This window comes from Rissa tridactyla, chromosome 8, assembly GCF_028500815.1.
Source record: "Rissa tridactyla isolate bRisTri1 chromosome 8, bRisTri1.patW.cur.20221130, whole genome shotgun sequence".
NCBI classification, from domain to species: Eukaryota; Metazoa; Chordata; class Aves; order Charadriiformes; family Laridae; genus Rissa; species Rissa tridactyla.
In genome coordinates this window covers 54,122,107-54,402,260 of record NC_071473.1, presented here as the reverse complement: position 1 = coordinate 54,402,260, position 280,154 = coordinate 54,122,107, and the positions used below count along the sequence as shown (strand labels likewise).

Below are 280,154 nucleotides of genomic sequence, written 5' to 3'. Positions count from 1 at the left end.
TACTGGTGTTGAGAAGATTTTGCCTGGATCACCGTGCGGTTGGGATAACTCCTGAGTAAACCAAAAGAGAAAGTCGAGAGATGAGATGCTTCCTGTCCGCAAAGGTCTGTGGATGGTCTTTGGGTGACCAGCAGGAAGAGAGGAGGAGGAGGATTTCAGAAAACTCATTTTAATCCAAGGATAATATTCCTGCTGATCAACAAAACCGGGAGCTGCTCTGAAGCTGTGGGACGTGCCAGCTACCTTCCACACAAATGCTGCACAGGTGAATTTTAAGGTAAATTTTAAGGTAAGCCCTTATTTTCAAGAACTCTTCAGCAGTGAAACTTTATATCGGCTGTGAAACTTCGGCTGCAATTCTGGAAGTTGTAGGCAAGCCAGGGCAGAAACAGAACTTGAATGAGATGCCATCAAATGTATCAACAAAACTGCGAAACAGAAAAGCAATCATTACATGGTTAATTAGGAAAATAAAAGCCTCATTTAAAAATAGTGCCATCTTGTAAGGAAAGGAATTAGGGAAGATAAATACTATACAGCAGAAAACTGAATTGCAGAGAGTATTCTGCTTACAGAAAGGAAATACCCAAATCCATTTTCCGGAGACATAGTACTACTCAGGGCTTAACGTATCTTCAAAGCACCACATGAGCAGAAGTTGAGCTTCACACTTCATTCTTAAATTTAGCTCATTTTAAAACCCTGCGCGTGGCAGAGCTCTTCCCAGAGCCAACCTCTTCCCAGCTCTTTGTCTCCCTGTAATTACCCATCGCACGTGTTTCACTCACGCTGAGACCCAAATCGAGTCTGAAACGCCTGGGCGGATGCTGGGGGGGAGCGCGGCCATGTCCCCAGCCCCAGGGGACAGGGTGGCTGGGGATGGCTCTCCCGAACCACCGCCTGGCAGGAAGAATGCAGCAGAGCACCCGAAAATGAGACATGAACTCTTCAACCTATACAAAGCTGGTTCTACCGGTATAGATACAGACAGGTACGGCTGTAGACACCAAGAGATGTCCCAAGCCATAGGTCTATAGTTCTCACATCTACAACAACCACCGGGACAGCTCGGTACCAACAAGCTTCCCAAGAAGGCATCTCAACCTCTCCCTGGAGGCACCTCGCAACAAGCCACAGGTTAAAGACAAGCGTTTGCCACGACTGAAATTCTTCTGAACATTTTGGGGCTGAATCAGGTCACGGTATGAGAAGACACCGCAGCCCCATGGGGTTGCTCCGTGGCACCACGGACTTTAATGATCAGCTGTTAAATCAGCTCGGCTGAGCTGTAGTTATTAAGCACGTTGCGTTATCAACCTCATTTACACAAACAAACATACTGCTCCTCTTACTCGATCCGTGGTTATGCTTCTACACTGTTCATTTATCAATAATAATAATCCTAATTAGCTATGAAAACCAGCTCTTGCAGTTTAAAGCACAAGTTCAAACTTAATAGATGCTTTTTCTGGTTTTTTTTGTTGTTTTTTTTTTTTAACTACCCTGAATCAAGGGAAAATTTCGTGAACATTTTCATGCAAAAAAAAGATAAAGATTTAACACCTCATCCAGCTAGTAAAACAAAACAGCGTCCGATTGTCAGTGAATACAGATCAGTCTACACAATGAAGTCTATACAAACCATTCAATTTTTCAATTAGGGATCCATCCTTCTACCTCCCCCCCGAGTGCCAAGAGGTACAGATGCGCTGGAGAGAGGGGCCAAAACATTGCACTTGGTGGTGCTCCGCACCCGCGTGAGCGCAGTCCTGCCATTGTCTCACCTAAAATAGTTTTCCCGGGATTTTGGCAATACAGAACAAAGTTCATTTGTGGCACATCCGTCAAAGGAAACACAGAAAATGAAACCCCGCACACAGCGAAAGAATGTTAGCCGTCAGAAAATAGCTGCAACAAAGAAATATCCAGACGTAGCAATCATTCTTCCAAAAAAAAAGGGGAGAATAAAAAGGCAAATTGCACAGCAAGCTGTTTACGGAACCCGAGAACAGAAAATTGCTTGACCCCAGGAAATCTCCACCAGGCAGAATATATGCACGGAATAAAGCTGCGGGTTTCAAACACCCCGGGAGCTGATGTGCCGCTTCCGAAGGCGCTCTCCCAGCTTTGCTCTCCCAGCAAAGACTTGTTTGGGCGAGGACCCACCACGTCAAACAAATCCGAGTGCGCCTCAAATGGCGCTGCCTCTCCGTTCGGCACGGCCCGCGCTTCAGAGACACTCCTCACCAGCGTCATAAGAGATCCAAGAGCCCTCACACACGCCGAGCAAGTAAAATATTACACTCAAATTCCACCACTCCAAATTTTTAATTATTTAAATTTCAGATACAGGTTTAGACGAGTATGTACGAATAAACGAGAGTTTAAAAACACCTTAAAAATACCATATCTGTAAAGACAAACATATATTCTAAGCCTTTACTTTTCTGCTTTATTAAATTTCCGTGTTTTAAGGACTTGGATTTATAATAAAAATAATTCTATTAAAAATAGACTGCAAAACCAATTGCCCCGTCTATTCTGCCCTGCTCGGGAATTCGGTCCCCGCCTTGCGTCAGGAGGGACGCACCTCGCAGGGTTTGCTGCCCCGCGCAGGGGGTTGGAGCTGGATGATCTTTCAAGGTCCCTTCAAACCCAAACCTTTCTGGGATTCTATGACGACGCCACCTCTGCCAGACCTCGTCCCAAGGCTAGCTAGCTGGTTTACTGGGAAACGAAAGCCACAGGCTTTGTGCCGGTGCCTCTGTCCCTGCAGAAGACTTGGTTCTTCTACTGAAGATCCGAGAGGATGAAGCCCTGGGCAAGCCGCACAGCCTACAGCCAAGGTGACAACACGCTCGGCGAACGGCGAGTGTGTCTGATAGGGACTCCATACGTTCTGTGGAGACACTGATTGTATCTGAACAGCGTACTCGGGACAGATTTATACACCCAAACCCCCTCGCCTGGCGTTCGCTCCGTGCCCCGTGCCCGCAGGGAGCTGCTCCGACCGGGAGGTCCATGGGGCAGAGGCAGCTGCAAGAGCGTTTTCAATTCCACAACTTTTTTCCCCTGAACACACCGTTCCCCACAGGCTCACCCCATGTTCAGCCAAAAACTCTTCCCCTGGCTTGTTCTCAGCCCCTTCTCCACCATCGTTGGGCTTTCCTTTTTACTTTTCCATAACCTCCAGGTTTGGGGGGTTTACATGATTATTATTTTTTTCCTTTTCCAATGCAATTACGGGCAAAATCCTCCTGCCCCCTGGTATTTTGCCATTAGCAGGGTTTCCTGTGGGACAGCGTTGGGGTGAAGGCTGTGAGCGGCCGATGCCAAGCGACTGAAGCATCCCAAGGGTGATCCCCGCTCCCAGCCCAGAGCAGCCGCAGATAACGCCCTATCGCCCCGATTGTCTCCGGGAGAAGGCGGCACCACGGATAACACACTCTGATTTAAGCACGTTATCAGTCGCAATGTTTTTCTAATTACGTCTTTCTAAATATTACGCCGTAGCCCACGTAGCAAAGAAACAGTCCCAAGGAAGTTAATTGGGATTAGGTACGGAAAGAGCAGCGGCTCCGGGACGGGGGGTAAAGGGTCTCGCCGGAGGGCACGGGCTCTGCCGAGCACCAGGAAAGGAAAAGGCCAAACGCCAAAGACATTAAGCAGTTCTGCTGTGAATCCTGTAGGCGCACGGCAAAGTATTTTTTCCTTTAATTAGATTTTCTACGGCTCAGAGGATGCTGGGGGCCCATTATGATCTCCACTACGGCGCAAGAAAACAAAGCTTGCAGTTCCACACTTACAGCATCTGAATAATGTAGACGGAGGGGCTTACAAAACAGCGATTTACCTAAACACAATTCACACGGCCTCTGTCGTGATAAACCAGGAGGGATATCGGTATTCCTAAACAGTCCCCATTTCAGATGCTCCGAAGCCCTGCGGCAATGCCACAGCACACGAGCAGCCAGGCAGTGGCTTTTCATATTTAAGGGACAAATATTTAAGGGACGCTTCCGATGGGTGCTGCTGATGCCCCAGGGGTATCCAGTGAAAAACGCAGAAATCGAGCTGCAGCCGCCCTCGAGGCAGGAACACCAAAAACCTGATAGAGACGGAAAGGGGCACTCGCAGGGGAGATCAGGTGCCCGCCCGCACTTCAAGAGAAGCCAAGTTTGAGAAGGTCACCCCAAAAAGCATCTCGGTGCCGGGGGGGTGACCCCCTGGGGACAGTCCCCCCTCCGGCGGTGAGCCCCGCCGCATCCCGCAGTGCAGGCGTCCATGGGGATGGACCTCCAGGTCCGAGAGCAGCGTGCTAACTTCGGAGGAAGCAAGAGCATATGAAAGAAGGGAAGTTTTTAAGGCTGTCGCTATGAGAAGGTTATTTATTCCACTGCTCTCCACGGGCCCCCTCTCATTGCTAAGCAACCCTGCCTCGCGGCACAGCCAGCCTGACGCTGTGGGCGCTGGCACCGGCCTCCACAGAATCGCAGAATGGCCGGGGATGGAAGGGACCTTCGGAGAACATCCACCCCAACTCCCCCGGCCAAAGCTTCCTTCCTTCTCCCCTCCCCGCGTTGCCTCCCTGGGATGCTGCGGCTTCACCCCGGCACATCCAGCTCCCCGCTTTCCTCCTGAGGGCAGCACATCTCCACGGCTCCTCCTGCCACCACCCCCTCACCCGCCAGCCGGGGAGCTCCTCTCGGGGGAACCCCTGGAGCTAGGCTCCTCCTGGCGTTTTTGGTTCCTTCAGCAGGTAGGAAGGGGCTGCTTGGTTGGAAGCGTTGGAGAGCCCCAAGCCAGGACTGCCAGGTACTCAGTGAAGCCCCCAAGTACGAGCCACAGCAGTTACCGGCCACACCAAACCCAGCCAGGCCCCATCAACTGCTCCGTGCTCCTTCCAGAGAAGCTTAAATGCTCCTGCAGTTCTATTAACTTATTGGATTTGGGGAGCTGCTCTCCCTTCCCCTTCTTTTATCTGAATCTCCTCTGAAATTCTCTTTTGTTACTGACCTCGTCACCAGCCTGTTTCAGCCCGTGTGACCCCGTACTCCACTCCCTCAAACCCTTTACAGCTCCATGTTGCACCACTGGCCCAAGTGTCCAAAGGCGCTGACAGCTGCGGCTTCCAACGTTTCACATTTCCTCATCGGCCTCTCGTCCCTCGCTCGTGGCGCTCTAAATTCAACCACGGAAAAATGGGTAACACTTAATACTGTCAGCAGCGCGCAGCTCCTCACTTCACGCACAGAAGGGGCTTTTCCCCATGAACGCAGCCGTTGGTAGGGCAGCAGGTCTCCCCCGCGCGCCGAAACACGCTTCCAGGGTCATTCTGGATCCTGCTTTTTTGCCTTTAGTCATGCTGGGAGTCCCATTGCATCTCATATCCACCCATCTATCTGTCCATCCATCCGTCCACCCACCCATCCATCCACCCATCCACCCATCCATCCATCCGTCCACCCATCCGTCCACCCATCCATCCATCCATCCATCCACCCATCCATCCACCCATCCATCCACCCATCCACCCATCCATCCATCCAACCATCTTCTTCTTACTGCGTATTTTCTTCTGGCCGAATCACACGCTGAAGTTTGGATCTTCACAGGATTCTGACATCCTCTCGAAACGCACTTTTTCCCCTGAAAAGCGATTTTGTAAAAAAGGCTCTACCTGACTCGGCGGGTCTGCTCCCTGCACACATTCAATGCACCAGCTGCTGACATCAGTGACAAAAATAAGGTTTTACAGAGTTTTATTTCCACAAACTCTGTGGTTTTCCCATAGCGGAGCCTGACAGGTCTGTTCCACCCCAGAGGTCACCACCAAGCCACCGCTGCTGAAATTAAGAAATGTCACAGGTTTTATTAATGGCTTGAGCTGGAGCTTGCTCCGAGAGCTCAGGCTGCGTTCGCAGGGATGTCGGTTAGAAAAACATTTATGCTGAAAACCACTGATAGACACCACCTCGAACCTCCCTCCATCGTTATCACACGGCAATTTTTCAGGCCGGAATTGCACTTCAGAGCTGTCTCCTTATCAGCCGTTGCTCGCCCTCCCCGTTGTCCAACACCGCAGCCAAATGTCATCTTTTATTTTTTCATGGGCTCTTATTCTTCCAGCGCATTGATAAGTGTAATATTGTTCCCGCTTCCTTTCTTAAATTCTGTCTAATAAAAGTGTCACATCATCCTGGCACCCAGTACCTGTTTCCCTCGGGAGTCGTGGTATTCGCATGACCAAGCTTTCACACCTGGCCCTTCTACGCAGGCTTCAGAGACCGTTTTGGTTCACATCGCCCGCAGGTTTATGCATTTACAGCAATATGGCAGCGGGCTTCATCGTGCAAAACACGGGGAGAAGCCTGGGACAGGCAGGATGGAAGCATTTCACTGCAGGAAACGTTTCACCGGAGCTCAGGGCAGGGAAGGGGCAGCACCTCGGCTTCAGCCATCGTGGGGAGGTTCAGGACACTGAGAACCAGGTGAAACCACTTGAGATCCAAGTCTTCAACCACACAGGTCTGTCTAGAGAGATACCTACAGTAAATGACTTCAAGGCCGGGGTGGACAGGGCTTGGAGCAACCTGGGCTGGTGGGAGGTGAGGGTGGAACTGGATGGGCTTCAAGGTCCCTTCCAACCCAAACCATTCTGTGATTCTGTGATGACTTGGAGCTGCAAGGAACCCATGACTTTAAAAATGGACAGAAACCTGAAACGCTACAGGAGAGCCCCATGTTTGTCCAGGACCAGCAAGAAAACCTTCCCTGCACAGGACATTCTAACAAAGAGTGTTGCTCCGGGGATTCCTCAGGCAAGAGAGGTCAGTGAACACAGTGGATATTACTGAAAGTTATAGAACTGCAGAAACACGAAAGATCAGAGCCCTGGCACAGGCTGCCCAGAGAGGTGTGGAGTCTCCGTCTCTGGAGACATCCCAAACCCGCCTGGACGCGTTCCTGTGCCACCTGCTCTGGGTGACCCTGCTCTGGCACGGGCTTGGAGGAGATGACCTCCAGAGGTCCCTGCCAATCCCTGCCAGCCTGGGATTCCGTGATTTCCTGATAGGGTTACAGCAGTGGGAAGACAGCGGGACTTTGCTGTAGCCGCCCTCGGCCTCCCGGGCTGCAGGAGCATCTCTCCGCAGAGCCCAGGGCTGCCCGCGCTCCCCAGAGCAAGGATGGCCGCGGCCACCCCCCCGCCAGCTCCTACAAACTGCCCAAAATCTCCCACAAAACCTGCAGGCCGGCGCAGGCAGAGCGATGGCAGCCAGCTGCCCTACTTTACTGCTATTTTTGAGAACTCCCTCTAAAATCCGGGACTACGGCATGACACGTCAGGCATCCCCGCATCCCGCACGCCGCCACATCCAGCCGACCACTGCCAACGTCACCGACCCTCAGCGGTGCTAGCATTACCTTTTCTAAAAAATCTTCCACCTAATTCTAATACGCTTAATGAGATGCAACTAAATTTTCAGAGCTCCCACAGACAAGTGTGTCCGTTCAAGTAATAATAAAAAATTTTGCAATTCAAAAAGCATTTCTTCCCCAAATTCACTCCGGGTACATTAAGTATTACCCCTAAAACACAATGGCCATATCTATACAACATCGCACAGTTTTAGCGGGTAATCATAGCCCGTTTAGAATTAAATCAGCGACACATATTGAGTCTCCGTACTTTAATAACACATCGATTTAATGTCAATATCAAAATGAAACAACCCGTTTTGTTCAGGATCATTATGAGCAAACTCGGAATAAAGCAGGGTTTTCTGTTTCCTATGCGGAGGTGGCGGATGCAGCTTCTCCACAGCCGCATGGCAGACGAAGAAGGGCATAACCGTGTTTCAGGAGGCTCCTTCTCCTGCGGGATTTAAATAGACCGTCAGGACAGCAGACCCGCGGCTCCTTCCCGCACACCAGTGCCGAGCTCCGCGTTCCCCACCTCACGGGCTGGGGAAAAGACCTCAGGACTCCGCGATTACCCATCAAAACTAAAACCTAAAAGGAAATGCCGCAGCTGACTCCAATTTACCCACATTATCACCAATTTTCGCCTATTTTCTATTTGGTTTCAAAATTAAAAGAAATCTATGCTAGCCCAGAACAAGCCCAGGAAGAGGCAGCCGTACGGCAGAGCGGCAGCCTGTCCCAGCGCTCCGGCTGTCACACTTTTACCTGTTTCCTTGGATCAACTGCTTGGAACAGGGGAGCCCCTTTCAGTTGTGCTCGAGCTTGGTTGACGGGGAGCAAGACAACCCTTTTCCTGGGTAATTACAATTCACTCTCTCTTTTTTTTTCTTTTTTTTTCCTTTTTCTTTTTTCTTTTTTTCTTTTTTCTCTTTTCTTTTTTCTTTTTTCTTTTCTCTTTTTTCTTTTTTCTTTTCCCCTTTTTTCTTTTTTCTTTTTTTTTCTTGTTTTCTTTTTCCCTTTTTTTTCTTGTTTTCTTTTTCCCCCCTTTTTTTTTTCCTTTTTTTTTTTTTTTAGGATTTCTTTTTACTTCCTAATTTTTCTCCGAAGAAGACGCAAACAAACCGCGCCTCCATTGCAGACTGTGCCCACCCTGGACGCCCCGCTCAATCCAGCCCCCAAGAGCCCATCCTGGGGACGTGTCCCCTGTTAGGGAGGGCGCAAGGAGGGGGGGCCCAGCACCCAAACCCCACTGCCAGGGGCCCTGAACCATGACTGTGGCATTTCCAGTGAGGAAAGGAACCAAATATTTTTAAATCCGTGTGGGAAGTAGAGGGACACCCCTCCTGGGATGCGATTCCTCTGGTTCAGGCACCAGCCACCCATCGCGCCCAAACCAGGCGTTAAATACACACTGCAGTCGAGGACGTTGCTGTCACCTCTCTTTTTGATATTCAGGAGCAGCAGCTTGAAATATTTTGCACGAATTCAGGTGTGCTTAATACCCGCTTCTTAAATAAATGAACCCTAACTTTCCATTCTAAGGAAATCCTACAGCACCGCAAGTTCTCCGTGCAAACGCATCTCTGAAAAATACAGCCCGGGGGAAAATAAATAGTGTTCGTGTTAGCAGCGTGTCGCATGAATTTTAAAAAAAATGCAATTTCTCATCTCCCTGAAAGCCCACCAGCTCTAAGGATACGCTAACCGACAGGCACCTGTGCTGATCAAATCAGAAACGCAATTTTACCAGTCAGTGAAAAAACGGCAGTCCTTCACCTGCTGGTTCTCCCCCAGCCAGCCAGCTAAGCCCCCGAGATTTATTCCTTGGGAGATAAGCAAGAGCATAATCCAAAGCAACAGTTCCGTGCTTTACATTTAATCTCCCCAGTTTCGCTCTCCGCGAGCGAGCGAGCCCCCCTGTCTCGTCAGCTCAGCCCATTCCGGAGCGCGACGCACGGTGCCCCTCCAGACAAAGGCTGCTGCTTTTAATGCCTGCTTCATATGTCAAAAGCATGTATTTTTAATTAACAACACAGACTTTGACATCATGGGTAATTCTCTACCCACACATCTGACTAATACACCGTCTCCAGACCAGCTGAAGAGATAAAACTCACCAAAATAATAAAAGCAGCTTTTTTTTCCTTTTTTTTTTTTTTTTTTAAATCCAAGCACAAAAGAGCTGCAGACACAAAGCTGGACAGTAAGCACACATTATTGTTGTCTCCTACCACGGCTTTTCGCCTCAGCGAGGTGGCCTTTTCCAATCACATGTTATAGAATAAAGAGGTTTACAAAATCAAGAGCATCAGAGAGCTGCTGGGCAGGGAAATCGCAGAGTTTTTGCTTCTCTCAGTCCCTTAGCAGCATGAACGCTGCGTAAAACACAATGTTGACATTCTGCCGGTAAAACTGTGGGAACCCAGGCACCAGTTTGTTTTCTCTTTTCACAGTTTCTGGGCTTTTCAAACAGGAATTTAAAGCAGTAGATTAGGTAGGGGTGATTCCCATTGAAACCACCAAGCCACATACCCATCCCTCCTTATTCAGGAGATCACAGCATGGTTTGGGTTGGAAGGGACCTTAAAGGCCACTCAGTGGCACCCCCTGCCCTGGGCAAGGACACCTCCCACCAGCCCAGGTTGCTCCAAGCCCCGGCCAACCTGGCCTTGAACCCCTCCAGGGATGGGGCAGCCACAGCTTCTCTGGGCAACCTGGGCCAGGGGCTCACCGCCCTCACAGCCAACAATTTCTGCCTCACATCTCATCTCAGTCTCCCCTCTTGCACTGTAAAACCCTTCCCCCTCGTCCCATGGCTCCCCTCCCTGCTCCAGAGTCCCTCCCCAGCTTTCCTGGAGCCCCTTTAGGGCCTGGCAGGGGCTGGAAGGTCTCCCCGGAGCCTTCTCTTCTCCAGGCTGAACCCCCCCAGCTCTCTCAGCCTGTCCTCCCAGCAGAGGGGCTCCAGCCCTCCCAGCAGCTCCGGGGCCTCCTCTGGCCCCGCTCCAACAGCTCCGTGTCCTTCTGCTGTTGGTGCCCCAGGGCTGGAGGCAGCGCTGCAGGGGGGTCTCCCCGAGCGGAGCAGAGGGGCAGAATCCCCCCCTCGCCCTGCTGCCCGCGCTGCTGGGGATGCAGCCCAGGCTGCGGGGGGTTCTGGGCTGACAGCGAGAGCCACGCTCAGGTTCAGGGCAGGAGCACCCCAAACGAGCAGAGGGTGGAGGTCTTACCCCAGAGGGACAAAAGGCACAACAGAGTCAGATCTAAATTGGGAGGAATGAGAGGAGAAGAGAAGGGGAAGGAAGGTAGACAGATACCTCAGAGAATTTCCATTGAAAGTGCAATTAAAAGAGTCTTGATAATCCCTTTTCCTCAATTAAATCAATGAGGTGGGCTGGGCCTCTAGACCAGCAGGTCCTCCTGTGGCCAGTCTCTTCTCCGTTTAGTCTGTAAAATATCACCTATGTCATGTTTACACCATAATATATGGCCGTAATATATGACATTTCAGATTGCGACACAATATTGAACAGAACATAAAAGAGGTCGGAGAAAGGGTGGCCTTCATGTGCAAGTAAAAACAAACCCCAGGCAAGCAGCAAAGAGAAATACACGGCCTTTAACTACATTTCCTTTATGCAAATTCTGCTAAGTATTATGAAGTGAGCTTAAACATCCAAGTAAGACTCAAATGACCTATAAATATAGAATTAATGCACCTAATTAAGAGCCAGGGTGGTATGTTTATGGATGAGCTTGAGCACAACAGAAGCAGTGAAGATAAAACCAAACAGAGAAATACAAGGGGGGGCTGCAGGGGGACACGGGGTCTGGTCGCTCGCTCCCACCACCCCCTGGCACTGCAGAAACCCGGGGAAGGAACCGGGGGGCTGGGAAGACTCGTCGGGTCACCATTGTCAGTGAGCAGCACTAACGAGCATGAGGACGATTCTACACCGCTAGCTTCAACACATTGCAAACGTCTTTAAAGACGCACCAGCTTACTCCAAGACTGTCTCTAAAACTACCCCCGAAATCTCATCGTAAGAGCTGGAAGCCTTCAAAACCAACAGACTCAGCACCTGCCGTGCCTTACAGCAAGCACAGAGGGAAGGAAAACCACTGCTCGCCATGAAAAAAGCCCGGAGAGCAGCAGCCCGTTCCAGGAGCCCCCCGCCACCGCAGGGTGCTTCGTGCCGAAACCCCATCTCAGGGAGCATTAGCATGATCCATCAGAAGTATGGATTTACAAAAAAAAGAAGCCAGAGGCGCATCTATGCTAAAAAACACTGGGGTGGGGTGGGGTGGGCCTTTAGCCAGGCTAAAACATATAAATTCCGCCCAGCATAAATGCACGGAGACGCGGTGCAGTCCCAGCCCCACCAAACAGGAAGGCAAGATAGAATCATAGAATCATAGAATCGTAGAATCATAGAATCATACAACCATAGAATCATTCAGGTTGGAAAAGACCCTTGGGATCATCGAGTCCAACCATCAACTCCACTCTACAAAGTTCTCCCTTACACCATATCCCCCAACACCACGTCTAAATGAGTCTTAAACACGTTCAGGGATGGTGACTCCACCACCTCCCTGGGCAGCCTATTCCAGTGTCTGACCACTCTTTCTGTGAAGAATTTTTTCCTAATGTCCAGCCTAAACCTACTCTGCTGCAGCTTGAACCCATTCCCTCTTGTTCTATCACTAATTACCTGTGAGAAGAGACCAGCACCAACCTCTCTACAGTGTCCTTTCAAGTAGTTGTAGAGAGCGATGAGGTCTCCCCTCAGCCTCCTCTTCCTCAAACTAAACAGTCCCAGCTCCTTCAATCGCTCCTCATCAGATTTATTCTCCAGGCCCTTCACCAGCTTCGTTGCCCTCCTCTGCCCTCGCTCCAGCACCTCGAGATCTCTCTCGTATTGAGGTGCCCAGAATTGGACACAATACTCCAGGTGTGGCCTCACCAGTGCTGAGCACAGGGGGACAATCACCTCCCTCCTTCTGCTGGTCACACTATTTGTAATGCAAGCCAGGATGCCACTGGCCCTCTTGGCCACCTGGGCACACTGCTGGCTCATGCTCAGCCGCTTGTCAATTAGAAGCCCCAGGTGCTTTTCTGCCGGGCAGCTCTCCAGCCACACTGCCCCAAGCCTGTAGTGATGCATGGGGTTGGTGTGGCCCAAGTGCAGGACCCAGCACTTGGCTTTGTTGAAGCTCATTCCATTAGCGTTGGCCCATCGGTCCAATCTATCCCAGTCTCTCTGTAGAGCCTCTGGAGAGGTACACTCAAACTTCACCGCAGTGAACAGGAGATGCTCTAGAGATAACAAGAATTTGTATGTAAATATTAATCACAGGCTTCCGTGCCCCAGGCTTGTTAACGGAGAGTCGCCGAGGGCATTCCATTGCCGGGACCATACTGAGCGCCCAGCGGGAAGGGCCAGGAAGGCGCAGGTGAGAAGCCGGGCACGCCATGCGGGAGGGAGGGAGCAGCGGACCCCTGCAGGAGCAACGGCCTTCAGGAGAGTCCTCTCAGCACACAGCGGGGTGTCACCGAGTGCTGCCTACGCCCACGTTCTTCTGACAACACACCGCAAACCAACGCGGAGAGGGAGCCTCGGGGTACTTAGAGCCTTCACTCCAACTACACCCGCAGGGTTTGCTGTTCCAGCCCGGGAGGGTGCCTGGCCCGACGCTGCATTTAGTTTGACAGAACTGCTGCCAGTGTTTTTTCCCCGCGGTACCTAAGCGGGGCCACAGGAGCCACCCCCTGCTGCGCAGAACGACGCCGGCGACGGGTACCCACACGCGTCCGTCCCTGCCCGTTCCTCCGCTCGGTGGGAGCCTCACGCAGCTCCCTGCTTCCTGGGGAAGGCGATGATGAACACCACATTGACCCCCCCGACCGCAGCCCCCACACCCCCTCCCCCTTTTCCACAGCACACAAAAAAAGCCAAATAACGGAAATCTCATATATTGTGTCACCCACTTGGTGACTTCACTGGGCTGTAATGAGCACTGGAAATAGCTGGCTTGGCCAGGAACCTAAAAAAATCGGATTACCTCGGATAAACTCCAGTGATACTGATACTCCTTGCTGAAGTCACCACCAGTCGCAGATACGAAGAGGAGAGAAGCCTCCCTCCTCCCCCTCCAGCAAGCACAGGCATCCAAAGCGGCCCCAAGGCCTCTCTTCTCGTTAGCCTGCGCTGTAAGAGAAGTGATGCTGCTTTGATATTAATGGCATGGAAAGCTCACCCGAGAGCATGGCAACTCCAGCAAGGAAATGCGGATCGATCCTCAGAGCCCCTGAACTGAAGCCTTTGTAGAAGCTGAAGGCAAAAAGCAAGCCCACCAAAGAGAGCTTCAGTAGGTGGCCTCTGGTGGTGACCCATAGCTTCTCCCTGATGAGGCAGAAAATGGAGCAAGGGAACAAAAGCAAAGCAGAAAAATAGCATGAAAGGGGCTGAATGGTTGAAATGCAAGGAGCATTTGGGTTAAATGAGGTCAGCGTATCAGCAGCGATCCCCTGGGCTCAGCACTGCTTTCAGTAGTTCGGTTAAACTCTACAAAGGGCCAACGGGCACCCGATTTTGCTTTCACCTTAGGAGTGGATTAGTTGGGGTAAACAAAACCAAAAAAACCACAGATGAGTTCTTATGGCTAAGCCAGCATACACAGTTTTACGTTTAAAGTCCTTTACGTTTCGGTGACTTTAGCATAGCAACCATATTCGCAGTAATCCTCGTCTGTACGGTCTTCCAGCGCTGCCGCGGCCTCCACCCACTTGGCGAAGGCAGCCGTCCCCTCAAAAAGCCGGGTTTTGCTCTGTGCACTCTGGAGCCCTGGCCAAGCAGCGCTGAGCCACAGCCAGAGCCAAAAAAGAGGTTTCCCCTTAGCAGAAAGAGATGGCAAAATTAAAATGCCCATAAAGAAAGCTGGAAGCCAGAAATAGAGGACCCAAAAAATCAGTAGCCCATGTGCTTTGACTCAGAGGAACAAGGAAACTGCGCAGCCCAGGTCACACTAAGAGAGAGACAACAATATGCAAAATCCTAGCACAGGATCCTAAATATTCAGATCGCCGTCACCTCCCAGAAAGACGATTTTTTTTCCCCCGGTAAGTAGGAAAACATATTTTGTTTCATCATCAAAATTTATTCTAGCCCCTATCTGAACCAAAAACCAGGAGATACAATAAAAGGCAAAACTATGACTGTAGCATTACAGAAATAACATAATTAAAAATCTCGCGCGATGTAGTCTGGTGAGAGCTGCTGACAATGTGATAATCCTGCTCCCGTGGGTGCCGTGGCACTGGGAGACGGAGGAAAGGCCGGGAGGGAAGCAGAGTACAGGTAGTTGCAGGCTCTGACCCCTGAAGTTCAGGGTCGGTGCGGACCCCGTGTGTGCGGGGACAAGTGACTGTCAGGTAACACCTCGGGCTGCCATCCGACCTCATTCCGATGTTCTGGATGGCTCCTCAGGCAGTTCAGCATCCCAGCTCCGTGGCACGAACGAGGATCCGTGGAGCAATTCAGTGGCACAGCGGAACCTGGCAGCCTCCTCCTCCCCGGACCGGGCAGTTACACGCCGTGGGACAGACCAGTGCCCAGAGCTGGGAATTCGGGGTCTGGCAGTCGTTTTCCCTAGGGAGGGGGAAGCAAGAGCACAAACTCAGAAGCGGTGCAGAGGAAGGTGAGTCCAGGAGATGGAAATGCAGAACCCCATTACGGATCTCTCGCTGTCACAAGCAAAATGAATTTGGTGTCATGTCAGAAGTTTACAACCAGCTGCCACATTAACATATGACTGAAGGCTTAAAAGGTGGTAAGTATGAAATATCTTATTAGCAGCACAAGGAAAAAACATATACTGCAGATAACTGGTGATAAATGGTTTCTGAAAAGTTTCACATAAATATGCTGGAAGTTGCAATTTTTCAGCAGGGCTGTCAGTCCCACACCGGAGTATATCAATGAATATCGTATTTGTCTTTTCGAGGCTTTTTCATTCGGACTTTGTTTTGTTTTAGCAGTGAGACGTGATGGGGAAAATAACTCTTTGCAGGATTACGTTTCCCATCCTAACAAAAAGTAAAGTTCCTCAGTAAAGCAGGGAAAATGGGAACATTGTATTAGTTAATCCCGTTCAAGACAATTCCTTGACTTATTAATGTTGATAATTACTTCTATTTCTGTGTGATACTAGAGGGATGTAAACTGTCGAGGTTTAGGCTGGGCTGGCCACTACACAAACGAGAGAAGGGGAAGGGAGAGACTGACTTATGGGTTAGAAGAACCCAACAAACTAAAACAGCTTCAATGAAATATTAACAATGAAAAGAAAATATAATAATATTAATAAGACAATAAAGACATATATACAAATACGTACAAAACCAGAATCGAGCTCCCAGGACAATGATCACGTCACCAGCAGACGCTGGCAAGAGGGCTGACCCTTTGATCCCTCAGCTTTTACGCTGAGCATGATGCCGAGGGGATGGAATTCCCCGTTGGCCAGTTTGGGGTCACCTCTCCTGTCCCCTGCTCCCCGCAGGTGCCACCCCTCTACGCTTTCCCACCTCCCACCCTCCAACGGGGCAAATAACAAAGTTACGACCTTGGTTTTAGAGCAATAAGCGTCAGCAGGAGCCTCTCTGCACACCATTCCTTGGCATTAAATATAAGCATCAGACTTTATCGTTGCCTGTAGAAAAGACTTAACTGAAAAGTAAAATTACTGAAAAGAAAATTGATTTTTTTCTACCTCAAACCACCCCTTATCGCATACCATTTACATCATGCTCAGGTCACTACTGCTTGTTGTCTTCGAATACGTACACAGACACACACGTATATATAGACCACTAATTTATGGATTATCTTTACACAAAAGTTCATTTAGGTCATGATTGCAGGTTTCTGTCTGTCACAGCAGTCTCTAAGGGCAGGACAGATGGTAGGAAATTCATCATGGTTCGTGCCCACGGGTAGTGTGTCCACCTCGAAGAAGTTACTGGACGTCACTTGATGAAGCTGGCTGCAGTTTCATCACCACTATGTTATCCTGAAAAACACTTATTGAACACTGTTAGTATTACGTAGCAATTAACATCATACAGCTCAGAATCGAGGATTCTCACCCAAGGTTAGATTTCCTTGAGGTACGCGTTGGACTTTTCCATTCTTCAGCATCACCCACCAAGTACATCGGGGTCCTTGAGCAAATGCCATCCCACGAATGGGTTTGCCTTTGCCTGAAGTAAGAAAACCCCAATTCCCCAAAATATTCCTTTCATGCACCACAGGGACTTTGTTTCTTTCTACAAGATGTAAAAGGTCTGACTGAGCAGGACCAGCTCAATTGATGGATCCCCAGGTATTAATTAACCAGGTGGCTTGTGCTAAATGCTTGTCCCGATTTTCAAAGCTTCCACCCCCCGTTGCTTTCAGGGTAGTTTTTAAACAGTCCATTGTACCATTCAGTTTTCCCAGAAGCTGGTGCATGACAGGAGATACAATACACCCACTCCATGCCATGATCTTTGGCCCAATTATTTATGAGATTGTTTTTAAAATTAGTCCCATTGTCCGATTCAATACTTTCTGGAGTATTGTCACCACAAGACTTGCTTTTTAAGGCCCAGGATGGTATTCCAGGTGGTGGCAGCAGCTTTCCACCTTCGATGTTTTCCTACAATACAACAAAATCCTTCATACGCTGCCAATATTTATTTCTCAGTTGGATTATATCTGGCCTCAGAGCCTTTGTATCCTCGACTCCATAATCCGAGGGCTTGAGCTCGAGTCTCCACTGGTGTTTTCTGCCAGAGGCAGAATCAACTCACAGAAGGGCATCATGGAGTCCCTGTTGGTGCGATATTGTCATCGATGCACCGTGGCAGTAGCAATTGGCACCTGCTGCTCTTTAACCCTCAGCAGTCCCACCACAGAAGGGTCATCTGATAGACCGGGTAAGGTAGACAGTTGTGAAATGTCCTCAGTCTCTACAGCTGCTACACCAGAGGCCCACTGATAGCCTTTTGGGTCCATAAAATACCCTCTCCTGAGGCTGTCTATGCCAAGGATGCACAGAGCACCTGGGACAGTCACAATGGGGTGCTTCTCCCATTTATCCCCAGTCAGGCTCACTTTGGCCTCCAAAACAGTCACTTCTTGAGACCCACCTGTCGCTCCAGAAATAGTGACAGACTCTGCCCCTTTATGATTCAATGGTGTTACAGTTCGAGGAACCCACAACAATTTATTGTTGTTTAGACAATTATTCTCTCACCCGATGACCCCTCCCCACATGGGAAGGGGAATCAGGAAAAAACAAGGAAACCCGAGGGTTGAAATGTAAACAGGTTTAACAGAATAAGACTAGATAATTAACATTAATGACACTAAAGAACCAGTGTTGATCCCGACACCAATATAACATAGACAAGGACCGTCCCCAGCCCATTCCCCCACAGGGAGCCGTGCACTCCCCGCAGGGACAGCCAACGTGGGACCCTGCGAGCGCTGCGGCTGCGGGAGGAAGGGAAGGGCTCAGGGCTCCGGCACCGGGGCGAGGAGTGCTCAGGGTGGCAGCCATTAGAGAAAGAGAGAGAGAGAACTCCTCAGCAAACTGTCTCATTTCTGTGGGATGTGCCGTTCACGGTGTGAAATAATCCCGTTGGCAGCTTGGGGCCAGCGCCCGGGTCTCGCTCCTCCTCGTCCCCGCACCTGGGGAGCTGGAAACACTGAGACCTTGAAACCCGCACCCCAGAGCCGGCTGTAAAGGAAACACTGGCACAAATTCCGACACTGGAGTCTGCTAAAAGTCTGGTTTTCCCCAGCATTGGAAGAGACCTTACTGAAAAGCAAAATTACTGAAAGAGAAATCAGTCCTGTGTCGCTCAAAGCGGGACAGTCGGCAATAGGGTACGCTGCGCACCAGTGTCCACCAAGGCTTTATACTCTTGTGGTTCTAATGTGCCAGGCCATCAAATCCACACAGTCCAATAAACTCAGTTGTCCCTCCCCTCCACCTGGCTGGAGGCAGGGCCCCTCTAATATTGAGCATAGTACATTCTACCAACAGACGGGTTCAGGTGGCTTGTGTGGAACCCATCAACAAACGGGTTCCTACCCGGACTGGAGAACCATTCACCCTCGACCTGAGCAGCCACACTCCTGGAAAAAACGCTTTCTTCTATTTGTTTTACCTTGCAGCTCACTTACTCGTGCCCGTAGGATGAAGGTAGGTTGCCCATCCCACTTCCTCATGTCCTCTCCATGGTCACGGAGGTAAAACCACAGGGTACCTCGTGGCGTGTTCCGTCTCCCTTGAGCCTGTCTTGTAGAGGAGCATCTCCTCCCAACAGCTGCAACGTGGGTACATGCAGGGCAAGAGTGGGATCTTATTTCCATCCTGGACAGTTTACCAAGCAATTTTTCAAATCCCTCCTCAGCTTTCTCAGCCATTTTCTCAGCTATTTTTTCCATGGCTGCAACAGTGAGGGGACGAGAGATACTGTCTTCATACAGTCGTACTGTGTTGGCCACTTCATTTACGGTTGGTGTGTCGGCATCAGATCCTCCCCAGATCATTGTTGACAACGCGTGGGAATACATCGGTGGCGCACTCCGCACAAACTCCCGCAGCATATATTGTTTGCACGGCATTTCATCGGGGTCGACATTCACTTGCCAGTCACCATAAATCACCTCTTGCACAGCCAGTTTTCTCAGGTACTTAATACCTTTCTCCATGGTGGTCCATTTTCTCGGGCGGCATTCGATATCATCCTTACAGGGGTACCTGCTCTTTACGGCTGACAAGAGTCTCCTCCAGAGACTGAGAGTGTATGGCTTTCTCCCAATCGCTTTATCGATGCCTCCGTCTCCGGCCAGGTATCCCAACTGCCTGGCTTCTCTACCGTCTAAGTCTATGGCATCAGCCCCATTATCCCAACACCGGAGCAACCAGCTGATTATTGTCTCACCTTCACGACGGCTAAAGTCCTCGCCCATATTTCACAAGTGAGCTGTGTGTTTTGATTTCCAACCCCTCAAGACCCTCAAAGGAAAAAAATCTGATACTTTCTCAACTGAGCAAGCCGGAATTCAAACTATTCAAGCAATCTGTCAGAGCCCTGGTCGTGCCCCACGCTGAGCGCCACTAAATCTGTCGCGGTTTAGGGTGGGTTGGCCAATAAACGAACCACAGAGAGTCCTTCTCCCTTCCCAGAAGACAGAGGGAGTGTCCCAGAGAGACACTCGGTTGGTCCCAGAAGGGGAAGGGAGAGAGAGAATAAAGGAGAGAGACTTACGGGTTGGAAAAAAAAACCTAAAACCGCTTCAGTGAAATATTAACAATGAAAAGATAATAATATTAATAAAAAATAATGAAATATATACAAAGCCAGTATTGAGCTCCCAGGATGACGATAATGTCGCTGGCAGGCACTGGGGAAATCCTGGACTGGATTCAGCAGCAGGTGGGAACTGGATTCGGGAACTGGATTCAGGAACGCGCGGATCAGGATCAAAGGCAGACGAACAGGCAGGGTCCTCCTGGGACGTCAGCCATTGCAGGAAGAGGGCTGAGCCTTTGATCCCTCAGCTTTTATACTGAGCGTGGGGCAGATGGGATGGAATACCCCGTTGGCCAGTTTGGGGTCACCTGTCCCGTCCGCTCCTCCCCGCAGGTGGGACCCCTCTGCGCCCCTCCGCCTCCCACCCTCCAACGGGGCAGATAACGAAATTAGCTGACCTTGGTTGTCACAGCAGTAAGTGTAAGCAGGAGCCTCTCTGCATACCATTCCTTGGCATTAAACATAAGCATCAGACTTTATCACTGCCAGGAGATACTGTCTGAAAAACATGCCGTTAATTTGAGAGAGCACAGTCAGTTAGAAGAGACTTAACCGAAAAGTAAAATCACTGAAAAGAAAATCGGTCTTGTTCTACCTCAAACCAGGACAAATTGATAAATTGGCTAATAAGATTTTGCTCGTGACTAAATCAAGCAAAAGATAACCTGGACAACCAAAGTATAGCTGATTTTCGTCCTGAAAAACATTTACCTGATTTTACGCGTTTCCTTCTCCCCTGTCCAGGTATGGGTTGCAACTAGCAAATACAACCGGCAGAAATCAGCAGTGCAGCAGCCCACACCGAACAGCCAGCGCCGGGCCAAAACTGTTCGTGACGTGATGACTAATGCCACGGGGGATCGCTGGAGAAGCAGCAGGGTTATTGATCTGTGTTGGACAAAGTGGGAACTGCGGTTGCTAAAAACCAGAATTCGGATTTTGAACGTGTTATAGGTCCGGTTCCAGGCGGGTTTGTCCATCCTCTGATCTGTCCTATCGGTCCATGTTACACCGAGCCCAAGCACCTCGTGCTCTGCTCCGCCGCCTCCTTGCCAGAGGGACAGGCACAAACTGCGGAGTTCAGAGGGAATAAACTGAAATTATTTAAGAGCTGGATGGAGTTGGTGTATTAAAACAAACAAATTTAGCTGCCACCATTGTGAATATTCACTTGGCTGAACAGCAAAGGGGAAGTCAGTATAAAACTGACGAAAGGGACTGAATGCTCAGGATGGACTATTCAGAAAAATAAGGGGAGAGTACTGGAATTAATATTAAAGATGTGTTACCAAGTGTTTTAAACACATTTTCGCCTGAATTTGTTTCTTTTTGTGGGCTCGAAAGACTGTCTACAATGGCTTTGCTGGATTTGTTCTTTGTTTTATCCTTAAAATATTAGGAATGCCGATATTAGCCTGTTTTTCCACACTATTCTTGAAGATCCCAAAGACATATTTTTAAGCCAAGCCTTAAGGAGAGATGCTTGATTTTTAGCAAAGCCTTCCTTTCTCTGAAATGTTAATTAGCCACTGAAGTGGAAAAATTAGGAAAAATGCAAAAAGCAGAAATTCACAATATTTCCCTCTAAACCCTTCCCTTTCAAGCACAGAGTTTCCACTTCCGTTCTTTGTGAAACTTTATCTTCGCATATTTTCTCATGTTTTTGTAGACCAGATACCTCAGAAGTTTAAAACAAACACCCTTCAGCCCCTTAAAGCCCTTTCCCAGCTACCAGTATCTAATTCATTACATGGTCGAGCTTAACGGAGCCGACAGAACCCTATTATTGAGGTATTTAGGAATTAAATAAGCAAGAGAATATAGTTCTCGAATTTCCTACGATTTGTCATCATAAACATCCATTCTGAGGGCCCCTTGCTCATGTTGGAAATGTACCATAAATTCTGGGAAAACGGCCTTGACTGAGGGTATTTCCAGCCAGCCTGCGAGCCTCTCCTTCTTAGTGCAAGGCAACCGATAACGGCGTAAAGGTTTTCAGCTAATTGTGTGATCCTATTCTAAAAACTCATTGTGGGACTCTCTCTTAACGGCTCTCTCTTGCTAGCAACAACCTGAACAAAAAAACCCCATCAGGTTATAAAGAACAGATGACAGGAAAGCCGAGGGGCTGCGACGGCCCTTTCATCTGCAGGTCTTCAAACAATACCTGTAGGGCAAATACTTCTGATTCCTCCCAAAGCAACGACAGCTTTGTGCCGTTAACAGAGCAGCAGCAGAGACCTGGCGGTACCTTGGGAGTTTGGAAGTTTGAAGGGTACCTGGAGTTTGGAAGAGGTTGCATCCCACTTGGAACTTTTTAGGGCAAGTTTCCTTCTAAGTTTACATCGGGACAGGATTTCTTTTCAAGAGAGAAGACGGCAACTCTGGCGTAACTAACTCCAGCTAATCCAAATTTATCCTAGTTACGCCGGGACCTCGCGCTGCCTGCAGAAATCAAGTGGCAAAGGCAGGCAGGGAGCCAGGAGGGGAGAGGCAGCAGAAGCCTGGCTGGAGCCCTCCCCATGGCTCCAAACTTGGCGCCGCAGGGCTCACGAGTGCTACGCCCATACTTACAAGACGCTACTACCAAACTTAACTCCCCCCAGTGCCCTTACAGACGTCGACTGGGCATTTCCAGTATCGGGAAATGCTTTTTTCTAATTTTAAGCGCAGGTTCAGCAGACGCCAGAGGTGGACGCAGGAGCTGGAGAGGGTTGGGCTGTACGGGATGAGCGCTGGTGCTGATGGAGGAGGCACGACTCCCCCCGAAATCCGCTCTGCGACATGCAGTTCCTTGCAACAGACATCGAGACCAGTTTCATTTCTCATCTCTGCGCAGCAGATTAATTACTCTCTGCTTGATGCAGCATTTCAAACTCCCTTTTCTTTGGGCTTTCATCTAGCAAACAGACACACACCTTGAAAACTGACCTTTCCATGCTCGCCCGGGCTGGAGCCGTTCAGCCTGGGCGTGCACCCATCACCCACAATATCCGCACCGCTTTCACACCCACAGTCCTAATCCCACAATAAATAGGCTTTTTTTGTTGGTTTTTTTTTTTTTGCAAATAAAGTCATTGCCAAGTAGTCTACTATATGGCTCTGCTCTGTTTAACTGAATAATTTGCTAGGACTGAATTACTATAGCCTGTATTAAATGCTGAGATTATCGAACATGTGCTTGTACTGAATTAATATTTTATCGCTCCTGGGTCCTGTGTGGGCTGGCTGTTCTCCTGGAGTGCTTTAGCACCATGGAAACGTTGGGAGATATTTTCTCTTAATTGCATGAATGGTTGACAGATAACGGTACAGTACCATGGAATTAAGCCCCGATTGCTGATGAATTCTGATGAGTTGCCACACTGTTTCTGTTATTTTTATTTTATTTTTAAACCTGGCAACATCTGTCCTTGTCCATTATAATTTCTGAAAGCTTTAATATCAGTAGGTAATGTATCTATATGACAGGTAGTATATAATTACCCCAACTACAACTCGCACAGAGGTGAACCCTTTAAACTTAAAGGGGAATTTCAGTTAAGAAAGAAAAGAATAAAAATCTCGAGTGATCAAAAACTCTAAAGAAACGTTTCTTTTCCTTTTATTTTGTATTTTTATGGCAAGGCTAATTCTCTAAATAATAACCCCTTGGTTTTAGAATTGTCAAGAAAATAGTGTTTAAGCAATATTATTCAAAACTATTGTCAGCAAATACAGGTAGCTCATTATAAATCAACTTTTTGTATTTCTCAGGTTCGAATTGTTCGATATCTTGCAGGACAGAGCCCTAGAAATCACTGAGCATTATTATATAATGAAGCAGTTTTGCAGAGTGCCTTTTTGGTGGTTTTTTTAAGCAAGTTTGTGCTGCATGATTCACCCTACTGTAGCTGCATCTTATTATACTATAAATGCGTATTATATCTTTGCAAAGTTATTTTACCTGCCCATCTAAGTTTGCAGCACGCGGCTCTGCATCGTTCGCTCTGCAGCACGGGGTGTTGCCGAAGGATCCCGTGTGCATTCGCTCAACGTTCTGGGACTGTTTGACGGGTAAAAAATTGATGTAATTTTTTACAATGCAAACAAAAGGCAACCAAAAGTAAGCCTGGCAGCAATCCCTTTCAGGCGCCACGGTAAGGACCTACTGCCAGCACTTGCGGTTGAACAGAGGAGCTCTAAGCGCACTGGAAGGCCGGTGGCACGGGGACAGTGAGTTCCCCAAAGCACCTTCCACTCAAACCCAGCAGCGTTTTCCTGCCGTGTCCATGCTTCAGCTTGTCACTGCTGGCTTTGGGAGTAGACAGTGCAGCCTGCTCTTGGGGCTGGTTGGACCGGTGTCTATCAGAATCAGCACAAGAAGGAACAAGTGGGTTCGGATTGGTTTTAATTCATTTTCACAGGAATCTTCTGTAACCAGCCAGTTATATTCCTTAAGACATCAGAAATCATTAAATTTTCATAGAATCATAGAATCATCTAAGTTGGAAGGAACCTTTAAGATCATCGAGTCCAACCATCAACCCAACACTGCCCAAACCCCCACTACCCCGTGTCGCTCAGCACCGCGTCTGCCTGGCTTTTAAATCCCTCCAGGGATGGCGACTCCCTGCAGAAGCCTGTTCCAATGCTTGATAACCCTTTCAGTGAAGAAATTTTCCCTAAAATGCATAAAGTTTCTGCCATTTTATAAGAGCAGAGCATGAAGTGTCGTATCACCAAAGCTGCGGCTGAGTCTTAGTCCCACCTTAAACACCCGTCTAAATCCATACTCTGAACCTGATCTCCACGCACATCCTGCCTCAAGGATCCACTGCTCCCCAAAAGCTTTCTTGGCACTTTAAAAATAGCAAGCTCTGAAGTATTTATTTTCAAAATACGTTCCTGCTTTTAATCAGATCACATATGGAGAGACTGAACTCTGTCTATAGGTGGCAGACGGATAGTCTGGAAGGGATTGTCAGGTTTTTATTCTCCCTGCCCATATAAGAGCAGGGAAAGAGAGCACACAGGATAAAGGGGCAGGTTTGAGAGCTGGCAGAACGTTCGGTCACTGTGCCCGCTTGCTTCGGGGTCTCGGCCAGAGCTCTCAAGGAGTCCTTATATAAGAAATCAAGTTATATTAATGCTGTTTATCATTATTATCATTAATATCATACGCCATTATAAACTTCCAGTAAAACTTGTTTGGGTTTGCATTGTTTTGGTTTTTTTAAAATGAGATGGGTTTGAGCCAAACGCCAGATTTGAAATGAAGCATTTCTGAAGACCTGCACAACTCCAGTTCTGTATTTGGGTTTAAAGCCAATTTTGTCTCCGTGCCCTTTTTTAAATATGCTGCGGTAAAGCCTGGATCTGTGCCGACTTCCAGTGTTCAAAATCCGGGTTTGAGCTATACACTCTGAACTCACCTCTGCTACCAGGGACAATGTATCTACAAACAAAGCCTTTAGGAAAAATAGGCTATTGTATATCCATTCCTCCCCCGTTCCCCATGTCACCAGGCAGCTCCTTACAGACTAGAGCAGGAACAGTGTCCACCTCTCCCTGTGGAGGAGGCAGGACACTGTCCTACAGATGCTGCCAACCCCAGTAACAGCGGGATGTAGTCCAGGTTGCCCACTTCCATAGTACTCCACCTTTTGTGCTGCGACACAACAGCACAAATATATTAATAAAAAAACACCCTGATGGGAATGCAGCGCTGCTGAATCCCCACAGCCTTGCTTTTAGACAGCCAAAGGGAAGATGCCTGTTCCTGGGAGTCCTGGAGATCACCCCCTCACACAGCTGGTTCCTGCACGCTTCCCTTTGAACATAACAAGAAAACAATTATGTTTGAAAAACAGCTAGATTCAGTAAAGCGAAAGCTAAACATGGCCATGATCATTTCATAGTACATCTGTTTATCCTCTACAGTTGTTAAGAAAATGACACCATTATCTATATTTTAAAACACAGTAAACTACCTTTAAAATGCTCCTCTGCTGAGGGAAGAGTTTGATTTTCCAGGAGAGTTATGGCCCAAACAGAAGAAAGCTTCTTATCAGCCAAACAAACAAGTTCTATCGTCAGCTAAACTGCAGCCATTTCTCCCGTGTTTACAGGATTGCCGGTAAACACATATTCAGGATTTGTGACTCTCCGGTGGGGGAAGCCTCCCCAGAACAATAGTTTCCTATTTTCCTAAAATTTCATCTAAATGAGGGCAGAAGACTCATGATCTAAAGGCTTCAGAAGCTGAACTGCCCAAATCTGGCACTTCTAAGACGAAACGTTCAAAGTGTTGCACAGTGTTTAACTTCCATTGAACTCAAGAGTAACTGTGAAGCTAAAACCTTGCGCGTGCTTTGAAGGTGCCGGATTAACGTAAACACTGCACGGCTTTGTCTGATCTCGAGTAGAAAAGCGTTTAACACTCTGTGTAGCTTCTACCCAGCCTGAATTCAGATTACCGATTTAAGGAGCATTTCTGTCAACTCCTATGCGCAACCCCTATTAACAGCAATGTTAATGCCCTGGAAATAACGTTAGCGAAAGAAATTATTGCACAAATGGAGACGTGGAGCCCTTTGGGTGACAAGCAGAGCTCACTGCGGTGACCACCCTACGGATGCCTCTAACAAACAGTCGGGTAAGCAGACATTTGTTCTGCACACACGAAGCTGAAAATATACGTAACTAGCAATGCAAACGCATGACTCCTTCGGATTGCTCTTTGGCTATAGAAATGTGGGTAGTTTGGCACATTGCCATCAGCATCGTTCCAGTTTAAATCAAATAAATTTTCAGCATATTACTACACCACTTCTGGCATGGCTGAATCTGCGTACATGTATCGAGTCTAAAATTAGAGTTGGTGTAAATGCGTTATCGGAAGGAAAATAATTTGGCTGAAAAAATGGATACCAAGCTAATTATGGATGGGCCTGGTTGTATTTCCCGTTACTGAGATTGAAGACTTGGTCTTTTTAAGAAAGAGGTCTCGCATCGGAAAATGCTTCGTATTCTATTACTGTTCCCATTCTACTTCAGGTAGAAAAGAGATTGCCTATAATTTTTAAATACAATCCCAGAGGGAAAAATCTCACTTTCCTAAAGCAGCATTTAACCTGGAGTTCAGGCACTCGGATGAGACAGATGAGAGCTCCTAGGTGGACCAAGGACATAACCTCCATCTACCAGAATCTCTACGCTACTAACTATTCTGGACAGGATGTCCCTAACTCATTCCTGTCGGACTGTTTTACTGCTCATAAATATTCACCAGGCCAGAAACAGAAGCTGAAGAGAAGCCAGGGCATGAATATCTCAGACTGGCTGGACGACGAGACTGGAACAACAGAATTTTGAAGGAAAGATGCACATGAGGCGTATGCCTAAGGGGAGCGGAGCCAGACTTCAGAGATGGACACAAAGGTTCGTATTTATTAGGATACACCATCAAATGGGGTCCAAAATGAATCATGAGATTACACGTTCCCTGCTGTCCTCCGGAGCAGTTCCCAGTTCCATCACGTTGGTCTCTTTGCTGATTTATCCTTCTCCTTCCATCGTTCCTGGACTCTATGGTTATTCACAAGATCTTTCCTAACCCAATTATTCACCCTTCTCAGCTGCCCCAACAGCTGGCACTAAACCTGGAGCAGTCCTAGAATTTCTTCATGTTCTCAAGCTCATCAGCTCACTTACTGGTCAAGCAATTCTTTCGGTCTATCAAAATCTGGTCTGATGAAATGGAGAACTTATATTTAGCCTTCTATTTAAACAAAATAACCTACTATTGCACGAAGGTCATTTTTAACAACAAGCTCTAACAATTTTAGAATAGCATCTCCTCTTTTTGAGTCAGTGAATATTTATTTTAAAAAACTGTTGGCTAGAAACTGTAATCTGATGTAAAGGATACCAGCCGATAATAGTGTACAGTGACCTAGAAAAAAATTAAACAGACTGCCATTTTTGTCCATAGCTTGCAAGCAAATTAAGTACAAAAATTGAAAAAGTTTAACTCCATGCAACTAATTCAAGCCCTGCTCATAGTGAATTACACTGTGGCGTTGCTATGAGTCTGTGGCAAATATGCAAGAGTTGCATTGACAGAAAGCTCATGGAAAAGTACTGCCAGCGCTAGAGCCTGCACAGTGAGGATAACGCTGTCCCTCACCCCAACGAGTGAACGGCCACAAAAATGCCTTCTTTTTTGAATGTATACTGAAATGAAGTTTCAGATTAATGCCACAGAATACACACGACAAGCAGCAGCATCAACTGCACAATGCTTTCTTTTAGCTTCAGAAGAACTAGCACGTTTGCTGTGAAGATCAGAATCATTAGGCAATGTAACTAAAGTGCACGTGAACGGTTTCCTTGGGGCGACGGGGCAAGGGAGAGGAGGCAGCAAAAGCCTCAACAGCAGCCCCCGCTCTTGTCAGAAGTAGGGGTACTGGTACGTTAATTGTCTGAATGTTTATCAAGCCTCTCACTTCTTCAGTGTGTTAATCCTGTCCTTGATTCACATGGCCAATTTGTTCCTTCCGTCTTCCCTCCAGGATTTAGAGTCTGTTGTTTCTAATCAAATCATGGTGATTTTCAAGTGGTTTCCTTTCTATTTAGAAGAGTTCATTTTTTCTGCATTGGCCCTCCAAGAAAAAATACTTGCATAAATAAGGTCTACTTCTAGAAACTTTCCACATACGCGTCACCTATGGATCAGGAAGAAATGTACTAATAGGGACACCAAAATCAGAGGAAGGAGATGGACAGAGCTGGTTGCTACAGGACAGAAACTCTGTATTGTCCCTTATCTTCTGCCCACGCTGCCAGCCCAGGCAGCTACTTGCACAGATGCTCTGGACTCCCTCCACATGGTCTCGACTCGCCTGGCTGCTCCTTCTCCTTGCCAGGAGGCTCCATAACTCCAGGGATCCAGGAGTGAGGCAAGGGCTTTCACTGGGGCTACTGCTGCTGTTGTTTTCCCTTTTTGTCCGTTTCCCAGTAGGACAAAAACAGAGAAATATTTCAAGGTCAACAGCTTTACAGTGTTCATGAGAAACCCAAATAGAAGTGGCACCTGCCCTTACCACTAAGTTACAGCACACAAGAAGCTTCCAGAGCAAGACCAACAAGGGACGGAGGAGCACGTGCCATGGCACGTTTACAGTTTTTTCCATTTACTAGAATCAAGTTTTGTTTTAAATTTGAATTCCTACTTGAGCTCCTGCTCTAAAACCCAGCCTGTAAACACAGACAGCTAAGGACTGCTGGATTTCAAGGACTTTTTGATTACCTCTTTTTCTCATAGTCTTCTCTGGCTTCTTCCCAGACTTTCAGGAAGGCTTTCATATCCTCACAGAGCCTGCAAGATATTTGGCCAAAGAGATCTGGACCGTATCAGCCTAGGGGAGCTCAGGGACCACACGCTGCAGCTACTACTACCTCTGTCTGCTCCTGAGCGTCACTGCATGAATCATTCTCCCCGAGCAAGACGGTTACCAGGCTGCCAAGCAAGATATCTTTGCAGATTTCAGCCTGTGCCAACACGAATTTCAACTAATACATTCCTCATAACACGATGCCAAAACCACCTTTTTACGACCAAAAACTTTAATTTTATAAAATGATGCCTAACGACTCAAAGTGTTCATAAGTTCTCTTTGAAAAAAAAGGGCTCCTCTCTTTTGCCGTGTGGGTTCAAAGTAGGAATAGACCACCAAATGCAGTGAAGATACTAGATACAAAGGACTGGGAAGCTGCTGATAGTAGCCTTGCTGCTGTACAAGAGATCTGTTGTATATTGATGACACAGTACTATACACCCTGGCTGTAAAAGTAACATGAAAATTGCATGAACGTTTATTAAAATCAACGTGTTATCACTAAGTTGCGTTTAACAAATAAAGCAGTTTTCATTGCTCCAGCTGGTCTAAGAAACAACTTTTCAGGATTAGGAAAAAAAGCAACACCACCACCACCGTGTGGCAGAAATCAATCACGCCACAAGTAAGGGGTACGGAAAGACAAGACGAATCCGGAAAAGCAAGGGCTTGCTCCATTTTCTTTTCAATCAGTCAGACATCCCACAACAGGTTCTTAAATTCACTTGAAGAAAGCAAGTTTTCATACGGATATATATGGGCTGCTGCTATTTTCTCCCTGGGCAGTACAGGACATCGTACTTTGAACTCAGCATCATGGATTACCCATCTGCTTTGACTTTCCAGATCACTTTGCAGTCGTCCCCAGTCCGCATTACTTTTTTCAGGTATTACTAGACACAAGACTACAGTTATCATACACAGGCATGCCTGTACCTTTGGGGGAAATGGGGAACATACGCTATCAAATAATCACCAGCGGAATTATAAGGTTGGAGCAGGGATAGACTATGACCCTGCGGTTCACCAGTTGGTTTTGATTCTGATCACATTCTTCCAAGCAGCCGGGTAGAAACGGGCTATTTTCAAAGGCTTTGCTTCAAATTACAATACAGCATTCTGTGAACGGGATGGAAACAACAGCTCGCACACAGGTAATAAGCCAAGTAATTAGGAAATGAGCTTCCCTAGCTGCAGCAGTCCCAGGCACAAGGCTTGCTCTGGGTCAGCTTCCAGGGAGCTCCCTCTACGCCGGGGTGCCCGAGGAGGGCAATTTCCCCTCCCCTCTTCAACAGAGAGAGCTGTCTGTCTGTCTGTCTGGGCACGTCTCCCCTCCAGCCAGAGCTCGCGGTAAAGCTGCCAGCATGCAACTCCTGGAGCTCTCACATGCTAAAATGTACATTTACCTGATCTCAGACCCAGTAAGTGATTATTCACCAGTATGAAACGTATCCTGATGTGGTTGGATCCAGGAGACTCACTAGGCAGTAAATTCCAGTGATTTCCTATCTCATGCATGAACTTCCCAAACATCTCTGCAGGAATTTGTAGTATTTGAAAAGACCATGGACTATTCCCAAGAACAATTTGTGCTTTGTGTTTTCTTGATATGTTCTCCTACTGGTTTGGTTTTTTTTGTTTTTCCAAGCTGTTTGGATCTTCTGAGTCTTTTTACTAGGTCAAGAGATAACTGTATTTCAAATTTTTAACTAAAGCAGTGCAGCCTCAAATGATGGAAGGAGCACAACGAACACCAGCAGTAACGACCTTAAGGCTGCGTGCACACAAAAGCTACTCACTTTGTGCTGGAGTCCTCCATACACTACAGAAGATCTTTGTAAATATTTAGTTACATTTCCTAGCGATCAAGACAGTTTCTTCCTTGGTTCCTGCCAACATCCCCTTTTCCCGACTGTTGTTTAACGTGCCTGACAGCTGCCACCTTCCACTCGAGGAACATCTGCATTTCAGAGACTTGCGGAGAATGAGTGAAGCGCCAAGAATCAAGAGGCATGCCTGAAAACACGTACAATATTCACATCTCCCCACTGATTCCAAATACCATTGCAACGCAAACTCCAGCCTGAGCATTCTCCCCTTTTGGCATAAGTACCTGCCTCTCACCAACAGCCCGGAGTTGTGAACGCATGTGGTAAGACGACCATATGTGATCCCATCATTTGAGCAACTGGCTTCCAAATTGCCACACTATGAAGCGTTTTAATATATACTTTGTAGGGGTGGTTACGACCAAATGAATGATTTAGTAACAAAGTGTTTGGAGTAAACCAATTGAGTAAAACTGCAGAGGGCACGTGCAATCAGGCCGGATTTGAGCAACAGCTGCTACGCATTTGTAGAATAATAGATCTGATGGACTAATTTGTGAGAAAAACTGGGCGCAGCTGTGATGCAGCTCACAAATGAAAAGCAACAAATTGTAAGCAACTGCATAAAAGGATAGTTTTTCAGACAAACTGTATGTAGTTGGTTTGGGGTTTGTTGTTTTGGTTTTTGGTTTGGTTTTTTTTTTTTAATTAAATAGTTTGGTGGATAAGAGAACCTGGGACAAAATGCCTATATCTGAAGTAACTGTCATTTAAAGGTCAGTAGCAGAGTCAGAAAATCAGTTTTCTTTTAAAGTACAGGGGTAATTCAATGGAGTTCAATAAAAACTATGTGAACAAATAGACCCATTGAAGGCAAATTATGCGTTTTTCTAGAGAAACACCATAGATAAAATTCTTAGCACACTAAGTACAGATATTAAATTATCAGAGCAAACTTTCATTTGCTGTTACACCCAAAAGGAAGCCACAGTTTGCAGCTTCCCACCTCGCCGTTTAAAAATCATCTCAAGAGTGGATGTCACGCAATACAGGAGTCACAAGATTTGCACAAAGCTGTTAGAGAAGCATGTCCCAAGGGATTATCACAATGGGTTCCATGCCATATAAACATAACTCCGCCAAAAGCATCAGTAAAATAGCATACAATTAAAACTATCTTTTAAAAATACCCAAGTTAAAATATTGTTTCATTAGTTCAGAAGCATATTTCCACCAGGCAAAGCCAAAACTAAATCAGACAGAGACGCATAATGTTGGATCAATAGAAATTATAAGATGAGCTGAAAAATTAACTCCACAGAAAGAGTCCTTGCTGAATTGAAACAGCACCGATTATTGCTTTCTAGCGAAACCCTTAACTATGGGTTGCCCGTAGCAGGAGGCTGCCCAGCGAGCAGCCCCCACACCGTCCCGATGCTCAGGGTTGGCCCATTCCAGGTGCAGGACTCTGCACTGTTTCCTTCCTTTCCTCACTTTATAGTGAGCTACAATTCTCTACTCAACCTTACTCCCCCTCAGAAAAAAAAAAACTGGTTAAAAACCTGTGTATTTAGCTGTTTTCCCTCTATTTTCATCTATTTTCTTTCGCTTAGAGTGTAAAAGGATGACCAGCCTTCCCGGATGAAGTTGTTGGATAAGTTAAGGCATTGCCAGTTTTTCACTTCATCACATATTTTCAAAGACCTAATAGAGCAGCACAAGCAAGAACAGAAAAATGCATTGATGTTTCCACAAAGCATCCAAATAACACGGTTGGTTTGTTGTTGGTTTTTTTTTTATTATTATTATAGCTGTAATCAAAATAATTTGAGAAATGCTTGTCAGAGAGAAGATAAGTACCCAGAGGAATTTCCTCCTGTTTGGAGGGAAGAGTCCATCCAGATAGACCTGTGCTTCAGTGAATGGGCTGGATCCCACACCAAGGAATGAAATACTACCATAGTGGAGCAAGTAAGCGGCTCCGGTGCTCATCCTGTGCCCCTGAGCTAGCAAGAAGCAAACTCAGCTGAATCCCTCCACTAAACTATACTTAACACGCACTATTTAATTAAGTTTTAAGCCAAATGACTGGGGGAGAAAAAGCACAAGTTAATTAACGTATCACGATGCAGTATATAAAAAAAAAAAAAAACTTTGACAGGATAATAAATAATATATGAAAGGCAAAGCAAAAGGGCTCTAATTTAGGATTGGTTCAAAAATACCTCGAGCCTCACACTGTCTGTATTAATTAAGTGTGTTTGAAGCCAGGACATCTCATGTCTATATATGCAAAGGCTTTATTTACAGCTACAGTTTTAGATACATAGGTAGTATCAATACTTAACCATCTATCTCAGGTACAGCGGCTGAAATAGATACTGCTATGTCATTTTTGTATGCGATATCTTTGAATCCTATTAAAAAATAAAATAGGCTTTCATTAAAGCTGCAGCCTTCATCTAGGATGGTTGCAAGCACTAGTTGTTAATTATAGATTAAACATTTCTGCAAGACTTTGAAACTGCGTTTGAAACTAACCCAAATAAACTGAGCTCCAAGCTCAGTTTTTCTGAAAATTCAAAGATCACACAACTTCATACACATTTTAATTGTTTGCAGATATTTAACATCACATGAATTTTCTCTTGCGAAAAGGCTCTTTGTGCACATAACCCCTATAGTAGTCTAATGCTCCTCTTACAACGACTCCTGCTGTGGCTACTTAGACTGTTATGCACAATCCTCTCATCCCCTTGATAGATTTTTTCTTTTATAACAATTATTAATAAGAAATAGATGGCCGATTGTCATTTCTACACTAACGGTGTTCCAAACGTGCCCTAACATTTTTATTCAGCTCAAAGTTAAGAGCTGTTTACGTTCTAAGTTTTAAGAGATGTTTACATTCTTGAAGCAATAACATAAACACGAATTAAACTCCTACAAGGCTAAGGGATTGCAGAACCATAAAAACTGAGATTATTAAAGACTTCAAGGTTTTTCTTTATGATAGGGTCCCAAACCGAGATTTTCCTTTTCTCTCACATTCTCACACGCACATTTTCATGATAACCCTCACGCGCATTCTCCTCTATATTCTTCCTACCCCAATCCTTCTGAAAAGTGTCTGCACTGTCACTATAAAAGTGCAGTCATTCCATCTCCAGAAAGCCGCAAATCAGCTGAGATGTTGTTATCTGAAAGCTGGTAAATTCCACAGAATTGCTTTTCTCAGAAAAAAAAAAATGTATTGTAATAAAATGATGGTAATTGCTGCAGTTTGTCTTCAATGTGAATTTTTCCCCCAGGCACATCCTGCCTGGATTAGATTCTTTGTCTACAAAATGTTGCTCTTATAAAGTCTGTACTACACGTCAAAAAAAAAAAAAATAAAATCCAGCCCTCACTGTTTAATATTCTCAAAGAATGATGCATAATGTTCTTTGGGGAAAAAAAATTGCCGAAATGTCTCATCTGGAAATGTAAACGGCTGAGTTCTTATCTTGTTATCTCAATGACACAATGAGAACTTTGCGTTAAGGACTCATATCTTTTAACTGTTATGCATTTTATGCTTCTTGTTTCATTTCACTAAATATCAGGCAATTTGTTTCGCCTACTGTAAGTATAGAAGCTATCCCCCTAAAATCAAAATTTAGAGAGACGTGCCTGGAAGGATAGCAGCAGCACATTAACAAAGCCTGCTCCTGAGATCCTCACAGCACCGTACAAACATTGCGCTGGGCCCCAGTCTTGGCTTTCCTACCGACTCTGCTGACACCAGCAAATTCAAAGACTTCAATTCATCATCACTGCTCCCCATTGCCCCAGCAGCAGTATTGCCACGGCTGCTGTTACGATCGTATATGCTTCACTTTGCCAGAGTCCAAAACCAACACTTAGCTGTGGTAAAGAGAAAGTTATATTCATAGGGGCCAAAGAAAAGCCCTGCTGGTCATCGGTTGTGTCTGTTCTGGGATGGGGATGTGGTATCTGTGTTGGTTTGGACACGGGTTACTGAATTTTCTTTCACTGGAAGCTCCAAAAGCGCAGTCTGTGCAGGGCTTGCACACCACGTCCTGCCGAGGCTCCAGGTCTCTGCTCACTGCAACACTTCCAAGGGGAAGAACAGACCATTTACAGCATCATCCTCACAAACCAAGTGAATATGTATTTGTAAATGTATATGTATTTGTATTTCTTAACGACTGTGGGGAAGTAATGGAAGATCAGTGAGAAAGACTGTAAATATGCTCAAGTGACTTGCACCTGTGGTATTGGAAAACACATATATCACACTAATCATGGTTTAGTCTTGCGTGCTTGACAAGTAGAGCATCTGCACCCAGATAACGCAGGCCTGTGATGGACTCCGAGGCACCTTATCGAACATGTTTGAGATTCCTGCCCTGCTGTTGGAGAAGATCAAAGCACAGTGGAAAACTACGCCTGCTTGAATCCCTGAAATACAGGCGAGAACAGCAGGTCGGGCTCTCTCTAGCGAGGACTCTCTCGCTCTGCGGTGCCTGCACTCCCACTTGCATGCCTGTGCCCGGGTGCTGCTTCTGAGGTCCCCCGGTTCACAAGATGACAAGATTAAATTTACTCTTTGCATTTCATCCATGGTTTTGTGCTTGTTCCTGCGCCCTGCCTGTGTCAGCTCACACAATGACAAATACAGAAAGCTTATGTTATCACTAGAAGCCTCCACAATCTATTCCCTCACATTTTAAAATCACTTTCTATTTGAACTTGAGGGCAAGAATGTTAATTCAGCTGCACTAAACATCGGGAGATCAATATTAAGTACTTCCAATTAGCTTTATTCCTATGTCTAAAACTAGTAAAACAGAGACCTACAGCACACACAGCACACACCTCTTCTGTTGAGTAACACACACAGTGAAAAACAATCCAGAGGGACAGGCGTAACCCTGATATTTTAAATGAACTCTATTAATCTCTATTTATTTTATCTTCTACCGTTACTAGTAGGAGGGAAACAGAGAATAATGCTTTACTTTTCCCATTAGTTTCCTTCATGTGTTTTGCAGAACTCTGTGTGTGAAGAGTTCCGCTGATGCCCTCCTACAGCTAAGCTGGCTTGGTGCTCGTACGGGTATGCACGAGGTATTCGGTATTCTCTAATGAGAATAAAGGAAAGAAAAACACTAAAAGATAAGGAAATCTCATTGCAAAGACACAAAACTGGCTCTAAGAATATTTTCAGTGACCTGAAGGTACTCTCCAATCATTTTAAAAGACCGCTTATATTTCCAGTTGATTGCATCTATTCACGACTGTGTAGTGATAAAAATACAGAACACCTGCCTCCGTGTAGTCATTTTTCTTTAAGTAGGGAAACCTACAAGCAAGAACAGACTTGAAATTGAATTGTAACAGCAGAAAGAACTCTAGTTTTTGTCTCCTAGGAAACTAATTAAAACACTCTAGGCTACAACAGTATAACACTGCTTACACTAGCATGAAGAAGATGGACTAACGTTTCCCACATTACTCCAATTCTCGTTTTTACTGTATTTGCCAGACACATCCCTAAAATCTCTTTATTTGATCTAAGATATGAAGTTTTACAAAATGTATTACATCACCTATAGGCAGTAAGTTGAATGCAAATACATCAAGCATTATATTGTTTTCAACGAGCCGAGAGAGGGAGTACGGGAAGTAATCCATAGCGAAACATTAGTAGTCATCACTTTCTGCAGGTTTTACTCGTGGAGATTTCCCTAAGATAATCAATAAATTGATTTGTATTCTTGAACACGTTTAGAGCCTGGGTCATTGGAAAAATCAATACTTTCTATCTTGGCAACGGCTCATCAAGCGATTTTGTTGGAAAGGAAAACGGGGGGAGTTGCTGAAATATATAAACAATGAGGAGCATCTCTAAAGTTTTTGAATCTAGTGACAGAATCCACATCATTCTTCTTCCATTCAGCTGCAAAATGTAAGTGAAATAACACAGCTTCACTGAATTTTGAATTGTTTGCTATACTGACTCATTAAGTCAACAACTGCTGGCTTACCTGCAGGTGCTACAGCTCTGATAGAAGTTACTAAGGAGCCAGCTTTGACTGGCTCCTGCACCCGATTTCTTAAGCACACAAAAGCAGAACAGCTCTCCCCCACCTTGGGGGGTGTGCAGCTGAGAAATTGGTTTCTTCAGCGCTGCTCTAGCCCTGGGTCTGCTGGTAGGTACTGCATAGGTTGGTACATCTTTTTGGTGCTTTGGCTTTCTATTTCTGTTCCTCTTCCTGGTTCTTATTGCTTAAATCCGCTTGTTAAGCTGGTGTGTTTTCTCACAGCAGTGATGTTTTTATCCCTCCTTATAAAAGTGTCTGAGGTATTTGTGTGTCTCTTTATTGACTATAAAAGAAGCTTAAATGATGAGCCTAAAATGTCTGAGCGATGGATGGCTATATCAAGGTGAGATAAAATGCTCATGGGGTATTTATAGCTCCTAGGTTACAAGTACACTTGGTCTATAGGCCCTGAGAAAGAGAATACTTTAAAAAAAAAAAAACCAAAACAAAAAAGAAAAAGAAAAAAACCCCAACCAACCGAACTGTAAAAACTATGCTATTGCAATGCTTGTTGGTGGCATTTTTTTTTTGGTTGGTTTTGGGTGGGGTATTTTTTGGGGGGGCTGGGGGGGGTGGTGGTTGTGTCTAGCCCACTTGTATCTGTAGGAAATTCACAGGGTGTGACAGGGTAGGTGAAAGAATGTACTTGCTTCTGAAAGCAATTACCACGTGTGTTCAGCAGTCGTGTGTAAGCTACGTACTAGTCTCACAGGGCCAAAGAAAGGTGTGAGCCACACCTGCCTCTTAAAGTGCTGTCTGTGAAAGCACTCTAAAAACCAAGTTAAAACATATAACCCAAGCTGGCCTTTTTCCCCCTTCATCTCAACAAGCAACCAAGGTGACTTTCTGAGAAGATGGAAACTTTTAAACCTCTGTTCTGGACTGAGCTGTGGCTGTTGTACGTGCTTGTCTGTGGCTGCCACAGCACTCTGCTGCTCTGCGCCCTCAGGGAAGGCCATGAGCTCGGCCCTCAGCCGAGGGGTACGGCCATTGCCTGAGCACCTCCTGTGCAGGCTGTGCCATGCTGCCATCAGGCAAGGCCAACCCAAGTGGCGCAAGGCGGCTCAGTGCTCCAGGGGACAGCTTAGCTTCATCAATGGCACGAGGAGAAAGCAGTGAACTTGGATTGAGTGCACCCTCAGCAAGTTTGATGAAGACACCAAGCTGTGTGGAGCAGTCAACACGCTGGAGGGAAGGGATGCCATCCAGAGGGACCTGGACAGGCTGGAGAGGTGGGAACCTCATGAAGTTCAATAAGGCCAAGTACAAAATCCTGCATGTGGGTCGTGGCAATCCTAAACACAAATCCAGGCTGGGTGGAGAATGGACTGAGAGCAGCCCTGAGGAGAAGGACTCGGGGGTGTTGGTGGGTGAGAAGCTCCACATGAGCCAGCAACGTGCGCTGTCAGCCCAGAAACCCCCCGCAGCCTGGGCTGCATCCCCAGCAGCGTGGGCAGCAGGGCGAGGGGGGGATTCTGCCCCTCTGCTCCGCTCTGGGAGACCCCCCTGCAGCGCTGCCTCCAGCCCTGGGGCACCAACAGCAGAAGGACACGGAGCTGTTGGAGCGGGGCCAGAGGAGGCCCCAGAGGTGCTGGGAGGGCTGGAGCCCCTCTGCTGGGAGGACAGGCTGAGAGAGCTGGGGGGGTTCAGCCTGGAGAAGAGAAGGCTCCGGGGAGACCTTCCAGGCGCTCGCATCCTACAGCGCTTTCTGTCTGCCAAGGGCTTCCAACGCCTTCGTGGTTCCTCCCAGTGCCATCGGAAGAGGGACGAGCCCTTGTGTCTGCCCCTTCCGTGTTTAGCGCAATGGGGTTAGAAAGGGAATGGAGAATATGGTCAGTTCTGGAGAATGGGCCAAAGTCAGTCCTTATAGCCCCAGTCAGAGCTTAGAGCCCCTTCCAGGCACTAAAGGGGGTCCAGGAAAGCTGGGGAGGGACTCTGGAGCAGGGAGGGGAGCCATGGGACGAGGGGGAAGGGTTTTCCACTGCAAGAGGGGAGACTGAGATGAGATGTGAGGCAGAAATTGTTGGCTGTGAGGGCGGTGAGCCCCTGGCCCAGGTTGCCCAGAGAAGCTGTGGCTGCCCCATCCCTGGAGGGGTTCAAGGCCAGGTTGGACGGGGCTTGGAGCAACCTGGGCTGGTGGGAGGTGTCCCTGCCCAGGGCAGGGGGTGCCACTGGGTGGCCTTTAAGGTCCTTTCCAGCCCAAACCATGCTGTGATTCTCATTAACTCTCCCGTCTGCCAGGAACTGAAGAGTGCCACCATAGCCCCGCGGCTGCTCGGGAGCCATCCCTCCACCCTCCCGTTCGAAGCCCAGCCCAGCCCGGCCACCGCCCGGTCCCTTTCCTTCCCCTCAGGTCGCCGGCGCCTACGTCACTTCAGGCGGCGCGTGCGTGCGTGCCCGCATCGCCCAATCGGCTGCGGCGGGCGGCTCGCGCAGCGAATTCAAACGGCGGCGCGGCCGTTGGGCGGTGGCCGCCCCGTCGGGGCTGCGCCCGGCGACATGGAGGGGCGGCCGGCGGCCCCGGCGCCCTACCGCGCCACCAGGCTGGTGAGGACGCGGGCCGGGGGCGCGGAGCCGGTCGGGGCAGCCTGGCGGCGGGCCGGGGTCTTCGGGCAGGCTTCGGGCGGGGTTGCGGGGCGGACGGAGGTAGGCCTCCCACCCCCAGCCGCCCCCTCAGCCCGGGTATCTCCCTCACGGGTTAAACACCAATTAATCTTAAGCCTTCTGGTGAGGTAAATTTCTACCGTGCCCGGAGCAGCGTGTGGCTGTTGGGCTCGCTGTGGAAAGCCGGGTGCTGTGGGGCAGGAGGGGGGTGTCTGCAGTCTGTGGCTGCTGTCACACAGTTTAAGGCGCCCTGAGACCCCCCCTGGTAAGGGGCTGCGGCGGTGGCAGTTTTACTCTTGAAAACTGGGCGACAGCTCAGTCAGAGGAGCCGGCTTATTATAGCGCGTCAGCTCATTTTGCGCGAGTAAATAGGAAAGGAAGGAGTTACTTTAAAATTTAAAACTGGTGTTTTGTGCCCTCTGACAGTGGGATTCCCCTCATGTCTGAGAGCTGCTGCAAATTTGAAGGTTGTGGTTTGACAGTACCTCATGAAACTGAGTTGTAAATGCTGGGCATGTGCAGAGCGGGTCAATAAAACTCATGTTTGTGAAACTCTGACCTGATCTTCAGTTATAGAAGAATGAGCTAAAAACCTAAATGAAATGTTCATGTATTTGTTTTTTAATCTGAACTTTAATGTTTCTATATTGATACTACTACGTTATTTAGTATAACTATCAATATTTGTTACTATTAACGTTGTGATTTCATTTGTGTGCTTATTGATACAATATTTTTTTAATTGATACTTACAATGATCAACTACAGGCTTTGATCTTACGTTCTTTGCTGTTTTGTTTCCCATGCAGTGGAACGAAATTACAAAATATTTCCGAGCAGGCATGCCGTTAAGGAAACACAGGCAACACTTTAAAAAACATGGAAGCTGTTTTACTGCGTCAGAAGCTGTAGACTGGCTCCATGAAGTATTAAGGAATAACAGTAACTTTGGTCCTGAAGTTACTAGGCAGCAGACTGTTCAGTTATTAAGAAAGTTTCTCAAGAATCATGTGATTGAAGATATAAAAGGGAGATGGGGAACTGAAAATTTAGAAGACAATGGTGCGCTATACAGGTACTGAAATGAAAACCACTTAACAGAGCTCTTTGGGTTGAGAACTTTATTTTAAATCTTAATGCTCAGATTCTCAAAAATATCTTGCTTTGGTTTGAGCAGTTGGGCCAAAAATCAATTATTAGCATCAGTTTACTCCACTCACCGTTTTACTTTAGTCTGACTTGCAGTATAGACCACACATCCTGTATGCTGAGGGCTGCTCCCATGCTTTTGTCTAGGCAAGTTTTTCACTGGCATGTGTGCTACGCTCAAGGGCTTTGGAGGGGAGCCAAGGAGAATTCATTGTAGTAGCTGCATGCTGTGCTGCCAGTGCTGTGTTTACTCCTCTTGTACATTTGACAGAAAGTCTGAAGTGGGAAAGAGAGCCTACCCTAAGTTCTAAAATCAAAGGTATTAACAGCCCTCACTTCTCAAATTCTGCTCTCAGTGCTGTATGAGTATCTAAATATCTTCAACTTGACTTTGGAATCAAGAAAAGTAGCCCAAAGCTAATTTATACTATGATAAGGTTATTCAGTGTTCTAAAGAGAAAACTTCAGCACTTTTCTTCTTACTTTCCTCAGTCTTTTCAGAATCTTATGGAATCACACTGATAGGGTATGGTTTTGGTTAAGTGACTTCTTATATTTTTAATCTGTTCTAAATGTATTTAACATCTCTTCTGTTACAGATTTCCTTCAACATCTCCAGTTAAACCTCTACCAAGCTCATGTCCACCAAAAGAGAACTTGGAAAACTTCTCTAGAGACAAAGAAAGACTTTTTAAACTGCCGCATTTACCCAGGACAACTTTAAAAAAACATGACTTACTACAGTCTCTGGTAATAACTTATGTTTCTTACATAATTAGAGTTGCCATATTTTTTCTTTGTTCTTAAAAAAATAAAACCAGAAGCAATCATCCTTTAGTGACATTGTTCTGCTTTGTCATCTTCCCTTCTAGCTTAAGAAATCAATACATTGGCAGCTTCCTCTAGACAGTGAAATAGAACATTTATATAAGTATAATAGAAAAATACAGCTATATTTCATAATGAAGTGTCTCGGTGATGTCTGCTGTTTCTCTTCTTGCAAGTACAAAAAGCAATCTTATTAAATAACCTGTAAATAATCAAACAAAATACATACATGTAAAATCATAGCTTTAACTGTAACATGGCATTTTTGAAATGCTGGCAGCAAGTGAAAGGGATTATGCATTTGACAGAAGAAATTAAGTACGCTCTTAAACCTATATGAAGCTGTTTTTTCCTAAACTTACTGGCAATAGGTTGTTGGGAAGAGAAATGGGGGGTGTGTCTGGAGTGTTATTAATGCACCCATGTTACTTAATTAGAAAGAAAGGTCATTTGGTGCACACACATGGACCACCCTCCACCCCCCATTGCAGTATAGGGCCAATTTTACATCGATATGATCAGAGATTACATAGGGTTTTAGTTGTGTGTCTATGTCTAAGCAATTGAGCCTCTCGTGTCATCACTATGGAGGTGTTTTCTTTTGGATCCTTTTGTTTGTTTTGTCTCCTTCAGTGCAGGATTATCCCTGCTATGGTATTTTAAAGTATTGGGAGGGCTGGAAGGTGGAGTTCTAGAAATGATCTGGACAATATGTCCTTGTTGAAACTTAATATATTTTTTTGTTTAGGACAAATTCTTCAACTGTTTTGCTTACTTCCTGAAAAAGATTGAATGTGAGTGCTTGGCCCTCTGTTCTTTTCAGATTTGTGTGTGCGTGCATACTTTCTGCATTTAGATTGTGACCCTAAAGGAGAATACTTCACCCCCCAATACATTTGGATTTTACATGTTTCTGGCGTTTAAATTGCTGACTTCTGATTTGATTAGGTCCTTTTTCATAGTGTCCTTTTTTGCTTTTTAGTTATGTATGGTTACACTTTGTGCTGAGACTGTTAAGGTTACTCTCTGGATCATGTTTTGGAAGTTAATGTTCTGCAGGAATGCTCTATATGTTTGAGAATAACTTTTACTTAATTTTGAATTATCTTGAGGCTTGATTATCTTACGGTATAAACTGCTCATTTTCAGGAAAATCTAGAAAATGCAAACCCAGATATAATAGAGGAAAACAAGGAAGACGCATTACATAGGAAGGAAATAAGCCAGGAATATGTGCAAGAAACTTGGAGAAATATCATTCTAATACAGTAAGTAGCAGATTGCAAAAAGTACCTCCTTGTATATGTGCCTTGGGTATGTAATGGCCCAATCAAGCTTTTGGCTTGCAAATTTTTTTGCAATTTTAAAAATTATATTTTAAGTTGAACATTTTTTACTAACTATTGTTTACATATGCTTTCTAATGTATTTATTAACATTGAATTGTTGCATTTAAGAAACTTATTGGAATTTATTGTTGCTGGTGTTGAAGTATATTTTAAGTACCATAAATGCTCTTTCTAACTGATTTTTGGAGTTTGTCCCTGGAAAAAGTGTCCTAAAATTGTTGTTCTGGAAGTGAGGATTTATTAAACAGCAAACTAGGTTATCAAGTAACTGGTGTTTGAATAGGTTTGAACTTGTTTTCGTTCATTGTTAGCAAACCTTTTCGACAGCATCTGCTCTCTTCCTCCCCACAGTTTACAAACGATATTAGGCCTCCCATCTTTGGAAGAAGTTTTGCAGCCATCACAGATAGTTCCCGAGTATGTCATATACAATATGACTAACACAAGCAAACATGGTGTTGTTATTTTGCAGGACAAATCGGGTAAGACGTTTTTTCTGGTTTTGCTTAAAGATTCTGTATGGTGCAATTGCAACAAACAAAAATAATAATTACAGTAATGTGCAAGAGACAGACTATGAAACATTTTTTTCAGTATATTTGTGTAGAAGGCTTTGTAGGTGTACTGCATTCACTTTTAAATAACAGGTGTAGCAATATTTTAAACTAGTTTTAAATTTGATCTTTTGTATTTATGTGTGCCATTATTTGTATTAGTTATTAAACCTTTGGGGTTATGTATAAATAATGTACTTGTTTGTTTATTTTAGAAGACCTCCCTCACTGGGTGTTGTCAGCTATGAAATGCCTCGCATACTGTAAGTCACTGAATAGCTTTTAAGTTCCAGATACCTATTTTGACTTGAAAGAGAAATATACTTGCATGTTAAGATCAATTGTGATGTTTCATGCTTGAAATTCATATAATCTAAGTGCCTATGTTGAGAAGCAATGAAATCAATACATAGCAAATTACTGCACAGAAACGTAACCTGAAAGAGTTAATGCATGTTAAAGATGTCGTATTTTGGGTGATCGAAATATCAGTCCTTTAGCTAGTTTTCCTGCTTTTAGGCTGCAGTGTCTGATTCTGCACACGAATTTTTGGCAATGAGAACACGTTAAATTAGTGGAAGATGGGCTTCAGTGTTCCTAAATTTATTCAACATACAGGAGAATTAATTGAATTCTGTAAGCTTGCAGTGGAAGCATGCTGTCTGAGACCCAGAAAAAGTTAAGGACTGTTTTTTACAAAAATAATTCCTATTACCAAAGAGTCAGGCAGGGAGAAAACGAGTGCTTGGGCAAAACCTGTGTGTGGTTTCTTCTGATGCAGTTTTTCAGAAGTAAAAGGACTTTCCTTTTCCAGTTACTGGCTTTGAGCTGGACTAAAATGGTTCCTACACTTCCTATTCAACTGGGGAAGTCAATTCACAGAAAACCAGTTAGATTTTTATTTGTTCTAGAAGAAATCAAACAAAATTTTGCAGAGTTTAAAATAAAAGCATGCTTGTGTAGTCAGCTTTATAGTTTACTAGATTTGTCATAAGAACAGAAGGAAGAGTCCTGCTCATTTGTTCCTGGATCCTGCGCTTGGAGTGTGGCTCCTCTGCTACCTCCTTATCTGCTTCCCCACCTTTTTCTTCAAACTGTCTTTAGAAAAAGCTTATGCTTAAAACCCAGTAAGACACTTTTATAGTTACAGTTCAGCTGTGGAAAATGAAGGCCTTCAATATCTTACCAATCACTGTGTAGTAGATGAGATGGATTTTTAAAGTCAGACGTTTTACTGTTAAACGTGTTTTGTGACAGAACTGAACTTTGATTGTCTGCGGACTGAGAGTCTGCACTTACTTGTTTTGGTACTAATGTCTGAAATATCAAGCAGCAAAACTGAAAGTGGGTTACAGCTTACAGAAAACATAGTGCTTCTATTTTGTTTTCTTTGTGTGTTTGATTAAATGTAAAATTTAGAAAAGCATAATGTTAAACCTTAAAACTTCAGAAAAAAAGAATCTATTACCAAAGGTGTAAGTGCTACGTGTACTTGAGCAGCTGCCTCGTATTACTCCACAGTAAATACTTTCCCAGTAGTTCAAATTAACACAGGTTTTCACACATAAGGGCGGGGGGAAAAGTACTTCCACAGTGAACCTAATGAAGTTCAGTTTCTAATGTCTTAGTCTGATGTGGATTCTCTTGCTAATAAAGGAATGTTTTTGTTCTTCAGCATGTGGTGTAGCAGACCTGTGTGGTGCTAATAGTCTTTCTCCTTCACAGTGACACTGATTTATTTTATTTTCTTTATGAAACTTCACAGAACCTAACCATCTTGGAGGCTTCCTTTGCCAGATATGTTTGAAATTGTGTTACAAACACGTACAGATTGTGATTATGTAAACTTTGCATCTTTATGAAGCAGGCTTTGAAAAGATTCTGGAGAAGCAGAGGACAACTAGGCTCACAATTAGACTGACTTTTTTCTCCCATCCCCTCCCCCCCCCTTTTTTTTTTTTTATAAAACTGCCTCTTTAAATGGCTAACAGGGAACACTAGGGTTAGGTAAGTGCCTCTCAAGTGAAATCTGAGATGATGCGCTCTCTTTATATGTGTGCTTGCCCTGCTCTTTAACTCTTGCCCCTTTCCCTGGCAATCTCCTTCATTAGCTCCCCAAAAAGCTACACTAATTACAACGTGGTTGGATGGCGTGTGTTTGTACATCTGCACATATCTCTCACTGCTCAGTGGAACTCTGGTAGGGGTCCATGCAGCACTCTGGCTTCCAAAGTTCAGTTCACAGCACACGCTCTTGTGAAAGTGATCCTTTGTTCTTCAACTGCATTCCCCAAAACACAGAGCCTCTTCCATGAAGAGCACTATTAGCAAAAGCAGGACAGGGAAAAGCTTGGTAACTGGATTTAAATTGAAATAGAAAATATATCCGAGCACTGGTCTTTGAGCATTTCAACACCTTAATTCCCACATCAGTCCTGTATTTAGAACTAATATGTCTTTGTATTCATGAGACAAAAACTGTAAGCAAGCTTTCTGGTTTGTTGAATTCTCAATTTCTAATTGGAGTGAAATAGTTCAAGTGGAGATTTTATCTCTGCATCTGCTAACTACATTGTAACCAAGTGATTAAGGCGGTAGGTAGTTTGCACAGTGAAAACTAACATTACTTACGCTAGCAGGGGGAATACTGCTCTGTTATATTTTTAGTGTAGTGTGGTAATGTGATTATGATTACAAAGTTTGATCATATCGAATGTTCAGTTTTACCTGGTTCGATGCGTAATAAAAACTGCCATCTCCTAATTCATTAGAATTGGCATTGTAAGGTAGCTTGTTTCATTTGTAGGAATTCAGTGGAGTATGATAACGTTAGGGTTAAAAGATGTACACAGTGTCAAACTCTATTCGTACCAGGACCCCTTTCATTCATTCTTTTTCTTGTTGGTAGTAACATGCTCAAGGTTTATTAACCAGATCTCTTGGATTATTGGATTGTTTATCCGTCCACTTCTGAAGAAAAGATCCACCATGGGAGTAGTGGTGAAAAAAACTTTCTCTTGGCGAACCGTTTGAATAGAGGGGTTGAAAAGAGGAAGTCCCCCCAAAGGGAGAAGACACCGACCAGCTTTGTTTGGCGTATGCATAAAGCAATGTGTATATGTTGGCTGGCTTCTCAGCACCTTCTCCAAAGCTGGTCATAGCATGAGCTTCTTGAGCTGGAAGCTAGAGCTCCCTGTGGGACAACTGGGATTACTGTAGTTTGGAAATGAAGGAAAATACTAAGAGTTTGTTGTTATTCTGCTGAGGAACCTATAAAGGGCATAAATGAGTTTTCACTTATTTTCTTGGGGTGGAACAGCTTGTTGAAACTGAGCGCAGTTCCTCAGTGGCTATATAGAATATTTTATACCATTTTTGCGTACAAGCGGTACAATGCTGAACTAAACAAAGTATTTGTATACTGCTGACATGATTCTTTCTTGTGAAACAGTCATTCCTACGAGAACAAACTTTATGTTGATTTTTCACTTTTTTTTTTAATAATGGAATTGTGAGAGTAAATACTTCTGTGAATTTTCTTTCTTCATCTCTTTTAGGGCCTAGAAATAATGATATGAGCCAACCAACTTACAGTGGGTTTGAACGAGATGTATTCAGAACGGTTGCTGATTACTTTCTCAGTCTCCCTGAACCGTTACTTACTTTTGAATACTATGAACTTTTTGTTAATATTTTAGGTACGTATAAATTTAGAAATAATCAGTGGAAGCTCTAAGTTTTTATCAACTGGGGAACAAATCTGTAATTCAAATCAGACCTTCACCCCCTAATCTGTATGGCAGCTTGAATCTGAGGAAGATCATCAATGTTATTATTCTGTATTACAACATTAATTGAAATGCAGTTCTGACTCATAATATCCTATATAAATTGCTGTCTGAGCTAACATTCTAAATATGTGCAGTAACCATAACTTAAAAATATGTGCTCGTTCCTGTCTGTTCCTCACTACTGCAGTATGTTAACTCTCTTTATTTTTGCATGTTGGTGCTTTTGGACTGAGCTAATGTTTTCTTAGGTGTTACTAACAGAGTCAACTATAAATTTGCGTCTTATATTTCTTGTCTTCTCTGTTCAGTTAGCAACTTTCTTTCTGGTCTTGTTCATTTTCATACCACTTGCATCTTAACTTATATTTCATTTTCTGATAGTTATGTGTGGCTACATCACAATTCCAGCTATATGCAGTGGAAAACATTCTGTCCAAGATGAGAAATATGACCCACAACCTTCAAAAATCCTTCACTTGAACTCTTTCAAGTCAACTGAGTGTCTTCTTCTAAGCCTACTTCGCAAAGAGCCTGACAAAACAAAGAAAGAATATGAAGCTTCCAGAAAGTCCTCTGCAGACGAGCTAACTTTTCAAAAACAATGTGCAAAGAAATTGCAGCAACATAAACTGATATGTAAACAAAGTAGTGCTGATAATCTAATAGGAGGAAGTTGTCAAAATCTTTCAGGTTTCAGGAATGAACAAGATCCACCTCGAACGTTTAGGACAAGATGTTACTCTTTGGAAAGAATTGGAGAAACTCCTTCAAATGTATATCATAAAGGAGAATATGATTCCCTCAGGCAAAGCGATATGAACACCGTCCTGGGCAGAAGAAATGAAAAACATATGTTCACGTATGAACATAAACCTAATTCTGTATTGGAGCTCGGTTTTGATAGCACACATCAAAACCAAACCCATGGTATCAAGAGAGTGTCTGCCTCAACTCTTCAGGATAAAGAGCTGTTAAATGAAAATTGCGGGCCGAAGCAAATACGCAGGTCGCTGAGTATACTTGGCAAGAGGAACTCGAAAAGTTGTGCTAGTATTAATATACCAGTTGCTGAAATCACAGTAAAGCCAAGGTCTCAGCTTGGTGGGCAAGGAAAACCAAACGCTTCTGGTGTGGCTTCTTCAGTGGACATCAGGACTGAGGTTTCTGATATCACCATCAATAAGAGACTCAGCAAAAGTACCGTAGAACTCTCAGAATGCTCTTTCACTCACGCTTCTTATATGTTGACTGGCACGCAAAGTAAGATGGCTTCCTAAAGCATGTTGTATTGGCTTATTGTGTTGGCTAACTAATCTCTGCTTCCTTAATCTTTGGCACTGTTGCTAGGTTTTTTGATACGCATATAACATGATCTCTGGGTTGCTTTTTTCTTAAAAAAAAAAAACCAAACAAACAAAAAAACCTGGTTGCTAAATTGCAGTGTTTAAAGGTAGCCCTTTGTACCTCCGCTAACAAATAGTGCGGAGTGTCTTTGGAGTCTTAACCCTGATGTGTCAGTAATACACCTTGTTGTTCAGGTAAGGTAAGTGATAAGTAATTCTGACCTAGACACTGTCTAAGAGCAAGGCATGGAATTTGCACTGACCTGCCTCTTGGAGGAGATGTATCTTTCTGGTCCTTGAAACATGTTTTCTGGAAATACTTCTGGGAATAACTTTAGTGTCATTTCTTAATTGTATTAGGGTCTTAATTGTACCGGCAGTTTATTATAATGAAGGAATTGAAGATGACCACACACAAAAAGGCCGCATAACGTTATCTACTATGTTACAGCTGATTTCTATGAAACGTAGATTATGATTATTGAAAAAAATGAGATTTCTTGTACCAAGATGAAAGTATCCTGAAAGTTTGTTCAAATGCTAATGACGGCTGTCTTTGCAATTAACTTGTAGACCTCCTTCAGCCTCACTTAGAAAGAATTGCTGTTGAAGCACTACAAATATGTTGTTTGTTGCTTCCACCACCAAATCGTAGAAAGATTCAGCTCCTAATGCGTATGATCTCCCGGCTCAGTGAAAATGTTGATATGCCGCGACTGCACGATGCGATGGGCACACGTTCTTTGGTAAGAGAATCATGAGTGCAGCGTACCTATTGTTTTAAGAACTCAGCTGAAGTAATGCTGAGAATACCAGCAGTATTCTCTGCTGGAGGTTCTTGTCTTATTGTAATTAAATAGTGATTAACGGGCAGATTTTTTATCTCCAGAATATTTACAAAAATCTGACTTGAAGCAAGCGCTTTCTTGTCTCCATCCTAATGTATTTCAAATATTGGTGTTGCTTTTGTTTACTTTGGGAGGAGAAGGGAATTTCTTAAAGGAATGGAAATAATTGTTTAGTCTGACTTCTCACCCAACTGCCATTTAACTTAAAAGGTGTTGACAAAGTGTCTGTAGAAAACCTATTTTTGAGCTAAACGTTTGTGTATGTGAAGTTATGACAAAAACGGTTCCAAAGAAGTAAATTTTCTGCCTATTGAGTTTAAAGACTACCTTCAAGATCTGAATTTAAGCTTTCATTGGAACAACTAAAAGTTCTTGTCAAATAAGATTAGACGTAGCAACAAAGTACCTGCACATGCTAATTTAAAATAAGCCTACTAAAAACTGGAAATATGAAAGCTATAAAAATGGGGTTTAGAGGTATTTAAAACTGGCTCTTGGTGTGCATTAGATCTTGGCTACGTTGGCTCTGCAGGTTCTTTTTATCATCTCACTTGTCTCAAAATGCTAATTGAAGATGTACGCTTTTCTACAGGGGAAGACTTTTTCTTATTACTACTTTAAAATATGTATTTCTTAATTGAAAGTACTGTTCAATTCAAAAAAAGTACAAGTGCCAGGTTATAAGAAATTACTTTATTTCAGATGAGGAAAAAATTATAATCGGTTTTCCTCCTCTCTTGACCAGTGGTGCAGGCAAGAGAGATTGCAATGAAAGTTGGTACTGGAGAATTCATTGTACAGACTGGAAAGCAGGCAGATCCCTCACCGGCGCGTACTAATGATCTGCTAAACACTTCTAGATGATACAGACATTTTCTCGCTGTGTGCTGTGCTGTGCAGAAGAAGTAGATCTCGATGAGCTGCTTTCTACACGATTAGTTTCCTTTCTAATGGACCATCAACAGGAAATATTTAAAGTACCGACTTACCTGCAGGTTGCAGTGCGAAATCACATAGAATACATGAAGATGGCTCAGGTTGGTGGCATGGCAGAAGTTTAAGTTCATTTGCTAACTGCAGAGTATTTCTTCTGAAGGTGGAATGGGAAAACTGCAAATGAAACCACTGTATTTTGAATGCAAACTTTAACTACTAGACTGTTGGTGCAGTCATAGATAGTGGCTACTTCATAACGTTTTGCAACTTGTCATGTCACTGTAAGTTACTTTGCTTGGGTGTTTGTCAGGTACTTTCTTACTGAAATAATACATAATAATTTGAGTATATGCAGACCCCTTCTTCACCTTTCGTTTCAGTGCAAATATCCAACGGAAGAAATTTGTGCCATATTGCCAACATATTCATACTGCAAACAAATAACTCCTCAGGAGTTTGAAGAACAAAAGGTTTCTACCTCTCAAGCTGCAGTGGCAGAGCTCTTGGAGAACATTATCAAAGATAAAAAGTTGTCTGTGAAAGACAAAAAGAAGAAGTTAAAACAGGTGAGGAACTCGGTGGATATTGCATCTCCTTTGGAAAATGCCTTTGTGAGGGAAGGATCTCAGTCACTAGACCCCGGTACGGAACAGGAGCAGAATGCATGGAGAGAGATGCATGTTTTATGGAAGAGAGCTGTTTCATGGGGTTTGATTGCATGTTCTGACTGGGGTTTAAAGACAGTGTCTGATACAGCATTTCATACTGTCTGGCCGCAGCCCTGCTCAAACAATGATTTAAAACCAGTATAAAATTATTCGAAGCCGCTGCTCTCCGTTACATAGTGTGCGATAGGATTACAGCATGGTTTCGTGTGGTGCATTGCATATACGAGGTTGCCATTAAAATGCTGTAGATGGGCTTAAAACCAATCGGCAATAAAAGCGGTGATTTCTTGCTTTAAGAGGTCAAGCTCTATCTGTCCACAATTCTGAAACATTCTTTTTTGTGGACTTACCTTTGTGTTTTGTAACATGTATATTGCTCAAGATTATCTGGCAGTTCTATGGCCTACTAACATATTGCCTAATACTAAATCTAAAATACAGCAATTCTGGCAGGATTTAATACTGGAGGTTTTTTTTTTTTTCTTTTTTAGAAAACCTTTGGCAAGTATTTCTGACCAATTGAATAGTATTGTACTTGTCCTAGAATCTCCTAAGCGAGTCTTGTGACTCAAATTTGAGAAAGCAGCTTTTCAGAGCTAGCACATTGCTTTCTCTTTGCTGCCCCTCCTCCAGCTTCTGCCACACTGACATTCATGTGTGTGATGAAAACTTTCTGGTCCCGTAAAAATGAAGGCTGGACTCTTGTTCAAGTTCATTAAAACTTCCTGCGTGTAAAGAAGAGTAGTTAATTACAGTCGATTAAAACTTGGAGTAAACAAGCAGTAAGAAGTGATACACAGCAGCACTTTAAGCAGGTGAAGCAAGGAGGAAGGAAATAAACTAAAATCCTCTAATAGTAACACTTGAAGCACATACTTAAATATTTGGTGAGTTGCCACCAAAGTCCAGAAGCAGCTTGTACTGTGAGGCCTGTGTGTTAGCAACGTTTATTCCTAAAATTCACAGAGCTGTATCATTAGAGTCTTACTGTTTGTGCTGGGATAGCCGGTGGTGTGAGAAATCACAACAATTTGGAGTGATTATTCAGTTTTGATAGTTCGAATTGGGGAAAGCCAAATGCGTGGCACTTTCTAGAGGGTTAGGCCCAAGTTGGGTTAGTGCTGAAAGCTACGGATGGCGTCATTTTCTGTGGGTTGAATCCATCAGCAGAAAGCTTTGGATGGTGCATAGATGTAGGTACCATTATTCCTTCTTGAGACCTTGCGCAGGAAACAGGCAAGATGTCAAAAGCCAGATATTTTTGTTTAGTTGTATATCGGCAGGAATTGAAAAATAACTCCCTGGGTTAAGTAGCAAGCTTTCCTGAGAGAATACCTTCAAAAGATGCTCAATCTTTGCTTCCATTTGGGTAAAACACATCGTTGTGATCCTCGAAAGACAGCTTTCTAGACATAAACAGAATAGAGAGCGATGCTGGACAGTGTGGCTTCGCAGGGGGGCTGTCGTGCCTGGCTCGGGAGGGGGGGAACGCTGGTCCTGCTGCTCAAAGGAGAAGCAGCGTTGCTGTCACTCAGCTGATGAGCAGCGTGGTGAGCGACTGCAAGTGGGCATCCAGGCTGCCAGAACGGTACCCTCTTCGCTCATCGTGCTATTCCAGTCACAGCAGCTAAAAATCCTTGGGAATAAAATGAGCTTAGATGCTTTTCTCATTTTAACAGAGGATGAGGTGCCTGATAAAATTCCTGTTTGGCTCATTGTTTATCAGTTGCGAACAAAGGGTTACAGCTTTGGTCAAGTCTCACGGCAGAGTTGCTTTACATGCTGGTAGTCCTGCTCCTCCTGCTGATGTGCATCCTTACGAGGTGATTCATGCTCAAGCCCTGCACAGCCAGAGTTTTTTGTGGAGTCTGCTATTTTATTTAACTTTTGCTTTTATATTTTCTAGTTTCAGAAGGAGTACCCTCTGATCTACCAGAACAGATTTCCAACGACAGAAAACGAAGCAGTGCTATTTGAGAACAAACCTACCATCAAACAACCCATGCTTAGCCTAAGAAAACCAAGATTTCGCAGCCTGAGGTATTAACTGAACCCTGCTTCAGCCGCTTATTTATTTGATGGGTGAATGATTTACCAAAGGGCACTTGGTACAGAAATTTGGTGGCGGCTGTGTGTGTAGAAGGAAGAAATGTTTACGTGGACACTGTGTTAAAAGGTGCCAAAATAACTTTTTTGTGTGTGTGCAGATAACTTTTGAATGACTGCTAAGAGAGGAATTAATATTTATCTGTTTACAAATTACAATATATTGTTCTCAGTAAAATAAATGTGAAAATAAGCATGAAGCTATTAGTAACCAAAAATTTATATATGGTTTTCATATGGGAAACTAATGATATGCATATTGTAACTTTTTTAATGTCTGTTCAGGAATTCATGCCACTTATTAATGTTTGTGTAGGTTTTTAAATGTTTGTGCGTTGTGAATAAGTGCCTTCCTTCTCAAAATATTCAAAATATATTCTCAAAATATTTGTCTTTAAACAAAACAATGTTCTTTGAGTTTGGGACTAGTTTAAAAGTTGGTTCTGCTGTTTCCAAGGGAGCCAGAAATTCACCATAAATAAATGGTTATCTGACTCTGAAATACTTCTGTTCATCTCATCTGTAAAATTCACATAAGCTTTTGTATATTTATTTATATTAAAAGTCTTATGTATATTTCTGATGCTTGCATGGGAAACTTATTTTGGATCTATTGCTCTGCATCTCAAAATAGTGGAAGTGGTGGATGATGTGTGAAGTGACAACAAATAGAATCACAATGCACGAAATTTCCTGGTTTGTTTCCAGAGTTAGGGGTTTGCTATTAATTCTGATGGGACCAAGGCTCCCCCACAAGAGAATAAAAATCTGCACGAGTATTTCCGTGGGAGAACAATTCAAAGTAAGTGTTTTCATAAAGGAGAACCCAGCTCAATATTTAGACAGAAATGCTTCAGGGGGAAAAAAAACTAGTAAGTCGCAAGTGGTGAATGATGTCAGTGTTCAGCTCTGGGCTTGGAGAGAAACGGGCGCTTTTCTCCCCCATGTTTGTATCTGTCGAAAAAAGCAGCCTGAAATCCTTTTGTTTGTTTTCCCAAAGAGACACTGATAGCGTGTTAGGGCAAAGCATGGGAGTCAAGGGAATTTTGTAGAAGATTTAATATTAAAAGAAATGCCTTTCCTTCTAACGGGGTATAAAAACAGTGTGGTATAGCAAAAAGATGGATGAAGCTTTAAGGATTTATTGTAAGCGTTGTTTATATTGTATGTCACGAATGTTAACTGTTCGCATGTTGCTGTGCTTGAGCTTCTCAGATTTGCCCAAGCCGTGTCCCGTCCCTCCCTCAGCCCAAGCTGATTCCCAGGTGCTCATCTTGCCGCGTAGTACTTTGGCCCTGCTCTTCTGTTAAAGGTTTCTTTAAGCTCCTAGTGTCGCGATCAATAACGGGCCATACACTGAAACCATTCTGCACTTGGAACTGCATTTTGTCGTGAGGAATTAGTGTCTGCGTTACATTTCAGTTATAATATAGCTTCTACACAAGTCTAAAACTCTGCTTGTTTTGGCTGGAAAAATGGCAGAAAAATGGAAGGGAGGCAAGCGTTGTGCTGCAGAAGAAGGTATGTTTGAAGTCCGATTTTTATCTTCACTTTAAGTGTTTGGTTTTTTTTATTAAGCAGTTTTGTGCTGTATGGAATCAGGCGGTTTAGAGGCGAGCGCTTGTCCTTTGTGTGAGCTGTTTGGTTGCCTGTTCCCATGTTCGGTTCTCTCACACGGTTCTGAGCTGGACGCTGTAGGCACGGCCGGTTTTGTCATGTCTTGCCCATTCCTAGGACAAGAAACTGAATTGTCATCGTGCCTGCACACGCAGACTCTTACAGTAGCTGTCATAAAACCAGCCCTCAAAATTAAAGCACACCTCAACTACTCATCTCTCTACCTGCTTTGGGTTTGTTTGGGGTTTTTCAGCATCTCGTGGGGAGGCTCCACGGTAGCCCTGTGTCGGGTACTTTGGCGTTAGGAGGGAGGGTCTCGGTTGAGAAGTGTCACCTGTATATTTGGTGTCTTGGTATAGAACTGCTACAGTCTACAACCATCAGACCACGATTCAGTTCTTTCAGGTTCTCTCTGGAAAAATGAGGCAAAACCACCTTTCTATTCTGCATCTGATACTTAATTGTACATATATATATACACACACATATACACACACAGTTATATATATACTGCATCTATCTTCTGTTAGCTTTACAGGGGCGGGTTCAGAAATCTGCTTTCTGGTAACTGGGGTATATCTGGCATAATAACTATTTTGCAACACGTCATACCACTCTTGTCCTTCTGGGGAGGAAGGCTTTGAAAACGAGAAACCAAGAAAAGCCCAATTTTAGCCAATCCTAGTAATGTTTAAATGTCCTGTAGGTAACTTTACGCTTCCACAGTAGGTGACGTTCATCCTCTCGAACGCCTGTAATCGGCTGCTTTGAAAAATCCCGTACCTGCCTAAACTCACTTCTAACTATTCTCAGCCTGTTAAGTGTTGTGTAAATGCTTTATTTATTTATGTGTTCCAGTTAAGCAACTTATTAGGCGAGAAGCTCACATTTCTTAGGATTTAGCTTTCAAAGGACTGCCCTCATTATTTGGAGTTCTTGATCCATGTTACTTAATGTTCCTTTAAGGCATTAACAAAATTTAACGTTTAACAAAAATGCCAATGAATAGATAAATTGAGTAGCTATGGAACAATTGAAGCGTTCCAAATGAATGACAGATACAAAGTTAATTTTAATCTAAACCTTTATTTGAGTTACCATTTTCTCTTCAGTGAAATTTTTTGCTGGAAGCTTTTTTATGATTTTTTTTATTATTATTATTATCATCACATTGCAAAAACCAAGCTTCTCTCTGGGGAGCAGTCCAGCTGCAGCGGGTGCGCGCTGGCTGTAGTCTGTCGGTTGTGTACGAGACGGTGTAGCAGAGCAGCCTGTCCCTGGTGTGCACTTTTTTCTGACACCTGGCGCTGCAGGGAGGGTTCACGCTTGTCTTACGCTGACTGGAGAGGAGAAGGTGCTGTCGTGGTCCAGCAGGGAGCCATGCGTGGTGCTGGTGAGGAGTCAGCAATGGGGGCAATGCTTTCATTGGGCTTTTCTCCCTTCCTCTGCTCAGGGACAGTGGGGTGAGCAAGGGGCTGGGGCTCAATTTCCTACATAGACTGTGTGTATGATGTGTTTTTTAACTTCTGTTATAGAATCACAGGCTGGTTTGGGCTGGAAGGGACCTTAGAGACCACGCAGTGGCACCCCCTGCCCTGGGCAGGGACACCTCCCACCAGCCCAGGTTGCTCCAAGCCCCGGCCAACCTGGCCTTGAACCCCTCCAGGGATGGGGCAGCCACAGCTTCTCTGGGCAACCTGGGCCAGGGGCTCACCGCCCTCACAGCCAACAATTTCTGCCTCAGATCTAGTCTGAATTAGTCCAAACCCTGTTTAAAAAGAGCCTAACAAAACTGGGTTACTTGGGGCCATGTTGAGTCTCGAACACCTCCAAGCTCTGCAGCACGAGGTGTGATCGCGGCGTGTCTTTGGACTTTCTTTTCCCGTACCAGCCTAAAGCATGAAGACCTGTGAGCAGCAGATCTGGCTCATCCCTTCTGGTCCTGGCTCCTGGGAAGGTGGTCCTGGCAGGCGGACACCATCCGGGCAGTGGTGAGTGAGGAGGGAGGAGAGCCGTAGGGGCTGGATGGAGGCTGCCTGGGGCGGCTGTCCTTCTTCTAACTCTTGCCACCAAGTCCACAGGGCTGGATCGTGCTCAGTAAGATGCAGAAGGAGGAAAACTTGGCTGCTGGTGTGTGGGGCCAGGGAAATTTTTGGATCTCTGCCTCCTCTGCTGGAGGAGGATGGGGCTTGGGGAGACGCTGTCACCATGGAAACACTGAGTTTTTGTGACATCAAGGATTAGGACACTGTTTTGAGTCTTTATTCTGGGGTTAATTAAAAATCTCCACATTATTTGCACTGCTGAGAGGCCTTGAGCTTGCACTCAAATTTATATTGAATATATTTATTGCTGGAATGCTTTCACAGACAAATTACCATATAATTAAGGTTGTTTAATACGAAGGGTTAATGGGAGGCCTCAGTCAAAGAGCTTATGAAGGCTTAACTCAGTATCTTGGTTTTTTGGTTAGAAGCCTTAAATGAACCCTCATTCCAAAAGGAAATGCCCTTGTAAAGAAAAGGAAAGAAAGAAAGAAACCCAAACTTTCGCTGAACGGTTGTATTAGCAAATCTAACACAGGAGTGTTTAATGTCTAATTTTCTCCTTTCACCACTGTTTTCCTCACCTGTTTGTGTGGGAGGAGCACCCGAGGGTACGTGGCATTATGAAATGTCCTCATCCTGCACCACGGGCTGCCCGTGAGGGGCAGAGCAGTAATCTTCCTAATCTCGTTAATCTCTGAAATCACTCCTTACAGCACCATTGTTTTCATAAACGTCTGCTCTTACAAGAGATGCTTTTGTAGAGTGGTCTTCGGGCCGTCTCTGACAGCGACTGCCGTGCCGCCTGTCAAGCCAAGGGTGGGCAGCTCTCACGTCTTTCGGAGTGTGTCGGGCTGGTAGCACCCCGTGTAAAAAATACTGCTTTATACGCCTTAGACTTAAGAAATCTGCCGTATGCCGCAACTGGGGCTGCCGGCATGTGCCACCCTCCTGAGACACACTGAAGTAAGGTGCGGGGCAACGATGGCCGTAAGCAGTGTACAGCGACAGTAAGAGCAGCCATCACGGGTGGTGATGTCTACCTAGACTTCAGTAAAGCCTTTGACACCCTTTCCCACAGCGTTCTCCTGGAGAAACTGGCAGTTGGTGGCCTGGATGGGCATACGCTTCAGTGGGTTAAAAACCAGCTGGGTGGCCGGGCCCAGAGAGTGGTGGTGAATGGAGTTAACTCCAGTTGGCAGCCAGTCACGAGCGGTGTTCCCCAGGACTCAGTGTTGGGGCCGGTTCTGTTTAACATCTTTGTCAATGATCTGGACGAGGGGATCAAGTGCACCCTCAGTGAATTTGCAGGTGACACCAAGTTGGGTGGGAGTGTTGATCTGCTGGAGGGTAGGAAGGCTCTGCAGAGGCATCTGGACAGGCTGGATTGATGGGCCGAGGCCAATGGTTGGAGGTCCAACAAGGCCAAGTGCCGGGTCCCGCACATGGGGCACACCAACCCCACGCAGCGCTCCAGGCTGGGGCAGAGTGTCTGGAGAGCTGCCCGGCGGAAAAGGACCTGGGGGTGTTGGTTGACAGAGGCTGACTGTGAGCCAGCAGTGTGCCCAGGTGGCCAGGGAGGCCAGCAGCGTCCTGACCTGTACCAGCACTAGTGTGGCCAGCAGGACGGGGGCAGTGACCGTCCCCCTCTACTGGGCACTGCCGAGGCCCCACCTCGAGGGCTGTGTCCAGTTTTGGGGGGCCCCTCGCTCCAGGAAAGACATTGAGGGGCTGGAGCGTGTCCAGAGGAGGGCGACGGAGCTGGTGAGGGGTCTGGAGCACAAGCCTTGTGAGGGGCGGCTGAGGGAGCTGGGGGTGTTCAGCCTGGAGAGAAGGGGGCTGAGGGGAGACCTTCTCGCTCTCTGCAGCTCCCTGAAAGGAGGGGGCAGCCAGGGTGGGTCGGGCTCTTCTCCCAAGGAACAGGCGATGGGACAGGGGAAACGGCCTCAAGTTGTGCCAGGGGAGGTTTAGGATGGATATTGGGAGAAATTTCTTCACGGAAAGGGCTGTCAAGCCTTGGAAGAGGCTGCCCAGGGCAGTGGTGGAGTCGCCATCCCTGGAGGGATTTAAAAGACATATGACATGGTGCTGAGGGACATGGGGTAGTGATGGACTTGGCAGTGTTGGGTTAACGGTTGGACTTGTTGATCTTAAAGGTCTTTTCCAACCAAAACGATTCTATGATTCTGTGGTGCTCCCTGATGCCCTCCCGGCTGGTGGGACGGGGTTTGGTCTTGCCGTGCTTGTACCAAACAAGCTGAAGCTTGCAAAGCCGGTCTTCCACAGAGGGCCAAGGCTCAGGAAAAAGCTGGTGGCTGCTGTGTACAGCAGCTAGGAATGATAACGTTTGACGTGGGCATCTTCGTATCTCTCGGTGTCTCTAAATCCCGTCACCCCGAGGCGAAGCGCTGATCCTCGGTTTGCAGCCGTGCTCCGTCACACAGCACGGAGATGTTTTCTTGCAGCCCCCGGGTCTGCTGGAGCCGGGAAGGTCCCTCTGCTGCGCGGAGAGGAGCAAGCGGCCATGCCAAGCGCCCGGCGCGACTCCAGCGCTCTCCGTTTCACTCCTTTCTGGGTTGGGTTGTTTTTGTTTTGTTTTTTTTTTTTCTCCATTGTAATCACTTCTCCTTGGGAAGAATTTAGGTCTCAGAAAAACATTCAAAGCCCTTTTTTGTGTGAAAGGCAAAACAAAAACCTCTCAAAGCCCCGGGGAGGATTTCAGCGGTGAAAGCCGGCTCTGTTCCCGGGGTGGGCTCATTGGCGGGGGCGGTTTCGGCGCGGGGCTCCCCTCGGTGGGGCTCAGCGCCCCGTAAATACCCAGTGCCCCATAAATACCCAGCGCCCAGCTCTCGCTGCGTCTTGGCTGCCGGAGCCTCAGGCCCTTCGTCGGGGAGAAAATGTACAGCCAGTGAGTATTCCTGAGGGCTTTCCTCTCCAGGAGCGCGTCGCCCATCGCCGGCGGGCGCTGTGAGGCTGGGGGTTAAGGGGGGAGGTCTCTGGGGGTGTCCGTGCTGGTACATCCCATGCCAAGGCGGGATTTTGGCCCCCGGGGGGACAGGCTGGGCTCCGGGGACCAGAGGATGGTCCGTACTCCGGAGGGGACGGACAGTGCCCCGCACACCCTGTGTCTGGTGTAGATGGAACCTGACAAACAGTTCTCAGCTGCGCGCTCAAACTCAAAGAAAAAAGGAAAGAAAAAAAAAAATGCTTATCCAAGATCTGGGAGATATGAGTTGGATTTTGCTTCGTGGTGATTCAGGGTATCCTGAATTCATCCCCTGGACGAGGGTGTTTGCCCGCAGGGCTGTCTCCTCGGCATTCCCTGTTCCTCCGCGTGCTCAGGATGGGTCGCGGCGGCTGCAGGAGCTGGTCAGAGCCCTGGGAGCCTTTGCCCCATGGAAGCTGGTCCTTCTCCCTCCTGATCTCTCAAGTTATTTTACAAGTCCTGGACCAGTCCGTCCAGAAACAAAGCCCCCTCCCTCACCGGGGGTTTCCAAAGCGATCCCACAACCAGGCTAACCCCAGGTCTGCTGGTCCTTTCAGAGTGGAGCATCCCGCTGGAGGGTACAAGAAGCTCTTTGAGACCGTGGAGGAGCTGTCCTCGCCGGTGACCGCCCACGTCACAGGTTGGTGGGGGCTCCCCGATCTCCTCCTGCCCGGCTCTTGTGCTCGGGAGCTCGTGGCCGCCAGAGCTCAGAGGCTTCACAAGGGCTGGAGAGGGTCGGAGGTAAAGGATGGCACAGGGCTGGCGTGTTTTGGGGTAGAGGAAGGACAGATTGGATGGGGGATCTTCAGACATATCAATACTCAACAGCTTTGTCTGGTTGGTCTGTAGATAAAGAAAAAAGCATAGTTGGAAGAGCTCATGCATGTTTAAAAACCAAGTTTAATGAACGTTTTAAAAAAAATTAAATAGTTTAAAGTTTTGTTCTTTCTGTTGACGGAATCAAAATGACTTGGTCTGATCCACCGTGGGCTGCGCACGAACCAACACTGCGTCTTCCGCAGGCAGGATTCCCACCTGGCTGCGAGGAAGCCTCCTGAGATGTGGTCCCGGCTTGTTCGAGGTGGGCGCGGAGCCCTTCTATCACCTCTTTGACGGCCAGGCACTCCTCCACAAGTTCGACTTCAAGGAGGGGCACGTCACCTATCACCGAAGGTACGTGGCAATTTCCCAAGAAATAGAAATAAATGACAAAGCGTTTGCTCGGCTGTAAGCGCTGGGGACAGGCTCTGCTGCCCCGCACCTGGGAGGCGCTGGTTATTTCAAGTCCGTGCGGTTATTGGTAGAGTGCTAACGGTGAGATCACTAAAACCAGATGAAAATAACTGAAACTTACTCATAGTGAGCAGAAATGCGACTTTTTGTACAGATTACAAAACATCTGGAAGAGGAGGGGAGGGAGGGCTGGATGTAGCTGCAGTCGGTGACAGAATGACGTCATTGTCGGAAAACTGGAGTGCGTTTTCCGTTAGAAGCTGCCGAGCTGTCAGCTTTCAGGTGTTTGGTGCAGAATATTTAGCAAAAACACCGTATTTCCCATCAGCTCGCGCTCTCCGCCGGCCGTCCCCGCCGGGGGGTGGGTGCTGGACCCCACGTGCTCCAGATGCTGCACGAGGCTGCGGGGACCCGGCGCTCTCAGAGGTCTCATGAGGCTCAACGCGAGAACGTTTGTACAATAACCACGTAGCCCATTGCTTTTTTTCATGGCTACACCTGCCATGTGCCTTCTTGCCCTGCCCAGGTTTGTCAGGACTGACGCGTACGTGAGAGCGATGACGGAGAAAAGGATCGTGATCACAGAATTCGGCACCTACGCATACCCAGACCCGTGCAAGAACATCTTTTCCAGGTACGGTGGGGCTGTCGGCGTTGCAGCGATGTCCTGCGGTGCTTCTGCTTCCAAGAAGCCCCTGACTGCCTGTCCGTTTTCTCTGCTCAGGTTTTTCTCCTACTTCAAAGGTGTGGAGGTCACTGATAACGCCCTCGTTAACGTCTACCCCGTGGGCGAGGATTACTATGCCTGTACTGAGACCAACTTCATAACCAAAATCAACCCCGATACGTTAGAGACAATTAAGCAGGTGGGTCTTTGTACTGAGCTCCTGAATACGTGGAGGAGTAAAAATGAAATGAAAATGGTCAATACCAGCCTCTTCCAAGCGGGGAGGAGTTGGGGTTTGCTGGGGAGATGGCACAGAGAAAGAGCCGGCTGCGAGGGTTAATGAGAGCGGAGTCGGAATGAGCTTGTAAATGAACCTGCTGCTGCTCTGAGTAACGTTTAATCAGGAGGCGATGGGGGTCCATGGTCCCTACCGTTGTGCTTGGGTCGGGGTTTGCCAACCGGAGCTGTGCCGCAGCCTGGCCAAAGGGGACCGAAACCGGAGGGCTCCTACCAGGGCTTTGCTGCCGCCTTCATTTCACGGAATCACAGAATTTCAGAGTTGGAAGGGACCTCTAGAGATCACCTAGTCCAACTCCCCTGCCAAAGCAGGATTGCCCAGAGCACGTCACTCAGGACCGTGTCCAGGTGGGTCTTGAGTCTCCAGAGAAGGGACCCCACACCCTCCCTGGGCAGCCTGTTCCAGGGCTCCGTCACCCTCACCGTAAAGAAGTTTTTTCTCATATTGATCAGAACTTCCTATGTTCCAGCTTGTGCCCGTTGCCCCTCGTCCTGTCACTGGGAACCATTGAAAAGAGCCTGGCACCATCCTCCTTCAGCCCACCCTTTAGATACTTATATGCCGTAATAAGGTCTCCCCTCGGCCTTCTCTTCTCCAGCCTAAAGAGTCCCAGCTCTCTCAGCCTTTCCTCGTAAGGGAGATGCTCCAGTCCCTCCATCATCTTTGTTGCCCTGCGCTGGATCTCTCCGGCAGTTCCCTGTCTCTCTTGAACTGGGGAGCCCAGAACCGGACACAGTATTCCAGCTGTGGCCTCACCGTCGGAACTGAGCGGCATTACGCTGCGGAGCTGTATGTGACACAGAACGCGTGTTTTGACGTTTTTCTTTGCTGTGTTACCAATGTCCAGCCTGTGGAGCCTCTCCTTTCAGACTCCAGGACCCCAAACCTCTCCTTGCAACTGTGTCAGCTCGCCTGACCCTCTCAAAGTGCTTGCTTTTGCTGTTTTTCTCGGTGATTTGGGCTTAGAGAAGAACTTTGCATGTCTGGAGTGAGGACTCACTGACCTGCGACGCCTCGCGGAGACGGTGACCTCCCATCTCCTGCCAAGAAAGCTCCTGACTTTCTGCATCTTCTCCTCCAGGTGGATCTCTGCAAATACGTGTCCGTCAACGGGGCGACGGCTCATCCCCACATTGAAAACGACGGGACGGTTTACAACATCGGCAATTGCTTTGGAAAGAACTTTTCGCTCGCCTATAACATCATACGGATCCCTCCGCTTCAGGCAGGTCAGTTAATCCCACCTCTGAGTGAACCGAGAAAATCTGGTCCCGTAAATAATTTTTTTTTTTTTAATCCTTCAAATGAGTTTTGTCGTCGAGTTACTTTTTTTTTTTTTAATCATCTTTAGATTATATTTGCTTTTTTAAGGAACAGAAATGTTATCTTTTAAAACACTTTAAAGTGGCTTCTAAATCATGAACTGCCTTTGTGTTTGCTGGGCAAATATTACAAATACAGCCCAAGTAAGCCTGGGGAGAGCCGCCGTAACCCACCAGCTTCTCGCTCTCTGCAGCTCCCTGAAAGGAGGGGGTAGCCGGAGGGTCGGGCTCTTCTCCCAGGGAACAGGCCATGGGACAAGAGGAAACGGCCTCAAGTTGTGCCAGGGGAGGTTTAGGATGGATATTGGGGGAAATTTCTCCACCAAAAGGGCTGTCAAGCCTTGGCCCAGGCTGCCCAGGGCAGTGGTGGAGTCGCCATCCCTGGAGGGATTGAAAAGCTGGGCAGACGTGGTGCTGAGGGACATGGGGTGGTGGTGACTTGTCAGTGTTGGGTTGATGGTTGGACTCAATGATCTGAGAGGCCCCTTCCAACCAACACGACTCTGTGATTCTATTCCCGTTCCAGACAAGGAAGACCCGATGAACAAGTCGGAGGTGGTGGTGCAGTTCCCCTGCAGCGACAGGTTTAAGCCCTCTTACGTTCACAGGTGAGGCTTCCCGGGGCCGGTAGCCTGACAGTGCAGGTCTGGTGACAAGAGAGACGCTGCTCCTGGTTGCCACCAGCGTGTCCCCATGGCAAAGCAGCTGCTTTGAGAAGCAAGTGGATGCTCACAGAGTCCCCTTTTAGTTCTGCAAGCGCACAAAGGTGGGGTCCGTGTGTGCAGCATCACTGGCGTTGGGTGCTCTACAGAAATGGCACAAAGGACTTGTTCTTGCATGTAATCAGCAGCTAAAATTAGGTGATTTACCAAAATCAGGATGTTTATATCCCTGTCGTTTTAAGCGATGATTTGTATGCTATAGTCAGTGCTTAAAACGAACTACTGCGTGGGTTTTGTCCAAACGAACTACAGTGAGCTTGGTGTTCTCCCCGTACGTTTCCAAACAGCTTTGGGCTCACCTCGAACTACATCGTGTTTGTTGAAACGCCGGTGAAAATCAACCTCCTCAAGTTCCTCTCCTCCTGGAGCCTCTGGGGAGCCAACTACATGGACTGCTTCGAGTCCAACGAAACCATGGGGGTAAGCGTCAGGTCGTACCAAACTGGGCTGGACTGGGCAGCCAGCCCTGGGCTGGGAAACCCATTGTATTGGTTTCTCCTCCATTTCTCTGAGCCTGCACCAAGCAGCTGCTTGCTTTTCAGGTCTGGCTTCACGTGGCAGAGAAAAAGAAAGGCAGGCTCCTCAACGTCAAATACCGCACCTCGGCCTTCAACCTTTTCCATCACATTAACACCTACGAAGATAACGGATTTCTGATCGTTGACCTCTGCACCTGGAAGGGGTGAGTCTTGCGATGCCGAGCTGGTGGGGGCCAGCAGAGCCCCAGCACCAGACACACGAGTCCTGCGCTGGCACGTCCCATCCCTGTTGGAATTGCCTGCGGCACTTGCACCGACTCCCTCCAACCCATCGAAATACTCACACATGGTGACACATAGACTATACAGGGTGGAAAGTACCCAGAGGTGCAGAGAGCCTGTTTGAAACTCATCTTCCAAGAAAAATTTGATTTTTATCTTTAATAAACCTTAGTGACTATCCACGTGCTGATGCTGTTTCGGCTCCTGAGGCTGCCACAAGCAGGATCTGACTGAGGTTTGAAAGCTGCTTTGCATGTTCACCCAGAAAAATGTGTCACCGAATGGTGCTGCCCAGCCCTGCGTTGGCTGCGTGGCTGGGACGTCCTGAGCTGAGGGGTCCCGGCTGCTGCCCCAGCGTGCTCGGGGCGAAAACCAGCAGTTGCTGAGTTTTCACAGGATGACAGAATAGTCGGGGTTGGAAGGGGCCTCTGGAGATCACCTGGTCCCACCCCCTGCCAGAGCAGGGTCACCCAGAGCAGGGTCACCCAGAGCAGGTGGCACAGGAACGCGTCCAGGCGGGTTTGGGATGTCTCCAGGGACGGAGACTCCCCCACCTCTCTGGGCAGCCTGTGCCAGGGCTCTGCCACCCTCACAGGAAAGTTCCTCCTCATGTTGAGATGGAATTTCCCATGTTCCAGTTTGTGCCCGTTGCCCCTTGTCCTGTCCCCGGGCACCGCTGAGAAGAGCCTGGCCCCATCCTCTTGCTCCCGGCCCTTTAGCTCTTGCTGAGCATCGATGAGATCCCTCTCAGCCTGCTCTTCTCCAGCGGAACAGCCCCAGGGCTCAGCCTTTCCTCAGCACAGAGATACTCCAGTCCCTTCATCATCTCTGTAGCCTCCGCTGGACTCTCTCCAGCAGTTCCCTGTCCTTCTGGAACTGGGGGGCCCAGAGCTGGACACAGCCCTGCAGATGTGGCCTCCCCAGGGCAGAGCAGAGGGGGAGGATGACCTCCCTGGACCTGCTGGCCACGCTCATTTTAATGGACCCCAGGATGCCATCGGCTGCCTTGGCCATAGAGGCACATTTTCCTCGCAGGGGACGCAGTGCGCAGGCACGGATCGCTTCTGCCAGGGAGCTGGGCTGGGACTTGTCTTACTCCATTGAATTTGAGGAAAACCATCTGCATTTGAATCCCCTGACATGCAAATGACATCTCTGTTTCTGTCCGTGATCCCGTTTTTGTGCAGGTTCGAGTTTGTTTACAATTACCTCTACTTGGCCAACTTGCGAGCAAACTGGGACGAAGTGAAGCGTCAGGCAGAGAAAGCCCCGCAGCCCGAAGCCCGCAGATACGTGCTGCCCCTCAACATCGACAAGGTACCGGCGCGGCGCCGTGCCCCCGACGCTGCCAGCGGGGCCGAGACACCGGTGTCTGCCCCACTCCTGATGGCCCAGCGTCGCTGGGGCTCTGCCTGACCCCATTCAATTCAAATTAAACATTCTAATGGGGGAGGGGAACTTAAAGTATGGGTCTTCAGAGAAACTCTCTTATTTTCTTTATCCTGGTCAGCATTATTCTATTTTATTTCCCCTGTGTTACTGTTCAAATGAGAGCCTGGGGGGCAGCGGGGGATGTGGGTCACCCGAGCGGCTTTCGGAGCTGCGAGGCTCACGGGCACCTCCGCTTGCGTGGGCAATCAAGCAAAGAGAGGAAGCCCACGTGGCGGTGCCTAATTAAAACCTCTGACTGTTTTGAGGAGGGGACACAAGCTGTGCCGGTGTCCCTGAGCGCAGGGCAGGCTGACGCGCAGGGCGCTTTAGCAGCAGGCGCTCCTGCTGCGCTATCGCTAACCCGGAAAATGGAAGGAGCAGCCGTGGCCGAGCGTATTCATGCACTCTCCTGGGTATTTTTATTCATTCTTTTGGGTATTTTTCTTTGTCCCAGGCCGACACGGGCAAGAACTTGGTCACGCTGCCCTACACGACAGCCACGGCCACCCTGCGCAGCGACGAGACCATCTGGCTGGAGCCAGAAGTTATTTTCTCGGGGCCGCGCCACGGTAAGACGACGACCCCGAAGCACAGCCAGCGGCAACGCCAGCACCCCCTGCTCTCCCCGTCCCGCTAATCCTCACTGTGTATATTTCTTTTTTTATTGTAGCCTTTGAATTTCCACAGATCAATTACAAGAAATACTGTGGGAAACCTTACACCTATACCTATGGGCTGGGGCTGAATCACTTTGTGCCAGACAGGGTAACTATCAACAGAAACGGGCGCGTCTTTCCCATCAGCTTTTACTTTAAGGACAAGAAAAGAGTTTTTCTAAGATGGATTTTTTTTTTCTTGGTTTTTTTTTTTCCCCTCCTTTAGCTTTGCAAGCTGAATGTTAAAACGAAGGAGACCTGGGTGTGGCAGGAGCCGGATTCGTACCCCTCGGAGCCGATCTTCGTTTCCCATCCGGATGCCCTGGAGGAAGATGATGGTAATACTGATTTTTTTACTTTTTTTGGTTGAGGGCATGGTGATTTGAAAAGCTCGTGTCCGCTGGCCCCGGGGGCTGCCGGCAAGGCTGTGCCGGGGCTGGGCGCGAGCAGAGCCCACGGGCAGCTCCCAGCCACGATTGTTCTAACGCTGGTGGGAAGTTTGAGAATGTAGGAAAACTAAGGCTGAATGAAAACAGAGGAGGAGAAAGACCCTCTAGGTTCAGACGAGCTGTCGTCCTCATTTCCTTGCAATTTTCAAGGTGGCAGAACTTTGTAAACTTTAAACCTCTCTTAAACCAAGTGTGTTTTCTGCTCCTAACCCGTCCTCCTCGGCTTTGTCACTCGAGGACACATAGTTGTACCCCTGCCAAGCGCTGTACGTGTTCCTTCGCGCACCCCCAGCCCTGTACCTGCTTTGGAAGGTGAGTGGCAGCGCTTGGCCTGAGAGGGTGCCCGCTTATTCCCTGAATTCCCCATCTCCAAAACAGGATTATGTGAAGCTGGGAGGAGTCTTGGCTCTGCTGAATTAAAGAGCAAACTCTCACTGGCTCATACAGAAACAAATTCCGTATTATCTGTTCCCCGTTCAGCAAAGTGCTTGTGCGGGGGCTTCAGTCCCACTGAAACGGTTTTAAGGAAAGCCTTCCGTAGCTGAAGTCAGCAATGTGCATTTTAGCAGTGTGTTTAAGGCGCTCACTCCCTGGGAGTTCAGCCCCTGCTCAGCTCTCCAAAAGCTGAGTCAACACCGAGCCCCACGCTCACGTTTGTCGCCTTCCCCAGGGCTGCGTTAGATGCTGTCAGGGACCGTGGTGTGGGGTCGTTCCCATGTTGTCCCGCAGTGACTGACCCAAGTGTGCACAAACGAACAACCAACCCAGGAGCTGGGGTGTCCCACCCATTCCATGCAGGGCTGCCGGGACCCAGAAACGGGTATCACAGAGTCAGAGAATTGCTTGGGTTGGAGGGGACCTTTAAGATCATCGAGTCCAACCATCAACCCAACACTGCCAAACCCCCACTGCCCCGTGTCCCTCAGCACCACGTCTGCCCGGCTTTTCAATCCCTCCAGAGATGACGACTCCACCACTGCCCTGGGCAGCCTGGACCAATTGTCAACAACCTTTTCAGTGTAAAAATTTTTCCTAATATCCTAACCATCCTAAACCTCCCCTGGTGCAACTTGAGGCCGGTTCCTTTTGTCACACTAAGCCTCAGAAGCAGAATTATAAAGTAATTTATAAAGTTGAAAAACTTGATGGACAAATTTGATATCTATCCCAGTAAGTGATGCTTGTTGTCAGCCCCTGCAGTAGCTTTTCATAGTTCTTCTTCAGAATAAAAACATTTTCCAGTTTTAAACGGAAATTCGGTATGTGCCCCAGCACCCCAGGCTGGAAGCTGATGGCAGCAAGAACCTAAAATAATATGATAAATAAATAAATAACCTCAGTCTATGTCAGCACTGATAATGACGCAAAATAACGGGATTTACGGGTGTGCGGGGTGCGAGCGGTCACCCTCAGCCCCGGGGCCGGGTACAGCACGTGCCCCCCGGGACAGGCCCGTTGTTGTTGTCCCTGCCAGGGGTTGTGCTGAGCATCGTGATCAGCCCGGGCACGGGGCCGAAGCCCGCCTACCTCCTCATCCTCAACGCCAAGGACATGAGCGAGGTCGCCAGGGCCGAAGTGGAGGTGAACATTCCCGTGACGTTCCACGGACTCTTCAAAAGAGCGTGACCGCTGCCTGCGACCTGGCGCCTTAGGCTTCTTCCAGCTCCCAAAAGGTGCCGTCTCTGTTTACCATCGCTCAAACTACCTACATTCCTTCAACATCACTTTTTATTTGTACGGCTACTTAATTAAGATTGCACACTTCAGTTTTGTTGACGACTCTTCAAAATACTTAGCCAGGTATTTTTCAAATACACCCTTGGGCGTGATTTCCAGACGTACAGTGCTAGGAACGCTTGTACAGTTAAAACAACACAAGTTTGGGGCAGGGAGTTTTTTTTCATTTTTACAAAATGAAACTGTGCGGCTGCAGCAGAGTTAAAGACGCATGAAACGGCCGCGCGTAAACTTGGTACCTGTACCCACGGTAACGTGGTGTAGAACAGTCTCTGTGCTGTTACGTGCCTTGAGACGAGGTACTGTAATACTGAAGTAGCACAGATTTAAATCACCTCCTGGTCACTCCTTTATTATCCTCGGAGCAATCCGACTGGACCTTTCCCAAGTGCAGTTTCTTGACTTCTGGATTTCATACCAAAACATGACTATGAAAGAAATCAAGCAATTGTTGTGGCTTGGGATGAATTTGTTTCCTTAAGAGTGCTCTAGGCCCTCAGCTTAATCCTTCCTTTTAAGAAAATAAATTTTCAACTACTGTAGTAAGAGGCTACGTTTCAAAATAGCTAATAGATTTAAAACCCCAGAATTCTTGTTTGTCTGCAATGGCTTAACATTTTTATTAACGGTATCAAAGAATTAGAAAATCATTTACATTAAAGACTTCCAGCGGGGGGTGCTACCTCGAGAAGGCTGGTTATTTGAAGCGGGGCGCAGTCACATCCTGATGACGGGATACTGGCACGGAGACACGGCCTGGTACTTCTGCTGTTCTGTAATCTCCAAGCACTGTGCAATTACCTAGTTAAAAACAAAAGACAATATAAGCAACAGGCCTCTGAAACAAGAAACTAGTAAAACTTACTAGTTCTGCACTCATTCCGTAACGCATTTGTTCTTACTTTTTTGCAAAATAACAAACATTTAAAACAAAGAGGTGTCAGCTGTAGTGTTAGGGGAAATGGAGACCAGTGTAAAGCACCACTGGGGCAGGGGAAATGTCACGGAAAAAATCTCCTCGGGCTCCCAAAGTTTATGCACTGCACCCAGAGGCCACTAAACCGGTTTAAAGTCGCTGTGGTGCCAAGAGATTTACTTTTGGAACACTGGGAAGCTCTTTTGCTGTAAAACTCTAATGACAATCTATTACGTGCCAATCCATTTCTGCTATTACACAGCTATTCTCCTACGATTCCCAATCGCATATAAAAAACTAGCAGAACATCCTGCTCTTCCGCATCCATCTTTTTCTAAGACGTCATTTTGTCTTGTGACTACAGGGACTGAAAATCCAAAACTGGTTTTGGGCTTTAAAAACAAGATAATTCTCCATTACGATTTTGTTAACTTTTATCATATGGAGCATACATAACGGTCTCCTTTGCCAAAACCTTTGGTGTATCTTGTTGGAAATGAAGAGTCACGGTAAGCATTTTCCTAATTTCACCGTGCATCTCCCACTGCTCCTGGAGCACACATTAGCTTTTAAATTAAAGCCTATCGAAAACCCAGCACATTACGGATCTGAGCGAGCACTTGCTGTCAGTTCAGACAGCTAAACATAAATTCCATCTATTGGCAAGAACCGGGATAAAGTAGCAGAACGATATTGTAAAAAACAGCTAAACATGCAAATGTGAATTTTAGCGTGCTGGTGAAAATCACCGGAGAGTAACAATACTTCATTTCACGTGTAGTTCCTGGAGAGAGGTAGCCTTGGGGCTCTAGTACTAGAAAATACTTCTCGGTGCTCTCCTATGATCAAAGTTCCCATAAACTCCACAGAAAATATTTAACTTCTGTGTACTACCATACATGTGTTCCTTATTTAGAAGGATTAATTGATAGCAGGCTGTATTTGTCATCTTTAAGTAAACAAGCTTCAGAAGCGCAAAGGACCTTTTAAGTATTGCTAATAAACAATATAAAAGGAAAAATAAAGGAACAAAGGCAGCAGCTTTCAGAAAGAATCTAATGGAGTGGCTGTCTGCCAACTTATAAAATAAATAAAAAGGGGTTGTGGGGCATCCCAAATGCAAGCAGCAAATTTTAAGCAGCAAGAGAAAATAGCAGAAAGAAACATCCTCGGACAAAAGAAGGGAAACAATATGAACAGTGAAGAGCCTGAACTTAAGAGTGAAGATACAGGTCATTATGCAAGACTGAAAAAGAAAGGATTTGGACATAGAATCAAATGGTAAAGTCAATTAAGAGGTTCAGTGAGGAAATGCTGTAGTCAAGTAACCAGAATTCAACAGCAACCTTTTGGATAGACCAATGCGGAAGAGAAAAGGTGGGAACTGCAAAGCTAAATGCCAGAGAAAAGGGAGTGAGAAGGGGGAGACCCGGCTCGGGGAATCAGCGTGCCCCTGACCTTGAGCGAGTCATAGGCTCGCGTGTTCACCGCAAGATCCTTTTGAGATGCAAGAATAAAATGTACTGGAAAGAACATATAAGTAAAAAAAACCCTACCTTTCTTGTATTTTGAGGTAGAATTACACCATCATCCCAGAGTCTGGCAGAGGAGTAAAATGCACTGCTTTCTTCCTCTAGCCTGGAGAAGACAGAGTATTAAACATGCTTAAAAGCACTAAAATGTAATAAAAAACATCAGGCCAGTAAAACAAAATCGTAGATGAAACAGGCATATACTTCAAACTCCAGTGAATGTGCACTACTACTGTTAAAATTAATTAGAATCCAGCAAATAATACATAACAGATCTGATCATTCTGCAGTATAGACAATCCTCCACGTTCAGAAGATTGCCCTTGTTGAACATACAGCAGAGTATCTGGATTTTGGGTTGTATGGTTTCGGGATTGGTTTTGTTGTTGTTGAGTTTTTCAAGTCAAACATTTGTGTTTCCTTGAGAAGATCCCAAGAGCAGACAGGGGATTACATGGAAATTTAAAATATCTTTCAGTAGATTCAGGTTTGCTTCGTTTGTTTGGGATGTGTTGATCTGTAAGATGAACAAAATTAGGTAATTTAACTAATTAAACCCCAGTGTAACTGCAAGGGTTTATGTTTCATGTCCTTACTTTTCTTTCAGATGTTTTAGCTCTGATTCATCTCCTGTACAGTCACTGTCCCCAGCCTGTGGGACTGTGGAGAAATGTCTTGGATCCACAAGAGCAACTCTTGCGTTAGGCCACAAGAACAGGAAGTTTGGACTGAACGATCTCCCGCACTACAAAAAAAAAACGCATGTTACAAACTCACTGAAATGAATGGCAAAAAGATGGTTGTAGGATGACATGGTCAAGTTTAAGGCAGAATGTAATACAGTTTAATTTGGAAAGCATGAATGATACAGCTCCGTTACCGTTACAGCTGTGGCTCCTGTATCAGTTCAGACACCATCACCATCCTCGCTGCCTTCAAGATTTTATTATTTCATTTTCCCTCCAAGCACTTATATGTTTAATTTTGAGCAACGGAGCAGCCCTGCTGCACTTACCAGCAGCGTGAACAGCACAACTGAAGGAGACGCGCTCCTTGATCACTAAAACCAAACAGCATGTGCTGAGAAAAAGGCAGGATTAGTTAGCCCCGAGCAGGGACACTTGTAGATATCCTGTTCTTTTTTTTTTTTTTTTTTTTTTAGAACTGGCTCTAGGTTCTTAGATGCAGACCAAATTTTCTGTAATCACATCTTGTGATGCACTTAAAAGTAGTTAAAATAATAAATTGAGTTAAATGTCTGTAACAACAGCTGACTGTTTTAAAAATGAAGTGCTGTGAAATCTTGGTAAAGTGTAAAAAGTCTATTACCAAACCCCTTAACGCTTACGCTACCCGTACCGTACCATAACACATATGCTACCTGTACCGTACCATAACACATATGCTACCTGTACCGTACCATAACATAACTTTCGTTCCCATAACAGCCACCGATTACAATGGTTATTTTGGGAACAGCCGCACAAGCAACAGCAGCCATCATGGAGGCCTGGGCTTTTAATCTGTTGGAGTGAGCCTCTGCCTGAAATGAAAGTAAAGATTTTAGATCCTTTAAATCTTTCTTCGAGATTCCCTCCACTCCCACCATACTTGTATTTCTAAAACATTTATTTCTTTACAATTCTGTATGATCATTTCTTCCACAACAGTAAGAGAGCAGCATTACCTACGTGTAGCCCGCTATGCACTTATTTTACTATGTAAAGCAGCAAAACAATTATAACCACTGGGCAAAAACCTACAATACTGAGCAACCCTTCCTCTCCCAGGCATTAGCAAATAAATTCCAAGTTTTACAGCTTGCGTGCAGCTGGACCGGATATCAGACGTTTTAGATAAGCACAGAGGCCTGCTTAAATTTAGAATAAAGTGAGAACGCTAGTGGGAAGACTTAAGAAGAGAGCAGTTATGAAGTTTCTTGATTTAAAAAAATTCTTTTCCTAACAATTAATAATTTTCAAAATGTAATCTTAAAACAAGGCATTACTTGAATTAAGCATATGGAGCTGAAAATGCCCTACCTGCGAGATGCTGGTTGGCTGTGCTGTATGAGGAGCAGTGTTTTGGAAGAAGAGGATGGGAATGCTGCGCTGACTGCAGAGCTGAACGAAGTGGCTGCCCTTGAGAGAAGCATCATGAGACAGCTCCCCATTGTTAGCCACGACCCCCACCAAGTGCCTACAAAACAGGCACGTAAACATTTTCACTTTTGAACCACAGAAATTATGAAACTGTAGCTTGCAATGTTCTAAAGGATGGAAACATAAACATCCGTAAATTCAGAATGTAAAAGGATGCAGTTACATGTGTCATTTCATTCAAGGACCCTCACAAACAAGACTTAGAGCACTCCTGATATGCGAAGCACGGAGGAATTAACGTGGATTAATGCCCAGAGGGCGGGTAAAGCTATAGCTGACCTGACCAGGGTTTACACTGCAAGAAAACACACAAGGGGACAGGACTCTGGGCTCTCTCTAATTCCTGAAACACACAACGTAACACTCGATCTGAAAAATCTATACTTTCAACCTAAAGGCTCAAAAAAGTATTTTTTACTACCTTTTTTTTTCTAATATGATTTGACTGGAGTGTTGTATGCTTCACGAATGTGTTAATAATACAGTCTGATCTGAATTATGCAAGGTTTTATTGTATGGGTATTATCCCATCTCCATCCCGTGGGATAAGGGACGATAGCTTTCAACTCAGTTTGGGAAGGAACACTTTTGAAGATGCTGTTTCTTATTTCTTAAGGAATCTGCTGAGACTTCAATGTTCCAACTGTCTGGCTAGTAATTTCTGTGCACAAACAAATAATTTCAAAGTCAGGTAAGCCATTCATTTGTAATCGCTCTCTGCTGCTATTGGCCCGAGACATGATGAATTCGGAGCTCAGAGACAGGAGATCAGGCTTTCTAGAAGTATTTTATTATCAATTCCTGGCGGATTCAGAACTCCATAAACATTGCTATTGGAATACCATAAAACCCGGTGATGATATGAAAGCTATTGAGACAAATATGACCATACATTTTGATAGTGAAATCTTACAGCCTTACCCTTCCACGTGGCCGAATCCTGTTACTAATGTTGTTCCATAATTAGCCTTGAATTCCTGGAACCTGCTTCCATCCATCAGACGGCTCAGAATCTGCAAAGAAATGTAGTCTTTACTACAGAAATTTAAGTGAAAATAGGATAGTTCTGCTAAAAGATATGCTCTGTTCAAATAGTAAGGAGACCTGCAAGAAGCCAACCTAAATGAGCACAGAGGCCTTTTTATGTCTTACACTCCGCTAAATACTCAGTATGCGCAAACCGTCGGATTTATGTTTATGTTTGATTACCAATAGTGTATTTTGAGCCAAAGTTCAACTCCAAAATTATTTCCAAGTTACCCAGCACAGTTGTTGATGTGCATCAAAATGTTGTACAAAAATCCCAGCGTGTGCAGTTACAGTTTGTGTGCACAGGAAATACTCAGCAGCGTATCGCTCTGCCTTTTTACAAACACTGTTTAATAGCTGCCTTCAAAGCCACACTGCTATCTACAGTCAATCACCTTAGCTGTAGGAATTACCCCTGGAAAAGATACTGGATTCACATCCTTGCAGATTTAATCTCTTCTAGAACAACGCAGTGAAAATAGCGTGGGCAGCTCTGCATGTCTCTGCTTACGTATTAGCACCTGTCCCAACTTCAAACAAGTTTAATTTGAGCTTTGCTGTTTTTTCAGTCAGTATTTTCATTAGGCATGTAAGTTACAAAATAGAATCTTGACTATTTGGGGAAAAAAAAGGCAGGGAGAAAGGAAAACAGGACACTAAAGGGATGCACTTTCTCAAGGCAGGAAACAGAGTACAAGACATACTGACATAACAGCACCTCAAACAGTGCCTGGAGACAGGTGGGGATCCACTGGCATCATCTGTAACGATCTTATCTCTAGCAGGTTTTCAGCTTAAATATTTTCTATAATTCTGCAGAATTTTTGTCATTTTGCTTTGTTGCAGACTCAAGACAGTTTGGCAACTGATTAGGTAATAATATAGAATATCTCAGGTCCATCAGGATTCTCCAAGAGGGAGCAGCCTGTTGCCTGTTAATCTGGAGCTACGAGATAGAGCAGAGTGAACGGACAAAGGAACACGGTATCTGTCACCTTACCAGTTTCACAGGAAGAGTACACCTATAATCTTGCGGTGCCAGTCCCAAGAGCTCATCAGAACTAAACAGGGGGCTGTCGTGCTCTACGACCTCCTCTGGCAGCGGATCATAATTTAATGTTGAGATAACGTTCCGAATACATTCATAGGCTTCCTTTTCTGAAGATGCAAAATGGTCACTACAGCCACTGACTCTAGGAGAGAGAGGAACGTTAATCAGTACTTAATTAATGAAAACTGAATTCTGATAGAAAACCCAAACTAAAGGAAAAACTTTAACCCGTGCTGTGACTCTCCAAACTCCTTGAAAATATTGTGTGATTTTGTTCTTGTATGAATGAGCTGAAAGCAGTAAGTCACTGGAATTTTTGTGCAATCCAACCCCAAACCAAAGTCACAGTAAGGATTTCTTCCCTGGGACTTTTGAGTTTAGCTGTATTAAAGAAAGACTTTTGAATTTATTTTCATGATGATGTGTTTGCAAACAATATAATATAGGGAAAAGAAACTTCAAAAATTATTTCAAAATAAGCACTTCCAGCCCAGATATAAAGACAGTAACTGATTATAGTAACTTAATACCATCCCTCTTCTATAGCTGGTCCCTGTGAGGCACAGAGGAACTGGCTTGCCTGAAGTTGTTAGAAAGCATATGGAAGAATGGGGAACCAAATCCAGATCTGTGCAGTCCCTGCTTCACCCCAAAACATCACTTAATTTTACTTCCATTTGGCTGATCTAACAAAACACCCATAACTGAGACAGAAAGCAAGCAGCATAATAACAGGTTCCACTTTCGGCCCTTATCCTGACCTCTGTACTTATGTGAGATTTCTATCAGTGTGTGTGTGTGTATATATATATACACACGGTGGAAGTGGAAAGTTCCTGTGGACAGCAGTAAAACTGAAATTACAAAGCCACGTTACTTTTTTCATTTCAAAGAGTTATATCTAGCCCCGTGATACTCCCACATATAGAACTGAATACCACCAACCTTTATAATAATTCATGTATCGTTTCTACCAGGTTTTTTCACTACATGTTTTTCAGTCCTTGAGGATCACATTGTATCCTGTCACGGGAGTAGCTTCAGTCACAATAATTTAATATAAAATTAGTTTCTTTAAAGCTAGGTATGCTGAATTCTCTGCTATTTTTGAGAATTATTTCACATACTTAGAGTGAAGTCTGGCTCCTCCTAGGTCCTCGGGACAGACATCTTCTCCTGTAGCAGCTTTCACCAGAGGTGGGCCAGCAAGGAACAGTGTACCGATTTTATCTATGATCACAGCTTCTTCTGCCATGGTTGGCAAGTAGGCACCTCCGGCCACACAGGAGCCGCACACCACTGCCACCTGAAGGACACAGGAACCAAAACAAACCAAGATGCTGTAGAGGGGAGGACGGAAAGGCAAAACCATTACATTTCAGAAACGTTCAAGAGACTAAACTGCAGCCTGGGGAACAATGAACTGCACATGTAAATACCAGCATGAACGACAAAGCTGGTTTTGAGAGAATTCAATATTTACTCTGAAATAACCTAGCGATTTGATGCTTTTCCATCACCATCAGCTGGTAAACACTCAGAATCACAGAACTGCCCAGGCTGGAAAGGACCTTTAAGATCATCGAGTCCAACCATCAACCTAACTCTGACAAAAACCACCACTACCCCATGTCCCTCAGCACCACATCTACACATCTTTTAAATCCCTCCAGGGATGGCGACTCCACCGCTGCCCCGGGCAGCCTGGTCCAAGGCTTGATAACGCTTTCCGTGAAGAAATTTCTCCTAATATCCAATCTAAACCTCCCCTGGCACAACTTGAGGCCATCTCCTCTTGTTCTATCGCCTGTTCCTTGGGAGAAAAGATTGATCCCCCGTGGCTACACCCTCCTTTCAAGGAGTTGTAGAGAGCGAGAAGGTCTCCCCTCAGCCTCCTTCTCTCCAGGCTGAACACCCCCAGCTCCCTCAGCCGCTCCTCACAAGGCTTGTGCTCCAGACCCCTTAAGGCTGAAGTGTTCCTTTATGTGAGGCAGTATTTGAATCTCTCTTCCCCACAAATAGAAAGGGTGAGCTTTAGGAAACTTTCTGCATTTTTGAGAGTTGTTCCTAGAATCTGTATCAGAATAAAACTTTTTTCAGAACTCTACTGATCACACCTACTCCACTTACTTGTACTCCAAATGACACTGTACCTGAGGGATTCTCATGGCAGACATTATTGCTTCATTGTAGAAAACTCTGCCGCCGTGCAACTTGTCAGGAAACAGCTCTGACTGACATTACAGAGAAAACACAGAGAGAGTTTCAATATTAACTACAAAAGTCAACGCTTCCTCTTCACTCCATTCATTCACAAACGCATTGTAACCACCTCTGGGAAGGTCACCACTAACAATCATGGCTGAAGGTTTCATACACAGCATTCGCTACACTATTTATTCCCCTTATGCACTGTCCAATTCCACAAAAACACCCATGTGTTTCAAAAACAGAGGTAAGTTCCGCAATTTTTTGTGAAACATAAACTGACACTATAAATATGGAGAAGTGGAAGCTTATGTTCATACTTCATCTGTGAAATGACTTCAACACAGTTTGCCTTTTTACTTAGTTTTTGATACAATTCCTTAAGTCAGGCAAAAACTTTTTCTATATGTTTGCTTTCAGTCTGCAGAAGGAACTACTATAGTCTCTGTGATAACACGACCTCTGGACCTCTGCAAATTCTCCTTTTACAGTAAGAATTTCCAAAACTACATTTTTAAAGGCCATGGAGGTTACTGCATTACTATCACAAACGTTACAATAAAATACAGAGTAATTTTATAGATTCTGAAGTTTAAAACAGAAACCTCAAACAACATACTAATTTATTAAAGATATTAAAGCATTTCAGCACACTGAGGAATACCCATGCTTGCTCAGCACTTTGTCCCCCCAACTCATATTCAAGTTTCTGAACTCTGATTAGATGCAAGATTAGCCAAAGTGATCACCACCGTTACATATCTTCAAATCATGGCCTGCCCTCTGATTTGTGGACAAAACTCAATTTAAGTATAACAGAGAATGAAAGTCAGCCAGCCAAGAAAACAAAACATAAATCTGAGGTTTACTGCTAAAAATTAATATGACTAAGATAAACATAGGTATTTTCTTCTGTGAACGGGTTCCGGCATTACCTGTAGCGGTAGGAACGCTCCCCCGCTGTCAACCAGGTACACAGAACACAGTCTGTTCTGCAGGGCTATTTCTTGAGCTCTTAATTGTTTCTTTACTCCAATGGGATAAATAGTTCCTCCTTTCACCGTTGCATCATTTGCCGTGAAGACACACCAGACCCCACAGATTTTGCCAATTCCTGTAAGTGGTACCACAGACACTTATCAGGACTCTCTAAAATACCACAGAGGAAACAAGGGGGACAAATTATAGCGAGGATGTTCTTTTGGTTGGATTCTTCTGCAATATAAGTTGGAAATACCACACAGTGAAGAAATCTATAGCTCTTCTCTGGAATAACAAGCTGAAAGACAATGACATTTAAAAAAAAGCCTTAATGACAGAAGACAGAACTTGAAATAAACTTACTTACTCCTGGTGACAATAGAAGAGAAAAAAATACATAGTTTGGCTTACAACTCTTGAGATAACAGGGAAGGCAATTAAAATTACCTATGTAAAACTGAAAAACGTAACAATCTGTGACAAAAGATAGGATTTTATACTCTAATCATCTAGTTACTTTTTAAACTGGAACTGCTCTTCAAAATGCAATGAAGTGAGAGACTTGTCTATAAGTTGAAAAATGTTACAAAAGAAATGTCGCAGCTCCCGTATCTCACAGTAACTTGGTCCCCTTTCCTTTGCCACGTTATTTGACACATCATCCTAAATTTTTTGAGACAAAAATTAATAACTGATAAGTAGAATAAATTACTACATCTAGAAGAAATGAAAGAACTTTTTCTCTTTAAAGGTTTCTCACAGCTTTCCCAGCAAAAATCGCAGAAGAATAATACAGCAGTGGCTGAACTCTTTCATGCTGCTACTGGATAGGACTGATGTTCACCTTTCCTAGGAAAGCACACTCTTAAGATAGATAGTAAAATATTCCATAAACCTGATTACATGTATCCTGTTTCCTCTCCCAGTAAGAACAAACCCCTTACCTTCAGTGAGCAAGGCTGGTTGCTCTGGGAAGGTGTGCAGCACATACGGTCTACAACTAATGTACGCTGCCTACGATCACCTACCCGTGACCGCACCCGAACACCACCTCTCAAATTATATTAAGGATCACGTTAGTTCAAAATCCTTCTTCCTTCTGAGCTGCGTCTCCAACCTGGGCTGCTCAAAACAATACCCTCAACCCATATCCATCATATTTAAAGACAAGAGCAATGAAACAAACAAACTTGATCAATTTCCCATTACATCTAATATCACATTTGTTAGCAATTACCAGTAAGGCACCCAGCAGCAGCGACATCCCCATATGGCAAACTGAGGCCTGCCAGTGGAGACAGCTCAAGAAAAGGCTCATCATCGAGTAGCAACTTCAGGCGCTCACGAACAAACAGCTTCTTGTTTCTCTGCGTATGACGCAAGATGGCATTTTCTCCCCCTCCTTTACTGACCATCTCTAGCAATTCTGAATATCTGAGTTAAGAAACAAAGTTTCAGTTAATGAAAACCACCTTTGCTTACAAGTTACCCTGTAGCAGATTGGACATAGCACTCAGATGTATTGCACAATTTTCCTATCAATGGTACGGGAATGAAGATGAACCCACATTTTCAGATTATTGTTTCTTACAAAGTATCATAAAAAGCAAAGGTATGTTATTTAAAGCAAGCATTTTAGTTTCATTGTTCAAAAACTGTATAATCAAGGCAACAAAAGAGTGAAATAATATAAATATCCAGTCAAGGGATTCAGTTTCCCTCAACAAGTTTACCTGACAAAAATTAGTAACTGGCAAGTAGAATAAATTACTAAATCTTCAAGAAACGCACAGTCTACAGCATCAAAAATATACTTTAGAAGTAGTGAACACTGCAGTGTCACCACAATCAAGAGAGGAAGTGGATGTTATTGTCAGGGCAACATGAAGTACAGGTAAAGAATTCAATAAACTGTAAACAAATGTGGTAGCTCAAATAATTTTGGTCTTAGATAAACCAGGTTTTTCATTTATTTCAAATAAAACATTCTAGATGCAGCATCTTTCACTAAAAATACTGTTTGACATAACTGTTTACGGATCACTGTGTACGTGACTCCTTTATCCTACTGTGGCTTCCTGCAGACTGTAGAGATTGAAAAAGCCTCAGAAGAAACAAGCTAAGGATTTTTAATCATGTCATAAATGCCACCACAGGAGGGCACAGTGCGTTTGCCATAGCTTTGCTTCCAGCTCATGTATCACTCCTCTGAACAAAGGCGTTTGAATTTTTGCCATCTGATCTTTAAGGACAAACACATAAAATACATTTTCCTGCTTTTATCAGTGACTCAGGATCAATTGCAATAACTGTCGTCTACTTTTTCAGGAGGCATCTGTAAACGGGTGAGTCACCGTTTATGTCTTTGCATTCAAAATCAAACACGAAACAAAACGTATACAGGTCTAGGAAAAAATACTTCTTGGCAATACAGGCAAAAACAATGTCACATGGCAATATTTCAAATACAGACTGCACCTAGAATTAGGCATTTCAGTCGACATTTAGGCACCTCTTTTGGGGGCTGAAATTTTTAAGTGCTGACCCTTGTAAAATTCACTCTGCAGAGAAGCTGTCCGAGAAAAGAGCAGCCAGGAAACTAGTCTAAGCTTCAAAATGGTTTGGTAAGAAAAAGAGCTTTTTTTATTTTTTAATGTTTGGACTTTCTAATTAGCATTCTTCCTGTTAAAAAGTTCCTAAAAGTGCCCGTAAGTAACTCCCACATCGCCTCACAAGTAGCAACATTTTTAAAACACCACAAAAACAGTTTATTACCTTTTAATAACAGCCTCACTGTTCCTTAAATTCTCTTCAAACACATGTCGATACACAGACAGGATACGTCCATCTAAAACAGGGTAAGTTTTGGCATACTGTCTATATTTTGCTTTATTACTTACTAAACGGCAGGGAAGCATGTCACGTGTCCATTTCAACCCCTGATTCTGCAGTACGTGTGCTGGCTCTTTACCGTGACACAAATCCTTATACTTTCTTTCGAACACGCGATTTAAGGTTTGTAACCTTGGGAGCAGTGGAGACGCGGCCTTGGGGGGCCGCCTGCCAAGGGAGCACAAAGCCACAGTGTTCCACATGACCCTGAGGGCTGAAGGGAGAAGAAACACCATTTATTACCAATAAAAAAAAAAAAAAAAAAATAAAAATTTAAAATTCAGATTCCCTCGGCTGACGAGGCGAAACAGGCGCTGCACCTCAGGCCCCGGGTCGTGAGGGAACACCCCGGCTTCCCGCCCTGCCCGGGGTGGGGAGACGGCTGAAGCGGCGGCGGCTCCCCGAAGTCCCGCGGGGCCAAGCCGGGGTGGCAGAAGGACCGGGAGCGGGCCCAGCCGGGCCTGCGGGGCCGAGAGGGGCCGGAGCGGGCCCAGCCGGGCCGAGCGGGACGGGAGAAGGACCGGGAGCAGGCCCTGCCGGGCCGAGAGCGGGCCCAGCCGGGCGGGAGGAGCCGCCAGGAGCGGGCCCAGCCGGGCCGAGCGGAGGCGGGGACGGAGCCGCGGGCCCTCCGGCGGGGCTCCCCGGCGCGCGCCTCGGCCCGCCGGCCCACCGCTGTTTCCCCTGCCCTCCCCGCGCCCGCCGCGGCCTGCCCCGCAACCCCGCCGACCCTTACTCGGGCAGCCGCCGCTCAGCCGTCCGGGCCGGGCCCGCCTCTCGGGGCGGCTCCGCAGCCTACACGGCGGCCCGCCCCCGGGTGTCCTCTCCTCTGCCCCGGGCGTCCTCTGTCCCGGGTGCCCGGGCCGGGCCTGCCGGCGGGGCCTTGCCGCGCCCCGGGGCCGCGCCGGGCCGGCCCGGGCCGGGCCGCGGGCCCCACACAGGCAGAGCGGGGCCCTGCTGCAGGGTGCTCCCTCCCGAAGGAGCCGCGCTGGGCCGGGTTCCCCTTGGTGCCGGGTGTCCCCCGGTGCCTCAGGTCCCCCAGCCGGGTCTGGGGCCGCCTCAGTCCCCGCTGGGTGCCCGGGCATGGCCATGCTGGGCCTGGGCCCTCAGGAGGGCCGGGGTAACGTCGCCTTGGGAGGGCGAATGTTACAAAAGTAAGACAAGGAGCAAAGTGAATCGCTGCTCTAGGAAATAAGTCCAATTATATACAGAAATATAAGTCCAAATATATACATTTGATTTGTAAATTACACGTTGTTGGGCAATATAGAATGCTACAGACCCGACTGTAGCCGCAGAAATAACGCGCTGGTGCTTTGCTCGCCGTTAAGTACAGGGCGGGGACAATATGTCTCATTTTCAGCCTCGTCCTTTCACACAGCGTATTACATGTCCTGGAGACAACACTGCTGGGCACTTGCAGGCGACATTTTGAGAGACGCCATTCCTCTCAAGGATAGTTGTAAGCCATTCAAAGCTGCAACTGCTCAGTCGAAATGCCTAAACGCTTTCTAATTAAGTTTATCATTAAAATGAATTTGATTTTTTTTTTTCCTCCCATACCTCATCCTGTCCCTAGGCTGCTTCAGTCAGTTTGCTATTGTTAGTCATGGCATAACCTTCTAGAAATTGCTGCTTGTTGCCTTTCAGCGACTTCATTAAAATGCATTCCTGCCGGAGAGCTCTTTATCCATACATATTAATAAGGCTTCGTAGCGATAATTAAGCAATGACTAATATGTTGGTGAATGTAAGTATCCAGCATAGGCAGGAGAAAGAATTTGTAGGTAAATAAGTTGTATGTTATTAAAAATCTTGACTGTAATAATTAAGATTTGCTGAGCTGTACTAATTTAAAATAATCTCTTTTTTTTGTCCGTTTGCACTCAAAGCAGGTAGGACTGTCTTTGATACTGTGCTCCTTCACATCAAGAAACTCAGCGCAGGTGGAGCTGTGGGAAGCGGCGCCGCTGCCCTGGGTGGCTTCAGATGTCCTGGGACGTTCCGGAGTGTCACCTGCTGTCCTGACGCTTGTGGCAGGGAGATGAAGGTCTGTGCTGAGCCCGGGGAGGGGCGGGCAGGGCTGCTGCGCTCTCCGGGAAAACGTGGCACTCCAGGGCAACACAGACACTCCAGGGGTAGAAGAGGGTCACGTTAGATCTGGGGTGGGGTGTCTGCACTTGTAAAGAATCCCTTTTAAAAAAAACAGGATCACAGATCTGACTTGCACTCTCCTAAAATGCTCATTAATTCTGGACCAGCCAGAATGAGGCAAGTGGTGGGCGTTTGTTACTGATAATTAAACTTTTGAACAGAAACGCCGATCTGGAAGCACGTTGTAGGCACTGATCCAGCCACAGAGAGGTTCCCAGCATAGCCCATGTATGAAGTTAGCAGCCTGCTGCACCGTTCAGGCTGGTTTGGGGCATTCGTGATGGTGGTTGTCGATTATTTCAGTTCATGTCTTCCCTCCTTCCATGGTGTAACCAGGACTCTCTTCTCCCAACAGCCTGAGAAACTTGTAAAGAACTGAAGATGAGAGACAGAAGACACTTTGCAGCTTTATATAGATCTTTTGCATTTCCTGTGGGATTTTATGTGAATTTTCCTGCTCTCTGTGGTGCAGGTGATAATGGGGAAGGAAAGAGTGGTGGCAGAAATTCGCATAAGGCAGGAGAATACATTTGAGGAGGTTTGAACTTCAAAGAGGTGTGGACGGTAGTGAAAATGCTGGGTGCTTAGCTTGCCGAAGAAGGAATTGCTGATGCTAATCCTTGAATATGTATTTAAAGTGAGATTTGGGTTTCCTGTTTTTTTCTGTGTGGTTTTTTTTTTTTTTTTAAGTTGACCCATATATCATTTGCCTGGATTCATAAGATTTTTTAGGACTGTATTCTGTGAATGTATCAGAGGGACTACTGTTCAATTATAATTTTCATGCTTCTTATTTCATTTTCCATAATTAACTGTTAGACTTCCATAAAATAGATTATCTCTAAAATGCTAGTGTTGCACAGCGATTTCATTTTATGGGGTCTTAATCTGCAGGATTTGTTTAAAATACCTTTTGCAGTTAATGGATTGGCTTGTATTATTTTACAGGTTTTCCAGTAGATGATAGAATCTGTGTTCGCAATCGGAATATGCTATGTGTGGTACAGATTGCTTTTACTTGGGGATAAAAGGGGATTAAACATTCTCATGAAAGCTGAATGCTGCTTGCTCAGAGGAAAGGAAAAAGAAACACTCTTCATCGCATTTCAGCCTCCACATGTATCTAAGTGAATGTTTGTCACGAAGAGAAGGCATCAGTCACCAGGTTTTTTTGTACTGGGAGGCAGCCTGGGATAAATAACAAATCCTGTAATTAGGAGCCAATAGATTCTAATTGACTTATGTTAGTCCTCGAGCTGAAATCTAGCCTTTCTCTCTTGTCATGGCACGGCGCATCCTTTGTTTGATGAACACTGAAGGGAAATCGAGTGAGGTAAGGAAAAATAGCTCTTCTGAATGGATGCAGCCTTGTGCAAGCGTTTGAAGTTGTTATTTTTGAGTGCTTATTTTAGCAACTTTTGAGCGGAGCATTTAGAATATATAGAGTAGCATTTAGGAAAAATGTTAATGATGTGGATGCTTACTTTAAGACGAGCTGCAGCTCTGCCAGCAAAGATGAGACATGCCATTTAAGGAACGCTAAAGCTTTGAGTGAAGTTTTTACTCAACTTTATTTAGAAACTTGCTGGAGTGCACCGGATGCTGGGGGAAACCAGAACACACTTTTTGGATTGTCAGACCAAAGGCAGGAAGGTTCCCACAGAGCCCTCCTCCTTATGTAGCTTCTGTTTCTTATTTAGATTTTGTTTTTTAATACCCAAGAGCTTTTAGTGGTGTTCTGACAATTGTGGCCTGGAAATTTGTCTGAATTAAAGCAGGTTTTGTTTGTTTACTTAAAAGTGCTAACAGACTCGGACAGTCCCACAGCATTTTTCAGGGCTTACATCATTCTAAAATAGATTCAATTGATTCCAAACAAATTTGTCAAAAAAAGGTAATTTTCTTTACCCACTTGGTGTATTTGCATCTATACAAAAGGAACAGCTGAGCCGTGGCAGGTATGCTGAGCGCAGTATCTGGAATGGGTACAAAGTGTTAAGAAGTTTATTTTAGTTGCTGGAAGATATGAGAGAACAGGAGTGAAACGAACTGCTCTGAAAATGAGAGACTAAATGCAGAAGTTGGGAGCCAAATCCTCAGCTAACATAAGTAAATGTAAGTTCCACTGAGGGTATATCAGATGAAGGGCTGCTCCCATACTGTTCAGCTTCTTATTTTGTATGATTTGAGGTTTTATGAATCCACACATAAAGAGAGATGCGGAGGGCCAGGTCTGCCTTCACAAAGACAGGCTGGGAGAGTTGGGCGGGTTCAGCCTGGAGAAGAGAAGGCTCCAGGGAGACCTTCCAGCCGCTTCCAGGCCCTAAAGGGGCTCCAGGAAAGCTGGGGAGGGACCCTGTAGCAGGGGGAGGAGCCATGGGGTTTTACAATGGAAGAGGGGAGATCTGGATGAGATGTGAGGCAGAAATTGTTGGCTGTGAGGGGGGTGAGCCCCTGGCCCAGGTTGCCCAGAGAAGCTGTGGCTGCCCCATCCCTGGAGGGGTTCAAGGCCAGGTTGGCCGGGGCTTGGAGCAACCTGGGCTGGTGGGAGGTGTCCCTGCCCAGGGCAGGGGGTGCCACTGGGTGGCCTTTAAGGTCCCTTCCAACCCAAACCAGCCTGTGATTCTATGATTACAGCTATACAAGTCAGTAGCTGTATTACAACACCTATAAAAAGGAAGGTATCCCAGGACAGGCATATGGAAGTGCCCGTTTCTCCACTGACCACCAAGGGAGCATTGGGAGATAGTTCTCATGGAGTTGAAAGTAGCTTTTGAAGGTACCCGCCTCTCTGTTTCTCATGCAGAGGAATGTCTTCTGTTGGTGGTGGCACGTCCTGTGGAAAAGTGAGACTGAAGGAGGAAGGAATGTGGTTTGGGCTCTGAATTTCAGCAGTTGAGAGCTTTTAGGACTTCATAATTAGTCTTTTAAGCTAAAAGATTATTATGTAGGCCTACACGTGTGTTGGGAATACTTTAAAAAAGAAATTCACAAAAGAGTGAAATCCTATGCAGCTCTGTTCATACATGGAAGCTCTTCTGCCTCAGACTCTGCCCCTCTCCTGAAAATGTTGTGAGGCCAAACTCCTGGGAGAGATTAAAGAGGATGAGGGAGGGATATGAGAGTGACAGTCCGGTCCGTGGCTGTTGGATTTGGCATTTGTCTCTTGCCACAAAGAGTTTACAAACCCATGAATAATTACATAATAACTACAATTGCATAATAATTACAATAATAATTACAATTACAAATAATTACAAATACAGCTTATTTGGAGAAGACAAGGAGTGCGTACGCTTGCTTACATTACTGAAAAATGTGAGTTTCTGATTTGTCTTATTCCTGTAAAATGCACAGACCTAAAGGGGCAGAACTGAATTCTAGTTAAGGCGTAATCTAATACTGTGTACAATTCCCCGTTGCAGGACCAGAGTCTGTCCTGAATTGCGCTGACAGGAGCTGAAGAGAACAGAATTCAGTCTAGGAATCCAGGTAACTAGTGGTGACACCCACATCAGAAGAAAGATAAGTTTGACTTCCATGGGTTTTAATGGCAAAGCTGGAAAATCACGTGTTGATTTTACCTGTAATATTATCTGAAATCACTCAATGGGTCCTGAAAAACTGTTCAGCCATTTCAATATGCAACAAATACAAGAAGATCTGTTGCTTCCTCCATTTTAAAGGCCTAATCAAGAGTCTTCTGAAGTCGTCTGAAAGCTTTTTATGGTTCAGAGGAGACGGAGATTGCCTCCTCTGCAATAGTGAGGTTGCCCACTGGTATTTTGTTCTAGGAAAGCGCTGATTGATTTATTCTCCTGTGCAAATGTTTGGCGCTGAGTGGTGACACCAAAGCCTCAGTCTGTGTTCAACTGTTTGGAGTCCCTTGAACTTGGGTTTGTAAGGCCGTTTGTAGCTAGTAGTTGGTAACTGGATGTGGTTAGGGTAGTTAGATAAACATACAGAGGAAGGGGATGAATCACTAAGTAAATATAATATCGATGCTGTAGGAACTGCTGTTACGTACAGCACATTTGTGGCGAATGTGACGTATTTGTTTTCTGTTGTCAGGAAAATGTTACTTGAAAGAAGAATAGAGTCTAAATGCGTAGTTCCAAGTCTGCATATCCACACCTTCTCGATGCATGTGCTGGCTCCTGTTAGACTCTTAACAACTTGTCGGCTTGTAATCCCACTTCTTTTTCCATATCCCCTTAGAATTGGATCCCCAAATCAGTTCATATCACAGAGGTTTCCATTGCTTTAAGTCATCATTAGAAGCCCCTAAAGTGGTCCACTCTAATGTAAAAAGATGTGTATACCAGTGAAACAGCATTATAGTTATTAGTGGAAAATGTTGGCAGTTTCTGTCAGCAATTTTTTCCAACCATGTAACAGAGAAAGGGATAAAAATACCATTTACTGCGATTTTCATGCCACATAAAGAGGACAGAGTGATATAGAACCAAAAGCACGAAGAAAAACCCTTCAAGTAGTTTTCTGTCCTTCTCTCTTTTGCACTTTTTCGGGATCTTCTTGAAGAGCCTTACGGTCCTTGTGGGTGCTGGGGCTGGGGCAGGGCCACCCTGTTGGCCAGTAGCCCCAGGGCAGCCTGGTCCATCCTTCCATCCTGGGGCCATCAGCCTTCTTGGGAGGGAAGAGGAACCGAGGCGGAATGCTTGATGCCAGCATTTGTGTGCATCCAAGTAATGGCTTTATTCATTTCTGTTTACAGTGTTCAGGATTTGACCATGAAAAAGGTCAGATTAGAAGACAAATTTGGTGTTCCATCGCCCTGTTGCAATCAGCATCAACATACGTGATACGTGTATATATATGTGCTGAACTGAGTTCTCCAATCCCCTGGTGTTTATTTTATTTGTAATGAATAGTCTTTGTTCAAAAGGAAGAAAGATCAAAATTTATTTTGGAAGTGTGGTTAGTACCTTCCGTTGATGTGCGTACATGCATATACGTGTACCGAATTCACAATTTCCAGCCTCTGCTTCCCAAACGCTTGGCCCCACTCTGCCATTGACGTTAGCTGTAAAAGCCATAATGTAATCCTCAAAAATTTGGAAAAGTTTATGTGTCTTTTCACATCTTTAAAAGTAACTCTGTTCACTTTCTCAAAAAGCTGGAATTTGCCTCCTCAGCAAAGCTGGATTGTTTTGAAATCATGGAAGGCATTTTTTTGAAGACAAAAAAAACTCATCCGTGAGCTTTGAACTCGGTGAAATTCGCCGTGATTTGTAGAATATCTCTACCTTGAGTTTTGGTGTAAAGTTTCACCAAGGAACTGAATATTGAGCAACAATATATAGAAAATTACATAAGCTATTGCCAGACAAGATATTGCAGCGATACCAAAAAAATCCTTCTCCAGTTACTGCTTTCCTGATCCACTTGGCATGAAATGTTAACTTGACTTCTACTTACTATTATCATAAAAACCACAGGGGTTTCTTCTTGCTGCTACTTGTTTTGTCAAGGATCCAGTAATTGGTAACATGTGAATTAACATTTTGCAGGAAGAGAAGAACAGAGCGCACAAACAACGATGAGGAGTGGCGTTCTGAAAAGGCACTTCAGCATTTAAATCTACGGCAAGCGTCGGGGCTAGAAAACCACAATCTTTAAGAAGCAATAGACTTACACATCAAATAGCTTGCATTTCTCCTGCTGGCAACCACCACAACTAAAATGGAAACGTGATGAAAAATTAATAGTCATTACAGATCCTTTTATGCGATGCTTATATTTTTGTGAGTCTTTGCAGCGAATTCTTTTGTATCTTCATACTGGAAGTATTTTATACTTGGTTTGAATGTACTCCTTTGTAGTATTATATCGTGGTACACTGCTTTGTTGGAATTTTAGTTATTGGTAGCACGTTTAGCTTAGCACTACAAATTACGTATGTGCTCCATGACATTGATTGTGAAACACAGGGAACCACTAACAATGCCAGGAAAAGAATGAAAAAGCAAAATCAGAGTCAAAACACCCTGTAAAGTAAGGTGCATTTTAAAAGATTGATGAATTCTCCAGGCTCTAGTGGGTTTCCTCTACTACACAGGCTAGTGAATTACTTGGATCATCTTCTCCCTGATAGCCTTGACTTAATTGAGCTGTAGTGTGAGAAACATTTATTCAACAACTGCAGGCGCCGGCGCCGCGGGGGAGCTCTTCAGCTGGGCTGGAAAGCGGGGACTGAAAGATTCTCAGAGACTGTTCAATACGGCCGTTAAAACACAGCCGTGGATAAAGCCTTCTTGAAACCTCTAAGTCATTGGCTAGATCTTTTGATTCGGAATCTTTTTGAACCAGGGTCACCTATGGTTCCTTTGCAGCTCTCAGCCTCCCTGTTGCATAAAAGCAGCCTTCAGATTTCACCCGTTTTCCCTGACAAGATCCTTTTTTCAGCATTCATCCTTCATGACCACAATTTAATCATTTAAGATGACAAAAACCACCTAGCAGTGGGTTCTCAATTCTAACGGTGTCTTTTTTCCACTGGTATTGTTAGCAATAAAATAAAAAAGGAACACAGGCTTTCAAACTGGAAGCAACCTGGTACTTTTAAGAAGCTATTTTGGATAACAGAATGAACAGTGCTGAAGAAATGGAAGGGAATTTAAATTTTGTCCTTGCAAGATACTTTAATCCAATATTTATAGCAACACTGTAAAATCGGGACTGTCAGAGAAAGAGCTCTGTAACTGGGAGCGCAAACTCGCTGCTTCCAGACCTGGCCCTGCTTTGGGACAGGAAGGTTGTCGCTTAATTCCGTTGTCTTGGTTTCCTCTGGTTTTGAAGCTGGGATGAGAAGTCCCTGTGAGTCGGGGTGAATGTCCCCATGGTACGGAAGAGCGACAGGTTTTGTGCTGGCAGGTGGCACTGAGCGCGTCCCGCGGCAGATGGAGCTGGGGGACTGCGCGTGTAGCCCTCTCTGCCCCTCCGGTCGATGCAGTCCGCACTGGTGACCCGAGAATCGCTGTAAACGGGGAGCTTTGAAGTGTTCGTCGGGAGGATGTTATAGGAAGCCAAGAACCCGTGGCTGGGATATGCAGTTAGCAGAGTGAATTTTTCCACAAAAACCTCAAAGAGGTTTCCAGTTCTAATGTTTTTAGCTTTGAAAATATAATCCTATTTTTTCATTTTAGGTCTCTGACCATTATCCTCTGGGCTCAGCAGAACAACAGCGGTGTATTTAAGCGGCTTCGTTAATGCCAGAGTAATAATTACCTGCTGCAGAAGTGACTATCGCATCAGGGATTTTTATACCAGAACTGCGGCAGCATTCCAGTTCTTCTGAACTCAGGAGCACCATTTGTAAAGGTACAAAATTAGTGAAAAAAGATTATGTAATCTGAATCTAAAACAATACCAATATATTAAAAAAGAGAAAATGGGAGCCTGTGAGCAGAACAGGTAGCGTACACAGAAGGGGGTTAGTTACAGCTGCTCAGAAAAACAGTTTCACCCTCCACCCCTTCGTGGAAAAGACTAAGGCAAAAGCGCAAGCTGGTGGCTGGGCTGGGTAATTAATCCACAATTAACGGTTTACCCAATGAGTGCGCTTTGTCTGGACATAGATTTGAATTAGAACAGTATTTGAAATGAATGTCTTTTCATTTCTTTCCTTGCTACAACATGATCCTAAGTTATCTGCCGTGAATTTTTTCAGTGCTATATTCAGAACCGTGTGTTTCGTATTTATAATGGGCCGAATAATCCAGATGCCAGTTTCTGGTTTCTTTGTGATTATTTATTAGTTGTGTTCATTACACTTATATATATAAATATAATATGTATATATAAATATGTAATATCTAAATATTCTCAGAGTTATCATACTAGATTTCAAAACATGCACAAAACAATGACAAAACTAAAGTAAAAAAAATTAGAAAATCTTGCTGATTTCTAAATGTCAGAGATTACTACTTATGTGTGAATCACCCAGGTGGGAAAAACAGATCATCTGTCACGTTTCCATCCTCTGGATCATGAAAATAGAAACTGGGGCTGGCTCAAGGGCGCCCTGCAAGAAAATGCGTTTCTCTTTTACACAAACTTATTTGGGGAAACAAAGAGAGAGATGCAAAGCTTTGCTTATACTTACAAACTCTACATCTTAATTACGAGCATCTGATTGTGAATGAACAATTTTTTCAAGCATCAGGATGGTATAGTGATGTTATTTTACAGCAAGGCCTGTGTAAGAGAAGTTAGAATTCAAATGCACATTTTTACATATACCTTGTTCATCAGTCAGATCCCTTAGTGACTCTCTCCTGGGATTTGGGTTAGTTTCTGAAGTGTAACGTTTCCAGAGCCTTCCCACCATTCCTCCTATGTTAGTTCTCATTTTTACAATGGCACCTTGATTTGGTATCTAATTATTGTCCTGAGAAGTAGGAAGGAGCCAGGGCAGAGGGTTTGGGGCGGCTGCTGAGGGCTGGGGCTGGACTGGAGCCCTGCACCCTGGCACTTACCTGTCTTCATCCTCAGTCACCCGCGTCAGGCTGCCACCAAGCTGCCTCTGTGCTCCCAAGCTCTTGGCTTAACCATTATTTATGTCTTTTCTTGTAATTAGGCCAATCTGCCCAGGACTCAGCTAGGAAAGTCTGAGTGCGCTTTATAAATCACCTGTAAAGCTACAGCCTGTGTCAACAGCGTGAAGTTTTCCCCTGCACCCGCTCCCCGTTGCATACGGAGAAAAGACCAGTAGAGGTGGGTAGAGCGGAGGCGAGGGGCTTTCATGCCCTGGCCCATTACATCACTTCGGCACTGCCCGCTGCTTATTTGCTCTCTATATCACTTCCCCTCAGGGGGGCTCAAAGAAATCAGCAAATCTCCCCCAGCAGAGCTACGAATCCCTAGCCCAATTCATTCAGGCGCAGCGGGACAGCCGGGGATTAATCAGAGGGGGAATGCTGTGAATTCCTGCGCGTTCTTTCTTTCCCTGGCGCAGCTGGTGGCGGGGACACTGCCAGATGAAAGCGGGGCTGTCAGCATCCATCAGCCTGGCTCCGGCGGCTGCATTCCAGCGGATGGACTGGCCTCAGCTGGTAGCTCCGGTGCTGTTTCCCTCTGCCAGGAGGAATCCAAATTCAAGCACACCTCACTCTTCCAGCTTTTCATCTATTTTTCGGAGTTACCAAATTCCCTAAGACAGAAGTAGGACGGAGATATTTTTGAACGTTAGGCCACAGCATCACAGAAACGGGGGATGGGAAAATTTATTAACAGCTTATCTCCTTGCCACTTCAGAGTTGTTCTCTTTCTGATATTAAATTTCCTAAACAAGGTTTCCGTGATGTAACATGGAAGCTATTCTTAAGGAGCTTTTTGTAGGGAATTCTGTTTTCTCTAGGATGTCATCGTTTGGTTACGACTTATTGTTGTTCTCCGCAGTGGTAAAATACCTACTGATAGAGCTGAAGTTTTCCTTTTTTCTTCACGGAATCCCACTATATGTGTTAATCGTCTCCAGTTCTCCAGCCCCCCCAGCATTGTCCATGTGCGCTACTGTTACGTAGCTGTGCTGTGTTCATACGTAGGAGTCACTGGGCGGGAGCCCGCCTTCTTTGTTGTAGCATATTTATCAGAAGAGTGCTCCACTGCGTTGCAAACAGTAAACAAGTACGAGAAATACTGTGCTAAATGAATGTTAGAACAGCACAGCACGAAGCAGCGGTCTGGCAGCCTCGCTGCTGGCTCTTCCCAGCAAACTGGGCGCTCATTAGGTCTGCAGTATTGTTGGGAACATCTCCCTCCAGGTTTGCTTCCACGAAGACAGTGATCCCCCGTAATCCCCTGCTGTGCTCGCTGCCAGCGATCTGCCGCATCCCAGCCAGCAGCCTGCAGCTGGCCAGCAGAATCGGTTTCTATATAATAATGATGGTCTCTGAAAAATTTTAAGGAAGGGGGAAAAATTGGAAACCATTGCTTTTAAGATGATGTAAGTTGAAGGGCCAGCCTGTGCCAAGACTAACCAGAAGTGTGGCGAAAACTAATATGCAATGTTTTACGAATAGGAGAATCAATTTATTGGTAATATAATTTATTAACAATTAAATTTGTGAATACGTATGATTTTAACTTGCAGTATACTCATGTTAAAAGTCGTTATTTTGAAATTTGGGATATGTTTACATTTTAACACACATAATTCCAAAAATTGTCATTCTCTTTCGTTGCTATTTGCCATTCTGCAACTATTTTTTCTTTCTTTCTTTGGTTTGAAAGGCCGTTTGAGGTCCACCGGCACCTGTCTTTGCAGAATAGAGCATTCACCGCCTGGCCATGCAAAGAGTTGTGCCAGGATGGCACAAGGCTGGGGATGAGCAGTAGGAGGCAGTGAAGGGGTAGGACCTTAAGCCAGTGCTGCCATTGAAAACTGTCTCGTGAAACATAGACAGCGGTGAGGGAGGTGGAAAAATGAGCATGGGGAATGACATGGGGAAAGAAATTCTTAAATCAGCATTGCCACTGGAAAAATGGTAATTTTTATGCTTTTCTACTGTATCCTCAGTGTCCTCAGGCTCCTGAACTTTGGAAGTGAAGAGCTGAACAGGCCTATTGGCTGTTCAGTACCTTTTCATGCTTTTCTGTCATTCTCTGAATATATTTATCTTGTACATGCATATGTAAAAATCTGTTATTTCAGTTATTGTTTCCCTTTCCGACCTAAAGCTCGTATTCCTACTAGTGAAGGCTCACTGGAGACTAAGTAGGCATTGTTTAAACACTTCCCGTCTAGCTCCGTTGGGATACTTCAATCTGTCTTGCTAAAGAGAAAAAAAGATTAATCATTCTTGGGTTTGTTTTTTATTTAGAATACTTGATTCTGACAGTGAAAGCAATTTGTGTGGCTTAACTGTGATGCAGACACTCTCCTGCTGTTGTTTGAGTCATACTATCTTATTTTATCCAAGTTCTTAGAAATAACTCTCTGAAAGGTCAATCTTAGTTTAGTAATTGGGATTTTGGGGCGTTGGGAGGAAGAATAGTTCCAAATAATTAACCTGGACAAGGAAGAAAAATACAACTCCCCCATTTCTCTGCTTTCCCCTTAGATCTCGGTGTGCAGTGGTGCAGTGCGTCTGTTCATCTGTTCAACCCTCCCGAGAGACAAGGGACGAGCAGAACGTGTCGGAATTCCTTCTGCGCAGGAGAGCTGAGCTGGGGGTAATAATTTACTGCAGATACAGACCGACAATAAATTAGTACGCCCCCAAGAGTCTGGAAGAAACAGAGGAGGAGCAGTGACTCATTTCTGAGTCATAGAGCCTCCCCGGATTTATCCTGGGATGATGTACTGTGTGCACCACTCCTTGATCTGGTCTGTCTCGAAAGGACAACCGAGCCCTCAACAGCCCTGAATATAATTGTGGAAAAATAAATGTTAGCTAGCAGCAATCATTCCTTGGCAGCAGCAGACTTTATTATGTTTTGTAAGATCATCCCTGTATCAGGTCAGTATTTTGATAAGAAATGGTGAAAGAAATGCAGGGCAGATTGGTTTGGCTGCTCAGTCGGTCTGCAGTCGGCAACTGTCAGATCACCCCTCTGCAGCCCTTGGCACAGGCTACGGGAGCTGCTTTGGGGTTTCTCAGGGATCCGCCAGAGATCCCTACATTGTTCAAGTGGTGGGCAGCCACGCAGCAGCAGAGACAACGCTTATTGTGCTTTTTCTTTCTCCTCGGGTTCTTCTAAGGGTTATTCCTGCTGAGAGCATTTTTCCTGCTTAGCGTCGGTTGATGCCCGAGGCTGCATCCATCTCCCACCCAGCCCCGATGCCTGTGGGTGTGCTTGGGGACCTGCCCTTCTCAGCACGGGAAGGATGGAGCTTTCAGACCTCTGGCACAAACAAGGAGTCCTGCAATCAAAACCATCTGCCTTTATATGAGTCCTTTTGAATTGGGTGGAAACCGCCACTTGAGAATACCAATTGTACCAGAAGCTTTTTCAGTCAAATAAAACTCGCGTAAGGCATTTGTACCAGTCCTGCGCTCAGTCGTGGGGCGTACAAGATGACAGGAGGAGAGGAATCTGGAAAGCCCTGCAGTATTCTGTGGTTGGGGCTCCAGTACAATTACAGCAACCCCAGACCCTTGTATGGCACAAAAAGTAGCTTGTAAAGCTACTTTGAAGTCGCCGTCCCTGTTCTTTGCTGAAGCACAAGAATAGAGGGGCTGAATATCTAGAATTTAGACTTTGACAAAATCCGTTCTGAGGCGGGAGTGGTTCTCACTCCTCCTAACCTTGTCAGGACTGCTCACAGCGTGTTTCCATCCTAGAGCTGTGGCTGCATTTGTTTTACCAGGCACCAAAAATCAAGATCTGAACCCCCGTTTATAAAGTATTTTGGTTGAAGGCACTTTAATCTCTTTGCAGCGCTGACTACTCCTAGCTGGCAGAATAGCTGAGCTAAATGGACTGTGGGCTGTTTGTTGTTAATTTTCATGGATTTTTCTTTCTACGGTTCACAAGTATACAAAGACTTTGTGTGCAATTTGATGAGCAATCTAAAAGGAAGAGGTTGTATTCCCTCTTTTTTCTACCTTTTCTTTATGGTTCTGCTTCCACTCTATTATTCAAAGTATAGCACTCATTAGACCTTTTGGTGAGCTGATTTAACTCCCTGTCTGGCAAGAAACACTTAGCTTTGCAAGATAAAAAATGTGCTTTCTGCTTGGTTAGCAGTTGGAGGGGCCCAACAAGCATGAGAGCCAGCACATGATAAGCTTGAGGAATGCGTGGCAGTGAGGAGGAGGAATCCCCTTGAAAGATCAGAGAGCTATCAGCGCAGCTCGCTCCATCTCCTGTAACTTCACCCTGAACCTCTCTCCCACCACGTTCCAGTTTTGAACAGTCAACAGGTTAGGAAAAAGGGAACATGCTTTCAGACACGGTTGCTGGTGTGGGATGAGGGGACCAGCGAGGTGAAAACAACCACAGAAACTCAACTGATGGTGCAAATGAGCCAGGAGAGTTCTTACTTCTCCTTGTCTGTCTAAGAGACCTCTTTTGGCTTATTGTATCTATTTCCTTGTGAGAGTTTCATGAATAATGTACCTTAAGTACGCTAAATGTCAGTTATTTTGTCAGGGGTCCGTCTTAACGACAGTTCCATTTTAAAGATGATGAACGTCCACTGTAAAAAATTCATTTTCCTTCTTCCTGTTGACTGAGATAGGTATTGATAAGTCTCAGAAGATGAAGCCTTCAGTCACTAAATAGTCATAAGCATTAAAAATGTATGTAAAGAAGTAAATTTCCCTTCTTCCTATTTCTTTTGCATTGTATGGTATACAGTGAGAGGTTTGGATTAAAGACTAGTGCTAAGCTTGATCTGAGAAGATCTAGTAAACTAACTGTAATAGACACCATGCTGAACCAGCCGGTATCACCAGTGGTGAACAGACCTGGAGAGAAACGCAAAATTCATTAGAAACGTCATTGCACAAGAAAGAATGTTAATTTCTGTGACTTTTCTATCAGATGGAGTCCTGTTTCCTGAGCAATTCTTGCTTCCTGCTGCAAGAGCAGCAGTCCCCGTTGCACATTTGTAGGCGGTTGTAATCAACCTAACACTATTGGGCACTATCAAGCTCTCGGAAACAATACAAGGATGTAATTCGACATTATATATGGATGTATATGCAAATAATTTTATTAAGCACAATTAAGGAAGCTGGGCTGCTATTCCTTTAAATATCAGAGTCCAAAGTAAGTTGCTACACCTATAAAAATAGCAGTTACAGACAGACCTGCAGATGGGAACGTTGTTCACAACATTAGACTTGTGATCGATATCTGTGAGAGTGTTGCTGGAAATAGTCGTGCCATGGTAAACGTACGTGGCGTTTGCTTCCTGCTGGCTCAGAACAGCTCACGGCCCGGTCATCCTGCAAAATTCCTGCTGGGTTTTGTCTTCAAGTACAGACAGAAGACGCAAAGCCACTTGAGTCAACGGAGAACAAAAAAACCTCTCCGCGTTCTTAGATTGCATAGCGGCGTCATGTACTCACTGAAAGGAAATGACCGCTAACTCTGCCCTTGCCTTGTGAGGTTATATTTTCATTCCATGGAGACTTGCATTTATGCAACTTTAAATTAGCAGATTAGAAACAGGAGGAGAGCCTTGCCTGCGTACGTGTTCCACGGTACGTGGGGGAGGGTTGTTGTAAATCGACCAACTGGTCCTCCAGGCACAAATCTCTTTTTGAACTCAACTGTGAAGTTTGTATCTGGATCTGATGCTGCCACCTGGTGTCTAGGTGATGCGTTCGGCTGGCCTGGACCAGCAGGTGAGGGCCACCCCTGGCCACAGGGCTCTTGCCATCCCAGATCATACAAGGGCCTGGGGCACGAGGACCGGGGATAAAAGGGGCCTGTAAGGTAAGCTGCGCATAGGGATCAGCTGCGTTGTCTCCAAATCCACAAAGAGCTGATTCCACCTACCATTCTGTCTGCAGCAAGGAGGAACCTGCATTGTGAAAGCACCTCAGCTCGGGTGGGGGGGAACTGGGATTCTTCTGTCGGGAGCAACCTGGCAACTTCTCATTTCATCTTCATCTCGCCAGGAGCAGCAGCAGGCAGGAGAGTGGCCCTGGAGGAGGGACGATCCCCACAGAGCGGTCCAGGATGGGTAAGTCAAAAAGACAAAAGACATCTTTTAGGAAGCAGAACCGGAGGACTTCACAGTAGCTTTCCGTAGACAAAATCGGCTGCACAAAGTGAACAGGACAAGAAAGACGCAGTGGGGAGAGTTTGGCTGAGCCGGCGTGTGGCTCATGGCGCTCAGCTGCCTCGCGGGGTGGCTGTGCTGGGGGGGCATTGCCTGTGATAACAGTGATTGATTACGCAGCCCTCCTGCTTTTTCTTGTGTCAGAATGTGGTATCAGTCAAACTGTTTGCGCAGCCGTGCTGCGAATTAGGTTAGAAGCGCTAAAATAACTAACACCCACCACCCCTCTGTTTGTTTTTAACACGGATGAATTCCTCATCCAGTTCACCCCGCAAAAACACTCGTACAAGAATTTGCACAGCCTCCTGATGAACCGGATGGGAAATCAGTCCAGCTGGAAAAACAAATATCTATATCCCTGTTCCAACAAAAAAATCTCCCAGCCAGATCGGTTCCTCAGTCTGTGCCGTGCTGTGCGGCGATGGGACAAAGCGCCCGTCTTGAGTCTTTAAGCAACCCCGGCTTTGAATGCGAGGCAGTCTGAGGCTACACCTGGTAACAATTTGCTCTCCACCTCTTTCTTTCTCTCTTTCTTTCTCTGCAGCGTGCCTTTATGCTTGTTTCACTATATAGTACCACAAGCGGCTTTACGAGCACGGAGCGGGGAAAATTCATGTGCGCGGGGCTGGGGAGAGGAGAGGCTGCCTGAGCTGACGCTGCTGCCGAAAGAAATGTCTTTGGAACTGGGGCCAAGTCATCAGGTAAAGTGCTTTCTGTTGGCCTATGCCAAGCAGTGTCTTTTGCTATTCTCCAGATACTTATGTCTTTGCAAAATACATAAACATTTCAACAGTGGTCTCTCTAGCGCTTATTTCCAGCGCTTAAGGTGAAGTTGCTGTTTCCATGCTCCTAAACCTCCTTCGATATGACTAATTCCCGCTGGGTGAGCTCCTGACTTGCCTAACCCCAGGCACGTAGCCCCAGAGGACGAGAAATAAACTCGGGCAGAGAAGTGACGGGAAGTGGTGACGCGTTTGCATACCTGCAATTGAAGTTCACGTCTCTTCATTTCTCTTTTTCCTTTCTTTTTTTCCTCCTTCCTCCTTTTCCGCGGTGGTTAACATAAGAATTTGAGGTTTAAAAGGGGCCCATCTCTGGACTTTCCAAAAGTAACAAAAATGCAGGAGAAGTTTGGAAAGTTAATGTAAATCTAAATTCAGCTGGTATATTACAGTTCAGTGTTTCCTCTACTATTTATCAATAATTTACACGCTTAGTGTATCTTCTCGTCTTAAAATTCTGACCTCCTCGCTGATCTACACCAGCAAACTCCCCGTCACATAAGGATTTTCCCAGTTAGGATGAGTAATTGAGGAGCTGAATTAATCAACATTGTGTGGTCTGTGGCAGCCAGGAGATAAAATTCCCGAGTCCCCGTTACTTCTTTTACTTTCCGCAAAAAGCTTTCCTTTTATATTTTTAGAGCTTAGAGGGTAGCATGTACATAGCGAGTTACATCTAAATAGCACACTCTCCAAAAAGTTTGCTATTTTCTTAATGTTCATGAATATTTCAGGAACTCGTGCTAAGAGGTTTTGGTGCATTCCAGGACAATGATTTCAGGTTTCTGTTTTGCCTTAAGAGGAAACATGGCTTACAGTGACACATTCTGCGCGGTTTGCATTATTCTTTTGGACAGGGTTTATTACTCTTACAGAATCAGATGTCCTGAAAATATACCACCTTTTTTTTTTTTTTTTTTATAAGGAGTATATGTTCTTACAACTTTCTCCCTGTTTTTCCCATTCTTGCCATCAGCCTTTGACATGAGATGGGAATCATTTTTGGCTGCTGCGAGAGTAGAGTTCTCTCCAGAAATTCACGCATTCTCTTCAGTCATGAGCAACACCGGAGCTAAGGACCAGAGTTTACTTTTCTCACCCTTTCATCTCATTGTTTTCCATTGCTCGAGCTGGTAAATACACTTGGATGAAATTGTGCAGTGCCAGCAGTGCACAAGATAACCAAATTAGTCTTTTCCAGCTGAAACGTCTGTGATTCTATTGTAGAATAGCTACAGTGATTTGCATAAGCATATATTACAGCATTTGGGAAACATTAGCTTAATCGCAGTTCAAGTTACATTTTAATATTTAAATGTATCGTTTCGTTAGTAATCTGCTTCCTTTGCTTGTACTGATACATTTTCAATAGACCATAAGACCTCTTAAAAATAATACTCTAACAAATACATTTGCTCCCTACAAGGTATATGTTCTCAGAAAACTGAATGAGCATATAAATAACATATAAAATCCATGTCGTAGTTCAAAATATGTGCTTATACCAATTGCTTTTACTTTAAAGAAATGCCTGGTAGCAAACTAAGGAAATTATTCTAATTTAAAAAACCAGAATGTGAGAGCAGCCAATATAAAAAAGTATCTGGGTCATTCCTTCCTGTAGTTAGAGCAGAGAACTCGAAAGAATGCTGAGAAATGAGCTCCAGCTAATCTCTCTATCGTAATGTAACATGAACTTGCCTTACAGCTGATTTAGGTGGGTTTGCACAGAAATAGGGAGCTGTTAATTGGGGCAGGTGAGATGCAGTCATTTGGCCAACTTTGCGTTTGGGAGCAGAAAGGCAGAGGCTGACTAACAACCCAAACTGCTGTATGTGGATGGGAATCATTGCGTTAAGATTAAAGATCGCTGATGATTTTTCTCCTCAGTTAGCCATCTCTTTCATTACCTATTTTAGACTCTGAGTAAAATAAGGATAGCAAGATTCAGCAATACAGAGTCCTTTGACCCACACATTAATTTTTTTTGTTGTTTAGCTCAGTTAAATGATGCTAGAATTCTCAGTGTCACAGACACAGCAATTTACTACTCCAGTTACAAGGCACTTCCCTGCTCAGGGAAATGGAGCTGTAACTCCTAATTACAGGTGGATTAATCTGTGACAACTGAGGCAACTGTTATTACTGCCAACTGCCTTCTCCTGCCATGGGTCACCTCCTCGCAGGTTTGGGATCTGTCTGTGCTTCTTGGCCAGCTCCATTTACAGCCCAGTAGAGTGATGTAATTTGAAATCCGTGACAGTTAACGTAAATGTGCTGGGTGGTGAACTGGGACAGCTGAGGAGCAGAAGGTTCCTTGACGAGGACGTGTAACTACGGGGATGGGAACCTCCATGGAGCACAGCTCGCAGCCATAATTGCTTTAGCCACCCCACCTCTAATCTCTTGGAATAAAAGCCTACACTTGGGTCAGATGGAAAATAAGATCAAGAAGAAAACCATTTTTTCTTGCTTCTTTTTTTCCCTGTATAGTACACACACTTTTATTTAAGAGGACAAAAAAGCCCTATCTTGCTAACTGTAATGCAGTCCGTAGGGCAGCTTGCCTTGATTACATTGTACTAAATTACTCATCTTGGATATATGCTTCTCTTTATTTTCTCTGCCAAGAGCAAAAATATGATATTATTTGGCAAGAGGAATGTGTATCTAAAATGTCAAATTACAGCTCATAACTATTACGGGATAGTTTTGGCGATAGCCCTTTGTGATTGTTCCAAAACAGATGTCTCTTTCTAGGAGATCCTTAAAACTAATATATGCTTTGTGTTTGGTTTTAGGTGGTATTTTGAGAATGTCCCACAAAGACACTAGCTGGGTGCATACGTTGCTTTAGTTTAACTTTAAATTTCTAATTTCCAAAGACTTCCGAGTCTTCAAATTGCATTAATTGATAATTCTGCGTGTACACAGTGCAAACATTGAGAAATGCAGATTCTTTTTTATAATAACCGATACGGCCAACCTAGAAACTGCATGTTATTTAACGTAACAGAAGAATAAAATATTAAAGCTGGCTCATATTTGTCAACTATTTCATCTGATGTTTCAAAACTGCCACCACTGGAACTTGATTAAATCTCTTGTGTCTCTGCCGTCTTAATTAACTAATATTAGCCTTTACTGAAATTGAATTAAAGCGTGTTGCTTGGTGTTACAGTTTACCACCGTTACAAACGCTCAGCCTGTGTGCATTTGTTCATTTCTCGTGGGAATATGAAAAAAATTGCTTTGTTTTAAATTTAGCTGCATCTGCTAATTCAGTCTTCAGTGCTAAACTTAGAATGGATTGGATTTGTGGGAATATAAAGGCTTAACAGAGAAACAGTAAGAAGCTGTCAAAAAACCCTCTGGAATTCATTCTTTGTATTCAGCACACTGATGGGAGCTACTGAACCACGAAGATTTTGCTATAAACAATTGTACAATTCAGCTAGTAGAAAGAATGTACTTTTGCTAACCTTATTGTCCTAAGATAGCATACTGGATATCATTTTTAACATTAAAGTGTCCGTATCTGTTAGTAATAACATCTTTGCTTGCTTTTGAGGACGTTAAAAACCTGAGGAAAGGCAGTCTCCAAGCCTGGATGGACGCTTGAAGCCATTCTGATGTTTCACTGCTCCTGCACGTGGTGTCTACCTGGATGTACAATTCCTTGGAGGCCCTTAACCCAGCTCTGCCATGTTTGAGCTGGTTTCACTGATGTCCATCACTGGAGTGGATGAAAACACAGACACGTAGGTAGAGAAATGCCAGACTGGAATGGTCTTTGTAAAGGAAAGCCATGTAGTGACAGGACGAGGGGTAATGGTTTTAAACTGGAAGAGGGGAGACTGAGATGAGATGTGAGGCAGAAATTGTTGGCTGTGAGGGCGGTGAGCCCCTGGCCCAGGTTGCCCAGAGAAGCTGTGGCTGCCCCATCCCTGGAGGGGTTCAAGGCCAGGTTGGCCGGGGCTTGGAGCAACCTGGGCTGGTGGGAGGTGTCCCTGCCCAGGGCAGGGGGTGCCACTGGGTGGCCTTTAAGGTCCCTTCCCACCCAAACCAGTCTGTGATTCTGTAATATTATGGTAGGTGCCAGCATTGGCACGTTTTGGATAGGGTTTGATATGGAGGTTCAACACAAGGCAAGAAGCCGTATGGGAGGTGGAGTGACCGTGGTAAGAGCCGTCGCAGAAGTTTGATGCGAAATGGGAGATTCAGTCTGAGGGACGGTGGCTGAGGAAAGGCCCAGCTATAGGGCGAGTCCTAAGAGAAAATGAAAGAGCAGAGCTCCGAGCTTGCATTTTCATGAGGACTGAGAAGAGGCAAGAAGTGGCAAAATGGTCCATGGCAAAGTTGTGAGAGGTTGAGCACAACTTTGGCTGACGATGCATGATCCACTGCACAGTGATCTCGCAAACTTACACTCGTCAAAAATACCAGGGACGCCATTTGAAGCAGTAGAACAAATTCAGCCCAGGCGAGCACAGTGTATTGTCAGCCCCCAATTGTGGATTAGTAAAACCTTCCGAGGACCTGAGTTATGTGGCTTCTGAACTGTGGCTTTTTTAAAATGGATTTTGTAGAGGTGGGAGGTTGTCATGGTGGGGGGCGGGGGAGGTGTTAGGCATGTTTTTGATAAGAGAAATCTTTTGGGCCTCTGGATAATTACTCGATCAATCAAATAGAAGGATTGAAGAGAGCGCTGTACTTACTGCCAGATGATCATTATGTTATGGAAGAGATTTGGATGGAAGAACTTGGAAATTTAGTGATATACTAATGATGAATCTGCCCTAGACTTGTTCCGATATCCCGTTGCAGAAACTCTGCCTCCTGATGATTGGATTAATGGTTGAAAGAGACAGCTTGGCAGACTCAAATAAAAGGCTTTCCACAGATTTGCCTTGGAGGGCTTGAGCCTTTTAACCACATGGTAATTGTAAAGCCTATAAATAAAATTTAAAAATCTAGTTTAAACAGCCTTTAATAAATTATTTTAATGCACTGTTATTGGCCCCTCCTTCAGGATATCACAAGTCTGCACTTTCAGTCTGACAAGCTGAAATGTGCTTTCTGTCAAATTATCAGCTCAGATTTTTGTCTCACATGCTTAATGGAAGCCTTGATGCCCCTACTGAAGCTTCATCCTAATGCGCGGAAGGCTTTGTTGATTGAAAGCCTATCAGAGAAGAGCCATCAGGAGAGTTATCTGGGACTGTGCTCTCAATGTTTTTCAAATGCTGCTCCGCACCCAGTGAATAATGGCTTGTCTTGCCTGGTTCCAGGACAGAGGGACAACTGAATGGAGACGGTTGCTCTGAAGGACCCAAGCTGGACACTGCCACCCACCCAGTGCTGCTGAGGAGTCCAGTAGGTACAGAGTGGCTGGGAGTGGGCGTTTGGGGGTGCACTCTGTAGGTCGTCTGTTCTTGGCTATTTGTGGTTTAAGATCAAAATCTGTTTGGCTGGGTAATCCCCTTGCTAAGTTTGTGATCCTTTCTTTCTTGCCATGTTGTCATCAAAGGAATTACGTGAGGAGTCCGTGACTCCCGGCAGAGATGGAGCTTCGGGTTGCACGCGTAAAGCCTGAAGAACAGCATGGGATCTCAGATCTGGCAGGCTGGGCGGAACTTAAGTAAAAGGTGTCACGCAGGAAAATAAATAAAATAAAATTAAGCCTAGCTCTGAGTTTCCAGATGTAGAAACAGTGGCAAAATTCAACTTTCCTGGTTCCTAATAAGTGGACAAATGTTTAGCCTTGAGCTACAAGGGGGCCTGGAAATCACTCAAAATATTTACATTTTCGAGTGGGGCTGAGGGAGCACTGCACACCTGGCCATTTTCTTCCTAACCCTGACTGCAGCGGGCAGTTGCAAGTTGTAGATCTCTGTCTACTCACTGATCTCAACCCCCCCCAGTCTTTTTGTTGACATGTCCCGCACCAGCTTTTACAATTGAGTATCTTTATGAAGTGTAGAAATGCCTTTTCTTACAAAGATAAAATGTTCCCCACCATCTGTGCTCTAGAAATAACATAAAACGCCCTTTTCCTGTTGTAGGAGAAGATTTTCCGTGTTATCAGTATTTGTAAAAGAACAAAACCAGAGCGTTACCTATAAAAGCAGTGAGGAGTGCTGAGAAGTAAGTAGTTTTTGAACGCTTTTAATCTTCTTTCCCCCGTAGCAGCAAAGTACACATTATTTATTACTAGGGGTAACTTTGTAATGCGTTAGGTGTATTCCAAATAAAATAAGAAACTGCAGTCACAGCATCAAGCAACGCCAACACCCACACAGAAAAAATACAGCCTACGAACTGGAGACCGGAGCCAAAGCTTAATCCCCACAGGTCTGGTTTTTTGTTGCGCACTGTATTGTAAATAAAGTAGGCAAGTCCAAACGAGAGTTCAAAAGGTTGTATCTGGTGGTAGATGACCATGATTTAATCAGCTTTTTGTCCACTGCTATACTTTGTATTTTACATATGGGGTCCGCTGCTGTGCTGGTATAAACAATGCTACTAATACTAAAAAAAACCTGGCCTCTGTAAAGCAAAAATGAAGCAGCTCAATACTGGACTTCTGTGCAGCAACGTCAGTCCAAATAACTGTGGCAGGGGTTGTGATTTTGGGTAGTTTGGGTTGTTTTGGGGTTTTTTTTTTCAGCTTTCTAAAGCTAGAAATTATTCCTATGATCATGCCATTTGACTTTCTAATCCAGATGATAGATGGTCCTCTGTCAAGCCTTTGTGTTGTATTTGTAGCATGTGTCTTTCTCTCACAGTTGTATTTGGAAAATACCTCTAAATTCTAGCATTTTAATTTTTAAAAAAACAGTTTTTTTCAAATTCTTTCCATCAACCAATCGAAACGAGACAACACAGAAGAAAAAATACTGAACCTTTCAGAGAGTCTGATCTCCGTGAAAAGTGAGCATCCAAAGAAAGTTTTTTCAAACCTCTTGCAGTAACTTGTAGGATGGGCACGTAGCACCACAAATGAGGAGCTTGTGGCAATCCCGCCGCGCCTTTACCCTCACCTTCAGGCAGTTAAACCCCTTGGAAAATCTGGGCGCTGGGCCCAAGCCCTGCAAAGAGTTCTCTGTGCAGAGACTCCTCCTCCTGCCTGGGACGGACCGTAGGATAGTCGTTTTAATAGCTGAGGCTTTCAAAACAGCCTGAAGCCCTCAGGAAAAAAATAATGTAATTAGCGGCAAGTAGATGAGTTCCCGAATGATTAATTCTGGACAACTTACACGGGTAGAAATTGGGATTTGTAAACAGCTAAGATGGCTAGAGATGAGCTTTCTAACACACTTGGGGCTAGTTTCTGTCTTGTGAGATTTTGTGTGTGGTCACTTTCTGGCAAAAGAGAAGTCCCAGCTCTGGAAGGTATTCGCTCTATACGCCCTTTGGATGTGTGTCAAAATTCACATGCGATTAATGACTCTAAACTTCAGGGTATTAAAGATGTAGGAACGTGGTAGAGATGGAAAGTGCCTTATAAATGTGAAGTATTTTTTCCTGTGATTTTGTTATTTTAATTTTTTCACTTAAGATTTTTTTTTCTTATGTCAGGATCTTGGCGCTACTGCTTACATTTTTGTCCCAGGAATAAATTAATTGGATTGGAACGAATGGGATATTTAACGGAAGATTGCACCGTGTAACTTTTGTAGAGTCGTTAAAGTGGTTTGGATTTAGCGGTACTTACGGCTCCAAAGATGTTTGGTCGTATAGGTCCTTGCGTTTGGAAAACGGTGGGACCTGGAAGGGTGACTTGTACGACTCTCTCCAAGTCAGCGGTGATCGCAGACTGTAAGGGAACCAACGTAATTCAAAAGCTTGTGCCATTTCCAACAGAGAAAATCGCAAAATTTGTCACTCAGAATCAAGATTAACTGTTAGATAGACATCCTAAAATTAATATTAGATATTTCAAAATAAGCCTTTTAAATAGCAATTGTTCTATGTGGGATTTTTTTTTTTAAATTTCAGTATAAAGTATATGATATTTTAAGTCTTTAATCATCTTGGCAAAAAGCCGCTAACAGGCTTTGATTTTCGGAAGCCGGTCTGCATGAATGATCCTAGTGGGTTCATAATGGGTACGAAGGACTTGTCCATTAAGAGCTATTTTTAACAATGATGTCACAACTGTAATGTAAAAGTAAAGCTAAAACTAAACTAAAAAAAAAAAAAAAGTTAAGCTTGAAATATGCTAAAAGATTAAACTGTCCCACGGTCACAAAATATTTAAGGTGATCCCTCATGCCTATATTCCAACTTGTATTATTAGCCTGATGGTCAGAGGATGAGAATTTGTGAGCTCTGCACATCCAGAAAAGATCACAGAATCACAGAATCTTCATGGTTGGAAAGGACCCTTAAAATCATCGAGTCCAACCAAACAACCTACAATCTCTGCCACGAGAGCATGCCCTGAAGTGCCACATCCAGACGTTTCTTAAACACCTCTAGGGATGGTGACTCAACCCCCTCCCTGGGCAGGCTGTTCCAGGGCCTGACCACTCTTTCAGTAAAGTTATTCCTCCTAATATCTAACTTAAACCTCCCCTGCCGCAGCTTCAGACCATTTCCTCTGGTCCTGTCATTCTTCACCTGGGAGAAGAGGCCAACACCCACCTCTCTCCACCCTCCTTTCAGGGAGTTGTAGAGGGCAATGAGGTCTCCCCTCAGCCTCCTCTTCTCCAAGCTAAACATGCCCAGCTCCCTCAGCCTCTCCTCACATGCCCTGGTCTCCAGACCCCTCACCAGCCTGGTCGCTCTCCTCTGGACACGCTCCAGCACCTCAATGTCCCTCTTGTACAGCGGGGCCCAGAACTGAACACAGCACTCGAGGTGAGGCCTCACCAGTGCCCAGTACAGAGGCACCATCACTTCCCTGCTCCTGCTGGCCACGCTATTCCTGGGACAAGCCAGAATGCTGTTGGCCTTCTTGGCCACCTGGGCACACTGCTGGCTCATGTTAAGCTGGCCGTCCACCAGCACCCCAGGTCCTTTTCTGCCGGGCAGCTTTCCAGCCACTCTGCCCCAAGCCTGTAGCGTTGCTTGGGGTTGTTGTGACCGAAATGCAGGACCCAGCACTTGGCCTTATTGAACCTCCTACAGTTGGCCTTGGCCCATGGATCCAGCCTGTCCAGGTCCCTCTGTAGAGCCTTCCTACCCTCAAGCAGATCAACGCTCCCACCTGGTTTGGTGTCATCTGCAAACTCACTGAGGGTGCACTCAATCCTCTCATCCAGATCATTGATAAAGCTATTAAACAAAACGGGCCCCAAAACTGAGTCCTGAGGGACACCACTGGTGACCGGCCGCCAAGAGGATTTCACCCCATTAATCACAACTCCCTGGGCACGGCCATCCAGCCAGTTTTTAAGCCAGCGAAGAGTACACTTGTCTATGCCGTGATTCGCCAGCTTCTCCAGGAGAATGCTGTGGGGGACGGTGTCAAAGGCCTTACCAAAGTCCAGACAGACAATGTCCACAGCCTTCCCCGCATCCAGAAGGTGGGTCACATGGTCATAGAAAGAGACCAGGTTGGTTAAGCAGGACCTCCCCTTCCTAAACCCCTGCTGGCTGGCCCTGATCCCTTGGCTGCCCTGCACTTGCCGTGAGAGCTCACTCAAGATGATCCTCTCCATGATCTTTCCTGGTACCGATGTCAGGCTGACAGGCCTGTAGTTCCCCGGATCCTCCTTCTGGCCCTTCTTGTAGGAGGGTGTCACATTAGCCACCCTCCAGTCATCTGGCACCTGCCCTGTTGACCAAGACTGTTGATAAATGATGGAGAGGGGCTTGGTGAGCTCTCCCGCCAGCTCCCTGAGTACTCTTGGGTGAATCCCATCTGGCCCCATAGACTTACGTGCATTTAGGTGCAGAAGCAGATCATTGACTGCTTCCTCCTGGATTATGGGTGGGCTGTTCTGCTCTCCATCTTTATCTTCCAGCTCCGGAGGCTGAGCACCCTGGCGATAGCTGGTCTGACTATTGAAGACGGAGGCAAAGGCGGCATTCAGTATCTCAGCCTTCTCCTCGTCCTTGGTTGCAGCTTTCCCCCCCAGCATCCAGTAAGGGATGGAGATTCTCCCTGGCTTTCTTTTGGTTGATGTATTTATAAAAGCTTTTTTTGTTGTCCTTAATGTTAGCGGCCAAGTTGAGCTCCAGCTGGGCTTTTGCCTTCCTAGTTTTCTCTCTGTATAACCTACCGAGATCTCTGTACTCCTCCTGAGTTGCCTGTCCCTTCTTCCAAAGGTGGTAAACCCCCCTTTTATTCCTAAGTCCCAGCAGAAGTTCCTTATTCATCCAGACTGGCCATTTTCCCCCCTTTAGACTTGTGACACTTGGGGACAACCTGCTCCTGGGCCTTTAAGATTTCCTTCTTGAAGGGCGTCCAGCCTTCCTGGACCCCTTTGCCCTTCAGGACTGTCTCCCAAGGGACTCTCTCAACCAGTGTCCTGAACAAGCCAAAGTCCGCCCTCCGGAAGTCCAAGGTGGAGGTTTTGCTAACCCCCCTCCTTACATCGCTACGAATTGAAAACTTGACCATTTCATGATCACTAAACCCAAGACGACCTCCGACCACCACATCTCCCACTAGTCCTTCCCTGTTTGTGAGCAATAGATCTAGCGAGGCACCTCCCCTGGTAGGCTCCCCTACCAGTTGTGTCAGGAAGTTCTCTTCCATGCACTCGAGGAACCTCCGAGCCTGCCTGCTCTCTGCTGTGTTGTATTTCCAGCAGATACCCGGCAGGTTGAGGTCCCCAACCAGAACAAGGGCTGGCGATTGCGAGACGTCAGCCAGCCGCTTATAGAATACTTCATCTGTCTCCTCATCCTGGCCGGGTGGTCTGTAGCATGCTCCCAGCACAACATCTCCCTTATTTCCCTTCCCCTTCGTCCTTACCCATAAACACTCGACTTTATCATCACTGGAATCTAGCCTTATACAATCAAAACATTCCCTAATGTACAGGGCCACGCTCCCGCCTCGCCTTCCTTGCCTGTCCCTTCTGAAGAGCTTATAGGCATTCATCGCAGCATTCCAGTCGTGACAGTCATCCCACCACATTTCCGTGATGGCGACTACATCACAGCTGTCCTGCTGCACAACGGCTTCCAGCTCATCCCGTTTGTTGCCCACGCTGCGTGCATTCGTGTAGACGCACTTGAGCTGGGCTACCGATTTCACCCCCATCCTTGGCCCTTTATCCCTAGGCTCATTACTAGTGGGCCTGGTTTTATCCCCTTCCCCCTTCGGTTCTAGTTTAAAGCCCCGTCCATGAGCCTCGCTAACTCTTGGCCTAACACCCTTTGCCCCTTTCGGGATCGGCTTTTCCCATTCTTAGCGAGCAGGCCCGGTGTCCTGCAGATCAAACTATGATCACAGAACCCAAAGCCCTGCTCGTAGCACCAGTTCTGGGGCCAGGTGTTGATCCGTCCGATTTTCTTGTTCGCCCATTCGTCAGTCCCCAGAGCTGGAAGGGCAGAGGAGAACAGTTTGTGCTCCCAAACCCTTGACAAGCCGCCCCAAGGCCCTGAAATCTCTCTTCATTGCCCTCAGACTTCTGCTCTCCAGCTCCTCACTGTCTGCCTGTACGACCAAAAGAGGGTAATAATCGGAGGGCCGTATCAGGCCAGGAAGGTTCCTGGCTCTATCCTTAACACGGGCCCAGGGAGGCAGCAGACCCCTCTGTGGGAAGGGTCCGGCCTGCATACGGGACCCTCCGTTCCCCTCAGAATGGACCCCCCTGTGACTATTGCCCTCCTCCTGCTCTTCACAGCAGCAGTCTTAACGCGTGGAGCTGGCTGCTTTGGCGACTCCCTGGATGGGGCTTTATCAGTATCCTTAGTTCCCTCCTCATCTACCTCCAGAGGCCCATATCTGTTCTGTACGGGCACCTGGGGGGTTGAGGGGGCTGGAGGGGGCTCTCCTGCTGCCGTGAGCAGGTACCCGCTTCCATTCCCCCCCATCTGCTCCTAGTTCCCCTCCTTCTGCCTGGTGACAAGAGGGCAGGGGATCACTGAAGTAAAACACAAAAGTAGCCCATGAGCTTGATGCCATTTAGTTTTTCAAGCCCAACTTAGGAAGCCAAAGGCTTAGTGCTGGAAAACCAGCATTTGGGGGTCACTGCTGCGACGCTTTTCAGATGGATCCTGTTGTATCCAGGATCTTGATCACAGCATCCCATTTTATTACATCATCCAAATATGACCCCATTGTATCATTGGTTGGCCTCCAGCGTTGCGTCTTTGCGCGTCTCCAGCACCCCACGGGTCCAAGGCGTTAAATGTTCTTTTAAATGCCCTGAACCTGGTGGGCTGGGCTCTGGACATGGGAGGGGAATTTGCCCCCCACACAAGGTGCCACCTGTGGTCCTTTTTCTGGTCAGGAAAAGGGCACAAAGGAAGCGAGTTCATGGCGGTGAGCGAGGCAGGGACACGTATCCTCCCCCCCTTTCTGAAGGTGATCTCTTCCTAAACATCCATCAACTAAACACCACGTTCTTGCGCTCGCCTCCTTGCGTTGTCTAGACGTTGTGTGGTCAAGGTCTGGTTAGTCTGTCCTTACGCATCAAACCCTGTGCACGCTGCTTCTCTACTCTTCCTTGAATTTCTAGATTCATTTTTGATACCGCCGCCTGTGTCATTGTATGGCACAAAGCTCCCATTAGACAAGGCAAACGAGCGACCTGGGCTGGTGGGAGGTGTCCCTGCCCAGGGCAGGGAGTGGAACTGGATGGGCTTTAAGGTCCCTTCTGACCCAAACCATTCTGTGATTCTGTGAAAGAAGCACACGGATGCCGTCTGTGTCCCAAACAAACCGCACACGTTGCTGGAAGCCTTGTAGGTCTGGCTACAAAGCTACCATCCTGCATTGCCAGCCTTTCTGCAATCTTACTGTAATTTCTGTTGGGCATTTGGTTCTTCTGAAGTTTTTTTCTTGTCACTATTTGCTTCAGGTCGTTAGTGGTTTGTGCCCCTAAATATTTGACCCGTCTTTCATTTTGATAGTTCCTGTCTGTATTTTTGTCACCAGTCGTCTCCTTTCATGGCGCATTTGTCCTCAAGGAGTGTTTTTAGCAGCTCCCCATCTAGTTTTAGTTGCAGACGATGGTATTCTGTGTCCTTCACTGCGTGTGTCCCGGTGCAGATCCCACCAGTAGCTGGAAGGCACCCATGCTGAAGCCCAGAGATGGTGGCAGGGGGCAGCGAACCCATTCTGGGCCAGGGACGGGAATGTGCCACTAGAGAGTTTGTCTCCAGCTGGGAGGAAAACGTCCTGGTAGGCAGCACGCTGGGGTCACAAAACTCGGAAACCTGCTTAGCGTGAGCTACCTGGATAAATCAAAGTAGCGCTAAGGGAAGGACCAAGCGTTGCTTTGGAGTGATGGGGATGGGGGAAAACGGGAAAAAAACACAGAATCACAGAATGGTGGGGGTTGGAAGGGACCTTCCGAGATTATCTCCCAAAGCAGGGTCAACCAGAGCAGGCTGGACAGGAACGTGCCCGGGCAGGTTTGGAATATCTCCGGAGAAGGAGACTCCACACCTCTCTGGGCAGCCTGTGCCAGGGCTCCGGCACCCTCAAAGTGAAGAAGTTTTTCCTCATGCTGAGACGGAATTTCCCGTGTTCCAGTTTGTGCCTGTTGCCCCTTGTCCTGTCCCCGGGCACCGCTGACCCCATCCTCTGGACACCCGCCGTTTAGATAGCGATATCACTGGTGAGATCACGGGATCACGGAACCGCAGGGTTCGGAAGGGACCTTTGGAGATGACCCAGCCCAGCCCCCGGTCCCCTCTGGGGCTTGTCCCCTCCAGGCGAGCAGCCCGGGTCCCCCAGCCCGTCCGAGGTGATGGATCATCCTCGTAGCCGGACTCTCCCCAGCAGTGCCCCGTCTTTCCCGGTAACGTCGCGATTCGGCCGGGATGGGGGCACCCGCGTCCCTGCCGCTGCGCGGGGGGGGGGGCGGGGGGGGGGCGGAGGAGGGAGAGCCACCCCCCCCCCCGCTTTCCTCCCTCGGCGGCCGGGGGGCCCGCTCGCCGAGAAGGGGGACCAGCCTCCCGCCCCCGGCCCCAACTCGCCCCGCATCCCGGGGGTGGCGAGTGAGGGCGGGGGGGGGGGGGGCCGGGCCGAGGACCGGGGAGGGGCGGGGGGAGGCGGGCGGCGGCGTCATGTGACCGCCGGCAGCGCCTTTAAAGCGGCCCGATGCGGCGAGCGGCGGCCACAATCACGGCGGGCGGCGGCGGCGGGGCGAGCGGGAGGCGGCGGCGGGCCCGGGGCTGTCCCTGCCGAGCTTGCCCTCCTCCTCTTCCTCCTCCTCTTTCTCCTCCTTCCCCCCTCGGCCCGGGCAGCGGGGGGCTCGCCGCCGGGCCAAGATGGCTGGGGCCATCATCGAGAACATGAGCACCAAAAAGCTGTGCATCGTCGGGGGGATCCTGCTGGTTTTCCAAGTCGTCGCCTTCCTGGTGGGGGGGCTGATCGGTGAGTGCCGAGGGTGCGAAACTTTCTCTTCCTCCTCCTCCTCCTCCTCCTCGCCCCGCTCCTCCTGTTTGGCGACTTGTTACAGTATCGCTGACTCGCTCCTATGATCTAATTAGCCCGGCTATTGTAGTTAAGAAAACACAGCTCCCTGGGCCTCTTTGTGCGCATTTCACTCTAGTGCCTGCGAGAAAAGAAGGGGCAGAAAAAGTTTTTTTTGTGTGTGTGTTGTTTTTTTTTTTTTTTTGGCCTGGTTTCAGCTTGTACTTAAAGAAAGAGGAAGGGGGGGGGGGAAATCTTCAGTATGGCGACTGATCGCGCGGGGAAGCCTCGCATGGCAAAGTTGGGTTTTGTTTTTTAAAAAAAAAAAAAAACAAAAATATTTTTTTTATTATTTAAAAAAAATAATTAAAAAATAAAAAAAATCCTTCCTCCGCTCTTTTCGTACCTCTGCCCCTCCCCGCTTCCCGGCCTCCGAACCGACCGCGGGAGGAAACCTCGCCGCTTGCCATAATGATCGCAAAAAAAACTTAAAAAAAAAAAAAAAAAAATTAAAAATATTTTTAAAAGGGTAATTAATGGGTGCTGCTCCGGGCGAGGACGGGGCTGCTTTAATGGTGTCTGGGACGCGTTTGGGTGGCACCCGGCCCCCCCTTACCCCACTCCCGCTTTTGTCCGGGGTCGCTTCTCCCGGGGACCCCCCCATCGCCTCTGGAAACAGCGCGGGGGTTTGTTTCCGCTCACGGAAAACCCGGGGGGCTGCTTAGGGGGGCCTTTACCCCCCACCCCACCGTGGTCCTTGTCCCCCTGCCCGGCCACGGGGACCGGCCGCGTCCCCTCCTCCCCCCCATTGAAAGCCTTTGGGGTGGCATCCAGCCCCCCCCGCCGGCGGCTCAGCGCGACTTTCCGCACTCCAACCTCCTCGCCGGAAACTTTTAAAGCCCCGATTGTGTTTTATTTCTTAATTATGTGGCAGGGAGCGTTATAAACCCCTCGGGGTGGGATGTAACCCCCCACCCCCCCGGCAGCAGCCGGGCTCGGACACCCCTCCGCCCCCCGGGGTGAGGGGCTGGAAGGAGAAAGATGGAGGAGAGCAGGGTTTGGGGCAGTCCCGGCAATTGTTTTATGTTGGTTTGTTGTTTTTTTTTTTAAATTTTTTTACTAGAAAGCAGCCGGGTGAGGCGCCGCTCCCCGTAAGGATGGCCGCGGGGTCCCGCGGAGCCGCCCCCGACCCAAACCCGCCCCCCGGGAGCCCGGGCATCACCCCCTTCCTCTGGGGCAGGCTCGGCCTCGGGGCGGGATTGTCGGTAACGCCTGTGGATAACTGAGCTCGCGTTCCCGGGAAAGGGCGTCGGGACAATGTGTTGCAGGTTTTCTTTGGGAGAATGAAGTTGGACGGTTCTCGCCGTGGGCTTTATTTGGGAGGTACTGAAGAAATACCTAAAAACGGTCCTCAGAAAGCAGATTCACGGTTCCTGATGCGCATTAGGGCTTTGCGTTTGTGTTGTCTGCTCTTAGGAGCCATAGGAATTCTACTAAACGTCATTTTTCAAAAACTTCAGTTACTCTCATTCTCTTGCTTCGGTTCCTTGTCTCTGCTTAATCGCAAAGGACTCAGTGGCAAACACTGAATTAAAACACAGTTTTTCTGGTCTCGTGGGCCTGAACAAACACTGAATATTATTAGGATTGACTTTTTTTTCCTTCCTTCCTTCTTTATTTTTTTTTAAAGGGCTGGTTCAAGAGCAGGTTACTGAACCCGACACTGATTCATTAGACAAAATGTCCTGGCCTGTGTTGTATAGAGAAGCCAGACTCGGTGTTCATCTTAAAAGTGATTTTTTTTTTTTTTTTTTTTTCCTCCTAGTAGCTTCTTGCTTCTGAGTTTAAAAAAGTTGCTTGTACAAAAGGATGGTGTTGATAAGCAGGCCCTGTTCCTGTTGTCATCTGGGGGCAGGTGTGATCAACAGACATATTCCTGTTTCACTTTATAGGCAATAAGCAGAAATATTTTTGTTCAGGTTGGTAGGGATTTGGAGACTAAAGAACTCAGGTACTGTTAATCCCGTCTTCCATCTTGCCTCTTCTCTGTCTTACCCAGCCGCCGGGCACCCATGGTGGGTCCCTGTCCCGCGGGGGTGGTGTCTGGTCCTGGGTGGGGGTTGTCATCTGGTGCTGGGCTGGGGACCTGATGGGCAGGACCCACTGCGGCCGAGCAGCTCTTCTGCCAAGGGAGAAGGCGATTCAGGTCTGGATCTCAACATCTTGCTTAGGATAACTTTGTACTGCTGCAGTAAGTTCATTTTCTATCTGCGGGAGAGGCCTAGGGGGGGTTTTGTGGGCTAAACTTCTCTAATTGCGGGGAAAACCCCGCTTCTGATCTTTGAGGAGATAAAGCTGTGCTAATCAATCACCCAAACTGGCTTTTCCACTGCAGCATTTACCACTTCTGATGCATTCGAGGAGTTAAGAGGCTTTTCCCCCCCTTCGCTTAGTGGCTGCAGGGCTCCAGCAGCTCCCAGCCACCCCTGCTGGGAGCCCAAGTGTGTACGGTGCCTGTGGAACAGCTGTGAGTTCTTATGTGTGAACTGGCGTGGTCCCCAACATCTGCCGCAGTGACACACGAGCAGGGCATTGCAGCCCAGGGCTCTGCATAAAACTCTTCCCAGGAAGAGTTCCACCTTGGACCATGCCTCACCGTTGGGGTCCCCGCGCCCCTGGAAATGGGTCGGTGGCCAGCGTTCTTCTGCGGCGTGCCTGGCGACGGCGGGCGGGCAGCGAAGCCGTGCTACGGGTGCTCAAACTCGCTCTGCAGCGGTGACACGGGGCTGCTGCTCGTCAGCGAGGGGTGACACGAGGTGGGGTGGGAGCGGAGGGGTCACAGAAATAGCGTTCCCGGGCTGGTTTGGTCCAGCGCACCGAACAGACACCGAGAATCTAGTTATTTTAGTTTATTCAGGTCTAGACAAACCAAAATATGTACACAACTGGAACAGGGCTTCAAAGCTAAACCAGCCTTTCCTCTAGCAGTCAGTTAGGTCATATTTCAAAACAATGACTAAGTGCTCTATTTTAACAGATTACTTGTGCAAGTCCAAAATACGCGAATGCGACGCATTGGTACCTGATACGACAACGGCGACAAAGCTTCGTTGTTCTGAAACCGGGGGTTTCTGCCTGTGGTGGGTCCGTAGCTAGTTTTTGAACAGTAAACTGCGTTAATTTCTGAAGTTTTAATACAGTTTGCAAATTTCCAACAGCTCTTATCAGCTCTCAGGTGGATTTTGTTTAGAACTGTATGGTGACAAAGCATGAGATGTACACGTATGGGAGGGACTCCCTTGCTGGGGTGAAGCTCCCGTGGCGGTCTAAGGGAGCTTTGCAAAGCTAGGGAGTGAGAAAACACCTGAATAGAGAATTTTATTGAGCTGTTCCTTTGTCAAGCTACGGCAGCGAACTTGGCTCCAGGCAACTGGGGCTGTCGCTGCCTCCAACCGACCTGTTTTCAAGCCCTGCAGGATTCCTGGTGTCTGCTCTGTTCCCTGCTAAACATTTTGTTTAAAGGTTACGCTTCTGGATTGTGTTATGTGTTCTGTTAGGATGTATCAGGACCCGATAAAACAGGATCGGTATAATTAGTCATAATAAAACCTCCTTTTCACTACCCCGCTATGAGTGATAGCGTACACGTAGTATAGGAGGATGGGATCAAACAGGAATGTTTTCTGTTATCATTCAAGGCAGCATTGACGTTGGTGAGAAATTAGGCTAACGCTGATTTACAGTCCTGCTGGTGTTCCCAGGAGCCCTCGCGTGCTGTGTGCATGTACGCTCTGCCTTTTCCATACACGCCGTGGGTTTGGCCAAATTCCTGGCATCCCAGCTGTCTCCGGGGTGCCACTGGGCTCGGCCAGTTGTGCTGAGCAGCATGTGGAGCCAGGTGACAGCCTTGGGCTTGGCCTGAGGACAAACCTGCCCACAGCTGGACCAGCTGCAGCATCCGTGCTCGTTCCTGGGAGTTTTGACCAGAGCATTCCAACGGAGGTCACGCCACAACTGCTGCTCCAAGGATGAAGGTGGCCTTGTGTCCTCTCCTTCTGACCGCTGGCCAGGTGGTAGCATTTTGGGTGTACGGAAATCTGACTTGACTCTAGTGTGGGCTTAAGGCTTCTTGGTCTTCTTTAAACCAAAGCTTTTGATTACAAATTATCTTCCTTTGTATACCTTGTGGGAAGCTGCTGATGGTGTCCCTCTTTGTAATTTCCCTTGCACCTGGAATTCATTTATATACACAGTATTTAAGAAAGAAAACAGGACTTTCCTGCTGTCTCCACAAACTCTAGACAGGTTTGAGCAGTAAATTCAGTGTTAATCGAGTCCCAAAGTGTGGGGCACTTCTCATAATGTCCCATAGCTCTGTGACTCCCGTTGAGTACTTGAGATCACTGAACCTCCTACGTGCTGCTGGTGCCCAGGCAGGGGCTTCTGCATCTCGGTGGGCTTTGTGCTGCTGCCTGACCGCCGCAGAAGCTGGGCAGATGTACGAGCTCTGGCGTGCTCTCTAGCTTGTTCTTCACTGAAATGGCTGGTCTGTTCTAAGGACCTGGGGTCAAGGCACTACCCCACCTTCCCTGGGGCTTCCTCTCTCCATCGCTTTGGTCATGCATCGCTGTGCATCTTGCCCCTGGTCTGGCAGGACCGTGGGACGCTGGAGTGAAGAGCAAAGCTGCCGAGATGGAGGGACGGGGGGAAATTGGACAACAGAGCTCCGTGCAGCAATATTTTTGTTCCTTCAGACAAGTTACTGAAAAGACAGCTTTTCACTAACTTTGTGAGTTACTTTGAGGACTGCAAGGACGCCCTGTCCTAAGTCGCAGATTATCTTGGTTTCAAATGCGCTGACTGACTGCAGTGGGAGCTCTCTGGAGTGAAGACAAAGTCCAGGACAGGCATACACACAGTTAAGGACTGAAAGTCCGGTGCCCAACTGTACACTTTACAAATTTAACTGATTGGAAAAGTGGAGGGTTTTATTTAGCGCACGAGTCTTCTGGGACGAGGGGGCTGCAGTTCAGAAGGTGCAGGTTCACTGCTCCCCTGCCTCGGCTTAAGGTTGAAAAAACCCAGAATTGTTTTGACTGGAGCAAATAAAACTCTTACTTGTGTGTCTCGCCCAGAGAGATAATGAGTCATGTGTATAAATGGCTGAGCAGCTATCAACAATTCCAGTTCATTATCTAAATGTCCGATTTGGCTCCTGAGCAGTGAGTTTCCAGGATTTAATTTTCTTTCCTCGGATTTCATTACCTTCTTAGGGCCCAGCTGATCTCTTTGACAAGGAGAGACGCTCTGATTTCTGAGGTAGGGGGACGCAGCCTGCTAGGGAAGGGTGGCTGTGGGCTCCAGGACAAAGACCATTTTTATGTGCCTGACTTTCTTTCATGGCTGGCCTCTCCAGAAGATGGGCGAGCTGTGCCGGGTAGGTCGGTGCGGTGCCGTGGCCGTGAATGCCAATAGACTCCTCTGTATAAGCCACATTCCTGCAGCGCTGCAGCCTTGGCAGAAGCGCTGGGAGCCGATGAAAAAGCAGACATGAAAGGTCATGTCTGTTTAGTTTAGGTCTGCTCAATTCTTCTTTTTAAGAGCTGTAACTGTAGCTGAATGGGCAAATGTGCCAGAAATGGAGAGTTCCCAGGCAGAAAGTCCGTGCCGGGGGCCAGAGGAGTGGGCAGCCGGGCTGTAAATCCTCCCAGGCGTTGGCGTTTTTTTTGCTCTTCTTGCAGTTGCATCACCTCCAAAGCACAGTTAACTCGGGAGAGTTGCATCAGGGAAACTCCGTGCCTCTAGAAACTCAAAGTTTATGTAGAGAGGATGTTCCTCTTACTGTTTCTCTTCTCTCACGTTGCTACGACCCAAACAGGCTGGGTTTTAAATGTGACCCGAACACTTCCCAAGCGGTGCCTCTGCTGCCTCTCGGCGCTTTGCAAGGGATAACCATTGAACAGGAAGTCTTTTTCGTTAGTAAATATCATTTATGGTCTTTGAAGTCGAGTTATAACTCTCCGATAGCCTGGGGAAGCCTTTGAAGGGGGCGAGGTGGCTGCTCCGGCCGGCTGAGCCCTCCTCTTCAAATGCAGATGGAATTCTTTACATATCTGAGCGCTGGTGGTTTCAAGGTATGTTGTTATCTGGGGTGGGCAGGACTGGGAGAGTTTCAGGCTGTCGCTCAGGAGAGAAGCTGCTGGATACGGTCGGGTCATGCTGCTATTTCAGACCTCTCTTTGCAGGGATTTAATATCTTGGCTGGGCGTAGCAGGAAACGCACCTCATCGGAGGCGAGACCGGACAAAGGACGCCTTGGAAGGAGATCAAACAGTCTGTGGCAATTAGTAAATCAGTTCTACCTTCTTTTTGTCTTCTTTTTTCAAAGGAACTATTTTTGAATATATATTTCTGCCTTTGTGGAACTCGTACTGCTAGTCCTTGCTTCGTTTGCATTTGTTGCCGCTCTTGCATATGAATATTGATTCCGTTCTTTAGCAAATCTACTTATACTCTACTGCCTCAAGGATTTCTTGCTCTGTGACTTGCCTGGGGCTGAGGGAATGATCCTTTATCTGTGAGAGCAGGACTGCTCCCCAGAAGCTCTTTGCTTGGTGCTGGGTGGCAGCAGCCTTGTGGGCGCTTGGACTCGCAGCGGGATCCCGACGGCACCTGCAGGTTTGAAGGTTCTTGGCAGAGCTGCTCCTGTGGCTCTTTGAAAATGGCCTTATTGCAGAAAATTCCCTAAAGAGAAAGAAAATCCCTAAAGAGGCGATGTTCCATGGCCTTTTGGTTCCTCAAAACCCCAGTAAGATGGTTCTGCTGGCCATAGTGCTTGGTTAGGGACCTCCACGTCCTGGCAGCTTGGGTCCCACCCCAGTCTAAGACGGTAGGTTTGAGTTTGGCAGAGGTCTGGGCTGCCGTCTGTGCCACCAAATATCATCTTCCATCCATCCATACACTGAACTGGGTCAGGACTCCTATCGCCCGCCAAAGGTGGTGGGAAAACCAGTGCTGCCCAAGCCAAGGTGGTCACTGGAGGAGATACGTGCCCAACCCTGGCTTGTTCTCCTCATCCAAAGCAGGAGACCTGGACACAGAAGATGAACGTGGGTCAGGAAGCTCCCGAACTGGACTTTGGACAGGTTAATTTTCATGCTCTGAAACCAGAGAGACAGAAAAACCTGTAGGATTGAAAAATCTGTTGGAGACGAGAGAACTGCAGGCGTTCAGCTGCAGTGGTGTGTCTGGCAGCACACATGGTGAATAAGGATGGAAATGGCCTCTTGGGGCTTCAAAGGACTATGGGCTTGATAAAGCTTGAAATCAGATGATAAAAAAGAAATAACTTCCCTAAGGGGAGTGGGCTTCTAGTTGGTATTGGGGTTTTCTTGTTTTTGTTTTATTTTTTTGTTTGTTTCTTTTTTAAAAGATGAATTAGATGATTTCAATGTACAGCCATTCTGCATATAAAAGCTGCCGAGGTGTTCCGACAAAGGCTTTCAAGTAGCTTGCGAAATAGTAACTAGTAATAAAAAAAAATAGTAATTTAAAGACCGCGTTAGTGGTCACTCTCATTAATGTATTGAACTGGTAGCATCAAGGTCAGGAAAGAGGGAGGTAGGAAAGAAAACTTTCATACTGCAATAAATATATATTTATAAATGGTAAGTATATATGGTGTTATTCGGGTTCTCAGTGTTCCAGTTGGAAAAGCTGGGTCTGTCTGATGATAAATTAGCTTGTTTATTCCTATCCGGCTGTTGGTTAGTGTAATGAAGCAGAAGGCCATTGTGTGTGCTCGTTGGGTAGTGATGGCTCGGCACAGAAGGGGGTAATTGAGTAGAAAAGCAGAATGCTGCTGGTGCCTGGGAGAAGTTAACACCGCATGAGGTCAGTAGGACTCAAGCTTTAATCAATGTAGACACAATGCAATTGAGATTTTCTAAAGGGCTTGTTTATAGTGCAAGAGCAAGGGTCAGTAGTTAATTTGAAATGCTGTAGGTGTTCTAGATGAGAAGGTACAAAATATATACCATAGAGGTAAGCGTTCGTGTGGTAGCAGCGAGGGGATGGTGTTATTCTCGTAACTGGGCTGAATGCCCTGTTTGCAGGAGTATGGAGGGAAGAAAGAAGGAATTATTTCAGGGTTTATCCCAGGAGCTCTTTAACGATCTACTTAATTTATTGAAATTAATAAACTGAGTGATGGTGGCTCTTAGGCAAATCTAGGCATATGTAATGTTGTAAAATGAAACTATTGAAAAATTGAGCTCACTTAGAGTTAATTTTTAGTTTTCTAAAGTTTGGTCACTTAGAGCAAACCTAAAGATTTAAGTCTAAATACAGAGAAACAGTGTTTCTTTGTTTCTCTGAGGAATAGTTCCCAAGATAAGTTGCTTTACAGGTGAGATCTTGTTTTCTGCTTTTTTTTTTTCTCCGAAAAGAAAAGTGCAGATGAATGCTTACACGGTAATAGATTGTTTCAAGGGCACAGTATAGCTGAAACTAAAGGAAAGCCGCTTATTGCGGTACTACAGAGACGTTAAAGTTCTCAAGCCTTGAACCGGGGCTTTGAGAATTAAAATAATAATTAAAAAGAGTTCTGCAGCTGCTCAGTTCTATTTGCTAACGGCTTTCAGGGCAAGTCCAGCAGGTTCCGAATGGTGCCGGAGTTTGTCTAAATGAGTTTCCTCTGTTCCACTTGCCCTCGCCCATCCCTACGTGCCATCACCACCGTGCCTTGCAGGAGAGGCAAGCTCAAGAGATAAGTAGGAACAAGTTTTGCTTGTGGCACAAAGGTGTGAAAAAGTATTTGTTAAAGATTGACAGACATTCGGAAGAAGTAGGCTTTCTTTTCTTCTGTCCTTGAAGACCTAATGGTTTTAACTTTGGCATTTTTTATCTTAGAAATTTGAAGTTGAAATGTCACTTTTCCCATGCTTTAAGCTCATGGCCACCAAAGGACCCCCTTCCTCTACTATTTTTTACTCTCTTTTACATCAACCCAGCTTTGGGCCCCAAGTTTTCTGTAGGGGCAGCCGAGCATCAGCTGGAAATGGGGGAGTCAGCTGGGTGGAGAAGAGCAGGAACGTCAGTGGGGGCGAGGGAAGAGCAAAGACCTGGGACACCACACGCAGGAGAACTGGGAGCTCCGGGGAAAACCAGACTTCTCCGAGTCGAGAAGTGAACTGTGATGCAGACTGCAAATGCCATTGCCGTGTGGCCTGGGGAGGCTTCACCCTTGTGGGCGAGAGCGGGGTCTCCCGGTGTCTCTCCCCGTCCAGGGCAGGATTTCACAGAACGGTCAGACTTTGTCGGTCTGATCATCCGGCTTGTGGAAACAGCATTAAAAACCATCTTGAGGAATGAAACGTGGCGATTTGTTATAGGGCAAAGATGAAGAGAGTGAAGTAAGTGGCGACTATAAATCTGAAGAAATGGAATATGTACTCGTTAGGACTGGTGTGTGCGCATGAGGATCCGGACGGCGGTAAACTCTACGGCGTGTGAACTCAACTTTGACTGCTATATAGTAGCTTAATATTTAGTCTGTATGCGGAGTGACGAAAATGGGGATGAGGGGACAGCAAGAGCAGCACATCAGCATCCCAGGAGCAGTAACCAGCTTCAGGACCTCCTGCTCTGCCCTCCCGGCAGAGGTTGGACGAGAGACCTCCCCAGGTTCCATCCCTGGTTCCTCGGCGTTGAACTGCGCTCTTCCCTTTCAACAGGTTCATTTTCAATATGCTGACCAGGGGAGCGTAATTCTGTAATATGAAGCTCTAGCTTTTGTTTGAAAAATCATGCTAACAAAGTCAAGGTTGGGATGCTGTGATTGATGAATTATGATTGTATTGACTGGGGGAAATGGGTGTTTACTTTTCAAGTAACCAAACTAGGAGGGTTAAATCTCAACTAAAACTTGCCAACTCCCCTGTGCCATAAAATACTCCATTTGTTTCATTTAGTTGGCCGCAGTGTTGTGCTCTTCTTCAACTGAATTAAAACTTTCCCTGCTGAGGATTTCTGGAAGCCAGACGTGGGAGCGTGGTGGTAACCAGGATCTAACCCAGGGGCTCCAGAGAGCACGACAGCAGTGACGGACAGGCTGGATCCCCGTCTCTCTTCAGAGTACCTGCTATTTACCAGTTTGCTGCATATTTGGGGCAGGGTGCTCGGTTTCTGCAGCAAACGCTGTAGGGTTCTACTATGGAGAATGTAGGGGGGCAGGAGCAGCATTGGATGGCTCGGGGTGTCCCACCGTGCGATGGATCGCTTCGGGTGTTTGCCTCCACTTGTACTCTGGTTTAGTCCATGCAAAGGGAAGGAATTTCAATTCCGGCTCAGATGTAGGAGAGAAATTCTCTCTGTCTTGGCAATGGAGATGGTCACCAGTGCTGAGAAACCAACTCATGGCAGCTTTTGCTGAATCGGGTCATAAGATCTTTGATCTCTCTGGCCTGTAGATACCAGGTATGCTGAGATGTCTCCTTCAAAGTCTCTTATTTGGAGTTATTCTATAACACTGTCATCTTCAAGTGAAACGCTGCTGCCAGTTCAACACAAGTCTGAGTAGTCTTGGATCATTCCAAACTGAATGCAATTCAACTTCTGTCCATCCCTCCCACACTAAATGTCTCTCTTGCTTTTAAACGCTGCTGTTTCTTGGGGATGCAGCTTGAGAAAATCCATGTTTGAGGCGAATACGGTGGTATGATGCTTGTGCCGTTGGCTATGTGGTACTTTCAGTATGAACCGGGAGACAAGTCTCATGGGAAATTACATGCAAGAGTTGGCTTCAGCCTGTCAGACAGAGATGAAATGGCTTTGGAGGCTCCTCGGAAGCCCTCCCTGGGTTGTGGTGACCACGCTGCTGAAGGCAGCAGCCTCTCCGGGGCGCTCGCTGGCTAAAACCATTACAAGGAGCCTTTCTTCCTTGGCAGGGTCTGCTGGGACCCATGTCATCTGGGATAACCTTGGGACTTTTGCAGTGAGCCAGGCACCTCCAAGGCCTCTTCTGGAGGAGATGGAGCGGGTGGCTTCCCCCTTCCCCAGCATATGGGCTGGCGGTGGAAGCCGGTCACCACATACCTTTAAGGCAAATGCATCTATGGCATATATGCAGCCAACCTTCAAAGAGGCTAAACTGTCTTCAGTCCCCAAACTAGTGTGAAAACCAGTGAACTGCAAAGAGAGGCTGCTCAGACTCTGGTTTTATTTTCATGTCTGCGCTTGCCTGGGTTTTTAAGGAAGATTTAACGAAGGTTTGTCCCAGCAGAGCTGAGGAGGGCTCTGGTGACAGTCACCTCCTTCCCGCTTCCCCCAGGAGATCACGGCTGTCACCCCGAAAGGGTTTGCTGTGAATCATCTTCTCTGGAAGCTTGTCTGGGGGGGAAGTTTTCCCTCTTAAGTGGGGAGGGTTAGAAGCATCCATTGATGGTGCCTGCAGCTCTGCCGGACTCATGCCGATGCCTTTGGGCATCTAGCATGGCAGGGGTCAAACCCCTTGGTGGTGGGGGGGGCTCTGCCCGATGCCTGCTCATGGTCCCAGGGCACCTTCCTGGGCATCCCGAGCTGGCTCCTGTGGGATCTGGCTCCCGGAGATCCACGTTCCCACACAGCTTCTGCAAACCCCTCTGGATACCAGCCCTGCTCTGGGCTGCCCTGCGACCCCCCCAGATGGTACCGCGCTCCTCATCGCAGCGCCCAGGCTGGGCCGGGGGCTGAGGCTCACCCACTGCATGAGGCACAAACGGCGATTTAATTATTTCCAGGCTGACATATATCACTTAATCCATAAAGCTGAACCATCCGCCAGCCCACAGGCAGACGGGCTGAGAGCAGCCTGCTTGGCACCGCGTTTTAGCTGAAATCCCTCGATGCGAGCTTTGTTTTGCATAGCACTTTGTAATGCTGTTAGTTGACTTGGCTGCAGTTTCACAAAGCGTTTTTAGTTGGTTCCCCCCCCCACCCACCCCCCGCTTGGTTCAACACTCACTTGAATTTAATGGGACGGGAGCCAAGCAAGTAATGCAAGCCAAGTGCCGACGTTTGTTTGGTGTGCAGTTCCCGACAAGGAATATATATAGTAATTGTCTCTTTGCTCCTCAAAGCTGTAACTTTGGCAGAGGGGATACTCGAGTTAGCATGCCAAGTATTTAAAATCATAATCAGTCAGTGATGAAAACATGTATTTATGGCTAGAATGAGTTGCATCAAAGCAAGAAACATTTGTCTTCTCTGTAGAAGTAACAATATCTCCTAATTCAGAAATGCTGGCTTTTAAATCACACAAAGATCTGTCGAAGTTAAAAAGCTCTGAGAGCTTGGCCTGAATGTCTGGCTTATTTCACAAAAATATTCCGAATATTCGCTTACAGCTGCAGTTTTCGCCACGGTTTCTGTGTTCTGCATGGAGGTGTGATAAAAGGATGGCGCACCGATTGCTGCGCTTATGGCAGGTCATTAAAGCACGCTGTAACCCTGGACTTGCGGTTGATTTATTCTTTGGGGGTTTTTTTAATGCTTGATTTTATTTTATTTTGCAGTTTCTTTCTGGCATTTTTCTGGGGCTTTTTTCTGTCCTTTTCTGGGGCTGCCGTAAGGTGTGAGCTTTCTGTGGTCCCCGAGGACCGCTGGATGCGGTGGGGGTTTGGGATGCGGCAGCGCTACAGGTCTGTGATGCTCTTGGGCTGTGGATTGCTAGTGAGAGCAGCGCTGGATCTGGAAGAATTCCTGCTTGAGCAAATCCCTTTCCTTGCAGCCCACTGTGGCTCCTCAGCTGGAAAAAAAACTTGCTGCTGTCAAAAAAATTGAGAGGGGAAAAAAAAAAAAATGCAGTTTATAAACAACTGCTTTTTAATAACTTCCTCCCAACTCGCAGGTTGAGTCATCTCCCCCGGCTGTAGGAAGGATGTCATCTTTCTGCCGAGGTGGCACGGCAGCGAAGATGCTCGGCAGAGTTCCTGGCCTGGGTCCCACGAAGCAACAGAGCTGCTGTTGTCAGGACGCGGCCAAAGGACGCAGCGGCCGCCGGCTCTGAATCACCCGGCTGTGGGGGTGTCAGCCGGCCCCGGCTTTGTGGGTGTTGCTCAGGTTTGGGTTATTTTGTCTCACTGCGATACCTCGAGTGCGTAGGTAGGGTGTTCGTGCGTGCTGCCGGAGGGGTGTTTTGGTGGGCTGTGATCTGGTGGGGAAGTCCTGGGATGGTGACGAGGCGAGGAGCCCACGGGCTGGCCACCTCAGCTCCGATTCTGCGTGACCACCACGACGTTTTTTCTCTGGAGACTTTGACATTGTCATCTGTTATGCCATATGCCTGTGCGGCTGTTATTCTATGGGCTGCTTCTGCTTTAACTCGTAGTGTAGGAATAGTGTAGGGTCCCGTATACAGGCCGGACCCTTCCCACAGGGGGGTCTGCTGCCTCCCTGGGCCCGTGTTAAGGATAGAGCCAGGAACCTTCCTGGCCTGATACGGCCCTCCGATTATTACCCTCTTTTGGTCGTACAGGCAGACAGTGAGGAGCTGGAGAGCAGAAGTCTGAGGGCAATGAAGAGAGATTTCAGGGCCTTGGGGCGGCTTGTCAAGGCTTCGGGAGCACAAACTGTGTTCTCCTCTGCCCTTCCAGCTCTGGGGACTGACGAATGGGCGAACAAGAAAATCGGACGGATCAACACCTGGCCCCAGAACTGGTGCTACGAGCAGGGCTTTGGGCTCAGTGATCATAGTTTGATCTGCAGGACACCGGGCCTGCTCGCTAAGAATGGGAAAAGCCGATCCCGAAAGGGGCAAAGGGTGTTAGGCCAAGAGTTAGCGAGGCTCATGGACGGGGCTTTAAACTAGAACCGAAGGGGGAAGGGGATAAAACCAGGCCCACTAGTAATGAGCCTAGGGATAAAGGGCCAAGGATGGGGGTGAAAGCGGTAGCCCAGCTCAAGTGCGTCTACACGAATGCACGCAGCGTGGGCAACAAACGGGATGAGCTGGAAGCCATTGTGCAGCAGGACAGCTGTGATGTAGTCACCATCACGGAAACGTGGTGGGATGACTGTCACGACTGGAATGCTGCGATGAAAGGCTATAAGCTATTAGGGATCATGAAATGGTCAAGTTTTCAATTCGTAGCGATGTAAGGAGGGGGGTTAGCAAAACCTCCACCTTGGACTTCCGGAGGGCGGACTTTGGCTTGTTCAGGACACTGGTTGAGAGAGTCCCTTGGGAGACAGTCCTGAAGGGCAAAGGGGTCCAGGAAGGCTGGACGCCCTTCAAGAAGGAAATCTTAAAGGCCCAGGAGCAGGTTGTCCCCAAGTGTCACAAGTCTAAAGGGGGGAAAATGGCCAGTCTGGATGAATAAGGAACTTCTGCTGGGACTTAGGAATAAAAGGGGGGTTTACCACCTTTGGAAGAAGGGACAGGCAACTCAGGAGGAGTACAGAGATCTCGGTAGGTTATACAGAGAGAAAACTAGGAAGGCAAAAGCCCAGCTGGAGCTCAACTTGGCCGCTAACATTAAGGACAACAAAAAAAGCTTTTATAAATACATCAACCAAAAGAAAGCCAGGGAGAATCTCCATCCCTTACTGGATGCTGGGGGGGAAAGTTGCAACCAAGGACGAGGAGAAGGCTGAGATACTGAATGCCGCCTTTGCCTCCGTCTTCAATAGTCAGACCAGCTATCGCCAGGGTGCTCAGCCTCCGGAGCTGGAAGATAAGGATGGAGAGCAGAACAGCCCACCCATAATCCAGGAGGAAGCAGTCAATGATCTGCTTCTGCACCTAAACGCACATAAGTTTATGGGGCCGGATGGGATTCACCCAAGAGTACTCAGGGAGCTGGCGGGAGAGCTCACCAAGCCCCTCTCCATCATTTATCAACAGTCTTGGTCAACAGGGCAGGTGCCAGATGACTGGAGGGTGGCTAATGTGACACCATTCTACAAGAAGGGCCGGAAGGAGGATCCGGGGAACTACAGGCCTGTCAGCCTGACCTCGGTACCAGGAAAGATCATGGAGAGGATCATCTTGAGTGAGCTCTCACGGCAAGTGCAGGGCAGCCAAGGGATCAGGGCCAGCCAGCAGGGGTTTAGGAAGGGGAGGTCCTGCTTAACCAACCTGGTCTCTTTCTATGACCATGTGACCCACCTTCTGGATGCGGGGAAGGCTGTGGACGTCGTCTGTCTGGACTTTGGTAAGGCCTTTGACACCGTCCCCCACAGCATTCTCCTGGAGAAGCTGGCGAATCACGGCATAGACAAGTGTACTCTTTGCTGGGTTAAAAACTGGCTGGATGGCCGTGCCCAGGGAGTTGTGATTAATGGGGTGAAATCCTCTTGGCGGCCCGTCACCACTGGTGTCCCTCAGGGCTCAGTTTTGAGGCCCGTTTTGTTTAATAGCTTTATCAGTGATCTGGATGAGAGGATTGAGTGCACCCTCAGTAAGTTTGCAGATGACACCAAACCAGGTGGGAGCGTTGATCTGCTTGAGGGTAGGAAGGCTCTACAGAGGGACCTGGACAGGCTGGATCCATGGGCCAAGGCCAACTGTAGGAGGTTCAATAAGGCCAAGTGCCAGGTCCTGCATTTCAGTCACAACAACCCCAAGCAACGCTACAGGCTTGGGGCAGAGTGGCTGGAAAGCTGCCCGGCAGAAAAGGACCTGGGGGTGCTGGTGGAGCCAGCTTAACATGAGCCAGCAGTGTGCCCAGGTGGCCAAGAAGGCCAACAGCATTCTGGCTTGTCTCAGGAACAGCGTGGCCAGCAGGAGCAGGGAAGCGATGGTGCCTCTGTACTGGGCACTGGTGAGGCCTCACCTCGAGTGCTGTGTTCAGTTCTGGGCCCCTCTGTACAAGAGGGACATTGAGGTGCTGGAGCGTGTCCAGAGGAGAGCGACCAGGCTGGTGAGGGGTCTGGAGACCAGGGCATGTGAGGAGAGGCTGAGGGAGCTGGGCATGTTTAGCTTGGAGAAGAGGAGGCTGAGGGGAGACCTCATTGCCCTCTACAACTCCCTGAAAGGAGGGTGGAGAGAGGTGGGGGTTGGCCTCTTCTCCCAGGTGAAGAATGACAGGACCAGAGGAAATGGTCTGAAGCTGCGGCAGGGGAGGTTTAGGTTAGATATTAGGAGGAATGACTTTACTGAAAGAGTGGTCAGGCCCTGGAACAGCCTGCCCAGGGAGGGGGTTGAGTCACCATCCCTAGAGGTGTTTAAGAAACGTCTGGATGTGGCACTTCAGGGCATGCTCTCGTGGCAGAGATGGTAGGTTGTTTGGTTGGACTTGATCTTAAGGGTCCTTTCCAACCATGAAGATTCTGTGATTCTGTAATATTTCAATACTTGTCACTTGCTTTACAGTATTTTTACACTATTAGGTTAATTACATAATTAGGTAAATTTAACCTACTTTATGAGGTTAAATTTGCACTTAAAGTTTTGAATTTCAAGTCTTATTTTCGTTTGAAAAAGGGCTGGATAATTTGGGGTTTTCCCCTAAATGTCACTTCACAAACTTGTATCACATCACTAGAATTTGAAGAACTTAAAGCTAAAACAGAAATAAAGAAAAGTCTTTTTTCTTTTTTTTTTTTAACAGCTTAAAAAGAAAGAATTAACCTGTTCCATCTGCTTCTTAAAACCTGTGAAGCTGGAAGAAATTCATTACAGCCCGTCCAGTGGTACCTTCCTGGTAACGCTTCAGAAAACAGGAAGGTTCTGCTTTAATTGCAGTGAAGTCTATTGGACGTTACAGTGCGTTGAGCTGGTTGATGTGCAAAAAAATACTTCTTTCTCTGACAAAAAGGGGAATGGATCCGTAAGGGACAGGGGAATTACCGACTTTCTGATCGCTTGACTTTCTGACCCATGGAAGCCCCTGGGATCGTACTGGGGAGATGAGGAACTGGAGCGTCTCCAGCTCTGCTCGTCCCCATGGTTTCCCAGTTCTGTGATGCATTAAAATATTTATTTCCCAAACGATATTTGAAACAGGGCAAGAACCACTGTCATAAGAATTCTTTGCGTGGAAGAACTAATTTGGAAATATATTTGAGTTTTAAAAAGCCTTTTCTTTCTCTCAGATTGGGAGGTGGTTCATGGTGGAATTCTGGCCGAAGGTGGAATGCGTTATTTATCTTTTTTCTGCGTTCATCCCTATTGGTACTTCAGAGTTTCTGACTGTTTCCTAATCAATGTAAAGCCCAAGCAGTATAAACACTCATAGTTTTAACGATCCCATCTGGGATGTTAGACGTTATAGGTGTCCTGTGCACGTGCACAAAGCCTCGTTGCTGGTTGTGGTGCTGGGGACATTTCAGAGCCAAGTTCTCCGTTCTGCTGCTTTTCTCCCAATATCTCAAAAAAACCACCCCGTGGCTATGGGGAAGAGAGAGGCAGATCTTTGGTTGTCATAGTCATCATGCAGGGACACCTCCCACCAGCCCAGGTTGCTCCAACCCCCGTCCAACCTGGCCTTGAACCCCTCCAGGGATGGGGCAGCCACAGCTTCTCTGGGCAACCTGGGCCAGGGGCTCACCGCCCTCACAGCCAACAATTTCTGCCTCACGTCTCATCTCAGTCTCCCCTCTTTTCAGTAACTTGCATCCCTTGTTTGATGTCTTATGGAGGTAGGACCATGAGCAGCGTGATTAGAGAAGCAGTAAAAATACTGGTAGTCTTTCTAAACAGCACCGCCGCCTCCAGCAGTGGTGGCAAAAATCCATGAGAATGGTCTATTGGTGATGGTGCCCATGGGTGATAACCTCAAAGGATAGAAACTCGTTTGCATTTAGCTTGGTTTTCCGAAGGTGTTTCGCGTACCTTACTAATGGGAGCTATGTTGGGGATGAGGATGTGCCCCCGCGTATAGCGGGAGCGTGAAGTGGCAGTGGCGCTAGTGCCGCGCTGCCGTGAGGCTCATCATCCCTGTGGACGACGAGATGGTTTATGGCCCAGGGAGGGCTGCACCACCTTCTCCGCTTGGAGTGCTCCAGACCACGTCGCTGGTGGGCCTGAAAGTAAGTCCAGAATTAATGCAGCGAAATCCAGTTTGTCCGTGCTGGGAACTCTTTTATTTCCCTGATGTTTTTAAAAAATGATTGCGTGATTCGGCGGGGAGAAAAGCCTTCCTGCCCAGGCAAACGCATGGCTGTGCGCGGGTTCACATCGCCACGGTAGGTCTTGCCCCCAGCTCTGCGGTACCGCAAGGTCCGGGATTAGTTCATCTGTCTGGGTTTGGGGATACCCATGTGCTTTGCAAGTGGATTTCTTGAGTGAGCAAACTGGAAGAGCGTATGCGCGGAAAACGATGCCAGGAACTTTCCGTGTGATTTCGGTGTGACGGGGGTATCTGAGACTGAACCGGCGGATTCCCACTGCTTCAGTTAATCCTAATTCGATCCCACTACAAAGTCAGTAATATGCCTGTAGACGTAATAAACCTAATTGCTTAACTGCAGGATCGAGGAGCTGTGAAAGGGAATCATTCGATGCGTTTGTTTTAAATTACCTTCAGACAGCTGAATGGGGAGCCCCACACTTTGATGGGGAAACCACCGTGTACGATATCTGAAGATGCTAAAAACATGGTTCTCTTCCATTTGCAGCTCCCAGCCCCACTACAGCTGTCCCTTACATGTCAGTGAAGTGCATTGATGTGAGAAAAAACCACCACAAAACCAAGTGGCTGATGCCCTGGGGACCCAACCACTGCGAGAAGCTCAAAGACTTCGACGAGGCGGTGAGCAGGCAGATCGAAGCCAACGATATCGTGTTTGCCGTGCACATTCCCCTCCCCAGCAAGGAGATGAGCCCCTGGTTCCAGTTCATGCTTTTCATCATGCAGCTGGACATCGCCTTCAAGATGGACAACGACCTAAGTAAGTCACTCGCCATCGTTCGTTAGATGCTGGCTGTGGTCTCACTTCCCAGTGTGTTTCTCTTAAGGTTGCTTTTCTCCCGCGCTGTATGTGAACTGCTACGGTGCCTCCATAGAGCGAGGTGATACAGGAGCATGTTCTGAAGGTGGGAATGAGACATGCCAATACGTATCTGCAGGGAGAGCTGCTCGCGCTGTGCGAGCAAGTAGCTGAGCAGATGATGAGCAGGTTCCCTGTTTTAAAGTATGTAAACCATCAGCAACTGCACTGGTTTATAATTATAGAATTGTCCATGTTGGAAGGGACCTTTCAGATCATCGAGTCCAACCATCAACTTAACACTGCCCAGACCCCCACTACCCCGTGTCCCTCAGCACCACGTCTGCCCGGCTTTTCAATCCCTCCAGGGATGGCGACTCCACCACTGCCCTGGGCAGCCTGGGCCAAGGCTTGACAACCCTTTCCATGATGAAATTTCTCCTAATATCCATCCTAAACCTCCCCTGGTGCAACTTGAGGCCGTTTCCTCTTGTCCCATCGCCTGTTCCTTGGGAGAAGAGCCCGACCCCCCCTGGCTCCCCCCTCCTTTCAGAGAGCTGTAGAGAGCGAGAAGGTCTCCCCTCAGCCTCCTTCTCTGTGGTTTGGATGTTTCGGTCTGCGCAGAGTTGGTGAAATGCAGAGTCATGAGACTTTTTCTAATATTTTTTTTTTTTTATTTTTACAAATGTCTGCCCCAAAAATCCTTTCTGCAAAGACTCGAACTACCAGTTTCCCAGTGCTGAAGACTTTAAGCCGTGGTATTTCGCTCCGTGTTTGCCAAATGTTTTTGTGTGATGAGTTTCTAAACGATGAGCTGTCGTGGTTTAACCCCAGCTGGCAACTGGGACCACGCAGCCTTTCGCTCATTTTACCCACCATAGGGCAGGGAGAAGAGGGAGAAAAAGGAAAAAAAACAAAACCTCATAGGTTGAGATAAAGGCAGTTTAATAGCACAGTAATGGAAGAAAAAAAAAATGTTAAAAGAACATACAAAAATAAAGTAATGCCGTTAGTCTCATCACCTGGTGATGGGTGGCCCAGCCTGTGCTGAGCAGTGATTGCGGATTCCTGCCCCCCGCCAGCCCCATGTGTATATATACTGCTGTCTGTGGTGTGGGATATTCCTTGGGCCAGCTTGTCCTGTCTCTGCTCCCTCTCAGCTTCTGTGGGAAGCTGAAAAAAATCCTCGACTTAATATAAACGTTAATTAACACACACTGTTTTAGTTGTCGCTATCAAATTAGGCTCATACTAAATCCAAAAGACAGCAGCTACTAGGAAGAAAAATTGACTGCGTCCCAGCTGAAAGGAGGACAGAGCCCAAGTACTCAGTAAATGAAATTATTGATCCATACGTGTGCAGGAGGAGCTCGTAGGAAGGAACGCTCATGTCTGAGCGTTTAAACACACGCTCTCCCTCGGGCACCAGCTGCAGAAGAGTTGATGTTTATTTACCAAGCCTTTGTCATGACAACTTCAACTTCTTTAGCATGAGGTTGGTTGTTGGTGAACTGAAATAGTTGCCCTGCCTTCCATCAATCCTTGTGATACGGTTTTTGCTGGGATTTGGTGCGCGCAGACGGAAAGTACCTTCTGTCCTTGAAACTACGGTGGCCCGAAGTAACTGGAAAACTGTATGGGTACAGGAGCTGTGGAGGAAGGTGTCTTCCTGGGGTGCACCCTTAGTTCCTGGAAGAAGATAAAATATGGAGTTGGAAAAACAAAATAAAACCCCCATATAATAAATAACCTGCAAAAAAATCTGCAAAATGGTGTCGGGAGCAGCAGGGGCAAGACCGATCTGCCCCTTGCTGAAAGAAGAGTTGTAGCCGTGCCTGTGGTTTAAAGCGTTTGGGGAAAAATCCCTCTCCCTAACAACTCTAACCTAACAACAACTGAACAATTTACTTCTCAAACCGGACTGCTCTGGGGCTTCTGTAGCTCTTTCTCTGGCTGCAGCCTGTCCTTGCTGTGGCTCTGGTGGTCCCGTCACCACATGGTGGATCAGCTCCGGGAGCAAATCTGTCCTAGTAGCCGGGCTGGGGGCAGGGAGCAGCACACGCGGGTGGAAGCTATTTAATGTATCACCATTAAGATAAGTTAAAAATGAGACTGTATAAAGCCTACTGCTGTGTTCTTAACCCTATAATTATCTCTGAAACACAGAGGAGAGTAGCTTTGTAATTTTATTAAGGTCTCAGCTTCTCAGACTTCAATAGATGACTGTGTTTAGAGAAATAACGCTTTGTTCTGAGTCTTTTAAAGTCAAACAGCTGAGCTGGAGTCGGTAACTGGCTGAGCACCTGGGAGCAGGTTGCTAAATGCTAAACAAGCCTTTGATGGCATTTCTGCCGCAAGGGCAGAGCGCCTTGCCTTCAGGGCATTCTTTGTGCTGTTCAGTCACCAGGCCCTTCAAAGGTGGGAGCTTTTTCTGAGATTGAAAAGCAGAAAAGCTTGTCTGGGGCCACCCTCTGGGTAATAAAAGCAAGGCTTGGGGTGACCCTGCCACTTCTGCAGCTGGGGAAGGCTCAGTTTCTGGTCGTTGTCAGTTCAGTAGCGGCTGCTGTTCCGTGTTTATAAGAAGCGTTTGGAGATGAGGGATGTGAATCCTTCCTATGGTGGGACCTTATTGGGCACATCCTGAAGCTTTTCTTTCGTTGACTGAAGAAAGTATTTTAAAACGTTCTTTTGCTACGCTTCGTGCCAAGCTGAAGGCAGATGTAAATTAAGTGTAAAATCTAAGTAAGTAGTGAGTAACGTGCTTCTTCCTCACTAGATTGGATCCAAAAAAATACAAATAAATCTTGTCAAGCCAAAATAATTGCATGTGTGTCTCTGTATCTTGCTTCTAACTTTGCATTAGTGTTAAGAGCTTCATTGATCAGGTAATTGGAATTGGCTCCTCAAGAGAGGTAACACTGAAGATGTGAAATAACCTCATTTCCTCTTTTAAATCGACCCTTTGAGGTTCTTCTCTCAAGCTTTAATCCAAGTCTTCAAAGCCAGACCTCAGTGGGCTGGGGTTTTTTCCGGGGGCGCTGGCTGCCGCAGCCCTGTGGGGAGAGGGATGGGGCAGGGATGGACGTCGGGGTGACTCATGGGCTGGATGCTGGCGCTTCCCCTCGCCTCCGGAGATGGAGTCATCCCTCCGTGTCATCCCTCCGTGTCATCCCTCCGTGTCATCCCTCCCTGTCCAGCCGGTGAGGGCTCTCCCAGGGTGCAGGGAAGCAGAGAGCCACCGGCATCCCGAGGGGGGTCTGCGCCCTTCCGAGAAGGAACCAGCCTTAATCGCATTCCCCTTGGGAACTGGGTCTGGGCTTCCCTAATGCAGCTGTTTAAATGTTTTTGAAATGCAGATGTTCTCACAATGCAGATGTTCAGAAGCTGAGCCACTTCTCTTGTGTTTATCCCTCATGGAAAGCTGGGAGAGACTCATACTTGCTGTTTCTCCAAGGAAAAGGTTATTTCTGTGTCTGAGCTTTTTTTGATGCGTTGTGCATTCAATTATTAAAAAAACCCTTCCCCAAGCAGGGAAAGGCGGCTGCGATGGAAAGCTTCGTGCCGCTGGCAAGGACGGCAGCACCTGCAAGCAGGACCCGCTCCCAGCGGGATGCAGGATGCTCTGCTGCGAGCAGGGCCTGCGGGAAGCGAGCGGTTGGTGTACGCGGACACTGGCTGCTCTCCGGCACTCGCACATCCGCGGGGGAGCGGCCATCCTCTGGTTTCCAGCCCCAAGAAATCTGCGCACAAAAGGCTGCTTTCAAGCCGAAGTGTTACTGCGCAATTGGGTCTGGTTCCCATCGTTGGGTTTGAGGAACACCTTTCAGGGGAGGGATGAAGGCCGTTCAGCTCGTCGAGGAGCGTTCTCCAAAACAGCAGCTGTCCTGGGAAGGATGGTCCCTGCTCCCAGAGAGGACGGGGTGAGGCGGCTCTGGGAGCCACCGCTCCTTCCCACCGCAGAGCAGCGCCGTGGCCGTCCATGGCCGGGGTCGCTGGTGCCGAGCGCACACGTCCCGGTCCCGGGCAGGTTGGGCGCTCAGCGCTGCTCCCGTCACATCACTTCAAAAATCCATTCCTGCTTCGCTTTAGTTGTTGCTTGTGGGCACATCTTGCTGCCGGGCGCTCGTGGGCAGGGTACATCGGAGCAGGATGGGAGAGGATGTGCTGTGAGCTCGCAGGGGATTTCTCTGTCTTTCTTTTATTTATTTTTTGGGCTGGTCTGCTGCCATGGTCCGGGCTGTTTGCGCTTGGCGAGCTGCCCTGTTCTTAACAGGGAACATCAGTCCTTCCCTCTGAGCGGCTTTGCAGCACGGCCGTCTGCATGCCAAGGAATAATTCACTGGGATCCATCCTTGGCTGGAGCAGGGACCCGGAGGCTGCTCCCTCCCCACAGCCACAGGCTTTGGGAGCCCCCGGAGCCGGGCTCTTCCTGCCTCAGTTACACCTTGGGGAAAAGGAAACCTGGAATGGCTCAATATTGAGTTTCCATCTCGGAATGCAGTGTCCCCGTGGGGTACAGAGCCGTGGCTGCGCTGCGCTGGGCGTTGGATAGTGACGCCTCCATCTATCGGGTGGCGTAACAGCGTGGAGGGGCCTTCACGAATCCTCAGTCTGAAAAAAACCCCACTGGTTTTCTTCTCTTTTTACATCTAGTGAACTTCAGAGGTTAGTAAGTGAGAACAACTTCTGGTTTCTTTGCTGTTGGAAAGCAATTGCGTACAGGCGGACGGCTGCAGGCTCCTGTTCCAGCTCATCCAATTTTGGTCTCTTTGGTAGGTTTTGTAATTTCAGAGAGCCGGTGAAGCATGGACGGGTAATGCAAATAACGCCAGCATTTCTTCTGTTTGCTTGCGTCTGCCTCCTTCCAGGCAGCTGTATTAGTATGCAGCTGGCACAGAGCCGTCTTCTGCAACAAATTCGCTATTTTTAGACCATTGTAACGCGAGCGACGATGCCTGCTGCTAATATCGCACTACGAAGGGAATCGTGGAAAAGATCTCGGGCGCTGAACGTCTGGCAGTAACACGCCAAGGTGAAAAAAGCATCTGTTGGTGGTGCTTGGGAGCACGGGAGGTGGCGGGGGGGGTCACGGCGCCTCGCAGCCCTGCCGGGGGACAGACCCTGGGAAGCCCCGCAGGAGCGCGGCTTCTCGTCGCTCATCCCTGGAACCCAAAATCGTCTATTCCGGCAGGGTTTTCAATATAATCCTATGATACCGGTGAGGTTGACACTGGGCGCTTGAGCTGCTACCATCAGGAGTGATGTACCAGGCTCCAAATTGTCTACAGATCTGCGATGGCAAGGTGAATCTGGAGGCATGAAGAGGTGCTCTGACACAGTCCTTGTGTGATGAAGTTTCCTGGCACAGGTGATTCCATCTCTCTGAATAAGACAGATTTCGGTCTCCCTATTTCTACCTTTTATTGTTGGGAAATTCCGGAGAATCTCGATTAACATGCGTGGAGGAACTGAACAATTGCTTTCCTCGAACGCGTTATCCGGGAGGCTGAACGCAGGTTTGCAGTAGCTTTTTCTCGTCCTTCCTTGGCGTGCATTCCTCCTCTTCTGCTGGGGCTCAGCCTTGAATAATTAAATACTTTATTCTCTGTCAGCGCTTCCAGAAGTAAAAACTGCCTTGATGGTCAGCCTCTTGCCTCCTGCTCACTCCTCCCATCTGCTGTTTTGATGGTAAATAACACGGTTTTAAACCACCTCGCTTTTATCTTGGAGCCAAGCGTGGTGGAACAGGAGCTGCTGGTTCTCCCTCTGCCCCGTGCGTGTGTCTGCGGGCACGGGCACGTTCCCGGCCCGGAGCCATCAGCGGTGTCAGCGCCGGGCACGAAAAGGGCACCCGCCCACCCAAATCGTGTTTGGTATTAATGTGAATAAGTCATGAATCTTCTTAAAATTCAGTTCTCTGCCGAGGAGGGTGTCACTGGCCTTATTTCTGTCTCTCGGACAATGGGGACTGCTAATGACAGGCTGCGTGGACTGGCGTGGGACTGGCCGTCTATCCGTATATTTGTGTATATATGTATACATATACGTATGTACATATTTTATCTTGAAGAGTCTTTGTACAAAACTGTTGTAATGGGAGGCGTTACCCTGGCGCAAGGACTGATGGAAATTCAGAGGGAGATTCTAATCCCTTGGTCTGGAAAGGCGCACACTGCCATTATCTCCTGCCTCCCTGCTCGACGGCAGCAGCAACGTTTGGATTACAAAGATGAAATAATGAAAGCTGGTTTTGTTGGATTTAATCCCAAGCATTCCACTTGGTTTTATGGCTTCTGAGATGGAGTTTGTAGTTCTCTTTAGCCGGGCCAAGTTCAACCTTATGTTCCCATTTATCTGTTTTGCTGGTCTCCTAAATAGCGGATCTGAGATGGCAAATTCATGTTTCATGGAAACCTAACTAAGGGCTGCTGTGGAAGGGAACGTGGTATCGATCCGGATGGAACAGATCACGCGTGCGAAAAAAATGCTCAGAAGAATCTTGCTGCATCCACATCAGATGCACCAGATCCACATCAACAGAGCCACCTCCAAATACTGCAAACAGCAACTCCAAACCACAGATCCCATCCGTGCCCCTTCCCATCGTTCTGGAGGAGAATGCCACCACATACTCCCAGGAAAAATATAACTGAAAAGGATGATAAATATATGGGACACACAGCGCTTGAAAGACTCGTGCTTACTCGTAGATATGCAGCAGCCGCCCTCCAGAATTATGAAGACCAGATTTATTCTGGAGCTGAACTTCAAAGCTCCTCAAGAATTGATGTGTCTCTGCAGCCCGTTCCCAGAGCAGGCAAGCCCTGTCGTCGCACAGACTGGTCCCAGTGAAAAGCCATGGGCCTTGACAACGTGTACGGTGCCTTCTGCCTCCCCACGGGACCGAGCACATACGGCGTCGGCCCGTGCGGCGACGCAGCCCTGACGGAATGTGTGTGTGTGTGTCAGCTCGCATCTGCAGAGGCGTTTCTGAGCTCAGGAGCGTGCCACAGCGCGCTTCCCGGGAGCTAGCAATCATGAGCTGTCTGCAGGGAGAGCATGGTGCTTCCACACCGGCGTGGCAAGTGCTTCTGTAGCCATCTTCCAACGCTTCTCCACGGCGGCCGGTTCTGTAGCCATCTTCCAACGCTTCTCCACGGCGGGTGGTTCTGTAGCCATCTTCCAACGCTTCTCCACGGCGGGTGGTTCTGTAGCCATCTTCCAACGCTTCTCCACGGCGGCCGGTTCTGTAGCCATCTTCCAACGCTTCTCCACGGCGGGTGGTTCTGTAGCCATCTTCCAATGCTTTTCCAACAGCTGGGGCTCTCAGAGTTTGGTGACCTATGAAAAGAGCCTAGGTTGTAGCAGGCACATACTCATTTCAGAACGTGTTCCTCTTTCAGAGCCATCCCTGGGATCTGTGCCTGGTAAATAGGTGGATTTTATGTCTGGTGGAGCTGGAACAGACTGGCCTGGGGTTTTTAAAGCATGTTTACATGTTGCTGCTTGGCAGGCTTCAACTGTAACTCTCAATTTCATGAACTTGCTCGGTTACGGCACCTAAATAAGTCTGTTCTAGCCCCATTTCCATCTTGCAGTGATGACCTCTTGGCAGCAAGAGCATGTTTAAAAGCAGTTACACCCCGTGCTCCTGCTGTGAACGTGTCCAGGAGAGGACGAGCTGACTGTTTCCATGCAAATTTGATGTGGTGAGATTACCTGGGCATATAAACTCTCTGGGTGTTTACTGACATCAAGTTGGTGCTTCTGTAAAGGCAGAAACAAGCCAGTGGTGCTGCGGGGGGTGTGTGTAGAGGGGAGGCCTTCAGAAGCCTTACTGCGTGTGAGAGAAGTTAAACAATACATACAGAAAATATGAACTCCGTCCTCATTTCTGCGGTTATGGGCCATCCCTTTTTCCAGCAAGGCCAGCATAGCTAAACTTCAATTTTTTAATTTTCTTTTTAAAGGAACTTTGTGTAGTGTTTTCTTATCACTCTGGCAACCCTGGCTAATCTTCTAAGAGCAGGGGATCCTAGGAGTGGGCAATGGTGAAGTGATTTGGGCTTTTGGTGATGCATTTTGACCTTTCCCTGCCGCCTCCCTTCCCGTCCCACCCAAAGACCTCCGCGACCCTTTTTGTTTCTTTCATAAAACGTCTCCCTGGTGGAATACATCTTTGTTAAGGGGCGTATTCAAGACCTTTGTATTCAACGTGTCGGGCTTCAATGTTTATGGATGGTGAACCTACAGCCAAAAGAAACCTAAGGTCATATCGAGAGGACTTCTGCGATCATACCTGAATGAGCAAAATGTCCCATTAGTCGCGTGGTTTCTCCTTTAGACAGTCCATCTAACCATACAGACAGTTGTATACTTCATCTTTTTTGTGGTTTTCTGTAACAAAACACTGTTTCAGTGATGCAATACAGTTGTTTCCTGGAGCGGAAGGACCTATTGCATTACCTGCAGAAAGTCAATGTTGAAGCCTGTCCTACTGTCCCTCTGCCAGCCCGCGGTGAAGAGGCTGCTGGGTGGCTTTTGGGCTTACTGTCTGTCTCTGCAGCTCTTGAGGTTCCAGCTTTATATAATTACTGTTTCTGATGCTACCTGAATAAATAATGCTCCTCACCCACAACTGTAACGTAAGCTGTAAGTCATGGTGTGTTTAAAAAGGTGTCAGACCTTTATGACCAATTTTTTCGTCTCTACTAGAGGGGGCATAAATGTTTTGGAAAAAGGTAATTTGGTCTGTATTGTTTGGAATGCAAAAATTTCCACTCCCCTCCGTAGCTGTGTGCCTCTCAGAGGTCCTTTCCGTGTCTAGAGGCTCTCCCACCCTTCTGACGTTCTGTACCATTCCTCTCTAACAAGCCTGATGTCTCCTTACTCTTGCAGAAGAAAACGCAGAAATTACCCTGGATGTGTCATTAGCATATCGCGATGACATGTTTGATGATTGGGAAGAAATAGCCCATGCAATAGAGATCAGGAAGCTGAAATGCACCTTTGGCTCACCAAAAGTAAGGTGTTTTGATGACGCTGGAGGTGGGGAGGTGTGGGAGCGTGGTGGGAGTTGTCCTCTTCCTTTCCTTCACAGTGCTTCCTAGAAGCTCTGAGTTGTTCCATTGTGAGTTTCAAACGTGTCAGCTTTCTCTTGGCTCAAAATCTTTGAAAACCCGATGAGCTCCACACGCAAGTGGTTCTGTTTGGTGGTACAAGAGAAGGGGATGAAGTCAAAGGTAGACTTAGAACTGTAAGGAAGAAAAGGTGTGAGCTCAACACACAGATCCAGATGCAAGAAGAATTGTCCTCTGTGGTTGTGATCAGGCTGGAACTTGGATGCTCTGAGATCTGTGTAACCCAAACCATCCTAGAGAACTTGGACCTTTCCATCTTACGCTTTTGTGATGGACAAAACCTTGTTCTTCAGGAGTGGCAAGGAAACAGCCCACCAGGGATGGTGCAGCACCCAAAGAACCTGGAGAGGTGGGGCAAGAGGTTCTTAAAGTAACTTCTTAATGCCTCAAGTGACAAAGCTTAGGAGCAGAGAGCACACCTAGCAGTGAGGACGGAGCAGCTTGGTTAAAGATGTTTCTTTTTGTGCTGCAGCCTGTTAATTCCTGTGTTCAAATTAATCTGGTGTCTCTCTACCATGCCATGGTTTTCAGCTCTGCGTCTTGTTCTCCCATTTCGCAGTCCCTTTCAGCAACCCACTTGTGTTCTCCAGTAACACCTGTACCCTTCCGTACAGCCACACGTACGCAGTAAATACCTACGAGGTGCAGAGGAGAGTATTGCTAGTAAAACAGGGCTTAAAAAACTCCACATCAAGACACGTGTGAGAGAGTTGCGCATTTTGTTTTGGCTCATGTTGTCCTTGCTGAGGGAGGGCACTTGGATCCCAAAGCAGCCTTTCATCTTGAAAGGCTCCCTTGACTTTAAGTATATTTAAGGGCCTGAGACGTGAATCTGCTTGAGGTCAAACGCTATTGACTAAAATAAACCCAAACAATCAAAAACTTGAGCAAAAATGTCCCCAAACTGCTGATGTTCTCCAGACTTGCGTGGAGTCTCCCCAGGGGAAGGTTGGAATTAGCAGTCAGGCTCCCGGTGCTCCCAGTGGTCCCAGTGTTAGGGCTTTTGCCGACCCTCACCATGGAGGCCGTGCTGGTCTGTCCGAGGCTGACCGCCGCCTTGTTGCTCTGTACCCTCTCTAGACCCTGGAGTCTGAAGGCCGTCACTACGACTGTGACTTCCTTCCCTTCATGGAGATCGGCAGCGTGGCCCACAAATACTACCTCATCAACATCCGTCTGCCTGTGAACGAGAGGAAGGGCATTAACGTGGGCATTGGGGAAATCAAGGATATCCGCCTGGTGGTAAGTGTCCGTCTTGCTTCTGTCCGTGATGTCTGCCCGGGGGGTGCTGCAGCTCCTTTCTCGATCTTCTCTTTGATCCACAGCAAGGTCCTACACTTCGTCGCACGTAGTTCCCACCTGCAAATGTGGCTTTCCTCCTTCCCGAGAGATGCCCTCCTCAACTGCTCTCTTCTGAGGAGCCCTCCCCAAGCCTTGAGCAGTGCCACCCTCCTGCACTGCCCGGTGGCCACCTCCAGACCTGGGCTCTTCCCCCGTCCTCTCCTCCTCACCACATTCTGGCTCAGGTGCAGGGTCCTCCACCTGATTAAGCGTTGCCTCTCGTGGGTAGGAGCCCAGGAGGAACAGAACAGCAGGGTTGAGGGGGCACCTGCTCTGCCTTGGAGTCGGCCATCGCCGCGCAGGTGTTTGGGATGGCTGTCAGCTACCCCTGCTCCTGCCCTCCCCTGAGGCTTGGTGGCCATGGGTGCTTTTCCCAACTGGAAAACTTCCCAGCCCCGTCCCTCTCAGCAGAAGCAGCGAGCCCACCGGCTGTGGTGGCTGCAGACAGCGGGGGGAGGGCCTGTGTCTGGAGAAATGCATTAATTTGGCTGACGCGTCTCCCACCAGTGGTGACTTGGCTTCGTGAGGATCTTGTTACTTGTCTGAGAGCAGTTGTGCCAGTTTTTTCCATGCTGTGTCAGAGTGCCCCTCTCTCCACCTCGCAGTGGGAGCTGCGTGTTGGCGTTTGTTTTCAGGACTTTTGAGGCCTCCTCAGATGGCCTGGGTGATGAGTAGGCACCTGCTCCCTTTCCTGTGTTGGGCAAACCGCGTCTTTCAAAGATTATTTGCATCTACCTGTGCTTACGCGTACTGCCACATCCGTGCCTCTCCTCTCGCACCTGTAAGGAGAAGCACGGAGTAATGATGTTAAACCCTGCGCCAGCTGTTGCATTCCACCTTGGTTTTCCTTAGGGCATCCATCAAAACGGAGGCTTTACAAAAGTGTGGTTTGCCATGAAGACCTTCCTCACCCCCAGCATTTTAATTATCATGGTGTGGTACTGGAGACGGATCACGCTGATGACACGCGCTCCTGTCCTGCTGGAGAAGTGAGTAGGGGCTCACGCGCTGGCTAAGGTGACCCTCAAGCAAGAGGACCCTGGCCGAGGTGGTCGCTGGTCCCAGGCGGAGCCCATGTTTGGGGAGACATGGATGGTCTTTTCTCTGTCCTCTCCCTCCACCCAGGCACACTGGGAGCAGGAGATATCCATAGCTTCTCTTTTCTTTCCCGTTAAACCCATAGAGAATGAGTAGCTGCATTTGCCCATGGCTGCTCAGAGGGGCTTAGCCCCAGAGGTTTGCTGGCAGGAGGTGACACCCCACCGCCACTGCCCAAACAAACAGTGCCAGGTTTTCTTCTGTTGCTCTTCATGCACAGCTTTGGCTTCTGGGGCTCTGTGTCCTTGCCTTGCAAACTGGAAAGAGATGGTGTTTCTGCCTCTCCAGGGTCATCTTTGCCCTGGGAATTTCCATGACGTTCATTAACATCCCCGTGGAGTGGTTTTCCATCGGATTTGACTGGACTTGGATGTTGCTCTTCGGAGACATTCGACAAGGCATTTTCTATGCCATGCTGCTGTCGTTTTGGATCATCTTCTGCGGAGAGCACATGATGGTGGGTATGACCCAGACGAGAATGCGGTTTCCAGCCCCACTTGCAGCCATACCTGGCGACTCCCATATACTGGTTGAGTGTGAGGACTCACGCCAGGTGAGGTGACTTCAAGCTAACTTGCTTTTCCATTTTTTCTCTTCTTCCTCCTCACCTCTTGACCTTCTTATTAGGACCAGAATGAGCGGAATCGTCTCTCAGGTTACTGGAAGCAGGTTGGACCTATAGCTGTTGGCTCCTTTTGCCTCTTCATCTTTGACATGTGCGAGAGGTAGGTGCGGCGCCGCTCCCCGTGCACCTCCCACGGCAGGGACCGGCGGTTTCACCCCCGTGGCTGGATAAACGGCCCCATCTCAGGAAGCGAGGAGAGGCTCTGGGGAGCACACTGAAGCTTGTTGGCGTTTCCCAGCAGCATGTCTTGTCCCATAGGACCATAAAGAAACGCTTCCCACCTCGTCTCCTCCTCGCCCGCATGGGGAAGCAGCGTGGCTGGCTCATCCCAGGCTGTAGGACAGGCGTGGGGCTCTCGGAGCTTGTTGGCTTCTGTGGCAGCTCGGTGTTTTCTCTCCTCCTTGCAGGGGAGTGCAGCTGAAGAACCCCTTCTACAGCATCTGGACCACCGAAGTTGGCACGGAGCTGGCTGTATCCTTCCAGCTGGCTCAGGGCAGGCTCAGTCTGCGTCGGTAGGAGAGGGAGGTGTTCCCCTCCTGCCCGATTCCTGCGGGGTGTGGGGAAATCCACCTTTTGGCAGGCTGGGACGGGAGGCAGGGCTCGGGTGCTGCGGGAGATGCTGGTGTTGGTTGGAGGAAGCAGTCGGTTTGGAGACGGGTGTCTCCCGGGGCTGGTGCTGTGCCCGGGGAAGTCACTGGAGAACTGAACCTCTCCTCAAGATGTCAGAGATTTGGGGGAAGCAGTGGGGATTTAGGTCCTGGGTGTCATCACGATAACTCCAGAGCCCGTGCTGCCCCAGCTCTGCTTCCCCCGGCCCCAGCTGCGATGGCATCTGCTCCGGGGCCCTCCCTGTGCTGCCGCTCCTGGGCCAGGCATTGCTGGGGCATCTCCATGAGCTGCTCTTTCGGGCCCGGCTGGAAGGGCTGGCTTTCACTGCCGTTCATTTTGATTACCGGGCTGAGATAAGCTAATGCGATTAGTCCCCCTCCCGCGGCATCCAGCCCTCTTGCAGGAGCCTCTCCGGAGATCGTGCCAGTTGGCGATGGCTTCCCAAATCTCTGCAGATTTCCATGGGCGGGCGTTTTGGTGGGTTATCCCTCCTGGTGCCATGTCGATCGCTGGGAGCCGCCGGAGCCCGCGCTCCCCACCGAGCCGGGGACTCCCCCGGCACTGCCTCACTCAGCCGTCCTGAGTGCCTGCTGCCCGCTAGAAGTTTAATTATGATTTTTTGGGATGATACTAAAATGAGTGAATCGCCTGAATAACGTTTGCTATTATTTTGGTTCAGCTTGGACCATTTTCTCTTAACCGGCGCTGCCCAGATGGCCTTTATTATAGTCGCGGGAATCTGCTTGTGTCTCTATTTTCTCTTCCTGTGTTTTATGGTCTTCCAAGTGTTCAGAAACATCAGTGGAAAGCAGTCCAGCCTCCCGGCCATGAGCAAGGCTCGCCGCCTTCATTACGAGGTAACGTCCCTCCTTCTTGCACCGATTCTTTATTTTCAAAATGCCTTTTTGACCGTAAAGTCTGTACTGAGACCTTCTCTATCCGTATAGTCCTGAATTGGAAGATCTGCTCTTTATCGCCTTTCTTGCATTGCTCAGATCCCCTAAATGCCTTTTTGTTTGGCTGTCATGTCGACTTTATTTGGGTCTTTAGTCCCAATGAAGTATTTTTGAGTTGTCAGGAGGGTACATCAGCCACCTCTCCTTTCTTATGAGTCGTTGCTGTCTCCCAACTTACTGAACAGCGTTGGGAGGACAGAAGAAAATTGGCCCAACTACCATTTAAATTACTATGGGGTGTAAGCCCAGCAGCTCCCAGTACCTCTGTTTCTCCGTCCGTAATATTAATGATTGCGTTTAATGGAAAGTGTTACTAAGACCACCCTGTTTTTCCATGGCCTGAATTCAGATTTACGGGGATGTCTTTTCCTAACCAAATTGCAGGAGGGAAACCGTCCCACCAGAATCAAAATGCAACGTGTTCAGCCCATTATCCCCGTTTTTAGCCCATGATTTTGTATGTTGTTTCTGTCCTCGCTGTCTTTAACTGCTGCAAAACACGAGGAGCTCGCTTTAGGTATTGTTTCCATGGGTGTGTAAATATTTATCGCCAATGTCGTTTTGTTAAATGATGGTCACTTCTCATTTAAACAAGTCCATTATCACCCATCGGGAATGCACATTTTAAACAAAAAAAAGAAAATGTGACTTGAGAGAATGCAAACAAGATATTGAGCATTTCTTTCCGTATTTCCCTTTAGCAAGAGGCACAGGAGTTCGGCTCGTGTTGTAGAGCTGCTGCGGCCGTGCTCCCCTACAAACATCTGGCAAGCATGAATCTGGGCTGGAAGAGTTAAATTAATAGTCGCTTGTTGTCGTAGTGTGGCAGAGTAATTACGCACACGCTGACATTTCCACCAAAATTCCAGAAACAGGTTAAAAAAAACAACACACACACATATAAAAACAAAACCAAAAGAATTTGTAAGTAAAAATGTAAAACCTAGTGCAAGCAAGTCCGGTATGCAGTCAGATTCCCAACCAAGCCATCGGGAGCCATGGTTTGTTTTATAATCTGCGTTCTTCTGGAATAGCCGGCGTAGTTTTGACGCGCGTTGGGAATCGCTGGAGTTTCCAGCCAGCCAGCGGGTGGAGGTGAGGGTTAGTCTGGTACCAGCACCCGTGCTGTAGAAACCGACTCGTCTTGCGAAGCCGTGTTTGTTTTACCGCAGGGATGAGCTTTCGGGCTGGCTGGTGGACGAAGCCCATGGCTCGCACCGACCTGCCTCCTCTTCCGCGCTAACTCTCGGTAAATTCGTCACAAAAGCGAATGTAATGGAAAGGCAGAGCTGCCCAGACGTGCACACCCCGCGCGGAGCGTGCGGGAGGAATGCAGACATGTGGGGAGCGGAGAATATGGGCTGTCGTGAAGACGGCGCAGAGGAGTGGGTGGAGGTTGTTTTGCTTTGGGGTTTCGTGGGTTGGACCCTTTTTTTTTTTTTTCTTTTTCTTTTTTTTTTATACTTGTGTCTTGTACATGCTAAAAACAAAAATGGGTTTTGTGGATTGTGTTAATGTGAGCGGTGACGTTTCTCTCTAAACAGGGGCTGATTTTTAGGTTCAAGTTCCTGATGCTCATCACCCTGGCGTGTGCAGCGATGACCGTCATCTTCTTCATCGTGAGCCAGGTGAGTGACAGAACTCGGCTCCATCCGAGAACACCAGCCCCCGATTCCTTTGCCGCTAACAGCGTCGGCTCACCTGCTGTTCAGACAAGGCATGCCTGTTATAAGCAGATTTGATAATAAGTCGCTTTTTAAGAAGTTGTTTTCATTTATTAGAAGCACCGCCATGATATTGCTTCGGCTGAGGCCTTCATAAAGGCCTTTGTCTCGGGGGAAGGCTTGGGGCTGTGCTCTTTGAAATATCAGCCAACACGGTTTGGTCATTTCTGAGAACTCAGCAAGAGGAAAATCTTCTGTTCCCATTGAAAAAAAAATCCGGTGGCTTTGGATGCCCACAGAGCAATAACAGAATTGAGCCTTCCCTGGGCTGACTTTGCAACCCTGCTGTCTCCAACGGCGTCTCTGCCCGTTCATTCTGAGCTCCGACGCCGTGTCTGTACAAACAAGCTTCTATCGCTGCTGGAATGTGCTTTGGTGTTTACTCCAAGTGACTTTTCAGATTGCATCTGTTTTGAACTTGTCATTTTTGGTAGTTCCTAAGCACAGGCAGCTGTGGCTTCAGGAGAGCCGTGGGTGCAGGCTCACCAGTCCAGTTTTGCAGAGTTTAGGGGTGCAGGAGCAGCTTTTCCCTCACCGCATCACTTACACCTTGGGGTACGTGGTGGGTCCCATCGCAAAATACGGCAGCAGATGATTTTGCTCTTAAAAATCTGTTAGACTGAAGCAATGGTTTGAGAAATGGCAGTCTGATTCACCATTGAGGGCTGACGACCGTAACCGTCACCGCGTACGGGCATAACACAAACCATCTTCTCAAGGTAGTTTAGCTTTCGTCCTTCCCCCTTTTTTCTTTTTCTTTAATGGAAAGCCAACCCCTCGGTGTGAACAGTCTGCCTCTCTTCAAGTTGTATTAATATTGATGACATTTTCATAAATCGTGACAAATCTCTGCCTGCCTAGGGCTGCTGCTGTCAGCCGAGGCCCCTCCCCTAAGACGGAAGCAGCAAGCGGCATTCGGCGCATCAGCTCTTCGCATTATTCACGCTGGTTTTCCTTCTATAAAAGGTCTATTTATAGAAGTCTTAACGTTTTCAGATGTTACTAGTTGTCTCCTAGGTACTGCCCTTTATGTGGCAATCTTTGCTGAACACATCAGTTACGGCGGGGATGTATCACAGAATAGGAGAGGTTTTGTCACGTTTAAGAGTGATAAATCAAAGTTAAAGAAATCCTGATGCCACCATTTTGTAAAGACCATTTTTTCCCTGCGGATTAAGGCTAAAAAGGAGAATCCTAGCCTGACTTCTGCATCGCTGAATCTGTTCTACTCTATTTGCTCAATCCTGTTGAATCGACGCTGTTCTTGTTGATTTAAGTTAGTGCTTTAGGGAGCCACTTCTGTATTTTTAAAGAATCTGGTCTTACTGACCGGCCCGTGCGTGTCTGCTTTCTCCTGGGCAGGTGACTGAAGGCCACTGGAAGTGGGGGGACATCACGATACAAGTCAACAGCGCCTTCTTCACCGGCATCTACGGCATGTGGAACCTCTACGTCTTCGCCCTGATGTTCCTCTACGCGCCGTCGCACAAGAATTACGGCGAAGACCAGTCAAACGGTAAATGCCTCTACGTGATCTGATGGCTCCCATGGGAAGAAAGCAATATAAAGGGGGTGATTGATACCTTTTGTGCGTCGTTTTTTTGCCAAAGTGCACGTTCAGTGCCTTGAAGTGTTATGCAAATGATGGTTTGTTTTTCCTGGCAGACACTTTAATTAATGACGAGGTTAGACGGGTTTGAGTATTTAGCCAGGGCTGTCTAAAACCTTCTAGATGTTTTTTGTACTTTTTAGCGTGGCCCAGTTGTAATTGCGTAGCTCAAATGGAGGGACGAGGAAAGGAGAAAATAGAAATCTGGGCAGGTGGAGAATGGCAACGCTCTTGATTCCTTTATCTGTTGTCTTCAGCAGCGCAGAAATGGTCCTTTGCCGATATGCTTGTATTTAAATAACTGTAAATAAAAGCATTTATAGAAATGTTGCATAGTCCATGCATCAGGTAGCTCCTGAAAGGCTGGAGGGAATAAAACTTTGCTTTCTAATTGTCAAATACTTCGTTGGGAGACCAGGCTAACTCAATAACGTCCTTTCTCAGGTGACCTGGGAGTGAACAGCGGGGAAGAGCTTCAGCTCACCACCACCATCACCCACGTGGATGGGCCGACGGAGGTTTATAAGCTGGCTCGCAAGGAGGCCCAGGAGTAACACTGAGGGGGTGGCCGCAGCGGGGACCCAGCGCGGGGTGGAGAGCAGGGGACAACGCGAGGCCCTGCGGGAGGACGCCCCCCTCACCTGCCTGCCTTCTCCAGCACCCCCTAGGGTATTCTCACTGAGCTGTGACACCGAGCAGAACATTTGTAAACTCTTTACTATGGTGTAGTTATTTCGGGGGGGGAGGGATATGTATATTGTGTTACACTCAAGCACGTAAAAACCAGTTAGAAAAGCATTAAGGTTGCAAAGTCGCGCATTCAGAAGGTAGGAAAGGGGCAGAGCTGACGCTGGGCAGTTTTGATTTGGCTACGGCGTGCCTGTGCATAAAGGAGCTCGGTCGGTGAGCACGTACTCAGCACTCGGCGTTTTCTTCTTGTGTGCAGCTTTACGCAAGGTGTCGGCTGGGGGGGAACTGCAGCCTCGTGGTAAAAACATGTAATTCCACTGTCTGTAACTGCCATGAAATTGTTCGAGTCTTTAGTACAGCCCTGCAACTCGGCAGCAAACCTCTGTCACTTGAACGAAGCGCGGCTGGGGAAGGGAGTAAACTGTAATAAATAAGATTTTAGCGGGAGAAGCGACACACTTTCTCAGTAGGTTTTGCAGCTTTTTGTTAAATGTAGAGGGATGTAAAAACTGGGTGCCTGAGCTGAGCCACAGGAGAAGGCGGTGCTCCTGATCCCATGTCCCAGAGGAACCAGTCCCTCTGCCAGCTCCCACCTCTTCTCGGCCCCTTTGGCTTCCCTCCCTCCTGTTGTCCTCCTCCATCTCACCTCCCTGTTAAGGATTCTTCATTTTCATGCTGTTTCCGTGCCATGGGGAGAAGAGCAAGGCCACGGGAGGGACGGTGCGTTCTCGGGTCCCGTGCCCATGAGCTGGGCAGAGGATGCCAGGTTATCCCGCTCCTCCTGGCACTGCTGGGATGGAGCACGCTTGGCCGAGCTGGATTCTTCCAGGGATTATCAGACTTGAAAAAAAATCCCCTTGTCATGCACTAACGTGGGTATTTTCTTTTCGGAGCAAAAGCAGATGATGAGGTCGCTCACCCCGCGCTGTGCCTGGGCAGTCGGGCTGTCAGATTCTTGGCAGCGCGAGGGGACTGGAAACCAATATGGGACGGAGGAGTAAACTGGGACTGTGCTGGGGACCAGTTAAGGGAAGCGTTAATGGTGTGTGCGGGAAGAAGCGTGGCCAGAAGGGTCTGTGCTGCTCAGGGCACACCTCCTTCCAGGGCCTGGAGGATCCGGGGGACTTGTCACCTGTGAATGTCCCTGTTAACTGCTAGTAACACATAACTCAACCTCTCAGTTTTGTCCCTAAAAGATAAGAATCTGCTGCTGCTGTCTGTTGCTGAAGGGTCAGAGATTAGGAGCCTGGGGGAGCTCCCAAAGCTGCTGACGGTTCCGCTCTCGCCGTCCCTCTCACTGTTTCAAGCATCTCGGTAACCAAATGCAGCACCGCCTTCCTTTGCCTTCTGCATTCCTTTCCCTGTGATTCTTGAGACAAGTCAATACTTGCGCTGGGGTGAGGCGTTCACATAATTCCTCTTTATTTTCCCAATCCACCAGGGCATGAGGCTGGAAGGCCAGGGCTTGTCCCTCGGCCACGTGTGGGGCCGGCCAGGGACCCCGTCTGTCCCCTCACTGGCCTTTCCCCAGGAGGGGTTTCTCACGGGGACCTGCTGCCTGTGCCAAACAAACAGCACCAGGAGGTGCTGGGCTGTTATGATCCCAGTAAGACCGGCGCTCTGTAAAGTAGCATTTATTAGAGCTCAGCACTACGAAGAAGAAGAGGACAGCGTAGATAATCTTGCGTCCTTTTGGTTGCTGGGAACCCCAAGTTGTGCTCTGGCGAACGGGTGTCCCATCAGGGCAGACCCCATCTGTGAAAGGGTTGCCCTGTTGTTGTTAATTCAAGGTATTACAGCATTTCCTTAAGAGAAAGCAATTCCGTTCATCGTTCTGTTCAATCCTGTTCGTCGTGCTGTTCGCCCGTCTCAGCAGACGCGGGCTCAGCGCCGAGGAGGGCTCGGGGTGAAGCCCCTCGCGTCACTGCAGCACCAAGAAACGCTGAACGCTACTCGAGGGAGTAGCTTCGGGTGATTTTTGGATACTTGAACTGCAAAACTAATAATTTTTTATGTTTTGTGTTTTGGTTTGTTTTTTTCTTTTTTTTAAAGTGGGATGGCAATGGCCCTGTATTCAAAGGAAATGTAGTTTAAAAGGTATAAAAAAAAAGGAGAGGACACACTGTATGTGGAATAAGCGCTGGGACCGCACCTTCAACACGGATGGCAAAATGTAAGCAATTTTCGTGAGGAAAACAAGCGCTAGTAGGTACAAGCAGGGTTCCTACTTGCAGTAGTTGTTCTATTACAAAATGAATTAAACTAACGCACATCGTCATAACTGCGGCATGTTCCTGGCTGAGTGCTCGACTTTGCAACTTTAACGTCCTTTTTACGTTGGGTTCTTACGTGATATTTATGTTGTTCCGATAGATGCGTCCGTGGTTTCTTTTACAGCTTAGCATAGCATCGCGTTTTGTAAAGGCTCCTTACAAATGGGGAGCTGCAGCTTTAAAACCAAATTTTGTGTCAAACACTAACAATTTGTTTACGGGGCACATGTGTGCGTGTGTGTGTATGGTTTTTTTTTTATTATTATTTCTTAATTCCTAAGCCCTATTCATATGTCTCAGAAACAGTCCCTGGGTCTTATTAAAATATATCCTTTTTTTGTTTAGGTTGGGTTCCAGTTTTTACAGAGTGCTTTAAGCAACCTGGAAAACGTGTAGTTTTTTTAATTTAAATAAAATATACGATATTGTGGCTGTGTGGTTGGGCTGCTTCACTGCCTGGGAGATCACAGCTCTTCTGCTGGGATCTCGTTTGCTTTTGTTTGGTCTTTTACTTCAGGCAGTTGCAAGTGGCCCGAGTTTGTCGTTGGGGAAACTGGTTTGACTCACTTGGACGATTTTCTCCTGCGTCTCTCCCCAGATGCGCTGCTGCTGCTGGCTCTTTGACCTTTAAAACCTTTGCTTTTGGACTAATCGTTCGCCGAGCCGTTTCTGCCTTGTCTCTGGTTGCAGCTCCCCTCGCCCAGCCCAAGTCTGCTCCCACGGCGGGGCACAGCCGTCAGGCTTTCCTTCGGGGAAAAGTCCCCTGGACTTGCCTGTCCCCTCTTCCCAGCCCCGGAGTGGTCACAGCTTTGGTGGGAACTCGGCACGTCGGCTGTTACCCCAGGATTTGGGCATCCTCCTCCACCTGTGTCGTACTCGAAGGCGCTGCCTCCCGCTGCGTTCCATGTTTCTGTCTATAATCCAGGGGGGAAAAAAAGGTTTCTCAGGACTTGCGCTTAAGGAGTCATGGAAAATGTGATGACGACAGATTAATTTCAATATCAACAGCTTGAAGTTCCCAGTGTAATAGGGGCTGCCTTGATAAAACGGCCCGTGAGGGGGACCTGGGCTGCTGAGCTTCAGGCAGAGCCGGTGGCTGCGGCAGCCTCTGCCACGGCGAGGAGCCAGGGCTGCTCAAAGGCAGACGAGAGGCAGTGCAGCACTTTCGCCATCTAATGAATTTCAAAAGAGCAAATTCATGAATTTTAAATAACTGTAAAACCACTGCCACCCTCACACAGGGCTTCTCCTCCCGAGGTTTCTTACTTGGGCTGTGTGCCGGCTGGGGCGCAGCCCTGCCCTGGCAGGACTTTGCTGCCCTCTGCTGCCAGCAAAACACGCCTTCCAGCCAGGGGAAAACAAAAAAATAAATCTCTCGCCTCTAAAAGCGTAGGAAATTTGCTTATGTGTCGAAGTTCCTATTACCTGCAAGGTGCAGCTCAGGGTCCGAGCTCTTCCAGGAGCTTCGTGGTTCTGTGCCGCCGGGCAGGGACACGGTGAGAACTGGAGAGGAATGGGAAAAACTGCCTGAGAGTTACTTTTAAGAGGTTAGCTGGTGTTGCTATCAGCAGCCAAAGTGAGTAGGAGAAGGGAAATGGCTTACAATAGACCTTTGTGGGTGAGCTGGGGACCGCAGTTCTCCGAGGACAGCAAGTGGTCTTCGTTTGGACCAGTTTGAGTGGTTTTAAAATCATAGAATGGTTTGGGTTGGAAGGGACCTTAAAGGCCACCCAGTGGCACCCCCTGCCCTGGGCAGGGACACCTCCCACCAGCCCAGGTTGCTCCAAGCCCCGTCCAACCTGGCCTTGAACCCCTCCAGGGATGGGGCAGCCACAGCTTCTCTGGGCAACCTGGGCCAGGGGCTCACCCCTCTCACAGCCAACAATTTCTGCCTCACATCTCATCTCAGTCTCCCCTCTTGCAGTGTAAAACCATTCCCCCTCGTCCCATGGCTCCCCTCCCTGCTCCAGAGTCCCTCCCCAGCTTTCCTGGAGCCCCTTTAGGGCCTGGCAGGGGCTGGAAGGTCTCCCCGGAGCCTTCTCTTCTCCAGGCTGAACCCCCCCAGCTCTCTCAGCCTGTCCTCCCAGCAGAGGGGCTCCAGCCCTCTTTTCTTAGGAGAAGTCTGGGACGAGAATCTCCCTCTGCTCTGAAACTGGTTTGTGACTGAAGAGCAAAGCAAGGAGCTGCAGCAGACTCCAGCACAGCCTTGTCTGCTGTTCCTTTGCTCCCAGTTGTGCCCGTGCGAGGTGAGGTGTGAGCGTGCAGTGCTGGGTGGATCTCCTGCCAACTGAAACCTTGGCATGGGGGGGACAGCGATGCCCGGAGCCCCCTCTGCTCCCTCCCTCCCGGGGGACCCATCGTCAGCAAAGGATCCACGAGAAGGCCGTGCTGTGATACTTGCAGTGGCGTTCTGGGAGGTACTGGGGGAACTGGGCTTGTGAACCAGATGCCCGTCCCTCTGAAAGGGTACGTCAGATCTAGGAAAGGCTCAGGGAAGGGTGACAAAAGTGATCAAAGGCTATATGGCTGTGTGTCGCTGCATGCCTGCTGGCCACAAGCTCCAGCAGCAAGGCTTGCGGGATGGATCTGATCCGTGCTTCCTCTTCCCAGCTTAAAAATGGAAGAAGCGACTGGTGACCGGGTGGGTTTGAGCATCCTAGCAGCGATCCAGGACTGGCCCAGTCTCCAATGGTGCCGATGAGCACTGGCTGGGGAGAGGGATGTGCTGGTGTTTTCTCCTTGTCCCTTTTAAACCCGGTCCCAGCAGTCCCCAGGCAATTAGTATATTGTTGGACACTGAAGCACGTCCCCTCTCCCACCACAATTCCTGTAGCCCAAGGCTATTCTATGGGATTTCACTGTGATGAAAATAAAGCATTGGCTGCATTGCCGGGGAAAGAATAGCAGGAGCCTGAACTGCAGGAGACAAGACGTGCAGAGCTGGGGACTGCTGCTCACGTCCGCTCCGGTCCGTGTTACAAATGACTGTCACTCTGGCTCTCGAAGATGAGACAGAGTTGTGCATTTTTATTGGGGTAAAATAAGCAATAAGCAGCAAGAGATGTATTTTTGGGAGGCTTTTGCTCTGTGGTGGGCACACAGACGTGTGTCACGGGTCCACTTTCCTGCTTAGCACCTGACATTGCACCGTACAAGAGCCGATGGCTCTTTGAGCTCTTCCCTTGTCAGAGACTATTACAGGAAATCAATACGCACTTCAGGCTTTAGATCTAGAGTTTTCAATAAAATACAAGAGCTTATCATGGCTATGATTGTCGGCACCTCCTGCCTCTCCGTCCCTGAGGTGTGTAAGAGTCAGGCTGGAGCTGGTGCTGCCCAGGACGAGCCTCCCCCATGTGGGGGCAGGGGCTGAGCCGCCTCCGCTGCCCCAGCTCTGCTTCCCCCGGCCCCAGCTGCGATGGCATCTGCTCCGGGGCCCTCCCTGTGCTGCCGCTCCTGGGCCAGGCATTGCTGGGGCATCTCCATGAGCTGCTCTTTCGGGCCCGGCTGGAAGGGCTGGCTTTCACTGCCGTTCATTTTGATTACCGGGCTGAGATAAGCTAATGCGATTAGTCCCCCTCCCGCGGCATCCAGCCCTCTTGCAGGAGCCTCTCCGGAGATCGTGCCAGTTGGCGATGGCTTCCCAAATCTCTGCAGATTTCCATGGGCGGGCGTTTTGGTGGGTTATCCCTCCTGGTGCCATGCCAATCGCTGGGGGCCATCAGAGCCCACGCTCCCCGCTCGCTCGTGGGCAGGCTGCACGTCCCATTTCTTTCCGAGTCGGCTCAGCTGACGTGTGATGGCTCCATGCAGTGAATTCCTTGCTGAGACGGTTTAAGTATTGTCCTGTCCTTTAGCTGTTTCATCATCTCGAGTCAAGGAAAGTTTATATCCATTATAATAGCAGGCATTAGTGTTTTCTTCTATTTTTTCCATCATGGTTTTATTGTGCTTAAAGATCTCCAGAGTTTCCAGAGGAAGGGCACTCTTCCAGTACAGATGAAGCTTGCTCCCGCAATGGATGTTATGTCTCGAAAATAGATGAGCCACTCCAGAACATTTTCTAATAAATATTTTACAGGCTGAACTGCATTCCCAAGTATCGGCATTGCTTGCAAGCGACATCCTTTCTGATAAGTGATATGCATCAGTGGCACACATCCTCTGATTTTAATAATAATTTATGTAATTCCAGAGGAAAATTATTTTCTGCCTTCAGCTGCTGTCTCATACCTCTCAGCAGGAATCGGTGACACTCAAAGCAATATTAAGAAGATGGCTGTACTGGCCGTGAATATCAAGTTCCATCTCCCATCAGAAAAGAAAAGCCTTGGTGGGCTCCAGAGGAAAAGCAGTGGAAATGGAGCACGGTGAGGACAAAGCAGGACGGGTGCGTGTCCCCACGCCTTGGGGTGCTGTGCTCCGTGCTGTGCCCTGGGTCACTGGGGCATCCCCCAGCAAGACCCTGAGGGTCTTCGGGAGCTGCTGGTGCCGTGCTGTGCCTCAGCAGCCAAGAGACCTGCCAAAAAGGGTGAGATCCCAGGATGAACCACACAGCTGGGTTCAGATGGACTGTGGATGAGGAACGGTAAATCCATCCTAAACCTTGGAAGGCTTGGAAAATGTTGTCTGGGAATGGGATATCTGCCTTCGAGCAAACATGGCTAGCTGAGATAGCCAATAAGCTACTAATTACTAGTTAGCATTTCATTGTGGCTAATAAATACCTCATAAACACCGGAAATTATGTTTCACAAATGAGCTCTGGAAATGAAAGGTGGGTGAGAAAGGGAAGCTCAAGCGGACACGAGCCTCACTTGGATTAAAAAGGGCTGGTGACAACCTTTGTCTTGGCCTTGCCGTGTTTTCATCTGGGGTGCTGCCTGCGGGCGCTCATGCCATAGCCCAAAGGACTCGGGGAGGCGAAGCCTTTGCACAGGGAAAGTCTCTACTCTTGGTGAGAAATCTTTGAATTTCCCCAAATAAATCTGCAGGAAATTAAACGCACGGGAGACTTCCACCGCCAAACGCTTGTAGTCAGGACAGCCCAGGTACCATGTGGATTTAGGAACCCCCAAGGACACGGTCCTGGAGAGCTGGGTGAGCTGCAGCGCCCTGATTTCAGAGATTTGGGCAGGTTTGGGCACAGGCATTATGTGTGGGCCTCGCTGAAATGGTTTTGATGGAAAACTATTGGCAAAAAAAGTGGCAAATCGAGGTTCAAGCTATTGGCTGCCCAAGGGAAAGAGCACCTTCAGCTTCCTGAGGCATGGTGGACCCTGCGCTGGGGATGGGAATGGGGCAGAGCGGCTTAGGAACCGTCACTATGGCTCCCCCAAAAATCAGATGGCAAATGTGGTCAGCTCAGGAGTCGGCAGTCCCCAGCAAGTACTTCAGGAACAGCTTTTGTGTTGCAGCAGGCAGAAACACGGACTTTAAAGAGAGAATATTTGAGAGGAGGTGGGGAGAGTCAGGAGGGAAATGGGCACGGGTCAGCTGATGGTGCCAGGTACCTTGAGTGGGGTGTTTTATAATCATATCTGGATTTTAAAATTAAGGTATTTGGGGATTGCAGAAGCCATAACAAAGTGAAAAGGGCTGCTGAATGAGAGCCTGTAGAAAACTGCTGCTGACATGACCAGGCAGATCTCCACGAGTTCCTCTGCAGCGATATCTGCGCAGGAGCACGCTGCTGCCAGCACACGTGGACCCCGCTCACGTATGTCATACACATGGCCAAGCAGGACCCTGCCTGTCCTCTGCACTTCTTCTGGGCACCCTGCCACCCCAGCAATGTCCCTCTGACATGTCACTACATGGGGCATTTGGTTTTGCTCGTAGTCTGACACACATAAGCTTACGTGGTTACCCAGCGGGTAACCCCTTGTATTCACACCGACGGAGCTGAGAACAGGTTTATTGAGATGACTAATTAACAGCGGGAGAAAATCTCCTGAACAGCATCAGCTCTCCACATAGTTGTGATTCAGCAGCTGTGATTACAACATTAATAATTCCCTAATGTAAAAGAAGTACAGTTTATTAGAACTAATTTCCATCCCTTTGTATTAAGCATGAAGCAATGTTGATTAGCGTACTGTTAAAGAAATCTGCTTTATTCCCCTGTTTTCATTTTCTTCATTATTGTTATTATTTCATTATATTATTATTATTATTATTATTATTATTATTATTATTATTATTATTATTATTATTATTATTATTATTATTTCAGACAGGAACTTTGGGAAGTAGCTCTGTGCAACTGGGCACCTTAGTGGTTTTAGAGGCTCTTTTTTGAAGGTCTCGGTTCAAGTTCCCCTTACTTTCTGGAGGGATTTGATCCAGGTTCTATTCCAGGTGTTTCCGAGTACCTTGCGAAAAATCGAGTGTTCTGCTTATATCTTGTGCAGCTGAGCCGAGAATCAGCCCTAATCTTTCCCAGCACCTGATGCGGGGATAGCTTGCTTCTGCAGCTAAACCAGCTGGCCCAGGAGTTGAGCATCTGCTTTTATTTTCCCCTAGTAAATAATGCAGGGAATGATGACAGGACTTGACAGGGCTTCATGTTAAGATTGAAGCTTCTTGAGAAAATCCTCCGGGCTTTTTGTGTAAGATAAAAAATTCAGAGCAGTATGAACTAGCTCCAAAGACCCTCTTTTTCTTTTTTTTTTTATTTTTTTGGGGTGTGGGATAGGAGGCGAGCATTACAAGGCTGCTCAGTGAGAAGAGACGTGGATGCAAAATAGGTGGGAGAATACCCTCGAGTCGGTGAGGCAGCAAGTATCAGAGAAATCAGAAATTATAACCTGGAAAACCACAAATGGTTTTGGAAGAATAAGCTTGGGGAAGGACTGAGGAGTGTTTCCTCCACAAGTGCTGGCTTTAGGTGCCGCCGTACCTCCCAAAGCCAGACTCGGCTACAGACAGAAATTGCTTAAGTGCTTAACTAAGAGATAGAAACACAAATAGGAATGACGTGGCTGCAGCAGCCTTCTGCACAGCAGATGCAGGCTCGGTAACAGAGGCTACCACACAGGGGATGGGCCAGCCGGTAGATTTTTTCCATGAAAGTGTCCACGTAGAATAGGAAAGAACTGGGGCCACCAGAAGTCGGGATGTGACCAGGCTGTATGTAATCCATACACAGCCCCAAGCATAAATGGTTCATGAAATGCGTTAATTTTTAGTAGGCTAAAAATGTGCTGTAGGAAGACAAGAGATGTGAGAGTGGGAAGATGCAGAAGCACGATGAGCGCAAACAGGACAGGAGAAACAAGCAGGAAAGCTTCTCAATGCCTTCAGGGCCCTTCCACTGTTGGGGTTTTTTTCCTTAAAGCAAGGAGAGGCTACTTGGAAGGGGAAGCGCTGCCTCTTCAGAAATTCGCCTGCTAACCCAAGAGCTGCAGTCTCAAAGACTGACACAAGGACGTGCCTGTGCCAATGGAGCCTGGACTCATCAGGTACCACCCTGATGGTGACGTGGGATGGCACAGCCCTGCCGTGGGTGGCTAATTAGCAGCAGTACCAACGTGCCTCTGCCTTATCTGCAGACGCTCAGCTGTTATTCCTCAGTTTCTCAGCAGCACCTGAGCCGTAGGGGGATTGTAGCTGCTGCTGCACTGACAGGGAAGAGTCTCACAGCGCTGACCACCTCCGCACGCAAAGCCAGTTTGGTTCCTGGCACAGATCTGCTCTTCCCGAGCTGCTGCTCAGAACAAAGACAGGCACACATCCAATAAAGCAGGCACTGGTGTGGGCAAGGGCTTCCTCCAGCATCAGGAGGAATGAAAACCATTCACGGGCCTCAGGAAAAGTGCAAGCTCCTGTCGCACACGCAGCCACGCTCACACCAAGGCTTTCTCCAGGAGCAGCAGCGGTGCGTGCCCAGCCCGGCTGCCCTTGGATGCGGGAGCCTGTGGCACAGCCTCTTCAGCATCCCTTCAGATGGGGACGAGGTACCAACATGAAACCTGCCCGGAGGTTCTGAACGGCGTGATCCCTTTCTGTTCCTGCCCAGCGTTGGGCTGGTGGGACCAGCCAGGCCCTGGCACCAGCTGAGCAGCTGCAGAAATGGTTTCAAGCAGGGAACTGGACCGTTTTCTCCCTTAAAGGTCTGTTGCTTGATCCTGTCCCGTCCCTGCGGGAAAAACAACTCCAATTGCTGCCTTAACACCCAATAATTCCTGTGTGGGGTGGCGAAAGGGCCGGTGCCGGTGGCTGTCCTGTAGGAAGGGGAGGTGTTGGCTCCGGGAAACACCCGAGGGCTTTGCAATGTGTTGGAACCAAGACTCAAGCTCCCCTGGCTGCCCTCCCTCGTGCCACGGAGGAGGTTACAGAGCCTGCAACTATCCACTCCACCAGGCCCAAGGCTTTATTTTAAGGTCAGGTCCTCAACAGGCATAAGCTGGCAGAAGTCTATTCTCTACAGTGAACACAAGAATAAAATACTGCAGTAAAGCAGGGGAAGGTTTCTGGGGAGAGGCGAAAAGCCTTAAAGAGATCTTTGCACAGCCAGTTGGCCCTGAGCAAAATCAATCTGTTCATACATTGGCCCAGGCTGCCCAGGGCACTGGTGGAGTCGCCATCCCTGGAGGGATTTAAAAGCCGGGCAGACGCAGTGCTGAGGGACACGGGGTGGTTTGGGCAGTGTTGGGTTGATGGTTGGACTTGATCTTAAAGGTCCCTTCCAACCCAGATGATTCTATGGTTCTATAAATCCCAGAAAAAGCGATTTTGCCTGGTCTGCTCCCAGTGGCACGGACAAAGCTGAGGCCGGTGGGTCAGTTGTGTTGGATGCTTGCACAAACTGGCTTTTGGGATAGAGGAAAACTAATTTTATCAATGGGAATTGTGCTTTTTTCAGCATTTTCTCATTTTTGGGCATACTCCCTCTGTTCCAGGATTCGTCTGAGATAGCTTATAAGCATATTGCTCTCCAGCTCTAGTGCAAGCAGGAGATTTAGAGAGCTTTTAACTTGCCAGGCACCTGCAATTGCACTCCCAAGGTCATCCTCTGCGGAGGGCTTCCCTCCCTCTCCCACGGTGCCGCGCACAGCCCGCCCTGCGGCTGCCTGCCCTCCGAGGGCAAGCCTGGCGCTGGAGAGGCAGCAGGGAAGCGGGGAGCCTCAGGGGGGGGACTGCTGGGGATCAAGCCTCGGACTGCGAGTGATGCCGCTCGCCTTTGGTCTGCGGAGGAACGGCACAGCTCCCTGCCTACATCCCCGCTGGGGGAAACAGGCTCCCGCCGCTGCCAAATTGCTCTTTGTAATTATACTACAACCTGCATCAGTATAAAGTCTTTCCTCTTGCAGTTACTGCATTAATTTCATGCAGGATCCAAATCCCGGCTACCTTAACATCCCTACTGGGCTTTTATAGCTGTTTCCAGCTGCTCTGGATCCAATAGTGTCAATGTGGCAGAGCAACGTCCCACCAGGGAGTGATCCTTCACTTCCCCGGCTCCAGCTTTCTAGGAAGGGCTGTGACAAATGCCCCCAAAGAGATTTAACTCTTTGACTTACAGACCTGAGCATGCCCCAGGCAGAAGCTTGTGTACTCATCCCAAAGTGCAAGCAGCAGCATCGCCCTTCTGGGCGATGGATGTAATTATGTGACGAGGATGTAATTATGGCTTTTGGATCAAAGAGTTATTAAGCACCCTGCATTGGGATAAGCAATTATTTCTTAGAGAGTTTAGCCTGTGAAAGAGACAGTCGCCATCCATCTGCATGGGGAGCACAGGAGGAGCAGGGGACCAGAGCGAACAAGCTTGCTGTCCTGGACATGCCACCAAAGGGCCAGGCAGAAACGTGTGTGGTTGGGGTGGACAGGAGGCCAGGGTGGGCAGGTGGTCTGCAGGAGAAGCTGAGGAGAATCACGTTCCTGTAGACTTTCAGAAGTGTTTTATTTGCCCCTTTTAGAACTGTTATTCCCCAAACCAGGCCCTGTGGTCCACAGAATCAGGGGAAACATCTACGGCACCGTCTTTAACCAGTCACAACTTCCGTGAAGGGGAAAGAGCTCTGGACCGTCTCCTCCTGAGGTTGGTGACACAGGGACATCCTCAGGCGGGTGTACCAGCCCCTTTGACTGTGGAGTTTGTCCTGCTGTAGTTTAACTGTAACAACAACAATAAGAGTGTGAAGCTTTGCAAAAGGGTTTCTTAAATGCCCCCGTCTTGGGCAGCATGAGAGTTACAGATAAGACAGCCAGATCCTGAAGACACCCCTTGGCCAAGGGCACCCCGATTTTTATAGAATCATAGAATCTTCATGGTTGGAAGGGACCTTTGAGATCATTGAGTCCAATCATACACACAAACACACACACCCAAAAAAAAAAACCAACCTACCATCTCTGCCACTAGAGCATGCCCTGAAGTGCCACATCTAGACGTTTCTTAAACACCTCTAGGGATGGTGACTCAACCCCCTCCCTGGGCAGGCTGTTCCAGGGCCTGACCACTCTTTCAGTAAAGTCATTCCTCCTAATATCTAACCTAAACCTCCCCTGCCGCAGCTTCAGACCATTTCCTCTGGTCCTGTCATTCTTCACCTGGGAGAAGAGGCCAACCCCCACCTCTCTCCACCCTCCTTTCAGGGAGTTGTAGAGGGCAATGAGGTCTCCCCTCAGCCTCCTCTTCTCCAAGCTAAACATGCCCAGCTCCCTCAGCCTCTCCTCACATGCCCTGGTCTCCAGACCCCTCACCAGCCTGGTCGCTCTCCTCTGGACACGCTCCAGCACCTCAATGTCCCTCTTGTACAGAGGGGCCCAGAACTGAACACAGCACTGGAAGTGAGGGCTCACCAGTGCCCAGTACAGAGGCACCATCACTTCCCTGCTCCTGCTGGCCACGCTGTTCCTCATACAAGCCAGAATGTTGTTGGCCTTCTTGGCCACCTGGGCACACTGCTGGCTCATGTTAAGCTGGCCGTCCACCAGCACCCCCAGGTCCTTTTCTGCAGGGCAGCTTTCCAGCCACTCTGCCCCAAGCCTGTAGCGTTGCTTGGGGTTGTTGTGACCAAAATGCAGGACCTGGCACTTGGTCTTATTAAACGTCATACAGTTGGCCTTGGCCCAACGATCCAGCACGGTCAGAGCTGAGCTCTGAACAGGGACATTTGTCCCCTTTGCTCTCTTCCTGATGAATGTCCTGGCAGTGGAGCACCGCAAATGCCCTTTGTCACACTTTAAAATTGGCATATTCCTCATTTCCCAGGGTCTGGCCCTGTCTGAGTGCGCTGGCCGGGGACTGTCTTCTCCCCAGCTCCACGATGACGACTCCCTGATGGCCACCCAGGGACCCACGGCTTTTTGCAGACTTACAGACAGGTCCAAGCCCGAGGTCATGCTCAGAAAAAAAAAAAAAAGAAGAAGAAAAAAGAGAAGAATTCTGATCCAGGCAATGCAACTCCCCCCTCCTGGACACAGTCAGGCACAGGGATAGTTTTAATTGTCACTGTGGGAGACGTTAGTGTTCACAGAATCACAGAATGCTTTGGGTTGTAAGATTTTAAAGTTCCAACACCCCTGCCCTGGGCAGGGACACCTCCCACCAGCCCAGGTTGCTCCAAGCCCCGTCCAACCTGGCCTTGAACCCCTCCAGGGATGGGGCAGCCACAGCTTCTCTGGGCAACCTGGGCCAGGGGCTCACCCCCCTCACAGCCAACAATTTCTGCCTCACATCTCATCTCAGTCTCCCCTCTTGCAGTGGAAAACCCTTCCCCCTCGTCCCATGGCTCCCCTCCCTGCTCCAGAGTCCCTCCCCAGCTTTCCCGGAGCCCCTTTAGGGCCTGGCAGGGGCTGGAAGGTCTCCCCGGAGCCTTCTCTTCTCCAGGCTGAACCCCCCCAGCTCTCTCAGCCTGTCCCCACAGCAGAGGGGCTCCAGCCCTCCCAGCAGCTCCGGGGCCTCCTCTGGCCCCGCTCCAACAGCTCCGTGTCCTTCTGCTGTTGGTGCCCCAGGGCTGGAGGCAGCGCTGCAGGGGGGTCTCCCAGAGCAGAGCAGAGGGGCAGAATCCCCCCCTCGCCCTGCTGCCCACGCTGCTGGGGATGCAGCCCAGGCTGCGGGGGGTTTCTGGGCTGACAGTGCACGTTGCCGGGGCGTGTGGAGCTTCTCACCCCCCAACACCCCCGAGTCCTTCTCCCCAGGGCTGCTCTCAGTCCGTTCTCCACCCAGCCTGGATTGGTGCTGTTAGTACAAGCTGAGACTGGCTCTCCTCAGGGAATCAGGGCTAAACAAATCACACCTGTCAACACAATAAATGCTGAAGCCCTGCTGTTACCAAAGCATGTCCTCAAAATGGTTAATAGTGACTAATGTTGAGGTACCATGTGTATATACTCAGGGATAAGGAGGATTTCTGCCCTTAAGTCTGTCAAGGATGATTAAAGAAAGAACTCCTAATCAAGGAAACCAAGAACTGTTAACATTCCTGAGGAGGAACATCCTGCAACAGATCAACATATGAACCTTGAAAACGCTACTGAACAACATGTTTTGGAGAGTTTAGCCAACTAGGCAAGATAGCGAGGATTTAAAGTGTCCCAAGCTGAACCACCTTCATTATACTACTAAAAATCACACCCATAGGCCAAGAAGACCCTAGATCAGGTGAAGACCATTTGCCTGAGCATGCATTATTAGCTATAACTCGATTGTGCAAGTGTATGTAAATTACTAAACAATCAAATATAGTTAGGAGGTACGAATATGACAATGATGTTGTAAAACGTGTATATAAACTGTGCTTGATTTGTGGGAAACCACCAAGCACCCAGGAGCCTTGCACGACTGAAATAAATAAACCAGTCTCGTCCTGGTGTGTGAGATTGGCCATCCACTGCGGTGTCCCTGGGGTGGTTTGCTAATTAAGACACCTATATTAACCCGCTAATGGGCCAAGCCTTGTCCCTGGTGTGGAGGTTGGTGTGGACCTGCTCTGGGTGCCGGCGGAGAACGGGTCTAGGTCTAGCTGAGCTCCCTCCATGAGGGCCGGCGGCCATTTTGGAGCGTGAGGGAGGGCCGGGCTCCGCGGGCGGGAAGGGGACCGGGGAAAGGGCTGAGCTCGGCCGCCCACCGCCATGGCGGGGCTGTGAGACGACAGCTGGTGGCGGGGCGCCCTCTCCCGCCCGCCATAGCGGCCAGGGAGGCGGCTGGGGCGGAGCGGGGCCGGGAGGGGAGCGGTCGCCGTGTGCCCGGCGCTCTCCCCGCGCCGTTTCGGAGGTGAAGCAGGGGGGGACGTGGCCGCCTTCCCCGCCAGGCACTGGGTTATCCGGGATGCCTTCAGAGGGGGTGCGGAGAGACGGTGCCTGGGGTAATTCCTCATAAATCAGGAGTAATACAGCTTGTGATTGTGAAACACAACTCCGTATTTTATTGGCCGGTGTGAGGGAGCCATGTCAAAGTAGCGGACCTTAGCGGCCATAGCCCCAAAGGTTTGGCGGCTTCCCTGGCGGAGGGCTGCAGTATCTCAGGTCATCCCTACCGCTTTTCATGGCAGGGGTAGGAAAGTTGACCTGTATTTTTACGCGTTACAGCAAAATTAGCCGTAAGTGAGCTGGGGAGCGTTAGGTGGGTGACGGGCGGTAAATCCTGCCAGCCCCGGGGGTCTGAGGTGCTGAGGGAGGTGCTGGGGGGCGACGGCGGGCACGAGCATTTCTGTACGGAATGAGGGGGACGGAGCACCAAAAACTCGCCTCCTTTAAGCACCAGATTCAGATCGTTGCGTTGATTGTTTATTTTTGTGGGGGAGAAGATGATTGGATTTTTATGTAGGCGCAGGCAGGTGCCCTGCCCGGATGGGCAGATTTACCCCCCCACCATCCCCGGAGCGGTGTCGCGCCCGGCCGCCTGCACCGTGCTGTGCCCGGGGAGGTGGCACGGCCCGCTGCGGTGGCATCTATCCATCCATCAGGGGAGGAGGGAGGCGGCGGGGGCGGCAGGGAGCCCCGCCGAGCCTCCCCTCCCCTCTCTCCCCTCCCTGCAGCGGCGGGGCTCCGGCCGGAGGCGGCGCAGCGTCCCCACCGCTGGCAGGCGGGTTCGGGCTCGGTTCGCTGGACGGCGGAGCCGATGGCTACAGGTAAATTCCTTTTGAGTTATTTAGTGTGTACGGGGTGTATGCCGGCGGTGTGTGTGTTTGGTTGTTATTTCTCCGTAACGCAAGAAAAAAGGGTGGGAGGGGAGTGACTTATTTAATCGCTTATTTCAATAGCGTACCGTAAAATTACCGAGGTGGTGTGAACGATTTCTTTCTCTCCCCCTGCTCCTCTCTTTCCCTTTTCCCCTCTCCCTTTTCCGCAGGCCACCTCTGTATAGGGGTGTGTAAACTCGAAGAACTCGGGCTTTTTCAGTTAAAATCTTCGCTGGTATTGCAGCACAGCAAACATGCCTGAACAAAGCAATGATTACAGAGTGGTTGTGTTTGGAGCAGCAGGGGTTGGCAAAAGCTCCTTGGTGCTTCGTTTTGTAAGGGGAACTTTCAGGGAAACCTATATCCCCACAATCGAAGATACGTACCGGCAGGTAATCAGCTGCGATAAGAGCATCTGCACCCTTCAGATTACAGACACCACGGGAAGCCATCAGTTCCCTGCTATGCAGAGGCTGTCGATATCCAAAGGGCATGCTTTCATCTTGGTGTACTCTGTCACCAGCAGGCAGTCCATGGAAGATCTTCAGCCCATCTTTGAACAGATTTGCCAGATTAAAGGGGACATCCAAAAAATCCCAATAATGTTGGTGGGTAACAAAAGTGATGAGACTCAGAGGGAGCTGGATGCCAGCGAGGGGCAAGCGTTAGCCAGCAAATGGAAGTGTTCCTTTATGGAGACATCAGCCAAAATGAACTACAATGTGCAGGAGCTCTTCCAGGAGCTCTTGAATCTGGAGAAGAGGAGAACTGTCAGTCTCCAGGTGGACGGAAAGAAATCCAAGCAGCAGAAAAAGAAAGATAAACTGCAAGGCAAGTGCTCTGTTATGTGATTGACTTTGGCTGGACTCGCACCACTGCATGGTGTAATTAGAGCATGGACTCCCACAAAATACATTTCTGCTGGAGGCTTCAGATAAATCCATGTCTTATAGGGCTATTGCTTTTCTCTGAAATCTCTGCTGGATTATTTTATGTGTTGGTTTTAAAGAGGATGGCTTTCTGCATGTGTATTTTTTTAAATCAATAAATGTTCAATCTTAGCCATTACGCGTGACTAGAATTTTTTAATGCAAGAAGTTCACAGAAGAGAAAAATGTCAGTCAGAAACAAACATCCCTATTTCTGTGAGTATGTACTAGTTTAAGTATTTCCAGCCTGTTAGCTCGAAAGAAATCATGGTGTCTATAATGTATATACTTGTTGTCAGAAATCTATTGATGAGAGCAAATCTCTAACAGAGCTAGGCATTTGCACTGTGAATAAACATGTATGTGGCTCCAGATCCTTACATTTTTGACAGACAGGCTGGCTTGCCGGCTGAAAATGCATTTTTTCCGTGGTAGAAGTTAAGTTTTCCTGTGTGCTGTGCAACCTGTGAGACCTCTGCAGTTCTGAGAGTGATTAGAGGCTTACCCACATATAATCGGCCTGTTTGCCTTTTTTTACCCCTTTTGCTCTGACTTGCCCCGTTCACTGAGGCAGGAGGTTTCACGTGCTCTGGCTCCAGATCCAGGGGTGATTCCGTAAGCAAGAGCTGCCTCCTTCGTGAAGGTAATTGAACTGTTGTAGGCACCAGATGAAGTAGTGGTTGGTTATCCTGGCACTGGTTATCCTGGTTATCCTATCACCTTTTTTTTTTCCTCAGCTGTCAGTCTGGTTTTGCATATGGCTGAAACTACTTTTGCAGTTTTCTTGGAGTTCTCTTGGGTGTTATTTCCCCCCCCCCTTATTTCATCCAAGTTACGCAGGTTTTAGTTGAGACTTATGACAAATGGTTGTAGGTAACACTGCATCCGGAGGAAACATCTACGTGTGTAAGCTGCTTGTTTAAAGCAAACTCCTCTCTAACAGAAACTTGTAGCAGCCAGTTCCCACAAATGAAAGGACTGGAGACATGGACTTAGTCTCTCCCTTGTTGTGTGTTCCCCCCACCACCTTTTTTGGCTGTTGTTAAGAGACAAGCAAGATAAGCCTCATCTGCAGTGCACGGTTGAGAAAGAATTCAAGAAAATAAGTGCAAGTATTCACTATCAGCGTGTGCTGTAGATCTCCTGCTTTGTGTATGCGTTAGTCCAAACAGAAGACCGTAAGGGTTTCAGTAATTCACTGTGGATTTGATTTTTACACAGCAACATAGCCTTGATGCAAGAGATGCAGGAGAGAGGAGGTGCTTCTTCTTATAGCACTTTTCTAGTGAAATGATTTTACTGTTGAAGATTAATAAAATATGGAGCAGGAGATGCTGGGAAGTACATACCCTTTCTTAGTTTGAAAGCATTAGTGTCTATTAATAAATGCTTTTCTACATAAGATGCTAGAGGAGGGCCTGTTCTCTCAGCTGTTACTTGCTCACATGTTGCAGACTAATACACAAAACCGTGAGGTTTGTATCCATGTTAATATATCATATATCTGAACAACTCTTGCAATCGATGCTGGCTCCTGATGCTCCGTTATCTGCTGTGTCTGTCCGTGAGCTGCTTTTCTAGTCTCCTCAGGCTGTTCTTACACAAACTGTTGGTTTGGGGTCAGTGTGTGCCAGGGGAGTTTGCCCCAGTTACAGCGGAGCCCTCACGCCGTTTGATTTCAGCAGAAGACCTTACTTGTTACGATTTCAGAAACCCAAGCAAAGTTCTGCCTGAGTGTTTGGTGCTGACTGAAATGTTACGCTTACTTGCCAAAATAAAGTGTGGATTTGCCAGGCTGATACAAAGGCTCGACACCTGATTTTTCTCATGGGAGATGATACCCCGGCAGCGTCCCATACTGGAGTGGTGGTGCATACTGGTGCAGGGCGCTCTGCCACTGCTGCGTGGAACCTTTGCTTCTGTTGCAGTCAGGAGTGAGTCAGGCTGAAGGGTGGCTGTAGAAGCAGCCATAATGGCTTTGCTTGGCAAGAACTCTGGCTTTTTCCTCTCTAACTTCGTGCGTGGATTTTGATCTCTCTGTCCTTTCATTTCCAAGCAGTCATGCAGTGCTTCTCTGTGGGTTGTTTTTAGCATCTGGCAATTATTACTGCAAAGACTATTTCAGTTCCGTTCCAGCCTTTGAAACCCCTATAAGTCATTTTATATTTAAGCCTTTTTAAAATGTCATGAGACCTAATAATGTCTCTACAACTCCCACTGCCTTCATGGAGATGCCTGTGCAAAGGCAGGGCAGCATGTATCTGCAATTATTCCCACAGCCGAGATGTTCTGCAGTGTGTCATTATCACTGCGGTGTTTTCTATGTGCGTGGGATGGAGATCGCTGAGGCCTGGGGTCCGGCAGAGCACAAGGAACAGCTAATATGAACAAATCAGGTTCAGTCCTGCCTTCAGCTGGCAGAATGGCTGGCAGATCCCCCAAAATCTCCCCTTTCCCTGGAAGGAGGTCCCATGGGACTCTGTGGGCGGTGGAGACGTGGGGTGCTCCTGGCGATGCGGGATGGTGGTGTGGGGGCATCAGCACCCCACGTCCCAGCCCAGAGCAGGTTGGGAAGGAGTGTTGCCTGGTGTGGCTGTGTAAATCATCTATGTTTTGGGTGTGCTAGATCAATGGTATTGTAGATTAAAGTTGTATTAATAAATAAATTGTATAATTATATTTGTTTCCATATAAACTGAACTAGTCTGATTTTTGGGTGTTTGTAATCTATCGTTCTTATAAGAAGGGAAATTTATTTTAATTGAACTGATGCCTATCAAGATGTTGGCTATTAAAGGTTCCATAAAAATCTAAATTACAATCTTCCCGGGAGTTATGTAGAGAACGCCTGTAGCTAGTAACAGTGAAAAATACCATATTGCCTGGGGACACTCCATAATTGTTACGAAACAGTGGCCACATTCTACTTGTAAATGAATGTTAATTTATAAACCTTGTATTTGGATCTGCTTCCTCCTAACCTGGATCTGGTGGGTTTGTGTGTGCTGGGGCAGCCAGTGGCATCGTTCTTTGTGTGCTCTTATAGCCAGTAGTCTTGGACTAGCGTCATTATTCTGGAGTGATGGCATAGCTGTGGAATTATGGCCCTTGGACTAAGTGGAGAATAGCTGAAGATCCATTGTTTTTAGGGACTGATGGGTAAGTTTTTGCTAAAACCATACTTGAAGTAATATGTGCCTCCTGCAGATAGCATTTGGGGAGTTTATGGCACGCATGTTTTAAGTTTTATTTCTCACGTAGGAGCAATTTGCTGAATTAAAGGAATAATTTTTCTTTAAGTATTAAAGTGTTCTGTAGTGTAAGGAATATGTTGGTAGTAAATGCTTTAGCGTTTTTTTTTAGTAAGTGCAGTTTAAAAAAGTGAACAGATCTGTTTGGGTTTTTTTAAAGAAGATATTCTGATTAAAGGCATTCAGGTAAAAGCATTTGTCTGGAGTAAACCAGCAGTTGTGACATCAGGTACAGCTCCTCTGTTGTGTTACAGGCTCTGTCCTTAGCTGCTGTGTGCCAACAGCATGCCTTTTCATGAGGCAGTGCCAACATGTGCTTTGTGGAGCTATTTATGCATCCTGTAAACTGTTCAGCGCGGAGACATGCCTTGACACACGGTTCATATCTGGCGAGCAGGATGGTAACTTGCTGTTTCTCAAGTTCGTTGGTTTTCTCTCTCTTTTTTTTTAATTATTTTTTATTTTTCTCATTCAGTGAAACTTCATTCAATCCCAGAACTCACTGCTCTTCTGAAATGTTCTTCAGATGTGGTGAGGCAAGGTCAAGGAAGATGCTGATACAACTTGTTGAGTTGCTATTAATGCCTCCATAACGTCTTTCCAGGATCACGAGGGGAACACAGTTGACTGTAAAAATTCTCTGTGCGATGTCCTGAACGAATGATGAGACCTGCCGGTGTGGCTGGATGAAGGCTGAGACATTTCAGGCAGTGTCACTTACTGGTTTGACCAGCAAGGTATGTATTTCCAGCACTACTTTAACCCTGTCTCTCTCCACCATCATCTGCTTTAAGTTGGAAGCAACGTGGAATGAGTGGACCATTAATACAGGTTTTCCTTTAGATCCATGTTTCAGAATCTCAAGCTTGCTTTAAAGCTTTGGTCAAATTTTGCTCTGAAAAATCAATCCCTTGTTTTCCGGTACTGTAGAGCTCTTAAATAATTTTCAGAAACAGCACTGCGGTTCCTTCCCGAGGACTTGTTCTTCAATATTCAGACTAGAGGTGTCGAATCAGAAGAGGTTTAGCAGACAAAGATAATAGCTCTGCAGGTCTTCTGTTTCTTTGCTGGAGGAAAAATTATTATGGCACCTTTCATTTTAAAGCTGTTCCAAGGTTTCCTCTCTGTAATCCATAAATTCAAACATTTCTCAATTAGTAATACTTATTATTTCCACGCAACACTTGGCGACTGACTTGAGGCAGCTTCCTTCCTCAATCTGGCCAACAAAATTAGGAGAAAATACCAGGGAGGAGAATCACGAACAGCTCTTCTGTGACTTGCAAGAGAAAAATGTGAGCAGTAGCTGGAGTGTCCACCCACACATGGATTTTAAAAACAAGCAGCCAGAATATTGCTATATTCTAATTCCTCTTCCCAGAGCAAAGCAGGCACATGATTAATGTAACAAACAGCTCTGAATAACAAGCAATATTGCTTTATATGCATGGTACGTAGCTACAAGGTACTTGGTGCACTCTAGAAGACTAAAAGTGCATCTTAATCATCGTCTGCCATCTTCTACAGTTTCTGTGGCGTAAATTAAGTACGTCAAAAGCATCTAAGAGCTAATAAAAATGTTAAAGACCCCTTAAAACTAATTGTGGCACAGCAGCCTCCTAGTTAATGGCTATTGCTGCATGCCAGGCTAGCACTGCTACACCTGAGTGTTTCCTTTTTCCCCACTTCTGAACCTACATCTAACAATCTCTTCCTGGAAGGTATTTGATTTATTTTTAATGACTGCAATTTTAAACATTTCACTGATAACAATATATCATTAACACACCCATGATGAGCCCCCTGCACCTCACCAGGTGAGCCCATGATGTCTCCTCCAACTGCAGGCAGATGGTTTTCCTACCCTGCTAAAACACCTGGGCAGCACAGAAGTAAAAGCTTTGCATCTTCAGTGTCAGCAAGAATCTTGTTGTTTTGCCTCTGCTTTTCGGGAAGGGCAATTGTGACAGCTGTCTGTACCCAGAAGTGAGACTAAAATAAAACACGTCAACACCATAATGACATCCATGGCTGAGCAACCTGAGTGAGCAGCGGTGTGCCGGGTCATGCAGGAGAGGCGCGGATGTTTGGTTTGCAGTCCGTCACCCAGAAATATGCAGAATCCATCAAACATCAACATTTTCTGCTCAGCAAAGCCTTCGGGTGAGCTTTACCCAGCCCGTGGCTCCTGGGGCTGAGTGTGGCAGAGCAGGAGTGGGCTGTAGGTGCCTCCAGCTACCCCCTGCAGCCCCTCGATGTGAGGAGGGGTAGGACATGGTCAGGATCTGCAGTTGCGTGGCACGATCACATCCTTGGCACCAAGAGACAGCACAGCAGAGGGGGAGAGCTGGCCAGCAGAAATCAAAACCATTTTCTCCCAGTGGAAAAGAGAAGTTGCTCCTTTTTACCCAGAAAGACAGTATGGGCCAGGATGTAACAAGTAGCTTGGTGAAGACTCCCTTTTTAAAAATGCATCCTGTTTTTCCACCCAGGTAAAGGTAAGAGGAAGTCAGTCATATCTGACAGATTTATTCTGTGTAATTCTACTGTTTGGTTTTTTGTTTTTTTTTTTTCCAAGGATCAGTATCTGAAAAGCTTAGGCACGTGTCTGTGTGTAAACACGAGGTTTCTGTTGGCCGCAAAGAAGGGATGGTTGAACGTGCTGCTGTTTGCCGTCAGCATCCAGGCTGTTCCCGCAGCAGGATCACCTGCCCCTCACCCCGAACCGGGGTGGTGTGTGGGCAGGTGAGCATGGGCTGTCCCCTTCCTGACTCCCTCCACCCCCAGGAGTCCCTGCTCCCACGCAGATGTAGGGTGGGAAGTGGGCAGAGCACCGCACCCAACTCTCCGGCACGGGGAGCAGCGGGGAGCTTTCCTTTTATATCTCCGTGATGCATTTCTGCCTCTCAGACTAAAAATATCTAAGGATGGAGATATGAAGGCTCTTCTCTCCTACCTTGTGGTTTTTCCTTTGTTCCTACGTGGTTTTCTCCAACTCCTGCATCCCATCTTTTGCCTCAGGATGCCCGTGGGCCATATGCACTTGCTGAAATGAATACAGAGTGAGGGGGTAACACAATATACTCCCTCTGCCTCCCAGGAGCAGTGCCCCGCAGCTGCAAGACGTAGGTCTGTCCCTGGGCAGTCCCGACATGTCATTTCTAGAAAGTAAAGGCCACAAAAGGAAAGGGGGGGGGGGGGAATTAATAAATAAGGGGATGTTTGGGCTCAAATTGTTTCAGCTATTTCTGCTCTCAGATGCTTTACCAGCTGGACAAGCTGGAACAGGGAGATTGGCTGATTTCTTGATTATCTGGAAAGATGAGCCAGAATGTGGCTCAAAAATGGAAAATATTTCTATTGACTGCAAGAAATTATTCTTTTCCACAGGCATAATTCCAGGCATTGATTTCTTACGTTCTTTTTTAGGTGGAAAAAATAGTCTTTACACACAAGAAATAGGATGCTGAAGTGTGGCTGGTGTTTGTCCGTTATGTGAGTCATGTGTAACAGAAGGGTATTTGGTGTTTAATGGGGTTTTTTTGTTGCATTCATTACTGCTCAAAACGGCCCTAGCACGGCCCAGCACAGCTCCCCCGGCAGCAGCCGTTTTCTTTCCATGCGATGTTGCAGTCGGAGGATTTCAGTTGTGTGGAGCATGGGGAGGTTACAGCCTTATCAGGCAATTTTTGGCTGCCGTGTGTTTTCAGGCCGCGATATGGTGCCGGTTGCTCTTGTAAATCTTGCTCTTTGACATCTTGCACGATGTAAAACAGTGTGGTTTTCTTACGGGGCAGGGTCTTCTATCACACACACTCCTTTTGGACAGGCTTTGCCAGGGAAGGGCCGGGTCCACCCATCCAGCGTTGGAGATCTAAGTGAGGTACTCCTTCGTTTGTTAAAGAAATAGTGATAAATAGTAAGGGAAAATACGCTTAGGGGAGGGTTCAGACCACGTTGCCAGGGGCTGGCTCCTCGGGACACAGGTGGGCAGGCAGAGGTAGCAGAGCCTGGGCTCTGGCTTCTCTCCGATGACGCTGTAGCTGGCTGGTGCATCCTGCATCTTTATCCATTTTCTGCTGGCAGAAGGGGCTGGGGAACCTTTCGGACCCTCTTCCCCGAGCACCACAGGCACTGGTCCCCCGCCCCTGGCTGGCCCTCCCTGGAGATCTCCCTGCGGGCTGAAACCCCTGCCTGTTTCTGCACTGGAGCTGGCTGGGAGAGGTGAACTTGTACGATTTCTCTCTTGGGCTTTCTCCTTTAGCAGAATCTATTCAACAAAACAAGCCGAGGTATTGATTTTTTTGGGGTTCATTAATTCAGGCTTTGCTCTGGGAATGCAAGAACGCGCAGTGCTGGGGTGGCTGGGAGGGAGATGGCTGCCAGCAGCGCAGGGACCGTGATGGGAGGGAACGGCAGCTGTTACCAGGGCAGGAACGGTGATGGGGGAGCAGGGACCGCTCTCGGTCGGGGACCACAGTTGCAGGCGCAGGCTGTGACCCCAGCACGGAGGAGCGATGAGGGATGGCTGCCCTGTAAATGACACCGCGCTGTCTCCTCTACCTCCGGTTCTCCTTCCCCGCGTGGCTACATGGAATTTGATTACTCTCCTGCCCTAGAGAAAACCTTTCTTGTCTGCTGGCTGTGCACATCTGTCTGGTTTATTTATAAAGTACCTTTCTGTAACTGTGACTCTGGACTCCGTGCCCCAAGAGCTAAACCCACAGGACAGCCGGGGTCACCCTGCGCCAGTACCTAACAGGAGCAAGCTCTGCCCTGCTCTCAGCTATTTCAGGATCTTTTTTCTGTGCCTTTCTAGTTAAGTATAAGCTCAGCGGAGCCACCGAGTCAAAATTCCCATTCTGTGCACATCCTGGGGAAAAATCACTGTGGTTTTTTGGGGGGGAACATGAGACAATATTGAGGATTTCTTAGGGAGGGGAAAAAAAAAAAAAAAAGCTAAGAATGAGGTTTTTTTTCTGCTCGCTCTGCTCCATTCTCCCTGCCCGGAGAAGGGCAATGGCTGGGCTTGGCCGGCTTGGGCCCCCACGCTGACTTCTTTGGGCATCTTGCAAGAGAAGTGGGCAATTTATGCAGGGTATTGGTAGTTCATTTTTCTGTCTCCAGCACCTTACTTTGTGGTGCAGGAAAGCATCTTCGTTCGTGGTAGTGTCAGAGTGAGGCATCTGGCTGATGTTTTTTCTGACAAAATAAGTTTTTGTTACAAAATGATGAATGCTTAAAGTCAAAATGCATCATAAGAAGTGTCAGTTTTAGAACAAACTCCCACTGAATACAGCTTTGGATACAGGCACCGTGTGGGCACGCAGCAGCCCAGCGTCACGCCTGTGCAGCCTTTAACTTAGGGTTGGCTTTTGGTCAAATCGGGGGAAAAAAAAATAAAATCACTTTATTTCTCTTTTTGCATCCCTCCCCCTGGGATGACGCACTTGACATTTGGGCACCGCTCCTCCAGCGCTGCGAACGTGAGGCTCGTGCTGATTTTCCACGACGCTGTCCGTGGGGCGTCCGTCCCCCCCCTTGGACCGCGGCCGTCCGTCCCCCCCCTTGGACCGCGGCCGTCCCCATGGCATCTCCAAGCACCCTAGGAGTTATTAGCCGCTTGCAACCACGCAGTTATTTTGATGTCCATGTCTGCTGCCTCTCTCTCGCGTGAAACACTGCGTCTTGTTCCCTAGCAGGGAGGAGGCGATACCCTCACCTCTGGAACTGGATTATTTGGGAGCTGCACACTCATTGCTCTCTGCAGTGCTCCTCTAATTGCCAACAGCAGCTCCACTAATTGCCTTTAAGGAGAGATTTATGCAACCGCTGCTGTTTCTCTTGTTCAGCTGGTTGTGCATCCTATGTTCTGTGTACAATAATTTCTCAGCGTAAGCGCCCCGAGGCGCTGGGAGCATCCTCTGCAGGGCATCCCTCAGCTCCGGTGGGCAACCACCGGCTCCCACCAGGGTGCTTGGAGCCTCCGTGGGGCACAAGGAACAGCTTCTGGGGGAAAAAAAAAAAGTGGGTGTCCTGAGAGACAGGCGGTCCCCGGGAATGGGCTGTGCCGGCATTTGGGAGCTGGGTGCTGGGCAGGCTCTGGTGTTGCCCCTTTCCCATGGGCAATGGGTGGCAAACGGGCTGGGGGAGCTCGTAGCCCCCGGCACAAGCTCCACTGGGCTCAGGCAATGGCCCCGTGTAGCGGCGGGTCAGGGGCTCCTCGCCCAGGAAGGTTGCACTGCAAGGCAACAGGTAGTTGATTAACGCTGGTTAATTAAGCTGACGGTTAGAAGTGAATTAGCAGGTAGCTGCTTCCTTAGCCCACGAGAGGGCGGTGCTCCCCGGGGCCCGGCTGGCTGGCGGCGAAATTGCTCGAGGAATTTGTTCTCTTTTGGCAGTTTTCCCAAGGGTGTTGGTTTGGGGAGTATTTTGCACTGGGGTGTAACGTGTGTCAGTGTCCTTCCGTGCATCCAACACTCGCTTTACAGTGCTGACGTGTCACCAGCTGCAGTGCAGGAGACGCGCGGTGACAAGGAGCCGAGCAGGACGGCAATGCCATTGCCACTCTCCCCGTGATGGGACCGGCATTTTCTCCCCCCCAGCTGCCTCCCCTTCCTCCTGTCTCCTTTTTCCCCATCCCAGTCCCTCTCAGGGTGAGAGCTGGCAGCAGAATTTGGGTGCTGGGTGTGGGGCTGCCTCCCCCCCCATACCACCTCCAGAGGGGGAATCCCAGTGTCCAAACCCAGCATCACTGGAATAGCCATAGAGATACAGGAAAAACACCCAACTCCATATGTCCTCCAGGAGTTGAACAGCAACGAGTCTGGTGTAAAAACAGGACCGAGACCAAATGTAAAGTGATCTAATGAGTGCTTCTGCGAGCAGCACCCGATATTTAAGTGTTAATCAACGCCCTCTGCGTCTGAAGACAAACGTATTCCCCAGCAATTCCCAGCATCAAAGCGCCCAGCCCCGCAAGCAGAGGCATGTCGGGCCCGTCCAGGCAGCAGACGAGTCTTTGCAGATGCCAGACCTGCTCCTTGCCCCCGGGGCTGGCGCTGCCTTTGCTCCTGCAAACGCCGTAGGGCGCCCGGTGCATCCCCTGAGTGTGGGAGGCATGGGGATGCTCGGGTCTGCTCCAGTCCTTGGGCACACGCTGCTCCTGGAGCAATCCCTGTGGAAATGACCTCAGGGGGGATGAATCCGGCCTCGTGAGCGGACGGGATGATGGGATTTGGATGCGAGATGGGGATTTTGGATGCGAGACGGGGATTTGATTGCTCAATCCCTGGTCGATCTGGAAGAGGCGCGTTGCACAGTGGTCGCCTGCACGTCTCCGATGGGATTTGGTGGATGATGGGGTTTGGGGATGGGCACGGTGTTCCCCCATATTCTGCTCCCCAGGCCTGTGCAGGCTTAGGCTCCGGAATAAAAAAATTAAAGTTAAAAAAAAATTAAAATATCAGTAATATCATTTTTAAAAGTGTTTGTGCTTGCCATTCCAGTCCCCCGGCCTCATCAGGGATGATACTACAGCCCTGCAGTCCAGGAGGCACCCAAGGCGCCACTGGCGATGTGAATCCCCCGATAAAATTCCTGTGATAAATTCCTCCATAAACTCCCTGACACAACGGAGCGCAGCTTGCGTTGTTATGACGCCAAGTCAGCAAAAAAAAAAAAATGCCATTATAACTTTTTTAAAAAAAAAAAAAGGAGGAAAAAGCCATTTTCTAACGTTAAAGCGGATTTCTGATGAGCTGGGACGGCGGCGGGGTGGGGTCGTCGGGATCGTTGATATATATCTTTATTTAAGGATGCTCCAGGCTCCGCCCACTTCCCCTTAGGCTCCGCCCACCCCCACCAGGCCCCGCCCCGACGCGGAGGGGAGGGGCCTGGCGGGGATGGGCGGGGCGAATGCCGGCGGTGGGCGGGGCCAAGCCGCCCCCTCCGGTCGCCCGTGGAGACGGGCTGAGGGCGGAGGACGGGAGCGGCGGGCGGTGAGTGCCGGGCCCCGGGCGGGCCTGGACGGGGAAGGGGCACCGGGCCGGGGGTCTCCGCTGTCTGGGGTGCGCTACGAGGAGTCGGAGGGGCAGAGGGAGGCGACAGCCCCGCTCTTCCGGCGTGTTGGACGCCCCCCCCCCACCGTGGGGTTGGGCCCCCCGTGGTGGGGCTGGGCCTGGCGGGACGGGCTGGGCCCGCGCGGTCCGCGGGCGGTTTTTAGGTGGTTTTGGGTGGGTTTTTTTTGGTTTTATTTCCTGTTGCTAGCTTTCCCGAGGAGTAGTCCCGGCCGGAGTCAGTGCGCAGCTTTGCTGCGGTTCAACAAGTTGCGTGCCGGCTCCGGAAAAGGGACGAAATCTCCTCAATTATGTAAAAAGAATAGTAACAATCACAATAAAATAGGCCTTTCTCATGGAGACAGGGTCGGTGCGGCAGCCTCCATCCGTCCAGCCCTTCTCTGTGGCAGTGATGGATGCGCAGGGCTGGGAGCACACAGATAAAGCCTTTAAACTTTTAAAATCCTTTAAACTTTTAAACTCAGTTAAGGTTTTAACCTTGTTTTTGGCGTTCCCCGCCGGCAGACGATGGGCTCTGCTCGGCCCCTCAGCTCCACCGAGGAAGTTTCCCATGTGCGAGGAGTTGTGGGATTAGTGTGGGAAGGAGTTTAATTAGTGGTGAGCGTCATTATTCAAGGAGGTTTCATGTTGATACTGGGAAGATTACACACCCTGTTGCCGTAATAAGTTTACTTTAGCAACTTTTAAATGGCAATATTCTATTCCAAGCTTAAATTCTTTACTTTTGGGGGAGGGAAAAGAAGTATCTGGGGTGCCTATTGTTGTATATTGTGTTTTTAGCTGTCGGGAAGGGGGACCCACGCTCAGCCCACCCATCTCCTTCCCCCCTCGGTGCTGGGGGACGCACCGGGGTCTCGTCACCACTGGAGGAAGGACAGCAGGACCCGTGTCGACGTGTGGCTTTTAGCTGGGGGGGGAGGAATTTGTCACAGCAGAGGTGATGGGGACAGTCACCGGGGTTACCGCAAGGCAGGGGAGGGCTCGGGAAGCCAGGCTGAATATGGAGGAAGTGGGACCTCGTTAGTTCTGACGAGCAGGAAACAATTTGATTAGTGTGGCATATCAAATTGGATTCACAGTAATTTGTCAGGCGATTAGCCAGCATTTCTATTGACTTAGAGCTAATAGCATCAGTGACAAGTTATTTGTTTGCATTTATCTTGCTTGTAAATTGGTTTAGAAATAAAATTCAGTGAGTAAATAGCGAGTACTGGACAGCAGTAGCATTTTACGCTACTCTGGTAGCACTAAATGAGATTGAGGGATTAGTATGCAGTTAATGACTTCTCAATCCCGTATTTCATCCTTGCGTTGAACGTATTGCAGTCATTGAGGATATCTTTAATCAAGCACTAAAGTGGCAAATAAACTCTGGAGGAGAACAATGGATGGGGTCTCGGGCTGTGGCCAAGCTGGCTTGTGTAATTGCCCAGCTCATGGGACCACCTTAGCTTAAAAATTAAGGTCTCCTGCTCTTTGGAGAAGTTTCTGAGCGCTCCTGACCAGCAGGCACTGCTGGTCAGAACCAGCATCTCTCGCTGGCATCATACTTTAATGCAAATATCGAGTTGTGCTGTAGGTTTCAGATACTCCTTTTGTTTCAGATATATATCTCTGTGGCTGTGTAATAACTCTGTTTATGAATACTGGAAATTCTTAATTTCTTAGGCTCTGTTCCTCAACAGACTCGGTATGTTTGAGGCAGATTCATGAGAAGCTCTCTATGGTGAGGTCTGGGATGCAGACAGCAGCATGGTGGGGGCTCCACAGTCCCTTTAAGTGTTGCTGAAATGCGGAGAGTGTTGTGGAAGATGCACAACAGCTCGGTGGGGTGGGAATGTGCTTCCTTCCCAGGCTCAGCTCCCCGAACCCCACCACATCATCCTTTGATGAGGCTCTCTTGCAAAAGCAAATTCAAATTACTGCAGCAGGTCGTGGTACAGCTCCGTACATCCTCACCCTCAGCCCTTTTGCTTTGTCCCCTATGCCGGAGCAGAGGTTACTGCAGGAGCCGGCTTCGTGGGGACGGAGAGGAGCACTTTCCAGCCTTTAGTTAGCATGGGAAACACCACTGCACCCATGGCCAAGCTATGGAGCGGTGTTCCTGGGAGGACTGTGTTGCTGCTGATTCATCTGCGCTTCCAAAGACTATAGGAATGGGTAGGGCTCGTGGGACTCGTATTCCAATACGGAAATGCCCTTGTCATGCTGAGGTAGGAATTGGTAGCGAAACTTTCCTTAGCTTTAATGGAAGCGGAAAGCAAGTTCCCCAGATTTTGAAAGTAGTTGTGGACTTGCTGTTTCTTGGGAAACTGAAGCTGCAGATGTTTGATGGCTCTCGGGATTTGCTCCACATTAATCACTGCTGGAATTGCGCAGCTATTTTCTGAATTTTGCAATATTACACAACTAAGCCTCATTTTTTCTGAACCTGAATGTTCATCCCACATTCAACACTGTGGCCTCTTCTGAAATCACATTTTCTGCTCTCAGCAATAACCTACAGAGGAATGTGGAAGGGAGGGAGAAGAGAAAATACTGATGTTGTGAGTAAAAAGCTTTCACTCTGTGTTTTGCAAGGATTAATGAGAAGTAGCAGAAAGAGCAGAGATAGTGACAGAAGTCCTCACAGTGACTGAGGATTCTCCGTGGGGTTTTTTGGAGGTAGGCAGAAGCAGGAAGGAGGGGGAGCGATGGGGGTAGCTGCTGGTGGTGGGGCTACATCTGTACCCTGGAGGGGCAGCTTGGAGGATCTGGCATTCCTATTTGTCGCGATATATCACTCGTTATTGCAGAGCAGCTTGATCCCCTTCCAACTGTGTGTCCATGGGGAGGAGAAGGTCCTTAAAATGGAGACCTGGGGTACAGTGCACCCCATGTCCATGAGCTCCAGGCCACCCCGGGCAGCGCAGCCTGCCAGCGGGGGCGTTTCGTAGCTCTGAGATGTTCAGGGACACCGTCCAGTGTATATTTTTAGTTGCGTTCCTTTGAATATTTGGTAAAGCAGGCAATGTGTTTATAGTCAGCTTCCTGTGTCCGTATCAGCATCTTGGCATGTGACGGAGTTGGAAAGTGAAGAAAAAAAAAAGAAAAAAAAGTAGCGTTGTAAGGATTATTTGTACTGCGGGATGCGGGCTTTGGGGTGCTGCGGGTCTCGAGCCCTGCATGAGGGGTGGTGGCCCATGTTGGCTCTTGTGGGCTCCGCAGGGACTTGTGCATCAGCTCGGGGTTGTCTCCTTTTTTAAACAGCTCAACTTGAAGGAGGAACCAGGTTCGCCCTTGCATTTGTTTACGCCATTTTTCTTCCCATCCCTTCTCCCATGTGTTTACAAACCGGCCGTAGAGGGACAGGGCACCCTCTGAAACATTTTGGGTTTGGACATACGTGTGACCCAAGCTGTCACTTCCCTCCAGTGCTCCGACACACGGTGTCTGCTCACAGCCCTCTGGCGGCATGCCGATAGCGATCCCCCAGTGCTGACTTTCCCAAGAAAAGCCCGTCCGTGTCCTGGTGGGAAGGGATCAGCCCGGTTCCCGGCCTGGGCTGCACTGGCAGCGGCACAGGCCGGTGCTGGCGGTGCTCTGTTGAATCAGCCCTTCGCTGTTCCTGACCTCTCCTTGTGCGGAGGCAGTTGGAGCACACAGGGAAGATTTAGCCTGATTTTGGTCTCTAAATGACGGTTATCTTTGCGCAATGACAGTTATCCTTGTGCAAAAACTCCCCCAGCAAGGTGCTGATATTCAGAATAACTCCTTTCCCGTGCTGGGACAATTCAAAAGCTGACACTACACGCACATGGGAGCGAGTGGCTGTGTTATTCGTAGGGTGTGTGTAGGATTAACTGTGGGGAGGAGAAAAAGTTTTCTGGTGCTTTAAGCTGAGGAGAGCAAAAAAAAAAAAACAAACCCTCCCTCCCAGTTTCGGTTGTGCTCAGGTAACGCCATGGGACCCAGCGCTGCCCTTCGGCTGCCGTAGCGGGGAAGGGTAAGGGAAGGTGCGGGATGTTCTCTTGAGGGGATGTCGTCAGAAAGGGAAAATATGGGCTGAGAACCGGGGAAAGCCGTGGTGGTGGTGGAAGCTGGTGCTGCGGGTCCGGCTGGAGAGCTCTGGAGCCGGGACTCGGGGTGACGGCAGGGTGTAACGGTGGCCCTGCGGAGGAGAGGGCTTATTTGGCTAGAAACAGGCGTTCTAATTGCATATGAATGTCAGCTTTAATTTAAAATTTATTGTAATGGAGGAATTTTGTCTCCACAAACGCCTTTCCTGTGCTGTCTGTCCCTAATTGGAGATGTTTAGGTTTCTGTCCTCTGTTGTTAGGTCTTTGGGCTTAAATTTTCTCAGCAACTGATGCAGTCTGCAGTTCCGAGAGACTTGATGTATCTGTGTGTACCTTTTCAGTTAATGAAAGAAAAAACGTTTCTTCTCCATGTCATTAATCATCTCGATGAATACCCAGAGTATTTCCAGAAGAAAGTTTCCTTTCCATTTTTAAAAACAAAATCCAGCAGATACCAAAGGCATTTATGCTATTTCTTGTGTGCTGCCATGTCACAGTGAGGCACAAGAAATTCTGTCCCAGGGTGGTTCGTCATAGTTTGCATTAGAAAAACAAAATTCTTGTGAAGGATCCTGTGCCATGATATGGCACGAATTTCTATATGTTTTCAAAATCTACCTCTAATGATCTTCCTCTCCCTTGTTGAACCCGCTTTTCAGTTGTCCTTATTAAATGCCGCCAGCACAGCTGGCAAGAAGTTTTCCTCTCTGGAAAGCAACACCATTGTAGGAAATCCTTGAGGGGAACGTAAACCAACCTGAAATTTTAATTTGCAGTTTGTAGCAGTTCTGCAGAAGCCCGGGAAGCTTTTGCTTCTGAATAAAAATAATTCCGAAAGCCATCTCCAACTTTGTTCGCCAGGAAAAGGGTCTGTCCGTGCTGTGGAGGAAGAAGTTAAGCAAATGCAACAAAAAGCCTCAGAAATGAGAGATTAAACGGAAAGAGGTGGTTATTTTCATTAGTGAAAAGCCATGATCTTTCAGCCAAACTCTTGTTTTCCTGTGTCATCTTACTCTTGTAAGGAAGGTGTTATGTTCTCCCGTTGCTTGGTTTTGCAGCTGTCTGGAGCGTGTGTGTTAAACCACTGGGGTCCCTGCCCTAAAAATGTAAAAGTTGGTGCTGTTGTGAGTAAAATACTTTGTTTTGTCGGTTGTTGCTGTGAATAAGATTGAGCAGATCCCCGGATACATTTTCAGTTGTATTTTCTAGATTCAAGCCAAAAAAAGAAGTCAGGTTTTTTGGTCTAAGCTTGGAGCTGGGATAAACAGAAAGTGTCACTGATGGTTTTGGGAGACGGATCATCTTCTTCCCAGCCAAATCTGCTTTATGTTTCTGTAAAACTTCCAAGGGATTCACCCTGCGAAGCCAGCTTGCTACATCCAGCTGGAGTTGGCTGCTCTGGGACCCGTTTTGCAGCCGTATTTCCTCATTTCTCTCTCCCACATGCCCTTCCCTGATTTATTCCTTCCCGAGGATGGCCTGACCCCTGAAGGCTGACACTCCAGCTATGCAGCACGGAGAGTTTCGGAGGGGGAGCATTACGCCGGCCTCAAACTATGCTAGCCATGTTGGGTTTGTGGGTTTTTATGACTAATTTGATAGGAGCTTTGATTAGGCAGGAATATTGAGTCTTTATAGCTCTAGGGCGGAAAGTGGCCCCTATGAGCCCTGTTTATTTTTTACATGCATTTAAAGATTGTTCTGACCTCCATCAGGAAGCAGAAGTCAAGAGATTAAAATTTTTCTTACTTTTCCTTAACGATTTTCAGGAGGTGTGACCGGAGTGAGAACTTGCACAGATAAGCAAAGCAGAAGCTTTTCCACTAAAACTCGGTATTTTCGCGCAGTACAGCTGCCACACGTATGTGATGGAGGGTGACGCGTTGCATTTATTTTTATTTCCTCGCTGTATGTGAAAAGCCCGAGCCTTGGCACTGGGACAGCAAGGGCTGGCTGCGAGCAGGCAGTCTCTTTTCCAATGCAATTTATTTTCCTACTCCGTACAATGATTTTTAACAGCAGCTATTAAAATTTGGATGCCATTTCCAACACGGGAAGCGGTGTGTGATTTATGAAGGGGCCGCTGCCTGTGCTGCCAGCCCACGGCAGGCGGCATCTTTCTGCCTTGATGAGGACCATCCCTTGGGAACGCTCTGGGCTGGTTTTCCCCTTGTTTCCTCGGAATGGGGGAACTGGATTGCTCGGGCTCCTCCGGCCCCATCGTTGCTGCCTGGGGAGGGCTGGGGGCTGCGTGCTGCAAAAAGCCCCTTTGCCAAAGCCTGTCGTGGCCGCTCTGTGCTACCAGCCAAAAGGCAACAGCCACTTGCCCCTACCCTCAGCATCACTCGGGGTTTAGTGTGCCAGGAACTGGCTCTGCATTTCATGCATAGCAGGGCTGGGAAATCTCGTAGCTAATTGCGTTATTGGGCCGGTTAGTGAGCGGCGCCGGGGCTCTGCGCCAGAGCTCCGCTGGCCGGTTGGCAAACGCGGGTTGTTTTTCTTCCAAAAAGTGTCAGTGGCGATTCTGGATCCTGCCGTGCCCTGGTTAATGAGTTCGCTGTGCCCCAGCTGCCTTGCCAGTTTAGTTAACGCCCGGTGTGTATAACCCGTGTTTCGCACAAATTTGACAGTGGGTGTCTCTACAGGGATACAGAAGTATATAAACACGCATTATAAATTACAGGGAAGGTTAACATAGCAATTACCAGTCAACGTTAGATTATTAGTTGCTGGTTTAGAACTTTACGTGTGTATTTGCACACCCATGTGTGTTTTGCACTGAATGTGCTCGCCCTTAGGCTTCATGCAATAGCAAAGCAATGGGAATAAAAAGAAAGACAACTTTATTCGTAAATAAAGTCCCCCCTCTAGCTATCACAGAGGGCCTGTCACCTTATGGGTTTTAGCATTTTATCCGTAGCATCAAGGCAGCCAACTTGGTTTGTGTTGGTATTGCAGAGAGATGTTTTTAAACAAATGAACCTTTGTGTTCTTCAGTCACTGGTTTCTGTTCTTCGCGGTGCTGAGTCGTGCATAGCAGGCGCCCACTACAATTCGTGACCAAAACTCTTAGAAAATTGCTGCCCTCATTGAGTTGTCGTTGTTTTATAGTTTTCGTTTAAAATTAGCGTTTAATACAGTGAAAGTTTGAGAAGGGTGTTAAATACAGCGTGCTCCGGATTTGCCAGTCTTGCAACAGTGAGCAGTATCTGGTGCAGGAATATGGACGTTTTAGGATTGATCAAATTCCAGGATTTTTTTTCTGGGTGTGTATAGGCCTCTGCAGGCAACGTGGGCTCTCGGGTTTGTTTCTCCTGTGGTTTTAAGTGCAGCTGCCAGAATACATCAATGGAGCCTTATAGTTCAGAGGAGTCTACAGGAGGCAAAGTGCCTGCACAGGCTACGCTGGCACTTAATGTAAATCTGCTCAGGGCTTTACCCCGAGTGGTTTAACTCGTTTTAAAGCCAGTAGCTTTTCTAACAGCTGCCTCTAAACCTCATCTGCCGTAGGTCTGGCTGGGATCTCTCAGCCTCGGGAGTGTGGGCTTCAAGAGGAGCCGGTGTGGCAATGAGGAGTCAAAAAGGATGCAGAAAGTTGTTGGCTTCACGTCTGGGAGGTGGCCAGAGGGAACTGGCCACCCATAGCCATGTCCTCGGGAAGGGAAATAGGGGAGCTGGCTGTAAGAAAGGTTTGGGGTAGATTTTTCAGTGAGGCCAATCTCAAAATATTATAGTTTTTGTGGCTAGAATTGTGGCACGAATGCTAATGCTTCTTAGCTTTTGCTTTCTTGCACTATGAAGTACTTAAAATTTTTATTTTACTCTGTTTCAGGACCATTACACCGATAAAATCAAAGCAAGCTGGACAGGTAGCAAGACTGCCTATGTAGGTGAGTTTCCAGTACACGCTTGTTCCTTTCTTTCATGCAAAGTATAAAGCAGCATGACAGGTCCCAAAGCCCAGTGGTTTTAATTTTGTTCTGGAGTGGAACAAATACAAAATACTCGGCAGCTTTATGGAGGAGGGGCCACAAGGACGGCATGGGTTGCGTGCCGGCAGCTCGGTGCAGCACTGGCTGCTGCCCACTCTCTGAGGCATTAGCAGCAGTGGTTCCTGACACTCGTTCACCTCTCTTTTGGCTACCTCACTGCCTTCCCATTGGATACTGGGGGGCAGAAACGCTGTTGGGAATGGGCTGCTTCTCCCACGAAAATTAGGGCTTTCCTTGTTTACTACAGCAGTTAGCGAGGGGCAGTGTGGAAGTTTTCATAATTCCTGTATTTGCTGTGTTATGTGTATTTTGTTTGACTTATCTCAGAATGCAAATTCCTCTTCCTGTATTTGCCCCTTCCTTACAATAGGTACTTTGATAAATTCATGTAACCAAGAAGCTTGTGAAATACTTTGCACCCTGTTAGCGAGCTTGAGCTCTGAACCATGGAGCTCCTCACAGAGCATCTCCCACCAGCGTCCTCGGCTTTATCTCTCTTTCAGACTAAAGAATTTGCTGAAGGTCACGTAACCTGAGGCCAAGCTGGATCTCGTGACTCCCAGGCTGGTGCTTTAATCAAGGACCGCTCCTGCTTTACATGCTGTAAGATGAACTGATTTTGATACGACTAAATCTCTCTTTGCAAATGTCTGTTTGTAGTTTGTCTATGTCTTTTTCTGGTGTGAGTTAGCTGGGTAGTGCCCTGTGGGGAGACACAGGGCTCTTCTGTGGGGAAACTGCACCGCAGTTGATTGGGGACAGGTTGTCTTCACTAATGACTTCAGGCCGGTGTCTTTAAAACAATACTGCTCAGATGTTTTTTCAAAGTAACCTTGATCTAGAAGTCAGTTTTCATGGCTTTCGTTTGTACTAAAGATACAAAAAGTTAAGTCAGAAAAAATGCAGAGGAAAACAAAAGCGGGTTTTTCTGCTACTTGTTTCCCAACAAGTAAATTGGGTTTGGCAGAATCACATGGATGGAGGCTGACTTTGAAAATCAAACGTAGCTGTAGCCCAGTTTTGATCAGCAGGATGGTACTGGGATAACTTGTGCAGTGGAGGCTATGAAGGAACACATCCTTAATTAAATACCCATAACACTAAATCCATTTGAAGATCTTAGAAGTTGTCTGTTTTCTTTCATTTCACATTATTTGGGATTTTTATGTTTTAAAAAGACTAATTCAGACACCGGCAGCATTGTTCATAATTTAAAAAAAGATCTCAACTGTAAAATCTCTAAATATTCTCAAGTGTAAATTCTCTGAAGAAGCAAATGTCACAAACTGGTCTCTGCACTTTAAGCAGCTTTTATTCTCCATGTGCACCGAGGGGCCGCTCGCCTCTGGGGAAAGGAGGCGTATCAGATGGGAGTAGAGTTTGTTGTACTGTATATTTTCTGCTGTAAAAGTGGTTTTGAAATCTGCTAATGTATACTGTAATCCAAATGAGAGGCAAACCGACTGAGCAGAGCTGAGCGCGCCGGTCTCCCGCTTGCACCTCGCTTTTATACTGCTGACGTGTAAAACCCCATCTCTGTGTTTGCTTGAGGCTCACGTCGTATGTAAGATCTGTGCTTGCACAGGCTGTAGAAAAGGCTGAGCGACTTTTGTGCAAAACAGAAGCTTCTGTGCCCAGCAAAACAGAAGTTGGGTTTTGTGGGGTGCCTGATCCCTTCAGCGATGGGGCTGTGCAGGGTCTGCATCCCAAAGCATCCACGTCCTTCGCCAAAAGCGCTGGGCGCAGGTGGTGCAGCTGCCAGATGCTTCGGCTTTTCTCTGTGCCTGGTAATAGTGTCATCCTTGAGCATGCAAAGGAGTTGGTTTCATTTGGGAAGGATCTTGTTTTCTTTTACCAAACCCGAACTTCTTCTAGGGCGTACAAAATATTTGTGCCGCGATTGTAAATCTTGCGTGATAACTATTTAAAAGTCAAGTCCTTCTCACCTGGCCAGGAACCAGCTAGCCATCGCTGTTGCCACTGCTACTGAGAGTTTGGTTCATGGTAGCTGTGGAGGCAGGAGTAGAAACCTTCCCCTGGCCACCGGTGCCCAGTGATGGCAGCTGGTGCAGGCACCACATCTGGATCTCCAGCCGTGCCGCTGAAAGCTATCCAGGGAGATCAAGGGAGCGGGGGGCTGCCCGCAGCTCCTGTGGTACCCCCAGACCCGGGGGGAGCTTGTGGGCAACCACGGCCGCTGTTTTCCCCAGGAAGTTTGCATTGCGGGCGCTGCGTTCAGTACTGCAAAGTGCACGTGTGTCTCTGAGTCCTGGTAAGCTCTGGCGTTATCGCACCACCTCGTCTCTCCTTTTGTCGGGTGTGGTTTAAGTATCATAAAGAGAGAAATGCGTCTCTAATCCCTATTTCATTTTACTAATCAATTCTCTTTTCTTGCTGAAGGCAGGGCTCCGATGTTTTCCTGTTAACCAGGTTTTATTTTCCATTCTATTTATTAGCATAGCAGCAGGAAAAGATTTCAGTGGCAGCATTTCCCTCCGCCGGGCGTCTCACCGTGGTTTCCACTGGGTGTCAGCACGGCCCCGCGCTGGCACCGGGGCAGCAGGAGCTCTGCCAGCCGCCCTGGGCTTTCCCTTCGGCTGCACCCACCGCTGGAAAAACCAGGTTGGGTGCATAATCAGAGCAAGGTTCTGGTTGAGGTGCAGCTTTGCCATGCTGGGATCACCCTGCGCAGGCGCGAGAGGGGCTGTTTCGCTGGAGGGACTGTTTCCTTCCCCGAGCAGAGCAACCGGTTGGAGCAGGAGGAGTGTCGAATGTGCCCTGCTCCTTCCATTGCTCTCTAATTAGGGTTTCATCTGGGACAGTTGCTGGAAGATCGGTGTGGATAACTTTTTAGGATTTACTTTGAAGGTGTGGCTGTGTTAAAGAGTGCTCCCGTAGAAGGGCAGGAACCGGTACGGGCTCGACTGTATCTGTCTGGTGCAATAGATCAGGGCTCCTCACCCCGCGCTTCCTCCACACCGACCCTTCCACTCTCTTTTCCACACTCCGTACACATCCTGGCTTCCCAGTTATAAAACCCTGGGGCCTGCTGCCTGTCCTGACAACCCGGGGCACCTCCTTCGGGCGTTGCGACTCTGTGTGGTCAATGCTGGGGGAGAAGCAGCACCCCCAAAGATCACTTGGGTTTCAGGTGGGCAGAGGCATCCCCTGGATGCACCTTGCTGCCATCGGGGACCCTGTGCCTCTCCCACCCTCCCCCTGGGTCACCCCCACAAAAAGCCTGTGCTGGGCCCCGCTGTGCAGCAAAGAGAAGATGGTGTTGGGGAAGGGGCCTGGGGATCCCCCACCCGCCCTGTGTGGGAGGACAGGAGCAGCCGGAGCCCTGCGCTGGGATGCTCGACCTCGGCACGGTCTCCCAGCCGGCCGTGGGAGCCAGCAGCCCCTTTGCCAGGTGATGGTGGGAAGGTGCTGCTGCGTGCCAGGGCGTGCAGGATCCTGGGGGCATGCGTTGGAGCTCGCTGGGACGCCAAATGCTTGCAGCAAATGCCATCCCCCTCCAGGCCTGCGCCAGTGCAGAGAGGAGAGCGGTTTGGCTGAAGGTAGTCCTGGGCGCTTTGAGATTCCTCCAGCAGATTCTTCCCTCGGGGACTTAAACATTAAAAGAATCAAGGCTGTGAAATATCACCCTGACAGAGACTTTTTGACGCTTGCGTGCAACCATGTTTCTGTGTGCTGACAATACCTGGTTATGATGAAAAGCTGGCCATGAGCCGGCAACATGTGCTGGCAGCCCAGAACGCCCCCCGCAGCCTGGGCTGCATCCCCAGCAGCGTGGGCAGCAGGGCGAGGGGGGGATTCTGCCCCTCTGCTCCGCTCTGGGAGACCCCCCTGCAGCGCTGCCTCCAGCCCTGGGGCACCAACAGCAGAAGGACACGGAGCTGTTGGAGCGGGGCCAGAGGAGGCTCCGGAGATGCTGGGAGGGCTGGAGCCCCTCTGCTGTGGGGACAGGCTGAGAGAGCTGGGGGGGTTCAGCCTGGAGAAGAGAAGGCTCCGGGGAGACCTTCCAGCCCCTGCCAGGCCCTAAAGGGGCTCCGGGAAAGCTGGGGAGGGACTCTGGAGCAGGGAGGGGAGCCATGGGACGAGGGGCAACAATTTTAAACTGAAAGAGAGGAGATTTAGATGAGATATCAGGAAGAAACTTTTTACTGTGAGGGTGTTGACACACTGGCCCAGGTTGCCCAGAGAGGTGGGAGATGCCCCATCCCTGGAAACCTTCCAGGTCAGGTTGGAGGGGGCTTTGAGGAACCTGATGTAGTTGAAGGTGTCCCTGCCCAGGGCAGGGGGTGGCACCGGGTGGGCCTATAAAGGTCCCTTTCAACCCAAACCATTCTATGATTCTGTGCTACAATGCACCCTCAGAATATAGAGTTGGTTGTTTCTGCACCCAGCCACAGCATTTAATGCCAGTGTCAGGCCTCTTGGCTTGGACTCGGAGAGTTTTTAGGTTCTGCAAGTCGTAACAAACCTGCTCCCGAGCAGCCATGTCTGCCCCGTAGGAAAACCAACAACCAGCATTCAAGTCCCGACCAGCCGCCAGCCTTCACGCTCCCACACAGGCGCCTGGGAAAGCGGCACGTGCGGAACTGCTCGTAGCACCCGGAGAACCCGTGGAAACCTTACCCTGGAACACTCCACAGCCTGGTGCTTGTAATGGTGGTGCTCATAGCCCACAGCCATCCCAGCTTCTGGAGAGGGGCTCTGGCATCACCCCCTCCTTACATGGCCCCTCCAGGGGCCATTGCACCTCCTCCCTGCTTCAACGAGGACTGACCTTGACTAGGCAGTGTTAGGTTTATGGTTGGACTCAATGGTCTTAAAGGTCTTTTCCAGCCTAGACGGTTCTCTGACTGTAGCTGCTGGTTCCTCTCCATGCTGCTTGCAGTCCCTCTTCCACTCGCTGCCTTCTTGCTCCTCCCCACAAACACATTGTCCAGCTTAACCAGGCGGGGGGAGAAGGAGGGGCTTGCCTCTTGTGGTGCCTGTTCACCCTGAAGCAGACTGATGCCTGGCTGCGTGGTGCGGGGAGGTGGCTCCTTGGAAGGCCTACCAGGTAAGTGCCAAGGTGGGAAAGAGGTGCTGCTCACCATCAGGAGCGGGACAGAGTCTTTGCATGGGGCAGAGGTGCTGCAAAGCGCTGCCTCATGTGGGGGGTCACCCCACCCAGGACCGGGCAATCAGCCCCAGATGGCATCTGTGCCCTGGGCAATGGCACGACTCAGCCTCGGTGGGAGCGGGGAGCTTTATAGAGCAAAACCAACCATAAAAATGCCACCCTCCTGTCCAACAAATCTACTCTCTGTATTTTCAGAAGGAAAATTACTGACTTTAGAGATCATAGAATGGTTTGGGTTGGAAGGGACCTTAAAGGCCACCCAGCGGCACCCCCTGCCCTGGGCAGGGCCACCTCCCACCAGCCCAGGTTGCTCCAAGCGCCGTCCAACCTGGCCTTGAACCCCTCCAGGGATGGGGCAGCCACAGCTTCTCTGGGCAACCTACGCCAGGGGGCTCACCACCTTCGTTGTAAAAACCTACTCAAATAGCTCAAAAATCTACGGATTTGAGTTATTCAACTTAAGAGCTATTCTACTGCAAAAGAAATAGTACGAAGATACCCTTTTGAACCTTTATTCGGCTGCTGACGAGGTTTCAGAGCTGCAGTTTGAGCTGACTTTACCTAACTGGAGTGAACTGGGAGCTGTTTGCGAGGCAGAGCTGCTGGGCCATGCCCGGGTGTACTTTGGCAGGGATGATTTAATTACATTTCTCTCGGCAGGTGGTTCGTAAATCCTGGATCTAAAAGAGTAAAAAACAGATATATTGGTGTTTAATTATCCCGGCTGCCTACCTGCTGAGGCTGCCGCTCCCAGCGCCCGCTGCACTGTAACCTCGTTACCTAAAGTCTGCAGAAAGAAATAGGGCAAGGCCTTGAAAAATAGGGGGTTTCTAGGGAAGGAGGGCAGCTCCACCTGTTTGTAGGTGTTTCTGGTGTTATTTATAAGAAAGGAAAAAAACACAAGTGTGCAAAGGGCGCTGGAAGTGTCACGTGTTTTGCTCTTAGTGGTTGAACCTTTGCAGGGCAACGTGCGGCTGGTGGGCATCCTCTTTTAAACAAGCCCAAGTCCTCATTTTTTTGTGCAAAAAAGGTGTTTTCCCCAAAGGATGAGCTAAGCCTTCCCCTAGGCGTATTTGCTCCATGCGTTTGTTGCCTCTGCTGTTAATGACAGAGCCCGAACCCCGCGTGTGCCTCTGCGAGGCTGCGGTGCCTGGGGAGGGCCGGCACCGGCAGCCTCCCTGCCTCCCTCCCGCCGTCATTAGCACCGTGCCCATAATCATTCCTTTCACTTCTGACGACTTTCAGACGGAGCAGGGGGAGGGATGAACAGTGACAAGTGGCACGGGGTGGGGACGAGCGCGCGGGGGTGTGTGCCGTGGTGTCCCGTGGGCTGGACGTCGGTGGGTCCTGGCGGGGTTCGTGCTGCTGCGATGGAAACTCTTCTTCCACTTGTCCCTCTCGCCGCACCTTCTGCTCCTCCAGGCTCCTTGCCTTGAGACGGGGACGGGCAAAGCTGCTCCATGTGCTTGGGACTGGAAACAAAGAAAGATCGTCCCAGCTCACTCGAGAAACACAGTGGCCTTGCAGGTGGGGGGACCGAAGGGCAGGGTTGTGGGGTGGGGCGAACCTGCGAGCCCCTCGCTAGCCAACGTGAAACATGGACACAAAAACTTGCTTGTTTTACTAGACCAGCCAGCACAGCTGGAAAAACCATACGCGATCCGCTCTCAAACGTAGCTGGTGGTGGTTTCTTTCTGCAGCAAGGCTTTGCCTTGGGCACGGGGGCCGGAGAAGGCCGTTGGTGGGACTGATCATTTTGTCCCTTTTTAGGTTGTGAGTCAGAGACAAGTGTGAGCTGCAGCCGTGCTGGTGGCCGCTCTGGGGCTGGGGAATCTGCCATCGTCCTCCTCAGGTCTGGCAAGCCCTGGTTCGGCGTTGCCATTTGCAGGGGACCGGGGGTTGTCACTCACTCTGTGCTCCTACAGCCACCGGGAACCCCGGCTTACCTCCTGCCTACAGCGGCAGATCACACCACATCAGCTGGAAAACTCCTTGGATCTTTTTTATTGTTCTGTTAAGTAGAGCGTGAATAGTCGTGACTGTGAGTGCTGGGGGATAGGAGAGGTCCCGAGGAGAAAAGAGTTGGCCTCTCCGTGTCTTTGCTTTCAGCTCGGGGCTGCCCACCGAGCGTTGAAGGCTCGTTCCCTAGAAATTGGAGCGGTGCCCTCCCCGACTGAGTGGTCTTTTCTTTAGAGAGTGACTTAATTCTCCTGGGAAACACCCTGGAGACATCCCTATCCCAGAAAACCCTGCCCCGGGCTCCAACACCCCAAGTTCTGCAGAACCGTGTGCGCCGCCAATGTAAATCTGCAGAGTTTTCTGCAGTTTGGTGCTGTCGTCTGAAATCAAGAGTACCCCATGAGAGATCCCGCGGCTCGAGATGGCTGCGGCAGCTCGTTAATAGGGGAGGTTGCCAGGGACTCGGAGGGAAAACAGTATTATTGGGTGATGACCTAGTTGTTTGTAAATCTCTCCGTAGAAGAGATTTAGTAATCTTAGGAGGACTATTAAGGTAGTGCTGCTTATGTTTGTTTGAAGATGAGGAAACACAGCAATTTAATTTTCAAATGTTATGGTTTTGGGGTTGTTGGTTGTTTTTTTTTTTTTTTTTTTTCCAAACATCTAATTTATTAACAAAGCTACCCAGCTGGGAAAATAAGCACCGAAACTTTCCTAACGAGGTCATTCGTGCAGGATGGGAAGGGACTCCAGAGAAACTCAAACCTCTCCCGTGGCAAAAGGGGGTTTTGGGGCTGTGGCTTGAGGTGGGGAAGGGAAGGCTGAGCAAAGTCAGCCTTGGCTTGCCCCAGCCAAATGGGAGGAGAACGGGTTATCTTTTAATTTTGCAGTAACGGGGTTTTTAACCTTGTGTCTTTTTTTTTTTTTTTTTTTTTTTAAAAAAAAGTACTAGAATTGGGGGAATCAGCAAATGCTGGACTATCTTACTTCTCGGAGATGTATGCATTGCTTTGTGAAAATTAATTGCTTTGGGTTGGGTTTCTTTTCGCACTGTAGTTTTTCAATACAGTAAGTGAAAACTGCAGGGTTGGGAATGAAAGTTTGGGCTCAGTTTGTAGTGGATCCGTGCTTTCGTGTCTGTGTGAAACAGCTCCCTGTTATTCCAGAAATTATTATTTTAAAGCACTCCCAGCCAGTTTGCAACACACCAGCAGAGTCCATTACCGAACTCGGCAGCTGCATTTATCAGCTCTAACAGCCCATGTTGGAGGTTCTAGGTTGGAATTCTCATTTTTCGGGAATGCCTGAGCCTGTCGAGTGTGGGGAAGCTTTTGCTGCTGTGACCATCATCTACGGGTCCTTCTGGGCAATGTGGCAGCGAAGCCGTTGGGTTTGGTGCCCCTGTGCCTGTCCCACGAGTCACTCGGCCACCTCCACCCCAGGGGCCTGCGGAGGTTCTGGCCAGGTGCCCTCTGGAGCTGGTGAGGAGGAGGAGGCAGGGAGAGCAGGGTGAATGTGTGCTCTGATCCTGTGGGTCTTCTGATTTCTCACTGTATTCTTTGCAGAGTAGATTTCCCGAAGTAGCCAATAGTCTCAGATCTATTTTCTTAATGACACTACCTAAACATGAGAAATCCCTTTTAAATCCCTCTTCTACTGTTTCAGTTCCACGTAGCCAGGATGCTGTTTTGTATTTGCACGTCTCCCACTTGGTGCCTGTGGACTCGCTCTCCATCCAGAGCAGGGTATTTCCTCAACTGCTGCTGGTGCAGGAGGTCTTCTTCTAGAAATGACAGTCCTGTTGCAAGAACGTCCCCTTTAGGGCCTGGCAGGGGCTGGAAGGTCTCCCCGGAGCCTTCTCTTCTCCAGGCTGAACCCCCCCAGCTCTCTCAGCCTGTCCTCCCAGCAGAGGGGCTCCAGCCCTCCCAGCATCTCCGGGGCCTCCTCTGGCCCCGCTCCAACAGCTCCGTGTCCTTCTGCTGTTGGTACCCCAGGGGGGTCTCCCAGAGCGGAGCAGAGGGGCAGAATCCCCCCCTCGCCCTGCTGCCCACGCTGCTGGGGATGCAGCCCAGGCTGCGGGGGGTTTCTGGGCTGACAGCGCACTTTGCTGGCTTATGTGGAGCTTCTCATCCAACAAAGAGCAGCAGAAGCCGGCCGTGAGCTGCAAAGCATGAAATACCAGTCAGCACGTCACTTGCAGCACTTCTCACCAGTAGGTCGCATGGTTGCAGAGGACCCTGAGCACACTTGGTGCCCTGGGAACGAGGATCAGTAGGTTGATAGAACAGAAAACGTTGAGGATGCCGTGGGGGATGCTTGCTGCTGTGTCCATGCGATTCTGGGCCAGCAGAAAGCACTGCGGGTGTCCAAGCTGCTGTCGGAGGGAATCGGGGGGTGTGTGGCAGTGATTTGTGGTGTCCCACATCTGCCGTGGGTGCACTTGGCTGTGTTGGCCTGACACGTACCGGGAGTGAACTCCAAACCCAGGGCTGGTCTCTGCTCGATGGAGAGAATAATTTTGAAAACCTGGGTCCTGCTGAGCAGCCTGGAAATGACGGCATATGCCGAAATGGGGACTGGGTACAAAATAACGCTGTTCCCAGTGAGCTGGGCAGGCGGGAGCGCCGGCCGGGAAAACAGCACTGGCACCCAGGCCAAGGCAAGAGAAACCTGAAGCCTCGAGGAAAGGCTGAACGCAGCGCCGGGAAAGGTCAGATGTAGCTGCATTGGACTCGAGTCCCTGCAATGCAATAAATGATTTAAGCGCAGCACCATGGAGCCAATTATTCCCGTGGACGTGTGGAAGGCGAAGGGCAGGGTTTGTGACAGTCCTGGTAGAGATGGCGTGCGAGGATTGGCACAGAAAGGACAGTTTCACTGGCAGGACTGTCCTAAACCAGCTGCTCTTTGAACTCTGGGGTACCTGAATAATTTAGCAATAAGCTCTTTGCTGCTGTGATGCAAATAGGGATATTTTATTGAAGGCAATGCTGCAGGGTCCTCAGCCCTTCCCTGCTCCTGCTGCTCCGTGCACGGGTCATTCCCCTGCAGCAGAGGTGGGTGCTGAGGTGCAGCCCATGGGATGGGGAATGGCCAGGGATGATGGGACACGTGGCAGGAAGGGAGTTGCGGGGAGACGGGGCACGGGCAAAGGGACAGCTCGTGGTGGTCTGACACACCAGGGTGGGCTCGAGCATGCCGTATGAGTTACGTATAGGTGAAGAAGCTGAGGGACCACCGTGAGGTTAAAAGACCTCCAAATCCTGAGCGATGTAAATGCAAGTGGAGTGCTGATTTACAGAGAATCATAAAATAATTTGGATTGGAAGGGACCTTAAAGGACATCTAGTCGTACCCCCCTGCCCTGGGCAGGGACACCTCCCACTAGACCACGTTGCTCCAAGCCCCGTCCAACCTGGCCTTGAACCCCTCCAGGGATGGAGGTGGACACTCTCCGCTTGGGAAAAGCACGAGTTGATAAACCCATGTCGCCCATTAACACCGGGACGAGGGAAGCCGTGGGATGCACAGGAGCTCAGTGGGGTTTTTCTGGAGGGTGTTTTGGTTGCAAAGCGTCGTTTGCTGAGCTGCTGCTCCGCTGGCAACTCCTGTTGTGCAAAATAATAATATTTTAAAAAAAAGCACTTTTTGCAGAGTGTCGCGGTTGCCTCTGTGTAAAAGCCGTTGGACGTGCTGTGCGACCTTCTGGAAAACTAACCTCGCTGTCTTTCAAAACAGAGCTTCGCCGCGTCTCTGAAGATGTCTGGGAAAACAGCTAGCACCACCAACAACATAGCCCAGGCCCGAAGGACTGTCCAGCAGCTAAGAATAGAAGCCTCAATAGAAAGAATAAAGGTGAGAGCGCATTCATTTTCCCCCCTCCTTTTTTTCCCCCTTCCAGCCGCAGGGCGATAAGATAACGGAATGTGTGTGTGCCCACGGTTCTGTGTTTTCCCCATCTCGACGCGTGACATTTACATTTCAGCCCCACAAACCTGAATAAAGCTAATTCTGGTCACCGCTTACCAGCCCTATCCTCAGGTAGCTCGGTGCTTCCCGGGCTCGTGGGAGAACCAAAGCCAAGATACGAAGTGCAAATCAAAGAAGGCCGGTGTGAGTTTCCAGTTTCGTGCATATTGTGTGATTTTTGTTCCATCCTTTGACTGGCTGAGTGCTGAGTCTGCACGGAGGTGAATGTGGAGAGACATTATAAAAAAGAAGGTGGTAGTGGGAAGTGGATTCCTTTAGATAGAAGAGAAGCCAAGCTCGTTTCCAGCTGGCAGGGGTAGGGTATCGGCTGTGCTGGCAATACTGCCCCCCGGGTTTGGCTGCCCGGCCCTGCAGAAGGGCAGCCGAGCAGACGCCCAGGTTCACCGGACAGCGATGCCCTCCATCAGAGGACACTTCTCCATACGGTCCCCATCTATAGATGAGAAGTTCCTCGTTACGAACCGGCTGTGTTATTTTGAACCTGTTTATTTTCAGGCTTCTGTAGAAGCCGTGTGGGAGCCAAGCGTCACTTTACCGGGTGGCACAAGCAGAGACGCGGGCTCCGTCCTTTTCTCCCCCTGCAGATGAAGCCAGAGCGAGCCCAGGACAGCAGGAGATGGGCCCTCAGAGAGCGTGTTGGTCTCTCGGGTCCCACGCAGGGACTTTGTACCCATCAGCAGCTCTCAGCACGTTTGATCGTGTTACCAGCCATGGGGAAACACCATTTTATGGCTGGTTTTTTTCTTCCGTGTCTATCCAGGTGTCGAAAGCATCGGCAGACCTAATGCTCTACTGTGAAGAACACGCCAAGAAAGATCCCTTGCTAATGGGCATACCCGCTTCTGAGAACCCTTTCAAGGACAAGAAAACCTGTATTTTATTGTAGGAGAGCAGCAGCTCCTCCGCAGCCCCCCGGGCAGCGCCGGCGGGCGAGCAGGCAAATCCTCTCTAAGGTACCGGCTCCTCACTGTGCAAGAGCGGCCGCTCTTTTACCAAGCCTGTAAACGATTTCTTCAGCTTTCTAAAGCGTTTCTTCTCTTCCCTACCTTTATTTGGAGGTTTCCACCTGAATTCGCTTCTTTCTTGTCCAAGGGAATGGGGTCCGTGTCTCCTCGTCCCCGGGATGGGGGACCCGGCGTCACTTTGCAAGTTAAACGAGACCAAAGTTGCCTGAGCTTTGCTGACAGAGCAGAGGCAAAAAACCTGATTGAACGCCACTGGTTTTACATTTTTGTTAAATTATGTGTGCGGGGAGGGGGGTATAGCTGTGTTGGTAGCGCAGGTTTCTGCACAGGCGCGTTTCGAAGTGCGTTTTCTGGCAAAAGCTACCTTCAAAAACGCTCCCGGGAGCCCTGCCTGCAGCCCGCCTTACGCCGGCCTCTCTTGACAGAGGGTTTTTAAGTGTAAAACGCCAGGTGTCACGAATCAGAGATCCGCGGATCGATTTTCCAGCTTTTTAAGAGGAGCTGAAAAAGCAGGATCTTCAGCTTCGGTTCTGCTTCTCGACATTTTCATCTCTAATTATTAAAAATCAGTGTTAGCATTAAAAAAAAACAAAACCCTGTCAAAAGAATGAAAGGCCGCAGGCACGTACTGCCCGGGCTTCGATGGATCCGTCACTCCAAGTCCCAGTTACAGTTTGTGCAGGGAGTCGGGATTTGGCTCTTTTTTAAAATTCATTTTTTAAGGGGAAAAATGCCAAATTATATCCAGATTGTGGTTACACAGATAAAATCGGAGGGCCTTTCCATCAAGTAAGTGATTTTATATATATATATATATACGTAATAAAAAAGTCTTTCTCTGTGTGCGTGTGTGTGTATATACACATAAAACCCCCACCTTTAATAGTATATTTATACAAACAGTGCATATTAACAAAAAACTTCGAAGGGATTGAAAATACTATAGACTCCAGCTGGCTGCAAACGTCTTTCCCTGGAGCCGGTGGTTCAGAGGTTGAAGTTGCGATCCGCCACGACTGTGTGTTCTGTAATAGTATTTACAGAATTTATTAACCACTTGTAATTTACTGTCTTACGTTGCATATTTGTCATTTCTATATTAAATTATATACACGCTATTGATATATATTGAGAAAGTATATATTTGTTTAACAAGCCTCTTTGACAAGCCGTTCAAAAATCGACAGACGAGACTGACAAAGTTGTACTGCTGGTTATTATTTTTATAATTAGAGTATTTTTCTAGTGACAATTTAAAAAGCAATAATGTGGATCTGCACTGATATTTATTTTTTTTTTTTGTCTGCGTTTGTGTCTTATCATTTTATACCACATCTTGTTAAAAATTGGCTGGGGTATGCCGGGCTGGAACTGTGCAGAGAGCTCCGGCTGTGCTCGGAAGCGTGCGGGCAGGTACGTGGGGCGCGGGGAGGGTAAATTGCCTGGATTGTCTTCTCCTCCCACGCTGCTGTCCCCACAGCAACCTGCAGTTTGGTTTTGTTAGAGCTGTGGGGCGCTGGTCGGTGATCCAGCTGTGGGGCACTGGTTGGTGATCCAGATGTTGGTCACTGGTCGGTGATCCAGCTTTGGGGCGCTGGTGGGTGTTCCAGCTGTGCAACACTGGTCGGTGATCCAGCTGTGGGGTGCTGGTCGGTGATCCAACTGTTGGTCACCGGTTGGTGATCCAGCTGTGGGGCGCTGGTATGCTGGTCGGTGATCCAGCTGTTGGTCACCAGTCAGTGATCCAGCTGTGGGGCGCTGGTTGGTGATCCAGCTGTTGGTCACCAGTCGGTGATCCAGCTGTGGGGCGCTGGTCAGTGATCCAGCTGTTGGGTGCTGGTATGCTGGTTAGTGATCCAGATGTTGGTCACTGGTTGGATCCAGCTGTGGGGCACTGGTCGCTGATCCAGCCATGGGGTCCATCACTCTGCCCTGAGCTGGAGCGTGGCCACCTCCCGTCATTCCCACCCGTCACGCCGTGTCCACAGTGGAATTAACTCTCTGCTTTCTAATAAATCGCTTCTGGCGGGTTCCTCGCTCCCACCAGCTCCCCGGCGTTGTCAGGCCTCTGTCGAGCAGGTCCTGGCCGTGGCCATGTCTCTGTCCCAGCCCCGCGGCCGAGTTAAGTGTATTTTTCAACTTTTTCCATACAATTTTGACATCCTTGCAGTGCCGGGGCAAGATTTACGCCGGCATCTATTTCACACATGCTCACACATGCTGAGAACAAAAGGATTGAGCGTCGGTGGCCGTGGTCGTCGGTCAGAGCCGTCGGATTAAAAACACCGTGTCGGGGGTTTTCGGGTGCTTCGTCAGTTTTAGGTGGAAGGCTCGAGATCAAGAGCTAACCCAGCACCACGCAGCTGCCTGCTTCCGACGGCATTTAGCGCGTAGATTTTCGGTAAACTCTTTATTTTTAAATGCGATATATAGGGACACGGCGAAAGCTCGAGTGGTTACATTTGCACTTTGCTCTTTTGCTGTAAATACTCCCGTGAAAGAACAGGAATTGTAAAATTCAGGGGAGATACAGATGCTGCCCTGGTAGAATGCAAAAAGGAGAAATGAGACCATCTGCGTCCATGCTGGTGGCACAGTGGGGCGGCACGGCGATGCCCCCCTTCCCTTTTATACCAAGTGAACCCAACACCACTCCAGACGGGTATTTATTCTTTTTTTTCCCCTCCATTAATTAAGCAGACGGCTTGTTACTTGTGGTTTTTCTTTGTATTTTCTATTTTGGTTCTTTAATGCTGTGTTGCAGTAAAGGGGGAAGGGCTGGTTGGTGACTTGGAGACCTGACTCTTCCTCAAATAGCCCCTTGCTAAAATATTTCGGCTTTTTCTTATGCTCCCGGCTTATCCTAATTCATTTCCCTTGGCTTCCTGGAGCTGGTGAGCTGCAAAGGTTGGACTCGCTGGTGCGTTGCCGGGTGTTTGCTCCGTGGGAAGGGTGCAGGTGGGGTCGTGGTGGGGATGGCCTGGTGCTGGTGGGACCCGTACCCCCTGCTCCCGACCCCTCCTAATCTACCAAGAGTCCTCAAAAAGAACCCGGCTGTCCCCATAGCGTTGGATGACAGCAGGACAGGTCTTCTGCAGATCACAGCATGGTTTGGGCTGGAAGGGACCTTAAAGGCCACCCAGTGGCACCCCCTGCCCTGGGCAGGGACACCTCCCACCAGCCCAGGTTGCTCCAAGCCCCGTCCAACCTGGCCTTGAACCCCTCCAGGGATGGGGCAGCCACAGCTTCTCTGGGCAACCTGGGCCAGGGGCTCACCACTTCCAGAGCTGCCAAAGTCAACCCTTGCTCCAGGAGCACGCTGTTCCCCCGTGGGAGGAGCCTTCAGGGAAGTGTCAGTGTGGGACTGGGGGAATTTAAAGGGTGATTTTATGTTATCCTAATTTGTCAGGGGTTGAAAAGCTGGTCTCTGCTTTTGCCTGGTGTGGGATGATCGTCAGGAGCACCCGATGCCACTCAAAGCTCAGCTTTCACCCTCAGTGGTGGTTTATGGGATGGCAGACGAGGGCCAGGGGGAGAGATTTTTATTTTTTTTTCCTTTTTTATTACTTTCCACATCCTTTATCCCCAGCAATCCTGACCCACCCCTCACCTGGCTTTGCTCAGTGTGTCGGGATGGGGACCGTCACCCCCATCCCCGCGGCGCCGGTGTCCCTCCCCGGGGGCTGCCGTCCCCGCTGCAGGACAGAGCCCTTTCCCGGGGCCTCCTCGCGCCGCGCTTCGCCAAAGATCAGCAGATTTGGCTTGAACTTGTCGCTCTGGCTTGATGCTTTTTGGTTTGGAGTCTGTGGCCCGGTTCATTACGAGCCAGAAAATGAGGCTTCTCCCCAAGCCAAAGCTTTTATTTATCTGTGTGTATGTCTTTATATTAATGTGTACGTATGTGTGTGTGTGTATATGTATATATATATGGGGGGGGGAGAATTTCTTTCAGGAACTGCCCCATGTCGGCTTGTTTTATTAAATGTGGCCTGAACCGCCCTCGTCCCTGCTCGTGCCGGGGGGGCAAATGGGAGCCAGACCCCTGCTGTTGGCTGCAGCACAAAATTAACCCAAAATTAAAGAAAATAAACCCAAAATTAGCACCACTTTTCACCACTGGGTGCAGCGAGCAGAGGGCAGAGCAGCAGCTTGAGTCCAGCTCCGGAGCCTAAAGCCGTTGGCTGCTCGCTCCTCCTTTTGGCTTGTTATCGGAATTAACGTCCTTCCCGGTGCCTTTCCCGCCCTTCCCGGCAGTTGGTGCTTCCCCGGCGGGTGGGTGCTGCTGGGCTCCCGTCTGGCTTTGCCCTTTCTGGAATGGTTTTGGGGAAAAACCCAGCGTTTGGGTGCAGGGGTGGATGCTGGGCCACGGGGGGGTCCCAGCCAGGTGGTCTGTGGGGTGGGGATGGGGCTGGGGGAGACACTGGGGATTCTGCTCAAGGTAGAACTTGGTGAAATTGCAAGTTATTTTAATGCCAAAAATTGCGATTGAGCCACCCACCCTCTGTTACATGCTTAGGATAGAGCAACAGGGTGCAGGCGGGCAAAGGAGGGTAAAAATCCCCCAAGTTGTATTTTTGTCTGTTTGTGGTCAGATGGGGTTAATTTTTTTCCATAGTACCTGACATTTGTGCTGCTAAAGTCCCGTGCAGCAGCAGGAGGGTATTTAAATACGTGCGCACGGAGCGTCAACAGCAGCGGATCAACTCTTGGGGTGCGTTTGAAATGCCCTAATAATGAAGCAAAAAATAATAGATGCAGAAAATTCCCTCTTTGTGCAGCTACTGCGGCCGAGCCTGACCCCACCTCCTCGTTCCCGGCTGCTGCTGGGGCTCCCGGTGTTTCTTCCTCGGGCGATGCTGCCCCGGCGCATCCCGCACCTGTCCTGTCTCCCTGGGGATGCTGCCTGCTCCGTCCCCAGCTACGTGCAAAGCCACCGCGGGGCGGGTGAGGTGGCCCTGCGGGATGGGGACGGGTGGCATCGTACCGTCCCGCCGGAGCGGGAGAACTGGTCTGGCCTCGCCGGAGGCAACGGGACACCCAGGGTTTGCATCCCAACGCTCCGACTGACGCTTCCCGAGACAGGAAACACGGGATCAGGCGTCCCTCCTGCAAGGAGCCGGGGTTCCCCAAATTCCAAGAAAACTTGGGCTCTGCAGCAGCCTTGAAAAATCACGCTTCCTCTTGTTTTTTTTCCTTTATCTCTGCTGGTAAGTGGCAGCTTTCAAGAAAAATGACTAACATTTCCACCGTTTCCTGCAGCACAGCGGCTGCTTTTTCATGTAATGGCTTGGGAGGGGCTAGGGATAAAGCCACACAGGACCTTGCCCACGGCCAGGACACGGAAGCAGCTGCCAAATGAGCCCTTCTGAGTAATGAAGGGGGTAAGAAAATAAAAACCCAACACAAAAGGTTGGAGTTTAAACTTTATTTCCAAAAAAAAAAAAACCCACCAAAAAACACCAGCCAAAAAACCCAAAAACACTATCTAATTTCAAACAATTATATTAATGTCGCTGCTTTAACCAGCCAACTGTTAAAAGACGCATGGTTGCAGACCGACTGCTTAAGGGCATTCTGGTTCTCAAACCTCCGAGTATAAATAATTTTTTTTCATCATAAAATAACTTACTATATATCTTAGCATAAAAACTTGAGGATCAACATCCCAAAAATACAATAGAATTGTAAAATGTTTCGATTAACCTTTCTGCTCTTTAAAGGCATTTAAACCAGAAACTGCAAGTTGCACTTTAAAAAAAAATAACAGTGAGGGGTTTGGGGGGGGGGGGTTTCCATGTGCCCCCCCCGGGGCTGTGTGGGGCTCCTTCCTCTGGCACCACGGAGCCCTTTGCTCATCCCTTCGCTCCACGCTCATCCCCAGCGCTCCGGAGCCACTTTCCTTCAATCCCCCACAAGATGTAGCTCAACATCAGCCAAACCCCCCCCATCCCCGCTTGACATCATGTTTATCTTTTTTTTTTTTTGGTTGTTGTTGTTGTTAATTTTTTTTTTTTTCTCTCCCCACCTCCCCGTAATCCTCGTGCCAGGGCAGGGAGTTACTTCCTGAGCAACTGCGAAAGTATTGCAAAACTTCAGTGCAATGGGGTTGAGTCCACGCACAGCCCGGCGCCGTCACCGCTCGGGGAGGTTGATCACTGGCACCCACTGATCCATGTAGCGACTCTCCCGGCAGAAGCACATCAGCTGACTCAGCGCTGGATCCTTCCACTGGGAGGCATGGGGGTTCTGGAAAGGGAGGGAGAGAGAGAGAGAGAGAGAGAAAGGTTTAACAGAGGGAAAAACAACCCCCACAGAAAGAAAAAGCGCAGCAGAAAACCCAGGGGCGTGAATCATCTTAAATTGCCACTAAGGCAAACAAACAGAGCAACCCCAGAACGGTGCGGGAAGTTTGGCAGCCTTGGACTCTGGGGCAGAGTAGGGAAAGAAAAAAACAGAAAAGAGAAAAAAAAAAAAAAAGGAAAACAGAAAAGAGAAAAAAAAAAAAAGGAAAACAGAAAAAAAGTTTGTTTGGGCTCTGCAGCTCTGGCGGGCTCCGCTCTGTTCCGCACAGTAACTCCGCACAGTTCCGGCGTTACCAAACGCCATTCGGGAATTGCACCGGATTCCCGGCTTCGCCGGAGCAGAGACGCGCTCTGCGCATTCCTCATGGCCCGGCGAGTTCCCCATCGCTCCCTGGACAGACCAGTTACGCCGCACCCCCGGGCTGCCCCGGCGATGCCCACCCTGGGCTGCCCAGCACCGGCAAACGGTGGCCACATGGCTACCGGGGCACCCTCATCCTTGCGCGATGTGAGAGGCCGTCGCCGCGGGCCAGGCCCGGCGGTGTCGGCGCTCACCGTGACGAGGACGCAGTGGAGGTCGGCGGGGGGCTCGGGGCCGGTGGCGGGCAGCAGGAGCTGGGCCAGCCGCGCCGGGTTGCTGACCCGCAGGATGTTGATGTCGTTCTCGCAGCAGAAGGCCTGGATCAAGGTGAAGTGGATCTGCAGGGCCGCGTCCCCCGCCTCCTCCTCGTCGGCCGCCAGCAGGCACAGCACCACGTTGTCCGGGTCCCTGCGGGGACAGCCGCGGTCACCGGCGGGGATGGGGGACGCGCACGCACACAGCGGGGGGCGCCGGGTGAGGGGGGAAGGGGGTGTCACTCACACGTTGAGCAGCTTGGCGGCCTCGTAGACGCCGAGGGTGAGGCTCCGCTGGCTCAGCGCCTTGCTCAGCACCTCCTCCAGCGCGTCCCCCGCCTGCTCCATCCTGCCGCCGCGACAAGCACAGACAGGCCGCCGTCACCGGGAGCTGACGCCCCGCACCCTCCACCCCCCGCCGCCTACCGCAACGTGTACCCGTACCCGTACCCGTACCTCCCGGCCGTGCGGCGGTCCCCAGGCAGCTCCTCCAAAGTCATAGTGCAGCCGCGGGCGGTGCCGGTGCCCGGTGCGCGCCGCTCACTCGCCCGCTCCGCTCCGCGCCGCCGCCGCCTCTGCGGCACAAAGGCGCCCCCGCGAGCGTTATCCCACCCGCGGCCGGCCAACCCGCGCCGGCCATATTTGCATATCCCCCTCCCATTGGTTCATGCAAATGAGGCCACGCCCCCTCCCCCGCCCCGGCTTCCTCTGTCGGCCTCCGAGAGTCGCCGGCCTGACCCCGCGCGCGCCGGCCCGGCCGCCACGGGAACCGGCGGAGCGGCGGCCGCTGATTGGCTGCGGGAGGGGAGGGAGGGGCGTGGCCTGGGGAGGGGCGGGGCCGGAGGCGCGGGCCGCGGCGGGGGGGGCACACGCATTTGTTGCCAAAACGGTAAAAAGCTGAACTAGAAACGTGATCCCTACCCGGGCGCGCTCCTCCGGCGAGGGACGGGCTCTCCCTGCCGGGGCTGCTCCCCCGCCCGCCGGCCCCGGGGGGGGCAAAGCTGGCCCGGTGACCCCCGGCGGGTCCGGTGACCCCCGGCGGGTCCGGTGTCCCCCGGGGCCGCGCTCACGCCCGGCACAAGCATCATTTTGAACGTCTCACCTTGGCTTTGGTGACCGGGGCTGGGCTGAGCCCGAGGCCTCCGGCTCGGTGCCTCGCTGCCGGCCCTTCCCCTGCGCCAGCCGTCACCCGGAGTGGTGGCACCGGAGGTAACGGGGGACACCGGCTGTACCTGCGGAGAAGCCGTGGGAGCAGCACCAGGTCATGTGCAAGGCATGGCCAGGTACGTCCTCGCCATGGCGGCCAGCCGTCTCGCTCCTGCAAGTCACCCTCTGCATCAGGGCGTTATCACCTATTAGGCCTCCCAAAACCGCAAGTTTCCCCTTAAATTCGCAATTCGGATGAAGCTGGCTGTCTTCCCCGCAGCCACAGGGATTGCCCTGCCCCTGCGAGCTCGTGAAACAGCTCCCCAGCCCCTCAAACCCTCGGCACACGCGGTTGTGAAATGCCTGGTACAGTCCGTCGCGCCGGCAGGGGTGAAAGCAAACAGTGTTTTGACGTGTGGTTCTCACCAGGAATGTGACCCAGCGGTACCGCGGCAGCGTTCTGCAGCTCATGGCAGCGGCCATGGCTGCGGCTCTGCTGAGAGCAAACGGGGAGGCGGGAGGGATCCGCGGGCAGCGCCGGTCCCGGGCGGCACAATGGGATTTACCCGCAGCCCTGGGGAGCATCCACGGTGCTGGGGACACGAGCCTGGGGACCGCTGCCCTCGGCGTGACGCCATCCTTCCAGCAACTCGCAGTTTCACTCACACAGGCCCCGGCTTTCACGTCTGCAGTGTCTCCTGGGATGTGGTTTGTGATCTGTGCGTCTGTTGTGACATCTTTTCCTGGAATCATATAGTGGTTTGGGTTGGAAGGGACCTTAAAGGCCACCCGGTGGCACCCCCTGCCCTGGGCAGGGACACCTCCCACCAGCCCAGGTTGCTCCAAGCCCCGGCCAACCTGGCCTTGAACCCCTCCAGGGATGGGGCAGCCACAGCTTCTCTGGGCAACCTGGGCCAGGGGCTCACCCCCCTCACAGCCAACAATTTCTGCCTCACATCTCATCTCAGTCTCCCCTCTTGCAGTGTAAAACCCTTCCCCCTCGTCCCATGGCTCCCCTCCCTGCTCCAGAGTCCCTCCCCAGCTTTCCTGGAGCCCCTTTAGGGCCTGGCAGGGGCTGGAAGGTCTCCCCGGAGCCTTCTCTTCTCCAGGCTGAACCCCCCCAGCTCTCTCAGCCTGTCCTCCCAGCAGAGGGGCTCCAGCCCTCCCAGCATCTCCGGGGCCTCCTCTGGCCCCACTCCAACAGCTCCCCTGAAAATACCCGCGGTGGGGGCAGCCGTGCTGAACGCCTCAACCACCGCCCCGGTGAACAGCACTTCATGTCGGCCGGAGCTGCAGGACCGCTCTGCAGCCGGGTGCTCGAGCTTGCTCTGCTGATGCTGACTTAGCGAAACTGCGGGTGTTCGAGCCCGGCAGAGGTGACCTGCTCCCCCAGCCCCCCCGGCCCCGCTGGCTGCCAGGGGGTGGGATGCATCCCACCCTCGCCGGCCCCTCCGCCGGCTTTCCAAGCGCTGGGTCAAACTCGGGGTTTCTCCTGCAACTTACTCTTGCTGCCATATGGCCCCGCTCAGCCTGGGAGACCTCCGGGGAGGATTTTCTTCTAATGGGAGCCGTGTCAAAGATCAGGCTTTCTCAGCTGTCGCGCCTCGGAGCCGCCCTCCTCCCGCGGTGGGTGCCAAAACGCTTGCCCAAGAGGGGCCGCGGTGGACGCGGGCTGCAGAGGGGACCCTTGGTGGTCCCTCACGCAGCTTTTGGCAGCGGGTGCTCTAAAGGTTCGCTTGCATTGGCACTTTCCTTCGGCTCGTAAACAGCCGCAGCCCTTTCCCGCGCCGGCGCTTGCTGGAGCATGGTGCGGGGCGCCGGCGGGCGCAGCCGAGCGAGGCAGAATCGCTTAATTTACCATCGGCGAAACGAGTCCTGGATATGAGAGCGTTTCCCTTAGCAGAATATAGAGAGAGGTTTCAGCCGCCCCTCGGTTGCGTTGGTTATGGCGAGAAAAGCTTCCAAAAGTCTGCATCTGTTGCCCCGGCTGGGCTCTGGCTGCCCATTGTCCTGCCGCTGCAGCCCTGATGAGATCCGACACGACTTAACGAAGCCCACGGCATCAGGAGAAAGGGGGGAAAAAAAAAGAAAAAGGGCTCTTTTGCAGCAGGTAGAGGGGTGGCAGATGGCAGGACCGCAGCGAAACAGGTGGAAGCATTGTGTGGTGACCCTCCGAATTAAGTTCGGTTAATTTGCTGGCTCTCTATTAGCGACTAAAGTCTCCGGCTTCACTGCGAGATCTCAGCTTGTCTCTCGCAGGCGGTCTGGCCGCGCAGCCCCATCTGTGGCCGGCCGCAGAGCTAAATCTGTCTCGAAGGCGACTGAAAAGCAGCTGAAGCCTCTTTTCTCCCTCCCCGGTAGCGGCAGCTCTGGCAACGACGGCAGGCGATGCTCTAAAACCGCGTTTCCCCCCAGGTTTCCCGGCTGGGGGAGGTTTTCCTTCCTTCCCTTTGCCCAGATACACGGCGAGGATGCGCGGGAGGCACATGGGTCCCTCCAGCTCCGCAGTGAGGAGAGGGAAAGGGGCTGGGATGGGGATGGGGATGGACTGGGACCCGCAGTCATCCCAGCTGGCAACTGCCGCTAAACCTTCCTTTCATCGCCTGCCAAAAAAAGCGTCCGGGGCGTTTTGCTCCCCGCGCCCCCCTCTCCGCTGCCCTTTAATCCTGACTTCCATAATTCGCCGGGCTGATGCCTGCAATCCCCTCCCCACTCAGCATCCCAGAGACGGGGGGGCGCCGGAGCTGCGGTGGGCTCGGCCGGGGGGGCTCAGCTCTTCCCCACACCCCGCGCTGGGAGACCCCCAGCCCCAAATGTTCCCTGGGGCCGTGGGTTTTAGTTACTTGGTGGTTCGGGGCAGCTTGGAGCGCACGGGGGGAACAGGCCGGGGTTCAGGTGGTTGCCCGGGGGGGGTCCTGCCCGCAGTTCGGTGGGAGCTGCCACCACGGGGGGGACGTTCTCGGCCCGCCGGAGACATGTTTCCTGCACGTAAGAGCACCAAGCTGTTTGATCTGAGTTTTTGGGAATGAGACCAAACAGCCAACAGTGTCAGGGAGGGGTGTCTAAGCCCGTTCCTGCCAAAGGGGCCAGCGACCAGCCAAGCCCTGTCCCGGGGCGCTGTGGGGGGCTACCTGCAGGGTGGTCCTGGCCACCGCCGCCACTCCTGCCCTGCAAGCCCCGCAGCGCGGTGGGGGGGTCTTCCAGCTCCATGGTCACTCGGCTCCGTGCTGAGTGACAGCGATGTCCCCACCCGCTCCCTCGGTCCCCTGCCCCGCTATCCCCCGCTGGACCTTTCCCCAGCTCCGCTGACCCCCTCCCCATTCAGCATCCCAGAGACGGGGGCGCCCCGGAGCTGCGGTGGGCTCTGCCGGGGGGGCTCAGCTCTTCCCCACACCCCACACCGGGAGACCCCCAGCCCCAAGTGTCATCCCGTCGCTGGTCCCGGGTCCGTCCCTTTGCTCGGTGTCACAGGGATCCACTGCCTGCGCGCCGCGCAGGATGGCACCCCGGCCCCGCTCCCCGCAGGGCCGCACGTCCCGGGGGAGCCTTTATCCCTCCCCATCGGATCTGCCGGGTAACGAGGGCAGCCATCACCTTCGCAAAGCAAACGCCAGCTTGCACATTCCCCGCGGCGGCCTCTGCTCCCGCAGTCGCCGCCTTTTACCAGCGGCGCCCGGTCCCACACCGCTGAGCCGTTCCCAGCCGCAGCGTCCGTCTTCCCAGCCCAGAGCCTCCCTGCGGGAGCAGAGCCCCAGCCTCCATTGCTCAGCAAACCTTGGATTTGTCCCCCATGGAGCAGAGCAGGAGCCTAGGGTCACCCCAGGACCCCGAGCCCCGGCTTCCCCATGTGCTTGGGCACAGAGCACCGTGTTCCCGGCCAGCAAAGCAAGGGCAGAGGTGGGGGACACGGGATGGGGACACGGGATGGGGACATGGACAAAGCCATCAGCCCGCGCAGGGCTGAGCCCGGCCCTGGCAGGGTTAGGGGGCTCTGGGTAACCTGACAGCGCATCCACAAAACACTAAGACCACCAGAAAATCAAAATCAGCAATGAATTTGGGGAAAAGCAGGCGGGCACACCTCCCGACGTGGGCACGGGAGCTCTGACGCCGCCTTTGCCTTGGGGTAGAGCCCTCTGTTTCCCCTCTTTTCTTCGGAGAAGCTTCTCCATCCCCGCCAGAAATAAAAGCAGGGTTTGGCTGGAGCCATTCCTGATCGCGTTCAGGGTTTGACTTTGGCCGGCGCCCGGCAGTGCACAGGGCAGCCGGGAAGCGTGGCTCCGGCAAGGTTTGAATCCGGCAGGGTTTGGCTCCAGAGCCGGGCACCGTGCCAGCGGCTTCCCCAGCCGCCGGGTCACGGCAGTCTGCTTCGCAGAGCAGGGACAGGACTTTCCTGGCAGAGACATTCGCGTTTCCCGGCGGACAAGGGGAGCAGCCGGGCCTGAGCAGGAGCCGTGCTCCCTCCCCATGGCCATGGGGACGGGCTGTGCAGACACAGGTGGCGGGGATCAACTGTCCCCAAAATCCTAAGTCCTGGCCCTAGAAGAGCGGGTGTGGGTTCAAGAAGAGGAGGCCCCGGAGGTGCTGGGAGGGCTGGAGCCCCTCTGCTGGGAGGACAGGCTGAGAGAGCTGGGGGGGTTCAGCCTGGAGAAGAGAAGGCTCCGGGGAGACCTTCCAGCCCCTGCCAGGCCCTAAAGGGGCTCCAGGAAAGCTGGGGAGGGACTCTGGAGCAGGGAGGGGAGCCATGGGATGAGGGGGAAGGGTTTTACACTGCAAGAGGGGAGACTGAGATGAGATGTGAGGCAGAAATTGTTGGCTGTGAGGGTGGTGAGCCCCTGGCCCAGGTTGCCCAGAGAAGCTGTGGCTGCCCCATCCCTGGAGGGGTTCAAGGCCAGGTTGGACGGGGCTTGGAGCAACCTGGGCTGGTGGGAGGTGTCCCTGCCCAGGGCAGGGGGTGCCACTGGGTGGGCTTTAAGGTCCCTTCAAACACAAACCAGTCTGTGATTCTGTCCGGGGATTTGGGGTGCAGGGATCTGGGAGATCTGGGAACACAGGGAGACAGGGAATCTGGGATGTGTTTATCCCCCCCGGTTTGCCAGCGCTCAGCACATTCCTGCTGTGCTCCGCGGTGACCAAAGCCCTGCTGAAGGGGATTCGGGTCTCTCCGGCTGCGGCACGCCGGGGTTTGGCAGCACTGGGGCTGCTGGAACCAGACAGATTTGCACAGAAAATGGGACCCGCTGCCCATCAGCAGATGTTCCCGCCCGCGGCCACAAGCCCGTGCTGCCACCGCCTCCTGTGCACCCCCTCTGCAGCAGCCCCCCCGGCTGCCCCTCGCGCCGGGAAAATGGGGTTTGGGGCTGGGCAGGGAACGGGAGGGGAGTCGGGTTTGGGCTGCTTTGAGCACGGCAATAAAAACCGAGCGCCTTCAGTTGGTGCTGGAGGAAAGGCCGGGAGAAGCCTGCAGGCAGCTGAAAAACGCCGAAACCGGGGGCTGAGGGGTGGGGGTTCACTCACCTGGGCCTGAATTTTTATCGCAGAGGCCCAGGGATGTTGGGAACGCTGCAAACGGGGAACGCAAGCGGGAGCCCTGGGAGTGCTTCACCCTGGTTCCACCACCCCGGGTAGACGCTTGGGTGGCTTTTCCTTCCCCAGCAGGAATCCTGTGCTGCCTCGGCAAGGCTCTGCCCGGCCGTGGCTCCTGGGGCTCCAGTGGCTCCTGGCATCTCATAATTCAGGGCAGCAGAAACCAGTTTACTCCCCAAAATGTGCCGGAGAGGGTGGCTGCTGCCCCTGGCAGTGACCTTCCCTCTTCCCGCGCCTGGCCCTGCCTCCATCCCTCCCCTCTGGTCCAGGAAGGGATTTTTCCCACCCTGCGCTGACCTTCACGGATGCCCCCACAACCCACGTCCATGCTGGAGCCGTGGCACCCAGCGGCCCGGGCTGACGGGAGCAGCCGGAGCCCCGGCAGCACCGGGCAAAGTCCAGGAGTCGGGACACCCCCTTGCCGCCGGCAGCGCCGCTCCCCAGATAAACCCGCAGTAAAAGGCCAAAACAAACTTCGTCCTATTTAATAGCTGCGTGGAATCGTAAAATAGCCCATGAGTGGCGTTTGCGTGACTAAGCGCTCCCCTGCCCCGCGCGCTTTCTCCGGAAGGAAATCGGCTTCCCGTGAAATCACTGCGGGAGCCACCCCGCAGCCGGCAGCTCCCCCCGTCCTGCCTCCCGCCGGGATGTCCCCTTCGCCCAGCGCGTGCTGTCCCCGTGCCCCGCTGTGGCACAGGGAAACCCCAGCCCTGCTGCTGCGCCCAGCCATGGGCAGGACAACGGAGAGCTGGGCTGGTTTGGGTTACAGTCACCTTCACTGCTGTTCCTGGGAACCGCAGGTGGGTCACGCGGGGGCAGGACGCAAGTTTACACTAATTAATTTCATTTAATTTTGTCCCCTCTGAAGATGATGAAGGTGCTGGGAGGGCTGGAGCCCCTCTGCTGGGAGGACAGGCTGAGAGAGCTGGGGGGGTTCAGCCTGGAGAAGAGAAGGCTCCGGGGAGACCTTCCAGCCCCTGCCAGGCCCTAAAGGGGCTCCAGGAAAGCTGGGGAGGGACTCTGGAGCAGGGAGGGGAGCCATGGGACGAGGGGGAAGGGTTTTCCACTGCAAGAGGGGAGACTGAGATGAGATGTGAGGCAGAAATTGTTGGCTGTGAGGGCGGTGAGCCCCTGGCCCAGGTTGCCCAGAGAAGCTGTGGCTGCCCCATCCCTGGAGGGGTTCAAGGCCAGGTTGGCCGGGGCTTGGAGCAACCTGGGCTGGTGGGAGGTGTCCCTGCCCAGGGCAGGGGGTGCCACTGGCTGGGCTTTAAGGCCCCTTCCAACCCAAACCGTTCCGTGATTCTATGAAACACTGTATGGGGAGAGTGCTTAGAAACAAAAGCTAAAGGGACCTTAAAGCGAGGCCCTGAGTATGACGGCCATTGCAGTAACGACTACTGCGGTATGGAGAAATGAAACCACGAAGTTTATTTGAAAGCGGGTTAAAAAGTATACACAACAGTCAGAAACGCAGGAATGTTCTTTTCAAAGACTCTGGCGAAGTTTTTAAGGGTCATTTTTCCCTGTGCTGGCAGGAACCCCCTTCACCCACCCTGGGGGGCCCTTTGTCCCATGCTGGGGGTGCGGGGGGCCGGGGGCTTGTCTGCGCTCACAGCCCCCGACACGGGCAGGAGTGGGCTGGGGCCCCAAACCCCAGGTGCAAAACCCCAGGCTCGGGGAGAAAATCGCCCTTTCCTTTGGGAAGCGGGGAGCCGGGCTGCCTGCACCCCTGCCTGCTCCTGCCTGCACCTCTGCCTGCATCCATGCCTGCTCCTGCCTGCTCCCCCGCCTGCCTCTGACTGCTTCTGCCTGCTCCCCTGCCTGCTCCTGCTTGCTCCCCTGCCTTTTGCCCTGCTCCCCTGCCTGCTCCTGCCTGCTCCCCTGCCTGCTCCTGCTTGCTCCCCTGCCTTTTGCCCTGCTCCCCTGCCTGCTCCTGCCTGCTCCCCTGCCTGCACCTCCGCCTGTGCCCCCGCGGGCGCCGCCTCTCCAGCGCCCCCTGGCGGCCTCGGCGGGGCGAGCGGGGCGCCCGCGGGTTCGAGCCCCGGGGGAGCCCCCGAGGGAGCGCGGAACGGGGGATCGCTGGCGCCCGCGCCTCAGGAAAAAAATGTTTAGGTTTTTTTTTTTTTTGTAAAAAAAAAAAAAAAAAAAAAAGTAGTTTTGCCGTAAGAAAAAAATTACCCAAGGCGCAACATGTGGCGACAGAAAAATTCAACCTTTAATGCCTGTCCTGGCGCTCACTGCTGGGGCCTGACCTGCCTTTTTAGGGAGAGGATGAGGCCGGTGACCCCAGGACTGTGCCAGCCCGGCGGGAGCAGCGGGGATGGGGTGCTGCTGGCCGCAGCCAGGCCGAACCCCCTGCCCCGTGGGGCTGCAGGCGCCCCCGGCTCCCCTTGGGAGGATGTGGGCTACCAAACCAGAGGAAAATAAAGGGTAAGAAACCTCAAAGCAGGGAGGATGGAGGCAGCAGCTGCAGGAGCAGTGGGAGCAGGGTGGGACGGAGGTGGGGACATCCTCTCCTGGTGGCATCTCCCCACCAAACCTGTCCTCCGGCACAGGGAGCGGCTGCAGCCCCGGGGCCTCTCTGCCCCCCAGCCCAGAAGCTCTTTAGGAGGAATTAGAGGGGATGAAAGAAGCAGAAAAATGCAGCGACACATGCTCCAGGGGATCTGACACCAGCTGCTTCCTGCCCGGCATCACGGAGAAGCAATGTCCCGCGGGGCAGGAGCAGAGCCGGGGGCTACCGACTTCCCCCGTGACACCGGCGACGTGTGGTGACACCGTGGCACCTGCCGAGGGGATGAGGAGCTGCCCTGGCTTGCTGCGGATGTGCCAGGGGATGTGAGGGCCTGTCCCCCCCTGCCCTGTCCAGGTGCTTGCTTGGAGGACGGAGGATGCTCTCCCAGTGTCAGGTTAATGGTTGGATTCGATGATCTTAAAGCTCCCTTCCAACCTAGGGGATTCTGTGATTCCCGGCCGCTGCATCGCTGCAGAGCACTTGCAAACGGGGTGGCTGCAAACCGACGGCAAACTAGCGCTCATTAAACTGAATTTTAGTATTGCTAGCATTGCACAACTCGGTAAACGGGCATATGGGGAGACCTAGCATTCCCTTATTTCCCACCAGCAAGCCCTCTGCTCTGCCTGCTTTCAGGCCAACCCTTTAACATAAATTTGCAACAAAGGTAATTTATTTTTTTTATTCAGTTCTGCAGAGCCGTTTAAAATATACTTTTTTTTTTTTTTTTTTTTTAATGAATGGTGTAAAGGTTTTTTTTTAAAGAATACACACTTCTAAGGAAATCAAACATTGCTCCTACAGGTCCCTGGTGCTGGAAGTTTCCCTCATCCCGAAGCAGTCTGGCAGACCAGCCCCGTCCTGCAGCCCCTGGGAGAGCCGGGGATGCTTGCAGAGACCAGTCCGGAGTGGTAGCAGCAAGCTGTGCTGGTTTTATTTTCATAATGGGAGCTGCCAGCGCTTTTTAATTAATTTGAGGGGTTTTGCCTCTTTTTCTGCTCAGGAGCAGTCTGTAGGCAAGAGACAGTTTTCTCTGGTTGTTTTGCAGTTACCGGTGTAATGATTACCCCGCTTGAATACATCCAAGTAAAGCGATTCCTAGCGCCGCTGTTACTGTTTGCACTGTGCAGCTCCCTCCTTCCCTGCAGCTGGGCTGGGAGCTGGGCAAATACTGACTTTTCACAATTTTTCATTTGTTTTTGGGCCTGGCCGTTGCCAGGGGCCGCAGCAGGGTGGGCTCCCGAGCGGTGGCCGTGCGTGGCTTGGAGAAGAGCTGCTCCGATGGAACGCCGTGTCTCCGCAGCTGAGGCACCCCGGGGCGGCGGGAGGGTGACTTCAGGGTGGCAGCTTGGCATGTGGGTCCCCACATTGGGTCTGGCTCTTTCGGTCTCCTGGCTGGGTCCCAGGACACGGGGGGAGCTGTCAACATGGAGCGGCAGAGAGATGCTCCGGAGATGGGGAGGGGGCTTGTGTCTAAGCGGCTGGAAGAGGGTGAGCTGTGAACCAAAGGGCTCCTCTGAACACTCAATAAAAGGGGATTTCCTTCAGGAAGGGGTCGCAGGCCTGTGAGGAGCCTCGGTGGGAGGGATCCCCGGCTGAAGGAGGGGGTGAGAGCCCGCGGAGGCGGCGGAGGCGGCCTCGCAGGGCTGGCAGCGGCTCCCGGTGCGGAGCGGGTGCCGTTCCCCACGTGGCCACCCGCGTTGCAGGCGCTACGGTAATAACACTTTGTTCTTCGGCTCTTTCATCGGAGGCGCTCGGAGCGATTCACAGGCAGCAGTTGGTGTGTGCAGCACACCCACGGCGAACGCAAATCCCTTTTTTCCCCTCTTTTTTTCACAGGCGGGGGCTGCCCGGGCTGCCAGGCGGGCGCAGTGGGGACGGGGACATCCTTGGTCCAGCCAGGTCTCTGCCACGTGGAGAGGGCTGGTGGCTCGAGCAACAGGATGGCTCTTTGTCGTGGCCCTTCGTCACCAAAGTCTGGCCCCTCGCTGCAGACTGCACAAATTGCCACTATTTTTGGTGCATTTTTATTATGTTTTTTCAGCCAGGAAAGTAGTGTCTCGGTCTGATTCTTCCAGCGGTCCTCCAAAGTCTATCTTTAGTGGTGTTTGTGGTTACGGCAGCTATGTTGCGGCAGGGTGTCCCCACATGTCCCCCCTGCCCTGGGGACCCATTCCCCGTTATCAGAGTGGGCAGCCCCACTCTTGCCGCAAACGGGACGCCCACCACGAACAGGACCTCCACTATCAACAGGACCTCCACCACGAACAGGACCTCACCACGAACAAGACCTTGCCATGAAGAGGACCTCCACCATGGCCCGGGGACCGCATGTCCCGCAGCGCCTTATCGGAGCCAGCAGCCCTGCGGCTCTCCACTCGTTTGTCTCTTTATCTAAAGCAGCAGCCGCGGGGACCCCGCGGGACGTTAACGCTGGGACACTCAATGAGTGATGCAACGCGGACAACGAACCACGCCAGGTCAAACCCACTGCGTGGTGAGGTGTCGAAGGTCTTGCTACCAGGCTAAGGGTTGAGCATCTCTGGTCTAAGGTGCCAGGACACGTCCACGCTTGACTGGTGGATGAGAGGACTACTGTCGCGGGAAGCAGGAGGGATGAGTGGCCAGCCAAAGGTTGCACCGGCCCGGCAGGAGCTGAGGACACTTGGGATCTCTTAGAAACTTCTCCCGGAAATTGCACTTTTGGGACCGATGCATTAATGAATATGTGTGATGGCGAACGAAACCCTCGGTGCTCTTCTGAGCAGAAGCTCTTTGTGTTCCTGTGCCAGCCTCATCAGCAGCCCTGGATGAGGTTCAGCCCCCTTCGCCCCCCACACCATCCACGGAAGCGTTGGTCTTTGCGCCTCAATCCCCCCAGCCATACACCGGCCGTGGCCTCGCGCAGGCAGCGGCACTGCTGAGGCAGCACCCTGGCTCTCCCCGGCACCCCAGGGACGCACCACGACCCTGCCCAGGGCGTGCTGCAGCCACCGGGATTCGGGGGCTCAGCGCTGGTTGGGTGGTGAGACCCTTTGCCGGGGCAGGGGACTGGGACGAGCTGGAGCAGTGAGGAAACCTCCGGAGCCGCTGGACGGAGCTGAACGTGCAACAACAGCCCAGAGGCTTGTTTGGGCTGCAGAGACCTGCGCAGGTCAGGCAGCCCACGCCGCTCGTTAGCAGAGAGCCGGGGTAGTTCATCTGCCTGTAATCACCCTAATGAGTAGCTGCCTTGCCCAGCTGCAGCAGAGGCAATTCTGTGACCTGCTTTTGGTGTGTTTGATCTTGCTTTTCTTGTATTTCTTCGCCCGGGTGACGTGCTGCCACAGCAGGTACGGTCAAGCGCGTGTGGTCCGAGAGCACCTGGGACCTGCACGTTGGCTGAAGCCGATGTCCTCTGGGGCTCGCCACCAGCGCCCGGAGACTCGGTGCGTGTGCCATGCTCCCCTTCTGGAAATACATACCTCATTAGGGACTGACAGCATCAGCAGTAATGGCTCCAGCTAATTCCCAAGCCTGCCATCAGGCTGGTGGAGGATGCGATGCCTTCCATGCACTCGTAAGGTTTGCTGCATGGGAGCTGCTGCTCCTGCGCATCCCCCCCTGCCCAGAAATCCATGGAAATCCTGCAGTTTGCCCCATGCCAGATAGTTTGGAGATTCTCCTTGCTGGTTCCCGGCCTCCCCGATGCCTCTGCAGGGGTTTTGTCCCTGGCGAGAGGAGCTGGTGGCCCTCGTAGGCTGTCATGGGGGTGAATCAGGGCCGCTTTAATGCCCGTGTCCGTGTCCGGCGGGAGGGCTCGCCAGCGAGCTGGGGATAACGCCGATGCACCGAGAGAGGCCACAGCCCAGCCAAGGGACATGGGATCCAGCTGCTGCCCGTGTGGGATGCTCCAGGAGAGGGATGGCTCTGCTCCTCCCTGCCTGCTGCAGGGAATTGTATTTCCTCACAGGGGTATTTCTGCCTCTCGAGGAAGAGCTAAAATCGGTGCGGAAATACACCTCCAGGCACTTCTGGTGCTTGCTTTGTGTAAGGACCGCGGCCGCCTCCAAACCACCACCCCAGTGGGAAGCACAGGGTCTCTGGGATCTCTCCCCCCCCGTCTCCAGGGGGCAAGTGCTGGATTCCTCTCCCCTCTCTCCTCCTCCGGATGGGAGGCAGGGTGCCCTCGAAACCTGGCTCCGCCTGAGCAAAGAATTAGGCAAATGCCCAGAAACATAAAAAGCAGAGGAACGCCTTCTCCCCAGGAGTGCTCTGTGCGGATATGACTGGCTGCATGGGGGTTTGCAGGTCCCATGGGGGGCTCTTCCCCCCCATTCCAGTCCCCGCAGCTCCCCCAGCTGAGACACCCCTGTCCCCATGGCCGGTCCCATGGGCTCTGTCCTCTGCAAGGAGCAGGGAGTCCATGCCACCACACACCGCGCTGCAAAGCCACCCTTGGGTGCAACATCTCTCCTTGCTCCGAAGCAAGGAACCCTCTGTGCCCCATCACAGGCTGCTGCTGGGGGGCACGTCAGGGGTCCAGGGCCCCGCAGACCCCCTGCCTGCTCCGGGCCATGCACAGGGGACGGGGACAGCTTGGGGTCCCCGGGCATGCATTGCTGCGGGGGCACCCACGGGAGGAGGATTTGGGGTGCAGACCCCCCCTGGGGACCTCTCCTCCCTCCCCAGGGGTCCTGCAGGGCCCTGCTCCTCCTGGAACCGAAGCTGGGAGGGAGAAGCCGGCAGGGAGAAGCCGGCAGGGCAAGGGGAGCTGGGGGCCCTGCCCCATGTGCAAACAGCCACGGCCACGTGCTGCCTGCGCAGGGTGCTCCCGGGATGGGCTCAGGACAGGCACCGGCACAACCCGAGCCCGGCTCATTTTTATTTTAAACGCATCTGCAGGGACAAGTGAGAAAACCCAAGCCCAAGCGCAAGCGCTGGGTCGTGCTCGGGGCAGGTGTCCCTCACGTGGGGAGGCTGGGGACGTGCTGCGGGTGGCAGAACCATCTGCATGCCCAGCAAACGGGCACGTGGGCGGCAGGACAAGGGTCCCCGGTCGGTTTAACACCAATCTCTATTAGAAATTGCTGGCGGTGGGAGGGAGAGCTGCAGGACAGGCGTGTGGGGAGCTGGGTTTAGGATAGAGGGTCTTTTCTAACTCGTAAAGCTGGTGACTTTTTGGGGCTGGGGTTTGCAGCACTCAGCATAACCAGGAGCGAGCCAGCTGCAATATCGTTACAGCTAAAGATGCAGCACGACGCGATTTTTTTTAGTAATACCCTGATATGGTAGAAATGTCCCTTTTCTTGATTGCTGCATTTCTCTGTCAGCCCAGAAGTCCTTCTGCTCACACGAGTGTCCGGAGGCGGTGGACGTGCCTGGGAAGGACCATCCCATGCTTCAGGACAGCTGAGCCCGGTGCCGCGCTGCGGTGCCGTAACGCTTGGGGGGCTGCCGGCGCCGCGGGGAGCTCGGCCGAGCTGCCAGCTCCCAGGCCTGGCTCCCTCTCCGTGCCCTCCCGCGGCTGCCAGGTAGGAAGCTGTGTCTTCCTTAACTTAGCCCTGCCTTGGCCGTGTCCCAAAATAACCGTATGCTCCTTCCCTGCCCTGCGTTGTGCTCCATTAAACAAATGGGCCCTTTTTTATTGGTGCCGCAGCCGAAATCTGGGCTCTGCAGAGCGGCTGTAGCCAGCCTGCAGCCGGCGGAAGGGCTGAAGGCTGGGGATGCCGAGGGCCAGGGCTGCAGGGTGACTCAGAGCGGTCTCGCCCGCTCCTGCCTCGCAGCTCGCCCCGCTCGCCGGGTCCCCGCCAAGCTGCCGGCTCAGCAGCCCGGCCCGGCGCTCCCGCAGCCGCCCTCCACGCCCTGCAGCCCGGCCGGCTCCCATCCAGGAACGCAAACAGGATGGGCTGGTTTTCGGCACGGAGACGGGCTTGGTAGATGGCAGGGCTCGGAGGCGGCGCTGCTGAACGTGGCTTCATCCCCGTGGCTGCTTCTCCAGCCAAATCTCTCTGGACAGCCTGGGCAGCAGTGTCAGCGTGGGGCACATTAACAATTGTACCCCGGGGGTTTTCGGTGCCCTACGGACTGTGCCAGTCCAGAATCTGACTGTCCATCTGGTCTGGATACGGGGAGGCGAGTCGGCTTGCTGCAAAGATGTGTCCCCCTTGCATAGTGCGGCTCCAGACTCGGACTTCGGGCAAACCTACAACTTTGGGATGCTTGAACCCAAAGGCCCAGCCAGCCCCAGCTGCCCACGCTTGCAGGCAGGACACAGGCAGGGGCGCAGGCAGGGCAGGACACAGCCCCAGGCTCCGCTCGCTGCCATGGAAGGCCACGCCGATGGCTTTTCCCTGAAACACCCTAGTTTGCGGGCTGCTTTGGTGCATTTTCTAGGGGATGTTCGCGGGAGCGGTGCAGCGCTGGAGCACCCAGCGCGGCTCCAGCCCGGTCCCTGCAACCGGGGACAGGGACAGGTATCCAGGCTCCCGTGGGAGACCCCACTGGTGTCCCCAAATGCCTCTCAGGGGTGATACAACCCCGCGGCACCTGACCCCCCCCAGCAGCAAAGACCGCGGCTGCGTGTCGGTGGCTCGGAGGCTGAGCTGCCCCATTGAAGGCAGCAGGGAAGGCACGGAGGGAATGCGACTCCCGATGCTGGACCTGCTGCTGGGAGCACAGGAACGTGTGGCCACGGGCTGCCCCACGCTTGGCTGCGAGCGCGGTTTAACGTATTCCCCTTCCTGACCTAGCCACGGGGCTGCAGCACGAACCCTTGCCAGCCTAAAAAAAAAATACCATGGGCAAAAAAATCAGCATCTTTGCTTTTTTCCAGCCACATCACGGCCCTGATCCGGCTGCTGGTGCAGCGCCGTGGGTGGCTTGCCAGCACAGCGGCAGCGACGGCAGCGCGTGGGAGGCAGCAGCAGGCAGAAAGCGGCCGTGTCGGCTGCAGCCGAGCTGGGAACCTGCCCGTGGAAGCAGGAGGCAGTTTTAGCTAGCAGGGAGGAGCAGTTTTCTGCCCAGACAGTTACCGTCCGGCACAGCAGGTTTCACTTTGGCACATCCCAGTCTTCCCAGCGTTGCTGTGCACGGCTGCTGTTGGCCGTTTCACTAAGGCACCTTCGTTTCATCCCACTCTAATTTCTCCCAGTAATAACCCTGGGAAGAGCTGCCGTGGGTGCTGGCAGCGGCAGCCGGAGCTGCTCGGCAAGGGCCGGAGGGCTCGGTGCCCAGCTTGGGCTGAGCTCTTCGGTGCAGCGTTGCTGACCGCATCATTTAACCAGTGACGGGTGCTGGGGCGCAGAGGCTGCCCTCGGTCCCGCAGCACCCAGATCCCGGCGTCCCTGCGCTCTGCTGAGCCTTTTGGGAAGGGGAAACATTTTTTCCTCCCCTTTTCTTTCTCTGTCTTTTTGCATGAGGAAGGCTGCAAAGCCCCCTGTCCTCTGGGGCTGGCCCCAAGGGAGGTATTTGATGGTGGCTCCTTCCACAGCACCAGGGAGCCCCGGGGAAGGGGTGAGTAAAGGAGAGCCCACAGAAATAAACCACGCCGAGGCGATAAAAGCAGTGTTTGGTGTACCCGACCTTCTGCTTTGTAAAGTTCCAGCGCTGGTTTTCTCGGCTAAAAATACCTTTTACCTTGACTGCTGTTAAGGAAGAACGCTCGCTTGGCAGGTTGTTTAAGGATTCAGGGGAAGAAAGTTCAGGCAGAGCTCAATTAGTCGGGCTTAATTTCCAAGCGAAGTTCTGTGTCGGCATGATTTGCTCCACTCGTCTGTTGCGCATTTTAATGCACAGAGCAGTACCGGGCTTTTTTATTTTTCAATGCACGTACCTAATGTAGAAACACTGTTGTTATTCACATGTTTACAGCCCTCCTCATAATGAAACTGCTGGGTTTTCTGCTATGAAAAAAAAAAAAAATCTAGTGCTGTGCCGAAATGAGCAGAATATGTGGGAGGATAAAGCTGTGTGGTGCAGATCGTGTGTCTTCTCGGGAGCTCTGCCTGACTTCTCCCAGTCGCTCCTGCTGTCCTGCCTAGCGCTGCTTAATTCCAGGAGCTCTTCCCACAAGGGATCCCTGTGCCACGAATGCGCTGATGCCCACAGCTCGGTAACAAGTGCTCTTGCTACCTGCTGTATTCATGGGGACGAGCAAGCCCCGGCAAGCATTAGGTACCGCTTAGCTAATGTACTTTGTTATTGTATTAGTAATGCAAAAATGTTGTTATTATATTAGTAATGCAAAGGAATAGCCAAAGTTACATGTTTAGGTAGTCTGCTTGCTATCGTGCACTGACTCTCTGCTACTTCAGGCTCCCCAGCAGCGATATTTTTTGCTTATAAAAAGTGCCAGGAATAGGTCATCTGTCACACTTCACTCTGCTGAAGCCGTACGGTGGCTGTACAGCATCTCGGTTTGAAGGGTCGGTATCTCCACGCAGCAAATCAAAAATCCAATGAAAACAATTGCCAGAACAAACTGAGCAAGAAGTTACTAAATTTCTCTGTGGCACGCAACGATTATGTGACACTTGAAATTCTTTTACTGGTCAGAAGTCATGGCCATACTTGATTTTACTCGTAAGCAAACATGATTCTTCCTGTACAAGAAATCACTGTATTTTGCATGGCCTAGAAAAAGATTAATCCCCCAAAAAAACCCCCAGCACCTCCTCCTTGTCCATATAATGTACATTCCGACAGCAAAGTAACACATGCATACGGAGAAAACCGGCAAAACAGATTTATAAAGGTTCTGAAGTTAAAAATTAGGAAAGACATGTTTTGGGAATGAAGCAAGGACCCAAACGAATCCTTCTCCCCCTGCCCTCAACTTGCTGCATTTCCTATTCTTGCTTGATAAGCAGATAACCGACAGCTGCTGGCAAAGCTTGAAAATAGCATAAGCGTGTAGCGTGTCAGAAAGCGCTCCGTGCCTCTTTTGGTAAGCAGCGCAGGAGCGGCTCCCAAGGTAGGTTATCTATAGGCCGGCTTCGGCCAAGGAGCGCTGCGTGTCCCAGCCATAAATAGCACCAGCAACCCGCTTCTTCGGGGGGTGGAAATGTTGGTTTTACTCCAGTGCGAAACGATAACACAAGTGTGTGCTCCGCAGGAGAGCTGCATCAGGCTGCCCGGTCTTGGAAGTCTTCTGCGCGTGTTCGATTTACCCCCGTGCTGTCTGCTAGCGACTAATGACTGCAACAGCAAGCAGCGTTAACGAGATGACTGTCCTGAGACCGATGTGTGCGGTTTCGGTGATTTGGAAGCCATAATATACAAGTTACATCCTTGATTAGAGGCAGAAGCGCCGAGTTAATAGTCCTCGGCTATTTAATTCCCAGGCAATGGTCGTCTGCGGTTCAGACCTCCAGGATCGATTGCAGTTCAGCGTCGCTGAGGGCGCAGGAATGTTTCCCTGGCAGGAAATTTTGCCGACATTCGGAGAGTAGCAAAGCCCCAGACCATGCCATCTGTCCTTCCCTCGTCTGGCTGCAGCGCGATCCGTGTCCTCATCCAGCATGGGCCGGGATGTGAGGAGGTGTGATGGCCCTGCGCAGCAGCCCTGCTAGCCAGGAGCCGGGGCACACGCTGTCCCTGCACAACGGAGGGCTTTGTCCCTAAACTGCATCCACGGTCAGCAGCCTGAGGTGTGGAAAGCTGTTGGAGCCGTTTCTCCCTGAAGCGGTGCACGGGAGGGCTTGGCTGCGGCTGGCTGCGGTTCTCCTGAGCCACCCTGTGTGGTGGCCGGGATGCTGCCCCTGCCAGCCGCGCTGGAGAGCAGAAACCAACCTCAGTGTCAGCAGCATCTCAGCCCAAACCAAACCGTGAAAGACGTTTTCTTCCCTGAGCCCTTTTTCCCCCTGGCCCTTCCTACCTGTAGCTCTGTCCACAAACGCAGTCCCAGTAGAAGACACATTTTGGCCAAGCTTCCTAAGGAAGCAATGAGTGTGTAAAGCTGACAGCCCCCGCCATCCCCACAGTCACCTTTGGATTTGTTGGCCAGTGTCATTAACAGGGCAACAACAACTAGAAAGGCCTTATCTTCTTGTAAATCTTGTGAAAGGAGGCAGCTGGGTGCAGGGCAGGGACTTAGCTATTCCTCCTCCAGAAGGCAAGGAGGAACAGTGCTCCAGAAGGAAAGCAATGCTCCTCCAGCCTCTGCAAGGTATCGATGAACATGGTGGGACCCACCTGGAGCTCCCCAGGTGTAGGAAGCCAGGCTTTTTGCTCACGCTGCTCATGAAGTTTTGACTTGAACATTTTCTCCTCTTTGTCCCCAGAGAGAAGAGCAGGCTGCGGTCCTGCCGAGGAGTGGGCTGGAGGAACGAGCTGCCACGTCAGTGTTCAGGTTGGGATTCCTGCAAGGCTGCGCCTGCTGAGTGAGGCAAAAGTTATCAATTTGAACATGCCAATTAAGGAGTTTGCTTTTCAAACAGGGCTTAAACCCAGGTAACTTCTCCTTTCCTGACCGTGATGGTCCTTTGCGGGACAGGAGAACTACAATGCTCGCGTGGGTACAGCGCTAGGACTCTCCCTCAGTGTAAAGGCTCCCTGTGAGTTTAAAAATTTTAAAACCCCTTTTTTAATGTTATGAATTGAAATGTTGTCTTGTGGCCAGAAGTGCCTGAAAACTGTGAATTATATTCGGCGGGCAACACTGTAATTTGGACTTTTGAACCCACGTGGCTAATTGTCGGGCCTCTTTATTGTAAATGCCAGCGCGCGAGCAGGCGGTGCGTGCCAAAGCGTGCGACGGTCACGAGAAGACCTACCTTCCTACCACACGCCTGCAATGCCTGGTTCTTGCTATGCAGAAGGAGTAAGCCTGGGGTTTTGTGATTGTATCCACACGATGATCAATTTCCCGGTTTATATTAAAATACTTTGAATCCGGTTTGGGTATGTTTAATTCAAGGTGTGAGGCATAACCTATTATGCCATGTCTGCACTTGGAAAATTTTGGAATCCGGACTATACATCAGCTTACAATATAGCACAGGGGAGTTGCATATGCACAATCCTCGCAAAAGCAGCGAGAGAGATGATCTGGCTTCCCTTTGAGCGAATAATCCCAAGCCCCAAAGACAGGAGACTGAGTTTCTGTGAACAAATGCCCTCTTATAAACAAGAAGCCATCCACGCCATCTGGCGAGCAGCGCTCCAGCACTCCAAGTGAGAAACATTTGTATTTTGTTCATAAAAATGTATGCGATGCAGCGAGGCCTCGGTGTATGCGACGGGGCAGGAGGCTGAAATGGGTTCAAGGCTTTTCTTGAAAACATCTGCTATGTAAATACAAAGAGTTTTAATTGTGTGTTTCTTGGTGACGTTTGATTTGTCACAAAAGCAAAAGGCTTGTTTGAGGAAAACACTTTGAGTTCTGAGGATATAATTTACGGTGATGACTTGCCAATAACCCGAGAACGGGGTGAGCTGCTCGCGTGAGCGATGCGGTGCTTCGATCCCCCGCAGCCCCAGCGGTGGTACTGCGGGGAAAGCTGAAGAAGAACAATAGATACAACCAAAATAATTTTCAGCTAATCTAGAAGCAACTAAACTGTGGACTTACTTTTCAAAACTAGTCGGTTTATAGAGTCTGCAGTTTATGAGCAAGGCACGTTCAAGAGCTGAGCAAATGTAATGAAATGACTTTCTAAAGCAATTATTTAAAGTGGTCTAACTTCTCGGAACTGGCAAGGCCGATATTAGGAGTATTGTCCTTGCTGAGGACAAACTTAATTATGCTAACAGGTAGCAAAATGTTCTGGCAACTTGTCTAAAGATATAAACTGTGAGCATAGAAAATAGTATTTTAGAAGGATGTGTCAAATCTATGCCAGTTCAATATGTTTTAATGTCTCGATATAACTCCCACTGGCTGTAACTAGAACTATAAAGACTAATTAATACTGCAAACATTTACCATTTTTACTTGATATTGTCTTCTAATTGTGTATATCTGCTAACTGGATGAGTATAAATGTTAATGGAAGAAGGAAATTTTATTATACACCCAAGAAAAAGGAGATACTCGGTACTTTCATGTATTTGTCCATTTACACGGACACATGAAAGCACAAATTTGTGACCAGGTCATGCTTTCAGGCAGGCCTATCGGTATGCTCCTAAAGTGTTTTAACAGATAATTAAAAACTGTAACTTTGTTGCGGCCAGCCTGCATTATTTAATCCTTAAACTCTACACATGCCCTGGTGCTTTGTTGCACTTGGGAAATTTGCACTTGGAAGAATTGGTTAAAAAAAAGGAAAAAAGTCTATGGATTTTTTTCCCCTTTTTTTTTCCCTCAGCGTACCCTTGAGCTGACCAGTTTCTCCCCGAAGGAGAGCCGGGACGAGCAGGCCGTGCCGCCCCCACAGGCCAGGCGCCCGCCTCCTCCTGAGGAGAACGAGCGGGAACGGCGGCGAATGGCGCCTGCCGACAGGCTTCAGAAAGACGCTTAAAAAAAATACCCCAAACAACCCAGAGTCTCATGGCGTCAGGATTGATGTCACCGCTGCCGGCAAACCCTCTCCAGGGCCCCGGGCACCCCCCGGGCGGCCAGCCGGGGCGGCGGCGATGGCGGCCGCACACAATGGCGGCGCGAGGCATGCCGGGAGTTGTAGTCCGGCGGGCGGGTGTGGGCGGCGGCGGGCGGCGGCCGCCTACTGTTCCCATCGTGCCCCGCGCGGAGGGAGGGGGGGGGGGGGGGGTGTGAGGTGCCCGGATGTGGCCGGCGCCGGAAGAGAAGCGGGTCTCTTCGGGGCCGGCCATCTTGTGCGGCAGCGAGCAGGGCGCGGGGGGCCCGGCAGCATCGGAGGAGGATCCCGCCGACGGGGGCCCATCATGCCCGGACACCTGCAGGAGGGCTTTGGCTGCGTCGTCACCAACCGCTTCGACCAGCTCTTTGATGACGAGTCCGACCCCTTCGAGGTGCTGCGGGCGGCCGAGACCCGGAGGAAAGAGAGCGGCGGCGGCGGCGGGAGCCAGGGGGGCGGCGGGGCCCGCGGCGGCCCGGCGGGCGCCCAGACCAACTCCTCCGGCGGGGCTGGAGGCGGCGGCCCAGGCCAGGCGGGCGCCGGTGGCGGCGTCGGCAGCGCGGCCAAGCAGCTGCGCAGGGAGTCCCAGAAGGAGCGCAAGAACCCGCTGCCCCCCTTCGCTGCCTCCGCCGGGGACCGCCGGGAGGAGGGCAGCGGCCAGCCCGGAGCCCCGCTGCGGAAGGAGGGTGAGCGGGGCGGCGGGGGAAGGAGGGGAGGGGGCCGGGGGCCGCCGGGCCCGGCCCCGCCGAGGGGCCGCCCCTCGCCCCGCCGCGCACAAAGGAGGCGGCGGCGGGAAGGCCCCGGGCAGGGCCGAGGCGGCGGTGGCGGCGGCCCCGGGCCTCGCACCCACGTGCGGGAGCGCATGGCGGGAGGAGGCCCCGGGAGGCGGCGGGGCTCCGGGAGGAGCGGCCGCACGTGTCCCCGCCGCCCGGCCCGCGCAAAATGGAGTCGGGCCTGCCCGGGGTGCCCGGGAGCGGCCTCCGGGGGTGTCCGGGGCACGGCGGAGGGAGGGCTGCCCGCCGGAGAGCGGGAACGTGAAATCCCAGCGCCCCAGCCTAAACTGAAATCGTGTTTGGGGCGGCCGGACGGGTCTGACAGGGTGTCGGGCGGTCCCGGGGCTTTTCACAGTTCGCGTGGGTCGTTTTTCAAGGGAACGGTGCTGAGCCCCCGGCCCAGGTTGCCCAGAGAAGCTGTGGCTGCCCCATCCCTGGAGGGGTTCAAGGCCAGGTTGGCCGGGGCTTGGAGCAACCTGGGCTGGTGGGAGGTGTCCCTGCCCAGGGCAGGGGGTTGGAACTAGATGATCTTTAGGGTTTCTTCCAACCCAGACCATTCCGTGATAGGAATCACGTATGTATTTTAATAATAGGTTGTGTGAATTCTCAGCCGCGTTTGTGTAAACCCATAAGACATCCCACATGGGAAACTTTGTTGAAAAAAAGAAATCAAAGTATAAATAGGTGAAACGAATATGCTCTGGGCAAAGTAATTAGTAGGACGCACATGTCGTCCTGTGGCAGGCAGTTGTACCGTGCACGAACTTCAGCACATGTCAGATTGGTCAGAACTCTGATTAAATTGGAATCCTTGAAATGCATCAAAGCGTGGTGACAGCATTTGACTTGCGGGTGAGGGAGTCGCTTGCCAGCTACAGTTTGATTCTGAACGATCTTTTCAGAAACGCGGCCAGTTCCGAAGAGGGCAGTGCTACATGAAAGCGTCTTAGTACTTCAGCATTTACTGCAGCGTGTGTTGCAAAATGATTCTCCGCCACGTTTTATGCTTTTTAAGAAAGAAAACGTTTTGCTTTATGGATTTTTTGGGCTTTAACGCTTGAGAGCTTTTCCCTTGGTAGAATGCAATAACTTGTCCCAAGTGGCGATTTGTTAAGCCAGTGTCCTCTGGAAATATTAGTCAGAGACAGAATCGTGGTGGTGTCCCTCATGAGGTACGCCTGAAACGTGGGCAGTGTCTTTGGCCAACACAAGAGAATGCGAGGGGTTTTGGTAGGGCTAGCAGTTGTGTTTACCTCCTGATTTTCACATTCGTTTTGAAGAACAAGCACTGCTTGCTATGAAAAAAGTATTTCGTGGCTTATTATCGTAGTGAAACAGAGAAAGGCAGACCTACTTTTATAGCTGTGTGTATGGAGCACTGTAGTAAACAAAGTCACTTTCCACTTTGAAAACATCTATTTTCTTTGGGGGGATGGTATTTCTAACATTGTAAAGGCTTTTGATGCCATGGTATCAATGCGGTTTGTTTGTACGTGCACACTATGAATATTGCAGTTTAAAACTATTCCACTACTGTGTAGAAGTGCAAATCATTTGACTGGTGAATTACCAGTTCAAAGCTTCGTGATGCTAAGAAAAAGAAATAACTTGTATTTTTGGATAGGCTTCACCAGGAACCAGGTTTTTCTGAGCACGAGGTGTTGAACTCGAAATTCAAAAGCTGTGGATTATTCATTCCAGTTCTGCAGCATACCTCCTCTGCCACACTGGCCTGTTTGCTTTACCTCTTAAAACCTCTTTAAAAAAAAAAAATGGTCGTCCTTACTTTGAGAGTCCTGAGTCCTTTTCAAAGTCAATGTGAGTGAGTTTAACCCCTGTGTTTCCTCAGGGAGTAAGGATTATTTAGCAAGCAATGTATGTCATGCAAACTTCATGTTAAATACAGCTTGTGAGGTAAGGAGACGTTGTTCATTTGGGTGTGTTGGCTTGGATATCATTACAACTGTAGCTTCTTTAGCCCCACCCAAATGTGACATTGCTTGTTAGGCAGGAACTTACTTCTTTTAAAAAAATTCAAAAATTGGCAGCTTTTAATTTAAAAGATAATTCAAATTTCTTAAGTCAGCTTTAGTGTTTTTTCCCTAAACATTTTGGCAATAAAATAATATAACAAAGGAGTAATGTGTTTATCCAGATCTTTCTAAAGAAGTGTAAATGGGCCCTGTATTTAAGATCCTTAAGATGTCTTATTGAAGAATATAATGCCCGTGTGGAGTTATTAGTTAAAAAAAAAAACTTTCAGAAGGCATAGAGAGGGCGGGAAGAAGGCCAGCCTGTTCAGTGGCACAGTGTATTCTTAAGCTATTTTAAGTAAGTACACAACGAGGTGAGCCATTGTCAAGGAGCGTGTATTGGACTGGGAGGACTGGTGTGGATGAACACACCGTTTAGTCACTGACCAGTAGCTGCCATCCTGGGCTGCCTGCTCATCGGGGTACAGGTGACACCTGCCTGGGTGAGGGTGGCCCCGGGTCGTACTGCTGGCCAAATAAACTTCCCAAGAAGAGCGCGGTGGGATGAAGCATGGTGGCTGTCGTAGGGACTTGGGTCCAGCGTGGTGAGGCTGACTTCGTTTTGGTGTGCATCAAAATAAAAACCACTTGTTTTTAAAGCACCTTTCAGAGAAAAAAAAAAAAATCTTGCTTACCTTGATCCTTCTTTGAAAGCTGAACCCTGTCATTTTAACATGGATTACTAATGCATTGTGCAGTCTGACAACTTTTGTTTCCTACAGTATTAATGCTGTGTAAAAATGTGAATGAGAATAGTCAAATGATCTACATTGACTTTTATATAAAAGTATAGTTTCTCAGATTATCTAGTCACAAGGCTAGAAGAAAAACTTTAATTCCACCTTGCCTTCAATATTGTTTTACGGTGTTAGAGTCAGTATCTCTCCTGGAGCCGCTCCACGTTCCGTTGATTTGTTTTGCCTAATGTTTCAGGGATAAGACGTATTGGCAGGAGGCCTGATCAGCAGCAGCAGCAGCAACAGCAGGGAGAAGGCAAGCCTATTGACAGGAGACCGGAGAGACGACCTCCTCGTGAGCGCCGCTTTGATAAACCTGCTGATGAGAAAGGCGAAGGAGGAGAATTTTCTGTTGACAAGTAAGAATTTTGTCTTGTCTGACTAAAACTTTTCCTAGTTTAGATAGAAAGGGGCTGTTCTGCCTTTTGCTGTTTTTTGTTTGTTTTTTTTTTTTAAAAAAGCTGATTGAATCAAAATGAAATTGATTGAATTAAATTGTCAGTCACAAGAATAGTATACGTTGTGCAGAATATAACACTTTTTGCGTGATTTTGTTTACAAGTTTGACCAGGAGTGATCTAACATGAACAGTTCCATTGGTTTAGCTGAAAATATGGTTTAAATCAGTAAGATATCCACCATATCTCTTGATCCGTAGGAGGTAGCTCAGGAAGGGGACTCAAGTATAGCCATTGCCTGCAGGATGAGGTTTGTTTGCTGTTAGATCTGTTGTTGAAATCCATATAGCTGACTTCAAGCCAATAAAAGTTTGTCCATGCAGGTGTTTACACCTTGGCTGCAGTGACTTCACATCTGGAAGCGGTGAAGCCATCTTGCACCTAGGCAAGATTTAAAGTGTCTTGAGTATCATGAGGGACCCCGAATTCAGGTGTTCTGGAAGTAATGTTAAAATATTAAAATTTTAGTAGCCAACATTAAAATCCTTTTAAAAGAAGTAAGTTGTGTTATGTAACACAATCCAAACACTGAATTTTGGAATATAGTGCCAGAAGGTGCAAACAAACATTAGTCCTTCTGAGCATTTGTTTCCAAATTCTAAAGTGCAGGCATTATATATGTGGAGTTTTTTCAGTGTAATAGTTTGGCATTGAAATTAGAGCCTTGACACAGTTACAAACACTAGTTATCAAAGGAGAAGTAAGTAAATAAAATTTGCAAAAGAGAAAAAGAAAATCTGAAAAGCCATGCTGTAAATCTTTGGAGGTGAAATATTCAAGTTTGGCTGTTCCATGCTAGACCCATTCTTGACCGACCTATGCGTGGACGTGGTGGACTTGGAAGAGGACGTGGACGCGGCCGTGGAATGGGCAGAGGAGATGGGTTTGACTCCCGTGGCAAACGTGAATTTGACAGACACAGTGGCAGCGATAGATCGTAAGTCTTTAACTTTTTCTATTGTTTTTTGGCTATTCTTTACAATTAATACATGTTTTAAAAATTTGCTTTTGAATTTCTGTATCTGGACACTATAATGTTAACTCAGTTTTGTTAGTTCTGTTTCACATTCACATTTCAGCGGCCTAAAGCATGAGGACAAGCGTGGTGGCAGTGGATCACACAACTGGGGAACCGTCAAAGACGAGCTAACGTTAGTAATCTGTAATTGCTTAGAAAGCTATGACTAGCAGAATGTTAATAAATCTTAATTCTTACGGCTTGCAGAATACAAAGATTTAGCTGCCTTTTTTGCCTTTGATTTTTGATAATTTTTGCTATGCTATTAAAGAAGCTTTTGCAGAATTTAGAAAATTAATGATTTCTTGTAGCGTAACAGATGGCTTCACTGTTAAAGACAGAATTTTGGGGAAGTTTGGAATGGGAGGTGGGGTGGGGGGATTGTGTGTCTTGTTCTGGTTTTTGAACATTAAAAAAAATCAATTTAACTTTAACAATTTTGATCAGGTTAAGCATGCTTTTTTAGAAGTATTACACTGAAAACAATATTTTTAATAGCCAAGTCCGTTTTGTGTTGAGGTACAGTGGGAGGCTCTTGGAAGGGGTACTAGTGAGCGTTGGGGAAACAATGAGGAAGGTGGAAAGCATGGAATTAAAAGGCACAGAGAGCACCAATCCGTAATGAAATGGCTCTTTTTAAAGAAGACTGGGTTGTGTAAATCCACTATAGAACTTAGTCATTCATCTTATGTAGCTTTAAATGGGGATGAACCTTTAAAAAACAAAACTCCAAACATTATGTAATTGCAGTGAATTGGATCAGTCGGCTGTAACTGAGGAAACGCCAGAGGGAGAGGAACATCCGCCTGCTGATTCTGAAAATAAGTGAGTGCCACCCCTCTTCATGTTCTTTGATTGTTTCAGAGGTAGCATGACTTTGCCTTTAACCTCTGATAATTATTCCTACTGCAAACTCAGATTGTATTTTCTTCAGTAGATATGAAATTATCCACAGTGCTGCTGAAAGACTGTCTCTTTAAAAACTCCATGTCTAAAAATTGTTATCTTGAAACCGTTCATTAGTGTCGTGCAGGCTCTTAGGTCACTTTCAGATTTAGTTATTAATAATCAGTTCTAATACGCTTAGGGTCTCGGGATTGCAGCTCATAAGTACCAAATCCAAAAGCATCTGTGCTGGTAACTAGGTAGAAACCAACAAACGAAAGGGACAAAATGGTCTTCTGCCAGTGGAAGGTAATTTTTTTCAAATTCTTTTTTTGAAAACAACTCTTGAGACTGTGACTAGCCCGTAGAGGAAGGGTGGTATCTCTCTTGTTCTGCGCCTTCCATGTATGCAGGCAATTTTCAAATAAGTTAACTTGATTGTTTGGCCACTGTTACAGAAGAAACCAGTGACTGGATAAGTGAAATAGAGTAACTAGAGAAGCAGAATGAGCAGTAGTGGTACTCACCGTTGGTGTTAAAACATGATACAAATTTTTATGGTAGAGTAGTAGGATAACGTGTATTTTAAGGAGAAATGTGCTTTATGGTAGATTGAAAAAAGTGGCAAACAGATAAGATAGAAATTTGACATACTTGTTTGCATAGGATTTCTAACATGGAGTTTGCTATAGCTTGATTCCTCATTAATAACTTTGGTTAGTGGTAAAGAGGGTACAATTACTGCGTAGAGAATAAAAAATGGATTTAGTTTACCTGAAAAGACTAAATGCTGTTACTTCTCCAAGGTTAAGGTCATCTTCTATGCAGAAGCAGTGTGAGAATTCAGGAATCACAGCTTGAGCATTGGTCAGAAAATGCAAGCTAGCTGGTCCTTAGAAAAATTGTATGTATTGGAAATCTGGATATATTAAATTTGCTGTGTCTGCAGCATTTCCTGAATTTTTATTAGTCTTTATTATCCGGTGCTTGACCAGATACTGACCTGTCTGTGTGGAGATCAGTTATCTGCAAAATTCTGCAGGCTACTTCTGTTTTTTTATCTTCTTCCTCGAATCTGCAGAAATGTGTACTCTTCCCAGTTTCAAGCATAACACATCTGTTGTAATCCGTGAGTTTTATAGAAAAACATCTTTACATGGGTTAGTTTTCAGGTTGGCTAGTTTGGAGTGGATCTTTAACCTAAATGTTTCAGCAGAACTGTAAGATGTTTTACTGCTTGGCAGAACGCCAAAGGGTAATATCTTTGCCTTGAAGCTAAAAAAAATGCTTCTGAATATATACCATGTAAAATCATTCTGTCCTACAGAATGAGGAAAAAAAAAAAAGAAATACGGTAATTTTGGTGTATAACCTCTGCATTATTACATCAAAATTCATGGCTATAAAATGAAGACCTTTTTTCTTAAGTTGAGGCTTTCGTGATCTGTTTGCTGCACATATGTGGCACTATTTTTCTATAAATCAGAAATTTAGTTGCATAAACACACTGAAGAATGATTGAAGGATTGACTGCCTGTGTGGTTGGAACGTGATCTGTTACTGAGCACAGTGGCTCTTTACAGTGAGGCGATACATCGCACAAGCAACTCAGTTGTATGCTGTTGTTTTTTAAAGTTAGCCAAAAGTAAAAATTGTTTCAGTTAGCTGGGACACTAATAATTGTCCTTGGTTCAATAAAGGAAGCAGAGTATCCAAAGCTGATTAAATTCTGTTTTTTAAAAAACTAACAAGTTTGAAAATTGTGGTAAGAACAAGCTCTCCTTCACTGCCTTAACTTGAACCTTTGGGAGAGAGGTATCTCAAAAGGTGGGGGGTGGAAGCTCCAAACAAGTCCATTGCAGAAATTAGGCTTTTGTATTTGTAAAAAATATTGTCGTTAATGTGGAGAATAGACAGCATGGTTCAGTTTTAATCTTAACAGTTTGCTACGCTCAGCTCACCGTTTACTTGCTTAAAGGTGTCTGGCTGTGACTTTTTTTGGCTCTCTGGCTAAAGGAGATGAGTTTTCATGTGTACTTTGAGTGGTGGAATTGAGGGGGGTTTTATATATGCCTCTTAACTGCTAAATACTTGACAAACTTTTTTATAATCTGGTGCTGATTAACAACCGTTTCTGAATTTGTTGTATCTAGAATGTGAGTTCTAAGTCATGATCATAATATCCATGAATTTACTACAGAGAGAATGAGGTTGAAGAAGTTAAGGAAGAAGGTCCTAAGGAAATGACCCTGGATGAGTGGAAAGCTATTCAAAGTAAGGATCGTGCAAAAGTCGAGTTCAACATCCGTAAACCAAATGAGGGTGCTGATGGGCAGTGGAAAAAAGGATTTGTTCTTCACAAGTCAAAGAGCGAGGAGGTAAAGTGATTTTCAATACTTGCTGGTATCCAGATTGTATAGGTTTTTCTATTGATATGCATTTCTTGAAGTGGAAGCTCCATTCTTTGAGACGCTGACCTATATCTAAAGATTTATAAAGTGGGAACGTTTCTCTTCATAAAACTGAAGTTATGCAGTAGCATAAGTAGCCATTCTTAACTGTGGTTAGTTGTAGCAGTTGATCTGTACCCTTAGGCTGGTGTATATTTTGATACAATCTAGTCCTGAGCATGGAATACTGCTGCAGCTGGGCAGTAACTTTGTAAGGACTGTCTCTTGGTGAGCATTGCAGAAGTAGTTTGTCAATATCAAATTCATTTCTTTGCTTTTTTAAATAAAGCTTATGTTATTTAGCATCTTTGCTATTCTTGTGCAGGATGCAGATTTATGGTGCTTGCTAAACATGGTGTAAGATTGAAGAAACGTTGGTCGTGCCTCAGACACGTTAATACCTAAGCTGTGTATTTTAAGGTTGTAACATAGGTATCTTCTCATTTTGTAATATTATATAGACAACCATCCTTGAAGCTTTTGAGAAACCAGGTGAAATACATGTGTATGCTTCAGTGATACTCGACATAGTTGCTGTAGAATTATTTTAAAATTGCAGTTTCTCAAGCATACTCATTTCAGTCATTGCAAAAATTTAATTAATCTGTTCCAAGATAGTGATGGTGGCAAGAAGAGACGTACTCTTTCACTTCAGAAGGGAGCAAAGTGCTGAGACCTCTGTTTTCTAATGCAGGGCTGCATTAATCTTGGTTTTTAATCTTGGTTTTTAACACTGTGTAATATCTTAAGTGGCCTGCTTTGAGCTATTGGTGGCCTGCAACTTTGTATACCAGATGGTTCTGACACCCTTTGAAGTAACTAGCTAGTATGTAATATTCTGCTTGGTCTTCTAGTATGTATTTCTGCTATTTCACCCCTTGTCAGTGTTTTCTTGTGAGCTGGGGACTTAATACAGATGGGGAGATGCTAGTCCGTGCTTTCCAATGAAAACTCCGTCTCTAATCTCACTGAACTCAGAATGAGTTTGGCTTTGCCACAGTCATGCTGTTTTCTTTTCTTGCTGTGCAAAGTAGTTCAGTTCTTTAAATGATTGCGTATCTTTTTATTTACCTTAAGCTGTTCAGTGTTTGAAGTGTTCATTAAATACTGTTTTTTCTGGCTTGTGTAGAAAAGGGAAACTGAGTTAATGTTGCTGTATATTAAGAGTATGTTTAAACAGAAGCATTTATGTACTTCACCAAGATTTACTGAACCTGTAGTCCTGCAGGTGTGTCAGCAAATACCCCCAAGCCCTAGTCTCTCCAAAGCAGTTTTATGTGACATATAATCAGATGAAGTTAGTCTTTTTTAAGATATCTGCATGTATGGTAGTATAATAAGATGGTGGTAGTCTTGAGTAATTTAGAATTGCAGGATTGTCTAGGTTGGAAGGGACCTTTCAGATCATCTAGTCCAACCATCAACCTAACACTGGCAAATTTACAAGCTAGAAAGATCCATACTGTATTTTCCACTTGAAAAATTAAATTGGTACTTAACTCAGAAAAAACCGAAACAAAACCAATGACAATAGCTAATCAAATTACTCTTATGGAAGAATGACATAATTAGTAGAATGTTCTATTGGAGAGGTGTTTTCAGTGAACTTCTCTTAAAAGAAATGAGTCAGATATTTTTAACACTATCACATGAAAAGAAGTTAACAGGGCCTTGCCGTATAAGCACAGAAGTGACATACTAACAAAATTGCCTTTAAATGTAGATGCTTTTAGCCTACTTTTATTGTATGTCCAGCAGGTGTCTCTCCCCATTTCACTTACTCATTGTTCACTGATCCCGTGGGAAGCAGCATGGGGTTTTTTGCTAAGTTTTACAGCAGAATAGCCCTATAATAGAGGCGTTAGGAAAGCCTTCACTGCAGCTCCTTTGTTAGCAGGTTTAGAAGGTGGAATATTTAGAAGCTATGAACAAAACCTACTGATCACTTGCTTTTCTTTATCTCATTATCTTCTTGGACATGCTTGTGAGTCGTGACATGAAGGTTGATGTAAGGTTTTTGTGATTCCTATGGATAAGAAGGGAGTTGATGTGTGGAAGTGACTTGGGTTTATAGGTAAACTCTGGGTTTTGGTCCTAAATCTTCTGTACTCTTACAGCTGAAAAATCAGAATGTGCCCCAGTAGATTTTCTCAGAAATTTGGATTGAAGTGTTGTGATGACTGCCATCATTCCTGTAGCTTGAAAACTACTGGGAGAATGTCCTAGGAGTCTGTGGGGAAAAGGAGTATGAGGATCTAGTACTGTTCATCTGCCTTAGTCTTATGAAAGAGCTGTCCTCCTCTTCCTCGTGTTCTTCACTGAGGGGTGAAACGCTTGACCCTATCTGAGGTCTTTCCTCTCTTTCACATTTGTTGTGCAATTACTAGGAAGTGATACATTGTATAAAATGAACTCTTAATACTGTCTCAGATTCTTGCTGGTTTAATCTGAAATCCATGTGTATTGGCAGCCCTCATCTAATGAGACTCTTTCCAGGAGATGGGGTTAGACCATAGAATAGAGATCCTTGTTTTTCCTTCTCTGCAGCTGGTTTAGTGGCTTGAGTCTTTTCAGTTCTGCTGGTGCAGCTGAGCAAAAAATGGGAAGGAGTTACGTTTTGGAGAGGCCTTAAGATTTGTTTTAAAAGTTGGATGCAAGTCTCCTGGAAAGACTGATGCACCAGTAGATCAGTTCCTACTCCATGTGTCTGCTGTGCTGTGCCGTCCCCCTTTCCTGTGCCTTCAAACTTTCTTGCTAATCTAATCGCTTCCTTAGAGGAGGTTGCAATGGGAGACTTGAGAAATAGGTTTTGGAAAATAATAGTCCATCTTCTCAAAACTTGGAGGAATAACTCTTGAATTGAGGCTATGCAGAAAGCTTTTCTCATTAACAGTAATTTTAAACATCCCACCCTCTTACCTGTCTCGTTCTGTACGCAGTGTGCCTGTGCGAGAGATCAGCTTGCATGCCTGATCTCTGCTAGAGTTTCCAGCAGCGTGCATTAAACTCTTCTGGTATCGATCTGAGATTTCTCTTGTCTCCACACCTGTGGTATAGTCCATCTTCTAGTCTTTCTGGATGCTTGCACAGCTGTTGATCTCATCCTTTTGCTGCTTCGTGTGCTCAGTGACATCTGTATCTGGCAAGTTCATGTGACCTTATTACCTGTTGTTTCTGTATGTAGTTGAGTCTCATTTCTTCCTTTTGTTTTCTCCCTTTGTTCCTTTTGTCACTTTGGCGTGGACACGCAACTTTCATCAGACAAAGGCGATGACAGAAATGCAGGGGAGTCTGCTGGAGTCAAATGAGGTACTGATCCTTTATATCTAACTGGTAATACCTGTGTTTTGATATGAGCCCCTTCTGAAATGAAGGTCTGGATATTAAGAAGTCACAAAAATAGGGAGTACAAGTAGATACAATCTGGAGCTCTTCTGTCCATGCCTGTTGTCTAACTGTGCACCATATAGGACCCTTCATAATTAGTACCCTTGCTCCTAACTGAGCTGAATTCAAACCCTATCGTAAATGCTTCTATCATGAGTCTTTATTTTTTGTTGTTGCTGCTGTTTTTCCATATCTTGCTGTCTGCTTTGGCTCCCTTCCTGTTAGTAGCTTGTTCTTAATTTTTGGCAGCCTTCCTCAGGACCCATCAGTGTAGCAATGCCTTCAAGAAGCTCTCGGTTATTAGATCAGAGCATTCTTGAGAGTTGCCAATACATATATATTAAATGCTTCCAAAGGTGATTCAGAATAAGCAATTTGTACCATATGTCTTTGACTCTTGCGATAGAAGAGGATGAGGAGAACATGCCAAGTCTTTTATTTGTATTTTAAATTAGCTTTAGTTACTCTGGATAAAGAAATCATCAGGTTATATATAGAATTTGCTATTTGTTGGGTTTAGTGGTTAAGCCAAAGTTAAGCTGGGAAAATACAATGTTTTTGTTAAGACTGTAGTGTTTATTTTTTTTAAGCAATAACAGTGTAGGGAAGGAAATACACAGAATTGTACAAATCCACTTGTTACTACCTCTCAGTAAAGAAAATGCCATTTAGGTACCAGTAAGTTGAAAATACCATCTCAGTAGCTTGCAGTTATCAAAACTGTAGATAAAATATCAAGTAGTAAGAAGGGAATCAAAACCATAACAAAAGGTAGTGTGTACTGTTTTACAGATCGTTGGTGTGCTTACATTTCAGTAATGTCAGGCCCAGATGTGAAATGAGTTTTCTCTGAGAACTGTTCAGGTTGCCTTCCCAAGTTTGGAAGAGAGATCTCTGAGGGAAGGGTGTACGATTCAAATCTATAAAATCAAGAGCAGGAGGGGGGCTGGTTCTTACATGGAATACATCCCAGGGAAATAGGTTTGAAATAAAGCAGCGTGGAGGCGTGTTTCTCATTGTGCCTAATTAAATTGCAGTGCCCTCCACTGCAGGACCTCATGGCGGCCAAACATACAGCTGGGCATGACAAAGGGTAATTAAATTACTGGGGGAGAAGGTTCGTTATGGCTCTGGACTTTATGGCGCTTGTGACTGACTCAAGGATTCCCTGAAAGCAGCTCTCAGCCTTTTGACTGCAGACCTCTGTGTATCCATTGCCTGCCTTACAAAGGATCCTCAAACTGTAATTAAAGAGTATAGGGCTTAATTGCACAACATGTTGCCTTTGAAAGTCAGCATATTGTGTAATTATGCCACCAGAAAAGTAAGTTATAGTCAGTAGGCTTAAGCTTGCACATGGCGCTTCTGTAGGAAAAAGCAAGCAAGCTGAAAATTGCTGCGCTAGAAATGAGGGGCTTATAGGAAAAGAAGGCGTTGGATGTTGTCATGTTTCCAAAACGTGATGATTGGGCTGTGGAAGAGGCAGAGTGCTGGACTAGATAAACCCTTAGTCTGATGCAGTACGGTCAGTTTTACATTTACTTGCGTTTTTTGTGTTCAGTGTGTAGTAATTTGAAATTCTCAGATGCGTGGAATGTATGGTGTTAGGTGTAACTCTTCGGTGCATACCTTGCTCCTGGAGACTCCAGTTTCTCCCTGTGAATCCACTGGAAACCAGCTGGCTGTTAGAGAATATTGTATTGTGGCAAAGGTGGTGGTGGAGAGTCACATTTTTCAGTGTAATTGGTGAGACTGGTTCTCTGTTTCAGCATTAATGTTTTGGCTACTGCAGTTAAGTTCTGCTTGAACTGTTTATGCCTCATTCGCTGTTTGTTATGGCTATTACAAATCAATAAGGGATTGTTACCATCTCCCTTGTTTTAAATATTTATACAGGGCTAAGCAAATGAGAAAGTGTAAAGTACTCATTGAGCAAAATAAAGATGGGTTACCAAGTAAGTATTTGAAAAGAATGAAATGAATCGGTAGACGCTGAAGACTTCTCAGGATACAAAGTAAGAAGAGAAATGCTAGAAAATGAGGTTCTGTACTGGCTTGGTGATAGCTTCATCTCAGATAAGCCTGAACGTGTTCCTCTGAAGGAACTCCAGAGCTTCCCTGAATTACCTTGGAAATGCAAAATACCTTTGTTTGCTCAAGCCCTTACTTGATTACCTGTATGTGGTTTTGTCATCTGCACAAGTGGTATAACTTGATTCCTAACAATTTGTGCACTGTCTTTTAACTTGAATCAATCAAGGTAATCGGCCCTCAATTTGGGAATGCATTTGGAGGTAAACACGCATGCTGTGGTGGTAAGAGCAATGAAAAAGATGACGTTTCTTGGGTGACTTTTCTTACTCATGGAGAAATGCTCATTTCAGGCTCACGCTGAGGACTCGGTAATGGATCATCACTTCCGCAAGCCAGCAAATGATATTACATCCCAGCTGGAGATCAACTTTGGAGACCTCGGCCGCCCCGGACGTGGTGGCAGAGGGGGACGGGGTGGCCGAGGACGTGGAGGCAGGGCCAGCCGTGGAGGCAGAACTGACAAGGTGAGCAGCTACAGCTTTCATCTGCGAAGAGGTTTAGTTTCATTTGTTAGGATTTTTATACAGATAGTTTTAGGTGTCGTCCTTATTTCTGGAGGAGTTGCCCTGACAACAAACACCATGTTTTAAAACCAAGTAAAGTGTCTATTCTTACAAATCTCCTTTTAAACGAGGTTACTGTTAGGACAAGGATGAATATTTTAGCGGTGCTCTTATTAAACACAAAAAAGGGAGGGTGGGGAGTAGGTTGGGTTAAAAAAAAGTGTCCATATTTGTATCTAAACCGGAAAAATGACTCTTCAGCGTGGCCAGATCTGAATGTACTGGGAGATGCTTCTGTTTGTGCCAGAGCAAAACCGCAAGTGCTAGAGCGGTTATTTTCAGACACAGTCAGGACAGTGTATCTGCTTTATGACCTGTTGGGGGTGAAAGACTGGTTTTACGGTCGCGTGTTATATCTTGAATTTGAGGAATTTAGGGTTTTCATGTGGAAATAGGACTCTTACTAGGTTTTTTTTTTCTAATCTGTGGTAATTTTTTTTCCTTCTCTAGTCCTAAAGCCGTAAGGAAATACTCAGGAAAAGTACTGAATGGAACTGGGGAGGGAACGTGTAAAGCTGAAGTATCGTAGTATAGCTACAGTAAAGACTTGATTTCATATGGATCACTTACTCCGCTTAAATGCATCGAATCAAGACTAGAAAATGTGTTCAGTCTGTGTGGTGTGGCTTTCTTCATGTCGACCAGACTTTTGTCTCTTCTAGGACACTGACTTTGTGTTCTCTTTTACACTGGAGCACTTTAAGTTTTAGGCTTATTAGTTGGAAAACTCTCTCTTGATATTAATACAAGAAAATTTTAAGGAATTGAAATTAAATAGCAGTGGTGTTTGCTCTGAGTTGTTTCACTGATGTAGCATCTTGCTTCTTCAAGAATGCTCTCGTAGTTAAAGACTTTTCTGTGGCTTATTTTATGTTGACTTTGTTTCTTTCCTTCCAGTTGGTTAAGGAGTTTGACGTGATCCACACACCCAACCAGGTTGGTGATCTCTGCTGGCACTTGCCTTATCTGTACACAAGGCTCTCCTGTTGCAGGGGCTGTAACTCCCTCCTGCAGCGGCGTGGCTTTTTGGGCTGGCTTTCTGCTTTTGTGTAACGAGCAACTGGAGATACTAAAACTATAGGCTTAGGACCCTGCTATTACCTTTTAATTCTAGTTTGGGTACTTCTGCAGTGTCTTTGTCTTGCCTGTAGGTGCTGATGCAACTTCTATTGGAATGGTTTAAATACATCTTTTGATAAATGAGTATGTTCACAGGAAATTCCACTATCCTGGCTCTTCCTGCACTACTTCTCTTCCACGTCCCTCATGGACAAAGTGAAGAGTATTTTAAATTACTTCTGCATTTCATTGCAGCATTGGTTTTTAGGTGTGCAGAGCCTTTTAAAAAACGCGTTTGGGAATTGCTGGGGAGATTCTTGGTTAACGTATGAATTTCTAGGGCTAGGTTGGCACAAAAATTCTTTTTATCAACAGCTAGTTTGTGACTGGGGAAAAATTAAACGTGTGAAACTTAATTTGTGCTACAAACAGGCCTTTCCTGTAACCCTTCAGTTGTGTCCCTCAGTGAGAACTGATGGTTATAGCATAAGCCTGCATGTAGGGATCGCTTTAAGAATGGAAAAAGAGATGTACTTGTTAACCTCATGCTCGAATCATGTGCGAACGTGGTCTTTTTGCCTGTAATGCCTCTTCAAATAGCTTTGATTAAATAAGTAGCACAGGAGACTTTCTAGTCCCTGGAATAAAAAAGTGTTGCTTATCATGGGGGGGGGGGGGGGAAAGTTGCTTTTCTAGTAATTTTTCCAACGCTAGAGTGCTTACTCTGCTGTACTGTGTACCTCATTGAATCCCAGTATTTCCCTGTGGAATAGGGTTGAGGTTAAAGTAGTTTTAAAAAGGAGGAATTCCCACCCGTCTTTGGGGTGCAGGGAGTCCCCCTGCCTGTCCTTGCTCTATGCAAGTGCCACCCCGTCTGTGTGCACAGGGACAGAGGCTTAACCTTGTCCCTGTGACCGCTGGCTGGGTCCCAGCATGTGCCCACCGCCGAGCGGTGCCAACGTCTCACACTGCCCAGCTCTGTTTGCCGGGCGAATGAAGGACTCGGTAATGCGTGAAGAATTAGAAACGCGGTAGGGCTTGGTGCCGCTGGAGGGAAGGAATAACTTTCTGATGTTTCTCTTTCAGTCAAGTGCTTCTGCTCCTGATGTAGATGACCCAGAGGCTTTCCCAGCTCTGTCCTAAACTGGATGTCATAAGCCAACCCTGCCCTCGTCGGGCCTTCCTCTCCGAGGCTTGCATGCTTAAGGATCCTAAACAACTAAGAAATTGAAAAAAAAAAAAAAAAAAAAAAAAGAGGAGACTGTCATTCATACCATTCACACCTAAAGACTGAATTTTATCTGTTTTGAAAATGAACTTCTCTCGCTACACAGAAGCAACAATATGGTAGTCAGTTTTGTATTTAGAAATGTAATGGTAGCAGGGATGTTTTCATAATTTTTTCAGAGATTATGCATTCTTCATGGATACTTTTTTGTATTGCTGCTTGAAAATATGCGTTTCCAAACTTGAAATATAGGTGTGAACAGTGTGTACCAGTTAAAAGCTTTCACTTCATTTGTGGTTTTTTTTTTTTTAATTCAGGATTTTAGACTTTTTCCCCAAACTACAAACAGGGTTTTAATTATTGCAACACTCTTTCCGTTTCCTTAATTCCTGTTTAGCAGATTTTTATCAGCCCATGGTCTTTTGGAATATGTGAAGTTTTAATTTGGCAGACTGTTAGTGCTGTATGGAATACTAACTCCTGGAGTACTTTAGTTTTAATGCTTAATTTCAGACTTGGAAAAACAGTCATTTTTCATCTGTGTTTGGTAGTTTGTTTACACAAAACCTTTATACAAAATTGATGCCAGATACTTGAAAGAGATTCAAAGCACATTGGTTTATAGTTCAATACCTGTGTACTGATCCGGCAGTGATGTGTGGATAATTGGTCTAAGCAGTTTTTTAAAATTAATGTGTTACAACTTTCACTCACCCTTTATACCTTTATTCCCTCCTTCTCCCTTCAACAGAACAAGATGCTTTGTTGGCAAAAAAAAAAAAAAGGATATTTTAAACTTACCAATGCTTTTTCTTTGAGAGGGTATCCTGTAGATTGGAGTAACCTTTCCTGTTGCTGGAGCCGGGAGGCCGGGGAAGGCGGTAGCCGCTGCTGCGGAGTCTGGCTGGACTCTGGCTGGGATTTGGAATTGAGCAGCACAGGCTGACAAGAGCACGTCAGTTCCTGATGCATCCGCAGCGCTGCTCTGACAGCGCAGGTCTTCCAAAGAAAGCAACGGCAGGCCTCGGCTGGGTCTGGCAGGAGGGAGTTTTGGTTTACCGTTCCAGACGGGGGACACTGCGGTCTGTGCGCGGTACCACAAAAAGATGCAAAACAAAAACCCCAACACTCAGCCTCCCCGTCAAAGTTTTGTTCTGGATTTGTGCAGTGTTTGAGATCCGATTGCTAGCTGACAAATGAATGTTTTTCAGAGCGCGATTGTAAGAAACCCTTTCTACCCCCGTAGAAATTTGCCGTAGGTTTAATTTAATCCCTGGGAACAGGATTACCACTTCAGGACACAAAAGGAGTTGAGAGAATGACTAAGAAAGAGGGTTTCTTAGGGTTTTTATCTGCAGCATTTGTTAGGAGACTAGAAACAGGTTTCTCATTTTATTTAATGTTTTACACTTTGGACAGCTTATAACATATTTGTAGTTTCTTAACTAGGTAGATAGAAAACAAAAGGTAACGCCCTATTTTTTTAAAAGCTGTACAGGACAGGCAAAAAGTGTTGGAGACCTTTGAATATGAAATATCAAATTCCTTAACTGTGGTGTTTAGCTGGCTTGCTTTATCTGAACTATTTTCTACAAAAGTTTTTGTTGTAAACCACTGTTAATACCATTGGATTAGACTTTTTACTGCACTCACCTATAGTTTAAAGTTCCGGGCTGTGAGAAGGAGGCAAGTTTTCAAACGGCGGATGGTAAAACCTGTTGGTTGATTTCTCTGGACTCGAAGCAGGCCTTACACAGGTGCTCAGTGTGGGGCTGTTGGCGGCCCAGCACCGAGTTCTTCCTCTTCCCTCTCCCTTTGTGGTTTGGTTGACTGTGTTGCAGTTCTAGTGTTAGGAACACCTTGGATAACACCATTAAACAAATGCCTAGATACACAGAAACACACGGAAAAGCTTTCTCTGTAACATAAGCTTTCCTCCCCTTATCCAAACTGTCTCTTTGCTGTTTCGGTTGCCACTCAGCTTTTTTTCCAGATGACTTCTGGGCCAGCCAGTCAGTTGTTTGGGGCCCTGCTAGCCGGACTTGGTCGGAAGCTTTCCCTTCTCCCGCTTTAGAGCGTAGAGCAGTTTCCCGAATGGCATGTCACGTCCGATTTTTCAAGACAGCTTGTACTTGCAATTGGTCCGTCTGCTGTTCTGATAGATGTAAATTTGCCTCTTTCAGTCCATTTGTGTCAAGAACTAAAACTGTGAACATATATCTTTAATATTGGTGGGTGTTAACTGAAATAAAGGTTTATTTTCATGCTCTTTTAAAAATGTCATGAAAACACATGGAGATGAAACCACTTAGATTAATAGCGTCTCATCTGGGTTCTGCCCCAAGAGGTCCAGTCTGCCTGTGCCGATGGTGCCCAGGCGTTTCCATTGCCAGGAACGGACTTTGCCTTGGGAAAATGTCTCCCTCCGAGTAGCTTATTTACAATTAATGAGCTTGCTCTTTAGTAACATTTCCTGTCCTCTTGCTTGCTACTTGTGCTGTCACGCCAAATCCAGAGGACTAGACCTTTTAAAATCTGAACAATTTGAAAAAGATGGTCAGCAGAAAACGTTGGAGAGAAACAGAGAGAAGCACGTGGTGCAAATTGGCTTTTGAACGCAACGATGGCAAGGTTTGAGCATGAAAGTTCATCTTTCAGATTGAATGCCGCTGATGCTGGGAGGAAACAAGAGTGATTAATACATGCAAGTGTTAGCCGGGTGGGGAAGGACATAAATTCTTCTGAAACGTCAGAAGTGGGTGTGAATATGTGGTGTTTGCAGTTTGAGGAGCTGAGACTCTTACCTGTAATGACTCTTTGCCCATGGAGATTGGTTTGCGTAGCCACGCCTCTTGTTTTAATAAACGCAGGACATATGCCTAAAGCTGACACTTGCAGCATTTGCTAACCTGCTTCTTTTCTAAAATCACTGCAAGGACCACGCTGCCTTCCTCTTGTGCTCCTGTTCTGGTCTGCCTTCACCGGGTCACAGCCTGCGCTCGAAAAGCTCGTCGTGTTCTTGCTGGGGGGGAGTGGTTCATTTGTCCTTACTGGGAGACTTTCGGGTAAAAGTTACGAGAATTTTAGTCCTTGTCCTACTAATGATGGTGTTTGTCTCTTGGAGTTGGAGTAAGTTTTCATGTCAAGAAGATAAATTGCCACATGGCAATTTATCTAGAGACCTGAGAAAGGAGAGACTGCGCTCTGGTCTTCTGTTGTCCTTACGTTAAAGATCAACATGCACAAGTAGATGAATGACAAAAGTGTAATTTTTTTGTCTTTTTTTTTTTTTTAAGAACAATCCCTTTCTTTGGCAGTAGGTGTCTGATTTGGTTGTACGAGGCTGACTTGAGGTACTGATTTGTCTGTGATGCCCAGCCACAATCCTCTTGTCTGGGTGGTTGCCAGATGGGGTGTGGAGAGCACGAAAATGGAGTTGGCTTCTCTTGGGTGCCTGACCCAAGTCCGAGTGAAACGTTTGCCTTTGGGTGACGTGAGGCCATAGTCCCAGGCAGGAGATATCCGTGTACCAGGCTGGAGACCGAACCTCGGAACCAGCTGCTAGACCCAAAAAGCGAAATGGGGAGAGCTGGTATTTTGCAAAAAAAAAAATAATCTTGCAGGCTTTGTGTAGCTGATGGTGCGAGGGGCCCTGTGAGCTGCGCCGGCCTGGCGCCTGTTCAGTGGGAGCTGAAGCTGCTTTGGTTTGTCGGTTCCCTGCCGTAGCGTGTGAACTTGCCCGTAGTTACTGATAAACGTGCTTGAGCTGTTTCATCTTCACCCATGAGAGGTTGCTGCGGAGGTCTGTTGTCACCGAGAGGTGAGGGAGCTCTGTTTCACTTGTGCATTCTTTACCAGCCAGAGGGAAGGGAGATCAGGTACGGGATCGGTTTTACTGCAGTATTTCACGTCAGCAGTTTGGATTAGCCCAGGCCCAGCTGCATTTGGGGTTTGTACTCGACAAACTGCAGGATTTCCATTGTCTGTTGGACAAGGAGACGACTGGCTTCTGGCCTTTCTCCTAAGAAAGCGCCTGAAGGTCTGGCTGGGTGAGATGGCGTGGCACTTGAGGGCAGCAATGCAGAGCAGGAGGGAAGTGTGTCGTGACAAGGTGGCCATTCCTACTTATGTGCTTCTTTGCGCAGCAGTTACCTTCAGTGGTCCACCACTGTTTACCTCTGTCAGGCTTGGATGAAGATGCCGAAAGGGGCAGCTGCTCTGCAGATCGCTGTGGACTGCTGTGAAAAGCCGTTTCTCAGTGAAAGTGCGTCTTCCCCTGCCGTCCTCAGCTGTGACCGTGAGCGTGGGGGTCCTGGGCCAGTTCAGAGGTGGCGGTGAGGATGCAAACAAGTCCCGGGGTTGAAATACTATCCCAAAATACAACTCAAAACTACGCTTAAGAGTCATAGAACGGTTTGGGTTGGAAGGGACTCTTACAGGCCACCCAGTGGCACCCCCTGCCCTGGGCAGGGACACCTCCCACCAGCCCAGGTTGCTCCAAGCCCCGTCCAACCTGGCCTTGAACCCCTCCAGGGATGGGGCAGCCACAGCTTCTCTGGGCAACCTGGGCCAGGGGCTCACCAGCTCAGGGCTGCTGTGCAGCCTCCTTGCCCGTGGTTTTGTTGTGAGCCTGTACATCAAAAAAATCCTGCCAGCTGTGACACCCCTGTTGAGCGTGTGGGTGGAAGGCGGGAGCGTGGATCGCTTGCAGTGGTACTGTAATGTGATGTGTCTTCACGAGTGCGTGCACCTCTCGAGCGAGAGGCTGTCGTGTGTGTTTATGGCACACCTGGGAATTGTTCTTCTTCAGAGCACAACTTCTGCTGTGAATTCCATGAGCTTGTTCATGCCAAGTGGTCGGGCAGTGAGGGTAAGTATTCTCGTCCTCCAGCGACTGCTGAGTTACCTGGCAGGAAGAATAAGCTCTGCTGCAGCCGCGACACGAGAAGGATCCCTTGGCACATCTGGGCGAGGCGGTGGGCCATGTCCTGCTGCAGAGGAGCCCTCAAGTGCACACCCCGAGATCGCCGGGTGCCCCCAGTGCTGCTCCTCCTGCCGCTCTCCTTCCCCGTGGTGCCATCCCCTCTGCTTGGGGAAAGCAGTTTGACTGTCATCAGCCTCTTGGTTCCTTCTCCCTGAGAAGTGACTTTCAGGTGGCCCCGGCTCCGACTGTGGGCTCCAGCCACTGAACGTGTCTTGGCCGGGGGGTCGTGCGGTGGGAGCTGGCAGCGAGCGGCGTGCTGGGTCCCGCTGGCTGCCGAGCTGCTCTGCCTTCGCCGGGATACGTCTCCTTCCTAGCGATCCCTGCGGCTGTGGGCTAACTACAGCAAAATCATGGATGGTTTTATTTGGTTTTCAATACGCAGAAGACTGGAAAGCTAAGGCTTGAGAATAGCAAGCCCACTTGCCGTCCCTTGTGCCCATCAAAGGGACACGCGCTGGGCATCGCGGGAAGCGCAGAGAGAAGTTGCTGAGAGCTGACCACGAGGAGAGCTGGTGCCAGGGCTTGACTTTCGCGTTCCAAAAAAAAAAAAAAACTTAAAACTTGATGTACGCATCATATTTTCATGTACTCCTGCCTGTGGCAGAGGTGTTTTCCCGGGGCGGGTGGCGGTGCAGACCTCGGCAAGCCGGGTGACGTGAGTGAGCCCAGCCTGTGGCAGCGGCTCCGTGTGCCGGGTTACGAACAGGCTTGTCCCGCAGTGCCTTGGAACTTGGGAGCGCGAGAGCGTATGGGCTTCCTGAGAGGGGATCCGGAATAAGAACGTGGGGAAAAAGCCAGCAGAGGTATCCCTGATGGCGGCACTTCGGTTTTGCGCTTCGCCTCAAGCGCGACGCAGCGGGGAAGCTGTGGCACTGAGGTGCGTCTGTCGCTGCTGTGGCAGGAGCTTGGCGGAGCTGCCGAGGGCCGTCTCCTCGCCGCGTTGGGCAGCAGCTCTTCGCGGCGGAGCCCCGAGGTGGTGGTTGGTACCACAGGAGGGTTTCATCACCAGCTTAACACCACTGCCCAACAGCTGCGCGTGGAGAGCAGCCGCCCGGTCCTGGGCAGGAGGAGGAGGAGGAGGATGCTCCAGGTAAGTTGAGATCCGGATTACCTCATCTCTGGCAGCAACACTTCAGCTTTTATTTTTTTTAAAGACACTTCATTCTGCGTCTAGCTGCAGTGTAGCGCTTGAGCTTGACGGGAGGAAACAACAGGAAACAAATTTCAGGTTTCCAACACTTTTATTTATCTCTACACACATATAGTAAACAAAGTCATTAAATGTGTAACACATACTTCAGACCTGTAATTAGAATACTTCAATAAATGATTTAAATTCTTCCCACTAGCCTATTTGACTTAACTGCCTCCGTGCGCTGCCGGGTCCTTTGATTTCTGGTGGGGATTTCTCCTCCCCTGACCTGATCCAGGACGACACCCTGGCCCCGGCCGAGCTGCCGGCCCCGTCCCTCGGTGCCCACGCGGGCTGGAGCGCCGGCGTCGCTGGGGACAATGCGACCTGGGGGCTGCAGCGTGGAATGCCACCCGTGAAACTCAGCACCGGTGGCTACTGATGTCCCTGTGCTCTGTGGCCAACAGCTGTGCACATCTGGAGGAGCAAAGGCTGCACCCGGGGTCCTGCTGGGGCTGCCACGCCGAGGTCTGACCCTGGAGTAACATCTCGGGTTCCTGGGGTGGACGGAGCCAGGACTGAGGCAGCCCAGGCTGTGTGAAAGCATCCGAGTAATTAATGAACCTCTCCAAAAGGCAGCGCGTTCCTGCGGCCCCGCCATTCCTCATCTTCTGTCTTTAATTCCACCTGGGCGCGCGGGATTGACGAGCTGCTGTGTGGTACAGCACGCTGTGACTCGCGGTGGTGGAAGGCTTGGCCGGTTGGGTGTTTTTTATCTCTTAAAGGTGTCACTGGCTCAACTGAAGCGTGCTGAAATACTTCAGGAAAGTGCAAAAAATCAGGCCGGGCTTATGTCGCCCTGTCCCCCTACCTCGTGAAAGAGCCGCGGTTTATTTTCACAGCATCCAGAGTAAGGTTCCCTTCGTAGGAAAGGACGGGCATCAGAAGAGCCATCGGGAAGATGGGGAGCGGATTGCACTCCAGTTCGGGGTGGTCCCCGGTAGTGCCCGGAACCGGTGGTGGGTACGTGGTGATGGGGTTGGCGATGTACTCGGAAACGGTCTGTGCATGCTCCGTCACCTCCACTGCTATCTTCTGGTAGAGGTCGGGGAGCGGTTGCTCATACGGGTCTCCGTCGGCCGGGCCGGGCAGCGCCTCGTACTCCGGCTCCTGCCCCGAGCCGCTCGCCAGCGGCCAGTGGCTGGTTCCCTGGTGGCCAGTGCTGCCCGAGGGGAGCTGGTCCCCGAGGGCCAGGGGGTCTCTCTTCACAAAGGCTTCCTCTACTTGGCTTGTTTCGGGCTCTTCAAAGCTGGCGGTGCAGGGCGGGAACAGGCTGGAGGGCGAGCTCAGCTCGGCCTGCGGAGGAGACAGCAATAATTAATTATGTGATTGATATCCTGTGACCTCCCGCCCCCGGAATGCAGGCATCCCTCTATGCTAATACTAGTGGGAGCGAAAAATCTGTGCGTTTTTCTGGCATTTAACTTGCTTTATACATCCTACAGTCTAAGAAGATGTGAGAACAGAGCTTATCCTAGCCTAAAATTGTATGAGAACGGGGTTTATCCACTCTCGGAGGCTGCTGGGTTTGCTGCATCAAGAGATGGCTGACTCGCGTGGCTCCGGTCGCTTTTTCTGCTGAAAAAGGTGGGATTAGAAGAAAAGGGGAAGGAAAAAAAAAAAAGTACAATTTACCTTCACAGACACGTAGTTCTTGGCCCACGTGGCGTTGGCGGGGTCGGGAATGGCTTTGCTCTGCCACTGCGGCACAAGCGCGGAGAGGAGCGAGTGCAACCTGCAGGTGGAATAAACGCTCTGTCAGGCCGTATTGTAATCTCGGTGGGTGTTCTTCTTGTCGTTTTGTCACTTATACTCTGAAACCTGTACTCAGAACAGTCCTCGCCGTTCCCCGAGGTGTCCCGAAAGGACGTGACCGTCCCTTCTGATAACAATTCCGCCTTTTGTTGGAACGTAACAGATGGATCCACTCACGCTTTCCTTGCCGGCGGCGCGGAGCAAACACAGGCTGAGAGGAGGAAGAAGCTGCAGGTGAGCACAACAGTCAGCCAGTCCCCAGCACCTGAAACACACAGCACCCATCGTTCACCTTTATTTTTTAAAAGAAAAAAAAATAAATTTGTTTTTTTATGAGCGGTGTTTGCGCTCATAAAACTGATCAAGAGGTTTGGGTTTAAAATCAGGAATGTGGATGGACTGTTGGGGGTAACGGGACTTTATAACACAAAGACGTTTATCAGTGTCTCTTGAGATCCAGCCCGCAACCCAAACCAGGCAACTGCTGACCTCATCCAGGACCCAACCAAACACGGGCGTGCTCCCGGGGTGGTGCACGCAGCAGGGAGCTGTTAAGGAGAAAAGGCCTTACAAAATTCAGTGCATCGTTAGTAAACTCTCAGCGACTTGACTGTTTCTCAGTGAACACCTTGGCTTTGCAGTGCTCGCGCTTAGTTGCTTGAAATGTAACTGTCGCAAAGCCAGATTTTATACCAGGGAATGTTTTTCTTTTAATGTGCCCGGATCGCTTTAATTTCTCCTCCTGCTCCCCTCCGTGGATTTCTCCCACAGTCCCGGGGAGGAACCTGCCTCCCACGCCGCGGAGATGGATTTCCTAACATAGGGGACTTGGGGGCTGACAGCTCATCCAGTGGCACCCCCTGCCCTGGGCAGGGACACCTCCCACCAGCCCAGGTTGCTCCAAGCCCCGTCCAACCTGGCCTTGAACCCCTCCAGGGATGGGGCAGCCACAGCTTCTCTGGGCAACCTGGGCCAGGGGCTCACCGCCCTCACAGCCAACAATTTCTGCCTCACATCTCATCTCAGTCTCCCCTCTTGCAGTGTAAAACCCTTCCCCCTCGTCCCATGGCTCCCCTCCCTGCTCCAGAGTCCCTCCCCAGCTTTCCTGGAGCCCCTTGAGGGCCTGGCAGGGGCTGGAAGGTCTCCCCGGAGCCTTCTCTTCTCCAGGCTGAACCCCCCCAGCTCTCTCAGCCTGTCCTCCCAGCAGAGGGGCTCCAGCCCTCCCAGCAGCTCCGGGGCCTCCTCTGGCCCCGCTCCAACAGGCCAAAGCATTCCCGGTCTGTGGAATACAGGGGGGCCAAGGGCTGGGACTTCTCCTGGCCCCCAGCCCGGCAGAGACGCGTACCTTCCAAGCGGAGGAGCTCGCTGTTGCCCCGGGGCCCCTCTCCGGCGGCGGTGGAGGCCGTGCCCCACAGCGCGTAGTCCTGCCCGGGCTGCAGGTGGGCGATGAGCAGCGAGCGCTGGGCGCTGGCGTTGGAGGTGGACGTGGCTGGAGGGAAGAGAGGGAGAAGGCAATGAAGCGCCTGGCACCCGTTTTTACTGCATTTAACTGGAATGAAGTGGGTTTCCAGTGCTTGGAGCATGGAGAGGTATCTATTAATTTAAATTAACTTCCTTTTCCATATTAGTGAATGCCTGGCAGGGCAATAGAAGACCTTACGCTGTAGGGGTGACCAGGGCAAAGTTGGGACCCCCAGGGTTGCATAGCCTGTCCCCTGGCCGCTGTTGATGTTTCAATCCAAAGGGAGGTTTGTACGGCGGAACTATGAAACACCCGGTAAAAACTGTGGCGCAACTTCCACCTAAAGTTTAAACAGAAGCGTTCCTTGGGTGGAAGGCCGGGCGGACGGGGTGCGAGAGGGCTGGGGCGGGAAAAGCGTTGGGGACGCAGCGGGTGCTGCCTGCCCGGCGCGTCTCTGTCGTGCAGGGCATGCCTTTGGTGGCCGGGGCTTTAGAAAGGCGGTTATTTTACCCCGCCGAGAGTTCTAAGGGCCTTGAAGTGGTTACGACTTCAGAAAATAACTAGAAGAAAAAAAAAAAAAAAAAACGAAAACGGGGAAAAAATCTGATAGTTCCACATTCAAAATAAGTTAGCGTCATCTGGCCCGAAGCTGGAAGCCCTGAACGCGTGGTGCTGGTGATGGGCAGCTGTGGCAGAGGGACCTGGCTCTGAATCTTGCTGTGGACCCTCCCGACAGACCGGCTGCCGGGGCTCCCTGACGGCATCTCTCCCTCCCGCCCTCGGCCCTCCACACGCACGTCACCTCGGTCTCCACCAGCTACCCACCGTAGACGGCTGGGGCTCCCTCCCTCTCCTTGTCCTGCAGGTATATACGGTACCCCGTGATGCAGCCCCTTTGGTGGCGGGCAGGGATCGCCTCCCATGAAACCAAGATGCCGTTTGCCCGCGGTGTGGCGTACACCTGGGGCCCAGCCGACGGCGCTGCAAAACGTAAGGCTGGCTGTTAAAGCTGAGCTTAAGTCGGCTTAAAAATATCTGGAAGAGCCTTGCCATGGTTTACCTTCTGCTCTTGAGTATCCCCTAACGGATGCCCCTTGTCCAGCTCTGCCCCGATAGAGAGCAAACACGCTGATCTGGTAGCACACGTTATCTTTTATGTGCTCTAAAGGAAGAGATTAAAAGAGGGGGATAGTTATGGGTGGAAGTATTTACAGTCATGGCTAAGGTGTTTACATTAGCTGCTTAGATCTCAGATGAATATGCTGATTATTAACATATCTTTCATAAAGAAGGAAAAAAAATGCTTCTCTCTGATCTCCTATTCAGCTTGGCAGAGCCTTACTGTGCGTTAAGCAAGTGATGTTTGCACTTAGAAGGGGGAAATCCTTCATTTCCTCATGAAGCAACAGCTGCCGGCGGCTCCGTTCCCTTCCCGGGGAAACATGGGACCACGGTGTGCTCCAGGGGAGGGCGGGAGGGGAATAGCCGTGACCCAGCTTATTGCAGGGATCACAGCATGGTTTGGGTTGGAAGGGACCTTAAAGGCCACCCAGTGGCACCCCCTGCCCTGGGCAGGGACACCTCCCACCAGCCCAGGTTGCTCCAAGCCCCGTCCAACCTGGCCTTGAACCCCTCCAGGGATGGGGCAGCCACAGCTTCTCTGGGCAACCTCCTATCCAGAAAGCTCTAAATGCCGTCTTTTCTTACTAGTAAAAACTAGAATCTGACTTGTTCCTTAAAAAGCTTTCAAAACGAAACGGTGCCCCGAGGTGGCGGTTACCTGTGATGACCGTGGACAGGTTGGACGGCAGCAGCTTCACCCAGGCGGGACGGGGCTCCCGGTGCCCGTCCCTCCCCGGCTCTGCCCACTCCACCACGTACCCCCCGAGCGACGCCGACGCCGGGCCCGCGGGCGGCTTCCAGCTGACCAGGATGCTGCTGTTCCCCATGGCCACGGCGGAGACCTCCTGAGGAGCAGGTAGATCTTACAGGGGAGAAAGGGAAAAGACACCGTCAGCACAAACTTCCCTAAACCTCCAGTGCGCTGGGGGAGTTTGATATAGGGCTTTTACTGTGCCTCATCCCGTTTGGCGTCGTGGAATGTTATAAAAATAAGCTGCCATTGAAAGAGGAGGCCTTTACACAAAGGTGATGTCTCTGCTGATGGGAAGAGCGCCGCGTTCTCGGCTTGTCTCGTGGTGCAGGAGTTTGAACACGCGCGGTTTTGCTTGTTCATACCGTCCCCGAGCCCTGAGAAGCCGCTGTCACGGCACCTACCAGCGCTGGTGACAGAGCCACCAGCACGCGTCGGATCCACAAGACCAAAGCTCTTGCTTTCACAGCTAGGGCTTCTTGCGGGAGAAAACGTTGGGAAAGTCACCAAATTTCCTTTGGTGGTATAAAAACACCGCCTTTACTGAGGGGTTTTGCCGACCAATACAACTGAACTGAGCCCAGCAAGCCGTTGGTGTCCTGCTGCCTCCAGATAATCAGACACCAGTGGTATCTCTGCACCAATCCTGTCTCTACCTAACGAAGGGCTCCCGTAACGAAGGCCGTCCGCAAGCCGAGGAGCCGCAGCCGAAGGAGGAGAGCATCCCGCTGGTGTGGGATGCAGCACTGGGAAGAACCGGGGAAAAAACATCGCTGGTTTGCAGAAGTTACAGCAGGACAAGGGCAAATAAAAAAACTGCCTCTTTGAGCAAAGCACCCGAGACCACGCGGCTCCGTCGTGGCTGGTACCGGCACAGAAAATTCGGGGAACTCTCGTTAATTTTGCCGCGTGGGTACAACAGAGGGCAATGTCACAGGAGATAAAGCTTGCGTGACTTCCTCTCACCAACACCTTCCCTTCAGTCCTGCCACTTCTCTCATGCAAAAAAAGAACCCAACCAAACCAAAAACGCTTCTTTTTTTGGCACGGTTCATTTTCTGCTGTGTCAGGTGCCTGGGCAGTGGGCAGCGTGGCTCACGCCGGCCTCGGCAGAAGGGGCTGAGGTGAAGATGCAGCAGCACTAATGTGGGACAACTTAAGGTGTCATGAAACGGCACCCCTGCCCACATGGAAAACTGGACCTGCAGGTCCCTGAAGGTTCCTTGAGATGGACCTCGATGAGCAACAAGGTAGTGGGACCTCCACACCTCCGTGGTGTGTAGCACAATGTAGAGCACTGGTGTTATCCCCAGTGGTCCAGAGCCAGCACAGAATCCCAGGCTGGCAGGGGTTGGAACGGACCTCTGGAGATCATCCAGTCCAACCCCCTGCCAGAGCAGGGTCACCCAGAGCAGGTGGCACAGGAACGCGTCCAGGCGGGTTTGAATGTCTCCAGAGACGGAGACTCCACCACCTCTCTGGGCAGCCTGTGCCAGGGCTCTGCCACCCTCAAAGGAAAGAAGTTCCTCCTCACGTTGAGATGGAACCTTGTATGGTCAAGTTTGTGCCCGTTACCCCTTGTCCTGTCCCCGGGCACCACTGAGAAGAGCCTGGCCCCATCCTCCTGACACCCACCCTTGAAGTATTTATAAGTGTTGATAAGGTCCCCCCTCAGCCGTCTTTTTTCCAGACTGAAGAGACCCAAATCCCTCAGCCTTTCTCTGTAAGAGAGGTGTTCCAGTCCCCTCAGCATCTTGGCAGCCCTTTGCTGCACCCTCTCCAGCAGTTCCCTGTCCTTCTTGAACCGGGGACCCCAGCGCTGGACACAGAAGCCCTTACCCTGGGTGTCCAGGTTGGTCACAATGGATGTGGGGGGGGACCTGCCCCTTGAGTTCTCAGCGGTGACCGTGATCTTGTAGCCCACCCTCGGCGTGACTCGGGCGTAGCCGGTTTGGTGGGTGAGGTGGGCTTCTGCCGGGGGGCTCCGCTGGCCCAGGGCTTCGAAGGTCACTCTGTACCGGAGGATTTTCCCTCTCGCCTCCGACTTGCTCAAAGCCTGCGAGGAAAGTCCATTTGTTATTCTCTGCCTCATCTGCTGAGCGAAGCCCGTGGAAAGCTGGTGGCACCGCGCCGGAGCCTGGCAGCCGGGGATGGCTTTTGGAGCATCCCCCTCACCCGGGTGCTCAACCCGCCCCGTTTAAGCGAGCAGCTTTCACTCAAAGGTAATTTTTTTTCTCTTCCTTTTCTGTTCTAATAATAAAGAGGGTTTGTTTTTTTTTTTTAATTTAACTTGAGATCTGTTGGCCCGAAGCACAGCTAACGCGCGGTGAACGTGGCATAGTTTCCACACGGGTGCCAACCTAAGAATACACGCTCGTAAGTGAACACGCACTTTTATTGCTAAAAATAAAACCTTTTTTCCTAAAGGAAGCCTAGTGTCCTGGCTGCAGAATTTCCCTTTTCCACCATGATTTGTGTAAAACCTCTACCAGCTAACCGCCTATTCTGATTGTTGCTGCCGCCCAGCCCTGTGATCCATGCGTTCCCTTCCCAAGCCTTATCCCAGCTCCATCACTGCTCTGCTCCGGAGAACCCGGGGCATCCAGCTGCACGAAATGCCTTGATTCCCTAACGGTAGGGCCAAGAGCGTGTGTTCACCCGAGAGTGTCTCTTAAGGCTGCGTATCTTTATTTCTTATTTATTTTTCCTCTTTAATTCCAGTTTAGTGGAGCCCTTTTGCTGGGAGCTGCCGGTTTTCGGAGCAGCGGCATAACGGCCGCTGCCTTGAGTCTGGATTTGAGCCGTGCTTTTAAAAAGGTGGTGTGGGGGGTGGAACAAAAGCGTATTAACTGCACGCCTGGATGTGTAAAAATGAGCGATTTTTTGAGTTGGGGGGGGGGAAAAAATCCGGATTTTTACCTAAAGCCGTGGAAACGAATTATTTAAATTCAAGGACGTAGACGCCGCGTCGTCTCGGAGGCGTGAGGCTGGGCTGTCCCCTCGAACGCCTCTGGCTGGTTTTTCCAGCCCGGGCGGCTGCAGTCGTGCTCTCGGTGTCACGGTTTCCTGCAGTTCCGATACACCCAGCCCCTTTTGTTTGGCGGGTAGGTTTTGTCGTAACAAAACCCTTTCCCCCCGCCAAAAAAAAAATAAAAAAACAAAAAGGAAGATGGGGGGAGGGGGAAAACTACTTTTAAAAATCGTAAAATATGTGCAGTTTCTCGGGACAAACCCTGGAAGCCTGCTGGAATTAAACTGGCGATGCTTTCCTTGAGGATTAGGGTGAAAATACGACAACAAGCGGCGGCAGGGCGTCGTGCTGAGTCTGAGGCTTTTGCTTTGTCGCTGTTGTGAAAACTCAAAAAAAAAAAGAAAAAAGCGGCGTGTTGCCCCCGTTCTATGAATGGTGCCGCAGGAAGTCCGCTTCGATACAGAGAGCGTCGCCCGTTTGCTGCCGTAAGGTAAAGGGCTTCAAGTTAAATGTTTTAAAGCCGCAAGCGCTGGAGTCGCGTAACGACAGGAGAGTTTCTGCTTTCACTCGCAGCCTGTCGGTGTGGGGAGAAGACAGAGCAGTAACGGGAACGTCAGCGAGAGACCGCAAGCTGGAAGTCAGAGATAATTCATGCTTCAAAAATAAAATAAAAAAAAAAAAAAAAAATCTTAAAAAAAAAAATTTAAATAATCTTATTGGCTTCAAAATAAAACCACTCCAGCGAAACACCCCACAATCCAAAAAAAAAATTCCTCTTGGACCTGGCTTTAAGGGTTGATCCGGTAATACTGGGGAAGGCTGGCACCAGTAACGGGGCTCGGTTTCACTGGGGATGCTGGGATAGCAGACCTGGCGTAAGACTTCTCCCCTCAGCAGGGGGGTAACGTGGCATTTTTACCCTACGGCCGGGTTTTAATCGGAATTCTCTTTGAAATTTCCCTGGCAGGGTCTCAGCTCGCAGGAGCCGTTGCTCAGCAGACCCAAACAACCGAACGTTTGTCGACTATGAGTTTGCCCAGTTTGAGGTCTGCGGATTTGCTGTTGGCAAACCCTTTTGCCTGCGCTTTACCCACCCCCTGCTCCGCACCCGGAGACAAAACCAATTCCTTCCTGCGCTGCGGTGTGACAAGAGCCTCGTCCCACCGTCCAGCCCCACAGCAGGGACATGGGCAGGACCCTTCCCGTTGCCCAATCTACGTCCAGCTCTTCAGTTTTTGAGAGTTTGGTCACCTTGAAGGACTACGACAATAAATTGCCTCTTCTGCCTCCCTGATTCTTCATCTCTCTGTCCTTCACATAAGCAAAGCAGAGCAGAACCACCCCTGAAGGAAGCTCATATCCCAAAGCGGGCAAAGAAGGTACGTGCGTATGGAGAACGTGGGCCGCAGTGTCCTCCTGGCCTCCCAGAACTCCTCTCCTGACCGCCTGTGGCAACCACGGCAAACAGCAGCGAGGCAGGGAACCAGGAGAGGGAGATATTAATTAGAAAACAAATTAGGAAGTCCGTAAGGTTGTTATCTTTAGAGGTATCACCAGGGACATAGTTCTCCTAGTGGAAAGGAGGAGGGAAGGTGATGTGATGTGCTGGGAAAGTGAAGGTGACGGGATGTGCTGGGAACTTGTTATGTTTCCAGCACAACAACATTTGGGGAACGGCAAGAGGGAAATTGTAGGTAGAAAAGAGCTGCTGACGCTCCCAGGGGAGACAAGCCTTGGGTAGCAGAGCTGGTCCACGTCCCCGTCACCGGGCGCTGGTAAAGCCCTGTGCTCTCCTTGGGTTTGGTCCTTTCCTGCCGACGCAGAAACCAGAGCTCCTCCTCACCTGCTCAGGGTTCACCTAAACAACTTACCTTCCAAAAAAGAGAGATGTTCTGCCTCTGGGAGTCCACGTCCTGCTGCCGGTACCAGATGTCCAGGAGCCCGGTGGGCGCTGGTGCGGAAGGAAAAGGTGAGTGGAATTAATGGCTGTGTTTTGAAGCAAACAAACAAGATGTTGAATAAGCGGAGGAGGTAAAAATCCTGAGACAGTGAAAACTTAAGGTTTAAAAAGCCTCTGAAATGGTGCAGGATGTAACAGCCTGTACTTGCTGGTGTAGCTGGAGTTCAGCTGGGTGGATGGTGGAGCTTACGAAGAGAACATGCCAAAAACCCAAGAGAAGGTTTTGCTCTGTTGGTGATTTTATCCTGCCCTCGGGAATCGGGATGGCTCCCAAGGAAGCCTACACAGTATTAGCTCTCGTCTTTCATAGAAGTTGAGTCTAATTAAGGTCCTTGGGGTTGGCTACATCAATCCTAAAACAAGGGGCAGCCTCAGGTGACAGGGTTTGTTGGATCTGTAGGATTTTGCTCCCTGGCCCTAGGCAATCAATGTCTTTAACAGGTAGCCGGGTAGGACCTTGTCAGAGGGAGCTTAAAACCCTCATTCTTACCACGATTCTCCTTACAGTCACAGAGTGACTGGAAACCCTTGATGTTTTGAATAAACCTCCCAAAATAACATTAAAGCAAAGTTCTGGCTGCAGAAAGGAGTGAACAATGTGCTCCAGCAGTTCGGAATCACAGGCACGTAAAGAAAGCCGATGTGACAAAAAGGGAACAAAGCTTGGTTCCTCAAGGTTCCTGACCAAAATAAACCCATCAAATTCAAATAATAATTGATTCTAATAACCTGAGCAGCAGGCAGCTGTTGGACAAACCCAGCCGGAATGGGGCTGCCTGCTATTTGCTAAGTTCAAAGGGAGAAACAATCCTTGGTGCCAGCAATGTTAGGAGCTATTTGTCCTGTATTTAACTGCAAATAGTGACTGTAAAAGAAACAAGAAGCGGGACCCACAGAAGCAATAAAACCAGGGCCCACTCGCTGGGAGGGAGGGAGGAAGGGGGCCAGCTCAAAGCAGGAAAAAATAAAATATAGGACTGCATCTGTTGGACTCCAGCCTGGATTTTAAAGTTCATTTCACACCTGAATCACACAAATTGGCTGGGGGAAGGGAAAAAAAACAACAAAAGCTCACGTATGAACAGTGCTTGCATAAAGCAAGTTTTGTGGCAGGTCAAGCTTAGAGAAACAGGAAAAGCGTTATCTCATTGAAGAGGTGTGCTCCTGAACGTGCAAAAGGCCAAACTCATCTGTAGAATCATAGAATCGCAGCATGGTTTGGGTTGGAAGGGACCTTAAAGGCCATCCAGTGGCACCCCCTGCCCTGGGCAGGGACACCTCCCACCAGCCCAGGTTGCTCCAAGCGCCGTCCAACCTGGCCTTGAACCCCTCCAGGGATGGGGCAGCCACAGCTTCTCTGGGCAACCTGGGCCAGCGGCTCACCACCCTCAGAGTGAAAAATTTCTTCCTGAGATCTTATCTAAATCTCCCCTCTACAGTTTGAAGGCATTACCCCTTGTCCTATCGCTACATGCTCTTGTAAAAAAATCCCTCTCCAGCTTTCTTGTAGGCCCTGTTCAGATACCACAAAACTGTTCTAAGGTCCCCCCGGAGCCTTCTCTTCTCCAGGCTGAACCCCCCCAGCTCTCTCAGCCTGTCCCCACAGCAGAGGGGCTCCGGGGCCTCCTCTGGAAGCTGGAACTTCAGCTGCTTCAAAGAAGACCAGCCGTGGTGTACCCAGAGCTTCTCGTTTGCAACCTCCCCCTGCTGTCACCATTCTGGGGACAGAAAATGCTCCTTGGTTATCTGAAAAGTTTCTCATTTTATAGCAGTGGCTGTGGAGAGGGGTGGTGACCACAAATGCCGTAGCAAGCCAGGGTGCAGCGAGAAGGTTGAGAAAACTGTTGAGAGGAAGGTGGGGGAGGGAAGGAAAAGTTCACACCTTTTGCATCAATCAATGCTTCTTACAGAAACTGATGCTGTCAGTAGTGGTAAATAGCATGAGTAATAATGGCACCAGCCTGAAGAGCTTATAGTAATTCACAAAAAAGAGCAATGAAAGCCAAGTAGGAGATGAAAGGAGGGGATGCCAGAGCAGCTGACACATCTTTGTTGAAACACAAACTTCTGAGAAGCTTTCTTCTCTCGTAAGAGCTGCAACTTTTGCAGCATGTGAGTTTGTGCAGCTCAGGGTGAAGGCAGGCAGGCAGGTCCGGCCAAGGCAGCCAAAATGAACGGTGGCAGGAGCTAAATGGGATTGCCCTCAGGTTGCTGCCGCGTGTCCTTAGAGTCTGCTCTTTGCTCACCAAATTCCTGGTGGGAATCTCTCTCTCCCGAACGCCTGGCCGGGTTGTGCTCTGCTGAGGCTTCCCAGGTCTCCAGCCGCTCCACGGCATGGTGGAGGCATCACCGAGGGAGACAATTTCTCTACTTGGGAAAAGATGACTTGGCAAAATTAAACTCTTTTGTTAAAACCTGCCAGCGTCAGCAGAACGGAGAGAGTCCAGGCAGTTTCCTGGCCAATTCACCCAACTTCTCAGCAAATTTTTGGGCGAGCTCAAGGACCCACAGCTTCTCACCCAAGCCGTGGTTTATCAGCACCAAAGGGTGAGGTGGCAGCCGTCCCAACCTGAGCATGGGGTTGTTGCAGGAATGCAGTAAAATGCTTAGATATCAACCAATACAGAAGGTTTTTCTTCCCCTGGCTGAGCTGCACAAACCCTCTCTGCCTTCTCCACCTGTGCCACGATGCGGCAGGCCACTACGGCTCCAGGCAACATGGGAAAAATTCCCCCAACCTTCAACATCAAAAAAAAAAAAAAAAAATCCTTCAGACCTTCTCAGTGAACTCTCGAAATTCCTGTTTTACAAGAAACTTGGGCAGCTTCAGTTTTTGTTCATTAAAACGGCAATCCTCTTCCAGAAGTTACTCGCCCTTTGGCTCTGCGTCTGGATCTACGGAGACGCTGCAAACCAACCGGCAAATACCCGGCAGCGTTTTAACTTCGTCAGCCGAAGTTTCCCCTGGTAGGCAGAGGTTAGACACAGGGTTAGTGCAGGAGGTACCTGCTTCTGGAGTCCGGGTCTGGTAGGTCCGCCAGTTGCTCCACAGTCCTCGCTCGGGGTGAATTTTACAGCTGACCTGGAACTCGTAGGCTGTGTGAGGCTTCAGACCATAAAGAGCGCATTTCTCACTGCTTAAGCTTTCAACCTTTAGCGAAGGAAAAGGACATATGATGTTAAACTCATGAGGAAATAGAGGTTGAAGGCAGCGACAGGCTGAATCGCTAATGCCCAAAGGAAGCCCGGCCAGCCAAAACGCATCTTTAAAAACCAACGAGGAAACCCCTCACCCGGGGCAACTTTAATAACTCGAAGAACGACGCAACGAATCGTCAGGCTCGCGGTTCTTCCGCAGAAAAATCCCTCATTGAATTATGTGACGATAACAGATTTTTCCGTTCACGCGTTTTACTCAACTTCAAGCCACACATTTCTTCTACCGTTTAAAATAAGAGCGAAGATTTCCAATCGGCACAGGGGAAGGCACAAACATATGGAAATTCTAGCCTGGAGCCACAGGCTACAATGGGCAGGTACGCCCATATTCCAATAAAGTGGTGGGTCAAGCAGAACCTCTGATCCTTCAGTACATCACACAGACACTTGATGTAAGGGGAAATATCCACGCACGTGCGTTTTTACAGGATGAGCGTGTTACCTTCGTTCAGATTTAGACCAATGGTCGGTTTTGACCAGTGGGCAATAGTTTTCCTTAAACGTGGTGTTAAAGAGCAGAGAAAGGCAAATTTGGACAACGGTGATTCTAGTAAGAAATAAGGATATTAAAGCAACCTCCAGGGATGGAAACTGCTCAGAAGAGGGTTACCGTGCTCCAGCTGTGCCTGCTGAGCGGGCGGTATCTCAGCCTGCAGTGCTGCGCCCCAGCTTCGGCGTCCCAGAAAAGGGTGCAGTTGGTCGCCGAATCTCCAAATTCCACCGAAAAGTTGGGAGGATGTGGTTTCACTAGCAGAAAAAAAAAAACAACCAACCAGAAAGAAGCAAACAGCGCTCAGATACGCAGAACAGCTTGGAACTGGGCGGTTGTTACATGGAAAATAGAATTACTGGGTTAGACTTGGTGGATGCTTTTCCCGAGAGGTTTAACCCAGAAAGCACTCAAAAGGTTTTCACCTCTTTCTAAAGGGCTGGGACTAACTGAAAGGCGGTAGATCGTGCATTTACCTATGTCTATTAACATGAACACGAGCGGTTGCGAGAAAGCACTTCCTAGTTTGTTGGAGGCGGCAACCACAAGGGTGTAAGTAGAGTCAAAATTCAGCTTGCTCAGAGCCAACGAGCCAAACCCCTTACTCAAACCTTCTTCTGAAACACAGAAGACATCCGTCCCATTCGATAGCCTGGAACAGAAGGAAAATTCTTGGTTAGTAGTCTCCTCTACACCAAGAAACATAAACCCTGGGTGCGTCGGGACGTGGCTCAGGTCCCCGTACGCTCGTGCTCCTCCAGGTCCCTCGGGGGCTCTTCCAGCATCTCCCCTGCAGGTTGGCTTTAGCTTTCAAGGGAGGACGGCTGCACTGAAAGCCAGGCAGGTCATCTGCCCCTTGAAAGATCTGCTTAAATATGACTGTGGTAGGAAATAATCCTCTAGTCAATTCGGTAGTGAAGGTGTTACACTGCTTTTTCATAGAATTATAGAATCATACAATTCTCTGGGTTGGAAAGGACCTTGCAGATCATCAAGTCCAACCATCAACCCAGCTCTGACAAGTCCACCACTACCCCACGTCCCTCAGCACCACGTCTGCCCGGCTTTTCAATCCCTCCAGGGATGGCGACTCCACCACTGCCCTGGGCAGCCTGGGCCAAGGCTTGACAACACTTTCCGTGAAGAAATTTTCCCCAATATCCATCCTAAACCTCCCCTGGTGCAACTTGAGGCTGGTTCCTCTTGTCCTAGCTCTTGTTACGTGGTTGTTCATAAACCACCTCCTTTGTGTGCTTTGATATGCATAAATATTCAAGAAATGGGATAAAAATTAAAAAAAAAAAACAACTTGAAGATAGAATTATATGTATTAAAGAACCTGCTTTCCTGCGTTACTTACTGTATTACATATGTAGTGCTGATGTGGGTGAGCCTTCCTTTATCCCAGGTGCAGGTGGGATGGCCGTCTGTCCCATGCTGGATACACGACACATTTCTTGGCTCATCTGGAGGATCTTAAACAGATACCTTTATCAGTTTCTTCCTTTTCCTTTTTTTTTTTTTTTTTTTTTAAGAAATGCTAGGTTTGGCTTTTTGATTGTTTTGGGGTTTTTTTAAGAATTTCTAGGCAAAATATTCCAGCTAATACTTTTCATATAGGAAAACAGCTGGGTCTGTGATCTCTGCAGCCCGCTGAGACCTCTGAGGCTTGAGCGAAACTCCGGTGACTTCACAAGGGTGTCAGACCAATACAAGTGCTTAACAGCTCTCCAGATGGGCACCGCAAGCTCGGCTTGAAGCGATCAACCATTATTCTTATTAAAAATAAAAAGAAAAAAGCCAGCACTGCTGCAGCAGATGACCACTGCAACAGCGTCAGCTCATCGGGCTGGAAGAAAATCTAAAATTTAGAATTTTTCTTGCAAGTCCCCAGTGTCCTGGAGAGACTGGTGGGTGTCAGGAGTAGAACAGGAGAGTATGATATTTGCTCTGAGCAGGCAGTTCTACTTAGCATCAATAACAGAGATGCACAGTCCCAGCCAGGAGTATTTTAAATACAAAGAGCCATTAGAAGACAGCACCCTTCCTGGAAAAGGCCACCCACTGCTAGTTTCTGACACACTTCTCGGAGGTACCGGAGGAAACGCCGAAGAACAAGAAATAATTGAATTCTCCTTACTTCCAGATTCTATCTCGATTCCACAAATGAGTTTTATCCCGGATTCACAAACTGTTTTGCACGTAAATGTGTGTTTGCCGTATGTCTGGACTAGAAACTCGGTGCTTACTGCGCTGCCGTAACTCTTAATTAGCTCAGAGCTGTTAAAGAAAATAGCTGTCCTGCAGTGCTGGGCTTTGAGATGGCAGGAGAGGGTGATGCTGGTTCCCCGCCGGACGGGAGAAGCCGGGTTAGCCGTCATGTTCCCTTTGTCACATATTTCTGCAGTGCCACGGGGAAGTTCGCGAGCCGTCACATTGCCTTTAATGCACTCTTCTGCAAGAGAACGGGAAAACCTTTAATCAGGATACATCACGGTTGTACAACACGCTGTGCTGGAGGAAGAGTCTCCCCAAGGTTACAGCACAAGAGTTCCTGCCTCTGGCTGGCAGCTCATGGGGTATTGCCGTGCCTGGTCTTCACCCATGCGATAACTGGGGCCAGAAACCATGGGCTAGCTACTGGGCATCATACAAAAAAGCAGAATTCCAGGCAAAACCAGTCAGAACTCCTTTTTTCATTGTGGTTTAAGGGAACACAGTGTCTCGGTGAGGCAGGGGCAGGCATGGCTCTACTGAAGAGACAAGCGAGATTTTCTCTGACTTGCAGAGACCTCCCCTTGCTCGTTACTCTCTTTTCCAAGTGGCACAGGACAGGCGGGGACAGGAGATCCTGCGCTCAGCGAAGGAGAGCAGACGCTCGCTGGCAGACTCCAGGACACCTGTGCGCTGGGCAAGCAAGCTGAGCAACGGCAGAAGATATGGGAGAATGATGGAGCACCATTTCTGCTGACATGTGAGTTCTGACAGTCTTTGTGGAACCTAACTGTAGGGGTGGTTTCTCATGTGTCACAGCATGGTTTGGGTTGGAAGGGACCTTAAAGCCCACCCAGTGGCACCCCCTGCCCTGGGCAGGGACACCTCCCACCAGCCCAGGCTGCTCCAAGCCCCGGCCAACCTGGCCTTGAACCCCTCCAGGGATGGGGCAGCCACAGCTTCTCTGGGCAACCTGGGCCAGGGGCTCACCCCCCTCACAGCCAACAATTTCTGCCTCACATCTCATCCAAATCTCCCCTCTTGCAGTGGAAAACTGTTCCCCTCGTCCCATGGCTCCCCTCCCTGCTCCAGAGTCCCTCCCCAGCTTTCCTGGAGCCCCTTGAGGGCCTGGCAGGGGCTGGAAGGTCTCCCCGGAGCCTTCTCTTCTCCAGGCTGAACCCCCCCAGCTCTCTCAGCCTGTCCTCCCAGCAGAGGGGCTCCAGCCCTCCCAGCAGCTCCGGGGCCTCCTCTGGCCCCGCTCCAACAGCTCCGTGTCCTTCTGCTGTTGGTGCCCCAGGGCTGGAGGCAGCGCTGCAGGGGGGTCTCCCAGAGCGGAGCAGAGGGGCAGAATCCCCCCCTCGCCCTGCTGCCCACGCTGCTGGGGATGCAGCCCAGGCTGCGGGGGGTTTCTGGGCTGACAGCGCATGTTGCCGGGGCGTGTGGAGCTTCTCACCCACCAACACCCCCAAGTCACCCCCATGAAACCGACAGCTCTACCTCGAGCTAAACCGAATAACCTCCCTGCGTGACGCAGTAGCAGCTGTTTGCTATACCCTGCCTTGAGCACACAAAGGGAAGAGGCTCGTGGTGCTGGTTGTGCACAGACGGAGATGGAGCTGTGCCGAGGGCCGATGCCGTGCCCTGCCCGCAGTCCCTCCCGGAGCCCTGCCAGCCTGCCCAGGGCCATGGCGTGGGGACGAGCAGGACACTCGGCACCAGCAGCAGATCAAGGCGTTCTGACAGAAATCACAGCATAAACCTGATCGACCATCAGATTTTGCTCTCCCTAATAAGAAAGATGTCTACTAGCACACCACACAGAAGCTGAAAAAAACCCAACTAATTAGCCCGAGTGCTTCTTTTAAGTGATAATTGCCATGTAGGAAAAAAAAAAATTGTCTTACCTGCTGCGAAGTGCACCAACAACCAAAGTACTGTAGGCACAATCCATGCAAAGAGCATTTTTCTCCCTACAGAGAAACGAACACCTTTTACCAGTTCCTGAAAAGTAGGAAAATAATTTACACATGTTCATATTTTACAACCTCAGAAAATCCAAACTCCTTATTTCATAAGACTTCTAGGATTAATATTCTCTGCTAACGCTGCTGAGTTGTGACTCTCGAGCCCCTGTACGAAGCAGCGGCCGATTTTTAGCTGGTTCTCCCTCGGGACAGGCAGAGGAGCCGGGGGAATGGCAGGGTACTTTAAAACTCCGTGCTTTAAAACCAGACAATTCTGTGCTTTTAGGAAAATAAATATTTCCTCCCTTCCCTCCCAGATCCCAGAACCAAAGACGTTTCTGTGAAGAAGAACAAACCCTCAGTACCCCTCGTGCTCTTTCTTTCTCCTCAAGCCGTGGTTTCTCCCCAAGCTCTAGTTTCTCCCAAGCCATGGTTTCTCCCAAGCCATGGTTTCTCCCAAGCCATGGTTTCTCCCAAGCTGTGGTTCCTCCTCAGGCTATGGTTTCTCCCCAAGCCGTGGTTTCTCCCCTGGCCATAGTTTCTCCCCAGGCCGTGGTTCCTCCCCAGGCCGTGGTTTCCCCCCAAGCCATGGTTTCTCCCCCGGCCATAGTTTCTCCCCAAGCTGTGGTTCCTCCCCAGGCCATGGTTTCTCCCCAGGCTCTGGTTTCTATGCCCGGCTTTGGCACAGCCCACACGCTCCCAAAATCCCGCACCCTCTTTGGGCTGGAGCAGCCCCATTCCTGCCCCCCGAGAGCAGCCTCGTGTGCTCTTCATCAGGTCTGTGCTCCCACTTTGTCCAAGTGACCCCAAATCCAAACGAACTGTCCTCATCTCAGATGACTAATGCAGTCTCATGATTCCCAGACCTGAGCATCACACACAAAATCTTGGATAAGACTTTGGGAACTGGCAACCTTACAACTTCTTTCGACTGCTTTCCAAAAGGAACGCCATCCCACACAGCTTATTTCCGACTAATTAACTCTACCCTGATGGACGAAGCTGCGGTAAGCGCACTGTTAACGGCGCAACCAAACAAACCAGCTTTGAAATGTTTTAAACTCCACGGGATCGCTCAGAAATTCTGTTTGAATGGGAATCTATGCCATGTCTAGACTTACTAGGTAAAACCCACCCTCCGGTACTGGAAGCGATGAGTACGAAATTTCACACAAGTCATTCAAGCTCAGCCTGAACTAAGCTCAATATTTTCCCATACATTTTACAACCGGCATTAACAACTATTTCCTTTTTTTTTTTTACCCTTCCCCTGAAGAACTACAGGAGCTCTAAGAATATCTTTGATGCTTCAGAAGCGAACACAGCGACAATATTGTCTATAACTCCTGACCTGCCACAAATACCAGCTATTTTAATAACTTGGTGCCGTATTGGAAACGAACTGCTGTAAAGTGAAACTTTAAATCCGGATTACTTTTTTGTGCCGTCTTGGACGGAGGGACACTTTTATGGGGACGCATTGCACAATATCGTCTGTGCTGCAAGTATATTAATTTAACAACATCAAAGAAAGTTATTTCAGGTTGGTTTTATATATCAAGGTGGGATCCGTTGCATGTTTTTCAAGTGAAATGATATCCGAGGTGAATATGGAATACATAAGATTTGCCAAAATGCGTATTAACACCTTGTTTTATTTAAATCTAGATGGTTTTCAGCCCGAAATGTGAAGCTGTGCTGCAATGCCTCCGCTTTACACAAGACGCTTCACGCGGTGCCTTCCGTAGGTGATTAGTAACTGAAGGATGAGCAATCACAGCACCAAGGTTCTTCAAGTAAACGCTCTGCCTTCCAATAAACTGAAATTGCCTGGTGACGGCGTAAACATCCTTCAGACAGCTTGCTTTCTGACAGCAAAACTCGACCCAAAATACTTGAGTCAACGGACAAAAATAGTCTCCCTTCAAATAACTTCAATCGGTGGTTTACTTCGGTACGTGCTAGACAATTCCTGCAGCATCGTACAAGCACAGCAGAGCATGAAAATAGTGATCAGAGTAAAATAAGAGAAAAGAATGAGAAATAACTTTCAGCTCAGAGCAAAGGCACGTGGAAAAAAAAAAAAAATTTAAGAAGAAAAAATCCTCCAGATTGCACATCAATGAGGGAAAACGGCATCGCTGTGCGAGGGTTAAAGAAAATGAAAAGGACATTGTCCGGGTAAGTACAAGGGAGGGGAAGTACAGAAGGTGTTCACCAAGAGGAGACGGTGCATGTTTGTGCACACTTATCTCTCTGAAATCTCAGTTGAAAACACAGGGGCAACAGACCCTAGGTTTTGTTTGCCTATGGATTCGCCACCATGGCATCGGCTCAAGCTCTTAAATGAAATCCCTTGTAAAGCAGTAAAGCTCAGTAGCTCACTTTTAACCACTTCTTAACCAACTTTGATGCCCTTGCCCCCACTTCTCCCTAAACAAGCTCCGTGCGAAGCAACTGTCCGTTCTGAGGGAACACGGAACTGGCAGGAACACCCGACCGAACGCCGGTGGAAAGAGGAACATTTCTCACTGTTACATTTCGCCCAGAAAAAAAAAAAACCCACACTCTTTCTGCCTGAGCTGCGCTGTTGCTTACGTATCGCCAATAACACCAGCTGCATTTTTAGGGAAACTTCCCACTGTCAGCGCGCTCCCGGGGGCTGCTCCAGCTGCCACAGGCCCGGTGAGGACAGTGGCACCTACTCGGGCTGGGGAACCCCGGCTTGATGCCATCCTGCCCCAGGTCAGCGACTCTGCACCAGAGCTACTGAGCGCGAGGTGTTTAATGAGACCTCACCGTATGAAGGAAAGGGACGGCGGTATTTCTAGAGGCCCTTCAGCGCTGCGCTCCCTTAGGCAGCTCCGTCCCAGCGTGCAGCAGGTATCCCAGGGCAGCAGGTATCCCAGGGCAGCAGGTATCCCAAGGCAGGCAGCATCCCGGGACACTGAGCACCCCGGGGCAGGGAGCATCCCAATGCAGGCAACATCTCAAAGCCGGCAGCATCCCAAGGCAGGCAGCATCCTGGGGCAGCGAGCATCCCGAGGCAGGGAGCATTCCAAAGCAGGGTGCATCTCAAAGCAGGGAGCATCCTGAGACAGGGAGCATCCCAGGGCAGGGAGCACCCCGGGGAAGGTAGCTTCCCAAGGCAGGCAGCATCTCAAGGAAGGGAGCAATCCGAGGTAGTGGGCATCCCATGGCAGCAAGCATCCAAAGGCAGGCAGCATCTCAAGGAAGGGAGCATCCCGAGGTAGTGGGCATCCCACGGCAGCAAATATTCCAAAGCAGGGAACATCCCAAGGCAGGAAGCATTCTGGGGCAGGGAGCATCCCGAGGCTTGGAGCCCCCGAAGGCAGAGAGAACCCCGAGGCAGGGAGCATCCTGGGGCAGGGAGCATCCTGAGATAGTGGGCATCCCAGGGCAGCAAGCATCCCAAGACAGGCAGCATCCCAGGACAGGGAGCATCCCAAGCCAGTGAGCATCCCAAGGCAGGCAGCATCCTAGGGCAGAGAGCATCCCAAGGCAGGCAGCATCCCAGGGCAGAGAGCATTCCAGGGCAGGGAGCATCCCAAGGCAGGCAGCATCCCAGGGCAGAGAGCACCCCAGGGCAGGGAGCATCCCAAGGCAGGCAGCATCCTAGGGCAGAGAGCATCCCAAGGCAGGCAGCATCCCAGGGCAGAGAGCATTCCAGGGCAGGGAGCATCCCAAGGCAGGCAGCATCCCAGGGCAGAGAGCACCCCAGGGCAGGGAGCATCCCAAGGCAGGCAGCATCCCAGGGCAGAGAGCATCCTAGGGCAGAGAGCATCCCAAGGCAGGCAGCATCCCAGGGCAGAGAGCACCCCAGGGCAGGGAGCATCCCGAGCCAGTGAGCATCCCAAGGCAGGCAGCATCCTAGGGCAGAGAGCATCCCAAGGCAGGCAGCATCCCAGGGCAGAGAGCATCCCAGGGCAGGGAGCATCCCGAGGCAAGGAGTAACCCGGGGCAGGCAGCATCCCAATCAGGCAGCATCCCAAATCAGGGAGCCTCCCGGGACGCCCACCCGCCGGCTGATGCCTCTCCCCCACCCCGCTCCGCTGCTGCCCGCGCCGCCAGCGCCCCGGCATCGCCGCTCAGCGCCCAAAATCCGCGGTGTGTGAGCGTGGGGCGGGGGGATGCCCGTCCCCGCCGCGCCCCCGTCCCGAGGGGGAGGCGGAAGGCAGCCCCGGCTCCACCGACCACCCCACCACACCGTCCCCCGAGCCGGGGTTACTCACCCCGGAGCCCCGGCCGGCCGGGAGCTGCGAGCGGCGGCGGCTCCCGCCCGCCCCGGCCCGCCCCCGCCGGCCCCGCTCCGCCGCTAGCCAGGGGCCACCGCGGAAGGGCAAGCCGGGCGGGCGGCAGCAGAAAGGCGACAGGGACACGGCTCCAGTCCCGCGTCCCCAGCCTCCGCCCTTCCTCCCCGGGAAGGTAAAGTAGGGGAAATTTCAGCGACATAAAGCTGAGAAAAAGATGAGATTACCAGGAAAAAAAAAAAAAAAAAAAAAAAAAAAAAAGTGTGTGAAAGTCCAATCCTCACTACCTGCGTGGTGCCTCTTCGCCTGGGAAGGACAAGAAGCGCGATTAGAATAAAATAAGCGCCAACCTCCCCTATTAGCAGAAAGGGGCTTGTCCTGAGAGGCATCCACTCTGGCTTTTGTCATCTCTTTAATGGGATTCTTTCATCTCTTTAATGGGATTCTTGCTTTCTCTCATTTTTTTTCAGCCCTCCGACAAACTACCGCCATATTTAAAAGCTCTTTTAATGAAAAGGTCTCTTGTTACTAGCGTTGCTTCTCTTTTCTGGCCCCTTTTCTGCTTCTCTTTTTAGCACCTTATCGATAAGATAAACTCTGTTTTCCTGACAGCATCTCCCTGACGTGATTAGCTTTTCCCGGCTTGAAAATATCTTTTAATTTTTTTTATTTTTTTTTTGAAAATGTGAAATCGTTTGAAAATGTCAAAAATAGAACTTTTTCTTTCAATTTCCAGCAAAGCTATTTTGGGGGCCAGACATTCAAACAAACGCGTAGAGGGCTCACCAGGTTTGCAGCCCCCAAGAATCCGGAGTTTTACCTTTGACCCTCCAGTCCACTCCGTCTCTCTTCCAAAGCCCAGCGTGACGTTTGTTCTTCTCTCTAGAGAGCTGACAAAGTTCATTGACAAATGTGTGAACCGTGCGAGTCTGTTCCCTACAAAACTCCGAATATCAACAGTTTCTTTTTAAGTATATGCCTTGTTTCCCCTCTGTCTTCGTTTAGTTCACGCTCCATTTTCACTTTTCACGACACCGCTTCCCAGCACTGGCTTGATTTACGCGCTGCAAAACCAGGATGCATGGAAGTTTAAACCAGGACGCCGTTAGGAATTTATGTGGAATCTTATCTCCTGGTTCTTACTGAGCCTCGTTCATTGCTGCCCCTCGCTGAGAGTATTTTCTGCTCCTCCTGGGAAAAGGTACGGCGGCAGCCGTTACGCGATGTGCTCAACTGGCATTAGTGAAACTTGAGTGGTGTTTTAGTCATCGATGATACATTTAAGAGAAGATGCCCGTTGGGCGGCCCAAGTGATCAGAGTCTTCTGTTGTGGTGACAGAAAGCTAAGCTGAAAATCACTGATCCAGTACCTCTCATAAAATGCAGTTTCTTTCTTCTTTTCTTTCTTTTTTCTTTTTTATTTTCCTTTTTCTTTATTTCTCTTCTTTTTTCTTTTTTCTTTTTCTTCTTTTTTCTTTTTCTCTTTTTTCTTTTTTCTTTTTTCTCTTTTCTTTTTTCTTTCCTCTTTTTCCTTTTTTTTTGTTTTTCCTTTTCCCTTTTTTTCTTTTCTTTTTGCTTAACTTTTAGCACCAAAATCTGCTTCTCTATATGATCCTTTCTTCATTGACTTGTGTTAAGCACAAAGCTCCAGGAGAAAGCATGCGGTACTTACAACTCACGGAGGACACAGCGTGTGCCCTGCAGTCGGGTGTCCCACCAGAACCTCTGCCCCGTGCTGGTCTGCAACAGAAGAGCCGAAGCAGAAGGTCCTGCTGCAAACGGAGCTGCCAGTGCTGAGAGGACGTTGTGCCAACCTCCCTGCTCCACCGGGCAGGGGATGATGTCAAGGAAAGTACGGAGTCATCAGTTCTCTGAGAGGAGGGGGTGTCTGCAGTTCTGAAAATGAACCTCGGGAAAGCACCAGCAGCAGTTGACATGAGAACGTGTGATGTTTGCTGGTGACGGTGGTGACTGCTCCCAAGGAGCTCTTGTAGTGAAGCAGAGGAGAGCAATGGTGGCGGCTGTAACCAAATGCCCTCCGTGGGGGTAGCGTAACCCCATACCCCTCAGGAGAAGCTGAGCTGCCTGAGACCCGCGCCTGCCTGGTACAAGCAGAAGATACTCTCTTCTGGTAGCCTGGCTTTCACAGGGTGAAGTCAATATGATCAAACTGAGCACATGCCAACGCGTAGATGGAAATGCAAGACCCAAGCGCACCTTGAGCGCGCATTCAGGGAATACCAGTCACCTGGAGTGGAGCTTGCTGCGGGAGGACTATAGACCGTCTCCTCGCAGAGCTTTGCTGCCCAGAGCAGATGATGGTGGTTACAGCAAGGGAGGCGGGGAACGCTGCTCTCGCCCGTGGGACACAATGTACTAGTGCCTGCTGTTACCTCGCCGCCTTGTTTCTGCTGAGCTTCCAGGGAGACAAATCTGGAAGGAATATCCACTGGAAGAGGCACTCAACATATGGAGGTCAAGACGCTTTCTGCTTCAACCCGCCCTCGTAACGCCATGAACGCTGGAATAAGGAAAAAGAGTCGAGAACATGGACTTAGAGATAGTGAAAATAAAGCGTGCAAATGATGTAATGAAATTTGAATGTACGCTATTGTGGCAGTTCATACTCACCTTCTGGAAATGAATTACAAAATATTTCATCTGGGGTGAAAAGTGGACATAAAAGGAGACTTCTAGAGCAAAACAAACCAAAAGAGAAGACCAGTAATGGCTTATTCAGCCATTGGGTTCGTTTGCTTTGTAAAGAAAAAAAAAAACTAAAAATGGAAGAAGTTTCAAATGCCGCAAAGCTGCCTCACTTCCAACTATATGAATGGGAACCAGAGAAAGTTAAAGCTGATGATGGAAGAAGGCTGGAGCCCAGTCAGAAAATAGGCAAGAGCTAATGTTTAAAATATTACTGGAGGAAACACGATTCAAAGGCAATTCAAACTCAAAAGTGAAATCAGCAGGTGCAGCCCTTACACTCTCTGGTTGTGTCAGGTTGTAGGTCTGGAAATAACCTTGAGAAAGAAGACTTGTGAAGGAATGGTGGTGAGTCATCAGCGTTGAAGTAAGAGTGACAGAGCACTGGGAGTTAACTATTGGGCGCTTAAAAACCCATGCAGGAGAATCTGAGTATATCCAAAAACCCTGGCGTGGTTGTCATCCGTGGTCAGTCAGGAAGGAGCAATGTTTGTTTATTTAATGTATTTCCTCCATGATATTCTCTGGAGTTCTTGATTTTACCACATTGTCTAGGCCAGTTAGGAAGAGCTGTTGTGATGGTGTTTGCATCCCCGCTCTTTCAAAGGCGTGCCGTGATTTTTTTGTCATCAGTCTGGGTTCAACATCATTCCATTTTCTTGTGTCAGCAAAGACAATTGTTAAAAAAAACCCCAAATATATTTTCTGCCTGCTTGAAGACCTCAGGCGTTCACAGACCGCTTTCAGACTGGCATCTCTTACCCTGGAGGAGGGTCACTCCTCCGGGCCTGCTCTTTTTTTTAAAATTTCTCTGAATATCTGGTGGTTTCTCGCTTTTTTTGGGTGACGAGGTTCCAGAAGACAGTACAGTTTCTAGATCTGATTGTACCAAGGACCACACAGGCAAGGCTGTACAGCAGCGCTGCACTAAATGAGCGGTCTCTGGCCATGCTGTGAGCACTGGTTGATCTTACTGTCAAACGGCAGTTACATTTTGTTGAAATTTCATATTTTGTCTGTGTTTTTTTGCAGTGCTGCCAACGCTCCATCATCGGCCGCTCTCCCTGTGGTCAAGAAGGTCTCCGGTTCTTCAGTGTTGAGCTTTAGCTGCTGATTTCAACAGCTGGTAACCAGGGCAGCAAGGAAGAGCCTTCTCAACAGCAGGGCCACCGCGGACTGAGGACAGGGACTTCTGGAGCAGACAGAGCCAGCAACACCAACACGTGGCACACCAGCCCCCTGCGGTCACCAACCCAGCGTGCAGCACCAACACCAAAGCCATCGTAACACTTGAGAAGCTGAAAGAAGGTAACATTAACTCAGTGTTGAATATAGGAATAAACAAAACCAAATCACAGATATTTTTATTTGGAATTACGATCAGTCCTTTGATCCAATTAGCTGCACAGGACCGTGACTCATGTCAGTGCCATGGAAGAGGTGGGACCACTAGACGTGGTTGAGGGAACACGACTGCTCAGGCTGCTGAATGTCAAACCACAGCCCAAGCAGATGCGGCTCGGCTTCCAGGAACCGAGCTTGTTCTGCTCATTCCTGCTGCCTTCCTTGCTGCCATGGCTTCAGCTGCTTTCAGCTGCTCGGATGTTCTGTTCCTTGCAACCCAGGCCGTGGAGTTTTGGTAACTGCTACAGCAATAGAATAGCCAATAATTCATGGCATAGAATCACAGAATGGTTTGGGCTGGAAGGGACCTTAAAGCCCACCCAGGGGCACCCCCTGCCCTGGGCAGGGACACCTCCCACCAGCCCAGGTTGCTCCAAGCCCCGTCCAACCTGGCCTTGAACCCCTCCAGGGATGGGGCAGCCACAGCTTCTCTGGGCAACCTGGGTCAGAGGCTCACCAGTTTGTGTTGAGCTTCTTGTCCACCAACACTCCCAAGTCCTTCTCCTCAGGGCTGCTCCCAATTCATTCTCCACCCAGCTTGGGTTTCCCTGACCCACGTGCAGGATCTTGCACTTGACCTGGTTGAACTTCATGGGATTCGCAAGGGCCCACCTCTCCAGCCTATCCAGGTCTCTCTGGAAGGCATCCCTTCCCTCCAGCGTGTCGACCGCTCCACACAGCTTGGTGTTGTCAGCAAACTTGCTGAGGGTGCACTCGATCCCACTGTCCATGTCGCCAACAAAGATGTTAAACAGCTCTGGTCCCAGTACTGACCCCTGAGGAACACCACTTGTTATCGGGCACCATTTGGACATTGAGCCGTTGACCATCACTCTTGGAGTGTGACCATCCAGCCAATTCCTTATCCACCAGGTGGTCCATCCATCAAATCCATGTCTCTCCAATCTAGAGACAAGGACGTCATGCGGGACAGTGTCAAATGCTTTTCACAAGTCCAGGTTGCATGTTTGTTGGTCTTCAATATCACAGGCAGTCCGTGCGCTGGTTCCGTTAGTGTTACAGCCGCTGTGCCAGCGATTCTCACGGAATTTGCCTCAACCCAGCAGGATGAAATCGGTTATTTTGTTCGGTAAACGCAATTGCTGTGCCTCCTCTGGAGTGCGTAACCGAGCCGAGGAAGGCTGAATTCACGGGGAGGGCATGGCTCCAACCGTGCCAGTCTAGAAAATCATACAGCCGAGGTGCGAGGCACAGCATCACCCTGCGTCCTTTGAGAGGTTAAGGATTGTGGGTTTTTCCAGTATTCTTGTGGCAAGATTAATTCCCCTCCCTTAAGGAAGGACTTGGCCGGTTTGGTAAGCAGCACTCCTGAAATCTCCTTTAATAGATCAATTCTATAGTTTGTTTTCTATCCATCGTGCTCAACGCTTGCTTTGGTCTTTTATCCGAACCCTGCTCCCGTTGCTTCACCAGTGGTATTTTCATGGGATTTGGCTCTGTGAAGCTGACGCTCAGTGAAGCCAGTCCTGACACAAACCACAGCCTCGCTGCTCACATCCTCTTCTACGAAATGCAGCTTTGGTTTCAGTCGCTGCCGCTGTGCTCAGCCCTTCTGCCCTGCGGGTACCTCCTCATCTGCCCTCTCAGAGAGTTAATCCTCCCGAAGGCTACGGAGTGTAAGAGGCTGTACCGAATAGCAGAATTTTTAGCGAATATTCCTACTTTGGTCGTGCGGCCGTTGCATCAGCTGTCATTTCTCCGTTGCGGCGTTTTCAGGCGGCTTTTGCTGATCCAGGCATTTATTCGCAGCTTTGCTCGCAACTGTTGGTCACAACCTGGGCTTTGATCTTTTGCTTCTGCATTCAGAAATCCCCGGAGGCCTGCTGTTGTTATTTAGCTTTGTGAACCGTTAAAGTTTTTAATCCAATTTTAGTCTCTGCAGCATATTTATCTGTCGCTAAATCTCCTCCACAATTTACTGACAACCAAATGCTTGCAAACCTTTCAGCGTGGAGCAGCCCAGGAAGTGCCTGGGCAGAATGAAAACGAGCAGCGCAAGATTACTCGGAAAACATTTCTATTATCTTCATGATCTTGTGCTGTTCCTGTTCCCAAACGTTATACGGTGCTTTTGGACTTTAGGTGCGGAGGCTTTACCAGAGGTCGCAATTGTTATATCCAGACGCTGTGGATAAGGACCTTGGTGGAGGTCACGGGGCCGGTCCATGACTAAACAGAGAGTAAATCCCAGCTCTCCCGTGCTTCAAACACTAAACCAGAATGAATTCTGTGTCCTCCTGCAGAAGGCACGGTCACGGTGGCAGAGCAGCAGCATAAGGGGTTTAAAATTGGAGCTATTCATGCATAATCTATGATCTGTTAAGTTTTTTTCTTATGTATTTATTATGCGTTTTGTTTAATTAATTTTCAAGCCTCCTTTCTGAAGGGGGACGGTAGGCACCCAGACCCGCAGCGTCCCCGGCTGATCTGCACCGCGCTGATGGTAACTCCTCCAGCCCCGGCACGATGACGATCTCACACCTCATCCACCCCATCGTGCTGCAGTGGAAGGAAGAGACGGGCTCTGCTGCTCTGAAGACACCACGCCCCAGTTCTTATTTCTTTTTAATTTGTTCTCTCCTTCCATTTGTATAAAAAGACCCCTTTTGCTG

The 280,154-nt window shown here is 49.0% G+C and overlaps 9 protein-coding genes and 1 long non-coding RNA gene across 40 annotated transcripts; 7 read left to right on the top strand and 3 right to left on the bottom strand.

Moving 5' to 3' along the window:
- Nucleotides 1–39,564: 39,564 nt before the first annotated feature.
- Nucleotides 39,565–53,801, top strand: DEPDC1 (DEP domain containing 1). 4 transcript variants are annotated; one of them, XM_054213220.1, is made up of 12 exons: nucleotides 39,565–39,658; nucleotides 40,525–40,790; nucleotides 41,464–41,614; nucleotides 42,842–42,960; nucleotides 43,393–43,523; nucleotides 43,814–43,858; nucleotides 47,153–47,293; nucleotides 47,768–48,646; nucleotides 49,303–49,475; nucleotides 50,438–50,614; nucleotides 50,894–51,079; nucleotides 53,088–53,801. In XM_054213220.1, exons 1-12 carry the CDS (start codon nucleotides 39,611–39,613, stop codon nucleotides 53,226–53,228), a joined length of 2,457 nt encoding a protein of 818 aa, XP_054069195.1. In that variant the 5' UTR covers nucleotides 39,565–39,610; the 3' UTR covers nucleotides 53,229–53,801. The 4 variants fall into 4 exon arrangements, with proteins under 4 accessions (XP_054069195.1, XP_054069194.1, XP_054069197.1 ...); XM_054213219.1 differs by having other exon boundaries at nucleotides 43,811–43,858; XM_054213222.1 differs by lacking the exon at nucleotides 47,768–48,646 and having other exon boundaries at nucleotides 43,811–43,858.
- Nucleotides 53,802–59,846: 6,045 nt separating this feature from the next.
- On the top strand, nucleotides 59,847–69,100 carry RPE65 (retinoid isomerohydrolase RPE65). The gene is made up of 14 exons (XM_054212295.1): nucleotides 59,847–59,857; nucleotides 60,493–60,575; nucleotides 60,958–61,108; nucleotides 61,695–61,802; nucleotides 61,893–62,034; nucleotides 63,215–63,362; nucleotides 63,982–64,063; nucleotides 64,465–64,597; nucleotides 64,720–64,859; nucleotides 66,126–66,255; nucleotides 66,824–66,938; nucleotides 67,040–67,134; nucleotides 67,252–67,363; nucleotides 68,949–69,100. The coding sequence occupies exons 1-14, from the start codon at nucleotides 59,847–59,849 to the stop codon at nucleotides 69,098–69,100; spliced, it is 1,602 nt and encodes a 533-aa protein (XP_054068270.1).
- Nucleotides 68,854–82,852, bottom strand: LOC128913918 (methylcrotonoyl-CoA carboxylase beta chain, mitochondrial-like). 4 transcript variants are annotated; one of them, XM_054212293.1, is made up of 14 exons: nucleotides 82,716–82,852; nucleotides 81,866–82,196; nucleotides 80,328–80,524; nucleotides 79,045–79,223; nucleotides 78,055–78,135; nucleotides 77,029–77,207; nucleotides 75,851–76,043; nucleotides 74,743–74,834; nucleotides 73,702–73,858; nucleotides 73,080–73,202; nucleotides 72,256–72,404; nucleotides 71,684–71,765; nucleotides 69,895–70,012; nucleotides 68,854–69,639 (listed from the first exon to the last, which is right to left on the bottom strand). In XM_054212293.1, the coding sequence occupies exons 2-13, from the start codon at nucleotides 82,183–82,185 to the stop codon at nucleotides 69,929–69,931; spliced, it is 1,836 nt and encodes a 611-aa protein (XP_054068268.1). In that variant the 5' UTR covers nucleotides 82,186–82,196; nucleotides 82,716–82,852; the 3' UTR covers nucleotides 68,854–69,639; nucleotides 69,895–69,928. The 4 variants fall into 4 exon arrangements, 3 of the variants coding, with proteins under 3 accessions (XP_054068268.1, XP_054068267.1, XP_054068269.1); XR_008468100.1 differs by having other exon boundaries at nucleotides 68,855–69,639; nucleotides 69,867–70,012; nucleotides 82,716–82,851; XM_054212292.1 differs by lacking the exons at nucleotides 68,854–69,639; nucleotides 82,716–82,852 and adding an exon at nucleotides 82,303–82,642 and having other exon boundaries at nucleotides 69,771–70,012.
- A 93-nt stretch (nucleotides 82,853–82,945) lies between these two features.
- LOC128913920 (uncharacterized) lies at nucleotides 82,946–107,871 on the top strand. Of its 18 annotated transcripts, none has more exons than XR_008468114.1 (13): nucleotides 82,999–84,029; nucleotides 84,489–85,466; nucleotides 87,559–87,625; nucleotides 89,665–91,474; nucleotides 92,736–92,872; nucleotides 95,221–95,332; nucleotides 98,734–98,798; nucleotides 99,471–99,598; nucleotides 103,251–103,440; nucleotides 104,971–105,059; nucleotides 105,210–105,327; nucleotides 105,745–105,826; nucleotides 107,261–107,871. It is a non-coding gene; the product is annotated as an uncharacterized LOC128913920 (long non-coding RNA). The 18 variants fall into 18 exon arrangements; XR_008468115.1 differs by having other exon boundaries at nucleotides 105,919–107,871; XR_008468118.1 differs by lacking the exon at nucleotides 105,210–105,327 and having other exon boundaries at nucleotides 104,971–105,055.
- A 6,063-nt stretch (nucleotides 107,872–113,934) lies between these two features.
- Nucleotides 113,935–153,631, top strand: WLS (Wnt ligand secretion mediator). Its single transcript, XM_054212797.1, has 12 exons — nucleotides 113,935–114,188; nucleotides 132,825–133,097; nucleotides 142,035–142,159; nucleotides 143,357–143,518; nucleotides 144,470–144,606; nucleotides 145,004–145,172; nucleotides 145,343–145,440; nucleotides 145,748–145,811; nucleotides 146,663–146,806; nucleotides 148,450–148,533; nucleotides 149,992–150,145; nucleotides 150,683–153,631. Exons 1-12 carry the CDS (start codon nucleotides 114,083–114,085, stop codon nucleotides 150,790–150,792), a joined length of 1,626 nt encoding a protein of 541 aa, XP_054068772.1. The 5' UTR covers nucleotides 113,935–114,082; the 3' UTR covers nucleotides 150,793–153,631.
- Nucleotides 153,632–166,389: 12,758 nt separating this feature from the next.
- Nucleotides 166,390–168,492, top strand: DIRAS3 (DIRAS family GTPase 3). 4 transcript variants are annotated; one of them, XM_054212299.1, is made up of 3 exons: nucleotides 166,390–166,426; nucleotides 167,190–167,282; nucleotides 167,504–168,492. In XM_054212299.1, exon 3 carries the CDS (start codon nucleotides 167,588–167,590, stop codon nucleotides 168,182–168,184), a length of 597 nt encoding a protein of 198 aa, XP_054068274.1. In that variant the 5' UTR covers nucleotides 166,390–166,426; nucleotides 167,190–167,282; nucleotides 167,504–167,587; the 3' UTR covers nucleotides 168,185–168,492. The 4 variants fall into 4 exon arrangements, with proteins under 4 accessions (XP_054068274.1, XP_054068275.1, XP_054068272.1 ...); XM_054212300.1 differs by lacking the exon at nucleotides 166,390–166,426 and adding an exon at nucleotides 166,448–166,495; XM_054212297.1 differs by lacking the exon at nucleotides 166,390–166,426 and adding an exon at nucleotides 166,467–166,517.
- A 10,945-nt stretch (nucleotides 168,493–179,437) lies between these two features.
- On the top strand, nucleotides 179,438–200,811 carry GNG12 (G protein subunit gamma 12). Its single transcript, XM_054213043.1, has 5 exons — nucleotides 179,438–179,513; nucleotides 187,482–187,539; nucleotides 188,145–188,244; nucleotides 198,473–198,589; nucleotides 199,485–200,811. The coding sequence occupies exons 4-5, from the start codon at nucleotides 198,494–198,496 to the stop codon at nucleotides 199,608–199,610; spliced, it is 222 nt and encodes a 73-aa protein (XP_054069018.1). The 5' UTR covers nucleotides 179,438–179,513; nucleotides 187,482–187,539; nucleotides 188,145–188,244; nucleotides 198,473–198,493; the 3' UTR covers nucleotides 199,611–200,811.
- A 3,550-nt stretch (nucleotides 200,812–204,361) lies between these two features.
- On the bottom strand, nucleotides 204,362–207,176 carry GADD45A (growth arrest and DNA damage inducible alpha). Its single transcript, XM_054212153.1, has 4 exons — nucleotides 207,063–207,176; nucleotides 206,854–206,955; nucleotides 206,547–206,760; nucleotides 204,362–205,935 (listed from the first exon to the last, which is right to left on the bottom strand). The coding sequence occupies exons 1-4, from the start codon at nucleotides 207,104–207,106 to the stop codon at nucleotides 205,822–205,824; spliced, it is 474 nt and encodes a 157-aa protein (XP_054068128.1). The 5' UTR covers nucleotides 207,107–207,176; the 3' UTR covers nucleotides 204,362–205,821.
- Nucleotides 207,177–228,542: 21,366 nt separating this feature from the next.
- SERBP1 (SERPINE1 mRNA binding protein 1) lies at nucleotides 228,543–245,856 on the top strand. 5 transcript variants are annotated; one of them, XM_054211409.1, is made up of 10 exons: nucleotides 228,545–229,057; nucleotides 232,111–232,273; nucleotides 233,172–233,309; nucleotides 233,452–233,523; nucleotides 234,141–234,215; nucleotides 236,476–236,653; nucleotides 239,987–240,034; nucleotides 242,497–242,670; nucleotides 243,667–243,705; nucleotides 244,915–245,856. In XM_054211409.1, the coding sequence occupies exons 1-10, from the start codon at nucleotides 228,679–228,681 to the stop codon at nucleotides 244,969–244,971; spliced, it is 1,323 nt and encodes a 440-aa protein (XP_054067384.1). In that variant the 5' UTR covers nucleotides 228,545–228,678; the 3' UTR covers nucleotides 244,972–245,856. The 5 variants fall into 5 exon arrangements, with proteins under 5 accessions (XP_054067388.1, XP_054067384.1, XP_054067383.1 ...); XM_054211408.1 differs by having other exon boundaries at nucleotides 233,428–233,523; XM_054211413.1 differs by lacking the exon at nucleotides 233,452–233,523 and having other exon boundaries at nucleotides 228,543–229,057.
- Nucleotides 245,857–251,998: 6,142 nt separating this feature from the next.
- On the bottom strand, nucleotides 251,999–269,141 carry IL12RB2 (interleukin 12 receptor subunit beta 2). The gene is made up of 15 exons (XM_054211407.1): nucleotides 269,081–269,141; nucleotides 267,103–267,417; nucleotides 266,323–266,437; nucleotides 265,439–265,614; nucleotides 265,083–265,219; nucleotides 264,260–264,404; nucleotides 261,165–261,244; nucleotides 258,162–258,378; nucleotides 256,230–256,433; nucleotides 255,510–255,611; nucleotides 255,275–255,430; nucleotides 254,333–254,476; nucleotides 253,165–253,252; nucleotides 252,868–252,967; nucleotides 251,999–252,528 (listed from the first exon to the last, which is right to left on the bottom strand). Exons 1-15 carry the CDS (start codon nucleotides 269,136–269,138, stop codon nucleotides 252,040–252,042), a joined length of 2,526 nt encoding a protein of 841 aa, XP_054067382.1. The 5' UTR covers nucleotides 269,139–269,141; the 3' UTR covers nucleotides 251,999–252,039.
- Nucleotides 269,142–280,154: the final 11,013 nt, after the last annotated feature.

Bases quoted from the DNA above. Each gene is read 5' to 3' on its own strand.
- DEPDC1 (XM_054213219.1), top strand. From the start codon at position 39,611: ATGGAGGGGCGGCCGGCGGCCCCGGCGCCCTACCGCGCCACCAGGCTG. The intron at 42,961-43,392 runs GTAAGTAGCAGA...TCCTCCCCACAG, and splicing joins AGAAATATCATTCTAATACA to TTTACAAACGATATTAGGCC. The intron at 43,524-43,810 runs GTAAGACGTTTT...TGTTTATTTTAG, and splicing joins TATTTTGCAGGACAAATCGG to AAGACCTCCCTCACTGGGTG.
- RPE65 (XM_054212295.1), top strand. The intron at 63,363-63,981 runs GTCAGTTAATCC...TTCCCGTTCCAG, and splicing joins GATCCCTCCGCTTCAGGCAG to ACAAGGAAGACCCGATGAAC. The intron at 64,598-64,719 runs GTAAGCGTCAGG...CTTGCTTTTCAG, and splicing joins AGTCCAACGAAACCATGGGG to GTCTGGCTTCACGTGGCAGA.
- LOC128913918 (XM_054212293.1), bottom strand. From the start codon at position 82,185: ATGTGGAACACTGTGGCTTTGTGCTCCCTTGGCAGGCGGCCCCCCAAG. The intron at 77,208-78,054 runs GTACAGTGTCAT...TGTGTCCTTCAG, and splicing joins CTGCCATGAGAATCCCTCAG to GTGGCAGTGGTGTGCGGCTC. The intron at 73,203-73,701 runs GTAGGGCATTTT...CTTTCATTTCAG, and splicing joins AGCCAACCAGCATCTCGCAG to GCAGAGGCTCACTCCAACAG.
- WLS (XM_054212797.1), top strand. From the start codon at position 114,083: ATGGCTGGGGCCATCATCGAGAACATGAGCACCAAAAAGCTGTGCATC. The intron at 142,160-143,356 runs GTAAGGTGTTTT...TACCCTCTCTAG, and splicing joins GCACCTTTGGCTCACCAAAA to ACCCTGGAGTCTGAAGGCCG. The intron at 145,441-145,747 runs GTAGGTGCGGCG...TCCTCCTTGCAG, and splicing joins ATCTTTGACATGTGCGAGAG to GGGAGTGCAGCTGAAGAACC.
- DIRAS3 (XM_054212299.1), top strand. From the start codon at position 167,588: ATGCCTGAACAAAGCAATGATTACAGAGTGGTTGTGTTTGGAGCAGCA.
- GNG12 (XM_054213043.1), top strand. From the start codon at position 198,494: ATGTCTGGGAAAACAGCTAGCACCACCAACAACATAGCCCAGGCCCGA. The intron at 198,590-199,484 runs GTGAGAGCGCAT...GTGTCTATCCAG, and splicing joins CCTCAATAGAAAGAATAAAG to GTGTCGAAAGCATCGGCAGA.
- GADD45A (XM_054212153.1), bottom strand. From the start codon at position 207,106: ATGACTTTGGAGGAGCTGCCTGGGGACCGCCGCACGGCCGGGAG. The intron at 206,956-207,062 runs GTACGGGTACGG...TCGCGGCGGCAG, and splicing joins GACCGCCGCACGGCCGGGAG to GATGGAGCAGGCGGGGGACG. The intron at 206,761-206,853 runs GTGAGTGACACC...CTGTCCCCGCAG, and splicing joins GCCGCCAAGCTGCTCAACGT to GGACCCGGACAACGTGGTGC.
- SERBP1 (XM_054211408.1), top strand. From the start codon at position 228,679: ATGCCCGGACACCTGCAGGAGGGCTTTGGCTGCGTCGTCACCAACCGC. The intron at 232,274-233,171 runs GTAAGAATTTTG...GTTCCATGCTAG, and splicing joins GGAGAATTTTCTGTTGACAA to ACCCATTCTTGACCGACCTA. The intron at 233,310-233,427 runs GTAAGTCTTTAA...CAGTTTTGTTAG, and splicing joins CACAGTGGCAGCGATAGATC to TTCTGTTTCACATTCACATT.
- IL12RB2 (XM_054211407.1), bottom strand. From the start codon at position 269,138: ATGCTCTTTGCATGGATTGTGCCTACAGTACTTTGGTTGTTGGTGCAC. The intron at 267,418-269,080 runs GTAAGACAATTT...GTTCTCTTGCAG, and splicing joins GTTGGTGCACTTCGCAGCAG to AAGAGTGCATTAAAGGCAAT. The intron at 255,612-256,229 runs GTAACCGCCACC...CTCTTCCTTTAG, and splicing joins CCTGTCCACGGTCATCACAG to AGCACATAAAAGATAACGTG.